The sequence below is a fragment of the Zonotrichia leucophrys genome, chromosome 2 (genome assembly GCF_028769735.1).
Source record: "Zonotrichia leucophrys gambelii isolate GWCS_2022_RI chromosome 2, RI_Zleu_2.0, whole genome shotgun sequence".
Classification (NCBI taxonomy): Eukaryota; Metazoa; Chordata; class Aves; order Passeriformes; family Passerellidae; genus Zonotrichia; species Zonotrichia leucophrys.
The window spans coordinates 57,009,409-57,297,766 of record NC_088171.1 but is presented as its reverse complement, the minus strand read 5'-3'; the positions used below and the strand labels follow the sequence as shown (position 1 = coordinate 57,297,766).

General features: G+C 38.2%; 4 protein-coding genes across 5 annotated transcripts; 1 reads left to right on the top strand and 3 right to left on the bottom strand.

Annotated features, from left to right (window-relative positions):
• The first annotated feature begins 57,965 nt into the window (after positions 1-57,965).
• On the top strand, positions 57,966-75,377 carry IGFBP3 (insulin like growth factor binding protein 3). The gene is made up of 4 exons (XM_064705071.1): positions 57,966-58,933; positions 62,932-63,158; positions 65,724-65,843; positions 72,016-75,377. The coding sequence occupies exons 1-4, from the start codon at positions 58,549-58,551 to the stop codon at positions 72,139-72,141; spliced, it is 858 nt and encodes a 285-aa protein (XP_064561141.1). The 5' UTR covers positions 57,966-58,548; the 3' UTR covers positions 72,142-75,377.
• Positions 75,378-82,747: 7,370 nt separating this feature from the next.
• On the bottom strand, positions 82,748-88,760 carry IGFBP1 (insulin like growth factor binding protein 1). The gene is made up of 4 exons (XM_064703397.1): positions 88,259-88,760; positions 86,465-86,643; positions 84,807-84,932; positions 82,748-83,656 (listed from the first exon to the last, which is right to left on the bottom strand). The coding sequence occupies exons 1-4, from the start codon at positions 88,722-88,724 to the stop codon at positions 83,525-83,527; spliced, it is 903 nt and encodes a 300-aa protein (XP_064559467.1). The 5' UTR covers positions 88,725-88,760; the 3' UTR covers positions 82,748-83,524.
• Positions 88,761-102,319: 13,559 nt separating this feature from the next.
• Positions 102,320-106,263, bottom strand: CCDC201 (coiled-coil domain containing 201). Its single transcript, XM_064703396.1, has 3 exons — positions 105,620-106,263; positions 103,366-103,934; positions 102,320-102,487 (listed from the first exon to the last, which is right to left on the bottom strand). Exons 2-3 carry the CDS (start codon positions 103,912-103,914, stop codon positions 102,401-102,403), a joined length of 636 nt encoding a protein of 211 aa, XP_064559466.1. The 5' UTR covers positions 103,915-103,934; positions 105,620-106,263; the 3' UTR covers positions 102,320-102,400.
• A 7,840-nt stretch (positions 106,264-114,103) lies between these two features.
• Positions 114,104-274,533, bottom strand: ADCY1 (adenylate cyclase 1). 2 transcript variants are annotated; one of them, XM_064705070.1, is made up of 20 exons: positions 273,865-274,533; positions 229,193-229,342; positions 207,835-207,953; positions 194,500-194,611; positions 181,022-181,149; positions 173,742-173,900; positions 172,142-172,283; positions 159,397-159,552; positions 155,790-155,984; positions 153,908-154,005; positions 150,627-150,711; positions 146,830-146,919; positions 143,743-143,999; positions 143,013-143,139; positions 133,738-133,854; positions 132,336-132,482; positions 131,853-131,951; positions 127,777-127,891; positions 125,648-125,772; positions 114,104-124,813 (listed from the first exon to the last, which is right to left on the bottom strand). In XM_064705070.1, exons 1-20 carry the CDS (start codon positions 274,531-274,533, stop codon positions 124,475-124,477), a joined length of 3,429 nt encoding a protein of 1,142 aa, XP_064561140.1. In that variant the 3' UTR covers positions 114,104-124,474. The 2 variants fall into 2 exon arrangements, 1 of the variants encoding a protein (XP_064561140.1); XR_010439149.1 differs by lacking the exons at positions 114,104-124,813; positions 125,648-125,772 and having other exon boundaries at positions 127,786-127,891; positions 131,853-131,970; positions 273,865-274,107.
• Positions 274,534-288,358: the final 13,825 nt, after the last annotated feature.

The window sequence follows — 288,358 nt, the reverse complement described above, 5'->3', positions numbered from 1 at the left end:
TGCACCTGGCAGTATGAAGCAGGTGATGTTTTTTTCCTTTTTACACAATAGAAATAGTACATAGTACAATTGGTTCAAAAGTTGGGTCCCCAGTAATCCAGTCCTGTCTTTACTAATACTGCATAAATGCTTCTGATTTTGTTCATTTGTTCAGGTTTAGGAGCTTCCAATTTAAAAAAAAACAAAACAAAAAAACAAAACAAAAAAAAAACCAACCCAAAAACTGATAGCGACAATACATGTCAAAGAGATCAGGAATACTGAGAGTTACAGGTATGTTCTTTTGTACCAATAATAGATTCAAGTCTAGAAGGGGAGGTTAAGAACAAGCTGGTGTTCATTTCATACTCTTTTAAACCATCAATTACGCAGCTCAGAAACGGTGGTAAAATATGTACTTTATATATTGCCATTGGGCATCTGCCAGTTAGCATGGACTGTCTGAGTAATAGTTCTAAGAATCGCATGAAAGAAATCAGTAGAGGCCAAAATGCTGAAACTTTGATAATACCTTGGGATCAGAATTGCCTTTGGCCTAACACCATGTACTGTACTTCTTGAGAAGTCATTGCATTTTGAGTTTAATGATCAAATGCATATTAATTTTTCTTGGTGTACTTGAAAAGCATGGGGACATTCCTCTCCCAAGTGCATGCAGTTTGTTCATCTTCCAGCAGTATCCTATTATAGTCACAGGGTTAGATTTTGAGGAGTTATTACAGTCAGGTTCCTAAGCTACTTGAGTGAAGTACAGCAGTTGGTGTTAAGCCTGTTTGTCATTCAACTGTTTGCAGCAGTTGAATTAGACATCTTAAAATGGGAGCCAAAAATTCCTAGGAGTCTGCCAGGAGGAATTAGAACTTTAAACCACTGATACTAAGCCAGTAAGAAATACTGAAGACAGGTAGAGAGGCAACTCAGGATCCTCAGACTGGAGTGGGAAAATTTCCAGTTATGTGGTTTCCAGTACTCACCTGGGAAGAGGAAATATAAGATTTCAGTCCCAGCTCCAGGTAATGCCCATGTATTTTATTCAATGTCTGTTTTATTCAAAGTACATAAAGAGTTATAGATTGCTTCATCACCAGACATCTCACTGACCCAAGCTACCTTAACTTATTTTGCAAAGCAGAGAAGCTTCCAAAGAAAATGGAAAAGTGCTATATCTATTTTACCTCCCTTCTCTTCTCAGGATCACACCAAGCATACACATGGTTAGGACACTCCAAAGTGTCATACAGGAGCAATTACTCAGTCAACAATGTTGTGACCTTATATCCTACTAGTTACAGTCTTCTTCTAGTGTCCTGTTTGAGATCTCCAGGCAGGCTCAGTGCTGCAAAATATCTCAGACACTTTTCAAAGTGATTGTCCCTGTTTCAAGCCTCCTTGCTGACACTGCATGGAGAGGTATGATTTTTGGAAAGAAGTGGTAAGGGAGAAGCTAGCAAAAAAATAATTTAAAAAGTCTTTGCATTTTCCCACAGTTTCTTCTGGCCACTTGGTGAACATATCTGCCTTTTAAACTCCTTCATTTATTCATGTCATAGCATGTGGTTTCCCCCCTTCATTCAGCTTGTCTCAGAGTATCATTTCTGTATATTCTTGCTCTCCATCCTTCAGGAAGTCTTTGTACCCATTCTTCTGTCCTCTTTACAAATTATGTCACATTTGCAGGGTGATCTGTACTGAAGTTCCTTTTTAAATACACTTGCCAGGGGTGTGTTCTCACAAGAGGACACCCTTACTGGTAAACCATTTGCTGGCCTATAGATCAGAAACTAGCTATAAGGATCATAGAGTTGCAGTGCTTCAGGTCTGCATGCATCATCATCTGAAGGTTTATGACCAGGAAGTGATTATAAAGAAAAGCCAAAAAAGTTTATTTGAAATTATTTTGCCCTTCTCAAAACTGAGCCAAAATGGAGTTTAACTCATGTGCAGCTAATACTAAGAAAAATAAATACAAAATATCCTTGGTAGCTTACAGCCAATATACATCCTACACGCTCTACCTCTCATGTTAAGCAATTAAATTTGAATCTGTGCAGATATATACCTGAAGCATTACCTGCCTTTGCCACATCAACCACCTGCTTAGTCTTTTGAACAGAGCTATCCATAAAGCAGCAGTTCTGGCATCTCAAGCAGCCACTGGATGCTATTTGCGCAAGCTGCCGCATAGTTTAGATTTGCTAGCAGTAATAAATCATACAGGCCTTCTATCACTGCCATAGGAAAAGAAAAAGTTCACTTGTTCAACATCTACAGCTTTTCTTCCCTACTCTTGCATTCTACCCAATTTTAATACTAGGCAAGACTGATCAGGGAATTTTAGCAACAGTTGAGGCCAAATCACATAATGTCCACTAATCACAATGAACTTTTAACAATCTCTGCTTTTATTTTTAGTGAAGTTCATTTACTGATTCCTGAGTTGAAATGTTTGGAATGCAAAAGCTGAAAGAGAATGCTCAAATTCAAAGAAAACCTGTTTTTCTTGGATTAATAGCCATTATACAATATTAAAGTTTTTACTGAAGCAGTGACAAGATGCCATTAAATGTAAGCCCTGAGATACCTGACAACTGCCTTTGAAGTAAAATATTTTCTGTACAGACAAAACAACTATGGCATGAAAAATCTTCTCTGAATTTCCATCACTGTGCATTCCTTTCTGGTTTTTATAAATTATCCCATGTATCTTGTTACAGAAAATTTGAACCCGCATTATAGTTATCAAAAAAAATCTGACTTCGGAGTCTTTGGTGCATTTTTTCCAGCATGCCATGTCTTCGGCATATCTGTGATTAAACAAGAATATTTCACTAAAATCTAGCAGAAACTTAAGATGATTAATAGCTGCAAATAAAAATTTAACAGCCCTTTAAAATCTGGTAGATAAACAACAGGCTCCTCCTGAATTAAGAAGCTGCTGGATGATAGACGCTGAAGTGACCCTTCTCCAGAAATCAGTTTTGCCACTAGATACTTTCAAACTCTTGTAGGCAGACTATATAATTAGGGAAAATTGGCAGTCAACACTGAGGATAAGGCAATACTGGAATAGCAAAGCTGTTGTGAAGGAAGTGTACTGACAGAAGGTGTATGAAGGGCAGGCTTTGTTATAACCGACTTTAACTAATACACCATCTTTTGCTATGAACTTGAAGGTGCTAAAGTTCAAAGGGAGGTCAGGTATTGGAACAAGTTGCTCAGGGGAGTGGTGGAATCAGTTAAAGAAGTATTAAAGCAAGGTATGGCTATGGCACTGAGGTACATGGTTTAGTAGTGAACTTGGCAGTGCTCTATTAACAGTTGGGCCTGAAGCTCTAAAAAGTATTTTTCAACCTTAATGATTTCCTTTTTTTTTTTTAATCACTTTATTTACACACACAAAAAGCTCCTGTGCACAAGGCTGTACAAGAGGTATTTTTAATCTAATATCCCTCAAGAAAATTCCATGAGGAAATATTCTTGCATGAACTTACTAGACTTCTAAGACTTTCCCAAAAGCAAACAGTGTGGATTCTTCATTAAAGTACTTTTAATAAATTACAAAATGTTTTTTCCTTGCCTAGCTAAATATTGAGGTTCTCTGGTACTTTTTATCTGGTCCTAATACAGAGACATTCTAATTTATCCAGGGTATAGGCAAAACTTCTATTTCTCCTACACTTAACTAAGCATAATTAGTTAATAATTAAGCACCTGAATATGGCTAGTCTTCTTTTTGAGGAAGAAAAGCTATTTTGTGTTTCTAGAGTTCCTGTCTATGGCAGATACTTGCTGAGGGTCACTACTGCTGAGGGTCAAAGGTTCCATGAGCCTTTCTGGTTGGCTTCAGCATAGGGAGAGTACGAAAGAGATGTCTCTGATATTGCCCAAGGAGTACTGACTAACTCCCAAAGATTGACAGCAGACAGTACATGACCATATGCCAGCAAATGAAGCCCTGTTACCCAGCTTTAAGCTCTCTTGGATTTTTGGGCCACAGTCAAAGGAGTTGGTGATCAACATACCTTCAGTGCTTCCTTTGTAGTGACCCTCATATATCTATATACACATATATACATGCTCACATAAATGTATATGCAGAAGTGTATCAATGTGTATCTATACATGTATGAGTGTGCATGTGTATATATACATATACATATGTATATATATATATATATATATATATACATGCATATACTTTTTTCTTTCAAAAAAACAACCAGAAAAGACAATGCATTTTAGGATTATAATTGCTGTAACAAGCATATTTGAAAGGATCTCATGAGTCAAATCTCACCCTCTGCTTCATACTAAATCACACGCTTTTTCCATTTGACTTTGTACTCCCTGCTGCAGATGTGGTTTGGAGTTTTTTGAGCAAGCAGAAACAGTGCAAACTATGTAGAACAACTGAGAGAAATCTGGAGTGAGATCTTTATATTTCCATTGAACTCTAGCAATTTTGAGTTTTCATTCCCATTGTTGGTAAATTGATTTATTTCTTGGTCTTCACAGATCTTTAAAGCAGACCTGATTGGGGACTTTTTTCAGGAGGATACCTTTATAAATAATCAGCTATTGTAGCTAAACTATTTTAATAATTCAAGTCATATAGAAGGCAAAAATGCTGAAGTCCCTTCATCTTGCTGAAGTGCTTTGTCTGGCTGAAACCACACCCATGCCATGATGTAGGTGGTAAGAAATAAAACAGTGATTGAAACCCCACCAGTGATAGAAACCCCACCACTTGTCTCCATAACTATGACAGCCATAAAGTTAGAAGATTAATAGACCTATGCCATTTCTGCAATTTTAACTAACTGAATCTACTATTTGATTTTGAGAAAGCATTATGGGGTGAGGGAGGAAGGGGAGGAAAAGAAAGAAAGAAAGAAAAAGGCTGTTTTCCTTTTGTTTTTAAAGAAGCCTCACTATTAAAAACTGTAATATCCAAATTCCCAGATGACTATCCCTCTGAACTCAATCATGCTCCCAGGAGCACAGTGTGGTTGGAAGGTCAGGGTACCAGAACCACAGCTGTAGTGCAATGCCTGCCTTGTACAGGAGCATCAGACCAGGCAGAACAGACCACTTGCAGGAGTGGTTCAAACCCTGATACCTTCAAAAGCAGCTCTCAGGCTTAGATTTTGGCTACAATTCAAAAGCAACTTTTCTACAACCATTTCCATAGAAAGATGAAACAATTTTTTTTCCCTGTGCTGGTTTTGGCTGGGTGAAATTACTTTTCTTCACAATGTCTAGTATGGACCTATGTTGTGGATTTGTGCTGAATACAATGTTCATAATATAGAACTGTTTTTGGTTTTCCTGAGTTGCTTGCAAAGAGCCAAGGCATTTTCTGCTTTTTGTACTGCCATGCTGGTGAGGAAGCTGGAGGTGAGTGAGGGGCTGGGAGGAAACAGAGGTGGGACAGGTGACCTTAAATGACCAAACAGATATACCAGTCTGTGTGACATCATGCTTAGTATATAAAGTAGCAGAATAAAGGAGGAAGAGAAGGATGTTTGGACTGGGGGCAGTATTACATGTAATGGAGTGGAGCCCTGCTTTTCTGGAGATGGCTGGAGACTGGCCTGACCATGGGAAGTAATAAATTAATTTCTTGATCTGCTCTGCTTGCATGTGTGTCTTTTGCTTTACCTATTAAACTGTCTTTATGTCAATACACCAGTTTTCTAGATTTTAGTCTTTCAATTCTCTCCTCCATCCTGTTGGTGGGGTAGTGAGTGGGCAGCTGCATGGGACTTGGTTGCTGTCTGGAGTTAAACTATGACACCCTGGCCAAAAAACTTCTGTTGACTCATAAGTTGCAATTCAGACTCTTTCCCAAATTGTCTGAACTTCTGCTGAAAGGGGATGATAGGGGATGCTCTTGGCACTGCTGGCTTTGTAGGGTTATGAGAATTTAAAATAAGTACTAAATTAAAATTTTAAATTGAAAATGTAACATATATTGTCACTGACATAACTACAATAATGTCCCCAAAAACTGCCTTCCTATTTGCATTGCAGTAAACCCTTTCCCTCTGTTAAAAAGAGTATCTCTAGTTTTTAAAAAAAAACCAAACCAAAAAAACCTACATGTGCTTACAAAACAACCATGCACAAAACCATGAGTTTGACTGTAAGGACAAAAATCTATTTGACAATACGCAATTGTCAGTCAGCAAACCACAGTGTTAGTCTCATTAAATTTGTCCTCCTTTTTAAAAGACACAAATCTTTCCATTTTACACTTGGTCTGGAAAACTAGAATGGTGAAAAGGCACAAAGGGTCAAAGGCAAAATGTAGAAACGTGGCATCCTTCCCCACAGACCTGTCCTGAGTTTCTTCTGCTGGTTTGTGTACAGCCAGAACTACTCATTACAAAAGCAGATATTCTAAGACAATGTAATTGTCCCTAGCTTTCTCGGACCATCAAAGTGACTACCAAGACTGAAGTAAGTTTTTCATTTGCAACAACTTTAAGATAATTCCACTTAATTTGATGCTTTCGTAATGATTTGAAAAGCAAAATCAGGCTTCCTGAATAGTGTCAAATTTAACTTTTGGTAAAGATTTAGCATTTAGAAGAAACTGAATTTTGGCTGATGTGCACAGACAATCTGACTATATAGCTGTGCATAAAAGCCTAATAGTTTGATTGTGACATTCATGTTTCCCATTTGTTGTTAAATGTCCATGTCTCACTGTTGTTCTGAATTTCAGGCAAAATTCACTACTTGAGCTTTGCTGAGGTCTTGATCAACCTCAGGTTATTTTATAATCGAAGACTACATTCTTTCACTGCCTTTGGCTAAAGTTTATCTTGTAATTGCCAGCAATGTCCAAGAATTTGGGAACCATGAGACTTTTCTGATACAAGAAATCAAGTTAATTTAATGCTTGTCACAAAGGAAATCCAGATGTTCTGTGGAATCTGTTTCCTAACTTACCTGTATGTCCACAGGCTTATACTAGAAACATTACTATTTCCCACTCTGCATGTTATTGAAAATTTTACCTGTGCTCATTCCATTTTTTTTTTCATTTAATGAACTCATTTGCTTTCATAGCCTTGCACTATTTTGTGTATGTATGACAAAGTAAGAACTACAATTAGGTTGATTTCCCTCACCAAAACAATCAGAGAAGCCTCATCCCATCCTTTTTTCTATAACTAGGTTACAGTTCTCACTCCTTGAGTCACCCTCAGAGCCACCTAACTTTTGTTTCCATCAACTCCCTTTTGCTTCTCAGTCCATACATGTAATTGAGCTGATGACCCACTTCGCACTCCTCAGGGACTTATTTTATGGTGTTTTTTTTTCTCTTCTGTTTCTTCTCAAAGTAGAATTTAATTGTAGTATACTGTAATTGGTGTCTCTCTTTTGTTCTTCTTACACTTCTTTGACAACCTTGGAGTCACACTTTCTTATTCCTTTACCAATTTTTACACAACTTGTCTGTGGTTTATTTGCTGTGTCTTTCTCAAGGTTTGTTAAATTTGGTCTAGGCTTCCCGACAGAACAGCAAATACATGCTCTGCCCATTGAATTTTTCCTCAATTTTTTCAGAAATGACAGCCACTGGCAGATTTCAATTTCTGATAATCCTGGAGCTTACAGAGAGTTCTTAATTACTGAGATCTTAAAGATTTTTTTCCCCAGAAGTGAAAATACTTAATTTTTGTTTATGTCTTAAAAAATGAAACCCTTCCAAAAACATACATCTTAGCCAACTTCTCTCTCAGAAACTCATTCACACTAGTTCAAATCATAACATGGGCAAGCAAAATGTAACTAAAATGCTTTTTTTTATTCCTTGGTGACCTACCTTTTTGAATGAATGCCCAGTGTAGCCTACCAACATTAAGAACTAATGGCTCTTAAACAGAAGCTTCCAGAAAGTTCTGCACTGACAGGATATCTCCCTCTTAGAGGCAAATATAAATTTGTGGCTGCTTTCAAGGTTTCTCAATGTTTCTACTCTGTGCTGGAACAGAAAGAAAAAAATTGAAAAGTTTGGCAAGAATTATATTGACAAGCTGGCCATTTTTAAAATGAAAACTGTAATTTTTTTACACTTTCAAAATTTGTCAATCTGAATTTGTAAATCAGAAACCTTGAGCAGTCCTTAGGAAGATAAAAAGAGGATAGATCCTTTTGTATAACAGATCATTTTAATTAGAGCTAATGTAACATTCAGGCAAAAAATATAACTAAATTTAATATTGCTATGTGGATTAAATGCATGTGTAAATCTTCCTCCAAAGATTGATATTATTATGAAACAATGTTGCCTGTATTTGGAAAATAGAATGACAAAGCCTTAATGATTTCTGATCATTAAGGCTGGAAAGTACTTGGACTAATAGTTTTACAGCTCTAGTCCTTAGACCCTGACAATTATGGACCAATTTTCAGGTCATTCTAAATATTGATTAAGCAATTCTGGTTCATATGTGACATTTTAAAATTCCTGCTTTTATTATTCTATGCAAATTTAAATCTAAGAAAGTTTTAGGTAAGAAAAGTATATTAACTTGCTAAATTCTGAATTCTATGGCTGGAACTGATGGTAAAAAATGAATTACAAATATTGGCAACTCTTGGTTCAGATTTTTTTAACTGTGGATCTTCAGAGGTTCAGGTATTGCTCGAGCCACACATTGAAGGAAAAGAGATAGCTATGACTTTCTTAAAGTGGTTCTGTTTATAATAAAAGGTAGTGTTTCAAATTACAAGTTTTTATAAATACATGACATCAAATGTAAGTGATTAATTGATCTAACTAGATGTCATCTATCTTTTTTATATTCCTTAAAAGACAGTACTAAGTAGTCTTCCGCAATAGTATGTAATAGAAATGGTTTTGTTCCTGATTATTATTTAGCAGAAATGGAAATACAAAAATATTTTGCACAAATCTAGGCTACAGACTGTGCATTTTTCAGTTAGAAATTAAGTTACTAGGAAAATATCAGAGCAGTCTCTAGAAGTCTAGAATCTTTCTCTTTGCCATGTTTTTGAAGATCAAAAGAAATTTACCTCCGGCCTCTGATTCAAGCCTACAACTACAAGTGCAGTGCACAGAAAACTAGGAAATGTATTTCTCTTTCATATTATTCAGTACGAGTGACATGTAGCAATTATGAGTTATTTTCTTTTAAAGTCTTAGGGAATCTACTTCTCCATGAAAATGATTTGTGATTTTTATTGTAGCTTAAGATATAATCATTAGGTTATTCACAAATGTAGGATTAAAGACAGTGAATTCAGATTTAAATGTACATGAAGAATGTACATTTACATGTACAAAGAATTGGAAACTATATTCTGCCTTGAAGCAACATAATAAAACAAATGCATGATTACAACAGCTTTTTGTTTATAGGTCTAAAAAACCCCATTACTTCACAATTTTTACTGTAGAATATAAAATACTTGTTTTTTCTTCTTTTTACTCAGATTTTCAAATATGGAAGCTTATTTCCTTAACTATTCCCCATAAAACAATGTTTCATTTGTCTTTAGCCCATTTATTAATGTACAGTAGGTCTGTTGAATTTTGCAAGTAATTACTTAGCTTAGACTTTTGGGGGTTTTTTATGACTGTCATTTGTTCTACTGAAATAAAATTAAATGAAATTTTTTTCAAAATTACACGAGTGGCACTTGAGTTACCTAAATAGATTGGAATAAGCTGTATTTAGAGTAAATGATGGCTTTTAAACTGTAGTAGGTAGTGTTATTGCAAAATAGGTGTGGAATCCACTGGTGAGTTTTGAAGAGGGTATATCATTGTCACATTTTCTGAAGGTTATTTTCAGCTTTTCCTGAAAGATAAAATTTCAATTAAAAACATGAGAATGAAAGGAATTATTATTTTTTTAAACTTTAACTACAGTTACATAGAAAATACTGAATAATCATTGGCTGTTTGAAGAACCCATCATTAAAGTCACCAAAAAAGCAGACTTCATGCCAGACAGCAAATTGCTTAAAGGTAATATTTTAAAAGCTTGTAGTTTTGTTGGTATATTTTTCAAAAGGATTATGTTGCTAAAAACTACAGATAGTAATTTTGGTGAAATATTCTCCTTTTGTGATATTACACAATGTGAAAAATTTTGTCCTCCTTCTAGCTGTCAAGCCCACCCATGCTTGCTTAGTTAATAATCAGCACAGTTTTCTAACATGGAATTTGTGAGTGAGCAGATACTTGCATATACAGGTGCTCATTATATAGATCATTCCATATACATAATGAGCTTCCTATAAGCAAAGGGGCACAGAGTCTATCTGGGTACGACTGTAAGACAGGGCCAACATGAAAAACAAGAGCAAGGCATTATTGCACTAAGAACTTGAACTGATTTTCACTTATCCAAGGCATCAAAGATGGGCTACATGCTTGTTTCAGTTCCAAGGCTTTGCACAACTGTGACTTTTGTTTACATTTCTTCTCTCATATTCCCTAGGGCACCAACATCTTTTCTACCTGAGGTATCTGCTCCTTTTTCACCCTTTCACTCCCAAGTTTGCATCTTTCTCTGAGTTGTCCAGTTGCCTTAGAGGAGGGCAAAAAAAGAAAAAAATAAAACCTAACATAAAACCAAATCAAAATAAAACCACCACCACCAACAACAAAAAAAAGGCAAATAAAACCTTTCCCAAAAATCATCTGTTAGCCCCTTCCTCTCCTTGCTTTTAAGGTCCATGAAGCCCACCTGCTCCATGCAGCATTCCACCTTTCAGTGTCCGTACCTGAGCGCTGTGTTTGCCTGGCTCGTCTCTGCACCATGGACATTGTGCTGACTTGCAGGCTGCACACCTCATATTGGGGATATAGTTATCTCTTTGACTGAGATCCCTTTTCTTATGATGTCAAACCAACAGATTACTGATATTAGGATGATCAGATGGAGAATAAATTCTCTGACATAATATTATGTTTTCCAGGAGAGAAAAAGAATGCCACATTTTCTCAATGCTCCTTGGCTAAAGACAAAGAATGTAGCAGTTTTGGGGAGTGCCTATTAGGGCACATTACTACCTCCCCAACTTGCCATGGCATGCATGAAATTGCATGGTGGAAGTTGTATAATTTTTTGCAAGGCAAGATTTTATTTTGGTGCACAGGCCTAAATCTGGACATGCTGCTTTTTAGATTTTTGTGGTACAGTTACATGGGAGAGAACACATGGCAACAGATTGCCTATCTTGAGCCTAGCTGTTCATAGTAATCCAACCCTTTAATAGTCTTCCAATGTGCTCTGTAAAGACCACAGAAACTGTATTAAAATTCTTTCAAAGGATTGTTTTGAACTGCTTTGAATTGCATAGAAAACATCAGGAACAAGGACACACAGACTCACTTTTCTGTGTCTCAGCTTCTGATAAAAATTTTTTCATAATTAGCGAATTTTTGCCCCTCAATGCTTTTTACCTGTCCAGGTACAGAATTCCTAAAATTCAAGGGAACCTACCATGAAGATAGATCTGTTCTCAAAGAGCCATTCTCTTACTGAAAACAGATTTAGTCTGGCCCAGAAAGCTGTTATTTTTACCCATACAATTTAAAAGTACTTAAGTTTATGAGTTCCTAAACTGTGTTGAGAGGACCCATAGAAATCTCAAGAGGATACTGTCAGCACACCTCTCTCATGGTGTGCTTAGGGATCTTACAGAGCCTCCTTTAACTGCGTCTGTGCCACATCTAGGCTGTTACCTCTTGCTCAAGCTCTTTGATGCTGTTTGCTCTACTTAAGTTCAAAGAGAGTGTGAAAGGCAAGATGGTATAGGAAGGAGTGGGAGTGACTGTTGTGGAAGGAAGAGAATTGCCATTAAGCAAGAATTTTAAAGTCTGGATATTTTATTTGGTCTGGTACCAAACAGTCCTTGAAGATTTGTCCATAGCTACTTGTGTATTACTAATTTACTTAGGTTCCCAACTATTAATGTTCTCTTCCACATTACTTTCCTTTTCATCTATTGGAGAGTATCAAAATTATGCCCTTTTGGAAAGAGTGAATTTGAAATGGCAAATTAAAAGCTACCCATTCAGCTTTTGCGTAGTTTTGAATAATTTATTCCTACAGAAAAATGTAACACTTTCCTATCATACATCTAATTAGCTTGCTAAAATACTCTGTTTCGGTATACTGCCCTAGCACATGATACATTTAACAATTTGGTTAATTTAATTACATATTGGGAACTCTGAAGAACAGCAGGGCCACCGACTTAGAAGTTTTATGTGCCTATTTGTCAGGAAGAGATGAACACTTTTTACATTTTGTTTATCTTGGAGAGTGTCTTATTTATACACCAGATGAGTTCTATTGGCCCAGGTTCAGGTGCCAGATATGCTCTAAATGCTGCAGAACCCTCAGGACAGCATCCTAATGATATCTCTGTTAGTAATGATGAGCATGTAAAGACATGTTTATATGTGCAGGTTTGTCTGCATATGTTGTATATGTGAACTCACAGTCATTCTTTTAAAAAAAATCAGACTCTTAAAACATTTTATTTTGTTTGCAACATGAAAATATCTATGTTCTGTTTAGTTTCCTTCTCCAGGATTTCTGTATTTCCAAATAAGATCTGTCAATGAGACTGTGGCTCCATGGTCTTTAGTATTGGATGTAAGTACTTCTAAAATCAGTAGCAGTGCAAGTTTGACCTCAACTTCATGGGAACCCCCAGTCATACCTTTTCCAAATTAGCATTCGAAGACAATTTGTGTACAAACCAGCATTCATCAGGTACTAACGTCTTGTATCCTAGAGCATATTTTGTCTACTTTAGTTAACTAATTTTCTTGGCTGCTTATGTTTATGCATAGGAATGTATGTCTATTGCCCTGTAGTGATAATTTCCAAGGTAGATGGATATTTGGTTTTAAAAGGTTACTGGGATCTGCCACTGTGCCTGCCAAATAAGAATTTACAATGTGGAGAAGGCAGGTGACTGGAGATGACAAGATGCGTAGACATGGTCCTTGAGAGGGTGAGTTGAACAAGTAAAGATGATTATTGTTTGCAGATCAATATTGTGCTGTGTAGTGAGAAACCAACCCACCCCATTTGCAGTCCAAGAAATGTCCCCTTCAAGCCTAGGGACCCCTAAGTAAGCACAGTTCAATGCTTTTATTGCACATGATATTTGTGGATAGAGTGGAATCATGGACTTGTGCGGTTGCAACATAAATGGAGTGCTATTTTCCTTGCCCATGCTTAGTTCTTTAATCCTTAATGCAACAGTTGAGTTTAGAAGCATGATTCATGCTTACCTGTTTTCTGGAAGTTGCCAGGGAAATGGACAAAAGTCATTGAAATTTTCATTAAAATCTTTTCGGAGTAGCAAATGTCAGATTCATCATCAGTGCCACCACTGGCATTCTGAAAATTGCTACCATCTAGTCCAAGTACAAGTTTGGAAGATGCACCACATTTCAGGGAATAGGGGTTATGTGGAGACAGGCCTACTGCCATGATGAGTTGGGCCATGTGTGTCAGCCCTTCAGGGTTACGTGCTCTACCAAATGGAGCACTTTCCAGCAATTTAAGAATGGTGTGTTCACATAAAATTGCTTGTCACACATCTACTTTCTGACATTGACCACTCAGATGCAGTGGTCTGAGCACTGTACTCATGTTTCCCACATTTTAGGAGGAGTGTATTGTCATTACACAAAACACAATCACAGGTACTTCCCAGAATTCTATCTGCAATCTGTAATCTCCCAGCTCAGGCTGCAGTTAGGCTCCTTGGGAGGCAGGGGGCACTGCCCACTACACTCTAGACAGGCCTCAGATTCTTACTCTTTTCTTTGTGCTTGGTAATGAGTTTATAATAGATGGAATTGCTGCTTTTCACTGAGGCACCATGCATGGATGCTTTCTGCAGAATCTGAGCAGGCCCAGTGCCTTTGTGCAGGCCAGTGGAGATCATGGCAAAATTTCTGACTGATCAGTGATGTTGTGTTAACTTAAATGCAATCATTTTTCAGATTTTTTTAAAGATCTGCATATAGAGAAAGAAGGATTCAATATGAGTGATCAGACCAAACAAAAAGTATATTATGCCAAGACTGTACATCAGTGGCATCTAAGGACAATGGTCTAAGTAGCAATAACATTTAAAAGACTAGACCATCTTGAAGATTATGAGATAAATGCTGATTCACACAGCAATGAAGAAATGTCATGCCTACTTGGAAATCAATTCTGATGGACTCTGAGTAGCAGATTCAGAATTTTAAAATAACCATGATGGCTCTGTATTGAATTTTCAGTTTGCAGTTCATGTAACAGAGTCCAACATAAGGATCTCTACTAATTACTTCATCAGTAACTTACGGTAGTATAAAAAGTTGATCTTACTTACTTACCAGTATCAAAGTGGGTGAAACTGTTACAAACTGCTAAAGTCATTGCATTTTCCTCAGAGCCACTACAGGAAATGTTTTGCAGCTAGTACACCCCTGAAGGGCTTCAAGTAAGATTTTTTACACCATTGTTTAGAAATCAGTGACTAGAAGTGTGATTTCTTGTCTCAGAGACTCATCCTCTACCACTGAAATGTAGGTTTTCACATAAAGTCTTCAATATGTAAAATGTATGAGTGTGGGGAACTTCAAGATAAACAAGGCCACTATGTTGTAGCTACATTTGATGATAACAGCTTGTCATTGTACGTTCCGATGTATGTAGTCTATGCTTAGTCTTCCAAATTAAGAACATGTTAACTGTGCCCTAAAGCAAGTACAATCCTATTGCTTTCTAATTTAAAATCACTACTATGAATGTTGGGGTCACTCTGTTTTAGTTGAGAACTAAAACAGTGCAGCATAAATTGAAGAGCAGTTGAAGTCTTAGCAAGGGAAGATATAAAGACATGTACAGTACCACCTTGTCTGCCAGGTCCCAGAAGGTACACTATGACATAAGGAATCAGGGGAAGCATCCCAAGTTCTGTTTAATGATAGTTTCTCTACCAAATCTATTTTGCCCTCTACCCAACAAATGAAAAACGTTTGTTAAGTAGTTAGAAAGGTGGCTTTGAGCTACCTACATCCATCCCTCTAATCCTGAGCCAGCAGGGGACTGTTTAGTCATCTCTATAATTCAAAGAAGCCTAAGGCTGTGCTTTCTGCCCTGCGCTGACATGTCTTCTTCAGAGAAGGTGAAGAGAGCAGGTGGTAGGGAGTAGGCATAGCTGTGTTTGAATTCTTCTGTGTCTGGAAGAGCAGAGCTGCAGGGCAGCTCTCTGCCTGCTTTTCTGCTGTTCAGGCAAATATTACACTAAGTGTTGAGTCTGCTCTGCATGGAGCAATCAGTTAACTTCATAGATCTATTTATTTATTTAGCATAAAACATTCTTGAGGGCTTCTGATCTAGATGGGTCATGAGTCAACAAATGCTTTACTTGTTCTAGTATCATACTGTGTTGCTGCCCTGGGCTTGTTTCTGATCTTAGGCACTTTAAGTTGAGTTTCGATAACTGGGCAGCATTCAAAATTTGCAGCTCAGACAAAAGAACAAAACTAATGAAGTTGCAGCACACTCATTAAAGCATAATTGTCTGACATCTGTAGCTGTTAATTGTTGGAGAGGTAAATCTCTGTTTTATGACTACACAGAGATCAGCAGAATTACAAGGCAGGGTCTGTTTCACATAATGGCATGGAACAGGTTCAAATTGATTTTCATTTGCACTGTAAATAATCTTTCACTTCTTTCCATAGCTCTTGTAACACAAGAAGTTTGGCTCAGACCAAGATACTTTCAGCTTTTCTTTCTCCAACTACATAGGTTCAAAGTGGAAATAATTAATAACCTTTCAAAAGAACTCTGCTTTAGTCTCTGACCAGACACTCAACTCTGACCAACCATAGTAACAAAGTTTATTTACAAAATAAACTTTGTAGAAAAAGTTCAATGATCTTAGTAAGTCAAGCAGGAAAGAGCAAAAAATGTGTTAATAGGCCTTTGTAGGAAGAGAAGTGTTGAGACAGTTGCTTTTCTCTCTGCAATTTTAAAAACATTGGTGGCACACAGGACAAAATTGTGTGCTTTTTACTTTGGCTAGACTTCCCTTAGTATTGTGAAGTCAGCAGTGCTACAGGGCTGAAATGGTGGAGTCTTATCTGTTGAAATCAATGGGATTCATGTATGCAAGTAGACTTGAGTTTGAAGAAGAACCAGGCACCATGTCTTGGCTATTATTCTCCCTCTCTAAATATGGAACTTCCTGCTGTTTAGAACCTATGTAATGGGCTCACACAAGCTGGAAAACATTCCATCTGATGCCAGCTGATCCTTCCATTTCCCTGTGTATACTCTCCTGGAAGTAGGGGGCAGCTTTTGCTATCATATTCAGGATCTCTTCTCATGGCTTTGCTTTCCCTTCCTGAAACAAGAGTATTCTAAGGGATGTTGGACTGCACTGGAAACCACTGGAACTGCTGAGAACAAAGGCAGTCTGTTAGCTTCCCCAGCCCAGATGTCCAGGGTATGTTCATTATAAACTCCCTATCCCCCTCATAGAAATTCCTGTCTGGCAGAGAAGTTGGAAAGGGGCCCAAGCAATTCCTCCAAAGGCTATTCACAGATTGGTGGTCCCAAGTGTTCACTACTTATAAATTAAGCATATGAAACCATGCAGTTACTAAAAATAACCTGTCTGGGCATCTATTTGTTCTTCATTTGGGGAGCCATGGCAGGTATGTGTCAAATAACATTTTTTTTGGATAAGCAATCTTTTCTTCAAAAGAAAATAATATGAGTTCCTCACCTAATAACTTGACTCCAGAAGCTGAGATGCTAAAAAGCAACACTATTCCAGCTAGGTTTCTCACAGGGCTGTAAAAATTGATTACTACAGTCATGGCTAGTGCTTCAGTACAGTCTTCCTTTGTCAGGTAATATATTAGTAGTGATTTTGCTAATCAGAAGAACAGTAATAGGAAATTATTTACTGCCCTTTTTTTAACTAAGGTCTTGCATGTAGGAGAGTAGTAGACATACTTAAGTCACCACTAAATAGTTCAGTTTATGGAGCAGCTACTCTTCAACCCATTGAAAAGCCTACAACATAAGATTCAAAAAGTTAGCCAGAGAAGTATCATGTGCCTGACATGGGGCACAATCTCATGTATACAGTATGTATATCTGTTCTTACAAAAAAATGAATCTATCTCACACTTCTTTTAAAAATTTGGATTTGCCTTTTTTTTCTTTTTCTGCAATGTTCTTATAACACGTATTTTAAAACAAGGCAACAAAACATTCTTAAGCTAGAAGCTTTCATGTCTAACACAGTGTAAATAGACCATAAGATGAAATCCTTGATCCTGCAATTATCCTCAATTTTCTGTATCCCAGATACCCTGTATGAATAATAGGTGGACTTCTATGCCCTGGAACAGGATCTTATCTTGTGCCTTTTGTCAACAGTCAAGGAGAAAGAGAAGTCAGAGAATTATTTATCTTGTGCTACTTTAGGTATGAGAGTAGGAGGAATTTTCCTTTCATGAACTTCATTTCAGTAAGATCTATCACATTGTTTCACTTGAGAAAATTCAACGAACAAACACAGGCTTTAGCACCTAGTGCTTTGAATGCAATGCTGTGATCTCAGCTCCAGAAGGATGTGGTGGCTGTGGTAAGTCCCTGTGGGCAAACAGAAGAGGTACCAAAAAATGCAGAAAAGTGAAAATGGAATAGGAAAACTGTGGAGAAGATGCCCATGCATTGTGGAGAAAGTTGTGTAATTTATACTGAAATAAGCAAAACATGGATGGAACTGGAGGTGGCATGTTTTCAGATGTGAAGATTCGCAAAATCAAGCAATTCTTACTAATATGTGGTGAGAGATGAGCATATTTTGAGGATCGATATATTAAAAATAAGTCTTAAAAGTTCTTCCCATTGCAACATTGCTAAGAGAGAAAAAATCAGGGCTACATGTACCCTAGGAGGAGAGAAGAAAAAAACTCCAAACAACAAAATGGTAGAAATGAATGTATGGGTTTGCCACTTGGCTCTTCATCCAGGAGAAGAAGCCATCAATATTGAAAATATCCTTAGGGATAATGACGTTTGGTCAGCAATCAGGACACTGGCAGAGTGCCACAGAACAAACGATTGAGAAAGAACTCTCCAACTGGTGGACTCTATTTTTCTGCATCATCAATATAACATATACAATATGTTATGTGATTTTCATGTGTATACACCATCAGTACTGACAGCTCAATATCAAGTGATATGGGGAATGCTCTACTTTTACATATACTTTGATAGTCCTATCTGCTCCCCCTAAAACCATCTTCTGTTCCATGAGCTCTACTCCTTCACCACATAGCATTGTTGCCATCCTCTTGCACTTTCACAGGTACAATAAAGGGTAAAAATATTTTTCATGCAGAGCACAAGTTCAGGTTTCAGAGTTTTTCATTCTCACTTTCGTTTCTGCCAGCACTTTTCTTCTTTATTTTCCCTATTCATTTCCTGCCATGCCTTTTTTTTTCACACAGCCTGTGCATTAATCATTGTACCCAGGAGGTCTGAGAGAGTCCAAGTGGATCACTCAAGGTGAGCAAGGCCATTTTTACCTGAACCCTTTGTCTACAAGTGTCTTGACATCCTTGTAGATTAAAAGCAGCTTTCACCCTCTAACAGGCTGAACAGTTATGGTTGAAAATAATCACTAAGCAGGAGGCATGCATGCAATCAACCAATTAATCAATTCTTCAGCTTGCTGACAAAAATGCTAAGTATTGTAATTTACTGTTTAAATATTGTGAAATGAGGAGGGAGTTTCAGCAACTCCTAGTCAGCAGGTCTTGTATCACACACATGAACAAAATGTCACAATTCCTTCTAATTGGCAACCTTGTTGAAAATCTTAGGAACTGCTCCAGGTAACATGGGCAGAGGAACTTGATTGTTATTACAAGAATGTGATATCGTGATAGAGACATGTGGAAAGCTGTAAGTTCTGTCATCCATGCTAGTCTTCACTTGTACTTAAAAATCTTCAATCTCCAAAACAAATAGTGGCACAGTGAGAGGAACTTGCGAAAAGAGAAGAGAAAAAAAATTGAATGGGCTATTTTGTGTAAAATTAATTCATATACTTGAGCATTGTTTTTTTTAGCAGAGCATAGTGTGCAGTGTGAGTGATATTTTAAAGCTTGAGTGCCGAGTTGGGACACCATGCATATTTATTAATTTATTAATGTTTATATTTGTATTTGCATTCACTAAGACTTTAGGGGTAACAATTACTGAGCACTTCTAGAAATTAAACTATTTACTTGACCACATCTTAAAATATCACTCTGCAATGACAGCATACCAGTTTTGGCAGTTAACCACATCACTAGACTCAGGTGGGAATCCAAAATCTGCTTCAAAGCCCTTGAATTTTGGATCAGGCCTCAGTTAATCCCAGGGAATCTTACCTGATATAGCACCTTCTTCTGCCACACTCGGCATTTAAATTAAACTAGCTTAAACTTGCTTGGGATGGGTAAGAATCCCCAAGCTTTGCATCCACTCACTGATAGAGATCTTGCATCCACTTGTATGTTGCCTCTCAATTTGGCCATTGAGTCAAAAGTAGATGCTATCTGTTTTACTCTTCTGCCTTCTGGGATACTGAAGATACCCTAACAGAAAAGCAACATAAGGGAGCATGTAAGTTAACCTAATGCAATGCGTAACTCTCAGACAACCAAACCAGACAAACCTGTCTTTCTGGAAAGTGCAGATTTTTTTTTTTTTTTTCCAAGCCTAGCCTAATGTCTCAGATTGAAAGTGGAGAAAACAGGTGACAATTTTTGAATAACTTAGGAAATGTCTGGTGATGCTATCAATACACTTTCATGGCTGATATACAGCAGGACTGAAATAATCACATAATAATCACGTAAATTCTACACATTTTGTATAATATGTTGAAATTGTTTTTGTTTCCTGCCAGCGTGAGCAAAGGAGGGAAGGTGGGGGGAAAGGAGAGGAGGGAATGCTGACTCAAGGCTGTTTTCTCAAGCAGTAGAACATGACTCTCTGAGGATTTACTTTGATATGTTCCTGTGGAAGACAAGGTTGTTTATTGTTTCATTTGCATATGGATTACCCTAGAAGCAAAGTATTAATAAATGACAACACAAAATCATAGCTAGGAAACTCTATTGGAGTTATAATTTCTTTTCAGAATGCATGGCTGCATGATGAATTATTTATTCAGCCAGATTATCTGTGATTTTGTTGCACGTTATGTTCTTTGAAGTGAGGAGATAAATAGTGACATAAAGAGCATTGATGACATAAAGAGTCATCATAATTCAACATCTGACCTGGCTGTGAAACAAGTGTGATATCTTGACCTTAGTAAATTCTCACTGAAAATTACATTAAGCCATCTGGCCTCATCTTTTTTTGAAATCAGTTTTGCAGAAACTGGAAAAAAGAAATTAAATTATTAGCTTTGCAGAATCTTAACCACTTTTAAGAAAAATACCACTGTTTTCATTTATTTTAGCATTTAAGCTTACTTCTAAAATTAGAGAAATTTGATTTGAAACAAATGGCTGTCATCTATGATGGATTATACCTTCTTTTCATTGTTCTTGTAAATTAAATGAGGCTGGCATGAAGTTCAAAGAAAAAGTTCATGTGGCAAGCTACAATTACATTATGGAGTGCATTAGAATATCTCTTTCTTCTCATATATACAGTACTGATTTTCACATAATATATTTATTGGAGAGGTCTACTTCAAAATCAGTGGCAGGACAGGACTTGCCATCTCTGTGGCAGTAGGAAACAACACCAGTCTATATTTAAACTCAGATTCTGGTTCTCACTAGTAGACAAGAGGTTGTCAAAGCAGGTAAATATAATACTACACATTAAGAATGTAGAGCTCATTGATTCAAATCAATCTTTATTTTTTCACTACTTCCACAGCATGAATGGCACTGCTAGTGGATATTATTGAATTATTATGGTCAAAGTTAATATTATAAAGAAAGGAAATTTTCACTATGAAATGAAAAATTCTTGGTGTACATTTAGAAAAGGATATCTGTAGCTATGATTCAAAATGCATACTGGTAACCAAACGGTTATTGAATTACAGCACAATTGTAAGACTCCTTATACTGAATAATAATGAATCTCAAGTCAGTCTTGTTGAAATGAATGGGGTGAGTTGGAGTAAGAGAAATATGATTAAGCTCTCAAGTGTCATTAAGACTCCATGCAATGAAGGACAAGAACACAGAACTCCCATCAGATGTCTTCAGGTTGATTTTTTTTTCTCACAAGCTCATGCCAGCTTTCCACCATTTGCCTTTCCACCATCTTCATTTGTTGTTCTAAACTCCATGTCTATTCTTTAGGAACATTAGGAATTTATTCTACAGGAACAGCTAGGAATATGCACCGCTGCTATTGGGGTTTAGTGCTGCTGAGGGTATTTGAAACGTGAATAAGTCTGTGTGCATGCATGAGCACACGTGATGGAGACAAAAGGATGCCATATAGATCTGGAAAATTTGCACATAATTATCACTGAGATCTATAAAATTCCTAAGAATTTCAACTTTACAAATAATGATAGAATTTATTGATAATTTAAAGGTGAAAAAAGTCCCTGGCTAGGGGTTGTCCCCTTCCCCTGGCAACTAGTGACAGGTGAAGAGGAAATGGCCTCAAAATGCACCAGGGGACCTTCAGATTAGATATTGCAAAGAACTTCTTTAGTGAAAGGTTGCCAAGCACTGAAACAGGCTGATGAGGGTGGTGGTGGAATCATCATCCCTGGGAGATCTCAAGAAACGATCGGACATGGCACTTAGTGCTATGGTTTAATTGGCATTGACATTTAGTGTTTTGCTAAAGGTTGGAATAGATGATCTTGAATGTCTTTTCCAACATGAATGATTCATTAATATAAATACAACAAAGGTATCTCTTTGACATTACAGAAATGGTTCATGTAGAAAAACGATAGTGAATTTTCTTGGTCCTACACAATTCAGGAGCATGTGAAGGTCCCTGAACATCAGAGAAATAGAAAAAGTTACCAATAATTCTGATCATCCAGATGGCACAGATAACCTTGGCATTCAAGGTATGACTAATGTCCTTGAAAATAGGAGGACAACATTATATATCATAAAGGGAAATAAAGATAAAAACACATAACACAGAGGAAACTTTTATGAAGCAGCATATACAATGCTGAGTTAGAGGGATACAAAGCAAAAGAAAAGATTTTTCAATTATGGTGCAATTTAGCTGCAAGAAGACACATTTCTTAACATAGTTGTCACAGCAAAGTTTGTTATTATAGATAGGTTTTCTCCTTATCCTTTTTACTACCAAAATAATACTGACAATCTGTTGGTTTAGTGCTTAAATGTTTATCTGAGGGAACTAGCTCTTAGCATAATGTTGCAAAGCACATCTGCCTTGGCTCACAAGTGAAAGGCATGTCACCATGATCACATTTATATCCAATCCTACACTACTTCTTTTGTTGAAGAATCAAAAGAAGCTGCTGTCCAACAGAATAGTCTTGTACAGATTGCAGTAAAAGAAAATAAAATGTGAAATGATGTGGGGCTAAGCTGACCCCTGTGCAAATATGACTATATATTGACTATATGATAATATGCCTAAAATTCAAGGACCCACATCATGAGATGGGTTAGAAAACTGATACATTAAAAACTCTCCAGATATTTTTTAACATTTGCCTTAGGATTTGGGACATTTAGGATTTTACTTCTTTCTATTCTTCTTCATTATCCATACAGAATGCATAACTTAAAAAAACAGAGGTCATGAGTATATATCTATAAAACCAGATAAATCTGGGATATGGAAATTCTAGAAAGTCATGAACATGCTATGATTGCAAATTTTGAATGTGATGGGTGATTGATTTCTCTGTTACTGAATTAATATAATGGTTCTAGCTCGGAGAGAGTTAATCTTCTTCATAAGAGCCCATGTGGTGTGGTCTTGGCCTTGTGCCTAAACCAACATAACACACCAGTGTTTTGTCTATTGCTGAGCAGCCCTTGCACAGTGTCAAGGGGTTTTTTTCATGCTCTGAATGCACAAGTGAGCAGAGCAAGAGATAGTCAAGGAGCTGGGACAGGATACAGCCAACACACCTGACAAAAATGGCTAAAAGCATATTCCACACCATTCAAAATGGTGAGGGCGTGGATGCTTAGCTGCCCAAGTCAGCGAGCTAACATGATTTCATACTTAACTTTATTTTGGAAAGCAATGTGTACCTTATAAAATACCTTTTCCTAAAAGATAACACTGGACTCAAGCAACTGAATCAAATCACTCTGAGTTGTACATGACTATTACTTTGGGTTATATATGACAAACTGAATTTACAGTAGGGAGAAGTTTTGAGAATGATTAAAGGTGGAAAACGTGACCTCCTACATACTAAATTGATACTTTAGTTCTCAGTAGAAATTAAGATCATGAGGGTAATAACAGGGTATCTAATCAGGAATGAAAGGAGGAATGGTATTTTCATTATCAGATTGAAAGTAACAGCAGAGTTTGGGCTGCGGACTGTGTGAAAGAAACGAAGGAGGAGTTGGAGGGAAAAAGGGACCAGCTAAAACACTAGAAGAATTAAACATGAAAACGCATGTTCAGTAGCAGACATTTTTAATGATTTTATCAGTTTGGAAATATGTGGTGGAAAGATAGAGAACCTGGCCTTGGACTAGAGATAGCATACGTAATTACAGAAAGTTTTTGGGGACGAATTAGTGAAGTGATCTAGGTGGCTGCACTCCCATCAGTTTGGTCTTCTAAAGGAGCCCTTAGCATGTATTTTCAAAGTCAAAGAACAAAAAGCTGTGAAGACCAATGGAAAGAGAGCTAAACTGTAATGGGGTTTTCTTTAACAGAGGTGCATACTAGGTTAGACTGACATAATTTACATTCATCAAGATAACTTTCTTGTAAGATAAGAGTAAATGTAATGTTTCCAAGAGTAGACATTATGGTAAATAATTCTGTACTTTACCACACAGGAATTTACTGTTTAAGGAACTCAGGAGGGGTGTCAGCATATGAACTGGAAGTTCAGTAAATCAGAAACTAAGCAGAAAGCTAAAATGTGCACATACTGAAAAGGAAGTCCCCAAGATGCAATTATCATCAGTGATGTTTCTTACCCATCAGTCTTAGGGACAGATACTGCACAGTGTTGTCATTAGTGAGACAACAAAGTGTGTGAGATTCTAGCTGACTGTTAAATTAAGGTACTGCTTAAGACTAACTACACAGAAAGCCTGACCGCTGACACCTCTAAGACAGAGCCACAACAATGGATTTGCATAGTACAAGCATTGTACTATTAACAGAAAGTATTGTACTGTTGACAAAAGCATTTCCTAAAAAGTAGATTTTTGTCAGCTAGAGGTGAAAGAGAAGCTATACGAAACAGAATAAAATAGCCAACCAAAGGATGACAGGAAGCTTGCCAGTGTGACACAGCAGTAGAAAGAGGAAAAAACAAGTCCTGCCTTCTACATTACGCAAGGCACCAGCATGAGCCAGGGTACAATATTTCACATAGTTCTAGTAATTTGTACTCACAGAAATGTATCTCAAACTGAAATGGAAACAAAAAAGAGCTATCAGAATAATATGGATAATGAAGAATCCATGTTAAGAGAAGAATAGAAATCTGGAAAAGAGTTATTAAAAATTAAAAAATGAACACATACACATGTAAATATGAGAGTAAAAGCTAGAATACTTGTAATTTTCTAATCACAAATGTTTTCAAAAAAAAACCAGGAATGAAGAAAGAACTGCACTGGATCCAGTAGGGCCTATAGAAACATGAAAGCTCTGTGTGACAGTAAAGGGTGAATTTAGACATAGAAATGAGTCAGCCAAGTCAGTAAGTTCCTGACACAATGGTACCATTACTTTCTTAAAAGCTCTAGTGCTCAGGGCACTGGGGCACCATGCCAAGATAATGGTTAAACTACATCTGGACCCATGCTGGCTCACTTTCAGACAGTGCTTGCTAGTGTATTTTCCTATTTCCAGAAGCGAGGCTAGAATAGGAAGTGAGAGCTTAGGTGCATCTATAGGTGAGAGGGACATGCAAGAAATATAAAAGGGATCAACTTGGGTTGCAATGTCAATGCACATTTGTGTTCAACAACTGTATAGACACAGAAAGAAAGTGCTTTAATCTGAGGTGCTTCAATTCACCACTAGATTTGAAAACACTGTAAGCATATCAATTTCATATATTTTTCTATTTATCTGTGCTTTCATGAGCATCTTTGCATCCTGGTTATAACAATTCTTTCTCAGGCCTCCAGGAACATTTGGAACACAAAAGATGCACAGATTTTTTCTAGTCTGTATCAACTGTGTTCTCTCTGCCCACTTTTTGACCAGACAGTTCAAGAGATCACAGATTTTCCAGTTCCATCTTTCAGTGGAGGAAGAAATAAGCATGTTTTATCCTATTCTTTATCCTGCCTTTGGGTTTCATAAATGTTAAAGGGATTCCTTCTGTGGCTGCTGCAGTGAAAAGTCACAGAAGACTTTTGATCTCATAGTATCTGGCTAAGTATTACAACTTGACTGTCTTTTGATTTACCTCTTTGAGATCCATTCTACATGTTCTGTAGAAGCGTTTCTCCAAATTGCTTATTTTAAATGTTTAAGACTTGTAAGTCAAGCTCTTCAGACATATGTTGGGATTAAAACAAGTGAAAAAGCAAAAAAGGAACCTGGAAGTATTTGCCTTTAGTTTCAGAGCCTCTGGAATTCTTCCAGGACACAACACCAAGACAAGAAAGCTATAGGTTTATTGTTGCTTTTCCCATTTTTAAAATAAAAATAGAGTCTTGGTTAATCACTTCTCTAGAGGAATGAACAGTTTCAAATACAACATTAGTACTGGGATATTTCCAGATCAAACTGCAAAAGGTGGTGCTGCCAATCTAAATATTCTGATGTTTTCAAACAGAAGGGCAAAGGCAGAAAGCAGAAGCATTTAAATCACCCTTGTGACTCTAGAGGATAACAGGCAAAAGAGTAGAAGCAACTTGCCTAAGATGACAGGCTCTAGGAAGGCAGAGCAAAGCCATCTCCATTCCCTTTCCATCTTGGCAGACAGCTGAAGGCCACGTAAGGGGAGTAGGGGGTGTGGAGATCCTAATTTTAAGCTTGCACACTGTAAAGTTTTCCTCATCTGTGATTTCAATCACTGCTTTTGTGGGTTGGCATTGATATGCACAAGTTGTGCACATTTCCCTCTGACAGGAACTTTTTGTAAAGGTCAGGTAAAGAGGGGAAATGGACATTTATCTTCCTCTCTGAGTAAGCAAAGCTTTTTTTTTTTTTTCTGATAGAAACTCCTCCCCTTTTCAAAGTATTGATGCTGTTTTAAGTATATTGGGGATATTATTACAGCATAAATGACATGCCTCACAATAACTTTTACACCAGTCTCGGAAGTTGGCTTCCCATCAGACTAATGTAATATTATTCAAACCTAATCTCTAAAAGTCTTGACATTTGCCATCACTTGTATCTATCTTTCTACAGAGAACTGAAGCAGCTTCTCTTTCAAAACTGTAAAATCAATAAACTGAGTATTCAATTTATTATGAAAAATGGAAGGGAAAATGAAAAATCTCCTATCAGCTGAATATGGAGTTACAAATATGAAGTTACATTTCTTCTGTTAAAACACTTACCTTTTATACTCAAATATTTCTATTACTTACTGAATTTTTTTGAGACGATATATAAAATATGCCAACAACAAATTAGTATAAAACTATATTAATATGAATGAATGATTTTTGCTTACACAACTATGTAATCTAACACTATTTTTTGTACACTGCCACTGAGGATCTAGTACACCATGATCAGGTCTTCAGTTTTTCTACTACAAATAATCTAAATTTTATCCCAATATTTTTCTGCAGAATGATTTTAAGTGATCATATTATCCAAGTAGTTTCAGTTGTCTTGAGAACCAATAGGCTGTAAGATTGATCTTTGTTAGATCACTAAATAGATCTTTAACTCTATAACTGAATTACCTTGGTATTGTGTTCAGTTGACTTTCTGGACTTACATATATTTCAGTTTCATCCAGCAAAGGAATAGAAATACAGTTTCACACTTTTTAGATACCCTTATGCAAGTGTCCATCCTTATCTCAGTGCCATTCTCTTAATGATTTTAGGATTATTAAAATGATTCTTTTAATGATTAATTCTTCAGAGTTAGGAGCAAGGGTTAATTGAAAGAAATATGTAATGCCAGAAGTGGAATGAGTGAAGGCAAAAGTATTAATAAATTTCAGAAATGTAGATTTTATTTGGGTAATTTCAGCAAATAAACTATTAGGAATTTAAAAATAAGGTTTCACAAAGTTATAATGCTAATCCGTGCTATATATCTAGTGAACTGTTTTATTTCCCTTGGAAAACAAAGATAGTGTTGTAAGCACTTATGAATAATAGGTTTCATTTACATACATCTCTAAATTTTATGTTACTGAATTGCAAAGGTTTTGGGGACTTGTAAGGACAGAAAATAGACTGTACAACCTGCTGCTTCACAGATTAAGATGGGAGGGATATAACGCTTGCCTTTCAATGTCTCTGGATAGGGAAAGTATGACTGTTACTGATCAACCACTGATTGGCAGGTTTAGCATTGCATGGACAGGTATTCACTGGATTCTCACCAGCATACAGGAAGCTAGGCAACAAAGGCAAAATTCATGTTTGCAGAAAATTAATTTACCAAGCTTAGGATGTCTGAAAGAGTTTGATAAAAATTAACTAGGGACAGCTCCACATTGTCTCTTGTTGCTTTACTCACCAATTTACTCACCAAAAAGGCTATATATGGTCTACTGTCCATTTTAAACACAATAAACATTTGGAGAAGATAAAAAAAATACCTGTTCTTGTCCCCCTAGTTTGACTCTAAATGTTTCCTAAGTTCATGTCCAAGTAACATATTTTTAAAAACCTTCTTATGTTAATGTGTGGTTTACATTATCATTTGCAAAAAATATCTCAACAGGCCATTTGGTTTCTTTTGAAATTTCAAGAGTTTTCTGTGGTTTCTCCACACCCTGTAAACTTCACATATAAATAACGGGAAAAAAGGCCAATCTTCTGTTTTCCTGTTCAGTGTTCCAAAGAAAACTGTTAGGAAAAAACTTACCAATCACTAAGGTAAATTTCTATGCTAGCTCATTCCAATCACGTCAGCTGGTAGACCTATATCTAAAAATGGCAAATACATGCTGATTGAAAATACAGTTTAACTTAAACGTTCTTATTTGTGTAGATTAAGTTTAGATGTGAAGGGGAAGCACATAAACCTGAAGAGAAACATATAAACTTACTCAGATTCCATTAAAGTGCCTGTTCCTGGGTTTTCCTATTAGCTAGATGGCTGTAGCTCTCAACTTAGACTCAGCATTCATCACTGTAAGTTTTCAAGAAGAGTGAGCATGTGTATTTTCTGCCTTTGTTTCTCATTCTTGAGGAAGCAAAGGCAATGTGCCTCTTCATTTGATCTGTTAATACAGCGCACCTAAAATCAGATACCTGTAATTTGAAGAGGGAACAGGAAATCCAGAGGAAAATGTGGAGTGATCTTGCACTTCATGGGAGTGCATGTTATTACATTGCTATTTAAGAATATGTAATCCACCTAGGGTGCAGGATCATCTTGCTCCTGAGGAAACTTACTCCATCAAGTGATTAAGTGGAGGACTTAATTGCATGTCTGGCATGTGATTATGACCCAAAAATCAGGTTTTTTTACAAACCTTTAGATTTGGACAATCCATAAGAAAAATTTACAAACTGCATATTTGAACCTTTACTTGCCAGAATATGTTCAAAATTCTGAATCTGAACATGAGATTCAGTTACTTACATGACTTAAACACCCAACTTTCATATTTGTCAAGGAATAGGATGTAAGCACTTTTAAAAATGTGGCTTCTCTCTCAGGAGCTTAAATTTAAGTTTAAATATCCAAGTTTGCAAATCTTGCCATCTGATCTGTAGACATGCACATATAGTCACACACACTTATCAGGGAGAATGCTTTTGTTTAGGGTGTACTTGTTGTACAGTGTTATATTACATGAAAGTTGTCTTACTGGCTTATCTAAACAAAGTTAGTGATAATTATACAAATCTTTTTCTGCTTTGAATAATCATGCTACACTGAAGGCAGTATTGAAATTGCAGCTCAATAAAAATGAAAAGAGATTACAGTGTACAATTGTAACATAATACTTCAGTTTTACTGGTATAACTAAAATCCTTTAGGATCATTCCAGTTCCTTTAGCATTTCAATTTCTGTTCTCTCTTCATTAGTGCAACATTATGGAGAGACATCACCCATTTTGGCTGGGTGATGTCTCTTAGGAGAATGATTTGTCAACTCCACTATGAAGCTGAGCATGGTAAGCAGTTATTGTTGAAGAATAATCAGGGGACTGAATGGGGCAGCAGATGGCCAGCTCGCTTCTGCTTCTTTGAAAAGTCTCACTTAAGGCTGTAGGCATCTGCACAGGACACTATGGTGGTAGTGGTAGATGAGACTACTTCCAATAATTTCTCTCCATCTGCTTTTATAAGTGATGTAGTCAAGTAGTTCACTGATTCCTCAGTTCCTGGGGAGGAACACATAAGTGTTCCTTAACTCACTTTTGCCAAAATAAACCTGGTTAGTTCAAATAACCTGAATTATATACATCTTTGCTCTGGCTTGTGTTAACTAAGGTGAATTGCTCTTAGTAAGTGCGGGTTCCCTACCAGATGTAAGAGTTAGTGTTTTCAGTAAAATGCAACTTACTACTGCATGTAGGAGCTATGTCCAGAAGGATATCTATCGAGAGCCAAAATGTCAAAAAATGCCATTAGTTTAGAATTTAAAGAGAAAAGGCAAACACATATCTCATTTACTGTTATAAATTAAATACTCTTGACAGAATTTAGTATATCTTTTTTCTCCAAGAAAAACACCTTTGAATCTAGCCTTTCTAAATATGACAGGGGAGTTAGTGGAGTCATTGCCATATAAAAGTGGTGCAAAATGAAAACATTGGTATGTAATCCCCCTTCTTACTACAGGAATGTTTCAGCTAGTGCTTAAAGACCTATTGGACATCTAAAGCATTGCAACTTATTTAAAAACTGCATATAACAAGTGCCTTAGTATTATCTGCCAATTGGATTGGAACTGTAACTAATGGAGCTGAGCAAAGAGAATTATTATTTTTCTGTTTTGATTGTAATCATTAAGTCAACATTTGTCTGCCAGCTGTAGCGTGGATAAAAATTAGATACTCTTGCCTCCCCTGTTCCATCCCTCAAAGAGATGGAAATGTTCCTCCTCTTTCACCAAATTTAAATTCAACTCAAGTTTCAATTCAGCTTCAAAGCCTTCACATAAAGAAGGCAGAATGTAAAAATTTGTATATAGAAATATATGCACTTATGCATCCTTCAATCAGATTATCTTGGCACATTCTCCTTTATTTTTTTTGTTGTCTCCTTGAATACCCCTCTGCTCTGAATATCTCCTGGGCTGTAAGAGCTAGGATATATCAGTTATACTTTACCTGTTTTCACTTTTCCCTCTGACTTACTGTTATGAAAGTAAGTTAGCTGCTGAGATATTTGTAGGTATTGAGTTTTATTTAATACCTTGAAACCCATAAATCTCAGATGTGACTCAAAGATGAATTCAACATCTTGCCTTCAAAATTATTAAAAGTGGTTTTATTTACTGTTTTCTGGAGTGATTGAATAGTATTCTGGCTCACAAAGGTGTTGTCATTATATTACAAAAGTTCTATTGTCATTTTATTGCAAGGATTCCCTATTGCTAGAATTTCATACCTCCTTGATGTTTCTTGTAGGCAGCCCCTCTAGGCACTGGCTCTTCATTGTCCTCTCAGTAGCCAACTGACTCCAGCTCCCTTCAACCAACGAATCCACTCTTTTATAACTATTGGTCTTCTTACTATTGGTGACAGCTGCAGCTGTTAACATCAGGCCTGCTCCTAGTCCTTAATAATTAGCTCAGCTGCAACTCCTTAAGGCGTAAGATTATTTTCTATACAATCTTATATTATCTCCCCCTACATAAAGGTACAATCCATTGTTTCATTAACTGTGGCAAATGAAAAGAGTTGCAGTAGACAGTCCTTAGTTTTGATGAAAGTGTAATGCAAGGGTTAAAGTTATGCTGGAATCAATTTACTCAGATTTAACAAAAGAAATAGGCAGGATATGAGTAAAGCATACACCTTTAATGCATAGGCAGAAGAGTTCTGTGTAGGATCAGAAAGGAATTCTGTGAATGCTCTGGTTCAGATGGCACTAGGGTTAAGGAGGTGTGAAGGGAAAAAAATTTGACTGTTATAGGATAAAAGTTCATAAGAAGCAAAAAGAAATGCTGCTGACCATTACTAGACATGAAAAATAAAATAGCATTTTGTTTTCATAGACTATAAAGGCTAAGAGCTCATATGGAAAACATCTCTTGTTTTCAGAAGAAATCTGTCTTTAGTGTTTGCTAGGAAGTTCACAGGGCTCAAACAGAATCACAGAATGGTTGAAGTTGGAATGGACTTCTGGAGGTCATCTAGTCCAAGCCTCCTGCTCAAGCAGGACCACCTAGAGATGGTTGTCCAGGACCAAGTCCATGTGGCTTTTAAATATCTCCAGGAACAAAGACTCCACATTCTCCCTGAGCAGCCTGGGGCCATGTTCACAGTCAAAAAGTGCTTCCTGATGTTCAAAGGGAACTACTTGTGATCCACTTTGTGCTCATTGCCTATGGTCCTGTCAGTGGGCACAACTGAGCCTGGTTCCTGTAAGCCTGGCTCTGACATCTTTGCAATCTCCCTTCAGGTATATATATAAAAAAATAATATTTTAAAATTCTATAAAGACAGAATTATAAAATTCTCTCTGAGCCTTCTTTTTTCCAGGCTGAACAGTCTCAGCTCTTTCATCCTTTTCTTCATAGGAGAGATTCTTCAACCCCTTAATCATATCTCTGGCCCTTTACTGGAATGTCTGGAGTCCAGAACTGATCACAGTAATCAAGATTTGGTCTTACCAGTGCTCAGTAAATGGGAAGGAGAACCTCCCTCAACCTGCTAGCATTTCTTGGCCTAAGGCAGATGAGGATACCATTAGCCTTCTTTGCCACAAGGGTACACCATCGGCTCATGTCCAATATGGTGTTCATCAGGACTCCTTTCCATCTGGGTAAAAGTAGGTGGACAGATGAGGCAGACAGAATGATGCATCTGACTCTACTGATATCAGAAGGCTAATTAATTACTTTATTATACTATATTATTCTATATTATATTACACTACATCTAAATTGAATCTGAACAAGCACCCAACTCAACTCAACTGCCCAGAATCTCGTGACTGTCAGCCAGCAGTCCTGACACACACACTTAGCCCTGACAGGCCAAGGAAACAAAACACCATCACTTTGGGTAAACAATCTCCAGATTGCATTCTACTTGTGAACAACACAGGCACAGCAAATGAGATAAGAAATGTTTTGATCATTCTTTTCTCTGCTTTTCTCATGGCTTCTCTCAGGTTCAGAGAATGTGAATCCCACATTCCCACCAGCATGTACTGCCATGAGGGGCTGTTTTCTGCCATATACAGGACTTTGCACTTCCTATAGTTGAATTTCATGAGGTCAGTCCATCTCTCCAGCCTGTCATCTCTCCTCCTGCACATGGCAGCAAAATCCTCTGGTCTGTCAGCTATTTCTCCCACTTTTGTGTCACCAGCAAACTTGTTGAGACTATGCTCTGCCACATCATATAGGTCATTAATAAAGATGTTAAACAGGATTGGATCCAGTATAGATGTCTGAGGTACACTGCTAGTTACTGGCCTCCAGCTCAGGCTCATGACACTAATTACCATGCTCAGGGCACGGATATTCAGCTGGTTTCTTATCTACCTCACCATCTCCCTATCAAACCCCTATTCAACATCTTCTGTATAAGGATCTTATGGGAGATATTCAGCCAGAAGTCTTGCTGAAACCAGGTAAGAAATATCTACTGCTTTCTCCTCACCTAAAAGACCACTCATTTTAATATAGAAGGCTGTCAGGTTGACGAAGTATGACTTTTCTTTGGTGAAGCCATACTGACTACTCCTGACAACTGTCTTGTCCTTCATGGGCCTGGAAATCGTTTCCAGGATTAGCTGCTCAACAACCATTCCAAGGCTCAAAGTAAGAGTGGCCTGCAGTTCCTTGGGTCTTTTTGTTTGCTCTTCTTGAAGATAGGAGTGATATTTGCTGTTTTCCTCAGTGCTCAGAGTTACCACAATCAATCAAAGATTATCAAGAGTGGCCTCACAATGGCCAGCTCCCTCAGTGCTTGTAGGTGCATCCCACCACGATCCATGGGATTTTGTATGTCTCATTCTATTCTCTGATATGGTACTCTTTCACTAAAAGTACATTTTTCTTGCTTCACTTTTCTTTGTTCTCTGGGGCCTAGGGTCTCTGAAGATCGATCTTCCAAATAAAGATGGAGACAAAGAATGCATGGAGTACCTGTGTCATCAGGACCTCTGTCCCATTCATCAATGTGCCCACATTTTCCCAAACCTTCATTTTGTCATCTATGTGCTTATAAAATCCCTTCTTGCTGCCTTTGACATCTGTCATGGGTGACCGAAGAGTGAGAATTCTGGAAGCTGGTCAAACCAATGAAGTTTGGGTTTCATACTGACACCTGTGTAGCAGTGGGTTTGGACACACCTCCGAGAATACACAGGGTTAAAAGCAGGCACTGCCCTGGCATTTCCTCTTTTTGGACATCTGGCCGAGGAGTTCAGACTCTCTCCTCGCCCGGCCCCTGCTGCTGGCGTGGTAGGGGCAGCCATGCGTGAGGCCTGGGGCGGACAGGATGGCTTGAGGGGCTTCGGGGCTTCGAGGATGGAAGGTGCGGAGCCCAAGAGACATCGAGATAATCGGCAGCCAGCCCTTTCCCCCCCTCCCCCCGGAGAGAGAGAGAGCCCGCGCCAGCAGCAGCACGTGTGGGAGTAATCTCCTACAGACAGACAGAGCGAAAACTTTTAACCCTTTCCTGCATGATTGGGCCTTGCGAAATGCTAATCCTCCTCGAAGCTGAATAAGGAGGGAGATGAGAGATGATATGAGATAAGGACCTTGGCCCGGAGTTTGTGGAGATGATTGGATGGGGAGAGATGATTTGGAGTGGCCTTTGGGCTGGACGTTTTCTTGTAGCCATGGACTCAGTTGTTCCTGTGACACAGACTGCATTTAGGGGGAGGCAGTGCCTCAAAACCAGGAGGGTTCATTTGTGAGGACCCCCCGGCCCCAGGGGGTTGGAAATATATGGGGGGGACAGTTGTCCCAAAAGCAGAAACTGTGCCTTTTTGGAGTGAGACAAGGCATCCTTGAAAGACCACCCTAAAAGCAGCTCTGATCCATGTCTCGGTGGTGAGAGCACTGAGCATGGAAGGAACGTGTCACAAGCGGCAAATGGACTTTCCGGGCGGTGCCGGAGTGACAGGGAAGCACACGAGGGTCTCCGTGTGTCTCCACGAGAAGCCTATGGAACAAGAAGGACTCCTTTCCCTCTTCATGAACTGATGTTTGAGTATACTAAAGTGTCGTGCCGGACTGGGCAGTTGGTATTTTTGAGAGAATGTATTGGATTGGGAAAGTCAGGGAGTGGGGGGGAGGAAAAGTGGTTTTTGTAAGGTTTTCAATTTTTTTTTCTTTTCCTTATAGTCTTTCCTATTTTTTTTTCCTGTAGTTTTAGGTAATAAAGTGTTATTTATGTTTAAGTTGGAGCCTGTTTTGCTTATTCCTGGTCACATCTCACAGCAGACACCAGGGTGAGGCATTTTCATGGGGCACTGGCTCTGTGCCAGGCTCAAACCATGACATTTTTTGGTTCCCTGGACCGGGAAATCGAATCACGGGAGAATGATGAAGTAAAGCTGTGAGATGAGACCAAGAAGAATAAGGAAAGCATGTACTAAGTTAAGGTAGATGAATAGTCATAGTGAATCTAAGGTATTGTTGTGTAGAAGTGTTTTGTAGTCCTGTTGATAATTTTAGAAAGTGTATTCTCGGAGGTGAAGGGTGGAGTGTCATGGGTTGACCCGGAAGGAGTGAGAATTCTGGGAAGCTGTGGTCAAACCAATGAAGGTTTTGGGTTTCATACTGACACCTGGTGTAGCCAGTGGGGTTTGGACACACCTCCGAGAATACACAGGGGTTAAAAGCAGGGCACTGCCCTGGCATTTCCTCTTTTTGGACATCGCGGCCGAGGAGTTCAGACCTCTCTCCCTCGCCCGGCCCGCTGCTGCTGGGCGGGGGAGGGGCCAGCCATGCGGTGAGGCCTGGGGCCGGGACAGAGATGGGCTTGAGGGGGCTTCGGGGGGGCTTCGAGGATGGAAGGGTGGCGGAGCCCCAAGAGACATCGAGATATCGGGCAGCCAGCCCCTTTCCCCCCCCCCCCCCGGAGAGAGAGAGAGCCCGGCCGGCCGCAGCAGCAGCACGTGTGGGAGTATCATCTCCTACCAGGACAGACAGAGACTGAAAACTTTTAACCCTTTCCTGCATGATTGGGGCCTTGCGAAAATGCTAATCCTCCTCGAAGCTGAATAAGGAGGGAGATGAGAGATGATATGAGATAAGGACCTTGGCCCGGAGTTTGTGGAGATGATTGGATGGGGAGAGATGATTTGGAGTGGCCTTTGGGCTGGACGTTTTCTTGTAGCCATGGACTCAGTTGTTCCTGTGACACAGACTGCATTTAGGGGGAGGCAGTGCCTCAAAACCAGGAGGGTTCATTTGTGAGGACCCCCGGCCCCAGGGGGTTGGAAATATATGGGGGGGACAGTTGTCCCAAAAGCAGAAACTGTGCCTTTTTGGAGTGAGACAAGGCATCCTTGAAAGACCACCCTAAAAGCAGCTCTGATCCATGTCTCGGTGGTGAGAGCACTGAGCATGGAAGGAACGTGTCACAAGCGGCAAATGGACTTTCCGGGCGGTGCCGGAGTGACAGGGAAGCACACGAGGGTCTCCGTGTGTCTCCACGAGAAGCCTATGGAACAAGAAGGACTCCTTTCCCTCTTCATGAACTGATGTTTGAGTATACTAAAGTGTCGTGCCGGACTGGGCAGTTGGTATTTTTTGAGAGAATGTATTGGATTGGGAAAGTCAGGGAGTGGGGAGGAGGAAAAGTGGTTTTTGTAAGGTTTTCAATTTTTTTTCTTTTCCTTATAGTCTTTCCTATTTTTTCCTGTAGTTTTAGGTAATAAAGTGTTATTTATGTTTAAGTTGGAGCCTGTTTTGCTTATTCCTGGTCACATCTCACAGCAGACACCAGGGTGAGGCATTTTCATGGGGCACTGGCTCTGTGCCAGGCTCAAACCATGACATTTTTTGGTTCCCTGACCGGGAAATCGAATCACGGGAGAATGATGAAGTAAAGCTGTGAGATGAGACCAAGAAGAATAAGGAAAGCATGTACTAAGTTAAGGTAGATGAATAGTCATAGTGAATCTAAGGTATTGTTGTGTAGAAGTGTTTTGTAGTCCTGTTGATAATTTTAGAAAGTGTATTCTCGGAGGTGAAGGGTGGAGTGTCATGGGTTGACCCGGAAGGAGTGAGAATTCTGGGAAGCTGTGGTCAAACCAATGAAGGTTTTGGGTTTCATACTGACACCTGGTGTAGCCAGTGGGGTTTGGACACACCTCCGAGAATACACAGGGGTTAAAAGCAGGGCACTGCCCTGGCATTTCCTCTTTTTGGACATCGCGGCCGAGGAGTTCAGACCTCTCTCCCTCGCCCGGCCCGCTGCTGCTGGGCGGGGGAGGGGCCAGCCATGCGGTGAGGCCTGGGGCCGGGACAGAGATGGGCTTGAGGGGGCTTCGGGGGGCTTCGAGGATGGAAGGGTGGCGGAGCCCCAAGAGACAACGAGATATCGGGCAGCCAGCCCCTTTCCCCCCCCCCCCCCCGGAGAGAGAGAGAGCCCGGCCGGCCGCAGCAGCAGCACGTGTGGGAGTATCATCTCCTACCAGGACAGACAGAGACTGAAAACTTTTAACCCTTTCCTGCATGATTGGGGCCTTGCGAAAATGCTAATCCTCCTCGAAGCTGAATAAGGAGGGAGATGAGAGATGATATGAGATAAGGACCTTGGCCCGGAGTTTGTGGAGATGATTGGATGGGGAGAGATGATTTGGAGTGGCCTTTGGGCTGGACGTTTTCTTGTAGCCATGGACTCAGTTGTTCCTGTGACACAGACTGCATTTAGGGGAGGCAGTGCCTCAAAACCAGGAGGGTTCATTTGTGAGGACCCCCCGGCCCCAGGGGGTTGGAAATATATGGGGGGGACAGTTGTCCCAAAAGCAGAAACTGTGCCTTTTTGGAGTGAGACAAGGCATCCTTGAAAGACCACCCTAAAAGCAGCTCTGATCCATGTCTCGGTGGTGAGAGCACTGAGCATGGAAGGAACGTGTCACAAGCGGCAAATGGACTTTCCGGGCGGTGCCGGAGTGACAGGGAAGCACACGAGGGTCTCCGTGTGTCTCCACGAGAAGCCTATGGAACAAGAAGGACTCCTTTCCCTCTTCATGAACTGATGTTTGAGTATACTAAAGTGTCGTGCCGGACTGGGCAGTTGGTATTTTTGAGAGAATGTATTGGATTGGGAAAGTCAGGGAGTGGGGAGGAGGAAAAGTGGTTTTTGTAAGGTTTTCAATTTTTTTTCTTTTCCTTATAGTCTTTCCTATTTTTTTTTTTTTTTCCTGTAGTTTTAGGTAATAAAGTGTTATTTATGTTTAAGTTGGAGCCTGTTTTGCTTATTCCTGGTCACATCTCACAGCAGACACCAGGGTGAGGCATTTTCATGGGGGCACTGGCTCTGTGCCAGGCTCAAACCATGACAACATCCCTGGCCAGATCCAATCTCAATTTGGCTTTGACTTTCCTAGCCACATTTTTGTATGCTTAGAAAACATCTCTGTAGTAACTTACCCCAGCTTTCACCTTTTGAGGTTTTCCATAATTTTTTTTTCTGTTTTGTTTTGTCAGAAGCACATTGTTCATCACTAGGATGGATTGCTACTGAACTTGGACAAGGAGACTCTTGACTATAAAGCAGCCTTCTTGGTCCCCTTCTCTCCCCAAGCCCCTATCCTGCAGGACTGTACCAAGTAGATCCCTAAAGAGGCCAAAGTCTGCTCTCTTGAAATCCAGCACTGGGATCTTGATTTTTTCCCAGTTTCCTTTTCTCGGGGTCTGATATTCAGCATGGTCACCGCATTCAACAGTCCTGTCAACCTTCACAGCCACAAGGAATCTCTCCTTTCCCATTGGTATGTCTGCCCAGAGCAGATATCCACTGCAATGCCATTAATGCCAGTCTGTTTTTAAATCCTTACTCAGAAGCATCCATCTCCAGGGAAAGCTCTATGCTCTCCAGATACTCTTTCACATAAAGGGAAACCTCCCCTTCATCATCTCCCTGGCCTCCAGGAAGTTTGTATTCCTCCACTGCTAAACTTCAGTCATGGGAGCCATCCTACCACATCTCCATGATCCCAAGAATATTAAGGTCCTGCAGTTGCACCGAGATCTAGAATTAATTTTTTTTTATTACCCATAATATGTATATGAGTGCACAGGTGTTTTAGAGAGGCACTCAGGCATGAGCAACATAAATTGATTTCCCAGAAAGAATTTTAGGAACTTCCTCAAAATCGTGCCTTTTAGACACTTCCTAGCTTCTATGCAAGTGCTAGAGGCAGCCTTCCTTCAGCCCTGTTTTCCTGATTCTGTGATCTCTTTCTGTCACATCACTCCAGTCCTTCCCATCACTTCCACTAGGGCTTTTGGTAATTTTCTCCCTCCGTATCATTGCTAATTTAAAGCCCTCCTTATCAGGTCAGCAAGCTGGGTGGCAAGGATGCCCAGAAAACAGCTTGAGAGCTGGCTGCTGGGCTGTAGCTGCAGTTCTCATCACTGAGAGCAGCAAGCACAACCTTCCCAAAGATTTTTCCTGGGGAAGGCAGTGAGAAAGCTCAGAGAAGGAAGATGAAAACAATTCTTATCTCTATTTGCTGCTCCTGTTGTTTGGCACATGTTGAAGGTGGAGATTATGGAGATTGTTTATCGAGAGTGATTTGTTAATTGGACACTGGTGATGGTTGTTTGGATTGATTGACCACTTGGGTAAAAGCTCTGTCGTGACTGTCGGAAAGGGTCACAGGGTTTTCTTGAGTATCTCTTTAGTATAATATCTCTTTAATATAGTATAGTATTAGTGTAATATAGTATAGCTTAATAAGGCAATTGTTCAGCCTTCTGAAATCATTGGAGTAAGAGCACATTATTCCCTGGCTGGAGGTCATCTTTCTATGATACTGGGCAGTTCTTTGTAGCTTTGAAATTGTTCTATCACTTGAGAAAGAATATTGTTCATATGAAAGGGATGTACATGGACTTTAAACAAAAGAAAACAATTTCTGCAAATACTGCAAAAGCTGTTATTTAAGCATGCACATGTTAAAATATGAGACAGAATGTGAACCTTTGTCAACTACAATCTATTAAAATAAAACAATGATAGATCTAACTTCTGAAAGATAAATATTAATATCTTTGTGTCTTGCAAGTCTTTAATGTGTTTCAGCTTTTTTAATGAACATATTGCTATTATGAAAGTTATTTGTTATTTTCTTGATCTTGTTCAATTTCTTTCTCCACACCATAACAGACAAATGTATATGGTTATTATTTTGTTGTTGCTACCTTGTTGTCAGCAGAAGCATTGCAAAAAGTTTGAGAAGATGAAGGCCATCTGCATTCTGGACCTGCCAGTAAGAAGGATAGTCAAGTCAGGGAGGCAGCAACATAAAAAATTTATACATGGTTGGGGACATTGTGCTAATCAAATAATGAAGTGAACTGCCCATCTACATAAAGCAGAAGTCAGGCTCCATCTCAGTATCTCAGAGGAAGTTTAGGAACTCCCATTTCATTTAATAGTTGATGTAACTATTTCATTGAAATAATTTTTACTTTATCTTTCACAAAGTGCTTTTGTAGCTAATGGCAAATAGAGCTCTGTGAGGACATTTCTCACTCATGTGTGTTAGTTGTATTAAGCTCTAGCATCATTAAGAAATCTCTAGACCTTACCTTCAGAGTAATTTTTCAAAGGCAGAAATTAAATAATTAAAAATTACATTAATTCAAATATAATAATTAAAATAATTAAATAATAAGTAAACAGTACCAAAATTTTTCTAGATTCTGCATTAATTTTGTTCTCAGAAACCTGATCAACAGTCCCAGACAAGTTTCCAGAACCCACTGTACACAGTTTAATTTATCTCCTACAAGGATTTTCTTACTAGTTTTATTACTCCTATCCTTAAGAAAGACTGCCTTCATAGGATAAATTTCAGAAATACATTGACTCTCTGGACACAGAGGTTCCAGTCTGTGAGACTGACTCAGACCTTCCGCTTTCTGTGGCCAGTACATGTGCCCATCATGCAATTCATTCCATGTACAGGTAAGTACTAACATATAGGACAGGTATTAATACTTTTAGGATTGCCAATCATTGTGTAGCAGTGCCTTGAAGAACAAAACCCTCTTCAAACCTGCCCACAAAACTCAGACTTGTTTTTTAATCACCATTCACATAATTTAGTGGCCATTATAAAAGAAATAAAAGGTGCACATTGTTTAGTAGCCATAGAGAAATAAAAGGCACATGTTTGATCCAGCCTGCATGCAGGTGAACTCATGCTGCATCTGCACAGCACACTGGCTACAGAACCTCATGCAGAAAGGCAGTATGTGGCCTTGCTCCTCTTTATCCGAGGGCACATTATAAATCACAGTAGCTCCATTCAGAGCAAAAGGTCTCCAGTGGTGTAAAAGGAAGAATAACCAGGGCCTTTTGGTCTAAAAAACACATCCATAAAAATCACGTGGCTTGGCATGAAGATTGCACCACAGCTCAAATCTGGAAAGATGCAGCATGTTTCCTGAAGAAAGTTCCTCTTTCTGTGTCAGAATTCCAAATCAGAGCAACATAAGCTGCTCATGTGGGAAGCCATGCACTGGTTGCTCTTCACTGGGTCCACTTAATTATTGGTCACTTCAGCGGAGGGGACTCCAGGTTTATGGGCAAACTGGAACAGAGGGAGCGGGCAGGGTAGGACAAAGGAGCACACCACCAGCGAGCACAGTGGGTGTTGGCCGCGGGCTGCTGGAGCCCCCAGCACCGCCGCCCTCTGTGCCCTCCGCCCGGGCCGGACCGTGACCGCACACTGCCCCGCTTCCCCGGCAACCTCCGGCATCCGGCCGGGAGAAGGAGAAGGAGAAGGAGAAGGAGAAGGAGAAGGAGAAGGAGAAGGAGAAGGAGAAGGAGAAGGAGAAGGAGAAGGAGAAGGAGAAGGAGAAGGAGAAGGAGAAGGAGAAGGAGAAGGAGAAGGAGAAGGAGAAGGGCACGCTTGCCGTTGCTTCCCGCTGCCCGCCCGCAGCCGAGCAGGAGCACAGTGCCGGCGCTGTGCCCGTCTCGGCGCGGCACAGCTCGGCACGACTGGTCCGGACACGCACCCTCCCCGCCCGCGGTGCTGTTTCGCTCATTTGCAGCCCTGCAGGGGCTTCCCCAAATGGGCCCTCTCCCCCGCACTGTCACTCCTGGGAGAGCACCTGGCAATGTGGCTGCTGTTCTTCTCCCTGAGAGTGATTTTCCCTCTTCAGGGAGAAAGGATCTCTGAAAACTCCTACGTGGTACCAAAAGTGGGAAAGGTGCATGAATCCTGTGTTATTAGATGTTTTATTTTTCTTTGGGAGATGAGTGGAAGAATAGCCTTTTGACAAATTAAATAAAACTCCTAAACCATGAAATTTTTCAAGTGCATCCTCATTCTTCCACTGTCTCCACTTTCATATCATATTTCTCAGTGTTACCAAAACATGTAATTCCCTATCTTAATCTCAATTTGAATGTATTTTATCAGGCACCCTGCAAACTAAAGCTTGTATTGCAAAGAAGTGAAACATCCTGAGGTACATTCTATCTAATTAATATGTAGGAAACTCAGGCTCAAATTTTGGACACCAGGCTGCAGCTGAGTACGATATGTCTGCTCTGGTATCTTCCTCTGAGACCACCTGCAACTGAGGCTGCAGTGACAGCATAGCACTCCTGACATTTCAAGGTATCATTAATGCAGTGGAGAAGATCTTCAAAAAAAACCCGAGGTGCATTTGCAAATGCATTTGTATGTTTCTACATGTATGTGTAAAGATAAAGTCTCAGAAAGCTGAGCTCAGTGCAGGTCTCAGTGAGTCCTCAGAGCTTGAGAATATCTTTACTGGTGAGGACCAGAGGTCTGTCTTGTGGTTTCTAAGACTAGAAATTGAGTTGATTCCCAGGAAAGAGTGAGAACAGAACAACTATATGTGACACATCTTCTGACTGTTCTAATCTCTGGCTGTTTTTAGCTCAGGGGATTTTCTCTAGCTCATGTGGTTTGGCTATTCAGCAACCCTCAGTAGACCTAACTTCCAAGTGCTTGTCCGATCTGTCCTTGAACTCATGTAACCCTTCTGCATGCAGAAAAGTCTAAGTCTGTGTTTATACTATTAAACTAAACAGAGACAGTTCACAAGTCCAAGCCTTGTCCTGTGGTTCTTGATACTGTCAAATTGTTAGTAAGGGCTGTGGTACAAGCTGATCATTTCTCTACCCAAAGACTAGGTAGTCCAAACATCAGCACACTGATCTCCCTCCTGTCTGGGGCAGCAAGGCAAGTGGGACCACTGGGACCACTGCTGAAACTGTAATTTCAATGAGGCTCTGTGGTTATGTGGTGATCTGAAGGAGATATATTCGGCAGTTTGGATGTGGCTACTCTACTTGAGATTATAGGAAAGCTTAGCACTGCAGACGTAAATCTTGTCATACTAGTTAATCCCAGAGACAGAAAATGGTTTCACTTTCTAGCACTGGTATAGCTAGAGAGTGGCATCATCTTTTGGGCCACAAAGGTGCTTAGAAACTCTCTTGCCCTAGAGCAAGGAGCAGGATATATTGTCTTAGAAGAACACATGTGTTACAAGCATGCCAGTTTTCACAAAATCCCAGAGACTGGTTCTCTTGATTCTTTAAGGTAAATAAGAATAATTTCTTAATCTTAGTAACAAGCCCTTCCTGTTAAGAAATGAAATGAAATTGTCAGTGGCTCTAGTGCAAGGAAGGAGTGAGGTATCCTGCTCAGCTTTGTTGGTGTTTCTCCTTTCAATAACACTTAGCTTCTCAGCCTCCAATCCCCTTAACTTTCCTTTTGCAGTCCTCTGGGTGGGTCCCCAAATAGGGGGTGTTAGAGAAGCAATCACTCGGCTTTCTTGTTGCATCTTTTAATTGTTTTATTAACAAAACAAAACAAATTGTTTTATTAATAAATTACATAGGCCTACTTCACACCTTGGAGAGATTGAGAATATTGGTGGAGACTCTTGCATTTACAAAAGAAAGGAATCATCACAGCACTTATGCCTGGGTGGTACGGGAAGTATCCTGTAGAAACCTGGGATCCCGGTGGCACAGGGCAAGTACCACATATGGTGGCATCTCTGTTTTTTTCTTTAACATGAGATCACAGCAAGAATGAGAAAAAAACCTCACTGTATGCATGCAATGTTTGTTCAGTTTTACGATATGCCAACAAAGATGCCTGTCAGTTTTTTGCTACATAGATGTTTCTTAACTAAAATCTGAACCTAGTTGAGCAGCAGCTCATACCCCACCTGGCTTCATGCTGCCATCAAATACTGTAGCTTTATGCCTGACAGTGAAAGATTGTGCAAACAGAAGTCAGACTATGACACTGTGCTAATGTAAGACGGTATTTTTGTTTAATAAAAAAATTTCACACATTGTGGCCAATACAGCTTTGCTAAAGAGAACCCCTGCACTCATCACAGCCATGCTGACAGAAGGCAGTTTTGTCAAATCAGGTTAAGTCTTTGAGAGAGCTTGTGTAATTACACTAGCAAAAAAAATTCTGTTTTGGGTGGGGGCGTTTTAAAAAATACATATATAAAATATATATAATATATGTATAAAAAATACATATATAAAAAATACATATATATATATATACCTACCTGCCTATATTTATATATGTATAAACTCAAGATGGATTTTAACATTGCAGTCCCCCTGCGAACAAAACCTCTTTATGAAGCTCCTACTCCAGCACCCACAGCACAGTTTGCTTCCCCTCACAGCTGTACTGTTGAAAATGATGGCAGCCCACCATGTAAATGGTACAGCTGCTTTGACTGAAGCTGAGTGCCTAGATAGTCTAATGCCTCCAATCTAGTCGAGCAAGATAATTTCACTAAACCATTTTGTAGTGTGAAGGAACAATTGCATCTGTGCTTCTGACCTACTGACAAACCACTCTGCTCATATAGAAACAATGCCGTGCTAAGAAATAGGTCAATTTTCATATAAGGAAGAAAAACTTTGCACAACTGTGCAAAAAATTTACCCTCTGATTAAGAGTTTGGAGGACTCTTAAAATAGTGTACCACAGGCAACCTCTTTAACTTTTCTTCCTTTTGCTTGCAGAAGGAAGTAGAAAGCCCGTGGCAAAGACTGTCTCTTTTCTTGTGTTCATACGTGCACCCATCAAAACCAGGCTGCCTGCTTCCATTACAGAACTGTTATTGTTATGGGAATAATTATGATGCCATTATTACAATATCATGTACCTGGCATGATAAGATTAGGTTGAGCAAATTGCCTTCCTTTTAAATCTCTCTCTTGTTTATATGGAAGTCATAACAGACTCTTGTTAAATTAATCTTATATTTAAGATTATGTAATTTGTAAATAAAAGATCCAAGGGTTCAAATTTTGGTACAAGTATGAAAATAATGTGGTGCATAAATTCTGTCTGAGGAGTCAATTGTCTTTTTCTAATGATATTTGTAGAGCTTGTGGCAGCAGCAACAATGAAGCATGAAGAAGGTAGCTCAGCAAATGCCATTGTATTTATCCTATTTTAAAGAATCCATGGACAAGGAACACTGACAGTTTCATCTTAATTACATTGATCACAAATAAGCTGGTCTAAACAGCAAATGCTGACTTTTCACAGTTTTTTTTTTTTTATGGTGTAGTAGTTTCAAAAAATGTAGGCAATGGAGGTTACTAACCAATTTCATCTGCACATTGGGTTAGAAGTTCATGTGTTTTTTTCTTAACAAAATATTGTTATTCTCTCTGGAAATGTCATATGAAGTCATGTCCAAATTCAAAGAGCCATCAGCAAATCCAAAATACATGAAGCAAGTGGCCTTAACATTAAGGAATTTCTCAAGAATTCTATATTTTGCCAGCTATTTATAGGCTTAAGCAGCAGAGAGATTGTTTAAAATTGGACCTTAGTGGGCCAACTCAGGGTGAGATTTGTTTAAATTTATGTAATGTCGCCATAAAATTGTACACTCATCTCTATTTACGCCATATGCTTCTATTGATACCCAGCCTAAAATAAATGACTTGCATGAATTACAGACCTGTGTCAATTTGATCAGAAGTCTTTCCAAATATCTTTCTGTATTTAGAAACATTACCATGGACTCAGAACTATCCACTTTCTTTGACTAAGAGAAAAGGGAAAGGCACAGCCTAACACTTAACCTAGCAAAGCCTGATCCCCCATCAAACAAATGTTTAAGTACTGATGCATTGTGGCAGGGAGGGGCTGATTTTGTAAAAGGAGTTAATGGGCTCTAGGAAAAATAGCATACAATTTTCAAGACATTAAATTAGTCACTTTTGAGTAGCTGATTATTTGGTAGAAGGTTAATTAGATTTGTCGGTTAGTTTTTTATTTGGCTGGCTGATGATTTTTATTTATGAGGCCCATGGAACTAAATCTTTTATTCTTTTGGAGTTTTTGCATATGCTCCTGAAAAGAAGCAGAAAATACAATTTTGAAATAATCTGTCCTTCCACTCACTGTACCCAGTTTCCATACAGCATCATTTTCTGCCATTTAGGCTGCTTGTTTTGCTTCTGAGCACATGCCCAACTCATTTGTTTGTGTTAAGCTCCTGGAGAAATCCCTCCACCCACACAGCTAAGCATCTGACCAGCCATGCATGTGGTCCGTGTTTTGGGTGGTGCTCCCTATTACTCCAACAGTTTTGTGGAATAAGGGCATTTAACTGCTCCTGGTGTGCACCCTGACAGAGGGTAACTGCTGCACTCAGCAGCTTTAGCTACATTTCATTCAGTGGTAACAGTATTTTCCATTGCAAGTAATGCAAGGATTATTTGATTTCTAATGCTTCAGCTTGTTGTTGGTCTTTTATAACAATGGAATTAAATGATACTAAAAGTTTAATCCAGCTTCCATTTGTTTGGAATGATGTAAGACTCTTTATTCTGTACTGAACTATTGCAGAGTATAAACAGTATTTATAGTATCTAATCTTTGCTATTTAAAGTAGTAGATTATTAAGAGGGCTGTAATACAATAAATTAAGGAAGGCACAATTACTGCAGCAATCAGTATTATAGTATATCATAATTGAGTGAAAGGTATTGCACCATATGGAGATAGTAATGCCTCCAGAAGAAAAAATACTGCCTTCATCTTACTACTACTAGCATATTTTTGATGCATGGTTGAAAATCATGGTGCTGTTGCTTTTGAAAGTGCAAAATTCACAGTTTAACAAATTATTTCCAAATGTAGATTTTTTCTAAGAATGTTGTGTTACTGTATTGTCTGTTATTGCTACATCTTGTAGATCCTACAACGTGGGACAATAGATGACTTAGTTCAAATGATTCTTTATTGTTTTTAATATTTTTAACATCCAAGGAGGGAGATGAGTGGTATTTAAATGTTTAATAATTTCCAGATTTCTAAGCTGCTAGTCTGTTCAGCTGTCTGGAAAAAATCTAATGGCTATTATTCATCTTTTTCAGTCAAAGAGGATTTTGGACCTCTGGTTAGATTATTAAAGCAAAACTGCTCCATTTTGTAGAGGCATATTTCACTTTTTGCTTACCTCTAACAGAGAATAATGGAAAAAATGTTTTTTAATAGTATTCCATTGAGTTCTTTCTTTTGGTCAGACATGTGGATATGGAACTTGCTGTGTGACTTACATTTTCTCGTGGAAAGTTTAATATATGTGTCTAACTTGCATACATTTGTCAATATGGATTTTTCTATTATATATAATCATTATTGTATTATATATAATAATGTGCTATTCCAACAATAATAAATATTTTGTGTGTCAAGTCCTTAGATTTATAGAGAGGTAACCTAGCTTAGAAAACCTTAGAACCTAGTCTCTCTACAAAGTAGCTTTTAATTAACTTCTATCTAAGCAATTCTCAGTGTAGATTATTATAAGGCATTTCAGTCCTTAAGCAGATTTAATTTTTAAAAAGTCAGTTGTAAAGAAGAAAAATTAAAGTCATGCACCTCATTCAGATGGATTTATTTTGTGCAATGCTAAGAATTAGGAGGAGCAATGAAGATTTACAGGAGAGTATATGCAGAATGAAACTGGTAGTGTTAGTGGAAGTCTTAAGCTATTTTGGAATATGTTATTAACAGCAAGACTGCAGTAGGCTTTTTCTTGAACTTAGTATTCTCATAATTTGAGAGACCTTGTCTGTCAATAAACATTTAACATTTGTTTTAATTATAAAATGCTGCAGTTGTATATGGGGTCCATAGAAGACAATTTTCAGGCTATACGTTCCTTTGAGAGTAATTTATGAACTAGAAGCAATTTAAGGAAATTAATTAAGTTGGTTAAAATAAAGAGTAACATTTTAAATATGAACATAAATGAGACAGCCTTTATCTTTAGCTTCTTCTTCTTTAATTCAAAATAATAAGAATTCTTCCTAGGAAATTTGATTGTAGATGAAGCCAGAAATCTCAGGAAGCATCTGCTTTAAATCACTTTTCTAGCAGGTTGAAACAGTTGTACACTGTAAAAAATGCACTTAGGAGAGACACAGCTGCAGAAATAGGACTATTAGCTTTGTCAGTACAAGCCTTTCCATGTTGTCCTACTGTGATAATAAAACCATATATGAGTATTTAAAAGTATATATATATATATATATATATATATATATGTATACATGTGTATATATCAGTAAAAACTGCTGCAATCATCATACTTCTGACCAATCTGGCTGAATTCAATGAAGATTTTTAGTGCAGAAATAGTCTTAAGTGTAGACTAAAATATAGAAGCCAATAAGGACAGGGATAGACTCATCTTTCTGCAAGTCTGAGAATTTTTTTTTGGGGTGAGGAACTGCTGTGCAATGAAAGAAGTTACATCAGATTCTGTCAGTTTTCAACCATAATTTAGAGGTTTTCTAAGTCAGACTTCAGAATTGAATTCTGGTTTCAAACCCAGCATCCCATACCTAACAAGTTCTTGAACAGGTTACATTTTGAATACCAACATATAATAATAATGCCTAATGTCCTTTACCTTTTCTAGATAGTAGGGGGAGAGATGTATTCTTTCCTTTAATCTCCTAGTGAAGAGTTATGTGTCAAGAGTTACTGCCAAGTAAGGTATGATATGGAGGACTTCATTCTCTTTCCCCTCCTGCCAACTTTCCAAAATCCTAGCTCCATTAATTCTTATCAATGCTATGAAAGGGCAATCAAACCAGTGGGAGTACAAGGTGAAATGGATTCCACAATGGGGCTGTCCTAGACTACCTTCCTAAAAGTAACTCCCCGTGAGAGATTATTTAACTGAAAGCCAGTAGTGTTTCTTGTAGATGTTCTCCACAATTACTTCTGTTCAGATATCATAGAATGATAGAATCATTTAGGTTGGAAAAGACCCTTAAGATCATTGACTCCAACCATAAACCTAATACTGCAAAGTCCACTACTAAACCATGTCTCCTAAATGCTATATCTACACATTTTTAAAATGCTTCCATGGTGACTCAACCACTTCCTTTGTCAGCCTGTTCCAGTACTTAAGAACCCTTGTGGTGAAGAAATTTTTCCTAATATTGAATTTAAATCTCCCTTAGCACAACTTGTGGCCTTGTACTCTCATCCTAAATTTTGAAGTGAACCCCAAAGGCCCATATTTTCAAATTACTTTAAATATGATGTTCAATAGTAAATAGATCACAGTCCTTTTCCTCTAGTAAACAGCATAACATCTACAGGGCTGGTGTTGTTACTCTAGGTGCCTATAAAAATCTACATGATCAAGTAGTTTGTTGAAGGGATATCAGATCAGTACGTTGAAGAAGTGAGCACAGAAGCTCCTGTTTCTGCACTGAGTGCACTTCAAAACTCTGTTTTGTACTAGTCTGCTAAACCTAATTTTAAAGGGCCACTCATTTGTTCAGACTCATCCACTTCCAGGTCATCAGGAATATTGTCAATGAATTCAGCAGCAAGAAAGGGATTTGATTTAGTCCCCTTGTTTTCTGGTCACACCCATATGTATAAAAAGGAGATGAACATACCTTTCCAGCATAATTTGTGACATTTATCCTTCTGAGAAACTACTTTACACAGAATAAGCAGAATGTTTGTTTACATGCTGTGATTTGACTTTCAAGATTTTCCTAAAAACTGACTGAGTTTGTGACTCAGAGCCAAAACCAAGATAAACAACACTCTTGTGAATTGCAGAGATAGGCTTTGTGCAATGATAAATGTGTCGAAATTTGTAACCAGACTTACCTAAGATCTGTTTTAAAAGTCACACTAAACTTCCAACTAACCCTCAGGGAGATGGAATTGTGAAAAACAGAAAAACAAGAAGAAGCATTAGACAGGAGGTGATATTAAGCATGCGTTAGCAAATATGTAATATGTGTTTCTGTTCTCTTTCTAGGTATGAGTTTTTTTAAACAAAGTATTTTTCTGTCATTTTACTGTGAAATTCTTCCTTTCAGTCTATAGCAAATCTTAGGATATTTTTCTGCAGTTTCCACATCCAGAGGAGAAATTCATGCCCAAAACTATGCTCCAGCTAGAGACCGTAACTAATGTCTTCTAAAAGGACAGAGATTCCCATTATACTTGATGGATTTAGGATCAGATTGCTCGCAATGGTATTACTGCATTGTGCCAATCTTCTGTCATCAAGAGATATTGTACTGTTATGAAATAATTTGAATTTTCTGGCAAGTATTGTTACCTATGGTTTGATTTTTTTATTCATGTTCTGCTTTGGGACTAGGTAGAAATGCCCACTGAAGAGGTATTTACAAAACAGCAAGCCATCTATCAAACAAAACCTTCTTGTGAGACTAGCAATTAAGAAACACTTACCTGCAAGAATTTCTCTTATATTTTCAAGTGTCTACACTAATCCTAATAAATGCAGGAAAATTAAACTTCTACAGGAAGCTACAGTTTTTATACTCTGATTTTGCTCCTTTATAATTCTGTGCATAGTCCTGCACAACTCTTTTTGGATGCCATTGTAAAGAAAATAGACTGAAAACCTAATGTTGTATTGCAGCAAATAGTTTATGTAGTTGTTGTTTTGCACTGGGTGTTGGGAAATTTGTACTGAGTATGGTATGTCTTGTAGATTGTTATTTCCCCTCTCCCATGTCATGGTTTTTCCCTCATGCATCCGTCTGCTGTACACCCTGGTGGTCTGTTCCCTGGTTACCCTCCCCTCGCCCCTCCTCAATGGTATCCCATTGACCGCGGTCCTCTTCCCCTGCCCCCATCCCCTCGGGTATAAAAGTCCACTGCAAGACTGTCACGCCCTTTTTCCCACCTGGGTGGTCACTGGAACTGGAAGTGTTCATTCCCAAGCCAATAAACCGGACACTCATTCCCACGTGGAGAGGAGCGCTTCTTGTCTTTTATTTTGTCCATGTGGGCCAGAGTCCAAACTAGCTGGATTGGTCTCATACAACAGCCCGAGATACACGGATTCTTGCAACCTAACAGGCTGGTTGGGCACATATTGTGCAATATACATGGTGAACTGCATAAAGCTTCTGAATATACAAATTAGTGTATTTTGTTGAAATTATGCCCTGCACATCCAAGAGAACAATACTATTTCTGAAGTCTTCTTAAAAATATGAGCCTACATTGTAGAAGAAAAAGAAAAACTTGGAGTTAATATTTGAGCCATTTTAAAAGGGGCTTGCTAATCAGAAATTATGTATTACTTGTTCTCTGTCAGTGTATCCATGATGGACATCAACATTATTTAATTAATTAGTAGAGGTGCTCAAAATTATGAATGGGTTATAAAATGGAAAGTATGACTACTACTGTCTTCCTAGAGATTAAAATCCTAGTTGAAGAAATGCAATAAGGAAGTAAATTGAAGCAAAGTGCGGACTGATGGCAAATAATGTGAGTGAGTTTCCTGGTATTAGTGGCGTATGTCAGTTACTTATAAAAATTATGTGTAATAATTGGTTATTTAAAGATTGTATAACTTTCTTAGGCATTAGCAGCCACAGGGTTGAGATGCATAACAGCAGGCATTCAGATGGACTTGCCCTTTGTAATCAACAGAAAGCTGGACCTTAACACCCGTGAGAGCAAAAAGGCTTTGGGTATTCAGTGCTGCCCAGTGCTGGACTAAGATGCATAGTCTGACATCCAAGATAAAACAAAACAAAAAACTAGAGTTGAAAAGACAGAAGGTATGACAAATACTGACAATTTGCAATCAATAATTCATCAACTGGGGCAATATATAGGCTGTTAGAGATACCATTCTCACCTGGAAATGGTTGAAATATGTGATTTGGACATGTGTAATTAATAAAATGGACTTCATACTATCTATCATTTTTTGCACACAGATTGTCCCAGAACATTTCATTCTTTTTGTTGGAGGAAACTTCTCAACACAACTCACAGCATATGCTTTTAGCTCTAACAGTGGTCTATGATAGATGATTTTACAACTTCGTTGTGGGAACTCAGCACATCACTCCAGAGTGATGTGACAGATGTCCAGAGTTACCGAGACAACCCTTGGGAGGGGCTCGGAAATCCTGGAATGTTTCCAGAAGCGCCTGGTGGTTGGATTTTGACCCTGCAAGGGATGTGCCACCTGTTTGAGGACAAGAGAGTCACTTGGGGATGAATGGTGTAAGAATTAAGTATTTACAGGATGAAATATAGATTTTAGGGGTTTGGTACAGGGGGGTTATGGAGACAAGATGGAGGGATCAGGGCGTGTCTTGCCCTTCTTTCTTCTTCTTGTCATCCATTTTCTGTGGTGATGTTGGCACTTTGGGATTGGTCCTTGGTGAAGGTGCACTTGCTAATATGGGTGAAAGGTATTGGGAAATAAAGGTAAATATGATGTATGTAGTTTTTAGTATAAAAAGAGATGACCGCCCAGTCGGAGGTCAGAGTGCCCTTGGCTGACTTGCTGGTCAGACCTCTGTCAGGCAGAAAGAAAATTCTATAGATAAGAAATAATAAACAATCTGAAGACTGAAAATCTGAAAAGTCCAGACTCGTCCTTTGAAGCACGGGCTGTCCCAGAGCCATCCTACACGTGACCGGGAAGAGACGAACAGCCGGAGCAGTCACTTGGTATTTTTCTTGCTTGACTTATATCCTGAGAAGTTTTTAGGAGTGTTTTTGTTCTATTCTGAAGGCCACCTGGTAACAAAGCATCTAGATTTACAGGTATTAAAATTACTGCCTTTTTTTCTATAATATATAGGTGACATTTTATATATATAATGAGGTATTCTTCTACTGAAACTTCATGTCCTCAAGCTGTGAGACTGAATAGAGAAAAGAATGAACTTGTGCTAAATCAATTTATCACATATTTTTTACACTTTTTGTCTTCTGACCTTGATTGTATGTAAATGTATCTTAACATGAGGTATGTTCATGTCCTTCTAATTTTTAGAATGACCTAAAACATAACCTATTTATTCAAAATCAAATATGCGTAAAGGTCAGTTCTCCATTCACTCCATTCACAGTTTTAGCTGTATTCTTCTTCCAGTAATCTAAAGTCTTTTCACTTCAACACATCACTGAGATTTTAAGGTAGGATATGATTTTTTATTAGGGTCGCTTTGGAGGGTTTTTTTTTGTTGTTTTGTGGTTTTTTTTTTTTTTTTTTATTTGTTTTTGGTTTTTAACTTGTGGACAGAAGTTCAACAGTGTCAGTAAGTCTATCTCCAGCAGACAGAAGCAGCAGCATGTCTCCTTTAATCTCTTATGACATCTGCATTTTGGAACGTGCACGATACCCAGATTGCTGACTGCAGTGTAAGTGTGGAGAACATCTGGTCAATCTCTTTTTATGAAGAAGTCCTGCAAGCTAGATATTTTCCTTAATTTCCTCCTCCTCTAATCCCCCTGTTATCTTTAAATTCTATAAGATTTTTATTGCCAGATCACTATATAATGTCTAACTAGTACATAAAAGATATGAGCACATCTCTGGGTAAGAGCTTCGTAAAAGGAAACCTATCAGCTATAACCCTTCCTCCAAGATGCCTTAGAAAAGGGAAGTGTTTGGTAACTGTTTCTGTAATACCATCAATATTCTTTCATTATGTGTGTCTCTAATAGCAAAGAAATGACTCAATTCAGTTGACTTCCCATCAAAGCATTCATTATTTCTCCTTTGGTTTCCTAATTTTATCTGCTTTCAAATCCAGTTTGTCCCATCACACTCAGTTCAGATTGCCATACTCAGACAAGGAGCACAGTACCTGGTAGCTGGCTACCCTGGTAGCATTAGTTAGGAATCCATTAGAATTTGTTCTTGGTAAGCCTGCACACCTGGCATAAGAGTCTAAAGAGCTGGAAAACACCTGAAGTCTTCATGTCTAGCCCCAAATCAGAAGAAAGTCTGCAGGAAATTTTCATTAAGCTATGCTTTTACAGACAGTTGACAAATAATGCTGAGATTTTACTCCTTGCCTTTGAGAAAGCATTAATTTGTGAAGTGGGTTTTCAATTAAGTATTATATCAGCTGCATCATTTTAAATCTCAGTACTCTTCCTCTGAAGAGCAGGAACATATTTAGGATATCTGCTTTCTCTTTACTTCAAAAATTTATTGTACATAAAATTTCAGGGTTGGCAAAGAGAAGAGCAGAGATACCAAAATTAAGAGATGCTTTTTAAATGAGGACTTAGCCCTCAACCCAATATGAGCCATGTATCTCTAGAGTTCTCTGAAGGTTTTTCATTTGATTGCTTTTGGTTTGTTTTTGTTTTTCTTTGGGTTTTTTTTGTTTAGTTTTTGTTGATGTTGTGGGTTTTTGTTTGTTGGTTTGGTTTGGTTTTCTGTTTTGCTTTTAAAAGGAAAAGGGTTGTGAAGTAACAAAAGTTTTAAAATGGTATTATAAGGGAAGTTCACATTCTTGACAGTTACATTTTGGGTACTATAACCACATGTACTACAAGGAATTACACTAAAAAGTTAGGATTGCTCCATAAAGTGACCATGAAGCTCAAAGTAGGGCTACTTCAACCACAATTCTATTTTCCATTATTTGTCCCTGTAACAAGCACAGATACCACAAAAACATACCAAAAGGTATGAATTCAGCTAAGGCACTAGAGAAGAGAGCTGAATATGAAGAAGGTGTGAGGATGAAGTAGAGGGGGAAGTAGTGCTTCCATAATATGGGAGGACATGGAATTTATTGAAGCAGTGCCTCTCAACTGTTTGTCTTCTGCTTTCTATTGTTTAGAATTGACTGTAGAGATTCAGTACATGACTTTTGTCTCTCCCTCTCCTCCCAGTAAAACTGAATAAACAGGAAAAAATGCAAAGCCTCTAGAATAAACAGTAGATGTAAATATGAATATTCAGATTCTGTACAGCTTTATAAACACCGCTACTTTGCATATTTAGAGCTTGGTCTTTTTCAAGTAAAACAGTTCCATCAATAATAGTGAAGTTTGGGATGTAAGTGTAATTCAACTGTTAGCTATAGGTGCTGGGGTTTTAGCTATAGGTGCTCATTGAGGTTTTTAGTTTTGTCTTTTTTCTTCATAAATTTCTAATGTGGCTTTCCAGACACATTGGTATCCATCTTGTTATTTCCAAGTACAGCTCTGAGCCAAATTCTGTCATTCGTATCGCTGTAGTGTCCATTGGTTAAGACAGTGCAAACTTCTATGTTTTTAGCAGAAGCTGTTAGACCCACCCGACCTCTGACACATCACTGGTTTTCTCCTTGCAAAGGTGATCCAGCTACATATTTGTTGTGGTTGATTTTTAATTTACAGTTCTTTTGGTCAAAGTGCCATGATGCTGCATTAATCTTCATTAATGCTATTCAAAAATATATACTAAGTTCAACAATTGTGTATTTTAAAAAGGTATTTTCTTCTATTTTGTGACAATGAAGATATTTGGATTAACAGGACTTCAAAATGGTGTACCACAGCTTGTATAACATCATTAAACAAAGAAGAGAAAGGAATAAAAAGTCTTTCTGATTGTGAGAATAAAAATTCAGCTTGATGAAAATGCTCTTGCCAGAGTCTGAAATACAAGTTACACTGATATTAGTGTGTGAGAGGTGTACAACTCTGGTAAAAGAAAAGCTTGTTCTCTTTCATTCCTCCCATTCCCTTTACCCCATTTTACTTACATTCCCACAGCATTTCCTATGCATTTTTGTTTCAGTTTTGAAAGCAGCATGCTATACAAGCTCACCCCAACTGAAAAAATACCTGTACACAAGGCCTCCTCTTCCTGCTAGACCTAATCTGATACATGCTGTCAAACAGCCCCAAGGAGTTTTGGACTTCATCACCTACAAACGGTTATTAAAACCAAAATTTACAAAAAAGTAACAGCAAGTTTTCCTGCAGTAGTCTGGGGAAAACCCAAATCAAACCAAAGCCAACCAAACCAATCCAAAAAACCAATCTGAAACAAAACCTAAAAATATCCAACCAACCAACTAACCAACCAACCAACCAGAAAAAAACCAACCAAACAAAACAAACAAACAAACAAACAAAAAAACCCACCCCAAAACCCCAGAAAACCCACCGTGAAACCAAACATGCAGGATATAGGGTTTGATCAATTCCCCCTTTGTAGATGGGCCCGTGCAGACAGGGAATCTGTAATTCAATCCTGGACAACCTGCGACCTCTTTTGGTCAATTAACAAAATGAGCACAAGGACAAAAGAATACTGAAAAGCCTTGGTAGTCACCCATCGGGGAGTTGAGCAAGGCTGATCTCTCTTCTAAAGCATCTTTAGTTTCCCAAGGAAAAGTGTCTACTCTTACACCAGTAGTAGTCATACTTTCCGTATTATTCACATACAAAACCAGATATTTTTTATCCTGCTGAGTACTATGCTACTTTCAAGACGTTATTTGCAAGGTATAAGTAGTGAATTAATAGAGAAAACTGAAAAGATGATTCTAATTATGTAAAAAACATGTCTTGTAAAAAGTACAGCTTTCAAGATTACCAGTATTATGGACAGTACCTTGAGCAATAACATGTATACTTCTCTCTTCCGCTTGAATTTTGACACATCTGAACAGCTGATGTATTGCTGAAAGATGAGCTCCAGTGTTACTGATGGAGTTGAAAGTAGAACGGTAGTCTGGCTCATAATTCCCACAGCAGAATATATTTGTATAAGTCAGTAACTGTGAGCATTGTTGTTTTTATTTTTCATGAGGAAAGCTTCTGACTGAAACACCATATATTTGTCTATGTATACACCTCACCCACCATCCTCTTCCTCATGAGAGTGCAGTAGAGCTTCAGAAAGAATGGTCACAAAATTTGGTACTGCCAATTCAGATTTTTTCAATCAAAGTTAAGCCAAGTTAACAGGTGGAGCAAAATATGCCCAGCAAAATGGAAAGAGAAATTGCAGTGGCCTGAAGACACATACATTGTGCAAAAATCCATGCAGAATTCTGATCATGGGAGTTTGGGGAGATGGATTCCTTGTCTTTTTTATCCTAGATTTGTGAGGACATTCCAATGGAAACTGTTCTCTTACGTATGGAAGGAAAAGTTTCAGGAGTACAAAGAACTCTTAAAAAAAAACGTTAAGGGAGGCACATCCTAAGGGAGGCACATCCAGGAAGATATGGGGCAAGATATGGACCGAGTGCCGGCCAGAGAGAAACATCTGAAACGCGGCTGGGGTGCCTGAATGTGTGGGTGTGGTCTGCACATACATTTCCCCCCAGTTTTCCTTGGCAACGCAACTGTCATGTGAGCTGTAAGCCGCTTTCAAGGTATGCCCCGAACCTGCGGGCGGGCGGGTGCGAGCACATGCGCACCTCGCCAGGGCCGCGGCTCTCAGCCCCAAAGTAGACAGGATTGTAGCTAGGAGTCCAAAAAAGGGCACTCTCCGCGAGCTTCTCTCGCCTCTCTCGGTGCCAAGGAAACACACACGGTCACGGGGAAGCGCACACGCACAGAGAAACCACTTTTGAAACTAGAGACACACGACGTGGTCCTCTCGCCAGAGTCCTACCCCTCACGGCTGATTTCTAAGAAGTGCCCGTAAACCCCCGGCAGCGCGGCGTCCCCCGTCTACTCCCCCCGCACTGCACCGCCCTCACAAGCCCTGCGTGACCGAACCCCGGATCCGCCGAGGGCCGGCTCTTCCTGCCGCGCCGCGCGTTATTCATGGCGCGGGGCGGGCCGGCGGCCGCGGCGCTATATAGGGCGTACGGGCGGCACGGGGGACAGCTGGGTGCGGAGTGGCGGGGAGTGGAGCAAAGCAGCGCGGCTGGCAGGCAGCACGGGGAATAAATCGAAGGGAACCTCGGTTTTTCTTTCCCCCAGCTCTATTTTTCCCTTCTCGGTACTATCTCCTTTTCCGAAATGTTTTTGGACTAAATTCTAAATTTTCTTCTGACCGTCTGGGCTCAGCTTTTTTTTTTTTTTTTTTTTTTAATTTAACTTTTGCAAAGGTTTTTTTTTCCTTTTTTTTCCTGAGTGTTGTGTGTGGCAAAAAAAGAGAAAAGTTACTGTCGAGCCGAGTAATTCAGGCGCTCTGCAGGGAGGAGGGGGGAGAAAAGAAGGAAAAAGTTGCTTTTGTTGCTAGAGAGCTTTTGCTGCCTTGATGTGACTACGGGCAAGCGACTGCAGAGAGGGCCGGCGTGCGAGTGCCGGCAGCGCGGCTCCCTGCCTCCTCACGCCGGCAGGCTCGCGAGCGCTTGGCGCCTCCGCTTGCCTCGGAGGCGGTTCGGGCTCTCCGCTCCCTCGGCCCGCAGCGGCGTGTGATCGCCCGCGCGGGATTCTGCCCGTCCTGGGCCCGCGCGGGGGCGGCTCCCGGCGGCCCCCTCCGCCGGTTGCTATGGTGCCGCGGCCCGGCGTGCTGTGGGCAGTGGCGGCGGCGGCACTGGCGCTGCTGGTCCGGCGGGCGGCGGCGGCGCTGGCGGGGCCGGTGGTCCGCTGCGAGCCTTGCGACGCGCGGGCGCTGCAGCAGTGCAAGCCCCTGCAGCCCGACTGCGCCGAACGGGTGCGGGAGCCGGGCTGCGGCTGCTGCCTCACCTGCGCCCTGCGCTCGGGGCAAACCTGCGGCATCTACACGGAGCGCTGCGGCGCGGGCCTCAGCTGCCAGCCGCGGCGGGAAGAGGCGCGGCCGCTGCAGGCGCTGCTTGAGGGCCGCGGGCTCTGCACCAACGCTACGGCGGGCAGCAAGCTGCGGGCCTTCCTGCTGCCGGGACCGCACGCTGCAGGTAAGGGGCTGCGGCCGGGGTGGGGAAGCGAAGGGGTGGCTTTCCTGCGCGCCGCTCTCCCTCTTACCTGCTTTCTTGCTGGGATGGGGTTTTTTTTGTTTGTGCGTTTTTGTTTGGTTTTGTTTCGTTTTTGTTTTGTGTGTGCGTGTGTGTCGCTTTCTTTTGTTTTAAGTTACAAAGAGAGCAGCAGGAGCGGGGGCGTGGGCGAGCTCGCGGCAGAGCTCTGTCTCCGGAAACGGCCCTCGCTCGCTGCCGGCCCGGGGGCGGGGGGCTCTGCCGGCAGCCACGTCGCCGAGCTTGGATCGTTTGGAAGGTGCCGTGCTTTGGCCGAAGAAAAGGACAATTTGCCTCTTATAACTTATTTTTATATGTACTGGTTTTCTTCAACGCCGATGCTGAGAACTAGCTCCTCACAAAAGAGACGGAGCTGCTTTTTTTTTTTTTTTTTTTTTAATAAAAAAAGGAGAGAGTGGGGGAGGGATTGTATGTGGCTTCTGCGGTGCATGGGTCTGGCAGGCTACAGAGCCTGGATGGAGAGAGAGGGTGGAATCTTTGCCGTTTGTCCCCGGTGTACCTGGAAAGAGTGAGCAAAAAAACTATAGAGTGTCGTCTAACTGCTGCACTGCAGCGTGGGTAAGTCAAGGAAGTCTAAGCACAGAGAGGAGAAGACAAAAATCCAGAAGACAAATTTAAATATCCCTTTGGCCTGGAAAAGTGGTTATTCAGAGCAAAGCGTTTGTGCACAGTGAACAGGTTTGTTTTTTTTTTTTTTTTTTTTTTTGTCTGTACTGCAAATAAATCCTTGGTCAAACGAAGATTTCTTGTACCTCTTCTATGTCTTGTAAGCGAGATGTTCACAGAATGGGTTTTGTTTGAAAAGGAAGGGATGGTTGAAAAAATTTCTGTTAGCATGCATATTTTAAAACTTAAGGAAATTTGGGATTCAAATCGAGAGAGCACAGTCCCTCTATGCAAGCATTTAATTAAATTCTTTGCTAACCAACAGCGAGTAGGTTAACATTTGTTTAATAGAAAAGTGTGTCTAAAGGCTTTCCACTGTTGGCATTTTTAAAAAGCTGGAAGATTTTCTGCCAGATTGTAGGGACTCTTTGACTAGCCAATCCTTAGCTGAGAAAGTGGCACCAATACTCCAGTTAACTGCCTGTTAGAACAATAGAATAGAATAATGCCTTATTATAATTATTTATGTGCGGCTTCCAAGCTGTGACAATTTGAATGAGAGTCTGGAGGTATTAACTGAGATTTTTAATCTCCTTGGAACAATTAGTAGTTTCCTTCATCGTGTGAGCTTGGCTCCCTCTTCATCCTTGGAGTAACACTGGAAACAATCATCTTCTCGGTACTTGGGACTTGATGGCATTTAATCTAGGGGTAGTGCTTTCAGCATTGACTGTTAGAGAAAGGGAAAGACAGAGTTGTACTTAGCTGAAAATCTTTCTATTTTCAGCTGAATTCTTATTTCTGTGTTCTTGGCTGAGGAAGAACTCTGATTTTGAAATTAGTAGGAGCTTTTGATTCTTTAAAAAGTGCATAGTAGGAGCCTTACAGTTCACATTCAGGGAGTGAAGCTTGCAGACCTGGTGTGCAAGAAAGAATCTATATGACACGTAGTGCCCACTTCCTCATGAGGACCGCTCCACTCCCAGCTCTCAAGCCAACACTCTCTGGTATACACCCTTCTGAGAAGAATCACGTAATTTCCTTTACATGCAGCTAGGTCCTGCCTCACATGCTAATCTGCTAGTCCTTCCTAGTTCACGGAAATTGCTAGAAGTTTGTATAGGGTAGAGTGTATTACAGTAGCATTATAACAGAAACTGTAGTAGGCCATTGACTTTCCAGTTGTTGTTTTGGACACAAGTGTTGAATAGTAGTGTGCATTTGCAACTCTTTTAATCTCTTAAAAGAGAATGGGTAACTCTTATGACAGTTCTGTTTCTCTGATCAGGCTGTAAAGCTAGCATGGCACCAAGTTTTGTGAAATTGAGTTAATAAAATATGCTTTACAGTTTAGAATGTGGCAATATGACTGTTTTAATCTGAAGTGTAAGAAGTGCTATTGAGCTATAGTGGCCTTTCTGAACTGAAATGACCAGACATGGTCATGGATACTCAGTGCATGTTAAGAATATTTTCTACTTATTTTTTGGTAGAAGAGAAAAACTAATGAACTGGACTGATTGCAGAAAACCTAGATTCAGGTTTATAACATTTTAGTAGCTCATTTGTTGAAAATTTCATTTAGAATGTGGGGGAAAAATACTGCTGTTTCAGAACAAGACACTAAACCACCAAAAATATGTTCAAATACCACTGAGAGTCTGAGTTAAACCCACAAAAACCAGGAAATTTGGACTTACTACTTAAACTTCCTTAATCCATTTGCACTATGATTTGGATTTTCCTGGCCAATTATGTCCATTGCCAGCAGTGGCTTATGCTAAAACCACCAGTACCAAAATGTTAACTCAGAACCCTCTTCCTCTTATGTTCCTTCTCCCTTTCCTGTGTTTTGGCAGTGCCACTGCACTCCCTATGTAGAAATATTTATCATTAACAATCTATGTGAACATGGACTTTTAGTACTGAATTTCTCAGTTTTTGTGAATTTTTTTTTAGTGAGTCATCAAGTATAATTTTAGTATAATTTATAATTTTACTGGATGTTATCATTGTGCATTCCCAATAGGATTTCCTTAAAAAAAAAAAGGTGGTCAGCAGCTAAGACAGCAACTATAATGCAGCATAAACAGATACCTTAGAAGGTACAGGAATGCTGAACTTAGGGAGTATGTTAGAAAAATGTGCTTCTTCTGACTTGTTGTGGATGGTAGTTTGAAGAGAAGATACTTTGAAGCTCAAGATGAAAACAGGGTTTGTCCTTGGAACCCCTACAGAATTAATGGGTTTTGTCCATTACCTTTAAAATGTGTTTTTGCACACCAAGATTTTTTTTTTAATAGTAGAGAAAAGAAAGTGTGCTGTTCTTTTTCTTCCCCGTTCTGTGTATTGAATAAAGTAAGGAAAAACAGTCTAATTAGAACCAGGAAACTCAGCGATCTAGTGTTGATAGTATTAACTTCTTAAGGAAAAAAAAAAAAAAAAAGAAAGAAAATTACGGCCCTGGGAGAGGCAGAGCCACGCTGCAGCCGTGACTGCCCGAAGCCGGCCGCGTTTATCTGGAGTTGATGAAGTCAGCAGTGGCGGAGGGGAGGGATCCGCGCCGCGGGGCTTGCGGCGGGCTTCCCTCGTGCGGTGCAGGCCTGCCCCCTGCCGCCGGCGAGCGGCACTGCAGCGGCAGTCAGGGGCCCGCGCCGCCGTGGCTGCCGGGCCCGCGGCCGTGGCTGGGAGAGTTTCTTGAGGTCTTAGGTGCAGCCTACACAGGTGGTGCAGCTGGGCACTTTGCGAGGCCGCGCTGAGCATGGGAATGCCTCACTTACAAAACTTAGCGCGTGGCAACAAAGGTGCTGACACATGGGGAATGCTACATAGTTCATTTTTTTTGTATATTGCTATTTTGTAAAAAGGAAAATTAAACACATAGCCTAATCTAGTGGCTTGCTTGAGGAGAGACCTCATTGTGCTCTACAGCTTCCTTACACGAGGAGGCAGAAATGCAAGCAGTAATATCTTCTTGCTTGTGACCAGTGATAGAACTGAGGGAATGGCATGAAGCTGTGTTAGAGGAGGTTAAGGTTAGATATTAAGAAAAGGTTCTTCACTCAGAGGATGGATGGGCTCTGCAGGGAAGTGGTCTCACCAGCAAGACTGACAGCATTCAAGAAACATTTGGACAATACTGTCAGGCACATGTTTTGATTCTTGGTGCTGTCCTTTGCAGGGCCAGGAGTTGGACTGGAGGAGCCTTGTGGGTCTCTTCCAACTCACGATATTCTGTGATTCTATGTTTCTATGCCCTTGCAGGCACAGCTGGCAGCCAAGTAACATTGTTTCTTCTGCATTTGTTCTTTTTGAAGGAAATTTCAGTGATTCAGAAGAAGACAAAAGTACCAGCAGCGTAGAAAATCAGGCCATTCCAAACTCTCACAGGGTGCCAGATTCCAAGTCACATCCACCACACATCAAAATAGATATCATCAGGAAAGTGCAAGCCAAAGATACACAACGCTATAAAGTCGAATATGATTCACAGAGTACGGATACGTTGAATTTCTCTTCTGAATCCAAACAAGAGACTGAATATGTAAGTATTTTTTGTAAATAGGAGGGCATTTGCTAGCCTGTGAATATGTGTGTGTGTGTACATATGCATGTTGTGAATATAAAAAGATAAATAATTACACTAAATAGCTAAAAGGTGATAATTGTTGCAGCCTTTTAGGACATTCTGGCATTTTAACTGGTAAATCTATTGACTCTGCAAATACATACACAATCGTCAGACCAAGAAAATTGTGCTTAGGAAACACATAGGACTAATGTAATGCTGTTTACATCAATATGAGCATGACTTCCACTAAAGTTTCTTAGAGGCCGAAAGTTCCTGTTCTTCCCTTTAATTGTCACACATTTCTTTGAGTGGACTTGAAGTGCCATCATTAATCTTGGTTGCAAACTGTGTAATTGAATTGCAATAATGGAGAAAAGATGTTTCACATTGAGTGTAGTGGCACTGTGTTCATACATTGCCTGGTGCAAATCAAGGAAGATAAACTTAGGCTGAGCTGAGGATTAAGGTCTTGACTAGTCAGTCACTATATGATATGCTGAGCATCACCTCCACTTGCAGTTGCTGTAGGTGCTACTGCCTAAATCCAAAGTCTTGTGGTCACATGAGCTCCATTGCATACTACTGACTGTGTCCAGTGAATTTGCAGGGCAGTCAGAGTGTGTTTCATCTGAGGGCAAGAATAATTCTCTTCCTGGACATCCAGCTGATAATCTATCCCTTAGGTCAGATGGCCTGAAAAACGCATCTGGATATGCTTCTGCATTTTATCAAAACATGCATGGTAAAAACAAATATGGCTGCTCATCTTCAAAAGAAGGTTTGAAACTTGTATGAGGTGAAAACCTCTGCCTGAACAGAGTGTGGCTTCTAAGAGTAGCTTCATTTTTAGTTTGTCACTCATGTCCAGCCATCTAGTTATATTGCTTCAGTAGCTGCCTTCCAGTGTGTCTTCCTCCCGAAAATGTGAAGTAAAAGTGCCATCACTAAAAGAATGAAAGTTGGTTGCTTGAGGAAATAGATTCTTAACTAAGATGAGTAGTGATAGTTGGGTCCGTGAGCAAAGGTATACCAGTTTACCAAGGCTGCTGGTGTCTTCAAGAACTTGAAATAAGTCCATCAGGGACGGGTCCCTTTGTCAGCAAATGCTCTTCTACTTGTGTCTACATGTTGGCTTTTGATACTGGTCTGGCTGACTTTGCAAGCTTGCTTCAAAATAAATTTTTTTTAAAATCTGTTGATCTTTTTATAGGCCTAATTTGGGATCAAATCTTTGAATATCTGTCACTTGCAGTCAGTATGTTTGACCAGTAAGAGAAGCCATTTAAAGCCCATGCTTAGAACTTATGAGACTGGTTCAGAAAGAAAAAGTGAAGGCAACAAAGAAGGTCTTTACTGGCCTAAAACCTCCATTTTAATCTCCAGTAGTACTATGGAGATTGTATGCTTTCAGACACTCACATTAAAAGGTACTTTACATGAACAAACTATTAATACTACCACTTGAAAGTATCAATGTCATTACTTCACTAATTAAAAACAGCACCAAATGAGTCTTTGTGTCAATGTAGCAACTTTTAAATATTTTTAAACCATGAAACCAAAGAAATTTTTTCATGTCTCTGCTGGAGAAGTGGGCTGGTGGTGCAAGTCAGTGTGATGCCCATATAGGAGTGTAGCTAAGCGCAGAGTTTGTAGGCTGACTCTTGAATCCTGATCCCACTGCTGACACTGACTGCCTTCTTAGCCTCTGGCAAAATGTGAAGCTCTCTGCTTTTGATTTTCTGACTTCAAAGTGGGGCTCCTCGTGCATTATTCTCCCTACCCTGAAGGGCTGCCATGAGATAAAATTAGTTGGTGTTTGAGACATTCTCTTAGAAGTGCTTCTAGAAGCTCTTTTTGGCTCATTGTCCTAAGAGCTAATCCTCACTACCTTGTTGTCAGCCTTTTTCAGATGAAGAAAAAGAGGAAAAAAAAGTGATATACTTATCTAATGAGACTGCTATGTGCAACTGATCCTCTGTATGATTGCATCTATTTGATTCAGTTGAAATTGGGAATTGTTGTCCAAGTTGAGGTATTTTATATATATATTATGCCAAACCACTTATTTTCAATTGAATCAATTTAATTTAAGCTTTCAAATCCAGCAGAATCACAAAAAAATTAAATGTCATTGGCGAAGGCCTATCCTGTAATGTATTTCCAGTGGCTTACTTTCTTCTTTTCCCACGTGGTACAAGGCCAGCTTTTCCAAACTTATGTTCTGTGTGACTGATTTACGTACCGGTTAAGCCTTCCTAAAGGTATTTGTGACTGCGATTTTAACTGCCACTATGTGCCTCAGCATAGCATAAGGCCTTTAATCTTTAGAAATCAGTTTATCTTGAATAGAGCAGAAAGTCAATTTTTTTTTATGAATTATCTGCTTTAATTCGTATTCAGCCCTCTCTTTGTTTTAATGGATTTGTTTGGATTTGGGCTTTCTTTTGCCCTTTAAAGATTTATTAACTCTTGAGTGAAAGATGGAATTTGGGAGTGAAGTTTCATTTGTGTTTTCTAAAACATGCTTGTTAACAGGGTCCATGTCGTAGAGAAATGGAAGACACTTTAAACCACCTAAAGATCCTGAATGTCTTGAGTCCCAGGGGCTTTCATATTCCAAATTGTGACAAGAAGGGATTCTACAAGAAAAAGCAAGTAAGTACAGAGTTTTTAACATTTTAATAATTGCCGTTCACCTTTTCTGCATCTTTGTTGAAGGATCTTGCCAGCAAGGTGCATTATATATAATTTTGCAGAGGAACTAGCTAATTTCCAGTTTTAGGACCTGTTCTGATAGTGCTGAACCTTGTCAGGTGGGGATAATATTTTTATTTTTTGTTGATCATGACAACAGATTCATTTGAGAAACTGCATACCTAATCACATATGGGTTGACTGGTGTCCTAGATACTAATGCCCTTTGGTTTAAAAAAAGTACTGCCTCTACTATAACCCACAGAGCTAATGTTGCAGTCACCATATGACTGCAATAGATCAATGCTTTGAATTGTAAATAGCTGCTTGAGGGTTCCTAGAAGACACACACTGGATCATATTACATAAAGCAACTTGAGAAATGTATGTAACTGTCCTTTATGTGCTACACAGATCACTTCCAAAATCCAAGTCAGGCTATCGTGAAAATGATACTTCTAGTAGTTACTCTGCAGCAAGGATGGCTTCTCAGCCTTTTCTGGTTCTGGGGTTGTGACCTTTCTTGACAAATGCCAACCAAAACTGTGGGTATTTATGCTTTAGTTGTGTTGGATTGAACTACGGCAGCATTCTCCATTCAGTGCTGCCATTGAAACTCGTTCAGAACATGCAAGATGTGTCGGGTTCTTTGTTTAGTGTGCACATCCTATTTAATTTCAGTGTTTAGTTAGTGGCCTGCCTCCAAATATTTATTTCTTTGTATAGTTCCAAAATTTCCTGAGTTCAAAGAGATCTTTAAGACTTTTCTCAAGGACAGATTTTGTTTGTGGACCATCATGTCTTTCCCTTCAGTTTTACACAAATCAGCCTCTCTATTTTTGGTAACCAAAGGAGTGGTTGACACTCTGTTGCTAGCTAATGCAGTTCATTGGTTGGAAGTGAGAGATCAACCTCTGACTAGGCAACCTTATTTTGGGAATTGTATCTCTCAATTTTTTTTGCTTTCAGCTTTCTTTGAAACAGTCTTTCCCTATCTAGTATTCTGTGGAGCTCTGCGATAAGCTGTCAGTGTCAGGTGGGGCATTTATAACAGGAATGAGATTTCCAGCCTTCCTTTTTGCCATCAGTCTAGCATTGACATTGCTTTTTTGACCTTTGGTACATGCTGCTGAGCTTTTCTATGCTTCCCAGTTTTCCTGAGCAGGTGGTGGCAACTTCCAAGCAGGGGAAGTTTCTTTTTGTTGCCTGGAGCTTTGAGAAGCCTGCGTCAGCCATGCTGCGCTGTGTGTAAACTAACAGAGAGCAATGCTCACATCTCAAGCTGCTTATTTTCAGAAAATGCATTGGGCTTCTATGCAGAGTGAGACTAGGACTGTGCTTTGTGCTTGTGTCATAAAAGTATTTTCTTAGCTGCTTTAGAACAGCAAATAATTTGACTATGTTCAAGGCACTCAAGTGTGCCATAGCCCTTTTCCTTCTCTATGTATTATAGAAGACTGGTATTTACTTTGTTCAGTAGATCTTCCTTTTGTCTTTCTTCAGACTCTTAAGATTTTTGCTTTCTGTGCAAAAATGTGGTGGTTTGCAAGTAATCTCTGGCATTGCGTGTAGTAAATTGGATCCGCAATGAGCATGTATTAAAGTAGCTTACTTGAAAGGAGGACTGTCCTTTAAAGTACAGTCATAGTTCTATCACCAAAGCAAAAAGAAGGAAATACAAAGAGAAAAAAACGGGTAGACAGATAAAAGTCTTACCTAGTATCAGTTTCTAGAAGTTGATTTATGAGAGTAATCTGTTGCTACAAAGCAAATACACACTTTTGTCCTCTGTGTATTGTCTGTGCTGCCTGGTAAAATTTCTTTAGGAAAGGTTCCTGCATTATGGGCAGTATCCCAACTGGTCAGCATGCAGAGAGAATGAAGGGACACCTTCCTGCCTAGCCAGCCTTGTCAAGCACTGTGCCAATTTACATAGGTCCAGTAGTTTCAGTGGTAGTTTGAGATCACTCAGGGTCTTGCAGGAGATGCTCACAAAGGGAGCTCACATGAGTAAACGTTCTACATGATATTCACGTGGGTTACTGAGTCTGTAAAAGAACCTTGATCAATCCTGGGAACAAGCCCTCAGAGATGGGACTTACAGAGGCAGCCTGCTTCTCTCACCAACAGAATACAAACCAAAAATATTAGTTGGCCCTCAAAGAATTAACTCCTAGGGAAAAAACCATGAGTTTGAGAAGTGTGTGAGTCCTGTCCAGATCAAATTAACTGATCTGCAAGGAATTTTGACAGTTGTGTTTGGGGTTTTTCTTGAAGCATCAAAATCTAAGTCTGATATTTTAGATACTGTGAGCAGATGTCTAATCTCATTAACAGAATTCTATGCTGTTTTAGTAATTCCCTTCATGCCATTATTAGCCATGTTCAATCTGTAATTGAATTATATTCTATTGTCACAAAATTCAGAATAGTAGGTTAGAAAGTAGACAGTAAATCCATTAAAAATGACTGCAAGCTAGGCATTTTGAATTCTACAAACAGTTGCCAGAACCACTGTCTAGGATGAGAATGTAGTAGATTTGGGATTGTAGGAACCTGGTAAATAATGATCATGCTAGTACCATTAAAACTCATTCAGGAGGCACTCTCATATTCTGCCTTCCTGGTCATCTGGTCTTCCAGCCAAGTTGAAAGCACTTATTTTTCATGACATTTGTGTATATCTAGAAATTTACTTTTCAAGAACACCCATGAAGAATAAATTGCATCTGTGAAACACTTCTAAGAACATAAATTTATGCATCAGGGTATAATATGAAAAATATTTCATACCTTTTGTTTATATATAAATTTTAAAATCAGACCTGTTAAAGTTTATAATTCTTTGTCTTAATAACACATGTAAGGTTGTACTATTCAATTGTGCTGCATAGGTATATTTATGCATAATTAGTTGATACAGGCACGTTCCTACCCCAAGCATGGGAAAAAGGTTTTGATGAAATTAGAATTATTATATGGGGCAATTACTAGAATTGCCCCATGTTTGTATACTGGAGCCAGATACTCACCTAAATGAGAGCTGGCATCGTTCCACTGAAAACAGAGCTGGACTTGCCAGGAGCTAAAATGGCCTGAGGTACACGTCAGTGTTGTCTGCAGTCTGTTCCTGAAGACAATGGCTGTAGCTCCATGGAGCCCTCTGGACTGACCAGGAATTCAGTGGGATACCATATGCTTTGCTGTGCCCCATAAATGCATCTGCAGTATTTCTTTGTGGAAGGGAGAGGAGCAGGTGGCATGGAATTGGCAGCTGCTGTTTCTATCAGAAGTAATTAGTCTCCACTGCTTGGGCAGCTTTCCAACTTTTTACATGTATAAAGTCATACAGAATAGCTGGGCAGAGCCTAGAAATGTATGTGGAATACAAAATTCATAAGAGAAAATATTTAGATATATGTTTTTCCATATGACCCGTTTACCACTTCTGTAGAGAGTGTTGGCTATTTCAGGATAAAAGCATCACTTTTTAATCACAAGTGCTTTACTATTGACAGCATGGCTGAGTAGGTAGAGAAAAACACTTGGAAAAGATAAGTTGTTTTCTCATAGAGTGTTGTTTCAGCTGTAGAATGTTCTAAGGGTTTTGCTTTTCAAATGAATTATTTAGAGGAAGTAAAAAAAATAGTAGCCGGGAAGGTGTTTCTGCAAATTAACTTAATGTAGTAATTACTTCTGAAAATTGATTGTGCAACTGTTAAAAGCAATCAAAGCCTCCAACAGCAACATGAGACCTTTAATCGATCATTTGTTTTGAGAGTGATGCAAGCCTAGGAATCAGTGAGAGTTGTGTAATATGCTTCATATACTTCTAAAAGGGGAGGCTATGTTACTATTATTAGCAGAAATGTAGTTTCATTGCCAGAGCACGAGCCTGGCAGCCAGAAGCCCTATGCTCTTTGGGCTTCATCTGTTGGGAAAACAACTCTAGGAGTGCTGGCTCAGTTTCCTTTTTGTGCAAATTACATTGTGCAAGTGATGTTATTAATTTCTCTGTGTTAAGCATGAAGAATTTAAGTCATTAAATGTTAATAATACTTAAGCTGGAGTCCAGTCACCACCAAAATTGAAGAAAAATTTCCCTTGACATCAGTGGACGTTGAACAGCCATCCATGGAAATCCTGGAGAATACATGTAAATTCTAGTCAGGTTTTTGAGACAATAAATACAAGTTTTAGGACTTATGTTTAAAGATTTAGTAACAGATATAAACTGAACTGCAGGTAACCATTTCGTTCAGTGAATTATTAATGTAGCTGTTCTTTCAGTAGGTTTGAACTTCTTTACCCTCTTCTAAAACTAAGCTGATATGTATGTTATGCTGGACCTTGTCATCCTGCTGCTGTCCATTTTCATAGGGCTAATGCAGAAGGATTGCGGATTTGTAGAAAAGAAGACATTGCATTATTTCTGCATTGGGCTTCTTACTCAATAATATATCAGAAGGGTGGTTTAATTTGCAGTTATGCTGAAAAACATTACTTAATTTACAGTAAAATAAAATAAACAAGATAGTGACTTGTCTGAAAAAAATTATACCTAATGTGTGACCTGCTTCGATCTCTTTTGCAAGGTCTTAGTGAACGCTGTCTACCCTATTCCATGCTGCCACAAATTAATTGTCTTATAGGCCAGTGTGCTGGTACACGCTGTTCCGGAGTGTTCTGTATTCCAGAACTCTCCAGTTCTGTCCAAGATAGCACTGTCACCTGAGATATTAAACTAGACATGGAAAGGATCAGTCACTACAAGCAGCATGTGAAGCCCAACACTTGCTTCATGCTTTCTTGTGTACCTGCACATAGAAAAGGCACTTACGGGAGCCACTGCCATAGCCTCCTGAGATATTGGGCCATGCCTATGAGCCTCTGGAGAACAAGAAGTAGAGGGATAATGGTGACATTTACCAGATTATACCAGCCTGAACTTCTGAAAACTTCAATTACTCTGAATGTGATCTCAGAGGCAACAATTGCTCTGCCTGAATAATAGACTTGACAGTGTTGAGGAACATAAGTAGCACCAGTCCAGCCAATCTTCCTTCATACTGACAACAGACAAAAACACAGAAAATTGGATGTGCTTGTGTCACTGCCACTTCTGTGAGTACGTCCTGAGTAAACAGCCACCTTTATTTGCATTTGAAACACCAGATCACCAATTCTGAATCACCAGATCTCAAAACACAGCTAACAGGAAGGCTGTGTCTTAACAGTGAGGCTGACCATTGCAGACCTAGTGAGATTCTTGATATATCTTATGAATGAGTAAAACCCTTGCAAGGTCTTAGTGGTTCATGGTAATGTAACAGTGTCCAGGGTTGCATACTGAATGCAGCCTGCAGCATGTTGTCTCCTTTAGTCTTCTTTTTTTGCCATTCTTGGTTCCTTGGGAGGAGCATTACTTGCTATGTAGTAGACTTTATAATGCATATTTACTGCATTGCTGCTTCTAAAGAGGTTCAGTGTTATTGCCTGTGGTAGTTTCAGGTTGGTCAGCATTGCTGGTGAATTCTAGCAGGTAACTTAAAGCTAACATGCTATAGACTACTAGATACACAACTTTTTTAATAGGAAAATACACATGTAAAGTTCTAGTCCACCTAGCAGGTTTTGCAATAACTACACTGTAGAAGGATTATGTATCTGTTAATAAATGTCAGCTACACTTTTGAATTTCTTTCAGTAAACAAGTGCATACCAAGTGTGTTTCTTGCTGCAATGGTTGTCTTTGACAGACCTGTGCTTTAGTGTATAACATATATGCTAATTTTTTTTTCTAAAGATGGGTCCCAGTCACTAGCCCTTACTATTGTATTGTATTCAAAGGGGCCAGCTCTGCTGCCAAATATGATAGGGAGCAATTCATAAGTCTATTTTCTAGTAGTTTTCAGTGTTCTCAGTTCTATTATATTAGATGCAGAGGGATTGATGGAGTGAGAAGGCAAGGTTTTATTGAAATGCTTTGTAGTGGTAACAAATACTCTGTTTGATTCTGTCAGATATGGTCAGGATATTGAAGTGCGGGTATCAAAGGAACAGGAATCCCTGCTGTCTAATACAAGTGGCGAAAACAAAATTCATGCTAACTGGGTCTTTTATTATGTTTCAGTGTCGCCCATCCAAAGGCCGAAAAAGAGGTTATTGCTGGTGTGTGGATAAATATGGACAGCCACTTCCTGGGTATGATGGGAAGGGAAAAGGAGATGTCCACTGCTATAACCTGGAAAGCAAATGAGGACTGGGTGCCAGCTCTTCTAGCATCTGTGCATGGCCACTGGACCTCACAGAGACCTTGGAGGGGCTGGGCAAACACTGTGGGACTGCACTGTCTGTGGAGTAACAAGCTCTGCTTCCTGCAGCAGATGGGGAGTTGCAGCCTCTGTGGATGCTGCTGCAGCTGCACCCTGTCACCGACACACATCGAGCTTCCTATGGGATGTATAGGGAGCTTGGAATTCCCATGTAAACCTGCACTATTGATACCCAGAGAGAGAGGAAAAAAAAAGGCACTTCAGAATGGAATCAGGGAGTCTCCACTGACTTTTTAAAGAATGGCCTGTGACCAATTTGATCCCAAAAGATACTGGGTTTTTTTATTTTAAAGAATTTATAGATGTTAAGCTTGTAAAAGTATTAAAAAGAAAAGCTAAACGAAAAAGCCCACAAGGATTTAAAGGTAAAGCTTTCTTTACAGGTCTGATGGGAAACTTGTCTTCACGGGTAAAATGTTTTATAAGAATCTCAAAGAACTTTTTAAAGAAATGTATTTCTAAGATAAAGACATGGCTATTTTTTCCGTAAAATATATTATGAATATTCTGTTAGTCTGTATTAATATAATTGTTTTTTAATAAACTTTATTTAAATGTAACATGTGAATACCAAATATTACACAGTAATTCTAGTGTATACATCTGTATGCACAGAGAGAGTAAGGTTATGGAATGATTTATAAATACGTTTAAGTCTCTATGCATACACACTGATCTGTTCTAGGTAAGAGAAATGAATTTTTGGAGCAAAGGAAGTGTTTCCAGAAGGGATTGAATTTTATTATTTGATATAACTACAAATGCCAAGATAATATTTGTTTAAAATTATTTTATTGATAATTCTAATGTACCCATCACTGACTTATGCCACTGGAAAGGATAACAGTCGCACTGAAGCTCTTGGTAAAGCTTTCTTTTGTCTGTACGTTGCTTCAGTTTGTGCAACAGGGCTTACATTTCCTTCATTTACTGCTCACAGAATATTCATGGACAAAAAATTGCCATTAGAGTACTACTCTTTGTATTTGCTTATTTATTTTGAAAAGGTGTATCTATTCTCTGTTGTCTTGGTACATTCTACCAAAGCACTTACTCTGTATGAGGAACTCCTGTTGAAAACAATGTCAACAAGATGGGGGGATTGTGGACCCTGGGTGTTGAGACCCACGCATTTCATTTATGCGCCACACGTTTGCTTTGACTATGGTAGAAATCATTTGCCTGCATCTAAGCATAGAAAAAGAACCATTTGGTTTAAATAGTTAAATTCACTATCTGTCATGGTGTTATATGTCTTTTTAATTGGAAGAGAAGTGATTTGGTTTTGTTGTGGTATGTGATGCTTTCACATAAGGAAGGCTTTGGCAACTTTTTTTTTTTTTGTTGAGGCTGATTTATGTACTTTGTGAAAAATTCTGTATGACAATGAAATCTGGAGAAGGAAAGGTGGCCTGTGAAATGTATAATCTCTCTGGAAAATAATGCCATATTTTGTATATGTATTTATTTATATATTTTATATAAATATTTTATATATTTATATAAATATATATTCTTATATGTCTCACTATAAATGTTTAATGTCACTGTAGAAAAAAGAAGCCATCAACGCTGTAATTCCTTGTTGGGTTGGGAACTCCATGAAGACTATGGACATTGGGTTTTCACCTGCTGGGGCTAGGCATTGTGTTGATGGAGGAGAGGCTGTGGTGCTGAGGAGCCCATTCCTCTCCCACTGCCTGAAGTACAGCCATGCATGTTCCTGCCAACAAAGGCAAATGTCTAGCAACTCTGACATGAAAGGATTTGGACATGCAGCTTGCCAGGATTGCATCCCATCACTATAATTCAGATGTCTAAAGCCTTACCCTGAAATGTATTAGCTGAACAGCACTATGAGTGTTCTCCACATCTTTCCAATTCCTGTCTGATGAAATTAGTTCATATGATCATTAAAACTGAGATTTTATAATCTCATGGTAAGAAAGAAATTGTATGTGAAGTGATGCTTACTCCAGGCTAATACAGGTTTCCTGACATAAAGTTACAGAAAGCTTTGTGAGGTGAAGATTTATTGCAGTATTTTTTTTACTAAAGCACATCTAATGCCTGCAAAGATTTACAATTAAGGCAAAATAATAAATGCTGGGCTTTTTTTTTTCAGAGTTGTAAACCAGTTCTTATCAAATAATTTCACAGAGAGAAGAAAGTTGTATTTACACCAATATTTGGGTATATAATAATTTTCTTATCATAGATAAGAAAATAAGGGCTTGATTCATTGAAGTGACTTATTTTGCCTCTATTTTTTTTTTTAATAGCTATCTGGTGTGCCTTCTGAAAACAAAAATCAGTTTCTTGTCAAAAGAGATAGACATGTTTTGCAAGGCATCTGTCTACACTTAGATCACATACTTACATTTTGCAAGTATGTAAGGTGTTTTAACAGCCTGTGATGGGCTTTATGATTTGGGTATTTTGTCAAGTATTTCAATTTTTTATGTTTTATCCTACAATTAAAAAGAAATAAATATAGAAGACAAATAAATATAGAAGAAACTGGCTAATAAAGGTCATTAAGTCATATGTTATGAAAAAAACCCAAACAAACTACATCTCAAGGAGCTAAATCTGATTTAACCGTGCAGTTTGTCACATGAATATTTAAGTGTGGCGTTCAGCTCCTTTATTAGTACTAACAGTCTTTAGTTATGTAACAGAGAAAACATACAGCCATAAGGGGAAAGAAAAAAGATGTGTATAAATCAGTTTTATTTTGCTCCCAACAAATATCTTTAAAAGAGAAACTGTGTTTTAAAATAGCCCCAAAAATAAAGTCTCACCTGTCATTTAAGGCTGCAGCTTTTTCAGAAGTTGCCTTTTAAATATCTTTTACAAGAACAGTTGCTTGCATTAGTATTGGATACTTGCCATTGTCAATCTGATGTGCCTGTTTAAAAGAGATAACTTTTTTAAAATTAAAGAATCAGTGGTGCCTTTTTCCTTTTTTATTTTTTGGCATTCCTATTTCTGTGAAGACAAAGGTCCAATTCAATAGACAAGAGTACTTGTCATTCAAAGATTTTTCTCTGACTAAGGGCTGCAATTCAAGCAAGTATATGTATTTGTGGTCCACACCCAAGCAGCAGAATGTGGGCAGCACAAAGAAAATGTATGGGTCAGTATCTGTTCAGAGGAAGACGAGTTACCTCCAGGTATAGGTTAGAAATGATTCCTGCTAAGAGCTGCAGTAAGTGGAGAACTTTGGATTTGGTGACAGAAATTAAACCAATGCATTAGAAAAGTCCCTTATGTCTTGGTGCCTTCACTGTCTTCAGCTTCAGTATTTTATTAAGTGAAAGTCAGCTTTTTTTCTAGTTTTTATAAGCTCTTTCAAAAAACTAAGGTGGTCTGTGTTAAGAAGCCTCAGAAAAAAAATGTAACTTATTATTTGCACTTCAAATATTTGCATGGCAAGGCATTATAAAAGATCAAAATATGTATTGCAAAACTTGCTGATTTTTCCTTGAGCATGTTTTGTCTCTAGGTAGTACATGGGTACCATATGGAGTCCAGATGAATGTTATAAGTATTTATTTTAGCACGTGTGATACATAGCTGCATAAATCCCTATAATTGACCAGAATACAAGTTAAGGCTGCCTGCAGACAGCTCTATTATCTTACAAACTCTGAGAAAGTTCCCTTTTTTAATACATCTACTGTGCTATATTTTTTGGAGCCCAGAATATTCTTTTCCACCTCTTTGACATGCCTGCCTTTCAGGGCATAGTGTTAGCTATTTGTGCATGAGGGAAGGAGGCTTCATTGAATACCAAAACCATGGAATTAATTCATTTTTAGTACAGTCTGAACTTTTTTTTGACTAAATTCCATAGAAACCCTACACAGCATAATTCCTTACTGAACTGAGCCCTAAATTTAAGTAGTGGTTTTTCAAACTATTTGGGATCATCTTTGAATATCTCTAGTCACTCTAAAACTGTGTAAGCAAGGATGACTCCATAGAGATTTCACATATTAGCAATAGGAATTTTATTTAAAGTGAGAAAAGTACTGAGCAATTTTCATGGCGGCCAAAGCATATTAGTATCCAAAATGAAATGCTTATATATGTAGCTGTTTTCTCTGTGGTCCTGCTGTGCCTTTAGAAATACTTCCATTCTATTAATTTCTACTGGAAGAATATGCTTGTTTCCTCATTACAAAGGACTCCTTTTTCTTTCCCAACTCCCACTTCTTTCATTTTTTTCTGAGAGATCCAAAAATAAGATCCAAAAAGGATATCAGAGTATTCCAAGGACAAGATTTCTGTGATCAGTATCAGTAATGGCTTCATCTGCAAGCACGCAAAATAGGTTCAAGGCCTTCAGAAGAGAAGTCGTTTGGTATGTCCAGTGGACCTGGGTATCTTGGTGTCTCCATCCTTGGAGATACTCAAAAGCCATCTGGACACAGTGCCAGGCAACCATTCCCTGGTGGTCCTGCTTTAGCAGGGAGGCGTGCACCAGGTCATTTTCAGAGATCTCTTCCAACCACAAACATCCTTTGAGCCTATGGGCCTGTGAGCCTAACAGTAGAAGTTTGGTGTCCCAAGTTCCAGCATGTGAGATTTTCTACATTATGCAATGTATTGATTGGGAAGATGTTACAATATTTTTTGCCCAAAAGAAAAATTTCTGGTAAAATGGCAAGTAGTACAAATTTATTGTTCATCAGAACAAGCTTTAGTCTTAAAACTCTGCATTTTATTTACGTCTTCCAGTTCAGATTTTGCAGAAGTAGAAGCATATATACCAGCCTAGAGAAAATCCCATTGAAAAAAAACCCTTTCTTTTTGCTTTTACCCTGTAAATATGTTAAAAGATGCAAATTACTTCAAGGCAGAATATTGCTGCTGAAAAAATATGGAGACTAGGTATTAGCAAAAGCAGAGGGTTATGCTGCAAATCTCAGTTTATCTTTGCAGAATTCATGTCCTGCTGCTGTATACATTCTGGCTTTCTACTTCTGCTGACCTATCCAAATTCCTTAAGAGCCTTTCTCTGTCAAGGCTAATTTTACCCCACTGCTCTTCCTATGAGTGGGGATGGAACAAAAGGTAGTAAAATTATCTCTGCAGAACAAAGCTGAGGTTTCATGCAGAAAAATTGCCTAATCTGAAAAGTTCTAAAGAAAATGTCACTGAGAAGGACCGCTTCCCATACCCATTTGTGGTAATACCTTCCAAAAATGGAAGGACTTCCTTACAAGAGCCAGGTTGAGAGTGCATTTCCCTCACTCCTTGCAACTGGAGAGCAGAGGCTATTTTTGCCTGCTTATGCCATATCGAGAATATTCAAGGTGAAACTTGTTTCCTATGTCTGCTATGTATCATGTAAATTGCACTCAGTAAGGCCTAACTAAGCTTCTACAATTGATTATTGTTTTATCATAGGGATGCTGCACGCAACCCTCTGCCTTCAGATGCTGCCGTACATTTCTACAGCTGCTATTACCAAACTACCAGTAATTTGTTGCTGATCTCCTTTTTCTGTTCTTGCTGGGGATAAATGATAATACTTTAGCTGCCAAAGCAGAAATAAACAGAAAATGCAGGCAAAGAAAAAATATAAAAGATGATGACTGTTATATCCACCATTTGCTCTAGGCCTCCACAGACATCTCACACTAAGATACAATTCCAAAGAACCTCAGCATTTCCACATCAGCTTGGTGCGTTCACCACAAAGCACTCAGTGAGAGAGAGAAAAAGATCACCTGTCACCATTTGCATGATTACGCAATTAAAAGCTTCAGTATAGGCACAATATTGCTGCTTTTTGTTAGCTTATGTCTACGTTGGAGGAGACTGAGAGCAAGAGGATGACTGCCTATGCTGTACTCAGCTTAGCAGAACTGTAGCACAAAGGCTCTGCTAGAAGAGCTGTGTCTGTTGGTCAGGCCCTCCCCCTGATGGAAAATGTGGCTAGTAAGGAAGCAGCAAGGAGTCAAGCACAGTCCCTGCCTTCCCTTGTGTACCCTTGTCTCTGCTGGGCTGCCCATGCTGCCACTCAGATTTGATAATCCAAGAAGGTAACTGAAGAGATGAGCAGAAACTTTTTCAAAATAAAACAGCCATGATCTGGAATGGACTAAATTTTATATTTAACCTTACCGCAACATCCAAGAGCTCCCTTGCTCCCACATCTTCCTCGTGGGATGCTATCCCTCTCCCTGTGCCCTCACAGTAGCTTCCTTGCATGAACTTTGCTCTATGGGGGAAGTCATAAGTCAAGGGAGGAGAAAAGGAGGGAGAGATGTTTGTTGGCAGAGCTATCGTCGGAGCTATTTCGCAAGTGCTGGTATGTTTGGGCTCCTGCTCCACTGCTGGTTTTATGGTACTAACTGGTAATATGGAACAAAGTGGCTGTGTTCCTAACAGATCCTCTCCTTCTTTGTTCCCTCCCACCTTTAACCTAAAAAATGGCTACGTAACATAGGGTGTAAGAGAAGCCTTCCACTCCCACCAACTCTGCTACTGTTACTCAATATATACCACCTATCTGAACCTCGGAGTCAAATAAACACAATTAGATATTTGTTAAGATGTTCATACTCTACTTTTCTGTGCAGTCTGGATACCTGCCCACTTCTTAATGCAATGTACGTCAATTGGTCCATAAATGTGAAATGTCTTGGTAAACGGAAAACATGAGAACTGTCTTCAGTGCAGCCTGGGGAGATTGTTTAGGCTAGTGGTTTATCAGTGGAGTGACAGCTGAGGAAAAGTAGACCAACTTCAAAAGTGTTGTCTAAAGATACATATAGAACTTGACCACTCAGTTTGCAGCATGATGAGAGACTCTAGCTTGGAGTGAGTAGTTTGGATCTTTTTTTTTAAAGGCATTTTTTCTTTATTATTTTATTTTTAGTGTGTTGTTGTTATTATTATTATTATTATTACTATTACTATTATTAATTATTATAATGGGTTGAGCAGGGGCTAGACATCAGTGTTGTTCTGCAATAGCAAAGCAATGATGTGTGTAGAAACATAATTCTGAAAAGTCAGTGTTGCTAAACTGCTGGTAAAGAACATGCATCTTTATTTCTGACTTTGCAGAAAAAAACCTGCTCTGTTTTAGCATTTTTTTAGGATTCCCTTTTAATAACTAGTGCTATGGGAGCTGAATGCTTTCCAGAAAGGCAGTAAATCCTGTGACAAGTCTCTGCCATGTGCCATTCCTTTCTATCCCACTTTTCTTCTCCCTGAGGAAAGAAAGCTATATATGATGCATTTTTCATTTACCTTTTAATTTTTTTCTGTGTTTAAGACTAACATTAGCAAGTGCAAGATCAAAGGAATATGTTTGTTTGTAAAGTAAAACGCTAAATTTTCATGTGCTTAATATCTTAAAATGCATTTTGGACTGGGTCTGCAGTAAATTGTTCCCCAAGTCCTTTTCCAAAGCATATGTTCTTGTGGTAGAGAAGTGACAGAGATTATGATGATCTTTCAGTGTTAGGGTTGCCTACCCTTCACCACCATTTCTCTACTCCTTTCTCTCCCCTCACTTTCTGCCAACTCTAGCTGATACAAATGTGTCTCTGCTGAACACCAAAGCAATGAGCAGAACTGACTCAGTATAAGCAGAGGCCAATACCAGGTGATTTTTGGTTGTCTTTGGACAGCTTTAGGGGAAACAATGGGTATAAAATGAAGTACAGAAGGCAGTGACCTCATTTCTGTGCTATGAACATTTTGCAGCTGGCAGTAGGCCATGGGCAGGAGGAGGCATGGCTGGAAAAAACCCTGCTGCAGCAAACCTGATGGTTTTGGCAAGAAGAAACGCAAACTGGGTAGGCAGGGTTCTCAGATGACATGAACCAAACATCACAGATGCTCATCTAAGACATTCCAACAGCTAATTTCTTTTTAGGTAGAGTAGGAGAAATGCAAGTGAATATGAAATAACAAGGATCAGTACATCTCCTTTACACATCCAGCTACACACTTGAGCTGGGTGAATATCCTGTGGCACCTTCCTTGTTTGCCCATCCATTCCCACCAGCCTTGGCTTGCTAGCACAGGAGGAACCATTGCAGCAGGCACACACTGAAGCCAGCACTGTCAGCTGACACATGGAAAAGGAGGAGAGGAGAGGAGAGGAGAGGAGAGGAGAGGAGAGGAGAGGAGAGGAGAGGAGAGGAGAGGAGAGGAGAGGAGAGGAGAGGAGAGGAGAGGAGAGGAGAGGAGAGGAGAGGAGAGGAGAGGAGAGGAGAGGAGAGGAGAGGGAGGGAGGGGAGGGGAGGGGAGGGGAGGGAGGGGAGGGGAGGGAGGGAGGAGGAGAGGAGAGAAGGAGAGAGAGAGGAGAGGAAGAGGAGAGGAGAGGAGAGGAGAGGAGAGGAGAGGAGAGGAGGAGAGAAGGAGAGGAAGAGGAGAGGAGAGGAGAGGAGAGAGAGGAGAGGAGAGAAGGAGAGGAGAGAGGAGAGGAGAGGAGAGGAGAGAGAGGAGAGGAGAGGAGAGGAGAGGAGAGGAGAGGAGAGGAGAGGAGAGGAGAGGAGAGGAGAGAGAGGAGAGGAGAGGAGAGGAGAGGAGAGGAGAGGAGAGGAGGAGAGGAGAGGAGAGGAGAGGAGAGGAGGAGGAGAGGAGAGAGAACTCCAACAAAACAAAACCAAAACCAAAACCAACCAACCAAACAACCACTAAAATAACAAAACCTAAGTGCTCCACAAACAGAAAAAATAAAACAGAGAAAAACTGAAGACCTTTGACTTTTTACCCTGATGTTTGAGGCTGATCATAAAAATTAGGACAGAGCAAGGTGTATGTCATCTATGGTGTAAATGTAGTCTAAGCTCCCAGCAGAATTTTTATAGGGAAGATAAAATTTGCCTGCTTTGCCTCCTTGTATTAGTCCTAATCCCAGTATATGGAAGAGTCTGGTTCTAGTCCAACAGCTCTACTCAACAGCTGAGCACGTCTGTCTTGGTGAGTCCTGGCGAGATATCATAGGAGGCCAAATTGCAGATAAGGAGGCACTCCTCCCCTGGCACTTTCAGTGGGAAGTAAGGGGTTAAACACTTCTAAGAAATTGTCCTATCATTCCTGAATGTTGCACAAAGTAACTTCTGCTTCTGGTACTTAACAATTAGAGGAAAGAGTATCTCCTAAACCACCGTCCCTACTGAAAACTCCAATTTCTTATAGCTAGGATGGGAACTTTCCACCCTGTAAAATGCTGGAAGTAGTTGTCCACTGGATTGCTATTCTGCAAATAGACTATTACTACATAAACTATTAACATTTCCCCTATATGTATAATAATCCCAACAAAAAGAAGGTCTGTGGTAAGAGCAATCAGAGTACTCTTAAGAGTGTGCTGTAACTGTGACACTATGATTTCCCCTCTTTTCTTCACCATTGTCACTTGGCAATGCCATTACAATTGTTCCATGCTGAGCACACTCCCTGAAAAGAACTCCAAAACTTGCTGCTTCTTCATTATTTTGATACAGAGACTGCCAAGCATTTTGACATAGTGAATGTGGTGCAGTGGTGCAACACAGTTTTAGCCAGCAGCTCATCACGGGGCTGTTAGACATTAGTTAGTTACAATACCAATACCATTGACTGCTTTTTTGCAGTGCTTTCCTTGGGAAGATCTCAAAAGACTTCACAAAGGAGGTCAGTACTATATCCACAGTTTTACATCTAGAGCGGTTTAATAGACCCTCATTGGATTGGCAGACACTGTCATGCAGATACAACACAGTCAGCAAGTGCAATGTATGAAGCCAGAGAAACGTGACAGGGAGAGCAGAGATCACGCTTTCACTTTGCAGTTTCAACAAGCAGCTTCCCTCTCCCATTTAAAACTCAGTTTGTGCCAACAAATGGCAGGAGAATTTTAGGCTTTCACTTCGGCCAGATTCTTAGAAAATGTTATCCTCCCCGGCTGTTTTCACAGGAAGGGCTGGTGCATACTGTTTTCACCTGTGTGACTGCTTAGTCCCACACCCATTTCGCCATGGACAAAATCAACTTGAAGCCAGAACGGAAGTCACTTGCATTCTCTTGTTCTCCTCAATCACTAAGTCAAAGGAACATGTAGGGGAGGGAAATGAACTGTACCCCAAGCCAGGAGCACTCTCTTCTCTGCTTTCAGAAAAACGTGTGAGGCTGGTTTTTTTCCCAGCCTCCTTTTAATAACTTCTAATTTATGTGCAGGAAATGGCTCTTTCTAGTCTTGATGTTATCTTCTAAATGCACTAATACTGCTGCCTTGGGCATTTGAGTGGAGAAGGGCATTCAAATTTCCTCTCTAGAAAATCTTTTAATAACTTCCCTTGGAAGCAGCTGTTTTGCCCAAGACAGAGCCTTGCATGGCACAGCTGGGACTGGAGAGGAAAGGACTAGGGCAATGGGGCAGGGAAACCAAAAGAAGGAAACTCATTGAATGTAAAAGGAGCATGGCATGCAAGAGGCAGATTTGCAAGACTTTTGCCTGTTTTCTTGCTGAGGTCAGACTGTTGAAGGGAAACAAGCAGAAAACAAGAGACAAGGGCAGAGCAGAAGACTTTTAATAGCTCAAGCTCATTTTAAATAATATTGTCAACATTGTGAACGACTTACATCGTCAAAGGTGGTGCAGAATATCATATTGTGTTTTGCCATTTATCCAGTGCATATGTTTAAAAAATATACAAATACTGTCCCATCAGGAGCTTCGGTATTTAATATTTCTTTTTTAAGAAACAGACTGGCATTGAAACAGAGGTGCAAAAGTAACATAATATGTTCACAAAACATGTTTTAAATAAGTTTCTAAGCATGCTTTCTACTGAAATCTAGTTTTAAAAATTCAGTTTTACATCTATAAATATGTAGTACAAAAATGCAAGTTTACAAGCCATTTTTTACAATAGCTATGCCATTTGAATGCTTAAGTTGCAGCTTCCTCCAACATTTAAGCGCAATAATATTAAGTATTTAAATATAAAGTTATGAAGTGTTTGAGAATATAAATTAGTAACAACACATCAAGACAAAAACACATGCAGTGCGAAATAAATAATTTATCAGCTTTACATATGAGCGTATATATAATATTATATAAACCAAATATACAAGATTATAGGATTTGATCTTGAAGTAGCTCACATTTATCACTTAAATATGTAGGCAATCTCAGGGCAGTAAAAATGTTACTTTATGGGGTTACTCATACACTCAAAATCAGGTGCACAAGACTACCTTATTGAAATGGCTCCTGACTGGAATGGTTCCTGACTATAACAGGCCCCACAGAAAACTTGGCATGAAAAACCTCGGGGTTTAGTTTTATTCCTGTGAGCTGAGATACTGTTGGCATTCTGGGTCTCCTTTAATTGCTGGAGATCCGGGAATTCTTCTGCCGTTTTTTGGATAGACACACCAGCATTCAGCAGACTCTCCATTCAGCAAAGTTTCACACTAGAATAGTATTAGCAAAAAAAAAAAAAACAAACACAATAAGTAACTGTAAGATTACCTGTGAGGTACTGCCAGTAGAGGTGATGGACACAATCAGGATCAGAAGATGGAGACCTGCCATGCATAGTCTTGTTTTGAATGCAGCGGTCTACAGAGCCTCTAAACAACACACTCAGTTAGGGAACCAAGACCTAAGCTCAGCTATCACAAGAGAAACTTCAGATTTAAAACTGTCCAGCCCTTGGTGAACAGCAGCAGAAAAAAGCAGTGTCTCCCAGCGCCAGTGTGAGAAATGAAGGGCAGCAGAATACGCATTCTTATAGGGTGAGAGCAGTGATTGAATTTTCTGTCTCTTCACACAAGGAGACAAAAAAGGTGATATGTTTTGGGGTTTTTTTCTTGAGGAGGGGCTTAAACCGGTTTCTGTTTGTGCTTGATTAGATCCCAGGTCACAGTGTTTGTGAGTCACACTGTGATGGTATGCCCAAAACCAAGGAGTCCTGGTGACACAGAATTGTGCAGACCTACTAAATTTGTGTGCATGACCTGTGGTTACAGGGTGTGGCTTGAGGTTTGGAGCTTTCGTTAGTTTTGCAGATTACTCTCACTGTAACTTGCAAAAGGTTTTTTTGAGGGTATAATGGAAATGAGCAAATAACATAATCCATAGGCAGCACAAATCAGTATTTTTGTTAGGCTTTCAGAAGGTTAATCTTACTCTAAAGTGGTTTTTTTTTTCCACTGTCTGTGTAGGTTTTCTGCTGCCTGTAAGCTGAGAGCCCTCTTTTTACATAGTGATTATTATATATTCAATGGGTTTTGGCAGGTAGTATGGCAGATCTTATGAATTAATGTCAACTGACTGAATGCTAACAAATCAGGTACATGGGAGCAGATAGGGTTAAAATATTTTGGAAAAGGCTTTGAGTACACCTGTTTTGTGAAGGGAGAAGACTTTTGCCTCTATTGCTGACAGCCACTAGCAGGCAGCTCACCTTGAAGAGAAGGACAAACCATCTGCTCTAAGCATCCCTGTTTTCGCAACCTGCTGCAAACTTGTGAGTTTGGGAGCAGAGGGCTGTGAAAGGGTTGGCTGTATCAGGCTAGTCACAGCACTGCTGTGAGCAGAGAGCAGGGAAAAGGCACGCACCTGTTTGCTGTGGTAAAATCCATTCTTGTTGCAGTTGGGCAAGTAAAATTTGTAAATCTCCCCTCTGCTTCTCTGAGCCTCCACCAATTTATACAGGGCTCTGTAAAGCTCCTTCTGACAAGGACTCTGCAAGAATACCAGGATAGTGAATATAAAAAATCACAAGTAAATCAGCCACACAAAAGGTGATCAGAATATAGACAGTAAAAAGCTGAAAATACTTATTAGGCAAAAAGTCTACACCGGACTGTTTTGCATGTAGTTTTTCTTTTTTTCAGTAGAAGCACACCCAGAAAACTCTGGTGTTGCATTCAGACCTTTGTTTTTATTCTTGAGTTTTTTTCTGTTCTATAAACATGGAGATTTTAGTCCTTAAATTGCCACTCAAGAAAATTTAACCTGTACTAAGTAAACACATTACTGCTTAGGGGATACAATCTCTCCTCTTACAGGGAGGTGGAAGTTAGAAGACTGGTACATGAGATTGGTCATGTTTTCCAGGTTGCCATGGCTCGTGCTGTGTTGATATATGGAAGATAGGTACGAGACATACAGAGATGGTGCAAGAACAAATATCTGAACGTTTTTTATCTTTTGTACAGGACAGAACTGTTGCCAAAGCAACATGGAGCCATTCTATAGCTCTGGGACCAAACCCCAAAGTTCTTGGAACCGGGAATGAAGAACTGTTTGCAATATTCACTGTTTTCACAATTTGCTGGCTCTCTTTTTCAAAGTCACAATTTCTGTACATCAATAGTACCTAACACATTTGAATCAGTACAAGAAAGCTAAAGTAACTGAATAAATATGTCTACTTCTGAGTGAAACCATAAACTCTGCTTTTGCAAAACCTGCCATGTTAGCCCCTCATATAAGCTGTCATATTCCAGTCTGTGGGTTTATCTGTGGCTCACAGTGAGAAAAGCAGAAGCCCTAAAAATCAGAATTGCCCCTAACAGCACACGTACATATTCAAACTCAATCAATGATTAAGTCCTGTTCTGGATATGGAATGAGGCTTCTTAAGGTAGGGTGGTGATTAGTATATGTTTTCTTTTTCTTTGCCATTTTGTCAGTGACCATTACGAACCAAAGCTTCTGTGCTGCCCAACTAACCCATCTCCATAATGCAGGGGCGTGGCTGCCGCCTGGGACCTGTCTAACTGTGGTTGTCTGGTGCTCCCAAGTGGAACACAAACCTGCTTGCAAAGGCCGTGCATTGTCATTGCCCAGTAGGATTTTGCAGTGTCGAGCCCCACTTTAATTGTGGAGGTTTTTTTCTTTCTACATAAATACACTTAATAGTGTTTCCTTGTGATCAGAGTGAATCACATTTTGTTTTAAATTGATGTTTCATCAATAACTTCATAGGACTCCCTTTTATTTTGCTGTGTGTTGGACCAGTGAAAAATGCCTTTTCTTAACTAAAACTAAAAAGTAGTCCAAGAATTTAATATAGATTCTTGCAAATTAAGGGGGCACATTATAATCTGATTGTAAATATGGTGAAACATTCAGCCTCTGCATGAAGTCTGTTTAGGACATACCTGATGCACACATGTTATTATGGCTCCAGACATTTTGTCATTTTGTCTCCAGACATTTTGCAAGTCTCTACTGAAATGGTCTCTAAAAGTTTTACAAAGAAAACCCACCTGCTCTTTCCATTTCTTGAATTCAGATATTCTCTTTGCTTTCATGTTTTCATACGCAGTGATGGAATTCCAGGGAATTGATTTATCCTGGCCTATGGGAAACATCAACTGATAGTTCAGCTGCTGATCCTGTGTTATTTCAGTGCTTTCCAGAGGCATATCATCAGGTTCTATAGAATCTGGAAGTGATGATATTAAAGTAAACATCTTCAGTGAAATTTGGCACTTATTTCTCAAAGTTTAAAAAGGTGAAAAGAAAGATCAACCAAAAGAAAAGAAAAAGTAATATCTAAGACATCCATTACAGTAGATCCTGTAGGAATAAATTACATGTGCAGCATGGCAAATTATATTTTGATAATAAATTCATAGAAGGGCTCAGCAGGTATTCTCTAACAAATTGGTTATTTTATGATCCTTCAAAATTACTTGAATCCCAAAGATGAAGTTGCAGCCCATCTGTTAGAAGCGAAAAAAAAACCTTCTCAACTACAGTGGGTTGTAGAAACTTGGCTAAATGAGAAAAGATTGATGTTAAACTTGTAATGAATTTAGATTTTTGTCAGCGTGATGTACTTCAGGTTTTATTCATGAAAGGAAATGGTCAAGACCTCATCCCATGGTATCCTGTACTGTGCTCTTGCCTTATAAATAAGAAGGGGCCAGAAGTAGCTCCTGCTGACCTGCAGTAGATCAAATAGCAAAGAACTGGCAGAAAATATTTGTTTCTGCCTGATCATGGCCTTCATACCAGTGCCTAAATCAGCATGTGTGAACTCTTCCACTGAAAGCAAGAGAAGCTCTTTGCAATTGCAGGAGATTCATCATAGGATAAAATTTTTATGTACCTAAATTACTTGCTGGATCAAGGCTGTAAACAGGCAATAGATTGATAATGTTCAAGAAAAAATGAAGGTGAGAAATTGAGGAGGCAAGGAAAGGAAGAAAGAAAGTAAGGAAGGAATGAATCTAGCAAACTCTGGAAAAATCAAATCAAATATAATGCAGGTAGATTAAATACTCAATTTGGTCACTGTTCTCTGCCTTCCCCACCCCCTCAACTACGAGAGAAACTCCACTTACTCCTACTAATGGCTATTGTTATTTTGAGTCAATGATGATTATTTCTGTAATGCTACCGATTTACCTTAATAACTACTTCATAGACATAGCAGTAGCGATGATGAAAATAATAATAATAACAATCATCATCATTATAATAATAATAATAAATTGAAAAATACTAAAATAACACTGAAGAAGTTCCTGCCCATCATAGAGTCTAAGATGCTTGAGATGCCTTTTTGCCTCAAGATAATTTGGCTAGCACTCCATTGCTCAAGGTACATTTTATTCCCAGGCACAAGCCTTTTCATGACTTTTACAGATGGACATAACCAAAGCCTATAAAACATTTGTCCTACTCCAGCTACTGTCTGCTACTAAAGAAAAATTGTCTGCAGCCTCCCAGATACTTTATTGTAGTTATTCTTCATTGTGCCATCTTTATGCTTTAGGGTTTTCATGTTTTCAGATTGCAGCGTACTAGCCTGTTGCGAACATCTTAGCTACGGCACCAGGATGCATCTCAGCTGGAACAGGTCAGAGCACGTTTCCCTGGAAAGTGCATTCCAGCCTCCCTATATTTCAGAAGCCTCCCTAACTTCGCTCATTGTTCCCAGCTTCTGGCTCCCTTAGCCCACGTCGCGCCTGCCAATTCCTCCGGTCGCCCTCGGCGAGGGCCGTGCCCGCAGCTCCCGAGCGGGCCCGTGAGGGGACGCGATGGCGCGGTACCTGCCGGCTCTTCTGTACGCATCTCTCCGGCCTCGCTGGCGGGCAAGCACGTCCCGTGCCCCTGGATGAGGGCGGAGAGCGGCCGGGACTCTCCTGCAGGGATGCGGCAGCGGAGTCCCAGGCGGCAGCGGGCGGTGTAGACCCCACAGGGCTGCCCCGGCCCGAGAGCGCAGATCTGACAGCAGCCGCAGCCCGGCTGCCGAGCAGCCTCCGGACAGTCGGGCGGGACGGGCGGGCACCGAGCGAGCTTCTCCGGGGTGCAGGGGGCGCAGAGCACGGGCTGCGCGCCGCGGGCGAGGCGGGCGGCCTGCAGCAGCAGCAGCGCCCGGAGCAGCAGCGCCCGGAGCCAGCCGCGGCACAGCGCGCACTGCGGGCCACTCATGCCGCTGAGCAGGGGCCGGGCGAGGGCAGCTTGGCGGCCTGAGAGCAGGAGGCACCTCACGTACATTCGGCTTGCCCGGGCCATTTATACAGTGCTTTGCCTGAGTATTAATCTTTAACCCTGAGTTAATTATTATCTGAACAGGGGGGGCAGAGAAGCGTCGTTTCACTGGCCGTTCAAGTCCCTGGCCGATGTTCCCCTCCCCTTTCACTTTCCTCCTTTATCTATTTTCTTTCCTCCAGACATGCAGGAATGCTTTTATTCCCTCACTCCCACCGCTTTGCCCCAGCACAGTTAACGAGGAAAAATGTGGTGGGGGCTGGAGAGAGAATTGGCAGAAGGGAATGGATAAGTGGGGGCTATCCCCTCCCTTTTTGCTTGTCGCAAGTGTCTCCTGTTCTTGACTTTTCATAAAAATGTAAATGTTCAAAAAACAAGGGGGGAGGGGTGGGGGGAGGAGGGAAATCCCATTGAAACTGAAGCAACTGAATTCATATTTCCACAGCAGCAAATGCAACAAACCCTTGTTTAATTTTCGTCATGTGGCTGCAGGTTAGGAGTACACTGACATACCGAAGAGGAGGCCTCAAGGGTAATAAAGCCATCAGGATCTTGTAACTACTGCACAGACGCACGTAGGACTCCTTGCATTAACCTCCGGGGGTGGCTGTGCAGCTGAAGCAGGATCTCGTGTGCCTAGGCTCAGTTTTGCTCCTGGGATGAGAGAAGGATCAGTCCCCAAAACATGCACTTCAGGGAAACCAGCATTTTGGCAAACAGTTAAAAAATAAACTAGATACCTGCTTTTCTGTCTGTCCTTTTAACTCTCTCCATCTCCTCATGTACCACCTAGGGGAGGTGTGGGTGGGAAATCTTTCCTTTTCTGCTTTGCCTGCAACAGTTGTCACTCTAGTAAAAGTACTCATACTTCACTGTGCTGAACAGATTATTTTATCCTGGTATTCACAGTATGTACCAAGCTTGAAATAGCACATTCCACTGCAAAGTCATGTAATGCACCATGATTTTTTGTTTACTTGATTTTTTTGGTTTTTTTTTTTTTACATTTATTTATCTTGTATTGTAAACACATCAGTTATGTGAAAGAAAGTGAAGAACTGCAGAGCATGTTTAATATTGTTATTCACCCTGTTCTTCCGTATTGATGACAAAGGTTTTATTGATAATGTAGTGATCTCTTACCCCTCTATACTCATAAGTCAGTTCTCAAAAGAATTCTCATTGATTACAGACTTGAAACATTTTCACTTAATTACTTTTTTTAAAAAATTCAAATACTTTCAGGCATCTCTATCTCTATACACTAAAATTGATACTCATAAGTATTTTAAAGTACTTTAAAGAAACCTAATTTTACAGATTTTAAAATAATTCTCTGGACTTCACATGTTTGACTAGGAGTAAATTTTGGCTAAAAATGTAGAGAACAACAATTGCAATTAGACTTTTCAAACTATTTTCCCACTTTTATTTCTACTTTTTCTTGTGCATCTGTCTTGGAAAACTATGACTCTCTTACCATTCAAAATGAAGTGAAAAATATACAGGAATGTGTCTATTTCCTCTCCCAAAGAGAAAAAGAAAACAAGGCAAAACAATGCCTCTTTCATGAAGAAACATGAAAAAAAACCCCAAAAGACGAATGCAAAGTAGACCAAGCTGGAAAATGACAAAGACCCAAAGAACTCATATGCATTTGTATAGGTGTATGTGTGTATTCATCAATTTATCTATGGATTTTGCTGTTTAGACAGCTTTTTATGAACTGAATTGAGGATCATTGACTGACTGCTAAGCTACTGGCCTCTGAAATTATTGTACTACAGCCTGACACTGTCCTTACTGCAGTTTTTCTGTTTAAAAAAATGAGGTGAACTGAGAGTAAACAGCTTTAAATGATATATGTGAAATGATTTTTTAAAAGGATTTTTAACTCACCACCATCATTTTAAGTAATGAGATAAAGACACAATGCAAGAGGAGCATGCTTGTCTGATGTATAGGTCTGCTTAAAAAAAACTACCATAAGTTTCAAAAAAATCTCATTCTTCCCATGCATCATCATGTTTTCAGGTCTTTGGCACATTTTTCCACACTGTCAGGCAGCTGGCAGTATCTGAACTGCTCAGGCAATTCCTAAGAACTTGTAGCCTTTAACAAGTCAGATTTTTTTCAGTGTACCCAGTAAGAGAAATGAAAGATAAACAACACTCCTCTCCACCAAGTGAAAAGTATTTTTGAAATTGTTTTTGGTCTGTTTCCTTCATGGTTCAGGTGCACTTGAAATCACAGCCCAGCCCTTTTTTTCACTTGCTATCTTTTGTGAAATTAAATTGAGGAAACCTAAAAATCTGCCGAAGCATTTTGTGAGATGTTCTTCTGTACAAAAGGTAGACTCATAAAACTCAGTCCCTTCATATTTTATTTATGTAAGGACTATATCTTAGAACAGGTTATGATAACTTAGGACAGTATCAATCAACTAGACAATGCTTTCATAAAGGCCATGGGACATCAATGAAGAGAAAGTAGTGTATATGTTTATGTAGACTCTGATGTAATACTACAACTCATCTACCAATCTCCATCTCTGACCCTGACATTTCTTTAAAGAACACAAGCAGATAAGACCCAGGAGGTTAAAAACAGTAATGATGTAAAGTTGTGTTTACTGAAGACTTTTGATGGTAATTTTTAGGTTTTCCAACTGTTGACTCCTAACTTGAACCACTTGTCAAAAGACACCACATGAATCTCAGGCAAGGTTTACTTTTTCTGCTAGATTTTCCCATTGGTTTCTCAATAATTCTTAGTCAGTGACTTCACTTTGAATGATAAATAAAGTTTGGGATTTTTAAAATTATTTTTCTTTAAAGTCATATGGAGTGACTCACTCCATATGTAAAGTTCTATATACATTTGGGTACAAGTCATTTTTATTCACCAATTACCAAAAATTCAAGTAACTTGCCAAATTATTTCCTACTGAGACTGCTTATCTGGATATGTTTTAAAAAACCCCAACTAAACAGTGGAATATCCTCATTATCTTTTTTTAGGTAAGAAACTAATTCTAAATTTTAAGTATAATATCTGTAGTGGTTTTGGTTTGCTAATTTGAGATTTCTTGGCTAATGTGCTAATTAATGTGGGTTCAGTCCTGGGCAATTATTAATACACTCACTAGAATGTACTTACTTATTTCTTGCTGTGAGATAGGATTAGGAGAGAGGCAAAGCAGGCTCAAAACTTTAAAAGAGTATAAAGAAAAAATTATTAACAGTAACTAAAAGAAAGAGTAATAAGAATCAGAACACTACCTTCAGAACACTTCTCCCCCTATAAATATTTCTTTCCCGCTGATAATATAAAGAAACAAAACCTAAAATTTCCAGTCAGTTTACCACCTCTAGAATGGTCTTTCTTCAGTTCACATAGGGAGAGAAGTCCTTCTTGTTACTGTCATAGAGACTTCTCCACAAGAAAACAGTTCTTTTATGGCTTTAAATTTCCACGAATAACAACCACCCAGGGAAATCTGCAATTGTGAAATCCCTCCTATTTTCACAGCATCTCCCACAGCTGTGTTTTTGGGCCATGCCAACTTATGGGGTACAGTTTTAAAGATGAGTTGTTTAAAAGCAAAGGTCAATCTCTGAAACCATCTTCATCTCTAGGAACAGAGATCTTCTCTTCCTGGGGGCACAGGATCTTCATCACTCTCCTCTGTTCAAACTTCTAGTAGGACTACAGATACTTTAACATCTGTTTACTTTAGTATGGGGGTGTTTGCTTAGTACCCACAATTTGAAGACTTTCATCTCCACAAACCTTCATGCATTACAGGGAGAAAAAGAGTCCTACTCCATAGCTTTATAAGAGGATTTCAGCCTAAAACTAAAGGCTCATCCCTCCTATCTGGGACTTGACTTTTTCTTCACTGACCTCGGTGTTTTCATGTTGTTTCTTTACGTGTCTACACTTCTAACATGTTCTCTCACTTGCGGGAGGATTGAAGCACTGCAAGAGTCAATATCTTGCCTGGGGCCCGTAGAGGGCCACGCGGCCCCGGCTGTACTCGGTAGCTTGTGGCGGGAATGCGGCTTGAGGGGGGCGGCAGCCAGGGTGTCAGCGGGCAGCACGGCAGGGCCGCAGCAACCAGGGTGTCAGCGGGCAGCACGGCAGGGCCGCAGCAACCAGGGTGTCAGCGGGCAGCACGGCAGGGCTGATGGCCTCTCCTCTGCCCCTGCCCAGCAGCCAATGCGGGGTTCCTGCGGGCGTCCTGCGGCAGGGGCACGGCAGGGCCTGGCCCGGCCTGGCCGAGATAGGGGCCCGGCTGGCTTTAACTCTTTGTCAGTCGGAAGGGGAAAAAAAAGAGTTCCTGGGTTTCTTTCGTCTTTAACATGTGTTTTTCACAGAAGCCTGTATAGCTTTCCAATGGTTTAACAGATTATCAATTCTCAAAACCAGCTACTGATTGTTTTCCTATCAGACGGAAGAGACTGCTGTCTCTCCCAAAACATCACTTCTGTGATGCAAAACTAACACAATATCCAAAACCACTATGATGCACACACACACATACCACAGACAAATGGCATCAAGCATATGAAGAGAAACAGCTATGATACAAACATAAAACCCCTGGTTTCTAATCCGAATTTATTACATATAAAAGAATGCTTTATTTCAGCTGTGTGGGTTGTTATCAGGAATTCCAGTCAATTGATTTTGCTTAGATTCTTGATGAATAATTTGATTCACATATGTTTTGTTTATTGTCACTTTATTACAATGACATGTAAGCCATTTGGTCTTATTTATCTATTCTGATTGGATAAATATGACTTTTAGAACTAAATTCTGCATGCAGAGAAGGACATGTTCCAAGTTTTTGTTGCACTAACTTTTAGAAGCAGATTGACTTTTGCTATTTTGCCCCAGCAATTAATATGGCTAAAATATGGGAAATAGCTTATAAATACCTAAAACTAAAACTAGAAACTCTAGTGAGAGGCTGTCCCATGGTGAGTCTAGCTAGGGAAGGCTTCTATGGATTTTCTGCATTAAATCATGGGTCATGAAAAAAGGAGAACAATGTAGTTTCTCTCTTTGGTGGCACCCAAAGTGTCTGGGTGCTGAGTAAAACACCTTGTTTGCAATGATGTGCATACATAGACCAGCCAGAAAACTATTTTCTACAAACAGTTGCACTCATCTGTCAAGAGAGGTTAAAGTCCTTTAGTCATCCTACCACAGGCCAGCTACTTTCTCAGTTTGCCTAGCTGAAAAAATAGTACAGAAACATTTTGACTTACTGTGGTATGACAAAGCTGAAAGTGTATTACAGAGTATGAGTTCCTGTGTGGACAGTTAATATAAAAAAAAAAAACCCCTTCTGCTATAGTCAGCATTACTAAACCCAGGTAGGGGTGTTTCTGTGACCAGCCATGGAAATAAAGGCTTTTCAGTGCCTACTACAGTGAGCTATAGCTTAGAAGGGACTTTCAAAAATGTAAATTACCCCTTTAGCACTGGCTCCAGGCATCTAAACCAGGATAAGCTGTTTAAATATCTTTGTATTTTTCAGCCACTGTGTCTTTCCAGGCCTAAACCAGAAAAGAACCCCACTAACCATATGATATGCCCTTTACTGCAGTCCCTGAAGGCTGTAGGTGCTGATAGAGTGAGACTCCAGCCCTCACCACCATAAGGTTTGCTTGCTGAAGTTGTTGCTACCTTATGCCAATGAAAGAAAAGGCAAATTCCCCAGAGGTTTACTCTTAAAACAATTTAAACATAATAGCATTTTCAAATATATATTCAAGCATCTCATGTGAAGTTTGAAGAATAAGACTACCACTTACTTTAATGTCTGGGTCTGTCACACAGGTTAAATACCAGGATTCACATGAAACTCCCCTTTCTCCCTGAACTAATACATGGCTTTCCAGGCGCAAGCATTTCTACATGTAATGGGGAGAAAAGTAGACAGTACTGATAGAGAAAAGGGAGATCCAGACCCAGACCAGGGCCATCATAGTCACAGCCAGTTGCGCCACTTAGAGGGAAAGTGCCTGGAGGACAACAGCCAGCAGTAATTAATGTGTATTGTTTTCTACCTTATCAAGTGCAACGGTGGATATTCTCTTTGGATATCCAGTAGATAGACTGGATATTGAAAGAAACTTACTGCTAACCCAAAACTGGAGGAGCCCTTGATGTTTCAAATTCCTGATCTTTACTTCTGAAGTTTTATGGAGACTTTTAACCTCTGTGAATATATTTGGCTCTTAGGACTTAAATCTTAAGTGTCATTCTTTGATATTTTCATTTTTAAAAAATGCTAATAAAAATAGGAAAAGTCATAGGACCCAGACCAGAGTAAGTCAGGGGGTCCCTTTTCTCTGGTCAACTGTCCTTTGAAGTAGGAGGCCAAAACTGGTGACAAACATGCCAGAATTGTGCTTGCTAAAGGAACAGGGCCTTGCCTGTAGGCAGAGCAGAAGACAGTAGCCTGGAATTCCTAACAAGGGAGCACACAGTGTGATAAATGCTGTTAAGACAGGAGGACACATTTCTCTCTATCAATTAAAATTGTTCTTCACTTGTTGGCTATTCAATTCTGGTTCTTACAAAAATAACACAGTTTCCCAGCTGCTTTTGTCAGGAAATCTGTCCTTGCCTTTTGTCCTGGGGCATTTCAGAATTCAGCAGGATTATTATTATTATTATTATTATTATTAGTAGTAGTAGTAGTAGTAGTAGTAGTAGTAGTAGTAGTAGTCGTAGTAGTAGTAGTAGTAGTAGTAGAGTAATACCAAAAGTACTTTTTTCAGGTTTCAGAGCCTCTACTGTTTCCTCAGATGTCATGAGACAGGACTCTGGGACTTCAGTCAGTTCTAGAGAGCCTGAGGCTTGCACAGATTGCTGAAATCAGGTAAGCCACTACTGGGAATCAGGTTTGCCTAAGCATTAGTGTCTGATAGTGTTGGATTTCACACTGGCCAATTGCCAGGCACCCATTCCCCCTCCCATGCCACAGCTGGGCAGAGGAGAGCAAAAATTAAAGAAGGGCTCATGAGTTAAGGACCAGGAGAAAACACTCCAAGGGCAAAACAGGCTCAACTTAGAGGTATAAAGTGAATTTATTACTAACAAAATCAGAGGAGGATGATAAGAAGTAAAATAAGCCTTAAAACCACCTTTTCTTTCCCCCACCCCTCCCTCCTTCCCACTGAGAACACAGGAAGACAGGAGGTGGGGTTTTGGTCAGTTCGTCCCGTGAGATCTTCCTCTGCTCAGGGAGAAGGGTCTTTCTCCTGTGAGACTGTGGTGTCCCTCTTACAGGAGACAGTTCTCCAAGAACTTCTCCACCGTGGGTCCGCTCTCATGAGAAGCAGCCTATTGCACCTGCTGCAACATGAGTCCCTCCCACAGGCAAACACTCCTCCCAAAATGCTGTGGCTGAGTTCCTTCCTTTCAATGTAATTTTCTACAAATTCATGTAGAATACATTTCCCCTATGAGCTGATATTTTTGTCAGAGATAACTGTCTTGTGAAAAAAACTGTTTTACAGACTTATTAAGTGTATGCAAAAAAAGCATATAACCTGATATTTTAAAATATCAAGTTCAAGACTTATTTTCCTTTAACTCACTGATTTTGCATTCTGAGAAACTATACTAGCCAGCAGACCTTTGTGGTGTCATGAATCTGCTAAAGTGTTTTTGCTTCTCTTATTCATCTCTTCTCCAAATGTAATCATCATAGGCTTTTCATTTTGCTGGTCTTACACAAAGAATTTGCTCTGTGACTTGTTTTCTTTTATCAATTTTTATCATCTCCCAGCTGTGGCTAAAAAATGTTCTACTGAATGTACTAGTAAAGGTCAGGATGCACTGTTGATTTGCATGCTTGCATCATAACCTTTGTGGTATAATTGCCAATCCTACAGCCTTAGTGAACTTTTTCTCAGCTACCCTGAGGTATTCAGGATGCCATACAGCACTTTTTTCTCCACTATTCCAGTTCCACCCCTTCTTTCTTCTTTCTAGCACAGTTACAATTATAACACATATCAACAGTTTATTTACAGCATATGTTTTGTAAATAATTTTTTTTATTGTACTTGCAAGCCTTCCATCTTATTGCAATGTCTTCCCTCTCACAGCTTCCTACTATTGCTGAGCTATGGTTTGTGCAGGTTTTGTGGGTTTGTGTGATGTTTTTCTTCTGGAGGAGTAACACATGCTAAAGCATCCATGACCTTTGCATGAATACTTTTCACACAACACCAATTTGATTTAAGTGCATGCCATAAGATGTGATTAATTGTTTGTGCTCTCTTGGCTGCCTACTTTGAAACCCATTTCACCTGGACATCTTGTAAGTGCTTTTTTTGGATCCAGTTCCTCTCCGAGTAAATTTGTCAGCAATCCTCTACATACTTTCTTTCCCATATTTGAGTTTGCATCAGCTTTCCATACTATAGAATTGAATTATTCGATTTCTATGAAGAGAATCTTCATTTTCCTCTCTTAGACATGTGAGATATTTCTTTTCCCCTATCATTGCTGGCACCTCCTCTTTAGGAGAAGATGTAAGCTTTAGGAGGATTATGGTATCTGCTTGTGGAAGAAGATCACTACAAGGACAAACGTGCAATGACATGAAGAGCTGAAAGCAGAAGACAGTTACAGTAGGAGATGTAGAGCTAGGAAAGGCCAAAAGTATGAAGTGGAGAACAACAAAAGGGATCAATATCAAGGCAGCAACAGTAAGAAGCAGAAGAAATATGAAGGATATTTTTTCCCCTTTCTGCTATAAAAATGAAGAAAAACAGGGGGAAAAAACCACAAAGAAATCCACAAAGAAATAAAACATCACAGATGCAGGACAGTGAGTGACAGAACAGCGATGCAAGTTCAATCTTATTTTTAATAAACACTTAGGCAACGTGGAACTACTTTGACAGGTAACATTAAAAGCACTGACTTCATAGTAAGGCTAGAAACATTGCCTTACTGCTTTGTGAGCCAGGACATTTGGTCTCAAGCTCCTACCTCACATGAGAAGGGGATTTGAAATGCAATCTGTACTTCCAGAGTTTTGTACTGTGGGCTGCTATTGAAATCAGATAAATAGAACTCCTATATCACTGCTGTCTGCTACGCATCTTCACGCGCATGTACCATTTCATGATGGAGGGGTGGGGCAGCTGCATGTGCTGCAAAGACGCATGTATGAGTATACCCAGGAGACTGGCAAATGTCAAGCTCTACAGAATTCACATGCCTGTTGGGACTGGCTGCACTGCTAAGCACAATATAATTGCATAGAAGCTTTAGGTAGCTCCGTAGTGGTAGAAAGCCTGAGCAAGGTTTGGGCAGGGTGAGGGTAAGCAGCTCAGGTCCGCATCCTAAAGGAAATGCTAAGATCTCTGCCTAGTTCAAGATTTTATCAATATTTGAAAATGTTACACAATTGCTTCTACTGCTCTAACTTTTCTTGGTGCTACTAGGCTCTGTGTTTGTTCATTTGTTTCTAGTAAGTTGGAAATATTGAGGAGGGAGCTGTTTTAATAGGCATGGTGGAGCGCATCAACAGATGGAGCTAAGGGAGATCTGTGTGTTTGTATGTCTTATAGAACAAAGCACAACCAAGTACAGGTCAGTGACGCTGTTGTGTGATTTATTACTCAGGGTTTTGTCCATAACAGGAATGTAACTATGTTGTAACTTAGAGGAAAAAAACCACCAAACTCTTTTTATTTAAAAGTTTCCCACTTTTCCTAGTTATTTTAAAATTGTTCAGCTGTGATGAGCAAAGGAAGGACCTAGTTTCCATTTGTCTGTTACATAAATCTAAAATATGTCAAATACATATGCTAAACATTTTTCTCTTCAAACTGGCCTCCTACAGAAGCACTGCAGCTGGGCAGAGCACTCCCAGCTCTGTCAACAAGAGTACTACCATTGCTTCAGTGGGAACAAGGCCGAGCTCATAAATCCTGGGTGAAGACATTTCTGTCTCTTCCCTCTGTTCTTGGTAATGTTTTTGTTCTTCTCCCTCTAACATCATGCTTAGTCACCATCAGCAGGTAGGTTGTGTAATATCAGGGACAAGTGTACTGAAAACAACTCCATAGGTCAAGGTCATAGCTTCACTCCAAAAGGAAAAATACTGCCCTTAAAGAACACTCTCAATGAGAAGGCTGTTCTGAACTTGCAGTTTTGTCCATGTTGCATATGAAAGTCAGGACAACACCAAAGCTCAAGAGCATGTTGCAACTCTGATTCACATTCATTCATGCAGGAAAGGGGCTTTTTATTTTACAGAACAGGATGTCCTAGGGATTCTCTTCTCATAAGGATCTGGTGTCTGTAGCTGGTAACCTGTTTCGGCCTCAGCCAAAAATCCATACTTAGGGTCTGTAATAATTAGGAAGACTTCTTTTTTAGGGCTGTTGGATTTTACAGCTCCCTTTAAGAATTTTTTTTTTTGCACTGTGATGATATTGTAATATAAATACTCATAAAGCAACTTCATTCATGAAGAAAAGCACTAACCAAACAGTAATTTTGCCATTGTTTCCACTAGAGAATGAACATTAAAAAAGAGTGAAACTGCATACTAGTGGTGCTCCTCCTAAAATCTATTCCTTTCAAAGTATACATACATAGTATGACAGAGAACTAGCCATATCATTTAAACTTAAAAATTTAATTCCAGTTGGTTTGTGAGTCTGCTGGAGAAATGAAAGGAAGTTCAAGCTCTGTAAACAAATACAGAAAAAGAAGAGTTTGTTTGGTGGGGTTTTTTAATTTTTTTTTCCCCTATGGACATTCTTACATGTGAACTATAGTTATAGCAGTATAGTTTTGTAAGTGCAATTTGATATATTTAGTTTCACATTTTCTAGCATCCTGAATTTATAAATTAGACACAAATCTTTCTCTGAGAATACCATTCACTAAGGTCTGTACTATATAGGGCCAGTTGAAATTCCTTGAGATTGTTACATGCAATTAACCATTGATACTGTGGTTGCAGAATGTCAGACACGTGTTGGAAAATCCCTGAAGAACCAGTTGATTGTGTTGATATTCTCATTAAATTCTATAAGCGGTTTTATAACTTTTGCAAACTCATGGACCCTAAATTATTCTAAAACAAATATCACACAGTCTTTTCTATTTATTTTTTAACATTTTAGAGAGGAAATAGAAGTAGTTTGCAAAATCATGAGTCCCCTTGCTTTTTTGCGTCTGTTTGCCTGATAGAGCTTGAAAACTTGGAAACACCCAAAGTCAGTTCTGTGTTACCATTCAGTACAATTTGTTTTCCTCCCCTGGGATTTTATTGGCACCAACTAGCTCCATGAATCTGACAGGGTGGCACCATTGCTCCCTGATAAACCTTCCCATCATTTACTGTGTTCTGAATTTCAGAAGTTTTGTATTACACTTGGAATGAAGCCAAAGATACCTGAGACATTAAGTAGCCATATTCCCTGGATTAATCTTGCATTTAATGTAGCTCAAAGCAGGATTTTAGAAGGAATTTTGCAGCAACTACACCTCCTAAGGTCTGGAACTTGTCCCACACAACCTTTCCACTTGGCCTAACATCATGGAGGGCATCAACCTAAGTAGACAAAACCACTTTGGGGTGTGACAACAGAGTCTGAGTCTTGGCAGAAGACCAGTGTCAGATATCAGAGGGTATCAGGTGGGCAAGGAATCTAACAGTGAAGAGCAGGCACTAAAGACGAAATACATCGGTGTCTTATAAAGAAGGAAAGAGCTAGAGACCAGATTGGAGAAGATATTAAATGAAGAAATTTGAAGACTGAGAAACTGGATGGACAGGAGCCAAGATTGACTTTGAGAGGCAACAGTGAGAAAGAAAAGCAGAAACAGTATCAAGACTTCCTGAGACTAGGATGAGAAACCTGAAGAAGGAGCAACTGGAACTGACTGTCTGGGAAGGTACAAATAAACAAGAGACAGAACTGGGTCATTTGGATTAAGCATTGGGTCATGCAGCCAGACTAATCTGTGCTTTTCCCAGGGGTAGAGGAGGGTTTCACGCAAACCTTGCACTTGCCTGATCTTAGTTCAGCCCCTGGCACAAATCACAGATACTGATGAAATGCCTGCAGGCTCAGGGGGAATAGCAGCACATCTGCAACCATGCCTATTTTATCTCAAAAACAGCTTGGGATCTACACCAGCCAGGAGTTCTTTGGTTGCCAGAGGAACCTGTGGAGGCCAGACAAGCAGCCAGGGTAACACACACAAACAAATTCCAGAACATTAACTAAACTTGAAACCAAGTGAACGTTACTTGGCTCATGAACTGAAGGACACCATCACCCTGGCTACACAGAAAGCCAGGTCTGAGGATAAGGCTGTTCTCCTGAGAAACTCTGAAGAATTTCACTTCAAGAATCATTAGCAAAAACATCCTGATTCCTTTTAAATCCTGAGAGAGATTGTAAAACCACCACTCCACTCTTTCATTTTGGTGTGTAACACAGATGCTATCGATTGGCCTGTCTCATAATGTTGGCATGGGATATACTTGCCCTTCTCTGCCACTTTGGATGTGAGATACAACAAGTTACAGTTTGTGGAAAGGAAATGCAAAAGTATCCCTTGCATCCATTCTTAACTGGCAGCTTCTTTAAATGGGACATCTCCCCTTTGGGGTAGTTAGTGCCTGGAACAGCCGCAAAACCAGTATAAACCAGAAAAGTGCACATGCTACAGCCACACAAGTGCAGAAATAAGTCTATGTAGGTGGTAAATCTGTTCTGGATTCCTGCTGCTGACACTCCATAGACAACTTAAAAATTTCTAAATAACTTTAGAAACTCTGCCTGCATAATCTAAAGATTAAATAACAGACAGCAGTAGAAATTAACATGAATGTTGTGCTTTTTGCATCAAATCTTGATTGATGCTTCAGAAAATTTCTTTGAGTTACATTATCATTTTGACAATACAGCTATCAGGTAAGACACCCTTCTTGACCTCCATGCAGCAGCTCCAGAGGGGAAAAAAGCCAGAAACGCCATACTTAATCCTTGGCTGTGAGTTTTGAGGAAGTATCTCCAATACAACAGTGAGTTGAATTTACAATCTAAGGCTGGGACAAACTGATTTTGAACCAAAACTTCAAAATAGGCGGTCATTAATTGGTAATCTCTAAAGAAGTCCTCCATCCTTGGTGCCTCTCAGTATTTCCTCATCTCACCATGTAGCAGCAAAAACATTCCAAATTGTATCAGCTTTGAAAGAGATTCTCCTTTGGCTAACTAGGATTACACTCTATGTGGCCACTAGGACTTTGTCTAGTGACTTCTTGTTAAGAAAGACAAATAAGCCTGTAAGACTTAAATGCTACATGAAAGATTAAGGCCAGGGATCGCTGTGGCAGGCTGAAGAATGATTCTTAAACATTAAGTTCTTACCCCCTTCTTTATTCTAAGCCTTTTATCCATTACAAATTAACATTAACTCTCCTGTAGAGACAGCCTCTTCTTAACTCTCAAATTATATCTGGCTACTCCAGGATTTAAGAGGAAAGAATGACAAAACAAATAAACAACAGCAAAAGATCCTTTTGGAAGGAAAGAGGAAGCCTAACAGGCACTATAACAGTGTGATTTATTGGAACTCGCCATTTCCACATGATGGATGTGACAGCACTTATCCCACATGTAGCCCAATCAAGCTTCTTCAATTGTCAATTCATGTTTAGTTGCCTCCTCAATGTTTTCAAGTTGACGAAGCAGCCATTCTCTTTCTTTCTTTCTCTGTTACAGAAGAAAAAATATTGTTTAATCAAGCTAATCTATTCAGATACAACCTGCTTTCAAAAACAAACAACCTACACAAAGGACTTATGACCCAACTAAATTTTGGCTGGAGTTTTCCATTTGTTTTAAGCAAAGAAGCTTTAACTCTCAAAGCTGTCAAGTTTTCTTGACACACTCAAGAACAATATGATACAGAGAAAAAACCAAAGCAAAACAGAATTTAACAGCTTCATGCTGACATGACAACCTTCAAAGTCTAACTCTGCAGCCTTCCTATCCTTTCTATGGGCTTTCCACAAGCCCTTAGCAAATAATTAGAGTTTCAGAAAATGGAGTTTTCTGAAACAGACAACCAACACCTGCAGAGCATCTGTTAATCTAAGCTTTTCCCAGAAAACCCTACATTAGTTAAAAGGACTTCTCACAAGATCCCATTTGGAATGACTGTCGTTCTTTTGGATTTAACAGAAAAAGGGGTAAATTAGTTGTTCCTTAAGTTTGATCTGACTTGCTGACATTAAGAAACTTTAGAATTTCAATTACTGATTTCTTCCTATTCTTAAATATCCTCTAAAGAAAGATATATTAAAAAATATACTTTCCCACTTGGGTACACAATGAGTCATACAACCTCACAAGCTGAAGCAGAAAATGCTAGTTTGGAAGTTTGCATGGCATTCTGACTGTGATTAGGAATGGTATCACAGAGTTTAACAGGTTATGATGCAATTCATAAACAGATGTCCTCACTGCTAAAGTTATGGAAATATTCCATTAGTAAACTATTTTCACTTTACTTGAAATAGCTGTATATATTCTGTGTTGGCAGAAGTTTGTGTAACTTAGCTATTGAATAACTAAATGAAAGTCTTTACCTGAAGAGTTTTATTAATTTTCTTCTTTCTGGGTTTTGCTACTGGGGGGTCTTTTATCCCTGGTATTCCGGAAGCAAGACGTAAGGGTTCACTCTCGGGAGTTACTGCAGCATCCATAAATGCTCTGGTGGTAGCTTGAGTTTCTATGTTTGGGACAATCTTGTGAGCTGGCTCTTGATTTGATTCATCAGAGGCCAACACAGTGGAAAGCCTCCTTCTAGAAAACACAAGCCGAGAGCTTTGGCTTTTCTCTTTATTTAGTTCTTGCAAATCAAATGCTGTTGAAAGCGGTCTTGGGGACATAGGAGGGATGTATACATCAGCACGTACTAATGTTACTTGAGATAATGATCTACTTAGATTTGATTTTGGCATTGGAGAGCCATAAACTCTCTTTGTGGCATCTTGGTCCTTGATTGACTGATTTGTCAGATCTAAAGAAGATGGAATTGTTCTTGAGAACACTGAGTCCACTGGGGTGCTGTGTTTCACCGTTCTCTTTTTCAGAGATCTTTTAACATTCAGAAAAGAATCATCTTCCTCTGACATCTTGAAGTCAGGTTTATTTCCTTAAGAAAATAAAAAGATTGTGTCATTGTTCATGCTGTAAAAGATGCAATGTAAGCTGCTTTTTAGCAGCAAGCTGTTAAATCAAATCTGAAGTGTTTCTATTTTCATGTCTATATTCTGTCTTTACATTGAATTTATCCTTTATATAGATCAGTGTTCAGGCATTTAGAAGAGCCATATTGAAAACAGAACATGAGAACACATTTGGTCACACATCCAACACTTACTACTCTTCTCTCAGCCTTCTGCATGAGGAGCTCCAAGTGTGCTAGAATTTTTAAAGGTCTTTAATTAACTGCAACATCATTAAGATAGTGTTTCCTCCTTCCAGGTGGATAAATAATATACTTTTGGGGTTTCAGCTGCTAACACTGTATATGCAGATGGCAGAAGGACTGCTGTTGTGTAGCAAGAAATCAAGTGCTCTAAAGAGATGGGCAGAGAATTTCTGGATTCACCAATTATCTCTTAACCAAACTGCTATTTTTTCCCCTTAATTCCTTGAAAAGGGGCTCACAAACATCTAATTCCCTTCTATTTACTTGACAGTTTTCTTACTTCAGCTGACCCTAAGTTTGATTCTAAAAAATATACGTTCTTTGCAAGTATATTTTCAACTGAATTTACAATGGTAAGCTTGCTTTTGCAAGTAGCATTATCCCTATCCATTTGCAAACCCCCAAAGAAATAAACTCTGCTTCTTGGGCAGAAAAGCCCAAGATGAAGATATCTGATTTGAGGTATAGTTAAGATAAATACCTAAATCAGGTGAGCAGTTAAGTACTCCTAGTAATTGTTGTAATCTTTGCTTTCATTAGGTTGTTCAGATATTTCATGCAGATTGATTGCCCCATATTCTAAGCTGTATGTAGATTGCAGCCTTGGAAGGGCAAAATAGGACTACCATGAAGCAGGGCACAAGAAGACAGGGAAGTATATTTGCTGAAGTAAAAGGTATTAGTTCTCCATTCTTTGTCAATGTTTTGCACCTATGTAGTGTCTAAGTTTTCTAGTAGAGTTTCACATCCACTTTGTGTTTCTAAACACACAGGAAGCAAGACATAGGGCATTGATTCTTCAATACAGCAGAAGTCAGGCGTTTATTTGTTTTTGGTTGGTTTTTTTTCCCTCACAAAGAGGGAGGTGTACTCCATAATAATTTTTATTTGGATACTCATTTCTTCTCTCACTTCTTAGAAGTGCTAGCTTGTGTTACATAGGCAGCACTCAGCCTACAGAGACTGCCTTTTTCCTTTTCTGTTTAAACAGATTGACTTCCTTTAGTCTTTATCATAGAAGTGTAGATGGTTAAGCTTACAAAGGGAGTAAGGAGGATTTTACAGCCCAGCACTCCTCCCCAAACCTGTCCTCAGCTATGTATTTTAACACTTTCCCCTTCATCATTAAATGGTCAATTAAAAGCTATTTCTTTCTTAAAGTATTTTTTAACAATTTTTTCAAACAAAGCTTTTGTAGAAAACAACAATGATTTTTTTTATTTCACATTTCTCTATGTTTTAGAAAGATAAATATGTCTAAGCAACAGGTTTTCCTGCTCCAACACCACTATAGGTAAAAGAGAGAAATCTATTAACAACAGAGAAATATAAACTATTTGAGAATATCAAAGTGTATCACAGAGAATGCATTTTACAGGAAATTTGACAAAATATAGCAGACTTACCAGATCTATCAGGTTCTAGCTGATATCTTCCTTCCTTCCTTCCTTCCTTCCTTTTTTAAGTAATCTAGCTTCAGCTGCTACTTCCCTGCTTATAAACCTGTTCATCCTGGCCATCCTTTGCTACAAACACTCCCTAATTAACATGTTTAGCATTTTTAGGGAGTATCAACATTGCTTCCAAATGAATAAATAACTAAATAGAAATCTAGGATTAATTAATCATAGGAAAATGGGCTAGCCAGCTTATCTATATGCTATATTTATTGGTATTTAATCTCTGCTGTATGCTGCCTATTTCAATCACAAAAATACTCTAGTGGTTAATTGGCTTCACATGGCTGTATAAGGCACATTGAGGATCTGGTGCAAGATGGATGTATGTTGATGGAGTATATTGCCATCTTGATTTTATTTTCTCACTGCTTTTCTCGTTCAAAAAATAAATGGGAAATTAATGTTAAAGCTGCCATGAAAAAGCTCTTATTTTAGGAAAATAGGAAGTGAGAATAAGCTGAAAAACTGTAAATTTCAGTGTGAACGTTATGGTGTTTGCAGCTAACAGCTAATGACAGCATTTTATCTTGAAGCATATGCTTTCAAAGTGTCAGCTCTTAGATTAGAGTTCCATTGGTTTGGAACGGTATGGTTTAGGTGGAGGACTGTAATTTTTATCAACTGAAAAGCAGCTGGACTACACCAGTCCTGAATTGCAAGTCAGCTCTGTGGTAGCTGACTGTAAACAGCTGTTATCACAATGCTGTAGAGCAAGAACAGGTGTGAGGGAGCATGTGCACAAATCGTGGGGTGGCCCTTTTGACAAAGCATGACCTGTGGACCTTGAAGCTGATGAGACAGACCTAATTTCACAGTTTTATGTGGATGACCTGGGTTTGTAGAGTGCATCTAGAGCAGACAGAGGGGCAAAAGCACTGATCTCACAGGAATTTGAACTTTTGGTTCCAGGCAGTCTGGGTATTTCAAACCTAATCATAAACCACTCTCTCTTGCCACATTAATAGTTTTACTATGAATAGAGAATTGGAGCTACCAGTTCAAAATTTAGAAGTAGCAGTCTGTCAGTATATGGATAAAGTTGCTAGGCTCAAGTTATGTGCCCCCCAGGAGCTGAAAGAGAGCTTGAGAAATGGAGGCACACTACAATCACATGGATTGCATGAGTAAATATCTTGGAAATAAATAGTCTGTCCAGGATAAGCTATTTATTTTCTAAACTCCCAGGGGAAGTTCCTACAGTAACATTTTGAGAATTAAACAAAAACTATTTTGAGATACTTGTGGCTGGGAAAAAAAAGTCTCAGCCCTTTATAAACACAGACTAATCTTTACCTCATTTTGAATATTTGTAGTTAGTTTTCATACCTTGTGGCTTGGTGAACAAACCCACCAGGCCAGTCATTCTGTGCCTTGCAGGTCCAGCAAGCCAGTTCCTTATATAGTACAGAGCACAGTGATGTCTTGACATGGTGTAACAATGTTTGTGCTGTCCTGCTGTACTGTGGCACATAATATCACCTCTCCTAGCAGGGCAATGATGCAGACAACACTGAGCAGCATGAACCTGCATGAGAAGCTTTTTGGGGTGCTGAGAAAATTGCTGACATAATTTCGCTGGACTCCTTCAAAACCACATGGCCTTGCCTCCCAGCTGGTGCTTGGCACTCCTTGCTGCGCTTGTCCTCACTTTTTGTGTCCTTTTCCATGGAATCTCACAGTCTGCAAGTGCTGTCTGTAGCTGCATCATCTTTATGTCTACCTTACATGGCCGTTTCTGCAAAACTCTTTAGAAACAGCTTCCCCCTTTTCTAAAAAGCATTTTCTTTCTCTTTTTTCTAGAACCTTGCTAAATATTCTCAAGAGACAAGTTAATAGATTTGTAAATTGTTCTTTCTGCTAGTAATGGTTTATCTTACGTCTTACAGATCCATCTCTTTATCGAGTGGTGGCAGAATGTTACAAAGAATAGGAAAGACATAACTGTACAGAGATAAGACAGAAAAGAGTCCAATATTAATTTAAGAATCAGAGCTCAGTAGAAATCTGCAGTGATGAACCTTGGTCTCTGTGTATCTGTAGCCATATTTTATGTCTGAACAGGAAACACAAAAACTGAGGCTTGAGTGACACCTTGAAAGCTTCTTGCATCTTTTGAAGAATGATGCATACTGTCTCCTGAGCTCAGACCTATTCATTATAAATAATTCCTTCACTAAATTTACATTCCTTGGAATGATCATCTTTATCCTCAGCATTGTCTACTTGATATTTTGAACAATAACTTCAAAGGTTTGGATACAGCCTTTTGGCCTATATTTACACACAATTCCTCTCATTTGTTGCATAAAGCAAGATGGCACTCAATTCTAGCAATGTTAATATATATCTTCATATATATTGTATCAAACTCCCCCTCCTTTAGGCTTATGTCTTGAAAGATAATTTGTTGATCTCATTTTAGGAGATAATTTAATCTTCTTTCTAAATTTATTTAAAAAATACAAAACATACTTAGGTTATTGCATTCCCTTAAATTAAACATTTTCTGAATTTTTTTACTTCCAAAACCAGCAAAAGTGGGTAATATAAAAACAGGATAATGTTTTGTTCAAATTTCAGCCCCTTCATTCCAGTGCAAATACTTCAATTCACTTCAAAGAGATGGAATTTTGGGGAGGCTTCATCTGGAAAAGGGAAATAATAGAATTATTTTTCAGTTTACCAAGGAATAATATACACAGAGGGACAAAAATGGACACCTTTCTCCCTTTGTCTTCTGGTTTGTTTTGAGAGACTGAAATTCCTCAATTTTTGCTCTTTTAATTTCTTCATTTTCTAGTCTGAGGATGTTGCCAAACAGTTCTCCTGAAGGGAACTTGTATTCTGAACCAGTCCTTAACTCATATGCTTCCCTAACATATTTTCTTGAATTGGATGTGAAATCTAATTTGTAAAGTCACAAATCTTGCATAAGTCTCCAAGCTAGGTGCTCTCCAAGGGCTAGGTGCAGTCTTTCCCGTGCAGAACACTAAGAGGCCCTCTCCCTGCTCTTGCAACTAGTCTGATGTTTTTAGGCACAGAGGGTCATTCCAAGTACGTAAAAAGAAATAGGAGCTGGCAAGTAGAACTCAGCATTCTACTCTGTCTGATGACCTGTGGTGGAATGCCGCTTGAAGCATTATAAGGTACAAGGAAGAGCCAGAGGAAGCATGGAAATGGTGGTGAGGAGCAAAAGGAGAATGAAAGGAGGAAATTAAGAGAGGGACACAAATTTGAAAATGTTTTCCTAAATTTAGACTCATGTAGAAAGAATAAATTAGAAGGAAGATAAAAGGAGTGCACAAAACAAAAAAAAACCAAGCAACAAAAAAAAAAAAAAAAAAACAAAAAAAAAAACAGAAAAAAGCAAATCAAAAAAGCCCAAAGAAAGGGAAAGGATTTAATTGTTTCCTAAGTGATTTAGAAGACTTGGGCCCAAATTACAAGCTATTTATGGATGAAACTCCATAAAAATACAAATCTGATTCAAATCCACATAAACTATCCTTCCTGTGTCTGAGTTTTGTATATAGGCAAGTCAATCAGGAGTCCTCTAAGAGTTGCTGATCAGACCAAGCTCTGATAGGAAAATAGAAGTGAAACATTTTAATTGCTAATGTGAAGTCTAAAATGAGCAGGGAGCCTCATCATGAACTAACCTCTGCAGAATAGTGCCTCCTTTGGGACTGGAAAGCATTATGGTACAGTGGGCAAATGGAGAAGTGATTCTGTCCCAGTAAGCTCCTTGGGCAGCCACAGATGTTGAAATGGAAAGACTGCAACACATTCTGTGGACTTTATCTCTTCAAGTGTATAAAGCTGCACAGAGGGATCCAGTGAAACTGCACTAACTTTACAAAAGTGCCTCAGAGCTATTTCCACTTATTTCAGTAGGAATTACATGTCTCCACTGAGAATCCTGAGTTTTGTGATAGGGTAAATAGGGGGAACTGGCATTTTATCTATCTATCTACTCTACACTTTAGAGTAGAATAGAAAATAACAGATTAGAATAGAAAGGAATAGAATATTTCAGTTGGAAGGAATCTTTAATATTCATCTAGTCCAACTCCTGACGCTTTAGACTGACTAAAAGCTACAGGATGTAATTAAGGGTAAATGACTCGGAATGACTCTTAAACACTGACCGGCAAAGAGAATCAACCACCTCTCCAGGAAGTCTTTTCCAGTGTGTATTTTATTTACCCTCTTGGTAAATAAAAGCTTCCTAATGTCCAGTCTAAACCTCCCACAATGAACATGGCTTTGAGCCATTCCCCCATGCCTTGGCATTGGATACCAAGGAAAAGAGATTAGGACTCCTGTCTCCCCTTCCTCTCAGGAATCTGTGAGGTCACACCTCAACCTCCTTTTCTCCAACCTAGACAAAACCAGTGTCCTCAGTGTAGCATGTCTGCCAGCCCCTTCACCAGCAAAACCTTTGCTGAAACCTTCAGAAACCAAGGACAATATGAATCCTTTGTAGTCTGTTAAACAAACTTTTCAGTGCCTGAAAAGCATTATGTACAATCTTGTTCTTCAGCAATTTTAAGGTTTTTGCCTTTTGGAACACTTTCTTCATATGTTGTTTATAATGGTAATGTGAAAGTGGTACCTTTGCAGTGTTGGAGGTTTCCATTTTTCAGTGTGGCAATGACTTTTTCCTGGACAGAGGCAAGATCAGTGTCTGTCTACAGTGTCCAGAAACAGATTTACGTACAGCATAATTGTCATTCAATCTGATCATAGGAGCACCTCATAAGGAGCCTGAGAGGAAAGCTTTAGGGAATCCTGGATAAATGGGTGTAGCAATTTAATAACCTCTCAGTAAAAAAATGGCTTTTAACTAGCAATACACTGATGTGTGCTTCAGGTTATATATTTCTACAGGTTTTGGTTATGACTGTTATGACTGGACAACAAATCCAATTTTGTGCATTCAAAACCATGATCTTTAATTACTTACTGGGTTTCATGGCTGCTCATAAAGTCAAACTCTTATTTAAATGTCTAAATTATCTTCCATATGATTCATTTCAATAAGAGTTTAAGGAACAAGGAGACTTGGCACTTTGTCTCTGAACCATTTCAAGTAGTCTTAAAAGCTTTTTATATGGGTGTCAATATAAATTTTTCACTGAGTTCCACCAGTTACCGGGAATTGGAAGTGGTATTCTAACAGTCAATTTTTTTTTTTTCTGATTTAATGTAATAGTTGGACTGAAGAAACAAGTTCCTTAAGGAACATACCTTTACATGTCAGAGAAAAGTTCAGTGCCACGTCCTCCCTCAGTTTAGACCAGCTCTGCCCTCAGATAAAGTCCCTTCCTTTCTATGTGAAAGGAAGATTAGTTTGTACACATAAAAAGATGCTACAATATGAAGATCAATTATGAAAGCTTAAAGCATTGAAAATTGTTGTATCTTTGTTAAATAAGGTTATAATACAAGTAGCCAGTCTAAAACCATTGTGGGGGATGTCAAATTGAAAAAAATGTAACTTTTTTATATAGAAGTCTGGAGGATCAATATTTAACTTCAAAAAATCTAATTACCTCTGTAGTAAGAAGTCAGGTGTACTTTAATAGAAGTAGAGATCATTGACCTTGATAAAATCAATATGTTACCACTGCCTTTGTAATTGCGTCAATGATTCCTCTTCATTACACTCTTTTCTTACCAGAATGCCACTATGTGTTCTGTCTGCATGTTGTTTATTCACTAGTCAGTGTCCTATACACTTTCTACGTGTTTCTACACCCCACAAGTCAATCTGAGTTAATATTCAACTGAGACCTTTCCACAGTAACTTGCTGTGTCTTTTCTGATACAACTGCTCCTTTTTAATTATGGTGACAGAGCTGCTGAGGAGCCCATAACAGTATTGCCAAAGTTCAATAAACATACTGAGTAACTATAGAGTTTGGGGGAAAACAGTCTGTGCTGCTTTCCTGACCTTTGGCAATAATATGAGCCCAGTTTGGCCAAACAAACACCTAGCTTCAAATCTCTCAGCAACCAGAAAATGATGGATTTGTTTTACTTTATTACGTCCAATAATAAACTATAAGTGCCGTGTTTGTGCAGTGCAGTAGCATGGCCAGACTGAGTATAGTCCTGCGCAGGAAGTAAGGCCAGGAGAATATAAATGGCTCTTTCTTGCCACCTTAGAATTGTGCAGATGAATCTCCAGGTGGTCTAAGCTGAGGGGTAAGCTAATTAATCAATCAGAGTTCCTCTGACTTAGTGAAGCAGAGCACTTTTGATAGGGAAGCTCATCTGCTTGGTCTGTGATGGTGTGATAATTTATGTTACACCATCTCTATGAAAGACATCATTGGCATCTTCAGAGTGTGCCTTGTAAATGAAAAGGTTCTTGATAATAATGATTACTTCATCACTAGCTTCTTCCTTTCTAACTCTTTATGGCTAAATCTAATAGCAGTTAACAAATGTCTGATTATAAGTACAGGAACAGCGTAAGCCTGGGAGACTTATATTAATGTAATATTAAAAACTAGTTTCTATTCTGAGCTTTGAGCCTGGAAACCTATGCAAACTCTTGCTGAAGTTGACAGCAGAAATAATCTACACAAGACTGAATATTAGAATCAGACCAGGATTCCTAACCAGCCCGAATATACCTCAAGATCCCCATTCTTAAATGCTCTCTTGGCAGTTCAGAGGGTTTCATAAGAGCCAAAAATGTCACAGACAATCTCCAATACATGGCTCACTTTATAGCTATGACTCTTTTTTTCCATCATAATGGCCCAAAGAAGAATATGGTCCATGATTTGACAACTGTATAATTGTTTCCTTCCATTGAACATCATGTTCTGCCAGCAGAAACGGCATTAGGTGACCCACTGCTCTAGGGAATGGCTGCAAAACTGGAAGACTTCGACATAGATACAATGGCAATGCACCAAGGTACACAATGGACAATGTACACAATGTTCTCATTTTCTATTCTCCCATTCTGCCTATTTGAAGTCGACAATGTCCTCCGGTAATATTTTTGGACAAGAACCTCAGTTTCAGTCCTGGGTGGTTTATGCTATGGAAATGCTGTCTGGAATTCCTCATGTCCAAAAGTGTTACCAGAGGGGTAGCACTCTCATACTGATCCTGCCTCATTCTTTAACCAAAATGAATGCTCATACTGTCTCTGAATTGATTTGGTTGTGTAATGAGACATGGCAGAAAAAAGTCTCCAAGTAATGACCTGAGTCATCAACATATGTGCCTGTGAGTGTACATATTTCATACATGGGTATAAATAGCTCTGTGTGTATTCATGTACATAGAATTCCCCAAAACAACACGCAAAAGGTTACACATTTATTATTTAGAGAAAATCTTAAAATACCAATGTGGCAGAATAGGTACAGTGAAGGTGAAGGACAGATTTTTAGTTTATTTATGTCCTTTTGACTTTAGTGAAGTAATTCTGATTTACACTTAGGAAGGTCTGGTATGTATTTCAGAAGGGAAGGACAAGACAAAAAATGGCTGCATAAGGCCTCAAACGCTTCTCACTAATGTGACTGATCTTGGGCAAACCAACAACAGTTCCATCACACTCCCTCACAGCACTGTAATTCTGTACAACTCACACTGTGCTCTCTAACCTGCAAGAAAAACAGCAGGGGAGACTGTCTAGCATTTGGATTAAAACCCCTTGCATCTGAGCCCAGGCTGTTGTACATCACAGGGGACCCTGCATTTCTGAGGTATCTCAGGGCATATCTTCATGGACAGGAATGAGGCACCTGAGCACCTCTGCTTCTGCTCTGAGCTGGCCAGATGGGAGTCTGCTGTCATTGGGAAGTGGTACAGCAAATTACTTTGAACTACCCAAATTTAGCAACTCTGTTGTGAGGCATATTCCCTGACAAAACTGTATCAGTTTTAAAATCAGTTTTAAGTTAACCTATGCAATTTTGCTCTCAGGTTGGCTCTGTATCTTGCATAACATAAAATGCCTACAAAATCTACACTTGTCCTAAATTAACCAATAATTTTTGCCTTGTGAAAAGGGAGAGATACACTTCCCCTCACTGTCTTCTGGTCTGTGTGGCTGGTGTTTTGCTGGTCATTGCATATTTACTTTCCTCTGCTTGCACAGTGAATGGTACCCTTGGCCCAAGCTGGCTTACACTGTGGTCAATGTGGAAAATCAATGAAACTCGCAAGGGAGCTGAATTGCTCTCAAGAGATTCTTTAGTTCAAAGCAATTCTGAAAGCAGATTTGCAGAATTTCTAGAGGCATGTTCACAGCCTGACTGAGAAGCTGTAGCTGGACCACCTGACAGGCAGCTTGTTATATAATAATGAATACAACTTGATCTAAAAACAAACAGAAAAAATCCCAAACAACCTCCTGCCCCAAAGCCAAACTGAAACCAAAACAACAACATACAGCTGTTTATTCAAGCAATTTTTTCCTTTATTTTTAATTTGATTCCAGAAATTATAATAGTGCAAACACTCAGTATAAAAGTTGCAATAAGAAATTTACATTCACATTTAACATTTCAGTCCATTCACTTTTTAACATAAAAATAGGACAAATATTCAATTGCTCTTCTCAATTTAACAATCCTGAAAAAGACTGGAAGATACTCTACAATAATATATTTACATAAAAATAGACCCGTATTATTAATGAAAATTTATCATTAGAAGTTACCCAGTGTTAAGTTATTGTATTGTAGTATGTATATACATATACATATATATATATAGTGTATAGCTTTAAAGATCAAAAGATTATTTATAGGTTCAGTGGGCTATAGAAGTTGGAATAATGACATCTTGACTTGTTCACTCCTTAAAGTTAGGACTACCCATTTTACCTATGTAGATGTTTCTTTTGTGATAAAGTAGGCTTCCTCCTGGTCCATTTGAAGTCACTGGAAACACCCCATCTGACATGGCAGAGGAATAGACAGTAGAATAAGGCTTGATTGAAAAATTAAATAATTGTTGAAGTTCATATTTTCATTAATTTCACTGTGCTGTAAAAAAACCTAAAAATTCCAGTGAAAACTTTTATAACAATAAATACAGAGAAGAATACCTCGGTTTTCCCATATGTCTACCTGATGCAAGTAATGCTTTTATCCACTGAGTCTAAGGAAATATTCACGTTAGTCCAGAAGCAGGGCAGAATTTGCTGCAAACATCTGCAGATTAAGTAGATTAAGATTGCTCTTTCACAGTCTTCTTGCTGAATGTTCCAATTCAACCAACCTAATAGTACTCCAAGCCTGTATCTTTCCTCTAATATTTTAGTAAAGACTGGTTTCCAGACACAGACAACATGACTGCTCTTGAAATGGGTTTGCATATTCTTGGTAAACTACTAGGGAACATGAATTCTACACCACTCTTTCTTATCTGTGTCTCTTCTTCAGGCCCTTGAGCAGAGATGCTGCCCTGTTTGCCGATGGCATACTGAAGCCTTATTGCCCAGCTTGCTGCCAGCTGCTGGGGCCTGCATTCCCACCACAGAGTATGTTTATATGCCCTTTCAGGTTTGTTGTCACATGTACTGCTTCCTAACGAGATTTTGTATTATGTATGTAAATCCCCTAAACATCTATTATGTATAAAAAAATAAATTTTCTGAAAACGTATTTTCTTTTTGAAAAAGAAGTTTGACAACTATGTGACCGAGTACCTGCAGAGGGAGATGGTAAGGCTGGCCTGAGTGTACAGTAAACACCTCAACAAAAATATAATGGCATTGAACAACTGAGGGTGAGTTAAGGGTAGAATGGGTACCAGTTTCTGAAGCAGCACTATTTTTTGAGCTGTAGGATATATTTTACATGCAAAGAAGACTTATGTGGTGTTAAGAGGCAGGCAGGTATGTCTAGCTTCATCTCCTCTTATTGCTATGATATTTATTACATTTAAATATTTCTAGGATGCTTAAAATTATGAATAAGCCTATAATGGATTCTGTCATTATGTGTAGGCAGACTAATTTTGTTTATAGAACACAAGCCCTGTGTAGTCTTTTGCTTCCTGCCTTAGGCTGCTGAACATTAATTATAAAACACTTCTACATCTTTTCAATTAACAGATTGGAGAAATGCTGAGCATCTTATTTCCAAGCAGACCCTATGTACATATGCCAGCAGGGCAGAAGTTAACCTCCAGACAGCAGAGAGTACAAGGACTTACCAATAGGATACAATTCACACAGATGTTACTTGCCACACAAGTTTTAAAGACAGGCATTTTAAGAGATGGGTCAAATTTGACTGAATCTGCTTGAAACTGTGAAATGTGTGTCAGAATTTAACTTCTGTCAGAATTTCAAAGAAAATAATATCACTGTTCTAAGATTCTCTGTATTGAGTTAACTGTACTAGAAAAGGCAGCTGTTCTTGGATTCTAGTTTTTAAACAAGTAAGCATTGCTTTCATTCTTACTGTATTTTCTAGTATTTTTCAAAGCTACTTCTCTGTAACAACCAGGAGTTTGAATGCAGAAAAGAAACTCTCTGTTTGCTCTAAGTTCAGTTTTGTACAGACAATTATGCTTGCAAATGGGAGCAAGTTATGCAATAACTTATTCTTTTCTTCTTTGTTTTTTCTTATTGAGCCTTAGTAATGTTACTGTAAAGAAAGCAGAAATTCTAAGTGAAGAAGAATCTCTACTGTAGCAATTAAAAATATAATTATCATGAAGCAATTTTGATGGAACAGATAATTATTTTTCATTTACATTTAATTGAAAATTCTTGATATATTTCTTGAAATGGCATGTGAAATCTGTCTGAAAGAGACAACCTTTGCACCCATGTGCACTAAGCAGCAAAAGACATGAGAAAACACCTAAGTAACTTCAATGTGCCAGCTGAAGGTTTTCATAACTGATGCCACTACAGACAGGTCTTGGATTAAAGCAGAAGGTCAGGCACTTGAAAGTAAGACATGATAGTGTGCATAACAACAGTAATTAAAGCCCACTTTAGCCCACAGCAAGAACCTTTTGTTAGCTGTTTTACCACCAGCAGGCTAGCCTACATCTAGCAAATCTGACAGTGCAGTTACAAGGTGTTTTGTAGAGGAGAGCAGCTAGCTTTGATAGGAGTCCCCAAATATCTGAAAATATTTTCTGCAGAATTCAGCTCACTGTATGTGCTGAGCTTTCTAGGAAACCTATTCTTTTCAGCTTGGGCCTGCATATACCTGTGTATGGCCTCCCTCCACAAACAAAGGGAGCGCTCCTTGCATTCACATAGCTGTACTGGCAGTAAACCCAAGTAGGAAAGGAATTAATAAAAAATCTTCACAGTGATGCATCACTTTTTCTTTCCTTCAGTTTTATGCAGGTGTGTAATGTCGGATGCCACAGAAGGCATACAATGGGGATCCTAATATAAAGAAGTAGATCCTCCAGCATGCAGTAAGGCACAAGCTAAACCAAGTCCTTTCAGGACTTACACTATTTTTGTTAACCAATGCTAATTCGAATTCCAAGGTGCTTCCTAATGATCAAAAAATAGATATTAAAGGTGACAACCCCCAACTACTTCTAATAATTCCTTTTGAAATTCTAGAAGTGGTTCACCAGGACACCTTGAATATTTTTGTAAATGTGACACAAAACCAAAGAAACTGATTTGACCATGCAATTAAACACAAGCCTTATTTTTGTAGCACTATGAATCTGGTTAAGTACTTCCAGGTCATACTTCAGACTTGTTCCATGTCACTGAGTTTTACCATTTACTTCAGAAGAGTATTGGCTTTTCACCCTTTTCTTTCAGCAATTGCTATCTCACAGGCTACTTTTTTTGGTTTTTTGTACTCTTGCTAACTTTGCCCATTTTTTTTCCTTCTTTCCTTCTTTTTATCCTTGCACCAATCAGATTGTAAATCACATCAGGCCACCCAAGCAGTGTGATATTTTGAAGAGGAATTAAAGAGTAACAGGCAGCCACTCCCTTATATGTACATTTCCCATTATTTATCTTAATATATTTATTAATGATTTAGATTTGGCCTGAGAACTCAGTGACAGATGGGATTAAAATGAACAATGATCTAAAAATTGCCTATACAGAGTTCTGGAAAGTGGCAATCATAAACAGGGTGGGGTACAGGAGAAGTGTCCAGATTGTCATTATTCACAACAATTACACCACACTGAGATGTAAACCCCACTGAATTTGAGATGAGCTAGTTTATGACTGTTAGAAACCCTTTACTATAATGAAGACAATCATCGGTACAAGGTAGTAGTTTTTCTATGCAGGCAACAAGGATATATTGTATGAACCTGCCTATTAATTTAGGATTACAAAAGTACTTGCAGAAGCTGTGCTGCTTAGTTAACCCTACGGTCACCTGATTAAACAAAAAAATTAACAGATTTCTGAGTTCTATTATAACACTAGCTCAAATTGTAAAATGCAAATCCTTATCCAAAGCAGAAAGTATTCACAGTCTACACCCTTTTCCCTTTGCCACAAGACTCAGTGTTATGCTCCTCAAATACTCCTTACAGCAATTATATAAGTAATTTGAGAAGTAATCCTGAGTTTTTGCGACATGGATATGACAACTTTAAAAAGGAAGTGAGCAAAATACTTTCAGAATTTTAAGTTTTCCTTCAGAATTTTAAGTTTGTTCATCAGCTTTATGGGAAAAAATCAGACAGAAGATTGGAAATTGATTTCTTATTTCAATGTCACTAGCTGACATCAGCATCAAGGTGTGGGCTAGGCTGTGATGCCTAAAGGAGGCATCTCTGGAAGCATGGAATCAGCAGAGAATTCAGATGGCTCAAAACTAGATAAATGCTATGAAGTTTCTCTGAATAGTTTTGTTAAATACTTTCTGCTTATAAACTATTTGAAAAATAAGTAAAAAATCTGACAGAAATAAGGCAACAAAATTAATTTATATATATGTATATATTTATATTTATATATGCACACACACACACACATATATATATATATATGTATGTATGAATCCAGGAAAACCACCTATTTGAATTATGTACTTTTCATATACAATAACTTATTATCCCATTAGAAATACACTCTGGGTAACATGAATGGGCCAAATTCACCTTCTTTGCCTTCCATAGTGTTGCACCTGCACACAGCAGAGATGGATTTGACACCTAGACCTTCTTGATACATCAAGTGCAGTATCAGAGAATAACCACTGAATGTCAGATACCACACCATTTTGAACTAGAGTATTGGTTTGCTTTTCATATTACAGAAAGTAGTTTATTGCTTCTAATGACCAGAAGGTACCTTATGAAGACAGCTTAGAGATAACACTTTTCATATGCTGTGTTATGGATCTTGAAACACTGAGGTTGGCAGATCACAATCATGAAGTGATTTTTCTTCTTTATTTGCTGATTGTATTTTGGTTAGCTGAATGCACATGCAACTAGTGATTTAACTGTGCCAGGAGTGATATGTCAAAAACATTTAAGGAAACATACTGTTTTGTTTTACTGAAGTCAGGCATGAATGGCATGCAGTAGATTGCAAGGAAAACCAAAAAATACATCAATTTTAAAAGGATATATAATCTCCATGCATATGTAAAATGCCTCTTACAAAAATCATTCATTTTTGTTAAAAGTGTGCCTTTTTGCTTCTTTTTTTACAAGTGTACATGCAACTACCTGTTCCAGCTAAAACTATTTACAAAATTTCATAGTACAATACATCTTTTCAAGTGAATAATACATGAAAGGCCAATGTTTTCTGTTGCTTGTTTAACACTGTACAAGATTAAAAATAAGGCATTATAATACAGGTTTATCACAAATTAAAAAAATGTTGGTTTTCACTGTAATACAAAACTCTTAACTTGAAAGAATATTATGGCTAAATAGTCCTCCTGCCTGGGCAGAACACATACAGAATCTGGACTTGCTGATGTAAAGAAAATGCATTCTTTCTGCTACAAGCAGGAATCCAACGCAGGAAAATTATTCACGCTACTTATTAATGTATTCAGACTCTTCAAAGCACTGAAATGGCACAGGTAATATACTGTTTCCATTCAAATAGTGACACCCAACTACTTTATTTTGCCTGACAGATAAATTACAGGCAAAAGTGTGAAAGAGATTTCGGTGCATGACCTACTCTTGTTTACAGTGCTGTAAAATATTCAGTTCAGTATTGACATGAGACATTGCTATAACCCAAGGCAGAACTTGACCTACAGAAGCTCAACTCCTGACCTTTACAAGCAAATTAAACTGGTGATTGCTGCAGGCCTTATGGATACATAAGGGGATGCAGATTCAGCTCTAAAAACCTGAAGTTTTTGGCTCTCAGTCTCACCAAGGGAAAGCAAAGGAAAAATTGTGTTTGTTTGGTGAAGATAATGGAGTGTCACTAGCCACAGGGCAAAGCAGCTACAAAAAAAATATGCATTTCACAGACTGGGTAAAGTAGATTTCTAGTCAATGTAAATGGAATATGTTTGGAAATATCTAGCCAGTAATCCAATGGAATGCCAGTTTGCAATCTCAGCATAGAATATGAATTTAAAAACCACTTGAAGATCAAGGTAGTATAGGAATACTTAGAAATTACTTTTTTAGAAATTAGCTCTCAAGATTAAAGATCTCTGACACTTATATGTTTATATAAAGAATTAAAGACTTCTATTATTACTATTATCTGAAAGAGAAAGCATGCAAACTGACATGAAATATTGTGCTTGCTATTGACAGACATTGACATGCCAAAATGGCATCACTGCTTTTTAGCGCTTGTATCTGTTAATTATTTCAAGCTAACAGCTGCACAAAACAGTGAACAGAAGTACAGGAGGCTATTCTGCCCACAAATCAACAAGTAACTATCCTCAGATGAATACTTGGGACTTTTGGTTTCTGTGGGACAGAGACGTTGATGGGGCTGCAGCAAGGTTACCTAGGCAAAAGGTGGAGTGCTTCACCAGAAAATTAATATATGCAAGACAGGAAATACAACTGCATGAAGCACAAAAAAAAATTCCACAGAAATCCAGGGAAATCCTTCTGATGATTTTCAGGGATATTGGAGTGGGCCACATACCATCTTAGGAAAATTACAAAAAAAAATTTTGCTTACAATCGGGCAGAAAATGTGCATTTATGAGGTTTACAGAAGTATTAATTCCATGTTTATTTTCCCTCTTTCCATGTATAAAACTTATTAAACATGTCAAAGAGTACAGAAGAGCTGAGAGATTAAATATGCCATTTAAAACTGTCACACAAGAGCTGAAATTAAACAAATGTGGACAGAACAGGAAAGTGGAGAAAAACTATATGAATAGGGAGGGAAAGCATAAAGGGAAGAGCACAGTTCATTATATCATGATTTCAATGGGCACTTAGCTTTCATTGTTGAAATGGCTGCTGAACCCTGCCTATCATTTTTACCTTGTATTTGACTAATTTGTGTATTAGATGAACTTTCTTCAGAAATTTATACTGCTCAGTCCAGGACTACAAAGTAATATATCCTTTTCCCCATGGTAAAACCAGCAACAACATAATACAAATGTTGTATTAATGACAGGATAATGATGTTAATGGTAATGAACTTCATGAGAGTGATGTTAACATGGTCTATTGGAAGGCTCATGGTCCCTGCCTATGGCAACAGGGTTGGAACTAGATGATCTTTAAGGTCCATTCCGACCCAAAGCATTCTCTAAATCTATGACTTAAAGTCTGGAAACCAACTCCAAATATACCATTATTGATTCTGTAAGCTAGGAAATACATACCAGCTTGCCTGCAGTACCAAGAAGCCATCCTGATCCACTCAACTGCTCTAGGAGGCAGAGACCTCCTCCAAAAGCGCAGAATGAGAAGCTGATGTTGGACTGTGCCTGTCTGGTCCTTTCCATTCAACATGGAAAAGATTTTTACAAAAGTAACATGCCTTATTTGGAAAAGAGGATTAGGCTTAGAAAATCTTTGGGCCAATTCTAATTAATTATTACCTGCTAATAATTTAAAATGTTAACATGAATAATCTAAATTTACCTTGCTACATGATCTTCCACTGATATTACCAGACTGGGAATGGTCTGGTAAAGAGAACAGTCACAAAAATATCCGCAGAGGGGACAATTAATTTGTGCTCACTGTCCACTCAGTAAAAGATCAAAGGAACAATGGCAAGATGCCTATATCTCGAGCCTAATAAAAAGAATAACAAATAAGTAATTTCACTGAAATGGGCAAATGGGTCTGTTTGGTCGATGTTTTCACATACTACCAGGATGTAGATCCTACTTCTAGGATCATCTAGAAGATGCTTTTATTTCATTATTATCAGTGAAATTATACCAAATTCATTGAATTCAAAAATTGTGTAGAATGGGTTCTGTGACAGAGGAACTGAGTGATTAATGCTATTGCATATAATGCTTTCCAGCTTGTTAAATGTTTGACTTACCCATCTGATTATTTAGTTCTTACAAACCTGTTAGAGAACATAACTGTGCAGCGTGCTTTACATGAATACTACTTACTCAGTTTATTTTTAAATATTTCTTCTTTTAAATCTGTGTTCTCTACATGTATGTATATTTTTAAAATTATTTGAAACTCTCAAAACCAGAAATAAATTATTCTAGAAGAATATCTGTGAACTGGGTAGCTCTTAGAGAGATAAAGAAATGCAGTGACTTTCTTCAACTCAATCAGGGAGCATATTACCTGTACAGTACAATTAAGAAGCAGTTCTCAGGTTTTTACAGTCACTTGAATCATAAGACTAACTTTGGCAGCTTTGTAATGAAGCACCCAGCAGACAGTGTACATAAAAATTAATTTAAAACTCTGCTGAAGAACACTGGAGTCCCACAGTATCCTGAGTGGAGAGCAGAAATTCCTGCAACATTTCTTTAACCATTTTCATCTATTGACGACATGCTGTATATACTTTTAATGCAAAAAATTACTGCTCCAAAGCAAAAGCTGATAAGAGGGGGCTCTCTCAGAACTTTCTTTCCACTGAAATCTGCTACAAAATAGGCCCACCAAAGGGAAGTGTGAAACTTAGCGCATGAAAATTTTCTGTTGTACAATCTGTAAAACTTCGGCATTCTGGAGTGAGGTTTTTACTTTTGTGGGTTGTTTTTTGTTGGTGGTTTTTTTGGCTTTGGCTGTTGTTGTTGGTTTTTGATCTTGTTTTTTTTTGGGGGGGGTGGATTGTTTCGCTTGTTAAAAGGAAATTTTGCATGTTTTTAGGCAACGTAAAGTTTTACTTCTCTTTTGGGAAGCAGAGGTGGTTAGTTAGCCTGTGAATCCCCATCAGGACAAAATGGCACATGTCCATGGAGTACATGTCCCTCAGCAGGGTGATTTCAACTGCTCCCACCTTGACTATGGAGTTGCACTCTACATTTCACATCCAGATCATCATTTCAGTATGAAACCATAAGCCATATGATTTGGGCAGTAGTAGAGAAAAAAGCAGCCACAATATTTTCCTTTTTATGCAAATTTAGAGCAGGCCTCGCTCTCCTGGCACATTTACCAATGCTCCTCATTTGGCAAAGTTTGACTGTGCTTGTTTCTCAGAGTTATAGCTTTCTATAATTGTACAGCTTTGAAGAATGAGTCTGGATAGAATCAAGGTGTAATAAAACTGTGGCATAAATTTAAAAATCAATTAATATATAAAACTATGTTGCCAAACATACAAATGTCACAAAACTAGCAGCAGCATGTTTGCCTCCAGTACACAACTGTTCCTTGAGCTGTTTAGAATGGTAAATCCTGGACTTGAGCCACAGGACTTGTGCTATTTCTAAAAGTCTGAAATAATACCATCCTTCTGCTCCTCAGTAAAATCAGCACTGTACATACAGGACTGTTTCTATATTGCAGAAGCGTATTGCCGTGCTTGCAGGGTGGCTCCTCTGTCTTGCACAGAGTCAAATGACCTACAAAGAGTCAGCAAATTCTATGCTCTACCACGCTTGTATTTTTTTTTTTAATGGAAAGAATATATATTGTTCTTTTGCATAAACTTTAAGCTCTGTGATTTATCTACTTTATATCCTAGTGTAATGGTTTAATTGAAAGTTTTTTGTAAGTTTTTGTAAGTTTTTAGAGCATGCAAAGAGAACAAAAAAAATATATAGGGTTCTGTAATTAGCTGAATCCAGTTTTCATTAATCCTCCATTAACAGCTCAATAAACACTGTTCTCATTGTATTAATTCATACACTGGGAACACGTTTCTCAAAGTCTTACTGTAGCCCTGGAGAGTCTTTAGGTGTTCCACATTCCATGGTTAAATGCAGCTTTGCTAATCCCAGGCCCAACAATTCTGGCTATGACAGAAAGAGAAATCTCTTTGTTATGTCTCTGCAGGTAGATGTGTAAATAAATACATATTTTTATGTTCATTTCTATAAATCTCTATTAAGTCTACACAGAACTGTTTGTATGTGTGCATATATGGATTAAAACATGTATATATACACACACACATAAATAATTGCTTGCACATTTATCTGTTCTTTTTCACTTACTGTTTAAAAATGCCAAGAAAATATGCCTCATTTCCAGAAAATCTCATTTTGACTTTTCATAACAGAATTGCTAGCCCTTATATGTTCCATCCCAAGAGTTCATTACACAGTCCCCAAGTTCTCTTTGGTTGGGTTGTAGTGGTCCTTGATAATGACATGGCCTATGACCTCTGACTTCTTAGTAAAAATTCAGGCAACCATTGCTCTCCAAGTTCACTGCAAGTGACACAACCAAATCTCCTTTGTTCTATGCCTCCTTCACAGCTGGCACAGAAGGAAGATAATGCAGTGTTTGGTTTGTGTGAGTGGCAGATGCTTGTCCTGCTCCAAGACCAGGTTTTACAGGAAAGCTAGCAACTGAGGACACGGATGGACAGCTGGTGCCCAGTTTTGTCTGAATGTTTGCTCTCCCATAAGGGTACATTTTCCGCTCTAAGTTTAATGACCGTGTTTGGGAATTATTTCCATCAGCCTTTCCTTCCAGGAAATAGGTCAACATTTCACCTTTTCCCTTTACACTAACTTTACCCCTGCACACAAATTCATAACTGCATCTTTTTAATATCCGCTGAACTTCTTCTGTCACCTGAAGACAGAAAAAAAACCAACAAACCGTTACTTTTTTCTGTTCATGTAGTTGCCCACCCCTCTCCCTTTTACTTCTTAGTCATGAAATATGCATAAAAGAATGGGTTATCACCTACAGCTGCTCTCAGGCTCACTTAGAATTTTCTTTAAGAAGTAAAGATCACTGATAAAACTGGAATCTGAGCAGCAGAATTTCTGGTCTCGAGTTAAATAAATACACAGACAGATTAAGCTCCATCCAACAGAAATATGTAGCCAGATTGTAAGCTGTATCAGTTCTAGTGATGTCAATTTGTTGCAGAAGACCTTTTGGTCCCTGAAGAGAAGACAGATATTTTGGATAAGTTACTGCAGGTGTTCTCTGAGCTTTTGAGAGGAACACCATAGGTTCTAGTAGTAGAGCAACAATGTTCTCTGTCTGCATCACCTCTCCAATCCAAAGTATCCAAGCAATTTTTAGAGCTACATAAAATGTGGTAAGATGAAAATGGGCATAGATCCTTTCCTTGTAGGTCTTATTTAGGCAAAAGTTCTACAGTACAAAGACCAGCAGTGTTAACATTCCCAGGCTTACCTTCAACTGTGTGCAATGAAGCAGAAAACTCTTGTTTCTTTTGATGGGAAATTATTTATTTGAGGATTTCATTGTCTCTAAGGAGTGAAGTGCATAAGACAGAGAAGAACTATATTTCTGATGGTGAGTCGTCTGGAGAGTGTTGCCCTCTCCATAAGAACAAAGAGAGGCTGTGTTTTCTTAGTGTTCTTGAAAATGTAACCACATATAAAACAGGAAGTATGTAAAGTTTGCAAAATTGTCTTGGAAAGCACTCACCTGAATCTTTCCCTGCACTCCAGTACTATCCATCCGGCTGGCAACATTCACAGTGTTCCCCCAAATATCATACTGTGGTCTTCTGGCTCCAATGACTCCCGCCACTACCGGCCCAACATTGATACCTAAAATTAAGCAATTAATTTGGTTTTCACTGCAGCATATTATCCAAAGAAAACATGAATCCTGCAAAACAGATTTGACTTACGCGTCTTAGCTTTTTTTTTTTGGAATACAGTAATACATGTTAACATCATAAAGCTGAGTCAAGGGAAGTTTAGGTTAGGTGTTAGGAAAAGGTTTTTTACCCAAAAGGGAACTGAGCACTGGAACAAGCTCTCCAGGGAAATGATCACAGCAACAAGCTTGACAGAATTCAAGAAGCATTTGGACCATGCTCTTAGGTACATGGTGTGACTTTTGGGCTGCGCTGTGCAGGGCCAGGAGTTGGGCTTGATGATCCTGATGGCTCCCTTAAATACTCAATGATGCCTTAGTATATTCATGATTCTATGACTAAATTAATGTAAGTGGACTTCTGCATTTGTAAAAGTCTTAGAAACACAACAAAGACATTCCTTGGGATATCTTACTAGAAGTGTAATTTGTGATTACAAATGTGATTGACAACATAAAAATATGATTCTTCTGTGGATTGTTAAAAAAATCCAATATTTGCTTAAAGAAAAGAACTAACCAGTAGTAGCACAGAGTTTAGCTGAAAATGGGGCAAACTGTTCAAGATCTTTAATTGTTTCCTATAACTTCCACTGCAGTTTCATATATAAAGCCTTTTAATTGAGGTTTTAATGGAGATTCTCCAAGTGGAACAGAAATAATGGTCTGGAATACACAGAGGTTGGGGTAAGGGAAGTGTGTCAGGTTGGTTGTTAGTACTAGACAACTCAGATCCCAGAGACAGTAGAAGAGGACAAAAGTATGTCAAAATGGCTCAAGCATATTTTTTTGGAAACTGCAGAGCTCAGTTCTACATTTCTGACTGATTTCAACATCTGGTTTGGAATATAAAAGAGGATGTTTCTTCTGAGTGTTTTGAAGAGTTGCAGATACTGAACCCTGCATGAGATTCTGTGCAAGGGCTTTTCTAGACAATTTATGCAGAAGAATGAGTGTTAGATATTTGATCCTTTGTGAACCTGGAAAGACAAGTTCTAACAGAGTTCAAAGAGAATTTGGGGTTTATAATTATTAGGATGTACAGGAGGTCAAAGATATATAACTCTTCTGTTGCTGCCTTTGATGTCTTTGGTCTTTTTCAATCTTCTGCCGCTAGCAACCTCAGTTTTCCTGTAGCCCAGCTCATTCTCACAAGTCAGCCATGAAAATATGTAGAGAAAGAAGCTGGAGAAAACTATTAGTGTTAGAATATGCAATAAAATGAGAATAGCAGTAGAAGCACTGCTGGAGAGGAGCGGGATACATGAAGAAAGGGAAGCAGGGAACTTGATGTCTAAGAAGGCTGAGAGAAATGAGTGGTACGACATAACGTAAAGGATTGCATGGGAAGGGTTGTGTTGTGCAGACCAGAGGATTGGATTTGTTGGAGCAAACAGGACTAGTTAAGGTGATTTGGTGTTTGCGGAGAAAAAGTTCCCATTGCACTTTTAATGCCAACAAAGCTTTTGCAGATGCAACTTAACATAATACAGTAAGACTCAATTTTCAGCAGCTTAGCAATGTGTCCCTCAGCAGTGTTAATTTGCAACTCTAAAGCCCTTTGGCTCTGGACAAGCTTGTTTAAGTATTTTTTCAGTGCTTGGGGTAGATTCAATTGTCACTCTGCCCAGAGGCAAGCTATTGTTTCAGCCTCCAAGTGTAAGCCACAAGATTGGGTGCACTCATAATATTGTATAAAATTAATGGCGCACTTTCCTTTTAGGGGTGCATAGATTAAGTAAGCACACTGGAATTGGAGGGAATTACAATTCTTAATACTAATGCACACCATCCAGACTGCTGACCTTTTACATGGATGTGACTCTCTCAGTAATGGAGAATTCTCAGTTTTAATCATGAGTGCAGGACAGGTAATCCTTCATTGACAGCATAGGAAAAGCCAACAAAAACTGATCTTCTGCTTGTGTGATAATTGTAGAAGCGTAACTTACCAACTCGTAGGACAAAGTCATTGTAAGACTGATAGTTGATTTCATCAAGAACGTCAAACATCTCAATTGCAAAATCTGCCAGGGTACTCAGATGGGAATAAATTGATTTTTTAGCCTAAAAACAAAATAGTGTTGCACATTAGATTTGTACAGTACTGAGATGCAGGTTAAATACTTAAGTGAAAAATAATGAGAAGCTCAAACAGATGTCTTAGGAAAAGAATCTAACCAATTTTTTTGTTTGTGAAGGGAAAATTTAGGTGGTAGCTGCAGCACATGCATTTTTTTCTTCTGCTATTTTTTTGTTCTTCTCTCTCTCCTTTTGTTTTCTGGGAAGAATGGAAAGCAAAGTTCCCATGGTAAAGTGGTTCTGTTGCTAGAGAGCTGCAGATGTTTGTTTTGAGTGTGGCAGGGAATATAACCTGCTTTCTTACAAAACTACTTTGCCTGATGATTATTAATAACTACAGTTTCTGCCCTCTTCTTCCTTAGGGGATTGTGCTAGCTCCCAGCTTCCATGGGGTGTATGCTGTTCGCATTGACAAAATTCCTGTTAGGTTTAATCCTGTGAGGTGCAGAACAACCCTGTGTTTTTTCTTTCCAGGCAAGTTGAAGGGAGCTGTTATCAAATGCATCTAAATGAACTAATGTTTTTTCTCCAACAGAGATCAAATGAAATGGTGAAGTATTAACTTGTAAATAAAACCCCAAACATAAGAAAATAATTTTTACGAATTCAGTCTTATTAAACTGTGCAACTAATTTCAGAGGATATTGTAGATTCCAAAATTTAGCAAGCTTCTAACATAATTCTAAAGATCATGAAAGAAATATTTGTACAAAGTAGTAAAAATCTAAGCAGCATATTATTAGACAGTGGAAAAGAAAGGTTTGCATATTTGTTTTGTATCGCATGCTCTTCCCCCAGGATCTAACCTTGGTTAGTTAAAGACAGATTACCAGAATAAATCTTTGACTCAAGTCAGTATGACTGCTCCTATGTTCTGCTCTTATTTGAATAAGAAATATGAATTTTTAAACAAATTTGATAAGTGAAAGTGGGCTAAAGGTAGGATATGGTGAAAGAAATGCAGGGTCAGTGGCAGCTTCAGTAGGGTGTTGCACAACAGGACTGTGCAAGCTGGCATGAGATAAAAGCTTGCTGAGTTTTGCCATGATAGTGAGATTTTATAAATGCAGTGCTAAACAATGGCTGAAAAAAGTGAGAAACGGGTTGCTATTTCCTTCATTCATCTCAGTTTGAAAGGGTTGCTTTATGTGGCTAGGAAATTTACAAAAAATTATGAAAGTCATCCTTGTGCCAGTCCCAACTTTTGGGAAGGATATTTTTATTTACCTGCCTGAATGTCTGGCATTCTGCTTCTTTCACTGTGAACTAGATAGTTCTACTCTTTTCAGAATCACCAAAACATGGAAGAACAAGAATTAAGCTTAAAGAGCTAACGGATGCATTTCCAACAGAGAAGGATAAAATATTCAATGTCTGGAGTAGGGGGTGAGCAGTGCAGAGTTTTATTTGATTTCTAATCTTCTTTATTTCCTCTCTTCCATTTATTTGCTGTCTGATGAATGTTCTGTTTTCCTACAATGCCCTTCAAGGTTGCAGGAGAAAGGACTGGTGAGAAATACTGAGTGCACTGCAGGTGACAGATACCTCGCAATAGGATTAGGGCAAACTCGAACCTGCACTGAAGAACACAAAGTTAGGACCCTGGTGAAGTCAGGATCCTGGTGAAAAAGAAATAAAATGAATTTATATAGTGCAAAAGATCTACAAAGAGTTTGGTTTGTGTGCTGCCCTGTTGATAGAATAAATAATTATTTATTTAAATATCAGAGTAGTTACTGGAAAGACTGCTTAGAGCATCCCAGCAAAGTCACTGTGATAGAGGCAATGAGCATTTACTGTAGTCACCTGCTGAAGTCAAGGTGCAGAAACAGGAATCCAGTAAAATATGGGATTTAAATATTTAACTTCATCAGGGTACTGGGCTCTTAAGTACATAAATATCCTCAGTTAAGAGTGCAATTAACCCCATCCACTGCTTTCTGTTCATGTCCAAATCCTAGTGTGAAATTAGTGATTCAAAATAAGAGGCTGTGCCAGATTTTCTGTTGAACCTGGAACACTCCTGCCAGAGGGCAGACCAGAGGCACATATGACTCCATAGGATAGCCCAGGGACTGTGTAAAGCTGGCTGTGATCGTCTGTGTATGACAGGCTAGCCAAGATTATCAGATTTCTAATATACAAGTGTATGATGAAGAACTACTGGGAAACTGGCGAGAGGATGTGAGTAATTTCTATTAATTTGCATCACATGAACAGTAAGTAGACATCACAGAAGAGCTGAAACCTTAAGTTAAATAAAAATTATTGTCTGTTTCATATGACAGACAATTTTTATGCAATACAGAATTTTAAATAAATTCTACATATATAGAAAAAAATCAATATCTTCCCCAAGATTTAAAAGGAAGACAAAGTTCTGTACAAGATTTTCTGCAGTGATTTAAAATGCATTACTATAGTAAGTTCAGAACAGTATCTTCAGTACTGGACTAACTCAGTTGACCCTTCACTCAATAACTATAAAATACAAGAGACAAACATGTTTAGGTTTTGGAACGTATGCCAAAGTTACCCAATAACACACTTGTTTTGAGGATTATAGTTCAAAGAGCATTTATAGCAGACACAAAAGTATGCCACTGCCTGTTTGCCTCAGATCACACACTGAAAACATTCTAAAAATCAGTGTTTTTTAGCTGTCTCAGAACCCATGAGTGAAACATTTTAGGATAAACATATTTTTAAAAATACCTCTTTTTTTGGGTAATGTATAGATTTCTAGGAATGATACAAAGGAAGGCATCAGCCAGAAATACTTTGCAGACCAGAAGATTAGTTGTGTAATATACTCCAAATAATTCTAACCATTTATTTAAATGTGGTCTTGTTTTTTATTTACTTAACAGGGATAGTTGTTGCTAAAAAGTCCACAGGGCATCTTCTGGTTGTTGTTTTTTTGGTTTTTTTTTTTTTTTGGGTTTTTTTGTATTTTTTAATGTTATTTTTCAATGCTAAACAATATGCACTATTGTATTCAATATATGTCTACAACATATGTACATGCATATCAGAACAAGGGAGAAATGTCTGAAAACTCTAGGCAGATGAGGTGAATGGATTGCTTTAATTTTCATATTCTTCTTATATTAGTAATTTTATAAAATTTTAATGATTTAGTTTTATTAGTGTAATTACTAACATGCATAATGCTCTGTATACTATGCATATAATATGATGCTCACAGATTTTTCTGACTTTTCAGTTGCTGCTTGGAAATCTAGGAAATCTCTGTTATAAGATAGTAACTTAAGATAAGAATAATACTCTAAGAGATAATCATAAGAATACAGAAGAACTGTGACACAGGGACAGTGGGTTTGAAATGACTTTGACTTTTTTTATTGCTGAGTAATTAAAGCGGTAAATAGAATGCTAATGGTGGAGACAAAGAAGAGCTGATTTGGAGGGGCCAGGTACAGTGCAGCACTGTACCTAGCACAAAGTTCCTGTCCATGATGGGGGTTGGGAGAGGAGGTTTATTTTAGTAAGAGGTTACATTCAGATTTCAATATTAAAAATATATATAAAAACTGCATTTTAATAGTCTTCTGCTAGTTTTGCAGCAATTCACTACACCCAGAGTATGCCTTTTCCTGCATCTTACAAGAACATCTAAGATACCAGGTTTAAAGGTAGGTTTAAAAGTTAGATTTAAAACACTACCCCTGATTTAGAGCATTTTATACACCAACTTGCAGGGAATTCAAAGCTGCAGACAATGAAATCACAAGAGAAGCCACATAAGCAAGTGTGGCAGTTTTCCTTTCTGGCTCCAGCTGTTCTTTGAATTTCAGGTTCAAAATGTAAAAAAGTCATAAAATTTATCAGTAATCGCACAGAATTAGTTGTGTTTCTGATGTTCTTCTGGAAATTGAAGGAAAATGGTTCCTTCATATAAGACTGTTATGTAAAATCCTCTCACCTTAGTTCCTGAAGTAGGTACGAGTCCCACAGCTGCCATATAAGTACTTCCAATTGTCTTGATCTTTTCAATATCCTTATAATATTCTTTGTCCATAAGCTTTGTTTAAAACATAAAACTGTTAAATATTACATAACATTTTAGACAAGCAACCATAGTTATCAGACATTATGTTCAAGTTCATTAAACCATATCATATTTGCTAAGTTGAGTCTTGCCCATTTTGAGGTCAATGAAAAAAAGTCATTAACTTTCATTTTTGATACTCTTCCTATATAAGAGAAATTTTAGGTCAGAGTCATGTGCCTAAAAGTACAAATTTGGCACCTTAGAGAAGACCAGTGGACACAAACTATGATTAAATAGGAAGTTTATAGTATTGTTTTAGTAAACACTTCAAGATACACTGATTTACTTCAGATAATCACGTTGATAGTTATCTGATAGAACTGGCATGGTCAAAAGACAGTGTTTAGACCTTACCTCATCAAAATCAGCAATAATTTCATTTAACAGGCGTAAACATTCCACTCCCATATTATTGCCATCCAGTTCGATGTAGAAATCATTGAAATTTGGGATGGAAGCAAACATCACTCCCACTTGTGAATATGACTGGTAATAAAGGTCCTGTAGTTCATAAGCAGATATAATGTTTATTTAAAAAGATTAATCTAAATTTAACATCATTATTACATTACCATGCATGACAAAGGCCATCAGTTTTTCTAGAGAGAAAACCAAACTTCTTAAAATAATGTTGAAAGGTATCTTCACTTAAGACCACAATATAAAGTTAACACCTAAGGTATTAAACCAATTTAAAACAACGGAGGGTTTTTTTTCTGTTGAGACATAGAAGCAGTGAGCCAAAATTTGGACAAAGTTTTAACAATTATAGAATGTTTATTGGACAAGAAAAATAATTACGTTTTCTCAATCTTGTTTTATAAGCAAAATAAGAGATGGACCAATTTTATCCTGTGGTCCATAACTGGCCTCATTCCTTAAAGTGCTTCTATGTGTTGTGGAATATAATATAATATAATATAATATAATATAATATAATATAATATAATATAATATAATATAATATAATATAATATAATATAATATAATATAATATAATATAATATAATATAATATAATATAATATAATATAATATAATATAATATAATATAATAATATAATGTCATATCATGCTGTTCTGTATGGTAAGGTTTCTGCTTAAAAATTTGGATGACTCAAAGAAAGCAAAGTAACTCTTCTGAGGTTCAAATACTTTGACCCAAAGTCTCAATAATGGTATCATGGATATTACAGCTACTCCAATGCTGAAGGCTTTCAGATGACCAGAAGGACTCTCATAAGGCCTTCTTGAACAAACTTATTGAGTCACTGCAGCCTTGTATGTTAATCTGAGGCTTCCTTAATCATGTAGAATTCTCTGTTTTTAACTTTAAATAGATGTTTTTGGTAATGGTAGCATACTTTCCAGAACTACAGTGGTTAATACATAAATGTCTGGCAGTTCATGCACTTCACCATTCAGAACCAAACTGAGCTCATGCAATACTGTGATAAATTCCAATATCTACATGGATTGGGAAATGAAAAAAGTGATTTACATGCAGGTACTTGGTTACATTGATATTGAATGACAACTTTCCCTTAGTCTGAATTTTATTAAAATTCTTCAGAAAAGGAGGACCATACAGCAAAAGAAATAATCTAAAACTAATTCTTGAACGCAAATTTTTACAAAGCTACTGTTTTTACATGAGCAAAGTTTTTTTCCAAGCTGTTATTGAAAACATACAAGTGTAAGGTGGCCCAAGCAACACAGGCCCATACAGCATGTATTTAAATTTTATCTTGCTTTACCATATTTCTTGGATTAGACATAAGAAAATGCTGTGCAACATGGGCTGGCAACAGGTTGAAAAGAATTCTTTTATTATCCAGCTTGACTCTCTCCATATCATCTCTCTCTTCTTCTGCCTGTTGGAATAGAGGAGAAGAAAAACCTTTACAAAAACCAAAAACTTAGCTGAGCCTATTTATATTAATTCATCCTTTGGAATTAAAATGAACAAAATGTAGAGTAGCAATCTAGATTGAGAACAGCTCTCCTGTACCATGCTTCTACATTAGGCAAAATCCCTTTAAATCCTTAGTAAGGTAATGTCTCTCAGCTGTTTTCAGTGTTTGATCAGCTGAGTGTATTGGTATCTTCTGTAGTTCTCTGTTCTTTTAAATAGAACAGAGATATGTTTACAGAGTAAATCAGAATAATCCCACTTAAATCACATTGGCCTTGGAGGCCAATTACTTCCCAGATAGTTCAATACAGTGACAGCAGTATTTGATCCATCTTTCAGACAAAAGAAGCCAATGAGAATCTCCATTGTTTAAAGCAAACCTATGCACTTTGCAGTAAAATTGAAACAAATCTGTTAAGACTGTAGATTTAACAGAGAAAAAGATTTCAAAATTGACCATCCTTAAGAATGATGTACAAATTAAAAAAAAATAATATAAAAATAGTTAACATTTCTAGAGAATGTTTTAGTTATGCTGATGTTTGTCATGAAAATATATACAGTTCCTTCACAACAGAAATTCTGTTATTGATGTGAATGACAGCATTCAGAAAGAGTGCTTAGGAGTTAAGACATCTGAGGTCATCAACCCAAGATATGGGCATCTTATTACAAGTGCTTGACTTACAGTGTTAGTGTGAGCCATATAGAAGGAAATTATTTTAAAAATCAGACCCCTTATTTGAAAAATATTGAATATCTAGGAATCTCATTTGGGACTTCTAGGTTTGCAAATTCCAGCCTAGTCTTTCATAGATTCATGTGCAAAATTACTTTACTGGCTTTTGCTCCTTGTTCTTAGAGTGACTTTTGGCCTCACACTGATTTCAATTAGAAAACACTTGATCAGTATCATATTCATCTCACAGAAGTCATAGCTTATTCTTTCTTCCTCAATCACACACACAAATAATCTACTGTGATCCCAATGTGATTTTGTTTATCTAATTACAGTCAGTAGAAGACTGGAAAGTCAGATTCTCAGGCATTGTTGAGAAACCCCAGTCACATAAATCATTGATGAATCTGTTCTAATCTTTCTTGGTGTCCGATTTATATCTGAAATTTGGTATCCTGATCTATTACAAAGTCCATATAATTTCTCAGTATCCATTCCTATCTAAGTAGGAGAAAACCAGTCACCTCTTGCTTTTGTATAGTCTAACAATTTTATTTCATGTGATTTTTTTTCCAGGTAGCTAAGTTTTTTTTCCATGACGAAACTTAGGAAATAACGTTTTTATTCAGGTTACACAGTCTGTTTAGCCTGCAGTTTATTGGGTATTTTAAAATTTCTTTACAAGTAGAAAGAGTTCTGAAAGAGAACTGATTTCATAAACAAATTCTTCAGGAATTGTTGCCTTTTAAAATAAATTCTCAGCTCCTATTCTAATTTGGGTAATAAGAAACAAAACTGTTCTAGAGGTGAAATATCAGTAAACTTTAAATAGCAATTAAGTTTTGCAAGAAATATACCTGAAGCTTTTATTCTAATTATCTATTTCCTGTTTTGAGCTGTTTTCTTGACACTTATTTCGCTGTTTAAGTTTCACATGCTCTTTTCTTAAAATATCCTTACCCTATTTGGTGGCATAACTCTGACTTACTGTTTTCTATAAACATGTGAAACGGCCTCTGGCATTTAGTTTGACTGTTGGAATTTAAATGTTTTAACAGGAAAAATAAAAAGGTTCTTCAGCTGAAAATACAAACCAAGCTTGCAACTCCATTTTACATCACACTGGAACAAGAAAAATTTTATTCTGACAACAGCAAATAGATTTGGGAACTGAATTGATGATCTTAATAAGATATCCCTTCTGATCTTCCTTATCCATTCCTCTATTTTTTGAACAAGAAATTTTGGTGTTGCTCTCTTCTTAGGAATGTTAAGGTTCTCATTTAACCTACCAATACAATGTGGGCAGAATACCTTCCTAAAGAACAATACTCTTTTGAGTCAAGGTATGGAGATTTCTGCACTAATCAAAGGAATCAAGTAGGTGAGTGGAGTAATCAGTTTGGTGCATTGTATGGATAGTAATGTTGCTCAATCACTGGCAGCTGTTGTTCATTTCTGATATGGAAATATGTGATGAAATCTGCCTTGCCCAATTGTGGACCAAACTGTTCATTTTGGAAGAAATTATTGAAAAGATTCTCCGATACATCCATCATTATGTATTAACCACAACAAAAGTTTCAGAGTAAAGAGCATCCGTGACTAAGAAGTAGAGAATTGAACTCTTGAGTGAAGAGCTGATGGCTCAAATCAAGCTATCAGAGTTATGTCTGAGGTGGTGGCAACATCATCTAAGAGCACGGAAAGGCATTAATGATGCCACTGTTGCTAATGATAGGATGCTACATTTTCAACACGCCTAACAAGTGTCTCTTCCCTTTTTGGATGCAAAACGGTTAACTACAATTTTGGATCTGAGAGGGTTCAGTTGACAAAATGAGATTGTGGGAAAAAGACTTGACCTAAAATTAAAGATAACAGTATGGAAAATATAAGGGGAAGTATGGTTGCTACTGCCTGGATGGAACACAGTCAGCACACCTAGATTTCCATGCACAGTACAATCTAGGGGGAACTAAATGGAGAGTGGAGTGGAGTGGAGTGGAGTGGAGTGGAGTGGAGTGGAGTGGAGTGGAGTGGAGTGGAGTGGAGTGGAGTGGAGTGGAGTGGAGTGGAGTGGAGTGGGACACTGCAACCAGGCTCTGTTGAAACCCTCAGAGAAGAGGGTACTTGGTGGTACTTTTTAGTTAATAAGCCACGCAGCAGCTGGAAGCCTAGGGAGATAAAGGAAGATGTCCTGCTATTGAATCAGCAGCTATGGCAGAATTACCCTCCTTGGACTGACACATATCCCTATCCCAAGGTTATGTCAGATGCTACACTGCTGTTAACTGCCTCTAAGGCATGACCACCCCTCACTGAGTAATATGTATGACTAATGTCACTCAGGCTTTGCATAAATGTAAAGAAGAATTAAGAAAGGAGGAAAGACTCCAATGTAACTGCTGGGATTAGGTGGTAGGCTGAACCTCTCTTCTCCCCCATATGGACACCTAGGGGTAAGAAGTGTACTCTATGCATGCTGAATGATTATCTCTAGCGAGCTCTCACTGGGGATTAGAGCTTGTCTATACATTGCTTTGAATACATTTTTGCAGTCAGATACTATCACCAGCACCCCTAAAACCTAACGTTCTCACTACAGTTTTTAATTAATAAAGAGTGTTGACTGCAAACAATGTGGATTCTTCAAGGGTGCTAGCAGTCAATGGCAGTGGGTTAAGGTGTGGAGACCCATAAGGAGGTCTCTCTTTTGGCATGTGACCCTGAACAAATGAGTTGAACTGCACTCCGATCTAGCAGACCACTCCGTGAATGGTCCCCATGGCCGGAGGTGCTGGCAGACTGCTTAAGCAACAGGATCTCAGCTTTCCTGAGTCATGGTCAGACTAATCAAACACTTAGGGTTTGAGAAAATCTTCATTTTCACATGAAGAACTCCTAACATCATGGAAAGTCCTTGAATAATATCATGATAATTCTGTGATTCATTGTGGGTAATGATAGGAAACCCAAATTAGAGGCAAAATATGCTAACAGAAGAACAAGGAGAGTGCTCTTACTTTTTTGTTTCATGAACTATTTGAGGCCAAGAACCTCCTAGCTAAAAGAGAGAGAGAGAGAGGAATGGACTCTCTCCATATGTTCTGGGAGAAATTTGTGCAGATAATGCTCAGGTGGGGCAGTGCAGTGTCCTGAAATCTAAGCTGTGTTAGCTCTGCCTGATCTAGCTCCAGAACTAGAAGCAAAACATTCATGGAATTAGCATAGCATTCCTTCTGATTTATTTTCTCATGCTGAAAAGCAAAGGCATATTATCTTAGACCACACACTGGGTCAATACTGCTGTATTGTTCCTGGTACCCAATATGGAGTCTCTGCATGGACTGCACTTAAACCATCCACACACAATGCCTAACATCCTGTTTTATTATTGAAGTAATATGTTAGGAATATGAACTGAAGTGTGCCTTCTCTGCTACTACTGCACAGAGCTTGAGTATCTATCCTCTTGCCTTGCTCTCTTGCCTAAGACAGCTCTCATTTTTTCAATTCCTCAGGAGCTGCTTGGGGAAAGAGGAAATGTCTTCTTGCATCTCTCTCAAGGGAAGATAAAGGAGGGAAGGTGAAGTAAAAAAAGACTTTGGTCATATTCAACAGTGAATATGAAACTCTGAAACTATCCCATCAAAGAGGTAATATAGAGGGAAGTAAGCCAATTACTGGTATTTTCTGGGCCTTTTCCCAGCTTCCTGCTTTCTGCCTTTAAGGGAAGTGCAATGAAAACTGTACTTCCTCCTTGTCATTCATGAGCTTCTAATGCTTACTATTGAGCAGCTGAGATTAGAGGATGCATAGGCATTATTCTTTCTCAGGAAAAACAGACACTGGGAAAGGAGAAGGAATACTTGGGGCTGAAAGATTAAAATAGCACAGATCACAGGTATTTACATTCCTGGTGAGAATAATATCCAAACAGCTAAATGGCATTTAAACCTTCATCTATTTGACCCTATTCCCAATGGTTAATTAAGGAAAGCTGACAGGATGATATTTATGCAGTAGCTACTAGCTCAAAAAACAAGACAGATTATTGTGAAAATAAACAAGAAAGAAAGTGCATTGGCATGACCAATATAATTTTTCACATTCTGCTGTTTGCTTATACCTATTTGGTATTTGTGGCAGCTAGGTCATTTTGTGGAACCCAACTATATTTGCAGAGCTGCAGTATTTAAAAGCAGGCTTTATTTTTGCACTGGACATGGTGACAGAATTTAAAATGTTTTTATTACTATGACTTTTACAATCAATCTAACTAACATCTACTGCATTTTACATAGTTACACATGATCCTACAGTTTTTACAATGTTGTTAATTGGTTACCTATCCTCTGTCTGGGAAGTGGTCTGAACAGTTTTATCACCTGACAGTTTAATAGGCCTAAAAATGCTGTAGAATGGTCACTGACTAAATAGATACCACATGAGAATACAGTTTCAAGATTCAGTTGAAAAGAAGCTGAGCACCAATGTCCTGAGAATCTCATTTTTTGCGCCTGAAGATGGCACTACGTCCATGGGGAACAAACACATCACACTACTTTTGTAGCACCAGGTTTTTGAGTGAAAGTGCTAAGACACCTGGTGAGTCTTGCCTGTAGGCTGTAAAATTCTTATTTCTTGCAAGTGTAATGGGCTAGAAAAGACAGCAGAATGATATTCTAGTATTCCCTAAAGATTGCACCAATTGAATGCATCAAATGAAGTAATATAATTGTATTATTCTTGTTTTCCTCCCATGACAAATCCTGGGTGAGTGAGCAACTACATTTTTTTGTAGTTTTAGGATCTTCCTGAATTCCTTACTTTTTTTTTTCCCTCCCAGTTGTGTTAAATAATTTGCATAACCAAAAATGATTATCAGTCACAAATAAGTAAAATCTCCCATATTTGCTATTCATACTTATTGTCATATGAGGAACACAGAGTTACACAACAATGTTATGCAGAAAATGAAATTTTCCTCCCACTGCTTATTAAAAATATCAAGAAAACAACCAACAGATATTTTCTGAAAATACGGTGATATTCAGAAAAATTAAATCTGGCAGAGAAAAAAAAATCCATAGCAAATCAACAAGAGCCTATAACACTACTGATTGGTGAACAGAAGGTGCAAATGTAAATATTTTAACAACATATCATCCATTAAAAAGTATTTTTCCATGCAATGTACATAAATTCTACTGTATTATCACTGTTCTGATAATGCAGCCTAGATGAGTGGAAGTTGGATTAACTTGTCTTGAAGCTGTGTAATTTTCCTTAATCAGTTTTTCTTGTTTGAAACTGCTCTTCTTCAAAGTACTTTTTTTTCCCCTGATGGGGTGAAAAAAAATGTGTTGAATTATGTTTTTCTCAGACCTTAGCACAGACCACTTAATATGTATCTATGTATTCCTATGATTAGTTTTGGGATACTTTCACGGTTTAAAGTATAATTTAGTAGTACTGGACTGTTGCTCACGATGAAATAAAAGAAGTTATCTATGAAATCCTTTTTATTAAAGTTTATGCCACAAATGCTTTTATTCATCTGAGAACATTTTTTACAGGATTAGCCCAATAACGAATGTTACTAAAAGTATGCAAACAAAGTGCTTGAAGCTTCCAGAAATGGGTCTGAAATTCCCCCAGATGTAAGCCAGCAATTGAAAAGCTTCCTAAAATGACAGGAATATCTTCACACAGCAGGTACTGGCTACTAGAAGATGTAAATCAACATTTAGCATTTGGTTCATGCAATTCAGTGGTTGGACAAAGAAACAGCACATTCACTTTGCAAAACAGAAAATCTCCATAGATCCTGTGCACTGAGTCAATGGTCTTTCTAAAACTTCTGTTACCAGAAATATAACCAAGTTAAGCCAACATGGTTTAACAGTAAGTAGTACTATGGCTGTAGAGAGACATGACCAAGACTGCTTTTAGCCTTATAGAAGGCTCCTGCAGTCCAGCAGCTACAGAAAACTGGCTCTTATTTGTCACCTCTTAAAGGCAATTAATTAATTAATTAATTAAAAACAATTAGTAGCCTGGAGTTTGCTAACTACTTAAAGGCAGCTTTAACATATAGGTATTTCCAATAAACAGTGTTCCCTGAACCTAGCAAGTTCAAACACCATGTTCTGGGTGGTTTTTTTTGGTTTTTATTTTTTTTTTTTTGCTTATTCATTTGAATTGGTAAGCAAAAGAACAACTTCTGTAACATCCCTTATGGACAGTACTCCTAGTTGTTATGACAATTAGTCCTTGGACTCAGTATGATTTACAACCAATACACCGAGTGGAAAGCAGAACAGCATTTCTTTAAACATGTTATCCACTATTACTTACTATACAGGGAATAGATCTTCCACTTGGAATTGAGAAAATGAAAGGTATATGCCTAGATAATCTAAGAGGCCAAGAACATAATCATTGAAATCATTATAATTTGAAATGAGCATACTGATTTCAAAGAATGCTAGTTTTGTTAATCCCTAAATCCCTAAATTCTGAATTTTCTACCTAAACTGATTTTTTCCTTTCTCATTGTTATCACACAAACCTCAGACACAAGGTGGCACCACATACACCTCTGATTTACAATTGAAAAGATCTGAAAATGGCATTTGGTTTTCTCATATGAAAAACACTTTTTGAAATGGTACCTGGAAATGCCGGTGGACAATACTGAAATTTCATGTCTTATCTGTTCTTACTGTCCCTTGGAGAAAGTGCACAATGGTTTTAACAATAGTGACGATGACTAGGTACTTTTATATAACTTGTCTCTAAGAAAACAGAAAAAGTCTGTATGTCTTCCTTTACCACTGTCCAAGTCCAGGTCTGGTCTTTCATTAGAAAACCATGCCATACTCCTGTACTCCAATTTTTTAAATTGATTAATTCCTAATTAAAAGCTCACTTAAAAGTAAGAATCTTTAAGCAGTACTTCCATTAGGGATGCACAATTTGCCATGCAAGTTGCAGTTGCTGAAATGACAAAAAGTATTTAAGATGCTGGAACTCTCTCTTGTTCCACTGAAAGGTCACAGGATAGCAGAACTGGTACATTACTGCACTGCTACTCTATTTCAGGGCTAGGAATAACATACAGAAGGTTTTGTATTAATGGATCAGATGGCACTCACATACTTCCACTGTGTGCCAACCCATATCAAATTAGAGACCATCCAACAAGGCAGGTGCTGAACTGAATTTCAAAATCAGGCAGTCTTTTTTTCCCATCTGCAAATTGTATTTGGCACCACAACAAAGAGAAACTAGTATCACTTTATCCAAAGCAACCTTCTGAGGCTGACATTCACAGCAGTTATCAATGCTGCAGGTCGTAGGACAAAAATTAAATTGAATGATCACACTCAGTTGAACTGTATGGAGTTGAGAGAAATTATAGAACAAGATAATCTTAAAGCATAAAAGAAGGGAACACAGTCTTGGACATCAAGTCAAACAAGAAACCCCCGCGCAGCTTAAGTGCTAGATGGAAAAACTTTTCAAGCAGAAGACAATAGAACTAAGTCATAACTGATTTCTCCATTTTATGTTATACAATGGAGCCAGGGATATGTTCCAGTTAACCAGTAACCCATGTGTTCCAGTCTTTATGTTATGTGTAAAAGCAAGCACTATAATGATTTAAATGGTCCTCTTGACAAAGTAATTAACGTGTTGAAGGTGAGAATAGGTGTGTAAGTTTGGAAAACTTCCAAATTCCACCAAATAAACTTACATATTCAACTTTTTCCTTCTCTTGGCGGTGAGTGTAAAACACTTTGGAGGTGGGAATTAGACTGCTGAGAGGTGTGACAGGAGGTAGACATATCCTGATGACCATGTTATGGCTAATATAATTTTTATAGGTTATTGCTCTGTCTATGATAGTTAGGAAATACATTTTCAAAAATGGTCTCTACACTTGGTATCTAAATAAATTTCTGATCTTCCTCTGGGAAAGAGTTCCATAGTTTCTTTGTATAATACAGGTTTAAATATTTCCTTTTATCAGTTCTACGTGCTTCTTTTCAGTTTACCTAAATATTGATTTACTTTCACTCCTTTTTGTAATATAAGATAAAAATTCCCATGGATTTAATTCTTTTTCGTCTCAAATTTATATTGTTAACAGGTTATTCCGAATGCATCTTAGATATAAATATATTATTTAACTAATCATATACTGGAGCAACTGCTAAGAATCAAAAAAAAATCACTTCTCCAGGAAAAATGAATTGCATAGATCTGTGGAAAGAAAGCTGTAAAATAATAATTCACTGTGAATCCCAAAAGACATGAAACAGTTTGTGTCTGAGTCCATGTAATTTGTTCTGAAAGTATTTGAAAACCGATTTAAAAAGTCAGACAATATTTTGAGTTCATGGATACTATGAAGTCCTGTGATTTACCTGCACTGCCCAGAGGTAGTCCAGACGCAGTTTCAAGTCCACCTGTCTTGAATGCAGTGCTAAAGCACAAGAAAATAGCAAAATAGCTAGTATTGGTTCATAGCCACGCATGTAAAAGGAACCGCCCCTTAAAAAGAAGAAGAAAATAAATGTGTTATTCCAGGTCTAATACCTAACACTGCACATTTAATATCAGATCCTTAGTTTAGAACACATGGGTACCTCCTAATCACTAGGCTCATCTGGGCAGGGAGATGGGTGAGAGTACATCTGATTGCTGCATCACACCAACATGCAATTCTTGAGGATTTTTAGATGCTATGCATTATTGTTATGTGCGTGCATGTTTTTAATTAGAAAATATAAAAACATTGAAAAGCTCAAAAGCTTTATTGAAATTGCGATTGATTGAGGGCTGCTGAAATATGGCAGTTAAGTTTTTAACTGTGTTTTTCTATTCCATACCATAGCTAGACTGCAGAGTGTTCAGCTGGGGTACATTAACATTAAACTACAGAACAATGGGGCAAGAGTTGCTAGCTCCCAAAAGCTGCTCCCCTGTTGATGGATGTTACTAGATCCTACAATTGTTGGGGAAAGGATGACTGATGTGTTTCCTATGCTCTGCTCCTAGGCAGCGCTGAACACTAGAGGACAATGCAGAAATAAGTAGTCAATGTGTGACTATCTATAGAAAATTACCCATTGCCTAATTTTGCATGATACCTACCCCACTGCTTTTCTGTAACCACTGAGTTCCAGAATAAGTATGTACAAAATTGTAAGAAAAAGCAGGAGAATAATTTTTGGCAAGGAAGATACACGTAGAAATATTGCCAAGGTGAGAGTCCCCACTACACAGGAAAGGAAAGCATAGTGGGCTGTGTCACATGGAAGTTCATTCATTGTTTTATTTGTTCCACCAGGAGAAATTATAACTATTGAGCTGCTGGAATTGGTATTCCAAACCCAAGGCATGCAGCCAACCTAGAAAAGACAGGAGAGGTGAGAAAGGAAGAATGTTAAATATGAAATAAACAAAAATGTAGTTGCTATGGAGGCTGACTATAGTTCATTGCTAATTGGAAAAAATATGTCTGTGGGGTTCCCACTAAGCTCAATGCTGTATTAAAATCTCCTTTTCCTGTAATGCTCCACTGAGTTTTAGGGGAGAGACACAATTTGTTAATTAGATGCCAATAAAGGGCAACCAATTGAAGTGTGGGCTTAGTTGAATAGTTTCCCTCTCAGTGCTCAAACCTAAGAGATTCTCAAGCCAGGATATTCCTGCGTAATTAAGGAACTTCAGCTAACATTTTATTTGGTCATGCAGGTGAAAAAGGTTCTTTTACAGAGCACAGAGATAAATTATTGTTTTACTGACTATGTAAACTCCATAGTCCATAAACTCCAATTACTTAAATACAAAATAAAATATTTTATTGAGTGAAAAACTAAACATAACATCTTTTCCCATGTCACAGCTACTTCTGCTGTCACATGTTTCAAATACAAGGACTCATCTTTAATTACCCCTATTATTTCATTATCCAAGGAGTTCCATTTCCTTCTTATGCAGGGAAATAAAATTTTTTCATATATCTCTTATGGGAAATTTGGGGAAATCTAACCTGCTTTTCCTAAAGACAATGTCATGTACATATCTGAGAGCTGTTACCCAAGGAAGAGAGGAATTTCTGGAAAATAGTGTAAGTCCCTAGAGCTCCAGTTTTAACTGCAGTCCAACTTTCACCCCTTACAAAGGAAAAGGATAAGAGTTAGTATAAGTAGGGGAGAGTGGGATTGTAGTGTGAAATTGATTTAACAGGCACCATCACATAAGCCCTGCCCTGTACTTAAACATCTCTTTTGAAGTGCATTGTAAGACCTTTTTATTTCATCTCGACCACTGAGAATGAAATTTTACAGCATGTTGTAAAGTAACTGACATCCTGAAGGATGATTAAACCATGTATTTTAGAAGGGGTTGTACTAACTTAAAAAGATGAGACGTAATACATAAACAAATGTGAGTTAAACTCATAATATGAAATGAGATTGGGAAAGTGAAATGAAAAATCCCTTTTAATAGGATTTTGTTCAATATCCTTAAAAATGCTTTCATAAAATGATCCTAAAACATACACATGCATGAGGGCTTCATCAGTAATCTGGAATCCGCTCAGGAAAATATCATCTGTCATACAACCAATAGTGGATCGTCAACACCTAGCTCTTCTGACAGATGACAATTCTAGAGGCATTACTTTGTAGGAACTAATGATTCCTACTGATTAAACATTTCTACCTAGGTTAGAAGTTATTTTTGTTGAGGAATGAATTATGTTCTAAGTTGTAACTGAATGATCATTCCCTTATTGGAGGTCAGAACTTCTGAATTCTAATTTGTCTTCCACTGCTGTTCAGCACTGCCTTAGGGTTTACGGTGTCTATTTCTCACTCTCACTACCTTTAAGAGGCAGCAATGGTGCTTGTTTCATTTGGTCAAAGTAAGGTTCAGATCTGTGGAGGCTGATTCACAAAGGTTTTAGCTGTCACAACTTTCATCTCAATTCCGAAGTCAGATACACAGAATTTGCTGAGAAGCTAGCCTGGAATCACTGCAAAGCTCTATGCATTTTGTGCTTATGTCCGCCTTAGGAACCATATATGCATCTGTGTGCTATTAGGGCTGTGTGTTACTCACACAGATGATGCGCAGGAATTCCCAGAAATGTCTCAACATCAGCAATTCTTGGTTCCTCTCAGGACATTGGAATCCACAGAAAAAGGACCGTCTGCCCAGTCAGCTCATTGGGATAAGCCAGTTAGTATGTTCTCAGGGCAGGTCCAGGGACAAGTGAATACACAAAATACAAAATATGGGGCTCGGCATCTCAGCACTGAAGTTCATGTCTTCTTAATGGTCAGAACACATTGTCAAACTCCTGCAGAGAAGCATAATTTGAAATATCTGCCTCCTCAGCATTTCCAGTTGCATTTCATGTGCTATTTTTATGTGGATCCTTTCCTTTGAATAACATGTTTAATGCATTAGCATTAGCAGTCAAAATGCTAAAGATGAGCGCTAGGAATTGGTCAAGGCAACTGACTGACAAATACTTAGGAGGAAGTTTGAAGACCATTTTAATTGAAGTTGACCATGTTAAACTCTCTGCTATTCTGCAGTAAAGGAAGCTCAATTTTCAGAAGTATTGAGCACATTCACTTCAAATAACAAGCTTTTTAGATATTAGATATGAATGGATCATATCAGTAGCACAATGTAAGCACCTCTTCTCGTTACACAAAACTGTCAATTTTTTAAGATCTCTCTATCTTTTCTGATCTGCCTGGACTAAAAATATCCCCATTATTACACAGAGGTATCTTCTATAAGGTGTCACATAGAAATAGTAATCTTGTTTTGACACCATGCCTTATCTGTCCCAAAATATTAGCCGTTGAACTAGTAAGCAAGTTGAACATTTAAAAATGCTTTTCCCATAAAGTACATGACACCAGCAGTCTACATGATGCTAAAGTTTGAAATAAAAAGTTATATTGGTTTTGAATAGGTATTATCTGTGTAATTTGCTAATGTCTTTGTCATTCCTAATTCAATACACTGTCTCAGCCAATGAAAATCCCAATTGCAGCAAAGGGGTTTAATTTTGAAGAAGCATGCTCTGCAAATATGAAAAACAAAACAAACAGGAATTCATCAGATGAGAATATGGTATGTATTTAAGGGATCTCACAAGTATGTTCTTTAAACACAATGCTCATTTAAGTGAAACTTGATTTAAATACTCACCACACAGCCTTGAGCCACAGAGTATATTAAGATCACAATAAAAATACACAAAATGGTACGAATTTGTATTGTCAGGCACCCTGGAAAACACTGAAAAAGAAAAAAAAAGTATATTTAAAGTATTTTTAAAGTGGGGTTGTTAGTTTTTGTAGTCTATAAAGAGAAGTGAATAAGGGATACAGAAATTTCACCTGTACTGCAAATTATGAAATTGCAGTTATTGTTGTGGAGTAACTGTAAGTGTGTAGGTATATTTTAATGGTAATTACAGTTCTGGGGATAATAAATGTAAAATTACTATTGCTATATATTATTTCTCACTATGATTAAAACTCCTAGAAATTTTTAGTTGTATGTCTACTCATGATGCAAATAATATTCTAGGATGGCATTTGATTTTGCTCTCGTGGGGAAAGTACCCAAAGCAACTTTTGAGTTGCAAATTTTCAGCTCCTTTGCCTTGAAAATTGTGATCCAAGAGAACATACTGTGATAGCATAGAATTTTGGAATGGTATATGTGTCTTCTGCTATAATAGGCAGGTTAAATGCCAGGGTAGTTTTAATCACCGTGACTCATAAAAATATTGAATTTTTCAGAAACAGCAGTCGACAACAAAAATATCTGGTGAAATGGAGTCTTGAACACATTTTGTTTATCTCCACTTTTAGCCTGATTCCATTTGTCACACTATTAAGTGTAAGTTCTTGCTGCTATGAAGCCTGTGGCAGAATGTGAGAGAGGAAGGGTAAGTCTGTCAGGCTGTGCACTTTGGGCCTGTTCCAGTCATTCTAATAAACTCTGCTTCCAGGTAAAGCTGTTTTCCTTCCTTTCCCCTTGCACTAAGAATATTTGGGGCTTCTATTATCTACTAGATGTATCTTTCAGACCACAGGACGACTTCTAGTGACTTCAAGGGTCAAGGAAACAATCCAAGAAACAGTCAGATTTAAAGTGGGGACTATCCTATGTCATTTAAAAGGAGGAAGCTCAGATTTATCAAGGCTGAATTTCATTTAAGGTTAAATAGAGCAAGCAAACACCTGATTTTTGAATGAAAGTCAACAGTTTTGAAGAAAAGCTGTTCATTTCACCAGCCTCAAAAACATAGCTTCCAGCAGGCAGCCTAGCAGTCAGAGAAAGACTATTGTAGCCTTCAGAATACAGCAATTACAGGGAAAAAAAAAAGTAAGCATGAATCTACAAATATATTCTGGCTTCAATAAAGATTAAGTCCATGTAAACATAGGTGTGGAGCAATCAATATATTGGTAGTAGATTTGTATTACAATTCTGAGTTAATTTTCTACACCAGTGTAAGTACTAGCATCAATAAAATAGATTGGGATACCTGAGGTATATCACCTTTAATAAAACTGAGCATATAGAAGAAAAAATACCTCAGATTATAGGAATCTGAGATTGAAAAGCTGTGTTTCAAGGGAGATAGAGCAATGTCCAAAATTACACAATGAAAAAAGACTATTTCTGCATTCGTTCATCACTATCATACAGTTCTGATTGGAAGGGACCTCAGGGGGCTCAAAAGTACTGTCTGCCTTGAACCTCAGAGTCTCAGGGCAATTTTTGCAGAGTTGGTTACTCCTCCTGTGTCATTGCACAGCATTGTTTCTTCTCAGGACCTGGACTTTGCATTATACATTCTATAGTTATAAGATTCCTGTTTGCCCATTCTGTTAACCTACCTAGGACCCACTCAATAATCATCCTGCCAGCTGCTCTCACAAAGTTGTATTCATTTGAAAACATGACATGAGTATTTGCCATGTCCTCCTCCAGGCTGTTGATAAAAATGCCTGACAGGACAGGATCCAGGATAAACTCCTGTAGTATCCCACTTACACTGGTTTCATGGTTACCATAAAGTGCTATGCTCTGAATGTGATTATCCCCATAGTATTTTACCCATCAAACTGTCCACTTAACTAGACCAGAATCCTATATCCAAGTGAGGTGGAACATATGTGGTTTTATCCGTATAAATAAAATACAAAATAATTTTGCTTGAAGAAAAAAAATTTATTCCATTAATTAAGTTTGCAACCAAATAAGCTGTCTATTGCTTATTAAAGAGATAATACCCATGGTTTGAAGATAATCCTGGATGGTTAATAAGGATAAAGCAAAATATGGATTCAAAGATCACATCCTGACACATTGCACAGACAATTTTTTTGGTCTGTGTAGCTCATACATGTTTTAAATATCGACATGCTAGGCTATTGGGTTAAAAGGGAAAACAGACTTTCAAAAGATAAGGTATGAGACATGTCTAAATTAAAATTCTGACACTATTAAGATTTATACTTCTGACTTTACGTCATTCTAAATTGTACTGGCACTTTTATGATAGCATAGAATTTTGGGTCTCATTTTCTTTGTTGTATTTGTAAAATTTTTATTAACTAAATAAGTAGTGTCAAATTACCAAAATTTTAGGTAATGGGTACAGTAAAATATTATTAAAGTAGTTTTATGAGAGAGGTATTTATTGCTAAAACATGGAGAAGCTGAGTCACTTGAGCAGTGTAAACGAGCAAGTAAGTGCCATAAAACTGATAAAAATAGGGGAATGATTGTTTTACAATTGTACATCCGTTATCCATATTATATTAATTTTAATTATTATAAGACTTTTTTGCCATAAAGTTTTTAATTGTGATATTCTAAGGTTTTATATTTATTTATTTTTGTAATGCTAGATTTGATCCTGCATAGCATTGAATCTCTGGAGGAACCTGGAATAAATACAAATTTTCTTGATTGACAAAACAGATGGAGTACTTCTTATGTTTGCACTAGGTAAATTGTATAAAGAGAAGTAAATTGCTACAAACTTAATCTGCATTTCTACCGTCTATATAGAGAAGAACAGATGATAAATTACTCTGCCCTAATAAAAAAAAGAGATCATCAAAGTTACTCTCAAATAATTTTGTAAGTTCATGAATAAGGTTCTTTTTAGCATCTGATACTTGGCAAATATACTATTTATGTTCCCATGAAAACACATGCTTTTCTTTTGCCAAAGGGCACTTTTTAAAACTAAAACTAGTGTGTCTAAATCAGAAAAGCTCATTAAATGAGTAGGTGTTTTTTCCTGATATTCGTCTGAAAAGACTAAATTTATATTAATCCAGTAGAGATTTCTTTCATCAGAAAATTAGCCTGTAGATGTTGTATTCTTATCTGGCAGACCTATTTCTCCCCTAAAACAACCAAATGTCCTTCTGCATCATTACTGTTGTGAAAATATAATGCAGGAGAATTAATCATTACTTAAGGTTTTGAAAAGGCCAAGGATTGTGTGTGCAAAACATTGTGCTTTACCATCAAAACAGCTGCTGTTTTGGCAGGAAAAAATTTGAAAACAGAGGGGATGTTAGCAGGACTTTATACCCAGACCAGCTGGAATGAAAGGGAGAACTATTGTGCTGTGTAGTCAGAAAGGAGTAAAAGTCAGGTTAAAGCAGTTGATTTAAACACAGTATTTAGTCCTAGGTGCTCAGGGAAGATATAGCAAAAGACAAAGTGTAGAATTAATGGCACTGAATGCTGCACTACTGTAACTAACAATTACTCGTAAAAAGACTACTTTCAGATGATACATCTTTAGTTCTCAAGTATCTAATACATTACTTAATAAGGAACTATAAACACATAAATTTCAGACTCTGTGAATCTGTGAAGCATACACTGATGGCTTCATATTCCAAAGAACAAACATATCATGGACGCCAAAGGGAAGAATAGTCACAAAATCTTAAATCACTTACTTGTACTCGTGTGACATGTAGGTACATAATACAAGCCACTAGGAAGCATATGCAAAACACCAGGAGAACAAGAACTACGGTACTCCTAGAATCAAAACACAATAGAAGTAATGCAATGCAACTCAGTAACACATGAGGACAAACTATAGTTAAAGAGTCCTTCTAAAACAGTATTTTATAAATGGTGGAGGATGTCCTCCTTAACCTTGCTGTTATACTAACCATCATAATGCAAATTAAGCAGTGATGTCCGCTGCTCTCAAGACTATGAAATTAGTAAATGCTCGTGTAAATGGTCCCCACTCTGATGTCAGAAGGAAGATCAAAGAACCTCAAAAATTCAAATGTATGGTAGTCAAGAGAGACACTTTCTAATTGTAGGCTAGTGCAGAATATTCAGCATGATGAGTCTTCCAAGGAGAGTGTGTAACTCAATCACTTGACCTTGGCAGTGGTGTTAATAGTTACCAGATACTTTTTCTGTCTCATTCCTCTTTCTCAAAGATTCAGAAATCAATGATCATCTAATTTAGACACTTAGGAAGTCAAATAAAATCAGAGAAACCTGCCTTTTAATGAAACAGAAAAGCTCCCTCATTTTCAGTCTTCCTCAATGGTTAGACAAATCTTATGCTTCAAAAAGATAATTTAATAATTCTTAAATTTTAAATCTTCCCTTTTCTGATCTATCAAAATAGGCTTGTTCTTAATGAGAAGAGGGGTGCAAACTAAGACCTTTCTCCAGAAAACTTCTCTTGGAAAAGTACCTTATGGATATGAGCGAGCTGACAGAAATTAGTCCGCCAGTGTGGGTGCGTTTGATTTCTGCTCAGGGACAGCCTGGCCCTATGCCAGGGCTGTATGACAGCAGCATGACATGATCTTCACACCTTTTTCCTAACTTGGGAGGATAAACCAGTCAGTCCAGAAGCCATGTGAACAATGGATTCAGGCAGTTATGTATCTGTGCCCTTAACGATTACTGGAAAAAGATTGTTTTTTAACAGCAGAAGCGTGAAGTTCTCCTGTAGAGTTTCTAACTATTTGACTTTGATTTCAAATTAATGTAACAGTCTGTACTGCTACAGGAACTGGGAGAATTGTGTGGTGTACTATGTGTACCCAGAATGGGAAGGTGACTCTGGGTGTTTTTAGTGTGGACTCTGAATACAAGTATTAATCAAGGCAGGATTTCATGCCTTTAGAGATTTCCCTTGCATCCAGGATACTAGAAATGAATGCAGGGAACATGTCTGCAACAACATCTTGTAACATAGCCATAGCAGACAACTGACAGTAGTGCTGAGTGGCACCCTGACAGACATTCGGGTTGGCATCTAAAAAGGGCTACATTGCTTTTTTGAAAAGTAAACACAGAATTGGACCTTAGAAGGGTTCCTAGTCAGGGCTTTTAGTGGCTACACTGTATATGTGCCTCCATAATTGGACAGCTTAGGTTGACAGGAACGAAGTCTTATTTTGACCACCTCCATCTGGAAATAGAAAATGTGTCTTTAGTTGAGAAGCTGTTTTGCTCAAAAGATGATAAGAATTGTGACAATAGCAAGTCTATTGATTTCTGTATATCTATGCAGTAATTGGCTTTCCTACAACATTTTCTTGTCTAGATGACCATTCTCCTCCTTGAAATATATATATATATATATATATATATATATATATATATATAAAGAACTTCTCCCATTAGGGTAGCATATTACAAGCCTTGTATTAGCTTTTGCATTCTCTTGCCACATGTATAACTACTTTGGCAATCTAAATCTTGCCCCTTAAAGCTCCAAACTTGGGAAAGAGGGGAATCTTTTTCCTATACTTCCAAAATTTTAATTTAGCTCATGTGTGCTTCTGTGTCATGGCAAGGGAAGAGCCCAAGAAGATTTTGATGAAGCCACCACTCAGGCACTGGAAGAAAGAACTTAGGAGCATTCAGTGGGTGACTTTTTTAACTAACTCAGTCCATCTTCATTACCTTCTGTGGTGATATTCTTCTGGAGCTTGTGTGTCTGTCAGATCACTACTTAAACTGACGCTCTGCCCATCTGTTTTTAAGTGGCAGCAGTTTTTCGAAAGACTATTATATGATTCTTAGAAATTCAGTCTAGTTTCAACTAAACTAATACACTTTGTTTCTCCTTGTTCAAAACTGCTATGCACTGCAGCTGTGGCTTATTGAAGAAGAAGGTGAAAGACTTCTTAATTATGCTCCAATTAATCAGCAGAGTCATTAGTCTGGAAATGGTGTAAATGATGACTAAGTTACTTTGAATTCTTGAGATGAAAGGTACTATATTACAAATTAGTGTTTCTATTTTATTAATATGAATAAACTGTTTTTCAATCTTTCAACTAGAAATAATAGAATATAGAAGTATTATTCTAACTGGGGATTTGTGAATAGCAAGGACCATAATTTAAATGGAATTTTCAAAAGCATTATCCTATGGCTAGTTCTATTCCCCCTGAATATAAAAGTGAGTTAATTTTATTCTTAAAAGTAAGTTATAAAAGTGAGTAAATTTTATTCTTAATGCTTTGATATTCTAATCTGAAAAAGGTCATTATTCATCATTTTTATACCTTATAGAAAATTCTATCTACCTCTAGATTTGAAAGGGGTGTAATTATTTTTTATTTAGTAAGCACTCACATAGAGCTGACAAAATCTGAGGTAATCACTAACCACTCAACAATAGGCATAGGACACCTCCCAAACACATCACTTCGTTATGTTTACTTAAGTGCAGTCAAGGTTGGACTAAAAGTTATATATGCATAGCCCAATTATGTAGGGATAGTGTTGATACCAAAAATTTCAATGAATGCTATAAATGCAGGCCTCAATGCAGCTGGATGGATACTTTCAGTAGTTCCCATTAAACTCTGCAGGATTTTATCTCTGTTGCTATCAATACCAGTACTTAATCCAAAGTAGCACAAACACATTTAGAAAAGCTGCCATATCACCTTTGTTTGTAATGCAGAAATACTTTCAATAAGTTTAAAATAACCACTAAATTTTAAATAAACACTGAAATGTATCTTTTTCCTCTGTGTACACACTACTACAAAATAAAAAAATATAGTGAAAAGTATCTCCTGTGGACAAATGAAAGAGATAACAATTAGACTGAGGGGTATACTAACAGAGAGTCTCCCATGTGAAGTCCCCATTCCTGTTCCAAAGTCTTTAATTTTTGACCTGTGCAGGATGTCTGAGGATGTTCCACTTTGAGTTATGATGGCAAAAGACAGAAACTTACTGTGGTATTATTAGAAGGTAGACAAGGCCAAATAAGGCAGCTAGAATTAGTGAGAGAACTACAGCACTGGTGAAGTACTCATCCTGAAGCTGGTGGTACTGTTAAAAAAAGGAAGAAGTGAAGACAGTAAATATTTCATGTATACTCAGACACCCACACTTCTCAGTAAGAAAGAACTGTATCCTAAAATAAAACAAACCCTACTTAGTTAAAAACATGATGGCTTAATTTGCGCTGAAAAAACATATGAGGGAAGTCTACATAAGATTTTCCCTGACAGACTTCTCTTTCACCTTGTAACTAGTCAAAACGTGTTTAGGCTCAGATATAAGTTTATCTTTTTGATAAAAAAAATCAGCCACTTTGAACCAGAAGGGGGTGGCCCTCCCTCTGTTTACTCATCATGATAAAAGGCCATAGGCTCCTTGCTGCTGCTTTCAAGAAGTTCTTTCACCTCAGCTGCTCAGGACAGGACTCTAATGAGTGGACTTGGAGGCAGCTGCTAACGAGATACATGGGCTCAGTTTGGGGCAGCTACTGTTCCTGATTCCACTAAGCTACAATATTAATGAGAGAAAGCTTTCCAGGGGTTGAAACACAAAAGTGTTTTCTCAGAAAGACCCAAAGTTCAATGTCATTTACACCAGAAGACTTTTTATTTTGAAACAAAAAAGTTACAGCCTAATAATAAATTACTTTGGAAACTTGAACCCAAAATTTATACTTTAAAACTCAAAAAATTTGGATCCAATATGGCACACAGCCTTCTAACTTGAAGCAGTAGTGATCTGAAATCTTAGACTATATTGTGACTTACAGTGGAAAAATAAATATTACTGCAATTAATGAAAATACTTTTGTTTTTTCAAACACATAAAGTAAAGGCTGTAGATACAAATAATTTGTATTCACAAAAAATACTCCTACAAAGTAGGAACAGTTTGTTTGTAGGAACAGCATGTTTGTATAGTCTCAGTAAATCCCCTGCTTTCAGCACAGCCACACTGGTCTTTTGCAACCTTGCAACTATTGCAACCTTGTCCAGAGATTTAATGTTTGGGGTTTTTTTGTTGTTGTTGTTGTTTTTTTTTTTTTAATATTTTCTAGAATTTCTGGATCAATACTTACCAGGTTACCTATACATCTTCTTGTGAATAACACTTCTCCAAAGCAGATGAGTGAGTAGGCAGACACATTGCAATGAGACAGCATTAAACAAGTGACTCAGACAGTTTGGAGAAGGAAAAGAAGGACCAAAACACAGGATACATAACATTGTGTAGGATCCTGACAAGTAGGACAATACCTATTGTGGCAATGATGCCCTGAACAGGGAATAATGAGCACTGACTCCACGATTGCACAAGGCTGATCAATTGCTTTATTAAGCTATACTATATTATACTATACTCTTATAAACTTGTAACCCTTACAGACTGTCCAATACAGCTTATCCTAATTAGTCAATCAATCCAAACACAGTGTCCAATTAAGACATCACCCTTTGGTAAACAATCTCCATAACACATTCCACATGTGCACAACAGGTGCAGCAAATGGAGATAAGAACTGTTTCTCATTCTCTTCTCTGAACTTTCTCACAGCTTTTCACAGCTTCCCAGGAAAATCCTGGGTGAGAATTATGTCTCTCTCTGTTCAGAGGATACCTGATTACCACAAATACCAATCTTTCTTTTTATCCCCTTCAAGTGTTTCCATAGAAGGTAGAAATAATGTCACCCTCTTAACTGAGAAATAGTCCAGTGGAGTATTTGAAGATAGTGCGTAGAATTTAAACATTGCATGAAACCCAAACAAAAACCCCAGTGCTAATTGGCTTATGGTCAGTGAAATCAGTAAAAATAATTTTAAACTCCCTTACTTTATTTTCACGTTCAATTTGCTTATACTTCAGGGTAATGAAGTTCAAGTCAGCCATCTCAGACTCAGTTTGCCGGGCCTCTATCAAGCGGCTGATGTATCTGTTGACTCGAGTTCCTGGAGTGCTGTATACAATATTGTTAGAAAAAGAGGAGCGATTCCTGAGTTTTTCAGAGGCTGTCCTTAATGCTCTCCTCTGTAATATGGATGAAGAAAGAAGCACAGATTTTATTAGCACTGAGATTATGCATTGCTGTTCATATTACTTCAAGCTCACAGAGAGGATGGGGAATTCATTAAGCAAGCAACTACAAAAGACAGAGTTCTTATCTCTGTGTGCATGTCACCTTTTAAAAATTCCTTACCTGAAATCCTGATGTCATTCAAAGCAAAGAGAAAACTCCCACTTCATTCCAAGATTTTAATCTGGAAATTCTTTTCACATATGGCCCTGACACTCCTCTGCCACTGAGGGAATAATCAGTTTGTACCCAGTACAGTTATTTTACCTTGCAAAATGGTTTTATATTGGTTTGTTTTCTTGACAGAAGACATGGAGCTCTGGACATCTTGAAGACAAAATAACCAGGCTCTTCATTACATAAGAAAAGTCCTACTGTCTAGGTAACAATACATGTTTCAAAAAGATATTTACCCTAAAGTCTTGGACAATAACCACGTGTGACTACAGAGGGTCTGAAATCTTAAGTGTTATCTTTAACTCACCCAATTGGCTCTCTTGTTAAGACCTCTTGAGTATGCCTCAAGGGACTTGCAGATCCAGATGGAGCCATCCAACAAATTATCAGAACTAAACTAACTGCCTAACTGGCTCCTCCAAGGCTGAGATAGCACAACTATAAGATAATTATTCATAGTCCTTTCCAGTGGAAAAGATTCATCACAGAGCATATCTGAAGGGATTTTAAACAAGCTGTCTCACTTTTCACAGAGAGCACTGAGGAGACAGTGAGCAGTATCTCAGCCACACTGGTGGCAGCCTCCAGTTGAGGGCACTAATTTAAATCTTTATGGCTAGATCTGTTCTGTGACTGGACAGGGGTCAAGCTGACTTCCCAGAGCAGTTTTGACAACAAAGCTCAGGCAAGTTATACTATTTCTGTAAAGTTAAAGGAATATTTTTTTATCTAGCATCTGGAGAGTTCAAGACAGTTCAAAAGATTATGAAATAACAAGTCTACGCAGGATATAAGTAGAGTATGTCAGATAGATGTAAAAGAAGAAAACAAAATTTCTCTCTTCAGAATACTCAATCCTAAATACCCACTCTAGAGGCTATACAACAACATATCCTTTTAATCCAGACGGTTAAAATGATGGTGATCACTATCTAAGTAATCTTGCAGGAATAGCAGTTTCCTTTTGAATTTCACAAGAAATTCTTAGGAGTTCCTCATCAGTGAACAAATTGTGAACTCTTGCAGTTCATTACCTTACAAAGCTTATTATTATTATTATATTATATCTAAATCCTTATAAATAGTGAGAAGGGTTATCTGCTGACTGATATCTTAGTTTTCTGTTTGTGAAGAAAAATGGACCCTAGCAAAGATAAATTAACTTTTCAAGTCTTGCTTTGCTGGCTTTATATGGAGAGAGGAGGCTACACCAGCAGTAAACAATTAAAAGGTTACATTTTTCTTCAAGCTTTCAGATCCCATTACCTGGTATATTGTCTTTTGGTGTAAGAGCTAATAGTTTCAACATGAAAACAATTCTTAAGGACATACATTGATTAGAGAGCTTAAATTACCAGCCAAACAACTATTTTCAGTTTCTAAACTGAGAGAAATTTTTTTTCCTGAAGAAACATTTCTATCAGTAATTTGTAAGGAAATTGAGTGCTTTTAGGAAAATAAAAATAAGGAATTTCTGTGTCAGAAATATACAATTTTGCTCTCAATAAACTATAATTAGTTAGCATATGTATTGCATTAGTTGCAGCAGAAATACATCTTCAAGGATTTTTTACAATTCAAATTTAAGCCTATAGTATAACAACAGGGGGGAGGAAAACAGTATTTAAATAAATGTTTGTTTGCATCGAAACCTGAAATGAGGGTAGATGAATATGAGTGTTATTCTGATATATGCAATAAATTGTATTATTTATGCCATTTTGAAACAGGGTTAAAATTTCTTTTTTTAATCGAAAAAGCTGTTTCTTACATATAATTATTTCCTCTCGGTCTCCTATTTTTATCTCTATTATTATTTTGCCACAGTAGACTTCCTTCATGTCCTATATATGATCAAGATCCAGTATTTATGTTTCTCAGAAATGCACTGAATTCAAAGCCTTTAAAAACCCCACGTGGTTTACTTTATTTACTTGATTTGAGTACTGAAAACTCTAAAGAAACCCTAAATTGTAACACAGTGCATTTATATTCGTATAATATAATACAAATCCATTATGCATTACATAAAAGTTACAAAAGCCCAGAACGGCAGTTTCTGTTACTGATAGCATTGTAGAACTTCACTGCCAGTGTTCTGGCATGAAAAAAATTCCTACAGATCACTAATAAATCCACATGGATGTTTTCTGTGTATATTACAATATTTATACATACATGCACACAAGACACAATGCAAAGTATTGCATATCTTTCAAAGAATGTGTGGGTTATTTTTTAAAATACTTAAAGATACACTAAATCTCAATTGGAAGGCCTTGTACATGGCCAATTTAAAAATCAAATCTGGAGTTTCTGAAAGTCTTCACAGAAACTGTTTTTAAAAGGAACTAATTGACTTTTTCCCCCTTTTTCGGCAGAGGAAACACAAGCACGTATAAAACTCAAAATATGAAAGTTTGAATACTTTCTGAAAGTAAGATTTAGACTGAGTCTTTAAAAAGTGAAAAGAAAAGAAAAAAAAAAAAAAAAGTGAAGCAATCAGTCAAATTGAATTACTGATTCCAGTGCTCGAATGCTGCCACTCAGTGGTGGAGTGACCTGTGTAATGTTGCCACCTGCTGTCAAAGAAAATGGAATGAGCAACTCTCATTGTGTTTATCCATAAAGTTACAGGTAGATCCATATACAGAAAAGAAGCAAACCAGGCTACTAGTATGTAAAGAGTTTTGATTTTTGGAATTACCAGGTATCCAAGAAAGCAGAATTTATATTTGTATTAGGGTCTTTTATATTTAGGATTTGTATTATGGACAAAGAGGGGTTTTGGCTAATCAGTTGCCTTTCCTATTTCAGAGAACCATCTAGGGAAAAAAATTATTCTGTTGGTTTGCAAATTCAGGCTGGGATGGACAAAAGATGCAAAAGAATATATGTTTAAAAGAATGGAAACAGCCTCAGAAATTCCAGTTCCTGTGAAAAAAGCCCGTAACAGAAGCCGCAAGGACATCTATGTTGGCTTTTCCAAGAGCAGCTCCAAATTTGAGGGCTTTTATAATTAAATTTGGTTTTTATTTACTGTGGGAATTAGATTTTTATAGCTCCAGCTGGAACACCATAAGCGTTTTTATCAGTTCGTAACATCATCCCCTATGTTCTCAAAGATGGTCTGCTTGATGCAGCCCTGGAATTGATGCCCAAAGACTGCACTTGGCCCACATGGACTACCTTATCATCATCCTCACACGTCATGACGTTGGAGAAAGGAATCTCCGCTTTGAACATCTTGCGACAGTGCATGAGCTGAACAAGCAGATAGCAGACCGTCTTGAACTTCATTCTTTTGGCAGGCTTAATGTCTGAGAGAATCAGTCCAGGAAATATCTGTTGGTCAGAAAAATAATATTTATAACCAAGATATTGCATTCCCATGCAGACATACACACTTGCAGGCATTTGCGCCCCACCATGGCCAGAAAATAATACTCTAGTCAAGAAGCAATTCTTTTTGATAAACATCTCACATTTGCAAATGAAAATTACTTCATCTTTATTCAACGTGAGATGTAAAGAATCTATCAAACAGGCTTTATGTAAACTCATTCTTATCATTTTGGGAACTGATCTTTTCTTAAAAATGTGAACTATAAAAAAGTGGATTAATGACAGACTCATAAAAAAGGCAATATTTATATTTCTTTAATATTAAAATAAATTTTTGAAAATACACAGAAAATAAGGAGGCAATTAGCATTCTTATTAAATGATGTTAAAAAATATCATTTCCATCTTCTTTGTTCCTTATTTTGTTACTTCAGCCATAGGAAGTTCATTAAAATCTGAAGAGAGTAACTTTTGCTTTAAAGATATATATACATATATATGCACCTTAAAAGATGTGTTTGAGGCATTGAGATTATAACTCACATTTTATTTCTACAAAGGAAGAAGTGTTATACTGCACAGAAATACTCTCAGAGGTTTAAGTATAATCTATTCCTTTTACCACAAAGCTCTTTGTTCAGCAAGGACATACATTTCCTTGGTTAACTCTTAAGCATGTATTTAACGACTGCTGACTTTAGTAAAGCCCTAGCACATACTCAGATGCTTTCTCAGATGAGGATATTGTATCCTCAATATTTATACCGAATTTATTCATCCTTCTGGCATGTGGAAAGTGTTAATGAGAAACATGGCAGGACACCATGCCTCCTCAGTATGGGAATTCAAGCTTGCAAAATTAATTTCTTCTGGATCAACAAAATAAAGAAGCACAGAGGAAATGGTCCTTAGTTTTCCTAGGTATAAAAGACAGAAAAAATCACTTCCAAAAACTTTACTCAAATGCTAATAAAGTCCACAAATGAAAATGAGAATTTGCTGTGCAATATTCACAATACTATGATTTACTAGAGAAGTTTCTTCAATGATCAAAGAATGAAGAAAAACCTGAAAGCATTTGTTTAATGCATGTTTTCTTGGAAAACTAAATTTAGATGGGCAGGGCAAATGACATTGATTATATTCTGAATGGCATCTCGAATATTGGCTTGTTGTTATGTTTAACACATACAGCCATGCACTTGCATTTTCTGGAATCAAGGTTGTACGTTATTGAACTTTCAATACCTTGTTTAGTCAGTTACACACGGCTATGAAACACAATAATGACCAGAATGTTGCACTTGTTATTTTTCTCCTAGCAGCCATGTTCTCAACATGTGAGGGGCTTCAAATGTGCAAAGGTGCCTAGGTGCTTTATTGTATACTGGAAGACTGGCTGAAGCTAGTTAGCATTACTGCACTGTGTTCACTGCACAGTCAGCAGCCGAAATCTGAAAGGACATTTGTGTATCTAGTGTAGAGTCACTTGTGTAAGGGTAGTTTAACAATAGCCTGCGTGAAGAGATTCCCAATGTGAACCATTTCTTTCAAGGGCTTTCTGGCAGAAGACATACTGCCAAATTGCCTAGAAGATACTGTACAAGGATATTCACATACTAATCATCCTTAAGGTATTCCTAAGGACACCAAGAAGATAGTTGTTAGGCTTGAGTATGGCAGATATGATCAATTTTTGAGCTACAATTCCCAAAAGCTAAAACATACTTTTTGGAGAAGTATTCCACTTGTAATTCTTCCTAATATAGCCATAATTCCCCTAGGAATATGGGGAGTCTCTATCAAGTCTCTCTATCAGCACTTTGATACAAAAAAAATGAGCAACTTTCTTGCAACTCCCTCCAGTTTTGCATTTAATTTTATTTTCAGAAATTTACATGTAGACGATATCTCAAGAAATCATTAGCTTATTGCTCATACCTTTCACAGTGGACATTGCATTACATCAACAATTTTGATGATTTTAAATAAATTCAGAGACCCACAAAAACTTCCTGAGAGCCTTCATTGTGGAAATGCCACAGTGTAGATGCAAGAGTGGCAAAGAATAGGTAGAGAATCTTAGTAGCAAAAGATCCAAGAAGGCATGATTGTAAAAGGTGATCATATGTGCATGACTATATCCTCCTACAAGGATTTGAGTTCCTATGAATAGAGAAGAATTTAGACTTTCCTCCATGCAACTTTCTTATAATAGATGTGTTTCTGAGAACAACCTCCAACGTGAAAACTTGGAATGGACTCTGAACTGTGGCCCTGCCACCAACATAACTTTTCTCCAACCACATGTTTTTATTCAGTTTCTTGACTTTATCTTCAAATCAGTATGTAGAACAGTTTTAGCTCATACCATCAACTGGTTTCTTTTAGCTTAGAAATCTTACAAGCAGATAATACATCAACAGTATGCACCCTTTGTGTGTTGGAAATACAGTGAATTTTTCTCACTGTTTCAGAGTTGAATAGAAATTTCAGCTCAGGTCTCTGAAAAAAAAGGAGTGTGAGATCCCACATCAAAGAAAAACAAGGACAAACTGGAGTGAGTTTAGCAAAGGTTCACCAAAATAATTAGGGTTTTCAAGTGTATGACATACAAGAAGAACCTGAGGGAATTTAGCTCATTTATCTAGAAGAAGAGAAGGCTAAGGAGGGATCTACTTGCTGTCTTTAACCACTTAAGTAGTAACTGCAGAGAAGACAGAACCAGAATAATCCTGAATACTACTCAGAAAAAAGAACAAGATGCAAAGGATAGAGTCTATAGCAAGGAAAATGCTGATTTGATACAAAGAAGTTTACCTGTGAGGATGATCATGCCTCAAGAGGCTGCCAGTCAGGGAAACACACAGCACTTAATCAAAGGTGGATCTGACTGCAAAGCCAGCCCTGCTTTGAGCAAGGAGGATGACCACTTGACCTCCAAAGGCCCCATCCAAATTCAGCTGGTGTGCAATGCTATGGATATTTGTGAACACACGTACTGTGTAGCTACTGTACTTCATGGCTGGCCAAGTGCACGGCCACTCAAAGGACACTGCATACACACAAGTTGGACACACTGACAGCTCTCAGCAGATCCATATAATTTTATTTATAATTTTGGTTGATTGGTTGAGGTGTTTTTTAGTTGGTTTGTTTTTGGTTTTTTTAATCTAGTCGTTTCAGGACATGTAGATTCTGCACTGGGACTGAGGATTTTTCATCCCACTACTATATACACAATATCTAAAATTAAAAGGAATTCTCTCTCATCTTCGTCTCATATCCCTTTTTTATTCTTCCTTTTACAGCAGAACAACACTTTTGACACAGTCAACTCAGTGAAATATTTAAGTAATCTCAACTTCTTCTCTAAGTCTATGATAAAATCAGGAAATGCAAAACAGTCTGTTAAAACAGACTTAAAAAATCCCCTCCAAATGAATAAACCCAACCCCAGCGTCTTTCCCTCTGCTTTTCCTCTGATCTTGCTCCAGGCCAGCATTACCGGAAAGGCTGGACTGCAGCATTCCCATTTTGCTCATAGCTCATTTTGTCAATGCATTTTACTTTTTCATGTTTTTTTGATCCTTGGGATCATCTCTAATTCTGTTCACTGTTCATTTAGCTCATCATTTCAGAAAAGGTTGTTTGTTTGCTGCAACACAGCTGACAAATATGGTTAAGAGCTGGACTTTTCTAGCAGAGCACTCTGAAAGCGGCCAGGACTATATACAGCTTTGTGAATGCAGAAAACAAACAAGCACTGATTCAAATCCTGGTGAAAAAACCCCAGTGTTTGAATGTCATGTAATAGTCTGATAAGTACTTAACTGGTGCTCATCTGAGATTCTCAGAAATGTCAGCAGACTGTTATTTCCCTGACTATATTGAACCTCAGTGCATAAATTGGCAAGGAAAAGAAGATACTTATGTAATTCAAAACACATTTACAGAAACCATAAATGCTGTAGCACTGTGTCTGTATGTGTTTTCTATCTTCAGGCAGGCAGGACCATGTCTCTTGGTGGTTATATTTGTTCCATGACTATCTTCAAGACATTTTGTCCTAAGATAGATGAGCACATTTTTTTGGTTTTTTTTTTCAATCTTCTGATAGTGAAAATCATCAGATATTTTTTCTACTGCCCTTATGATATATTTTACTTATCACACCTCAGTTATCCAATAAGAAAGTGTATTAGGAATTTTACCAGAAAATATAGCTTCTGCAAGATTAAATTTTAAAATTCAGAATAGTGTAACCACTTTCTTGACGCAGATGTAGAAAGATTTTAGCAGTTGTAAAGGCAAAACCAATTTGTCTAGGAGATCAGAAACAGAGAAATATCTTCTACCAGTGCCCTACATCTTTCCTTGTAAAATTCCACATTTATGGAGGAAGAAAAAGAGAGACCGATACTGGAGCGCATAACTAATTCTATCAATGACAGCCCAAATTGAAGGCTTGCACACTGATGATGATGCACCAGCAGCCTCAGAGCTACAGCAGGAGCAGTCCTGAGGATGTAGAGCAAAATACTTTGCAATACAGACATTTTCTTCTGTTTGTGTTTGCTGGGTAGTAACACAAGCAATTTATTTCCAGTGTTTTGATTTGTTTATTACAACAACTTGAGCAATGCAAAGTCTCAGGCACAGAACAGCCCCTCTCCAAATACAAGCTAGAGTTTCCATTAAATGGCTATGTGCCTGTTAAATTGACTCTGCTAAGGTATATCTAGGGTGTTAAAATCTGAAACACTCAAATTATGCATTCAGATCTCTAGTTAAATTCCTTGGAAGAAGCTGTAACCCACTGAGCAGAAAGAACACCCCTGGACTCTCACAGTCATGGTGGCAGCGGCAGCTACGGGTAGCTGTCAGTTTGAAAGAAGAAATCTTTAGTTTGTGCCCAGATATGGACTCAGATGCCTGACGGGCAGCATTTCAAATTAGAAGAATTTTGTCAAATACATTTTTGCTTGCAATGTGCTAATAAAGGAAAGAGTTTTTATGAGTAGTGGGTAAAGTTTTTATATCCCCTGCATTAAATGGGAAGATCTCTTTTTCTGTCACTACTTAGAGTTTAAGAGTCAGAGCTCTAGCACTCCATAAGGGCTGGTAAGCATACAGTCACTTAAGTAAAAATATAATCAAAATCTATTTGTCCAAAAAATGAACAACTTAGAAGAACTATAAAAATTCCTTGAAAAAAAGTAAACAGAATATTTTTAGAAGAGTCAGATGCCAAAAAAATCTTAGGGATCTGTTAGGCATACAGCTGGATTTACTGGGACATAAGCGCTCTGTGGAAAAAACCAAATTTTACAAGATTGGAGAAAGAACACAATATGAGAACTGAATAGTATGTTCCCTCAGACTTAACCAGAATGATTAAATCAAATTAATTTTGCAGAGAAAGAAATTTCCCACAAATACATATGGAACTTCATTTTGAATGGAAGTAATAAATTAAAAAAAAAATTAGGTGCAGCAATTTTAGACCTATCGTATCACTCAATTACTTCCTTCTGTAGCCTTCTTTTTCTTCTTTTAATCAAGTCAGACAAAATCCAATACATTTCTATTAAAAACTCCTAGTAATACACGGATTACAGGCATAAAATTCTTTCACTGTTAAAAGCTCAATTAGAATATTATTAAGACATGATAGAAAGCATCGCAAAACCTGTGAAACATTCCAGTTGCTAACAGTAAATTAACAATAAAGTCAAAAGACAAGCACAGGCAGTTACTATGCACTTCATCTATACAAAGCAAAAATATCATCATGAATCTATGTTGTTTTCTGACTGCTATATTGCATAATATTCATTCCATGCTGGGGGGAAAAGAATTGAATCAGCCACAGGAAAGACATAAGCAGACAAAACCTGTTGGCTGGTGATGGAGAAATATAGAGCCTAGTTATTTATTATAATATAGAAGGCAAATGCTTCATGCAACAAAGCTACGTTGATTATCAGTAAAGAAGACTGTACTCCAAGAAAAAAATACTGTCTTTTCAAGAAGACTGATGAAAAATTTGTTTGTTTTCCTGTTACTCTGTGGTGTAAGGACTGCAATGCAGGATGCTTACAATCTCATGAGTTTATGCTAGATGAAACAACAAAATATTAAAGTGATATGACAGCCTTTGCCACTTTTCTTGCAGCTGTGGCATGCAAGTTAAAACAAATACAGAAGGGGTGATTGGGCATTGGAATGGGCTGCCCAGAGTAGTAGTGGAGTCACAAGCTGTCAAGGTGTTTAAGAAAGGACTGGATGTGGCACTCAGTGCTGTGGTCTAGTAGGGATAATGGTGCTTGGCCATAGCTTGGACTTGATGATCTCAAAGGTCTTTTCCAGCCTAGTTGATTCTGTGTGGTTCTGTGTGAATCTCAATTTTCTGAATTTCTCCCTGTTTTGGCGTGAGTCAGAGAAATTGTGATCAACCTTTTGAGCTTTAAATCCATCTGCAGTTGACAATAAATTATGCCACAGGTGTGTATTGTAGATAATTTCTCCAGAGAATTCTGACATTTCAAGAGTTTTTACATTTTAAATAGAATTTTCCAAAGGATGCTGTTAATCTGCATTTACTTATTTAGTCATCAATCTTTCAGCTAATTTTCCCTGAAATTCAAAAGACTGAAAATAGAAATTTCCTCTTTCTGAAACATTGCTTTAATTACTCTTTTTAAATATACTACTGTTTTGGTTTGTTTTTTTTTGTTTTGTTTTGTTTTTTTTTTTTTTTTTGCTATGATTAGTTTTTAGGCAAAAAAACCCCTGGTTTTAGCCATCTGAATTGGAATGTTTAGGGCATGATTCAACACAGCAAACCAGACAGGACACAAAGCACCATGCCTCTAACCACCATCCACTTCCCTCTGGCTGGATAACTAAATAAGGATTCAGAAAAAGAAAAGTGGTTTTCACCTGGATTGTCAGAGTGGGCATAGTATTGCTCAGAGACTTCAGATAAGAAAGCAGGGCTATCCAAGCCACAGAAAGAATTTACTGAGACTGCTTGGCCTGGCATTGTATGTACATATTAAGGCAGGAAAAAGTGTCAATCTCTTCAGAGAAAAATCTAGTTTCTGAACGGCAAACAGATATAGTACTCACTTTCATTCATTTTTCATGACTGTCCATCTTTCCATGCTATTCAAATAGTAGGTCCAGATAGCATGTGATTTACACTGCCACAAACAGAAGACAACTAATATATTTGAATACTCCACTGTGAATAACTCACTAGTGCATTAAAAGAAATTTTGCAGATGGTGCTTTGCAATCTATTCGAAGGCAATTATTGATTATGTTTGAGGTAGACTGTAAAATCCAAGAGACACTTATGAAGACAAAGGAATAATTTGTAAATTGTATCAAGAGTACTTCCCCATGATTTTTGCACTCAATGACCTCCATTCCTGGACATAGCTTTATTGCTGCTCATGGCACAATATGGGGAGGCAGCTGGGCAGTGGAGCAGAGAGTACTATGGAGATGGTGGATTGTGTGGACATCTTGGCCCTTGTAGGCCAGAAACCACGGAAACATCAAATAGAAATGTAAAGGAGGAAACTAAAAGAAATGTGGTACTTTGTTTTAGGGTAGTCATGTAAGACTGCACCTGTAAGATTGTGGTTAAGCAATATTGCTAAGTAACATTAATAATGTGATTATTGCTTGGCAGTGGAAAATTTTATTCAAAGCTATGAGAATATATAAACCGAGCTTTAGATAGAATAGATGACTTCATGATTTCACAACTTTACAATAAATGACTTCTTGCTTGCACCTAAGTGGAGCCCTGTCTCTCAACTGCTGGATTAGTCAGGTGGGTTACCAAGAAATCATTAATAGAAAAAGTTATTTAACTGGTCTAAACAGTTATAAAGTTCTTGTAAGGGGCTCTGAGATGAAGAGATATGGCCTAGATTTTTTTTTTCTTGAAATAAAATCCATGTAAAGTAATATTTACTATACTTCACAAAGTTAGAATTTTTTGAAACGAAGAGAATAATCATGTTTCACAAGTATGAATCTTGTGAATATTTAATATATTCAATTTTATATATTAAATAGAAATATATATGTTTTTCTATCTGGATCAAATCTCCTTTAAAAGCCCAAGGCATTCGTGTCTATGGTCAGATTTGCGTTTACTTACATAAATCAAAATTTTCAAATTTTCTCTCAAGGCAGTATTTTTGTCTCGTGATTGTAAGTATTAATATCAAGAAGATATAATCAAACTTTACTTAAGAGAAATGTGATGGCTTTTAAAAAGTTAGTAACTTTATCAGGGTATGTATCAGGGAACATGTAAGAAAAAAAGCACTTTTGCGTAAGTTTTTAACTATGAAAATCAGCAAAAAAATTATTTTTAATTAAAAAAATTCTGCCTGTGGAAATCAGATTCATTATATAAGTGTGTTTAGAAGCTGAATGTAATCCAGTCAATTATGCATAAATATTACCTAATAATAACAATAATAATGGAATCATAAAATGGTTTGGGTTGGAAGGAACCTTAACGATCATCTACTTCCAAACCCCTACTGTAGGCAGGGACACCTTCCACTAGACCAGTTTTTAAAAGCCCCATCCAAACTGTTGTTGAACACTCAGGGCTGGAGCATGCACAGATTCTCTGGGCAAGCTGTTTCCACCATCACAGTAAAGTATTTCTTTCTAACAAGTAACATAACTAACTCTTTTTCAGTTGGAAGCCATTACTCCTTGACCTATCATTACAGCTCCTGCCGAAGAGTCTCTCTCTGGCTTCCCTGTAGGCTCCCTTCAGATACTGGAAATTGCTGTGATGTCTCCACACAACCTTCTCTTCTCCAGGCTGAAGAGCCCCGATTTTCTCTACCTGTCTCTGTGGGGGAGGTGCTCCAGTCTGCTTGTCAACTTTATTGTCCTCCTTTGGACTTGCTCCAACAGTTCCTTGTTGGAGGAAGGAACTTATGATGGGGGTACCAAAACAGAACTGCAGGTGGGGTCTTACAGAGCCAAGTAGAGAGCCAGAATCATCTCCTTTCACTTGCTGGCTACTCTCCTTTTAAGGCAGCTCAAGGCACTCTTGGCTTTCTGGGCTGTGAGCATACACTACCAGCTCATGTTGAGTTTTCATCGCTCCCAAGTTCTTATCCTTAGTGTATTCTCAGTCATTCTCACCAACCTGTAGGTGTACCTAAGATTGCCCCAAGCCAGCTGTTGCTGCCTTTATTGAGCTTCATGAGGTTCACACAGCCCCACCTCTCAAGCCTGCCCAGGTCCCTCTAGATGGCATCCCTTCCTTCCAGTGTGTTGACTGCTCTACACAGCTTGGTGTCATCAGCAAACTTGCTGATTGACAAGGATGATGAACAGTATTGGCCTCAACACTGACCACTGTGGGACACCCTTTTTCACTGGTCTCCAGGTGGACAATAAGCTGTTGACTGCATAGACTAATAGATAATAATAGACTAATACATTCTTTACCAAAATAAAAACTGTAACAAAAAGAAATTTATTCCTGCAGTGGCTGCTTAGTGGTGCCCTCACGCTAAACCAGCAAGCCGATCAGATCACAAAAGTTAGCTAATTCAATGGAAGATTTAAAAGATGGGAATAATTTATAATTTGTTCATATTTAAAATGTAACTGGTACATGAATGAGTCATGTTACACTGTTATTATCATTCTTGGCTAGAGTGACAGGGATGAAAAATTTTCCTGTCAGACCAAACATAGAAGAATATGGGGCATGTGTCTTCTTTGTTAAACAAATAATGTTTAACAAAACTCCAAGTGATCTTAGTTTTGCTTCAAATTCAACATATTCTTGGTCGTCTGTTGCTCATAACATTGATTTTCATTCCACTTGGTATCATACCTTCCTGAGTCAGCTCATGTTAATGTCAGAGATGATATATAATAAAAACTGCTTTTCAGCTGCCGAGGTTCAAGAGGAAGGAATGCTATATTAAACTAGAGAATACCTGCATTCACCAGATAAAACTCTGTCTTGCCTGTGCTTCATGGGTAGCCTTCTATTTTTATGTCTCTAAAGAGGCAGTGAATAAATTGGGCTAGGACTGAACAGCAGGTGTTTATTTAGAAGGCAAATATGCTATTATGTAGCTTGTGGTCAGTGATCAGCATGCAAGTGTACAAAGACTGGGCATAGCTGTGATGGACTGTGACAAGCAGCAAAGTGGCATGCTGATTGACCTGCGAGCCCAGTGGAGAAACCAGTCAACACCAGTAAAATTCATGAAGGATTTTTCTTGGCTGACATGCCATTGATGCATGCTGGAGAGCTAATGTTAGCCAAGCTGTGGAGCAGCCTCTTCCATTTCCACAGACTCTTCAGTGACACCCATGGGTAAGGTGGCATCTGGGTTTGTGTAGCTGATGACAAACCAAGCAGTCCTTTCTTACCAATCACCAGCAGTTTCTCAGCGATCTTCCAAAGACAAAGAAATGTGTGCTCTCACAGCAGTAGACTCTCACTCTTGCACATTAAACATGTATTGACCTGGCTTCCTTCCATATGTGATTGTCAAGCTTCTGTTCCTCAATCACTGTTTTTTGTAGCAGAATTGACACAACACAGCTTTTCTATGTAAAAGTCACACTAATTCCCTTTTGTCTCTCCTTGTCTTTTGGCACCAATAAATGGAACAATTTCCTGAATTTCTACTGTTTATTTCCTTAATATGAAATGAAACCTGATAAATTATAACATAAAAATGAAATTATACATAATGCTGAAGGAGTGAAAACAAAAGAAAACCAAGACAATCTAGCAGCAATAATACCTTGAATAAACTCTTCCTTTCATTTTCTTCCTTATTTGGATTGATTAATTTAGGAAATACTGATTTCCTAAAAAATGCTAGTACTGATTTCAAGAAAGCCACCAAAAAGCAATCTCACTGACTGCCAAAACAGAATTTAACCCACAGTTGGTTTTCCAACTGTTTTCTTTCATATTATCTAAAACTGAATTTAATCATATATACTGCGCGGGGGCGTGAACGGCCCTGGAATCCGGCTATCTGGTGAGGGGCGAAGGCCAGGGCCCCTGCGCATCAGAAAACAGCCCCCCTCGGCGGCTTTGGCCTCAGGCTGAGCTGGCTGATAGCTCGGAGCAGCGCGGTGAGAGACGAATTAGGAGGCGACCACTTGCTGGGGGTAAACTGTCGGTTTATTACAGAAGAACCAACAAAGAGGGGAAAACACCCAGCAAATGGCCCCGAACAAGGGGCAGGAGAGGGTTTTAAGGGAAAAGGGGGGAAGAAGGCAGGGAAACCCGGCTATCCAATAGAAATACATATTTGGAGGTACGAAACATAACTGATATACTAAAGTAACCAACTGTTATAAATCATAGGAGGGGCTCCGGGGCTACAGCCAACCATACCTCCCAGAGAAAAGAAAATTCTCGAAACCTGGGAGGAGAAAAAGAGTGATTGACTGACCCCAAGGAGGAAACAACTTTCACTTTATAAGAGAAACCAAGGGAGGAGCAGTTTAATTTCCATAGCAACATAACTGGCAGGGTAGCAGCAGGAAGTAATACAGAAAATGGGGGGAGCAAACTAACGAACTTAAGAACACACCACAGCAATATACCAGAGGAACAAAATGTGAAATTGCATGATTTTCATAGTGCATGAGAAAACTCCATCTCTCTAATAAGAAGATGCTTCAGAGGAAGTACATAAAATCACTCTTGCAGCAGCCTTTCCAGAATAAAACAATGGGTTTTCAATCCCAGAATCAAATGACCCTGGTAACTGGACTCCCAACATTTTCATGAAAACTCAGACAGTCATCAAATTAAGGCCAAAAAACTGATCGGAGATATGAAATTCAAGATGACCTGTTTCTTTGCGGTTGTGTTTTTCTCAGACACTTGATGGTTAAAACCCTCAAATATGGAGTTTTGACAGCTTAAAACCTGGTGTGTATAAAGACATCACTTTAAAACCTGACCAATACTTTCAGAATTGGGTAAAATAATTTTCCCCTTTGTACCCTTGAAGGTTAAAATCTCTGAATTAAACTTATTTGCACAGAGTTTCAGAAGATAAGGGTGCAAAAATCTGTATCCCAAATTCTCTGGCTGACATAAAAGGCAATAAAATTTCTCTTGGCCTGTTATCATGTTATGATAGATTACTTCAAAGATAAGCCTTGTGATGTAGAAAAGGTTTACAAGATTGAAAATGTTTAAACAACAGTTATGGAATTTCAAGACTCCTACTGCAGTCATAAGAAACATTTTTCAGTAGAACAAAAGACTGCGCTCAGTAACCAGTTGAAGAGGAAAGGTGTGACTTGTAGTCACACCTGTGGGAAAACCACTGTCATCACCTCACCACATGCTGAAATTCAAAATGTTACCATTTTGAGTAAAGGGCAACTGCTGGGCCTTCAAGAGTTAAACTGCTGGGCCTTGAAGAACTTTCAGGAATAAAAAACAAACAACAAAACATTGTCTCTAGCACTGTCTCTGCCTTCAGAATAGCACAGAACAGTTTTTAAATTATGAAAACATATCACTGAATAAGCATACCTTCCTACGATGGGATGGCACAATAAAATATGTTTCAATATTATGCTTCTTCAAGAAACTATTCCTTTCATGACCGTATCCTGGTTCTACCTCGTAGTCCCCATTTAGGCACTCTAAGGTGGTCTTTGTAATGTGAACTTTCCTGGAGAGAAAATTAGACATTATTGTTTAAAGCAAAGATTATGAGCTTCTTGCTACCAAAATACACTCCTGTACAGAAGTTCATAAAGAGATCAACAGGTCAATTTACATGCAAGACATAGGTTTGATGAAAAAAAAAAAGAGTTATGTTTTGTTCTTTTAGCCAAATTGAGCATAGAAAAAAATTCTATTACATGCATTTTCTAAACTTAGGCAAAGTGAACAGAAAGATAACTGTTGCCTATCCAAACACCTGCAGATTTGCTGTTTTGTAGAGTGTCTGCACATGATCTTCTACATTGTGTGGCTTTCTTAAGTTTTTACCTCAATGGCAGCTTGGAAAAACATCCTGCTGTTTGAAACTTGTGACATCAGAATCCAAATCTCTCTTGTGTATAAAGCAGAAACTTCTTTTTCTGTTTCACTTCACATCCCTGACTCACATTATTCACCCACTCTGTTTCAGAGGCATCTTTCTGACTCACATTGTTTTGGCAATACACCAATCTTTAATATTATTTTTGGGTTTTCTTATCCTGAAAAAGTTTTCACATTTTCTCCTGAAAGATCCCATATATTTGAAATGTCTTCAGAAAAGGTATCTGAAAAAATTTTACTGCTTTCCTCTATAAACATGTGTTCAGATTTTTTTCCACTGGGTAACTTTAAGATAATGTATAAAATACACTGCCAAAATTATCTAAAGTAGATGTATGTAATAAATTAATATTTATCATTATCACTAAAAAAATCAATTGGTTCCTTTGTCCTTCTGTGTAGCAATCAAGATCTCACAAAAATCAAAAACAGTATGGCAGGTCCTAGTCAAAATGTGAGCTACACACAGAACACCCATGCACCTTTGCAAATGTTCACCGTGTGTATTTAAATTGTGTCCAAGGCTGTGCAATGAGTACTTCAAGTTCCAGGACATGCCCCATGGGTTGGCTGCAGGTTTATGTGCTACTGTATCATTTGCAAATGTCATCAATATCTGAGTTCATAAACTGTTATGTCTTTTCTTTACCATACAACTAGTGTTGGAAATCTGGCCATGTAAAAGGAGCAAGGCATCCCCCTCCCCTCTCAAAATATAGAGGTGTGTAAGGGTAAAAAATTCCTGGAATGGCTACAGGGTTTACTTTTGTACCATGAAATGATCAAAGTCTAGCATTCTTACATTCGTAATATTGTCTCATTCCTACTTTTTCGATTCAGCAACTTCTAAAAACAATTTTGTTTTAAAATGTTTTACTTCTAATATAACATATTACGTATACAAATATCAAGATAATTTGGAAAATTACACAGGATAAATCACATAATACATTGATTGCTCCTGCCAAATACAATCCTTTTCCTCAACAGTAATTACCTTGCAGATGCCTTAAAAAATGGAAGAAATTCTTCACCCGTAGAGTTTTCTATTTTTTTCCTACGATTTTTTTTTCAGACTTACCCAGGCAGTCCTCCAGCTTCCATTACATTAGCTAATGTCACATCATTTGACCAGACATCATATTGCCATTTTCGGAGACCCAGGACCCCACAAAGCACCCTGCCTGTATGCAATCCAACTCTCATGTTGAGATCAACCTCTGTGGCTTCTGCAACAGATCTGCAATGGACAGCATCAGAATTAATATTTAGATGATGACTGCTCTTCATTTTCTCTTCTCCCAAAATTAACACATATATTTATACATGACCAAATAGAAAGGGTCTTACAAACCTGAAACGGAATATTCAGGTACTGTTCTCTACCTTCACTAGTTTCAAAGCCTTAATTGCAATTCAAAAAAAAATTATTTGTTATATTTTAATTACTGTTGAACCAAAATATCAGTATTTTTAAATTTCTTGACCAGTTCTGTGAGAAAAAAAGCACTGATTGAGATTGTCAATGTATAAATAATTATTTCCAATCTACTAAGTTCTAATTGGTTCAATTACCCAGTTACTAGAGTACAGGACAAAGAAAATGACAAAAGTAATAAATTATTGTAAGAACAGCAGAGTGATTATAAACACTAATACCTTTCCAAAGCTCCTGTAAGAGTGGCACCCCAACAACTTGTGACTAGTCTTGCACCTGTAAATTAAATCTAACGTTCAGAGATTTTCACTGTATAGCTGGTAAAGGATGAATTAATCTGCAAAATTGTTATTAAAAAAATATTTTTTGTGCCACAATAAGGAAAGATTATTCATTTCTGTGAAAGAAGGGCATGCTACAACTTGCACTCTGCACAAAGTTGTGACACTGAAAAGGCACTTTGAAACGAACAGTCTTAAATATTACATGTTATTTAATAACACTGTAAATAGATTTTTTCAGCTCTTTCTGTTAGACAAACACCTGTCATTCTGCAGTGCAGTTACTGTCCAGAAAGTGATACTATGTCTGAATAAAGGAAACTGACTATCACTGTAAGAATTTATTTTTATTTGACTTTCCTAATTTGAATTTTCCAATGCATTTAATAGAAGAAGACCTTAAAACAGGACTCTACTTATCATTTCCCCTTGGCCTTCATTGAACAATTTTTTTTTCAAGTGTCACCAGTTACACTGGATTGTGCAGAGATGCCTTTAGAAAGACTTTTCAACTATTTCAGAAGTTGTACTTGTTTAAATAAAATTAACAGAAAGGTGAGCAGAGATCAAGATGTGGGATGTGCAGCAAAGATACTGGGCTTCAATTTAAATAAGAAACCTTTCACCTATGAATCTACATTCCATGTCAGCCATCACTAATGTCAGTAACACGGAGATCTCTTTTATTTCCACAGGGAATCTTGGCATAACATATTTTTCAGTCATTTTCTATGCAACAGCACAGAAAGGCTTATGCACAGCTTTCTGAAAGATTAAATATTTCCTTGTCCTATTCCTACTCACTGCAAGTCAGCTCTCCCTCACTCAGTATCTGTTCCCAGTCAGGCCTTGAATATGACTTCAAGGAGTCCTAAAAGGATTCTAGTGTTACAATGTTTTGTTGTGCACATGATTTGACAGATCTTTGAAGAAATTAAGGACCCTAATACCATAAGCCACGTAACAAGAAGAGACTGCACTTGGTACGTTCACCTGAGCATGTGCATTGTGTCATTAACAGATTGACCTTACACCAAGCCCACATCTTGCAAGACAAAGCCCTTCAGGATTACACCTTGTCTGCCTATGTTCTCCTGCATAATTAAGAACCTATATAATAATCTTAATTAACAAACCTGCAAATGTTTGGGTTTCTCTGTTCACAAATGAGTGTGGGTTTTTTGTTTGTTGGTTCCCTCCTCCACCATTAAAAAAAAACCAAAAACCTCGGACTAAATGTATGTGGAAAGACAGTGAAATCTAGACAAGGATAAAGTTCACTCAAGGCTTTGACATTTCTTTGTCTGACTGGGGTAAATTTAGTCTCCTTTTAGAAATGTTAATAGAATAACAAAAAGTAAATTAAAAAATGATGAGCTGAGAAATAGAACATGGCTGATCATACTCCTTGTTCAATAAGCTGAACTGTATAATGCACCAATGAACCATAAAGCAGAACCTGAAAGAACATTATGTTTTGAGCAAAACCTTTCCATAAATAGTCACTCTTCAAAAATATAAACTGAGAATACATTTCTACATCTTCCTCAGAAGGTACAATGTGTTTCAGAGATGCTTTCATCATTGTTAGATTTGAGTAGGAAAAAAAAGCTCATGAGAAGTTCATTACATTTTTTGAGTTTATCTTGTAGACCTTTGTGCTCTTTATGCAGATAATTTCCATAAATAAACCCCACTGAACTATCAGAAATGAGGAATATTAGGTAATATTTAAAGAAGAGGCTTCAAATTTAAATTCAGAGCAGTAAAATGACCATGTTTCTAAACAGATTCAACATTTCTACAATAAAATACCACAAAAATATCCAGTAAGGTATTTTAAATTATAAATACATTTCTGAGACAATATCAGCACTTCACAAACAATCCAGGAACAGGAAAAAAGGAGTTTTTCAAATAAATTATTAATTATAAATTATTCTCTCATTGGTTCCTATACTTAAGTTTTCCAAGTGTTAACATAAGAGTAGGCTCAAAAACAAATAGAAATCAAAAAAACATTTTCTTTTTAAATAAATTGTATTCAGAGTCTAAGGAACTGACTAATAAAAAAGGCATCTATCCTGACAGCTCAAGTGTCCTACAAAGCCTTTAAATTTTAGTTCCCTCCATAACTACAAGTATTTTATGTGCTGCTAGAAGGCATGAAAGTAATTTAGATTGCCTGCAGAACAGCTTCAGACCTGTGCTCCTGAGCATTTGGTTTGAAACAAAAAAACTCTGCATGCCATTTCTTATAATTACTTAGGTCTTTTCCTTAGGTCTAAAAATACCAGCAGAAATTAATGTTTCCTGCTTAAAGGTATAGATATAATTTTTGGTTCAATTACCTAGACTTCCCCAGAGTATTGCTCAGCTGCTGCAGAGCATTAGGACAGAGAGACAGGGCTATTGAAGGGCTGCTGGCTTGCTCTGGCAAAGGTGCAAGCCGATAAAGCTTTTTCCACTGGTAGACAGTTTCTTAAAAATGCAGCTGCTGGTTCTCTAAAAACTTGACATCAATTCACTCCTGCCAGTTCAAACATTTCCAGACCCTGGACTTTTGGATGACCAGGGGAAAAGCTTAAAGAGTGTTGACATTAGGGAAGTTAATGTTTCTGTCTATTTCGTCAGACAAAAATCACACAGGAAATCTTGATATTTGCATTGGACTTAGGCAAATGGGCTGCTATAGTTCCTCTCCCTTTCCTGGTGCTTTTGGTCAACCAATGGCCAAACCCATTAAAAGGGGGCAGTTCAAGCATCAACCTCTCCAGTGCAAAAATTTCCCCAGGTGCAAATTTCCCCAGCTTCCATCTGTGAGATTTTACATGATGACTGGTGGAGTCATTCACATTAGGTAGAATGATCCATTCAGGATAAAATCACCTATGTGTCACAGAAAATAGCTGATAAACCCCACTGGATTGCCCAGTTCTTAAAAGTTCATGGACCTCAGTTTCCTTCAGACCTCTTCAAAGCCCACAAGCAGCAACAACATTCAATCAGAAGGTCAGATGACACTTATTCTAAAGTAACCTTCCTCTCCTCACCACAGTATCAGTGGGTTGGACTAAAACAGTCAGCAGCAGTTGCTGTGATCCACAGATGTGCTCCTGCAGTGCCATGCTCCCTGCTACTACACACAGTCAGTGATGCAGCTAATGATGCAATTCCCACTGAGTCAGTACTAAAATGGCATCCTACTAATGTTTTAACAGAAGCAGCATCATGAAAATGTACTGTCTGTGTGACAACAGGAATGATTATGGATTCCATTAAAGTTTTGAAAAGTTTATGAATGTTTACCTGAGTATTTTGAACCAGTCCAAAATATAGTATTTACATACTGGTCACTCAGAATCTCTCTTTATTTTCAATTGGAAACATTACAGATTATCTCTTGCTCCGCCACATTACAGAATGCAGGTAAATAGGTGCGTCATTTCAACACATTTCATCTCCAAAGAGGAGCTGCTGTACTGAGCCAAAAAATTGTTTAATACAATTTGTATCTACTGATGAAGTGCTGTCTAAGGAAAGACAAAACTAGGAAGAATGTGTATAATTTCCCCCATAACACTTTCTTAAAACAGAACTCTAGACAGTTTTTGGAGAAAGGGAGGGAAAGGCTTTGTTAGCTGGGCATAACTTTGCTACATGGCAGTTAGCTAACAAATATATTTATTTAGAAGGTAAAACACTGTAGTACATGAGAATGAAATTTCAAATGTGGCAATCAATTTAAGCAAGGTGAAGAGAGACTTGGCCTAACACAATGTTCATAACCAAGGTGAAGACATCGGCCACATTAGAAAAACACATGACATATTAGAGGCACTAATGAATATAATCATTTTAATTATATTACTAGCAAAAGCCTGACAATCAAAACTCCTATGGTAGGAGCAACATTGGTAGTATTGAACACTTCACTCATTGCCGTGGCAGTTTAACTGACTCTAAAATAGAACAAACACCTGGCCTGTGCTGAGGCACTGACACAATGGCTGCAGAAGTTCTTTTGGAATAAAATCAGAATATAACACTATCTGTTTTGTCAGTTTTTAAGAATAAAAACCTTGTCCCATAATTATTTTGGTTATGTTCCCTTCAAGAAAACACTTTGAAGAAGGTGGATGAAATTGTGAAAATTATAATTATTTTATGATACTTTGAAAATTATGTTCTCAGATGAGAGAACATAATTTTCAGCACCATATTGAAGGATAACAGTTACGCAGAACATTAAGAGAATGAAATGTATCAGTTTATGTGAACACATTCAACTCAGTTCAATCACAGAACCAACAATCAGACATGGAAGTTTCTATTCCTTGATTTTCCAGAAAAAGAACCCATCTCTTGTTAGTACATATCTCTGGAATGGAAACTTTTGACAGATCCATCCCATGAATCATAGTCCAAGTGATTTTATTTATTTATTTATTCAGCCCAGACAACATGACAAACTTATCACTAGGGATGAACAATTCCAAGCATAAATTTATAATGCCAAGACCTGAATTTTATGATAAAGTGAATAGACTTTAAAAAGACTACCAGCTGGCATCCACCTCTGCATGAAAGGGGTATGTGACTTTCTGTCTCATGGAGCTGATAAACAAAGCTTAATAATCATACCAATACAATATAAAATGCTTTCCAACTTCACTGTCAGAAGCTCCTGATTTCTCTTTTTCATTTACTAAACACATTTTAAAACTAATTAGTCTGGGGAGTCTATCTTCTAACTTCAGTTTCTGGGAAGGAAAGACACTATTTGTGCTTATACACAAAGAATGCAGAATATATCCCTAGCCATCAAACAACCTTAAGTAGATCTGGCATTATCTTGAAACCTTGCCTCTTGCTCATCTTGCTCTCCACCATGCCCTGACCACTAACTATACAAAGGACCTAAAATTTGTGAATTCTTTAAAAAATTAAATCTGAAATGGCCAGTTATCTTCTACTATAACCTGTGACTAAACATGCCTAGATAACATACTACAGCTCATCCACATAAAATTGCAAAGTTACTGATGCTGCAAGGGGCTCTGGAAATCACCTAGACCAACATATTTGCTCAGAGAACAGTCAGCTACAGAAGGATGTCCAGAACTGCAGCCCAGCTGGGTTTAAATCTCTCTGAGGGCATAAATGCCACAACTTTTCAGTGGAATCTCTTGAGTATCTGATTACCTGCACAGTAAAAAAAAGCTTTTCTCTAATGAAATTAAATTTCTTACACTTGGGTTTGTGCCCATTTCCTCTCGTGCTGGTGCTGGATGTCACTGAGAAAAGTTTGGCTTTGTCTTCTTTACTCCTTCACTCTAGGTATTTGTCTACATTGATAAGAACACCTCTGAGCCTTCTCTTCTGCACACTGAACAGCCCCAGTTCATTCTTTTCTAATTCAACTCCTTTTCCAAGTTTGCATTATCATGTGAGTAGTCAATAAAATATACTCTAAAAAGGGAACATGTTCACTTCTAATAGTAAAACTGAAACATTCTAAAGAGGAAAGTTCCAACAGCTATACTAATACCTTATTTGTATACATGAAATACAGCACAACTAATGAATTAAAGAACAATGCTAGGTTTAAAAGAGAATGACAGCATCATCTATTGCTTTCCAGGAATTTAAAAAACCCCAAACAAACCAAAAGGCTTTTGAAAAATGTGTACAAGTCCTGTACATCTAATTATGTTTCCAAAGATTAGGGCTTCCTTATAAATGGAGATACCAGATAATGCTGAAAGAATACACATATTTTTTTAGGATTTTATATTATCAAAGACTATCAGAAATTATAAATTAAGAGATTAAAAAGTATTTTGTCAATTTTACAATGCTTACAAATGTGATGAACTTGCACTGAATAAGGGAGAAAATTAATTAATTTACCCAACTTTTCATGCTCTGTATGTTTGGCAAATGAAAAGGAGAAGTGGGCAATACAGTAGTGAAGAAATTTTCCATCTTTATCCTTTCCCTCCTACGTAATGAAATAGACCTCCAGCTTCTGCTAAATACTCATTCACACTTCTCTCACATCCATATTTTTTGCCTTGGCAAAATAATGATCAGTGTAGACCTCTCAAGCATAAACAAATATCTGAGCAGCAAAGTAAATTTCATGTTACATTTCTGAAAAGCAGAATAAATGAAAGGTTTAAACTTTACATTAAAATTGAATAATCAACAGGCTATGATTCTGAGACTGCAAACACATATACAACAGGCACATATCAGGACTTGTTTTGACTTTACATACCGGTGTGCTAAATGAGCAGTGTTTACCACTGCAAAGCAACACATTTGAGTCCTTTCAATGTGGCAATAGGGTATATTTTCTTATCTCTAATTATCTTTTTGCCACCTATTCAGTACACGTATGTGCCTCTACATACTCAATTTGCACACTTACTTCTTATAGTGATTAAATGGAGTGGAAAATCAATGTCTAGAGTGGCCATACCTGAAACCAGAGTCCTGTGGCCTGAGTGCAAGAGTGCGACTTGCCAGGTGAGTAGTGCTAACAGACATTGATGTCTTTCTAAGAGCACACTTCCTGAACACAACATAGTAGCTGTTGCAGCACTCCTGTCTGGGTTCACCATGCTTGATACTTACGTGATAGTGTCAATCATATCCAGTCCCATTTCAACACAGCAATGGGCATGATCTGTTTTGGGCTGGGTCAATCCTGATACACAGTAGTAACAGTCTCCTAGGATTTTTATTCTTCTGCAATGATTTTCCTTTCAGAAAAACAGAATGGGAAAAGTTTTACTATTCATATAAATATTTCAATATTAACAGGGTAAAAATCTTCTCTAATACTATGCAATAATTCAGAGAATCTTTTTATGATCAAATGAGGTAATTTAGAGTTAATGAAATCTCAGTTCCCAGTGCACAACAGCTGACATGCATTTGTTAATTTATTTATAAATAGACATATATATATACTGGACATCAGCCCTGCATTGTTCAACATACATGGGTTAACACTGCTTAAAGATACAGTTCTGAGCAAATGTTATTGCCTTGCCCTTATGCTAGGTTGATATAAATTCAAGATTTGCAATGAGACTTCATTTCTATATGAACCCAAACCAAAGGACTGGGGCCAAAACGCTGCTGGATATTGGGAAATGCTTGCATTCTGAGAAGCTTTTGTTTCAAATTCAGTTCAAATTCACCAGGAAAGATTATTTATTTATCTGTAAAGGTACACACATTTTTGCATTACCTATTCATAAACCACAGTTTGCAATACAGCATAATCAGTATGACAGACTTGCAGATGAGAAGATAGTCAGTTTGCATTACAATCAAATTTATCTTCTATTTGCATGAAGTTTAATTTCTACAGCCAAAGAACTCTGGTAAAAACTCTCCCATTAAAAAAAACCCAAAAATGATGGCATGTGATAATTGCTACATCCATCTGAGCATAAAGTTAATTTCTAAACAGAGAGTGCATAACAAAAATGCCTTTAAAAGAGCAGTATCTTTAACTAATAAACTATGAGAAGACATGGCGAGATGGTAATTATAACTTATTCTCTCATAGGTTCCTATACTTAAGTTTTCCAAATGTTAATACAAGAGTATGCCCAAAACCAAATGGAAATAAAAAAAACCTAGACTATGGCAACTTCTACCCACTTAGAGTTTGGCACAGAAAAATAAAAAACCCGATTAAATTAATCCAATTTACAGAGCTGGGATTATTCCAGTAAGCACCATGAAAAATTAACTGTTGTGAATATGATGGGAGTAGACCCACAAAAGTCTGATTCTTTTCCCAGCAGTGTGCAATATAGACTTCAGCAACACAGGAAGGGGAAAAAAAGGAGAGGGCAGTGATAATGGAATTGAAAATTTCTGGGAAAAAACCCCCTAATCATAGAATCATATTCATTCAGCTCCTCATGCAGATATGTATTTTCATCCAGTCTCATGCCTACAAGAATTAAGCCCTCCTGAGCTGACCACATCATTACCCACATTCCAGCTCAGAAGCAATGCTTAGGCCTACAGTGATCCTTTACTCTCTGACTTATTGCCATGTACACCAGCATTTGGGGCTTGTTGCTACACACACTTCCTGCTGAAGGCATTCCCATGCGTCTCCACTTGTAAATAGTACTCAGTATTGAACAAGTACTACAAATGGAAGAAGATACAGTTTGGGAAAGCTGGTTTGTCTACTTCTTTTTATAAATTAAGCTGCAAATTCAGATCTCAAATCAAAGAGGACACCTGTCTTTTTGGGAATGCTTAAGCAGTAGTCTTTTCCAGTTGTCACTAGTTGATATTTGCTCTTCTGTACATCAGGATTTTAAATATTCCACTAATTATCATTGCTAATATATATTTTAATGAATACAAACATAATTCTTTTAGAAGGACTATCACCAGGGCCCTAACAGTATTCCTGCAGCCTATAGCCAAAAATGTCTCACCAATTTTACTCAGACTTTTTTGAAATCCTTTGCTAAATGTAAAAAGTAAGCAAGTAAAAAATTATTGATGTGCACAAAGTAATATGCAGATCTCAAAATCTTCGTTGATACAGAACAGTCCTTTTAATTCAAGATTTTTGTACACGAATCACTACATTTTGTATTGGAAACCACAAAGTTTTTAACTAGATGCCATTAGATTATACTCCCAAGAAAAGACTTCCCCCATCACTCCTCAATTTTGGGCAGATCTTGAAGCACTAGAGCATACTCAGTAGTTCAAACTGAAGCCTACTTTCCAAAGTAAATTCAGTTTTGGTCCATACTTCAAAATCTTTTATAAGGCCCTTTTCATCTTTCAACTTGGTATGTATGATTTGTGACCAGGCAATGGCTTTATGACCTTTAGGAAAGCTATTCAGAAAAGCCATTTCAGTAATCTGGGGTGAACAACACATAAATGCTAATCAATCAATCTCTCCTATTAGTTTCTACTTCACAAATGGCTCATTTCTAATGACTTGATAACAGCCTGGTAGACAATTAAAGAAATAAAATTAAAAAACCAAACCAAAAAAACCAGAGTTTACTCCATTACCACTTTTCTGAGTCAATTTCTTATTTGTGCAGGAGAAAGACAAAATAAGAAGTACATAAGTGCAACAGTATTTTCTGGAGAGATACTTATCTTGATGGAAGACATATGGCTAAATCATCTGCTGGTTTTGAATCACTAGCCTGTTTGTTCCTTATCAGATATTATTCTCACTGTCCTGCTTTATTAATTAATATACAGTAATCTCTAGAAAAACTGTTCTTTCCTTTTTCTTGACATGTGAGGTACACTTCCAGGAGAGAGCCACAGTGCAGCTCTGAAAAAGCCATCTTTTTAAGGACTGATATGCAAATTGATATAAAACCCCCATCACTGTCTTTGTTATATTCCCTCAGCAACTTCAAAAAATCCTTTTCTTGTCAATATTTTTCACATTTGTGATGCTGATGAATTCATGTGTGATAGTTACTAATTCCAGTCACAACTGACACAAGCAATGTCTGTTTAGAAACAACAGTAATTTGGTTTTATGAACATGATAAAAAGCATTAGAGATTGCCAGCACTGCATTAGGCAGGCAGCTTGCCCACCTGTGGTGCCTCAGGCACGACTGTCAGTCACAGGGTCAGGCAGTGTGCAGTGGAAGCCAAATGCAGAAAGCAGAGGACTTTGAAGTTACTGAGAGCTTTCTTCACACTTTCAGGAAAGCACTTCATAAAGCAGGTTGTTCTATCTATCTGTTATGTAAGACCAGGGAGAGAGAAGGGAGCTGCTTTGTTGCAAACAACTCTGAGGTTCTGTTGTTGCTGTAGTTCTTTATTTAATACATTTTGCCTAAAGAATGAAGTCTGTCAACTCAGACTGAATAACTGAAAATTCAGAACATTGCCTTCACATTCTTCTACCATACATGACAAATCTTCGATATACCTTGGATAAGAATATTTTTTAATAAAAAAGGGAAAAGATTTTACAGTTTGTAAAAAAAGCTTATACATAAATACATATACACTTATATATGTTGTCTCAAAGAAATGATAAAGAAGGTGTTAGACTTCTCTCAGCAAAACACATAAGAATGACAGATGTTCTCTAGAACAAAGAGATTGTATTGAATAAGTGCAAAGTCTTTTAAAGGAGGATCTTTCTCACGTGTCAGATTGCAACAATCCTTATTAACACTGCTGGAACTGTGTTTTTATTAATAGACTATCTGAGTAAGTAATTCTTATGTGAGTAGATTCAAAATCAGGATCAATTTTTGTTGCTTGTAACTCTGTCTGGTAGGAGAAGAGTTTCTTTAAAGCTTTCATGTATTTTGGAGATGGCAGATGCTAATGCTGGAATGAATCCTTGGTCTTCCTTCTGTCATTGCAACAATCTTTGTATTTGTACATAGTCAAGTGTCATCATAGCATGTGGTACCTCTAAGAGTGAGCGAAAGAGGAAGGTCAGATGGACTACAGTTTTAAAACACAAGATTTTAAAAGGGTAAACATTGAACTCTGTCTTGTAACTCCATTGACTGCAGTGGAATTGTGCCAAGGCTGAGTCTGATCCTGTGTAACTTAATTGCAATATATTTAATGCTTATTATATTCATCCACTTTTTTGTCTGCAAGTCTGAAAGCAACCTGATCTGCAAGTATGCTTTTCAGACTTCTATTGTTTTAACCTCCTGGAATCACAATCTATGAGCAGACTTTAATTATCCATAAATTAGAAAGACATTTTTTTGCCATTCTTATTAAAAACTGCACCATTTAAGGTTCAAAAAGTTTCTTTACCATATCCAGCCAATGTTGATATGCTCATGCTTTGCAGAGTAAGAGAAAGGGTTAATAAGGCCTAAAAAGAGATGCATAAGTAGTGTTTCCCATTTCCCCCAACTCAGACCAGACTTGCAATTCCTCACAATGCTATGGACTTCAGAAATAGAAATATTTTGTTTTGCTTAGCCTACATAAATGGGAACAGGAGTTTGATCGCTACTTACAATGCTTAGTGATTGTAAAGTTAGTTTGTCTTAAAGAAAAAAAAAGGAAATAGGAAACCAAAGCCATGTTCATATTCACCATTTAAATGAGGAAAAAGGGAGGAGATTTATTAGGCCTGGGCTTACAGATGGCTTTATGGCTTCAGGGAAGGCTTTGACATCCTCACTATATGTCAGACTTCAGATATGCTGAGATCTCTGGATATTGATTTGGCATAGCTGCAAATTAGTACAGGAGCAGCCCCACATGCAGCAGAAAAGTGGAATGAGATGTATGCACTGGCAGCACAGGAAACAGTTCTGGAGCTCAAAACCCCAGCATGCCTCTGTGGGGGGAAAAACATTGTCCTACTCCCTGAAAAAAAATTGCTTATTTTGCACTATTTTCTTCACACATTGAAGAGAATCACGATAGGGGGAAACTATTAAATGCATATTTCTGATGGCTCAGTTTTCACTTTAGTAGAAAACTCGGGGCAAAATGGTGAGCTATGAGGGCTGAAGAAGGAACACAGATTAGTCTTTTAGCTCTGATGTCAAGAACTTCATCACTGGGGCCAGGCAGCACTATAGAGAGTCATGGTCACCTTCCCTTACAGAAAGTCAATGAGACAAAGGAATATCAGTGACCCTCAGGAAAGGAGCCTTCATGAAAGCATGTGTGGGGTTTTTTTCCCTTCATATTTGTCTTTTCTATTTCTTTCTTCTTGGATTATCAGTAACTTTCATTCAGAATGCGCTGTTCCAACAGCTTCCTTTGTTGGAGGAATCCTCTGAATTGTCTTTATCAGGTAGGCACAGGGGATCAAATATTCAATCCAAATTAATCAACATGGCATTATGTGTATCAGGGGAACTATACGCATTTATACAAGCTGTCCCTCTTATCCTCAGAGGCCCAAAACATAACTCAATAATCCAGGCTAGCTGCATGACAGTAACAGAACTTTCTTAGTTACTACTGTATAAAATGACTACTAGGGGAAAATACTCAAAGCATATCTAAAACTCCCTGAAGACAAAAAAGAATGATGAAAAATGCATTCCTTATTTATCTCTCTTGACAAACCTAGAATTTCATTCTGCTTCCAAAGAGGTCTTGAGAGAGGACAAAATAGGATTTACCACTGTTACCACTGCATCTTATTTGCAATGTTATAGCATGTGCAGCATATTTAATATTTATAGCACTTTCTGCCAAAATGCTATTAATCTTACTAGAAAATTGGATTAGAAAGCTTTGAATCACTCTAGAAATTATCATTTACTACAGATGTGTGTGCACATGCAAAACACTTGCAGAAAGGATTGTATCTTCTGCTACATCCTCTGAAGATGAAATTATGTCTGTATTCAATTCCATTGCAGTTGTTTATTAGGTTGGAACAAAAATCATAAAAGCCTATATGTTAGCTATTGTACAGTACAGATGTGTGCATCCATCAATACATACGTGAAGATGTGCATGTATGATATGCAGACGCACAGTTCTGCAAGTTTACCTATATCATCTTGCACATATACACAGCATATGGAATAAAGGAAAATTTTAATATTCATTCTCGGCAGTACTAACCAAAATGGCTCAGCCAGATACCAGTTTTGAGCTCCCCCCTTCCAAAAGATTTGAATAGAGACTGGTAGAAGATATCTGGGTGTTGATAACTATTTATGGCATTACTACTCCACTCCTTCCTTTAAGCAGAGGTATGATGCCTGTCTTACTGCTCCAAGTGCCTTTGGGACAACACGGTACAGTGTTTGGCTGTTACAGAAATTGTGAAGAACAAATTCCCCTCTTTCAATGTCTCAAAAGAAATGGCAATGAATAGGATAGTGTTAGTTGGAAGGCTGTATAATGTAACAAAGCAATGCTGTACCAAGTTATTAAGTTCAGTGCATGATGACAGGAAGAGATTCTTCATAAGTAATCACTTCACAGTTTTTGTCATTTCCACTTTCTTAATGTATTTCATTCTCTCCTAAAGTGAAACATAAAAAAAATATTTCTATTTTTTTCCCACAGCTGTAACAGTTTTGTGTATCAAAGAGCTTTAGAAAAAACAAAACCTAAAGCATTCCATGGAAATTACAACCGAGTGAATGTCTTGTAGACTGTAGCAGTATTCTCAAAAGACGCAGCTAGGTCCAGAAAAAGAGGAAAACATGGTTTTAGAGTGACATGAAAAACTCTTTAGAACTCTACCTCAATATCCCTTTGAAACGTTCAGTTTAAACCTTCTTGCCCCTTTGTCCTACAGACCCTGATATAGTCCTCTCTGACTTTGCATTAAGATCTCCTGGAAGCTTTCTTCTCCAGGCAATGCTCCCAGTCTTTCTTCACAGGACAGATGTTTCAGCCCTCTGATCATTTTTGTTACTGTCTTCCGGACCCACTCTAAGAGATCCTGGTCTCTCTTGTGCTGAGAGACCTGAGCTGGATGCAGTTTACTCATCTGCAGTTACCATCTGCAACTTTCATTAATTACAGACAATTTCAATTATCATAATTTTTTTGTCAGTAAAACAAAAGAGATCTAGCAGCATGGTTTCTCTGAGTAGCATCCAAATCTATTTTAATAATTATATTGAATGTGGTCCACAATGTGAGAGATTATTGAAGCCATCTTCTCACATAAACTTCATAGTCAAATCCTAAGTGTAATGAAGTGACAAGGACATTACCACCAGCTCTATTATGTTGCAATGTGCCAATAGTGATAATATACTTATGAAAGTTGTCTAGCCTATTAGAAAATTCCATTGAACCCCGTAAATTACTACATACATATTTTACCATTTTTCCCTCAGGTTTTGAAGTGTATGCTTAAAAAACTGAAACAACTATTTTAATAACCTTTTAATTGAATAAATCCTGCAAATAGTAGCTTTGTAACCAACATTAGTTCTTTTACATCTGCTAGTCCCAACGTGAAAAGCCTTGAGAATGAGCTAACTACAATACTCCATAGAGTTCGATTTACCAGAGTAATGGAGACACACTTATTGCAATAAGGGTTAGTATAGACTTAAAAAGAAGAGTTTCTACAGTGGCAGAAATACGAAAACACATGCAGCATAGGAAGTATGGGAAGTGCCACAGAAAATTGCTTGATAGGCTTTGACTGGGGAAAGCTGGCCATCCCCAGGTGAGCATTTGTAAGCTTTTAATTTAGTAATGTGTTTGTGAAGTCATTAAAAATTATCTTCCATCATGGGTGCCATATTATGCATGAACAAATGTAGAATTATTCAGGACAGCTATAAAAAGGATGACATTAGTTTCAAATGTTTTCCCTCAATTTTATTGGCAATTATGTATGCTAACCGAAAATGACCTAAATTTTGTTTACATTTTCATTGTTACAATAAATTCTTTCCTTACTTCACATGGAGTATAATTTTACAAAACTAGAATATTAAAATGTTTTTAGTTCTGGAGAGTGAAAACCTATGCAATAATCATGTATATTAATTTACTTGGAAATGAAAAGGGATTTTAGCAAGAATATTTTATACAATAATTACTGACACACACGCTTGTCTCCTTCCTAGGTTTCATTAAATATCCTTTCAGATTCTGTCTGTTGATGAAGATACATTCCAGGAGAAGCAAGCCTAAACCAAATATGCTGAAAAATTAAGCTCTAAATTTAGGAAATGGTTGCTTTACCAGATTCTAGAAATACTTTTCTCTATGCTAGCTGCATTACAGGTCAAAACAAAAGTGGCCCACACTTCAAGCACCTGAGGCTGATTGAAACAATCCAATACAGTCCTATACAAAGATGCAAATTTCAGATTTGCAGTATACAAACTCAGGAACAATTTGGTAATTTAATACAAGTATATAAATTATAAAAAGAATTGTGACAAAGAATTAGCATACCAAGTGCAATATCCTCTTATCTATAATAAACTCTAAAATAGGCAAAACCTACTCTCTGGGGTACTTGCCTATTTGTATGTTCCTACTGTATTTAAAGTGTTCAATGTTAATTTTTTCCCTTGAAAATTGTTCCTAGACACTTACTTCAGCTTCACTCATGCACACATCATTATTCCCTGATCCTATATAGTTACAGGCATATTGATTGAGAACACTTTCCTTTAAGAAAGTTTACTTCCTTAGGTCTGTCCAGGAGGCATCTCCAGATGGCTGTCTAGAACTAGATTTAAACTTATGTGGTGATCTGCCTCGGTGGGATCCTGTGTCTGTGCTGACTTTCAAGGGAAACTGAGAAGACAAGTCTCCTTAAAATCAGCATTTATAAATATCCTGCCGCCTGGTGCCCAGAAATTTTCACAAAGAAGGGTTACATGCTGTAAGTTTATACTTATGTTTTTCAGCACTAATTTTACCATCTTAAACAGTCCACAAAACTTAGTTTATTTTGTATTTTAAAAATACATCATAATTATCTTAATATAAGCTAAAAGCATTCTACAGATGCAATATAAACAATTTTTTAGAGTGATTATTTCTAGGAAAATCTAGTTGAATGCTCAGCAAAGAACTAACTGTTCTTGACATAGTTAAAAAACACACAAGCTGATTAAAAATATTATCTACTGTTTCTTTGCCTAAGGCTCAGAAACAATGTTTTTCAGTTCAGTATCTTTGAGCTTGAACTGGTAGCAAGAGAAACTTCAGTAATGTTGAAATATGCGAAGTAAAAATTGTTAAATGCTAAGGAGACAATCAGGGAAGGATACTAAATTAAAATGGAAAGAAATAAAAATAGATTCAGCCTGAGAAAGTCTGGAGGTATACACAACTGTAAATGGAAAGAATAAGGAAGTGGTATCAGTCTGCCTATTAGATGACATACCAAAAGTAGCATGAAGAAATAAGAACTTTCATTCAGAATATTAAAACTCTCTTCTAGTGATGTCCTTTGAAAAGCACCTAAAATTCTTTTATCCTTTGTCAGCTTGTAAATGAAAAGTCTTACAATTTCCAGGATGCAGAAAGATGGATGCTGAAAGGGAAATATCTGAATCTCTAAAGAAAAATAATTAATTCTCCATGTAGATTAGATGCAGGAAGCATGTGAAAAAAATATACCAAAGAAAAAAGTAGTTAAAGTAAATAGAAACTTCTTTAAAAATCAAACCTTTTTCGTTAAAATTCAGGATGCTGTAGAATTGCCTCCTCTTTTCTATTAAGATGACATATTACAAGTAAAATATTTGGGACATGTCTAAACTGCAGCAAAACATAATAGAACTTTGAGCATGACAGCATAATGCAAGTGATTATGTCTCATTAAAATTTGTAACTCTTATAAGTAAACTGAAGAATGACAAACTGAAAGCTAGCTGTAGTATCAAAGGCTGATTGCAAGGCATCTGGAGACCTCTTTGAAAGATCAGTTGCTTGAAGCATTTTTTAATAATATGTAATGCAGGATGACTATCAGCAGATCCAAATCTGGGACTGCACAAAGGTACTTTTGTTTAATGGGAGGAAACCAAAAAAACTTCAGAGTAACAGCCAGAACTAAGTAAACTAAGCCTGAGCAGCAGATAAAATCCAATAAAAATCAATCCTTTCAAGTTGAACTATTCATGGGCCTTATGAGAAACTTCACCAAATCTATGTTCAGGAAGATGCCTCATTACTGTTATGTCCCAAGGGAATCCATGCAGGGACAAGCTTACCCAAAATGCTTGTATCAGAATGCCTAAAGACAGTCACATTACAAAACTTCATTAACCAGAAATACAAATGAACCCTGAGGCATTCACAACAGTACCTTCCCATGTGGCTTCTCTGATGTCGGTCTCGAATGAAGTCACACTCCTGCAAGGATACTAATATAATGACACTCATTTTTGGTTATATTTTTTGAGACTCACATTCCTTCAAAGTGATTGAAGTTGGCATTAGGACTCAAAAGTTACTGAGGAGACCACAAATCCTACATGAAATATGATTACCTAAGACTGCTTCTTTAAGAAACCAAACAGTGCTAGTGTGAAAAAGAAAACAAAAAAACATGCCATCATTTTCAGGGAGCATCTGGACAATACTCTTTACCATATGGTTTAGTTTTAGGTAGTACTCCGAGGAGCAGGGCTTTTGATTTGATGATCTCTATGCATCCCTGTCAACTCAAGATATTTTATGATTTTAAGTAATGTATTCAGATAATCTCTTCCCTAGCACTCAAAGACTCAGTGATTTGCAAGGTAAAATAATGCGTGAAAAATAAGTATTTAAAAAAACTTTCTCTAGAGGTGTATAGATATGAAAGGACATGATAAAAGTACAAATGAATTCTAGGAGGAAGTAGTAAGATCAGGATATTTTCCCCTCTCTAAAAACAGAATGCTAAAGTACATTTTCAAAGGAATTGAATGACTTCATATTGAAACCTAAGGTTCACTTTCAGAACTCCCTATCATGAGTTGTAACTATATCTGAAGCTATTGTGATTAAAAAAAAAAAATAGTAGCATTTCAAAGAGAGCAAAACTATGTGCCTTACAAAAAAGCCCAAAAAACCCCCAAAAACTACACACCAAAAAACATCCAAAGAAATAGCACATGGAAAGGGAGAAATAACTAATATAAAAAGCATAAACCAGCTTCCAAATGCAAGAAAGACAAATTTTAGCAGAACTATACTGTCAAAAAGCAAAGATTATTTCTACAATGTGTCCATGTGTCAAAATGTCAAGATTCATCTTGAGGCTCCCAGCAAATATATGCTGTCTTATTACACTTTCCACAGTGGTAAGGGGGATTCTTTTAAAATTCTTTATATTTTTAAGAAAGACAAATTTTTTCAAGAAAGACAGTCATAAACTGCACCTCACCTTGCAGGTGGCATTGCTTCCCAAGGAACAGCAGCACACGAACAGCAGCACAAAACAGCCACACTCACAGATTGCAGCCACACAGCCACACTCTAGATTGCATTCTAGTAATCACAGGGACCCTACCTATCACTATCTTCTTTAAAGTCTCTGTAATTTCCTCTTTAATCATTCTGAATACACAAGCACAGCAGTTTTAAAATCAGCCCAGTGCTCTCTTTTGACCTAATAATGAATACCTAGAAGCTGCTTTAACCAAGAGAATCCTTCTGAAAACATGTATTTCTCAGCACATTTCTCTGACTGCACAAGACACAACTACAAGTCTCCCTTAATCACATCACAAGGTGATAAGGAAAGCTTGTATGTCTGTTCTTAACCACACTTCAGTGAAGAACAGTCTAAACTAGAAGTACTCCTAAGTAGCAAATCTTCCTCACATACATGAAAGAAACCGTGAGATTTTTTCCTGTAGATTTGAAAAAGAATCCTTGCAGGCTGAACAGAAAAACTAAGGTTTTTTGCTCTTCTGCAATCTCCAAACTGCTTCTTCCATGACCAACAACCGACCTTGCACCAAAGGGTGGCATCTGCCTGGCACCTGCCTTCTGGTGTCAATGACACCTTCACTGGCAGCACACGGCCATGGCTAAGGGAGCAACCATGGTAAGGCATTTCCCTGGCTTCAGGGCCATGACATATCTTAGGGTTATGCATTTCTGCGTGCACACATGTGATCTTGTGTTATATTACAGTACTTCCCTTTTGTTACATGGCTCCATATTTCATGGCTATAAAGACTCCACAAATGACAGCATGGTAAGTTTCAAATGAGCTTATTAGATGTTTGGTTGACATATAATTAAAATGCAATCAAAGTAAGAAGGATATTTGAACTTAAATCATCTAAGCTCTTGCAAATGACTATCTTAATGGAAGTTCATTTTTATTTCTAAGGCAATATCTATGAAGTACCCTGGGCTGAGGACCTGTGCTCTCTGTGACATACTGCCAGTAGTTGCAGTAATGAATTGGTTACAAAAATTCATGTCTAAACCCCCTAGAATTCCATTGCATCTCTACAAAGGATCTAAGTTAATCTTCTGCTTTTCTTCGAAAAAACAGAACACACACGTTTTTTTCTATTATGACTTGAACATCTGGTGCAAATCAGAACATTGCACTCCATCAAAGGATAATCCACTTAACTAAGCATAAGACCCTTAGCTAAGGGTCTTTCTCAACCCTAGGACCTTGTGGAGCAGAAGGTTTCTTTCTCCTTGGGGTTCTTGAGAGCTGTTTATAAAGAGGGAGATTTAGATGCAAAATGTCCACATGCTTTAGATCTCTCATGTGAAAGACTGCATCAAGGAAAAGTGAGTTTGGACTGAAAAAATGTGAATGCTATTTATGTCAAGGACATAAACAAATATTTTTTTAGGCTGCTGCATGGAGTCTGAAGACAAAACAGCTAGACAGTAGAGGAGTATAATTTATGCGGAAGAGTAAGTTCTCAGCAATGAAGGTTTTAAGGAGAGCTGGCAAATAAGATACATTTTATGAAGTTCTGATTTGTTCAGGGGAAGACATATTTTCAACATCTTGTTAAACGTAATTTGAAACAAGATGTATGACTTTTTCTGGCACAGCAATTTCTCTCATTTCCCATCCAATGGTTCTTGTCAAATCAGGTTTCTTGGAGTTATAGGCAAGGAACATTTCTCTCATTTTCTCTTCCTTGGGGAATCTAGCACAATATAAGTGCAACAACAAAAACATAGGCATCAATTTATGATAACTATCCTATTTTGCCTACAATAACATCTCTGAAAAGCTACCATCATTTCTGTTTTAAGGACTGCTCTCTGTGAAGAATGAATTTTACTCTCCAGCTTCCTATTATCACAGAAAGCTTTATGCCATACTGCTAATATTCATACTTTCCATTGTTCTGATTTTTTTGGATGAAGAATAAAATCATAAATATTGAAAAAAATTTCTCTGTTTTGTACAAACAAAACCAATGAAGAACACTGATGAAGGGGGAAGAAAAGTATATTTAAAAATAGCACTTACATTTCTTTCCTAAACCATTAAAAGAGATTGTTTTTTCTCTAGAATATTAAAAAAAGATTGAAGCTTTAGAAATTCATGACATGTGGGGCCAAATCAGTCTCTTACAGATTTCTAACATGAATAACTCATGAATCATTTTTCAGAGGGAAATGTAAATTAAATTGAAATAACAGGGTGGTACTTACTGTAGCTAATTCATCAAATTTTCCAAAAAGTTCATTCAGCAGCTTCACCAGCTCTTGGGCAGTACACTGTGATGCCAAACTAGTGAACCCCACAATGTCTGCAAATAAAATACTGTAAAGAAGTAAAGAGACATGGACAAATCAGTAGAGATCTTCACATTCTTGTTAATCTCTTTCACAGCACAAATGTAACCCACAGTACAAACTCCTGAAATATTATCAACACAGTGCTAATTGTAAAAAAAATGGAAAATATTCAGAAAAATAGGCCTTAGTCTGGTGCTGTCAACTGTTTTAGAGAACTCTCAGACACTTTCAACTGCTCCATACCTACCTGGCAGATGAGGCAAAGCACTTCATTCACAGAGTGCCCAATAAACACTCTAGGAAGATGATGAACAATTTATTCTCTTTGCAGCTAGGATCTCCTCAGCTAAATTGGTTTCAGAGACAGATTTACACACTGCTAGAGTTCCATAGCCAAACAGATAAACTTTTCATGAGGTTTACTATGTACTGAAAGACAGGGGTTAATAACTTCAGTGCAGTAGCTCTGTGATGTGGCCCTGTGGTCTGTGATGATGCAGTAACTTCCTGTGAGGAGCTAGAATCCATTCTCTTCACTGTGCTGCCTGGCTCAGGTAAGTGTCCGGCTTTATCCTGTATTAGCAAGGTTTTAATGCCCAACAGTTTAATCTGCTTTAACAATCCCTGGTAGTCAGAGTTCATCAAGTGAGATAATTAAGTGCAGGTACCATTGTGACTGAGAGAATAAATCACAAAATGTGTAAATCACAAAACTCAAGAGAGTATGGTGCTGTGATCCTTTCAAATCTTTAGATTCCTTGCATTGGTAGAAGCACAGGATCAGCTGCAGGAGTACACTGCATTTATCTCCAACATCCAGACTAGAAATGTCAAGTAATTTATGAAAGCACTAATAAACCACCTCATGATATATAGCCTAGGTATAATTGAGGTAGTGTAAAACTTAGTTTGTTAACTGTATGTTGAATTAAACATTATGTATTCCCATTCACCTCAGCAAAGCTTCAGTCTTAAGATAAAAAAAGCAATACTAGAAAAGCAGGCCTAATAAGTCTACAGTTTTCCATTCTTCATAAGCAAGTCTCAACACTCCTAGTATGTTACAAAAAATGGCAAATACAACTCCTGACTCCCACCCTACTTCTATAATTTAATTTAAACCAGTGGTTTAAATCCCTTGAAGCAGCACATCCCAGCACAAAACCAACTCATCCAAAGTGCAATGACTTTGGTCTACAAACAAAACCTTTATGTTGTCATTTTAATCCTTGGGGCAGTGTCTTCACTCAGTACTCCTTGGATAATGCCTTATGAGAACATTGCTCAAGATGGCCCTGGTTCAAGGAAAAAATAGTCGTTCCATTGCATGCTGTTTAAACATAACAAAAAGGCCTCTTACAATAAAAAAGTCAGCATTTATTTATGATTCCTGCCTCTGCTATCATAAAAGTGAACCAGTCAAATGATGGGTAAAATAAAATACATTAAGAGAGTTCAGTAACACCTGCATATTTGCCCTGAAAGATCTACTTATTCTATTAATTCTTTATTGACGTCCTTGTCGTTTGACAGCCCCAGGTCTTTCTGGAAATTCAGAGTTACATAAATTCCTTGAAGATTTTCAAAAGCACTCAAAAGTGCATCAATCTTTCATACATTTTGCTTTATGGTTGTTTTTCTTTATGGCCTAAATTCACATCAGAACTTATAAAGTTTAAAAAGGCACAGAGAAAAAAAACAAAACCTAAAATTGTTGCACTCCAGTATATCATGTAGTTTCCTGGTTTTAATTCAATACTATCAGTATGGAAGGGGAGTGTGGATGTTACTTTATAATAATAGCCTCTGATAGCCTCTCTGCCATTTTACATCTCATCTATTCTACACATTTTACATTTTGATTGATTTTACTTTTCTATTTCCATTTTAAATATGGCAGTCCACTTTTTTTCACCGTCTAACCACACATAGAGTCACAGTAATATTTCTGGCAGCACCAACAATGTCCATTTGCAAAAAAAACCCCATGGAGTTGGGAGGGGGTTAGGCCTTTAAGGTAATAACAGTGTTATGTCATTACCAAGGTCTAAAGCAATGAGGAACATCTAAATACATACAAACCAGAGATGTCCTGTGTTTGTGAAAACTATGTCTTAACAGGTAACAGAGCAACCATCACAATGCTAACATGTACACTAATATCAAAACCTCTTTATTAGTGAAACACAGAGAATAGGAAACAGGTTCCTACTTAATCATTCAGTTAAGAAGAAAGATGTTTTACATATGGGTACCTTAGTAGGTCAGTATGAGATCCTTGCTAATCCTTTAAACATTTAAAGAGTACTTAGTCCTCAGCACTTGATTCAAAACACTGGTCATTGTACAAAAATGTGAAGTCTGTAAAAGCACCCAAAATACAGAACTGAACACGCCATTGAAAATCTAGGTAAAAATAAGTAATTATTGTATGCTGAGAGACCGATGTTCAATTATGCTTGTAAACTTTTTAATACGGTAGTTAACTACATGTATACATTTTAAACCTTATGGAATAGGTTAAGTAATAAGATCATTATTACATTTTTTTTTTTTTTTTTACTAAATTCCCAACTCTTTTAATACAATATTCTTAAAATATGCAAAGTATAACTCTCATGTCTGGACATGGCACAGATGGGGAAATGCTGTGAGTAGAAGTTCTGCCTTTTATTAATGAAAAATCTCCTCGTTTTTGCCACCATGAAATCTTACAATAATAGTAACTGCTGCACTTTGTTTGAAAGTAGGCTGAAATGCCAGCAACTAGACCTGATTTTGCAGCAACAGTGGTAGGAAACAGCCAGTGGAGGAGCAGGAGACTTCTCTCCCCAAAATGCAACTGGCACTGCAAGTCTGCTGCTTCCATGGTCTGTTCTCAGGGGTGGCAGTGCTGAGGAGAGCACACACACAGAGCTCTACTATTAAAAAAAACAGCATTGAAACTCAACAGCTGATTAATTTTATTTTAGCTGGTCAACTAAGCAATATTACCTCCTCTAATTCTTCACCCATCTGTGTCCATCTATATAGCCTCTTCCCATACTACTTGTACTACAAGTATTGTGGGGCAGCACCAACACACACTCTCATTGTACTACATCTGAAAAAAATTAGAGTAGCATCTTGGGGTGACGGGGAGTCAAATTATCCAACTGATGCAATAAAATTTTTTCTCCTTATGTTCTGCTCAGTTTTTTGGGAAGTAAAGGTCAAGAAGTCCTTTACGAGGAGATGGCAAAGTCAGTCATAGGGAATGACAACATAAATGAGATTTGAATTCTTGCTATGGCCATGAAATCATAATGGTACTAAAGAGAGAAATTATAAGATATACAGTGCCAGAATTCCAGTCATAAACCTGAACTGTTTCCATGGCCAAATGTATTCAAATATTCTCAAAGTCTAAGTCTCCACATTGGCACTGAAATTCCCTTTCCTCTGTTTTGGATATATTATTCACACAAAAATACTGAAAGCTTTAAATTTAGGCCATGTCTAACATACTCAGAAAAGTTAAAACAAAGCAGCCACAGGAGTGACATCAGTGTTAAAGCACATTAATCACTCCTCCAGATATACTCATTCAAGAGCAAAGTAGTCTTGCTTCACAGTAACTAAATCTGAAATTGCTATAGAGGTTTACATCCTCAGAGAGAATTAAACTAGAGTAAAGTATTTATGCATGAAAGATTCCTCATAATTGTATGGTATACAAAGGAACACTTCATAATGATTGCCAAGTAATTTTTTTTTAAAAATGTAAATGCTGGCACATAAAGAAACAAGAAGTGAGAAGCTGCCAATTAACAATTGTTTCTCTTAATGACCAAACAGGGATGAAACTCTCCCTTCTTTCATTCCACACAATTAAACAATTTGATTCTACAGAATTAATAATACCATTGGGCACTTTGGTGAAAAATCAAAAAAACCAATCTCCTTTAAACTACAACTATTAATGAAAGAAGAAAAATGAAAATTAAAACAAATGGGAAACAAAGAACAAATGTTGCCTCTGCTCACTCAGCACCATAATTTGCACATGATTCAAGCACTGCTCTTCCTTACAAGCGATATGAAGCTGTTGATTAGGACGGCTAGGTAGCTCTTACAGTGCTGCAGCTGGTGCTGCCTCACAACCCAGGGCTCAGGAATGCTCCATGATCTTGCATGGCACAGAGATGAGACTGATTAGACTATAGGTCTCCATATTTTCTGCTTTCCCCTTTCTAAAAATCAGGGTTATATTTCTCTATTTCCAGTCATTAGGGACTCACTCACTTCACCTCACTGACATGACTTTTCAAATATGATAGATAGTGGCTTAGCAGCTATCTGCCAGTTCCCTCAGAGCTCACAGATGAATCTACTCAGGTTCCAAGCACTTGTGCACATTCAAGCTCCTTAGATGGTCTTGAACCTGATCCTCTCCTGCAGTGGGCTCAAGGTGTTCATTCTCTCAGTCCCTGTATTTGTCTTTTTTCACCAGGGAGGCATGGCTGGGGCACATGCTGTTGAAGAACAAGGTGTAGAAGCTGTTGAGAACCTCAGCCTAGCTGAGAAAAGAGAAGTTTTTCCAGGGTAGCCAGGTCTTCTATTTCCTATTGGTGAGAGTCAAAGTTATCCCTAGTCTTTCTTTTGCTTGCAATATATCTATAGAAGCCCTTTCTGTTATCCTCAATATCCATGGCCAGAATCAATTCTATCTGGGCCTTGGCTTCTCTAACCTTTTCCCTAACTTCCTGTACAATTCCTCTGTTTCCTTCCCAGGCCATCTATCCTCATTTCCTCTTCCTGAAAGATTCTTTTTTGCTGTATGTTCGCTCAGCAGCTCCTGATCCATCCATGATGGTCTCCTAGCATTTTTGCCTGATTTCCTCCTTGTTGGATGAATTCTTCCTGAGCTTGGAAGAGGTGATCCTTGAAATTCAACCAGCATTCTTGTGACCCTTTGCCATCCAGGGCTCTATCCCATGGGACTGTACTCAACAGGTCCTTGAAGAGGCCAAAGTCTGCCAGGGAAGTGAACTTGCAGTGTACCCTCCTCACTGCCTTGAGATTCTTGAAACCCCCTATGTTGTGATCACTGTAGCCAAGGCTGCCTTGGAGCACTGTATTCCCTACCAGCTCCTCCCTCTTGGTAAGCACAAGGTCCAGTACAACACCTTCTTGCTGGCTGTCTTCAACTGCTTGTGTACAGAAATTGCTGTTGACACATGTGAGGGATTATGCCCTGCTGTGCTGTCCCTCCAAAAGATATCACAGTGGTTGAAACCCCCCATGAGGACCAGGGCTTGAGACCACTTTTGTCTGCCTATGGAGGGCTTCATCCACACCATTCTCCTGATTGGGTGGCCTGTAGCAGACCCTCCTGTAACATGCCCTGTCCTTGCCCTCCCTCTACTCTTCACCAACAAGCTCTTCTAGGAGAGATCCTTATCCTTCAGCGGAGTTCCATACACTCCAGCTGGTTATTGACACGGAGGCTACATCCTCTTCTCATGTTCCTTGCCTGTCTTTGCTAAAAAGCCTAAAACCTTCCATTTAAAAGCTCCAATCATAGGAGCCATCCCACCACATCTCCATCATGCCCATGGTATCATATCCACACAGGCCTGTGCACATCTATAGTTCCTCTTGTCTTTTTGCCATACTACTTGCATTTGTATAGAGTTGTCAGAGCCAGTACCCAGATAAAGTGGACTCACTGGCTGGAGTATCTGGAATGCCTTTGCACTGTTCCAGGCATCCATTAGAGGTCTTGACACCTAAATGTCAGGACTGGAAGGGATAGGTGCCCCCGTCCCCTGACTAATCTGATTTAAATCTCCCTGCACTAGTCTGACAAGTGCCTGACCCAAGATAGTTTATCTCTTTGACAGATGAGCCCTATAATCCCTTAGTAAACCAGGCCTGGCAAACTGAGTCTCATGGTCTGAGTAAACAAAACCATGACTTACCGATCCTACCAGAATCTTATCAGTAAATTCTCAGGATTAGGAAGTTTGGCTTATCTGGTAAAAACTGAAATCACTTTGGTTTTTAGACAGACAAGTTGTCAGCAATTGTAAGTTGCAACAACACCTTAATATTCTAATATGTCCTAAGGGAAAATATAAGCAGTGTTGAGCAGAGCTTTCTCAACTTTCTGTGGTGAACTTGATTTTAAAGTCTGTGTGATGCCTTTGTGTTTTAGGAGCAGTGCTGTCTTGAGTTAGAGGCTTGCTTGCTCCTACTGCTGCCTACTTGCTTACAAAAACTGAGAGAACATATACTGAGTGTTACTGAAATGAAAGAGAAGAGCAGAACAAGACTAGTTAGAAATATTTCCTTCGGTTTGCTTTATTTGAGATGCAAGGCACACTTTTTTCACTGGTTTTCTCTTTCAAGGTAAAATGGTTAATCTTTCAGTGACTTTAAACCTCCATTGCTCCTCTAACACCTGCTCATGGATAACCTCAATAACCACTTGTTGATATGGCTACACATGGATTAGTATTGTCTTTCTTCTTTTGCACAACCATAGCAAGACTGAACATTTACTCTCCAGTCTTACTACTCTTACTCTCATCTAGTAAAAGATGTGTAAAACTACTGGAGTTTTTAGGTTTCATTTGTGTGATTGTATTTAGTAATAATTTTTTAAATCAATTTTTAATTGATACCTAGAGTGTAGCTTAAATTCTCCCCACTAAAATTGCGGCCTGTTTTTACATAGCCGCCTTCTACATTTCATAGGAAAATTAGTTTATTTTTCACAAAACAAGCAATTTTTTACATGAATAATATTTTATATACAAATAGCTTGTTCTAGTTATCAATAAAACAAAATTATCTTAAAATAATTATAACCCAAACATTTCAAAATATGCATAATCTGAAGAAGGGGATTATGGAACTGCAAAAGTCAACAGTTTCACAAATAAATTTCTTCAGAGGAGTTTAGTTTGCTGTAGAACATTTCTTGTTGCGATGTACCTGTCCCTCTGATCTTTTGATACTTCCTTCCTTCTTAATGAAATGCATCTAGATTTCTGAAACCATAAATCTTTTAAAAGAATACTGTAATGATAGTTCATTCAAGTAAAGTGTTACAAGGAATTACATCTACAGTTACCAATGAAGGGCTTCTGCTAAACACTACACACAGAAAACACATATAAACTAACTAAAACATAAACTAAATTAAAATTGACATAAATTTTGTACGACTGCATTCCCTACAGACTACTGCAACAAAGCACATATGATAGATAATGTGTAAATATAGATTTGTAATCATTGAAATGCAGTGCTTTTCTTTTGACTGTTCATTCCACTCTTTACTTGCTAATGACACAGACAGGGAGCTAGTGCACCATCTACAAATTTGGGAATGACACCTAGCTGTGTGGTGTGGTTGATAACATTGGAGAGCAGGGATGCCATCCAAAGGCACAGGATGGGCCAGAGAGGTGGGCCTGTGCCAGCCCCATGAAGTTCAGCAAGGTTATGTGCAAGGTTCTACACCTGGGCTGGGGCAATCCCAAACATGGACACAAATTGAGGCATTAGTAGATTAAGACCAGCACTGCTAAGGAGGGCCTGTTGGTACTGGTGGATGAAATATTGGACATGTGTCAGCCCTGTACGTTTGTGGCCCAAAAAGCCAAATGTATCCTGTTACACAGTAAAGGAAATGTGGTCAGCAGGTGGAGGAAGGTGATTCTGTTCTCTCATGAGACCCCAGCTGAATTTTCAGCAAAGGAAACACATGGATTGGTCAGAGTGTGGTTGCTCAGCCTGGAGGAGAGAGGGCTCCAAGGAGACATACCAGCCTTCCAGAGTCTAAAGGGGGTATACAACAGAGCTGGAGATGGACTTTGTGTCAGGATGTCTGCTGGTAAGACAAGTGGGAATGGTTTTAAACTAAAACTGGGTAGATTTAGAATAGATACAAGGAAGAAATTCTTCACTAGGAAGGTGGAACAGGTTTCATAGAGAAGCTGTGGATGCCTCATCTCTGGAAATATTCAAGCTTGGGTCAGTCAGGCTTTTGAGCAACCTTATGCAGTGAAAGATGAACCTGACTCAAGCACAGAGACTGGACTGGATGATCTTTAAAGGCTCCATCCTACACAAACCATTCCATGATTTCATGATTCCAATGTTTAATGGAAGTTTCCTGAGGACTTCTTTTTCAAAGTTACCTGGACTATTTGTTTGAAACACCAACAGCTCTTTCTAACCTGTTCTATTATATAAATTCTGAAAAAAAGCCAAGCAGCAGTACAGTGAGCAAGTTCAGGAAAGGAAACAGTATAAACAGACATTTCTCTCCTCTGTCACAGAGACAAACTGGTTCAGCACTGGCATATGAGTTACATACATCATTATCTCATACTCTTTGACAATCTGAAACACTTCTGTGTTAACAAGCCCAGAGTTATTACTCCAGGACCTTCTGTATTCCTGTTTTCTCTCAGCATGATCCCTTCAGGCAGGCATAGCCAGCACCTGAACAGTGACTGCAGTCCACAGCAGGAAACAGCTGCACCTGCTAGAACTGTGTGCAGAAAGCCTGCAGCTTGGTTTAAAAGGTTTAAGCTGCTTCCCAAGTGTGAATATTGACAAAGCAACTCTTTTGTATGTCACTCTATGGGGCATTCAGGAGAAGTCCTGCTAAGTTACACAAGAGATTTGACAGCTTGTAGGTAGTAAATGTTCAGTTTCAACAGTATTCATTCATGTGCTTTGTGCACTTGAATAGTCCTGCTGTTTTCAATGGAGCCACTTATATAAACAAGTACTCTACAAAATAAAGAGGGGTTGTATGCCCTGTTTTTTATTTTCATTTGGGCCATTTGTTTAATTAAAGTACAACTTACAGTAAAAATAGTATTTTAATGGTACATGGCACCTCAGAAGGTAACCTGTAGGACTCCTTTTGCCTCAAAGGTGAAACATAAAGGAAGTTTATTAATAATTTGATGTGTGACCCACTTCAATATTTAAGAAAAAAGTGCTCTCTAAAATTAAAGAGGGCTGTAAAAAAAAAAAAACAAAGGGAGGCTGTGTGTTTTACATAATAATAATTTACAAAAACTAGTTCACTGTGAAGTTCTACAAGCTCAGAAAGACTAAACACAGAAGTCTGTCCACAGCCATCACAATCACAGCTTTTTAAAATGTTGGAATGGTTAAGTTAAATTAAAAAGTTATTTATGGTCAGATGTTTTCTAAAAGACAGGATGGACCACAAATATTTGCTCATAAATATCTGCAGATTGTGTTCTGGCTTCAGTTTGATTCTCAAGAACCTCTAAAATGCCACAAGGAATCTTTTTATTAGTAGCTTTGAAATCAGGCAGTGTGTTTCCTAAAATTAATATCTCTTCTTACAAAGCATCCAGTTCTATTTCATGCTTGTAAAAATAAGGCTAAATGAAACTGCTGTACCTGAGGCCCAAGAAATTTTTAGCTGTTCAATGTTCACTTTCTTTTTATCTCTTCACCATTGTTTGAGTCATAGAATGAAGCAAGAAGTTGTGTGTTAATATAGGAAGCCAGCCATATGCTTATTCATCCATGAGTTGAAACAGGTTCATGAATATCGAGCATCCATTCCAAAAGGGTTTCCAAAGGTTTCGATACAGGGCATATATTTGGGCTGAAACTCAATTTGAAATTTTCATAATTTTCAGGGAATTATGGGTCCACGGAGACATTCAGTCAGGACTAGTGAGTTTTTACAGTGGACACTATACCTACATATGTGATCTGTAAATTTCTCAACCCTGTAAGAATAAGGCAAGAAGGAAATATGAATCTTAAATTTCTTAACCTAATCTTAGAAAAAGCATGTCTCCATGTTACAAAACATATTTCTGAGCACCACCAAAGAGCTGGTCTGTTGGATAGCCTTTATGTGTAACTTGACATTTGGTTCCCACATCTTTCATGGTGTCCTTGTCTGGGACTACCCCAGTAAAAAAACACTTGTACTGTAACCTGTGTACTGGAACAGCTTGTGCACTGTATACAGATTATTTCCTTCTGATAAACCACAGATATTTTAATTGTCGTAATTATTTTATTTTTCTGATTGTTGAATTTATTGTCCTCACTGGGCTAGTGCTATATCAGATGTGTATTTGCATATCTGGTTTTGCAGAGTGAATTTGCGTTAGGTTATTGGTCTCCATTTAAAACACATGCTCTTATTTCTTACTGCACAGCAAGTCTGTTCAAAAACTTAACAAGGCAGCAAATGTAGTGCAGGGCTGGAAGAGCTGATCAAAGCATGACACATTCCCCTCCAGAGCACAGTGAGTTGCAGGCAGTCATTCAACAGCTATTGGGTAGTTGATAAAATATTCACCAACTAATTTATAAACCAGGGCAGTTGCCATGGTTATCTGAAATATGCCAGTACTTTTCCCTAGTCCATCATTCACTTCTTACAGAGGTATGTGTATCCCCACTGTAACGTGCTTTTCTGGGAGGAGGTAAAGAAAGTAGCTGTATCAATGTCTTTTTTACACATGTAAGATTAAATATTCTTTGCCCTCTTTTTCATGCAGCTATTTAGAAGAATGTAAGAGATGCTTTCTGATATTTATGAAGGTTTTTTTTTTGCTGTTGGTTTTTCAACAGATAAGGAATGGAAAAATCATGTAATCCACTAATTGCATGCCTGCTTCCTTCAGACTATCTTTTCGGAAGAATAGTGCTCTGATACTACCAGGTATTTGCAAGGAGAAAAAGAAAGCATTGCAAAAGGAAAAGTGCAGCTCTTTTTCTATTTTCCACTGTGTAGCTTTGGAGTTAAAAACCCCTAGAATATAGAATTACAGAGGGACCTTTTGTTGGTTTGTTTTAATAGCAGCACTTTACAGAACACTTGATGTGAAGAGGACAATTCACAAGAATATAGGAATGATCTCTCAGGTTTACCTGTTATAGCACTGAACTGTCACTACCCAGAAGAAAAAAAAGGTTGTTTTCATCTCCTTAAGAAAGTAAAGCAAGCACTTACTATTGCACTAACCACCAGAAGCCCTGCCAAAGGGATGCTGTAATGCTGTTCTTCACACTGATGTCAGGGTGGCACCTGCTGGGAGTTCTCCTTCATCCTTCAGACCTACACAGTCACAAAACTTCTGGGGTGAAACTCTGGCCTGCTGGGATGTGCTAGACACAGATTGCTGGATATTTATTGGACACAATATCACCCCATTTTTTAATCATTATTATAATTGTAGTTTTATTATTGAAATAAAAGGCAATAGAGTTTCTTATAAGTACAGATGGTGAAGGGAGGTCTGATATTTTCAGTTCTCTTCCCTCAGGATCTTACCTGTGACATTAAAATGACCCCATCTTACTTGGTCTTCATTTGCCAAAAAAAGTACCCTCTTAATGTCAGAGAATTAATTCACCTCTCCAGACAGGGTGTTTTGATTCAAAAGCTTTCATGAACTCCACACCAAAGGACTGAATAAACCACAAAAATTTTAGCAGTTATGTGAAAAAAACATCATGTAGGAAAAAAGACTACTCCTGAGGTTGCATTTCAAAAAGATCTTGGCAAAAGAGAGGACTCAGAAGCACTATAATCTGCAAAGTAATGCTTTCTAAGATGACTCTAAACAGTGTAATGAATGCAGAGATTTGTGACACATACAAGATATAAATATACTAATCATGATATAATTATCAGTCTTACCTTGACCCTGAATATAAGGGCAACCAATAGTAGCATACATGTGTTTTATAGGACTGTGAGGACATAATTTTTAAAAACAAGTTTTATAAGTATATTAAGGATTATGATCACCAAAGGGTCAAAGTTGCAGATATCCAAGCATCAAAACCTGGCATACATGAGACTTGATTAGAAAAGCTGACTGCAAATATGCAGACTGGTTATCATTCAAAGATGGAAGACTAGCAAGAAAATGAAAAAAGTGCAAATGGTGTTGGCGAAGAGTGCAATAGAATGAAACCATGTGACATAAACAAAGGAAAGTGAAGGAGTGAGACAGCTCATTTAGATTATGAATGTGTCCTTCAGGAGATATCAAGTCAGACTTTGACAATTGAGAACTATCAGATACTGTAAACAACATCATAATTTTCAGCATCAGCTTTGCTGTAGTGCACACTTAGAACCAATTTTAAACGATTGTTAAAGACCAAGTTTTGTAAGCATACCGATGAGATTAATATTATGCAAAATTTAACCATTAACATGAAGTAAACTACTAATTTTTAATTCAGTTATATTAAATTTTACAGCGTAAAACTGACCTAATTTGGCAGTCTTCTGATCCCATCACAGACACCTCTGATTGCCTTAGTGACAGAAATGCTTTTAGTTGCAACAACCTAGTCACTAGGAAGTGTTCCTTGCATATATCAAAGCCAGCTCAATGGGAGGTAGACTAAATCTTGAGAGAAGAAACTTAGCAGTGGAGGAGGGAGATGAGAAGGTGCTGAAATTTACTCTTTTGCTCCATGAGTACACCATGCAAATCAAGGCAGTTCTGTGGCATCATTTACTAACACTGCACCTTGTTTAGTAAAAGGGTGATGCCAACAGAACTTTTCTGCTGCTTTTGATGTGGAAGCAAGGCATTTGGCAGTAGTGTGATAAAACACAGACAAGTTCTTTAAGGAATTTGTTCTGGAGGCAAAGAAGAATAAAAACTAAGAATGCACTTCAAGAAAAAGCAGTATGACAGCACTTGCACACAACTACTGAACAAGAGCAAGAAGTAGAACTGAGCCTTAGTCAATAATCTCTGGGGGGTAACCCTCATGTGATGTGGATAAATACACATTTCTTTATGTTTGCATCACACTTTCTTTCTTTGTTTCCATGCTATTACCCAGGAAAATCTATTAATTTAAAAGTAATTAATCTTACTATCAAAAAAATATAAATGTGCAAAAACTAGCATGCAGAACAAATACTCCTGCTCACCCAAAACATAATACAGTACAAAACCAGTGACTAGTCATTTGGAAAAAGCTGTCAGTCTCCCAGCACTACTATTCTAAGACATTTATTGATTCAGGCTTATCTCCTGAGAAGATTAAATCTTCCTAGTGCACCCATTCTTCTACTCTGTATAAATGATAAATCTTCACTTTATTGCTTGGGTTTTTTACCTCTGAAACCTGAGTGCAATTATACATCACTGTCCTTGTACTAAATATTCCTAGTTCTTTAGTTTATTTAATGGGCTGCATCAATCCTACCTAACATTGTCATGCCTCTGAATGTAAATCTTGTGGAAAATCCTTTCAGGTGGCTTCAGGAAGTCTTCCTTCATTTCCATTGCAACATTCCTGGGCAAAAGGCTCATCAAGAGACGTTCCTAGAAGAAAATATAAGCAACAACAGTTTTGTGGTATAGTGTGTGACCATTTTTCTAAGTTTTAAACTAGCAAAGCAGACAATCTTCTCTTAATCTGCTTTCTTAAAATGTCTGCTGCATAAATACTATCAACCATTTCTCTCTAACTCCTGCAAACTGTGTGGGTGTCTTCTTTTAAGTCTTCTACACTAAAAAAAAAAAAATATTAAAAAACCACACCAAAAAAAACCCCAAAACCAAAAAACAAACCCCCACAACAAACCAGAAAAAGCAAACAAAAAAAGCCAGCCTCAAGAGCATATAATTGTCCACATTTTTTATTAACATTACAATTCTAATAATAGCAGCTTACTTTATTCTTAGCAACATTTTTCTGTCTGAGAAAGACTTCCCAGGATCATTTGCTATATTTTTGTGTGTTCTTTTTCTTCGTGGATATAATGAAAGTGTTACATTACGAGGACTATGACAACTGGTTATTAAGCAGTGAGAGTAGATGATGGATTTATCCACTGTCAAATTCAGTGGAACAGTAAGCACAGTTTTAATGGCATCTTAGCCGGTGTGGCAATGTCTTTAATGAACTGCATCAGTACAAAACCCTGGCTAAACACATCTTGCTATACTCACTGAGAAATTTTTCGCTCGGGTCACTGACCTGCATAAAAGGAGTCTCTAATAATATGAATCTTGTCAGTACTGGCTATAAAAGGCCATGTAGTTTTTCCACATATTCTGACCCATTCACAGGTACCATCTGGAAAATCTGCAACTGCTGTTCTTAGGTGTTGTAAGGGGTCCATAGATACCTACTCAAGATACCTACCTACATGCATACATTCCTTCATTGTATTTTCACCCAGAAAATGCTCGCCATTTAAAATGCATTTCCAAGTTCGTCCGTTAGACCTGCTAGTTTCAGCCATGGCAACATTCTGAACAAATTCACATAACCACATCTGATCTGATTCAGGAATCTTGGGTTCCAGACAGCAAGGGCTGAGGTTAGGGGCAAGGAAGGTGTACCTTTGATGGAAAAGGATTAGGTCAGTGAATAATTAAGTAAACTGGATAGATGTAAGTCCATAGGCCCTGACAGGATACATTCACTGAGTGAGCTGTCAGATGCTACTATGAAGTCACTCCTAACAGTCAAACATGGTGACTGAGAGACGTGATGCAAGACTGCAGAAAGAAAATGTCACTTCTCTAGACAAGAAGGAGGATGCAGGGAACTGCAGGGCAGTCACTTTCACCTTGGGTCCTGAAAGTGATGAAGGATCTCATCCTGGAAACCAAGGTGGTCAGACCACATGACTTCCAGAGTGCTCTTCCTGCCTCAACTATTCTGTGATTCTGTTATCTGACTGTCAAGAGCCACTGTAATGGCAGCTACAAGATGTCACAGAAGTGCATATTTTGGCTGAACCTCATCCTCCTTTCCTTTAATCAATATTAAATAAATAAGGAGCAAAAATTAACACTGAGAAGAGGGTATCAGCAAGTGCTATTATGTTGCTAACATGCCCACATTCACCAAAAAAGGCCATTAAATAATACTCAAAGTTCATTCAAAGGGTTTTTTATCTTAACAGTTTCTTCTGGAAGACACACTGAAAAAAGTAAGAAGTCAAACTTTGCAGAACTTCTCTGGTGAACTTTGGACTAAAGTTCTGTCGTGTTTGTGGTGGTCACATTGTCTTGAGGCTAAGGACTGTTAGCTAACTCTATTTCCTACTCTTCTTATATATATGTAGCAGAACATTCCCTCCTGCCACAGAAGAGCTTATCTGTTACGTCCGTCAGCTGGTGCATAGCTCCGGACATTCTCTCCCTCACAAGAATTGGTGGCATAACCCAGGCTGCACAGATGTTGAGCAGTGAGTTATCTCTGGCACCAGGGAGGTGAGATCCCCAGCTGACAATAAATATCTCATCTTGAGAGTGAGATGTAGAGAGATGAGGTAGGAATTCCCAACTGTGAGACACATTACTTTGCTGACCATAAAAGCTATACAAATTTTCATGGAGGTAGAAGCGTCTGACATACACCCTGGAAATGTGCAGGATTTCCACAAGTTTGGATGCAAGTACTGCAGTTACATTCCTGGGAATTGAGAGGAAGGATCCTATGTGTGCCCCATCAGCAACTGGGTGGTAAGCTACATGGAATCCGATCTATGCTATTTCTTTGCCAGCTGTAATATTAGGTACTTCAGTTGTGCACTGTGGTTATCTGGTAGTAGTGTTTCTTTTGTTCATCCTGTGTAGTATGTCATCTGTTAAAGTTTTATGTATGTTAAATTTGTGTTAAATAAATAAATAAATGTTAATTAAATAAATACTTTTGTAATAGACGTAACCAACCATTATTAAGAACTTGTGAGTGAGAGTCGTCTGGGCTGCAGGCTACTCCCAACAGAGCTACTGCCAGAAATCTGAGTCTAAGGCAGGACTTACTTGAGCTCTCCTCTACATTCGTAACAATGTACATGAAGAATATGGCAAAGAATATTATGGATTTCAATATTTGTTGATACTTACACGGATAGCCATTTCCAATTAACCAAAGCATTTCATGTCACTAAAAGATGGTTATTCATTCTAAATTTTATGCTGATTTAATTAAGTAAATTTATATTTCTGCAGCAGAATTGTATTTGGGTAACACAAATTTTGGATTACAATCCAAAACAGGTATTTTGTCCATAGTGGATCTTATGAAGCTCTGTTGACTGCAACTTGTATCTTAAAGTTGTTTTACTGTGTTAAGAAAAATAAACTGAGGTTATAAAAGGAGATGACCGCTTCTCAGGCAATAAAGAGCACATACAAGAGAGGAATTTGGACAGATGGTTATATTCTCTGGTGCTTAAGACTGCAAAATGATGCTGGAATTTCATAAGTATTGCTCTGAATAAGAAATTTTTCAAGGTCTGATAAGGACTAAATGTTCTCTGGAGCTTCTCTTGCAGCGAACACATTAAACAAGTTCTTCACCATTTTGCTGAAATGGATTAGTAAAATCCAAAACTGTTCAGGAGAGACTGGGTTTAGACTTCTGTTTCCTAGAAAGTCAAACTTAACCAGAGAAAAAAGCAAACCAAAATTATACTGACAGACTCTTCCAGAGAGCAGTGCTAACTGAATAGTTTTCTATGGCCTGCAAACACAATTACAATACGTGAATAAAAAGCTCAGAGATAATGTCTGCAGTGCATGACAAATAACATGCAATCCAGGGAAGTAATAAGAATAATCATTACTGTGAAAGCAGCATTGGAGAGCTGTAGGATGTAGCACCTGACTGCATTGCAAAGTGCAGATGTCAGATGTATTAAGGGAGGCTACAACAATAATGACTCTTATACACGTTAGGTTGACTATAACAAGGGCTGAAGGGAACATGAAAATCCTCTATCATATTATGATGGCTTGCTTTTTTCATTAGAGATGAGAGTGAGATGGAGATGAGATTAGAGATTAGAGATTAGATTCCTCACCAAGTGAGGAAAGATGCAGTTATGGCTTTCTCAAAGGGCAGCCACTGCTGACCTTTCAGATCAAGAAGGCAAGCAGCAGAATGACTGTAAGCAGCATGACTGCATGATTTATCCCTTAAGGGGAGACTGGAAAATGTAACCTGCAATGCAGAGTATCAAAACACAAAGTAAATGAAAGACACCGTCCAGCTCTCTAGAAAGAATATAAGAAAAGTCTCTCCTATTTACAGCAAAATCTCATCTATCAGTCAAAGCAGTATTGCCCTTCAGGTCAGACTAAGGAATGCTGAAGGACTCAGAGTTTTGGAGCAGCAAGAGTGAATTCATGTACACAAAATATAGCTGTTGGTAGGTTTGGGAAGGGGCTCTGCCTAGACCTCTATTCAGCAAGTCCTACAGTTTTTGTCCAGTTTTTTCATTTGCTCCCGTATGGCTGATCTGATTATAAAAATAATCTGTAAACCAGGCTAAAAGGAAAACTAGGTGTGAAGGATAGTGCATTGAATGCAACAAGTGACAGAACCAATGGAAGACCACTCACATTTATGGTAACATTCTTGCTTGAGTGGTTGTTGGCTCCAACAGGGGTGGGTGATGGCAGGAAAAAATAGAAAGAGTAACACAGGGAGCACTAATTAATTAGCAACACTTTTTACCAAAATAAAACACCACTCATGTTGCAAACCTTCTAATTGGTCACAAATTATTTTCTGTTGAGGTAGCCTCAACTCGTGATATATTCCTAATCACAAGGTCTAGTAGAAACAAGATGTTTCTACATTTTATTCTTTCTCAATGGTTCACGATGTTTTTTTAGGATTATTACAGGTGTTTTCAGAACATTACATTTTTTCCACACAACCAACTTACACTATTTTAGGGATTTGTACTCTCTTCTCATGCAGTACATGTTTACTCAGCATTAAAATGATCTAAAGTAAAATCACATGCTGAAAAAAAAATACTTTCAGAGACTGTAATTGTCAGTCAATGATTTTGCATTCCCTGCAGAAATCTCACTAAAAAAAGAAAATGATATGAGGATATACATCTCCTTCATTCACAACACTTTATATGCCTAGTCTTGCTCTGGGATTTCAAATGCCCAATTTAGCTGCCTCTGCCAATGGTATCATCCTGATTAATAATGATTACTGCTCTACTAATAAAGATAGCTATTTTTGAGAAAGATATTCAATTTAGAAAAACATTCAAATTTCTCTCTCCAGCAATGGAGCATCACTAGAAGACAGAGGAGGAACAAATATTCATTTTGACTCCAAGGCAAGTCAAAATGTGCATACCAAATGAATTAGGAATTGCTCAGTGTTACCTTGGCCCTATTCAACAACTAGTACAATTATGCACATGACAAAGAATGAAAATATGACAAGGCAGAGAAATGGATAAGAAAAAAGTGTTTCCCATTGTTGATGGACAAAAATATGCTATGTTACTGCTTGGAACATCCTCAACCCTGTTTACAAGTACATAACCCTGGACTACAACTTTCTTTTTGGGTTGGACCCAAGAAAAAACTTTAAGAATTATTCAAGACTTGAGTAGACAAAGTCAAAGTTGACCAGACCTGGTGTCACTGGCAGTCCTGCTTTGAAGGAACGGCTGGGCTCGACGATGTCCAGAGGTCTGCTTTGACCACTGTGTATCCAGGTGTCTCCTTTGGTACACAAGGACCAGGAGAGGCAGGTGCCTGAAGCCTCCTGGGAAGCCCTGAAGCCTTCTTGCTATCTCATCACACACAAATGGATCTTCTAAAACAGAAGAGGAGCTCAAGGCTCAGCACTCTCTAGGAGTTGTGTGATTTCTCATTTCTGAGAAGGGAGATGAAAGAAGCAAGCAGACACTATTGAAGAAAAAATCCCCATCATCTGCATGCTCTACTCTGCCCCAACACTCTCTTCAGATTTCTCCAGTTTGGAGGCTTCTCACCACAATTCTCTCTTCTATCCCCATCCCTGCCCTGGACAATGCCTCTCCCACAAGCATCCCAGTTCTGCCCTCCCAGCTCTGCTTTTATGGGAGTACCCAGTACATATTCCTAATACATTTCTCGTGCCTGCCTCCAAAAGAAGATGCCTGTCCCCTCCCATTTTGAAAATCAAACTCTTTTCTCATGTTACTTCTCATTCCAAACACTTATAAGTTACTCAAAGTCCTTTAAAATTTTCACCTTGATTTAGGATTATTCCATGCAGTTGTCCAAATATTATGCAGTTATTCATATTGTACAAAATGATTTTTTTTTTTTACATTAGTATGGGAAATTACTCTGATACATTTTTGAATTCTTTCAGGAAGCTGTAAATGAATCCATACTCCCTTCATCAGAAAAGAAGGCTCAAAAGCACATGAATATCTTAAATGTTCCTAGCCAGCATTCTCACAAATTTCTATCAAAAAACTTGCTGTGCTTCCCCATGCTAAGTTGTATTCCTGTAGTTTATCATGTGAGATATAAAGAAAACAAAATGAAAATACTATTTCTAGTCAGAGCAGACTACTTTATCAAAGGAAACAGCTGTCATTTTTTTCTGAGATAAGTAACCAAGCTGAGAGAAGCAACCAAGGGAACTGTTGGACTGAGGATTGAGAAGGATTGAGAAACATGCAAAGTAACACAGTTTTCTACATAGCCCTTTCACAGCCTGCAGCATTGCCTCAGAGCTACAGGCTGTGGAAGGGCCACGTAGAAAACTGTATGACTTTGTATGTTTCTCAATCCCATGAGAGCAGGGCTGTAATGCATAGAGCTCCATCTCTTTCAGCCAGCTTCATTAAATTCCTCCTGAACTGCTCCTTCCAGCCAGCAAGCTGGCACTGCCTTCACTTGTCAGGGAGTCTGAGCCCCACACCTGGATGGCAGAGAGCTCTGTCTTGTGGAACTTGCTCTAAATGGGACTTGGAGGTTACCAGTTTCGTGCTGGGGAAAGCAATAAGTCTGCATGGCACTCCAGATCCTGGTCCTTTTTTACCCTCCCTAGCACTGAACCATATTATTCAGGATAGTCTTCATGCCCATGCCATGTTACCTTTTTTTTTGCATTTTCATAGCAACTTTAGGAATGAAGAAAGTAAAAAAAATTAACGTGACAAAACCAGGTTTGCATATTTGTTTCTTGGCTGATAAAACACGAATATTTTTGTTTTCTATAGTAACAGCCCAACAATGATGACAAATAGGAAAAGGACCTCAAAAAAGAAGGAGATTTTGATCATCTACTCTACAAAATTCCTTTACAATATGGAACATAAAATCTAACCCAACAATTTTTGCAGTCTATCACAGATCTTCTTTTGTTATTGCTATACTTCAGAGGCAAGTGCCATCATATTTTAACACAAACTTTTCTCCCTAGAGAAGACAAGCATCAGACATGCATGTAAAATATTAATGAGACTGTTTCAGAGTCAACTCATCTATATAATTTTGAGATTCAGTTTCTAGTTAGTCAGCAGGAACTCCAAAATACATCCTAAATATTACCCCTGCTATCTAATATGACCATGGTACCATGCTCAATTTTGTATAATTTTAAAAGCTACATCTTAGTGGGTTCACAATCTCTGTCACCTGTACATTACACTTCAGAGCCATTTTAATTCACTCTAAGGAAAAACAAAATAAAAAAGGAGAGTGAAAAGAAGCTTAATGCAACGCATGGAAGAATGATTTTGTGTATGACTATTAGGATTCATTTATATTTTTGTAAGTTGGAAAACAAAGTCAACAGATTTCATTAGTGAATTATTGGAAATTCAGCTAGGCTATGCCCTTTCTTCCATCTAAGTACATGAAGTAGCACTGTTAAAGTCGGTGAGCTTCCAGACGCCACAAGGTGGCAATGTTTCAGAACAGTCCCGAGATTTCTTGGAAAATCCTATTTATCAGCAAGTCATTGCTACAACTGTAATCATAAAGGACCATCCCTAAAAGACCAGATACCTAATGCACAGATTTTGAATAATAGGAGAATGGTTAACAACACAGTTATGGCAGATGACCAATACACTCTGTATGAACTGCACGATGCATTCAGTCTGAATACACCTATACCAGATCAGCTTGACATCTTTCTATGGTTAAGTGATTATTTTTGTTTAAATAAAGGAAAGCAAGGATTCATCAGAACGATAGTGTTTAATGAGGCATTGGTAGTTTCCACATGGAACATTGTTAGTCACAACGGAGATGGTAAGGCCTTGGGAAAGAAAGAAAAACATGAAGTCCTAGCTAAAATGAAAGGCAATGGGCTGCAGAAACATTGGGAAGGAGAGTGGTCACAAGGAAACCATAAAACTGCTAAAATGTACAAAGTCCACAAGACAGCATTCAAGAAGTAGCATGACAAGAATGAGGAAAACTTGGTAGCACATTGTACTTTGTAGGTACCATCCACAAAAATGCAAGCTAAATAAGTGTAAGGGATTGAAGTGGTTAATAAAAATATTGCTATGAAGGCTTTTTCCCTATTATAGAAAAAACTGTATAAAGAAGCTAGAACCACAGAAGCCCACCCCTCCTTAAAGATACCTGACTGGAACTTTGGACTGTGAGTTAAGCTGTCCAGATAAGGTAAAGGGGGCACTAATGCTCAGTCATCTCAGGCTGAGGGAGAAGAATGAATCCACAATCCACAGCAGCTTCACTGAGAATCATTTCTCTTTTTGAGTTTGGGGTGGGGGACACCACAGCCCACAGAGGTTTACAGATTCCTCCTGCCACTGAAGGTGAAGGAAGAGGTGTGTGGCATAACCTCTGCTCCAAAGGCACTGAATACCCATCCTCCCTTATACAAATCGGCCCAGCTGTGAAACCTCCAACCCCACAGGCCACGTCCACAAGACACTCACATAAGAGGCAACTGAAGGGTGTCACAATCCATCAAAGACCCCCTCAAGGTGCTCCCCAGACTTATTCCTGAGACCTTGCACCACAGTACTGTACGTGATGCAAAGTGATGCAACATATCCAGAGTCTGCTGCAAGAGACTGCATCAAGCTGCCCCCCACAGAGGGGAGGCACCTGGGCATTACCACCTGGTCTGAGTATATCTTCATTCATTGGATTCTATGCTTTTCAGAGGGACCTTCACCACCAAGAAGAACAACTAGAGAGGATCAATGGGACGATGGTGGGATCCAGAGAGTGGTTGTATTTACTTTTTTCTGTCTCTGTTATTCTTTCTGTCCCCTCCACCTCTTTTCTATTTCTTTGTCTTCCTTTCTCTCTCTCTCTCTCTCTGTGTCTCTCTTTCTCATATTTGCTATCAAATAAAATCCATACTATTTACTTTGACATTTGTTTGTACCTTAATTCAGGCAGAAGAATTTATAATAATTTTAAAACTGGACAGTAACAATGAGTTGGAAACCTCTGCATGTAAAGAAACCCCAGGTACTCGCTGATCAAAGAATATGTATATGACACTATCCTAAAAAGGCAAGCGTGATTCCTGAAAGGATGAGAAGATTCACAGTAGGCAAAGTTGAGATCAGCTCCACAAATCTTGTTCAAATAGGAAGGAAGAAGAGCTTAGAAAGGTTATGAGAATAAACAAGAAAACTGAAAACATAAAAAGCACAAGCTGTCTTCCTAGTTATCCTCATATCTATTAAATCAGAGTGCTTTAGAAATACATTAATAAAGATTAATCATCAGAAAGGATAGCTAACAGTTTATACCAGATACAAACTGGCAATGAATAAATCACGCAGTATCCAAACTACTGCTAGTCTTTTTACTTTCACCTTTTATCATTAACATTTACTCCCTCTGAAAAGTCACTGGCAATATCCAATAGGTCCACAAAACTATTATAGAAACTTTATGGGACAAAGTTTATTCTCATTTCAGTTAATAGAAATCTTCCTGCTGGAAGTGAATTTGAGAGAGAGGAACAAAATAGCACCTTTATAGTTAAGGCATAACTTGAAAGCTTCCTTATGCTTGGCAGGAAAGAAGGAAAAGTGTTTCTGCAATACATTGCCAGGGACATTTCTCAACTCCAGCACTGTTACCTTAACAAATATCTTTGTTTCAATCATGCTTCAGTAGGATTTTAATAAGTAGGTTCTTTAGGGTATATCAATGAAGATGAAACTTTCTGTGGCACAGAAGAGCCACTGAACATAATTTTCTAAATCTTCCTGTGTGGAAAGAAAACATTTTTCCCCCTGTCCTGCAGAGTCAGGAAGACTCGTTTTCATCATCCAGTGAAAAGATCGCTTCATGGTAGCACTTGACTGTATGCAAAGGTAGTTTGAGTATATATGTTAAAAACAAAAAAGGCACACTTAAAGCATAAATTCAAAAATCATTATTTATTATTCTTTATTAATTATAAATTATAATTTATTATTGAAAATATTTTCTGATTAAAATAAAGAGAGGTCTTAAAAATTATCAGAAAGAGTACCAATCATCTGCTTATGCCATGATTAGAGGGAACACAGAAGCCCTAATTGCAATTCCTAAACTGGCCTGCAGATGGGTCATCTGTGAGCTCAGATTTTGTAGAGGCTTAAGTGCCACACACTGTCCTGTGTTCCATCATGAACAGGACTGGGACAATCCTGTCATTGTATTTCTTCTTCCAAAATTTAGGCAGAGGGACTCACAAAGCAGCATCAGCTTTACCAATGCTACCCCTTCCAAGGTAAATGGAAGAGTAGACAAATTTTGACTAGCTTACTCATGGTGTACTAAGTTTCATCTACAGTTACAACAGCACATCTTTCCATTCCACAGCCATGTCTGGTTTGTTCCACCAATGTAACACTGAAAATCTTGATTAGGCAAGGATGTATTCCACAGGAAGGGAATGTCACAGAGCTTAACCTTCGGCAAGATGGACACATCCCCCTCTTCTGCCCTCGTTAAGGCTCCAACCCTCAACTAGTGGAATTTTTCTTGAAGAACACACTACATGTTACAGCTCAAGTTGGTTCTGGGACTGTGCCATTCTCTGATTTTCCTCCATCTCATGAGTGTTGCATATAGGTAACGCCTTATAAAATAAGAACCTTGGTTACCCTTGTAAAATCATGGCTCAGGCCTTCTACTTAAGCTAAGTACAGCTAATAGATAGCCTAACTTTCCCGTGAGAAAGCAATATGCACCTGTAAAAATAGTCTTCTAACTGTGGCAATGATTCTGTACCCTCGAAAAAAGAATGTAAACATCAATAAAGAGAAAAGCTTTGACAGACACATACACTAGCAACTACTAACCAATGAACTGAATTGCCATAAGTAAATAACCAATTAGAGTTAAACACAATGCCTTTAGCGAACTATATAAATATGAGCTGTGAAGAATAAAGATTGGCTGTTGTGGATGACTTGTGGGTTTCTACTGCAACACATGAGTCATGACATTCTCCTTCCCCACGCTCCTCCAAAACCAACATATCTCCACCAACTCTACATAGATATGTGGCAAATCTCTCTGGTCTCCTCTGGCACCTGGTTGAGAAATGGAGCCAACATAGGGAAGCAGCAAGAGGAAGACTACTAACACTTCAGTCTTCTGCTCTTGCTGGAGCCAACACAATCTGTAGCTGAGAGTCCAGAATTAATGGAACTTTGAGGACACAGTGCTGTGCTAGTACCAATGGTTCACACAACTGCTACTGTCTAATACAGCATCACACTTTCATTTAGAGTTGCGGCAGCGACTCGTTATCAGCACGCGCTCTTTTTTAGTACAGATCTCTGCTGGTGGCAGAAAAAGCATGAAATCTTCAGGTGAGATAAGCTTTTTGATTGCTACTGGTAGATACTGAGCCCACTAGCGGGGTGTAAGCAAACTAAGGAATGAAAAACCCCAGGAACCTGAAGTAAATAAAAGTAATTTCAGAACCTAAGAAATATCTATTTCATGGCAAGCAGTTAGCATTTCCTTTTTCAAAGACTGTAAATGCCTTTACTATAGCAATAGGAAAGAAAATCATAACATTAAACAATAAAATGGAATGGATGTCTGAATCTCCAAAGACTAAGATATAAATACGGTTTGCTTTGAAAAATCTAGACGTTTTTCTAATTTAGATTAGAAAAACCTAAAAGCTTTTGTCCTTTGCTTCATTTTGTCTTTCTACAGAGCAAGGAAGCAAGACTAACCCATAGGAGAAAATCTTATTGCCTTCCAGAGTAGAAGAACAAGGACCAATCAGTAATATGCTAAGGAAGCAAAGAATGTATTCACATACTTAAAATAGCAAGTGTGACTCAGATTTAATTCATTTTTCCTTGTCAAACTAGGAAATTCCCAATCAAATGTGAATGAAGGGGAGCTAAACTCCAAATAAAATAAGTTTGTATTGAAGAGGTAATGGGGAACAGAATCCTTGGAAAGAATTTAGATCACATGAAAGACAGAAGTTCATTTAGTATGGCAAACCTGAGAAAAATACTACCTTAGAATGCATTTCTTTTGCCAGTTAATGGAGTGTAATCTAGCTCTTTTCCTCCATAAACAATTGGCCAAAGGAAACAGGAAAAAAAAATTCATAAGAATACGTGTGCCAGCAGCATATACTTTTTCATATATTGGAATGAAAGTAAAGTGCCCAGCTTAGTATTCTATTCAAGGAGATAATCTGTGCTCAAGTGGTAACATATAATTTGGCAAACTGCACATGTGGTGGTGCCAGCTGCTGTGACATGAAACACCTAGGTAACAAAACAGTTTATGGTCTATGGTGGAACCACCCTGTGTTTGAAGACTGACACAGGAAAAGTGTCAGATTTGTGTAACATGTTAGATAACTTATTTATTACAGTCAAGACTGTTCTAGAAGTGAACAACAATAAAAATACATGCAAGAGAACTTTTCTAATGACATTTTAAAGTTATCTATGAATTCCTGCTGCTGAAGGAAGAAAATCAGTATTCACTATTGAGGTTGCCTTACTTCATACTGTGGCATCCTACTAAAATGCATAACAATATTGTATTAGTGTTCATACCACACTTCTGTCATGGATATTACTCTAAATTTAGAAATCAACTCTAAGAACTCTTTTGAATTATTTGTCTTACGGTTGAACTTCAGAATCTGATGCACTATAGCCAGTGTGCCTAATTATGATTATTTGCCTTGGCAACTGTCATCCATGATGCTATCTGCTGAAAACTGTTATCTGCTTAAGACTGCATGGTTGTGTGTCTTTAGTCATCTATTAAGGACAGGTTTGTGTGAGCCTGTTCACCCTTCCTCCTTTGTCTCTCTAATTGAAGCTACACAATGCAAGTAGGAAAAATAAACTGAAAAATTCAGAGTCAAACACTAGCATATTTGATTGACAGTTGCTTGAAAGAGAACATATTATAAATTTTTCATTATTTATTCCAAAATTCCTAACAACCAAAGTATTAACAGGTTTAGAATTATATAACTACCAATTTTTAAGTTATCAAATTATTGCAAAATCATCTAGATTGGAAAAGGTCTCTGAGATCACCAAGTCCAACCTCTGGCCAGACACTCCCTTGTCAACAAGACCATGGCACTGAGTGCCACGTACAGTTGGTTTGTTTGAACACATCCAATGATGGAGACTCCATCACCTCCCTGGGCAGCCCATAACTATGCTTGACAGTCCTTTCCATGAAGAAATTCTTTCTAAGGTCCAACCTGAACCTCCCTTGGTAGAGTTTGAGGCCATGTCCTCTTGTCACTTGTTACCTGGGAGAACAGACTGACCCCCACCTGGCTACAACCTCCTTTCATGCAGTTGTAGAGATCAATACAATCCTCTCTCAACACCTCCTCACAGGACTTACTCTCCAGACCCTTCCCCAGCTTAACTGCCCTTCTCTGGACACGCTCCAGCCCCTCAATGCCTTTCTTGTAGTGAGAAGCCCAAAACTGAACACAGGATTCAAAATGTGCCCAGTACCTGGGGACAATCACTTCCCCGGTCGTGCTGGCCACACTATTGCTGATACAGGCCAGGATGCCACTGATATCTTGTGACAAAAAATGGAATGGCTAATAACCAATTTAATTTACATATTTAATTTGCTTTCTATTTACACAGAATAATAGAGTTAATTTTCTTCACAGTGGCTAGTAGGGTGCTATGTTTTGGATTTGTGCTGAAAATAGCATTGATAACACAGGGATGTTTCAGTTATTGCTGATCAAAGTTTACTCAGAGCCAAGGGATTTTCTGCCTCTCATATCATCCTGCCAGTGAGGAGGCTTCATGTGCACAAGAATCTGGGCGGGGACAGAGCCAGGACACCTGATCCCAACTAACCAAAGGGATTTTCCATAACATATGGTGTCATGCTCAGCATATAAACTGTTGGAAAAAAAGAGGAAGGAGGATGATATTCATAGTCATGGAATTTGTCTTCTCTAGTGACCATTACATTTGACGAAACTCTGCTTTCCCAAGAATGGTTGAACACCAATCTGCCAATGGGAAGCAGTGACTTAATTTCTTGTTTTGTTTTGCTTGCATGCATAGCTTTTGCTTTAGTTATTAAAGTGTCTTTATGTCAATCCATGAACTTTCTCACCCTTGTTCTTTCTATTCGTTCTCCCATCGGACCATGGAGAGAGAGAAGGAGGAAAGAGCTATGTGCTGCTTAGCTGTGCTTGGGATTAAACCACAACATTTACTAACATCAGAAAATTTTCAAGGGATGAATAGTTATAGTAATGACCTAGCCTGTTCTTATAAGTTGTTTTTTAAAATGTTTTTATAGACTTTCCTTAAGTTTCATTTTGTAAAATAAAGGCATGGAGCTAGTGTAATAAAATTACAAGGTAACTAAAATATATGAACTTTTTATGATTTACAAATATGTGTTTTTATACTATGTTACCCATTTTGTTATTTATGTTACACTTTGGAATTGCAAGTCTAGCAGCAACGTGCATCTCTCTGTTATCCTACAGCTGTGCAGCCCTAAGTTGCAGTGTCCTCTTGTAACCACTCCCAAAGAAAAAACCTCATCTTCTGTTTTAACAAAGAGCTCAGGATAGAAAGGTTGAACTGCCCTTGGATATGCCTGTTACTATTAGGGATTACTGCCTGTAGGTTAAAGGGTTAGACTACAAGCCTCACTTTTACTTGGCCAAAGTCAGATAAGAGGAGTCATGGTGGTATGCCAAGCAGTGTAGCTTCTTGCACTAGCTGGATTCAGATAAGATGTTTATTCTGCAAACCAAGAGGCGCAACAGATCTGTAAAATTAAAACACATTTATTTTTTTGCTATACCTTTCCTTGCAGAAGGTTACAAGCAACTCCAAATGACTTCAGATTTAGGCTAAAGCCTTAATCTATTTAATCTGAGTAGCCCTCAGTTTTATTATTTGCTCTGTGAAGGATAGACATGTGCACGATTATTGCAGGACTGGAGACTAACAGGTGCTGGTCAGTAGAAAGCTTCTGGGCAATTATTGCTTTGTGAGAGACCAAAATGTGCCTCTATATCTCTTTTTACCTGAGAAAGGCAGAAGATGGACCAGGCATGCCATGTATTTCTTTTCTGTGTAAGGATCTAAGCAGCCAAATGGGGCAAACGAAGCAGACACCAAGACAATTTCTAATCTCTGATTTGGCTAAGAGACACTGATGGTCATCCTGCACAAGTGGGCCTGAAGTCCAGTAGTTCAAACTGACAGCCTGAAATTGCAACACTCCTTATTTCTTCTTTTGCCTGATCCTAGTAAAGAACAAATAGATTTTTGAAGATAGAATTTCCTGTGTAAGACTGTAATTTGATGATGGAATAGATACAATTTTAAGCTGTTCTGTAACATAGAACATAGTAGCAATATTGTACAGGCTCACCCTGCTAGCTAAAATTAGTCCACCTATATTTTTCAAAGATCATACTGGCTAGCTTTTGCAGAGGACCAAGTATCACCACATACCTTGCACTTTGTGCAAAACCAGTATCACTTCCCTGCTGCATCATTTGACAAGAATATGGTTTTGCATCCACACATGATCCATGTGAAATTTTTGCCGCAGGGTGATTTGCTGATGCATTCTGACAGTATGAATGGTTACAGAAACAAGGACTGTATTAATGATAGATTTCATATATTTTTCTGCACTGAAAAAAACAAGATGCAATATTCTGAGAACAAAAAGTACGGGAAACATGAGGAGAGCCTGATAAGCGTGATGCCAGGCACTCTAGAAATTACTTCTGCCTGGGGCTGTGCAAATAACTAATTCCTTCATTTGGTTGCTGAATTGAAAAGCTAAAAATCTCAGCAAACTGTTATCCACTACCAAAACAAAATCCAACACTATTTGCTTTATTCAAAGTTAATGTAATTTTTCCCTTTCTTCATAAGGGCTTGAAATTAAACACAACAGACAAACCCACTGGAGGGCTTCTGTAGGAGTCATCTTTTTACTCAAATATACAGGAGGTGGTACAGACATACAAAATGCAAAATGCCTAGATCAAATTGTTTTAAAGCGGAATGAGGCAGAGAATTCGAAGGCAAGACACCCTAAGCAGTAGTTCAAAGTATGATGCAGTGAGAGGCATGTTATCTTTTGTTGACACCTTTTCCGTTTCTATGAACAGTTATTAATCAAACCTTTGACTCAGGGGTGACCCAGTTACTACATGCAACATTAAGGACATTGCCCTAAATTGCAGAAGACACTTGGAATGCAGACACATATGCATGCAGATATTTGCACACAAAATTCAGCGCTGCACAAGGAAAATTTAGCTAGCTGCACATTATCTCGTGAACATGTATGAAGGAACTGCAGACCATCACCAAAGTTCTAGTCTGTCTCCCAGAACCAGTGTTATTGCAGTAGCATGGTGTTGAACAACATTTCAACAAATCTAATTAGTGTAGCTGGAGTGGCAGTGTTGTGGTCCTGAAGCTAGACACACAGCTGGCTGTCTCAGCCCCAAGCTTCCTAATTCCCAGTAATTTTTAAGTGCTTCATTCAGTTTCTTATATTAAATAGATTAAAGTTTCATGTGTTGTAGTGAAGTACACAACTATTTCTTGAAAGACAAGTGCCACCAATAAATACATTTCTCCAGTCCCAAAGGTTTGAAAAACTAGATTTGATTTCACAATTAGTTTTTAAGACAGCAATTCACCCGTTCTGGATACTTTGCTATTTTCCAGTTGATTTTCCAATGTCAATTCTAATTGTGAGGAAGTACAAAAGTTACATTTAGGTTGGAAGGAAAGATCTAAACAAATGGCTTGAAAGAAGGCTTTATTGTGCAAATATACTTGCATGTACTAATGAAATTAAATAATCGGTGAAGATATTTAAGGTAGTTTTGTGGGCTTTGAAGGTTTGCATGAAGTCAAATGTTTTCCCGGCCTTCCTTATATGAAAGCAACAGGCACTTTTCATATCAACCTGTGCTACAACAAGTGCATTTCACCAAGGAAAATTATGTGTTTTATCCCCAAATTTAGTGTATGAATATGCATCAAAATATTCTTCTTGGCAGAGCAAGAAAAGGAGGGAATGTGATTAAGATTCATTATAAGGTTGGCAAGAGTGGGCTAGGATGTAGCTTCCATGCATCAGGAGACCAAACATATGACAGGCCTTCACCTTGGAAAGAGAGATGAGCAGGGTTGTGAAAGTCTACAGTGTTGTGAGTGGCATGGAAGAGGTTATGGCAGGATGATTACCAATGTCACAAAACAAGAGCTGGAAAGCACAAAATCAATTCATCAGACAACAAGTCCATGACAAGTAAAAGGTAGTTGTCTTATACAGCGCATACTTCGAAGATTAATTAGCACCCAGTTACAGTGATGACCACAAAACTGTGGGGATGACAAAACTATAAAGATGCTGAAAGAGACACTTGGAAAATGAGAGTCTGCAGGTCTTTGAAGACAGTGGTCCAGTTGCTTCTCAAATTAAGATAGACTCAGAAGAACAATCATATCTCTTCCTTGGAACACAGCTCCATTTCAGGAGCTACTATACCTGCAATTAATACACAGTGAGTCACATCTTCCTTACATTCCCTTTTAGTCAGACGGCAATCAGTTGCATCAGCAGCAGACTCCTTTTTCTGTATTGAATACATCCCCCATTCCCCATCCCTACTTGCTCCTTTCTTTCTTTCTTGGGAAGGGGTGAAGTACTGCTGGGAGAACAGCTGGGATGTCTTAAGACAAGGAGTCCTTCAGGGAGCTGGGTGACAATGCTTTTTTTGCTATACAGGCAAAGGATGATGTGGAATTAAGGAAGTGGACACAGAGAGATGGTGCAGTGGGAGTGAGGGGAAGTGCTCAAGTGCTCTTAAGGAGCATGAACAGAAAAAACAGAATTCCAGGGAAATGGACCCACCTCACAATAATTATTCTTAGCTGTTTGCTCTGCAGAGGATGGCTTGCTGCTGAGATTTATAGATAACAAGAGAAAAGGTTTATCTCAAGTGAATGATTGTAACTATTTGTTCATTATCTAAAACCTGGTTCTTGGCCTTTGCTTCTGGTGGAACTGTAATCCAACATTCCGCAATGCAAGAAATGGATGATGCTGCCATGAAAGCCCGTTATTCATTGTGACCACAGATAATAGATAACATGGTGAGCCTTACACTGAATATTAAAATAAACAGAATCTGTCTGCTCCCTTTCTCCCCAGCAACACTTTCAAGGCTGTTTGCATGAATCCAAAAATGCGCCAACACAAGATATTTATTCTTGCTCACAAAGATAGTTTTATCAAAATTATCCTTTGGGGCTCTTACTACAAATACATCCCATGAGGAGAATTCACTGTAAGTAGGACACAGAGGAAGAAATCTCACTTACAGCTTCATCTGTGGTGTCTGTCTCACACAGTCAACACTTCAACTTCAGGAAGCTGTGTCTGTTCAAAAGTCAAGACCATGTTCTTTCCTTTCCAGTAAGAGATTTGCACAGAAATGTCAGGGAATAATTTTACCATTTTGGGTCACAATTCTCAGTGTTAAAGGGCTATGTTTTCTAGGGCAGATCATTTGGATGAGATAAGAAAGTCTGATGAAAACATTCAGACCTTTTTAACATGTAATGTTGATACTTCAGAGAACAAAATTACAGAACTGATCACAAAAATTGAACTAGGTCAGCAGCATTTCTTGTCCTCTCAAAACACTCTTGAGTGCTGCCAGCTGGAAACTCAGAGTATGTTATGCCACAACTGCAGCATAATTTTGTAGCCTGTAATAGTGTTTTAATTCTCACTCTGGTTCTAGAGCTATGCTAATATAGTGTGAGAACAGCCACAGAAAGTATTTTGGTGGTACTTGTGACAACTAATTAGCATATTTCACAACTGCACTGAGTTTTACACTGTAATACATAAAATTAATTTCACAAGTGTAAGAGAAAATTTATTCTCTTTCCTGACCTGTACACTGCCTTAGAAAAACATTTGCAGGATTATCTAGGTACACTATCAACAATAATGGCAATTATGCGTAATGTTATTGCTTTTGTTGTGTTTCTACATGCATGGATAACATATAAAATAAGACAGATTGCTAATTTTTTTTTTTCTTTGCTAAGAGAAATTGCTAAGAGAAACACAAAAAATCAATTTTGTTTTCATGCTGGATCCCAGAAGTAGGAAGTAGGTTTTCAAAGACAGAAATGACAGGCTTGTTTAAATCCCATAAGTGAATTTATGACACATTTATGCCTTTAAGAAGTCTGCAGCTTTGGATTACAAAAAACCAGAATTAAATCTAAAGGCTTCGATTCTAACACCATTTTTACACAGCCAGCAAAGACATTCAGTGTTCAAAGAGATGTCTACTTATTACAGAGTACGTTCTTCTCACAAACAACATAATCACTTAATTCATAACAGAAAGTACTTAAGGACATGTGTTACTCCACACATAGGAATAGACTTGCTAAAGAAATTGCAAATGGGGGACAGTAAAATTGAGTGAGGTACACAAGCTTTGAGGACCCTGCCATCTTGTTTGGTCTAAGTAACCACCAAACGTCACAGACACATTTTCTGAAAAATCCTTTCCTTAGGATTTTTTTCTCCTGAGAACCTGAGAGGCCTCAGGAACAAAATGTAAACAATGGTTATCTGCTGCTCTGGAATGCAACAGGTAGATCTGTGATTGGTCTCATGTGTTTTTTTTCTAATTAATGGCCAATCACAGTCAGCTGGCTCAGACTCTCTGTCCGAGACGCAAGCTTTTGTCATAATTCTTTGTTTTTCTATTCTTAGCTAGCCTTCTGATGAAATACTTTCTTTTATTTTTTTTAGTATAGTTTTAATATCATATGTATCATAAAATAATAAATCAAGCCTTTTGAAACATGGAGTCAGATCCTCGTCTCTTCCCTCATCCTAAGACCCCAGCGAACACCATCACAACCACGCCACAGAGGTATTCCAGTGTCACTCTCTATTATCACCTACACAGAAAGAAAAAGCTAGTCCAAACCTTACACACCAATAGATAATAGCAGATTTAAGCTATGATGGGTTTACGCTATAAAAGACAAAGATTGTTGTCTTTTTCCCAACCTGGAAGTGAAACTTGAGATAATTTTAGCTCAAGGAGGTAATATAAAAGGGGAACTTTATTTGAAGGACTTCAGAGGCAGTTATGGAAAGATGTCCACAAAAGTCCATCCTTCTCCAGGCATAAGTACATTTTTAAAGGTTCAGAAAATTAGCATAATTGATAAAAAATACCAGTTAGGAAGACAAGTGGTGATGCAATTCCCTCCTGAGGCCAAGTCCCTTCTCTGGAGCCCCCCATTCAGCACTTGTTGTACTTTGTCCATGAGATGTATCTCAGAGAGTTGTTCTGAGCCTTGGTTCCCAGGAGGAACCAAGATAGCATGGAGCCTTGTACCCTCCAGGGCTTGGAGCTCTGGAATATGTTTTGTCTTTCTGCTTAGGGAAAGGCCATGGAGAAATACTGGGAAAAGTAGCTACTAATACAATGGAACAGAGTTACAAATATTTGTGTGAAAAATATAGAGAACATATAAAGGAAAAAAAAAAAAGGGAAAACCCAAATGGCATGAAGATCTGTGAGTAAAACCAGCAAGGTTCACAATGTAGCATTTTCTTTGTCTATTGTTTCCAAATATGCTTGGAAGGTTGACTGATAAAATTGTATGAAAAAAACTATCAAATAACTGAGGTGATTTTTGAGAAAAGATACTGATTGCTATTACAGTTATTCTTATTATTAGTTGTACAAAAACATAATATATTCATTCTTGTTATCAATTATACTTATTCATTTACCAGTGCAGCTCCTTGTGCTCAAAATGTTGACTTTTTTAATTGATGCTATAAAGGCAAACAGGTTATAGAACACTTAGCGAGAAGAAAAGTACTTACAGCGCATCTAACACCCACCCAAAAACATTGAAAACATCCATACAGATAAATAACCACAATCTTATATTACAAAAGTGTTTTGGCTTTGATTCAGCCCTAAAATAGATCCCTCTGGCACTGGAGCTGACAGTAGCTGTGGAGTCAGCCTGTACCTTCTCTGAGCTCTGCAGATGAAGAGTGAAGAGTGTGCATCCTCTGGGGAAGAGGACCTGAAGCAGATGGGGGAAGGCAGCATTTCCTATGCAATGGAAATGCACACATGCCCTAGCATACATTTGGCAACAATGTCCTGACCTATGGTTCACATAACTACAGTCATCTCAGGAGAAACAGAAAAAAATAAGTAAGTTTTAGAAACTGACCTGTTTTTCATTTTCATCCTCCAGTCTCAGCCTGTCCTCAATGCAGTTCCTGGCCTGAAGGAATGCCTTCCTTTGAGCCCTTTCTGTCAAAATCCTCACAAAGACCCCATACAAATTTACACTGACAAAAAGGATTGCATTGGCCACAAGCTGTAAGAAAGAAACAGAAATAAATGTATATTTTAAAATACAGATTTTCATTTTACATTTCTGCTCAGCAAGGATATATTAAAAAAAACTTGTTGAAAACTGTGGCTTGCTAGCCACATCACTGATACCTCTTCCTGCACTGAAACAATTACAGCAGCTATCACAAATATGGGAAAGCAATACTGCATAATACAGAATTTTGCATCTGTTGGAGTTAATTTCTTTTAGATTGTCATCTTCATTCATCAGCCCATTGGCACATCTGTCCACCTAATAAGGAGAGTAATATCATCAGTATTTTTTCAAATATACCCTGAAAACTGAAATAGTTTTTCTATGTTTCTGTAAAGAAAATATATTATTGTCCCTTTTTTAATAGTGGAGAAGACAGGAATTGACAAATCTGTGACTGCAAAAAATGTGTGCCTAAGTACTCCAAGCTTTCATATTGTGTAGTTTGCATTTGGAAAATCTGTTTCTCTTCCCCTATTCACTGTTAGCAACCATATTGTACTATTTGAGAAATCATCCAAAATATCGTTGATTTTATCCTGCAGCAGATCTCTCAGAAAGTGCTGAGTCCTTTCAGATGATGGCCCTCAGCCCAACCCAAGGCCCACCACTATGCAATAATCAGTGACCACGAATTACATTGGAACTACTTCTATGAACAGTGTTTTTGTGAAGGACACAAAAAGACACAACTGTCTTTCTGGGTTTTTTAAATGTTTTAACAATATGAGATAAAGTTACTTAACTAACATAAATAACTGAACAGTGATTTGTACGCAACTTCCGTATCAAAGGCAATTATGTCCAAGTTTCTCACCATATCTCTCAAACATGTCTTCAGATTATAATTTCTGCAATGCAATGTCTATTTAGTTAGGAGAAAGTGGTGCCTTTTTACCCATTGTCTTTTCAGTCCCAGTATCCTTATATACCCTAGAGCCTTCAACAACATCATGATAAAGATTCATGGGGACTCACAAATTCCCAAAAATCAGAAATGAGCTGGCATTTAAACCAGTCAAGAGGGACCAAAGTAAGAGCAAAGAAAGACATTACAGCAAGTAACACAATTCATGTCAAGTTCCTATCCACCTAAAATAGTCGAAAAAGACCATATAACTGACATTTGTTTCCTTTTTCAAGGTATACATTTCAAGGTAATACACCTCTACTGCTGCATGATCTACCAGCATAAATTGGAGAGGGGACAATTTCTTTTGATTGCACATTATAAGAAGTCAAAGTGTACCAACAACATAATCAAATTTTAAGAAAAATAAAACCACTGGTATTGTTGTAGAGAATGCTTCCTTAAGAAGACTAGGGTTGAAGGGTTTATGGTAAGCCATTATGGTAAACAAAGATCCAAAATGACGTCCCTGATATCTTTGGACAGACTTTGGGAAATGTTCCACCCTGCAAAAATCAGCAGGAAATTTCTGATGTGCAGAACTAAAGGTAATAAACATCCTACCTATTCACTCAGAATAGTGGGAAGAATTGAAAGACTCATTCTGGGTCAGTTTTACAGACCTTCATGGATTCTCAAGTCCTCTTTTACCTTCAAACCTGGTTGTTATTAGTCAACAGGACATCAACAACAAATTCCCTGCAAATGTTCTCACCAGCACAAAATCCAATGATAACGTATCACAATTAAAGGAGCTGTGTCTAGTGGTACTTTCCCCCTCAGTTATCAAGAAAGAAACAATTATCTCACAAGAGCTAAAAGCAGTGAGGAATGGTGTTATAGCTTCCTCCCAAGAATGGCAAAATGTAGGTGTCACAGTTTGATGCTGGGACAATGCCAGTGCCTCCATGAACATATATGCTCCCTGGTGTCTGCTGTGAAATGTGACCAGGAATAGAGCAAAGCAGGTTCCAACTTAGGAATAAAGAAGAAAAACTTTATTAACCTACAACTATATGTAAAAAGAAACACACACAGAACTCAGCATGAAAACCTTCCAAAAACATCCCTCCTCCCTCCACCAATTTTCCAATACATCACAGTAAGACAAAACCTTGGATTCTCAATTCCATTACCATCTCTTAGATCACCAACTCTCAGTCCATCACCACCCTTTAGATAATCAATTCTCAGTTCATCAAGGAGAGAGAAGTCCCTCTTGTGCCATAGGCTTCCCCTGGAAACACAGTTGAGACCTTTTGTGTTTCCACGTCACACGTGGCACCATCTGGAGATCATTTGCCATGGTGACGTCTTCCTTCCATGTCCAGTGCTCTCACCACTGCACATGGACCAGAGCTGCTTCTAGAGTTCCCCTTTTAAAGATGCTTTGTCCAGTTCCAAAAAGAGCACAGTCTCTCACTTTCGGCACACCTGTACCCCCAAATTCACCACCTGGGGCGAGGGGTCTTGAACACAGAGGTCTTCTTCCCTGAAGACGGAGGGCACCACCACCCTCCTCACCCACTGTCTCTGTTCACGCACTCCTTCACATAACATCACTGCACTCTCTTGGCTCCAAGCCATTGCCTCCCCCTAAATGCCGTCTCTGTGTCACAGGAAAAATGGTTCTGTCCATGGCTATACAAGAAAAGTCCACTCCATCATCCCTCCTACCAAGATTGTTCTCAGCTACTCTCATGGCCCATTTCCTCTTATCTCTATCTCTTTTCTCATTCAGCTCCAGGAGGATCAGCATTTGTAAGGTTTCCATCATCCAAGAAAAGGGTTAAAAATCTCTGGCTCCGCCTGTCCAGAACTCCCATGGCTGCCCTGCTGGGCAGCTTCTCACCTGCACTCCCCCCTTCTCCTTCTCGGCTGGCTGTGCTATCAAATTTCAAGGTGGCACAGGCACAGACACCAGCTCGCTCTCTCTCTCTCTCTCTCTCTCTCTCTCTCTCTCTCTCTCTCTCTCTCCTGGTGGCTGGGAGGTGGCTGCCCGATGCCTCTTGGCGCTCCTCCACCCTTCCATCCTGCAGGGGCCTTCACCTCCCTTCTCTGTCCAAGGCCCGGCCTACCTCACCAGGCCGCATGGCTTCCCCTCTCCCGCCCAGCCTGCAGCCGGGCAGGGGAGCTCTGACCTCCCTCACGGACTGGATGGAACCCAGGAGAGCTTCCCCCTGGGAGTTCTCTGCTTTTAGCCCCCTGTGTTCTCAGAGGCGTATCCATGTCCTCAGTGGCCACACCAGGTGCTAATATTCAAATCTGAGCGCTCATTGGTTTGACCACACCATACCAAAAACTCACTTCCTTTTCAAACCAGGACAGCAGGTTCATCTGCATTCTGATGAATTTTAACCTCACAATCTCATATACCACTTACTACTTCAGATGACAATACAGATAGTAAAACTTTGATGATGAAATGCAGTACATGGGCATATTATTTCATTATACAGGGTGAGCATAGCCTGCAATTCCCATTCTGCTTCACTTTGCTTGATCACAGAGAGCTGTTTGAGGTATATCAATTTTTTATCACAAGTTAACACCTTCTAAAATGAAATAACTGTAGAAATTCCAGAGGAATCCTATTTTTGGAGACATGAATATGACCACACTCACTTTATCCTTGCATTTTATCATGCCCAAGTGTGGTGTATTTTAAAGCTAATTCTTCAAGTGCAATGGTATAAAAATAGAAAGGATTTTTAAAGGTTGTATTCAAAGACAATGAAGAGAGCCCGCAGAAAGAACAGAGCTGACAGGTACAGACAGTGCAACTACTTGACCCTGTCCATATACAAAACAGCTGGTAATAACACAGGGTGAAAAGCTATCTTTTTGTGCTGATATCAGAGTGGCTCAACACATAAATAAAGTGTCTCTACAGACAATAAAAACAGCTAGTTCAGTTTTTGGATTTCAACTGGAAGCAGTAAAAAGACCATACATTCTAACAATCTGCCAACTGTTCTGGGACTATCATTATCATTTCACTCAAGCAACAGTGATCACCTGGTCTAGGGGTAACCAGTAGGTGGGTTCCTGCTACTTTCAGGCTCAGCAGGGTAAGTAATTTTCTGACATGCTTTGAACAATTTAAGATAAAACAGAGGCTTAGCTGTCAGCTCTGGCCTGCAGGGAATCAGGAAAGTGATAAAGCAAGTAAAAGATTCATAGATTTCAAAATGTGAGAAAATAAAGTAGGGCAGATTGTCTCCTGAGGTAAGAGTTCCTTTCCTCCACAACCTGTTTCTACTTAATTACTACTTTTCCCCCAGTTGCAATGAAATACTGGTCTTTTTCTCTACGTTTCTCTAATGTGTCATTTTCCAGTCTATTCATTTTAATATGTATCATTTTAACTACACACATATATACATATATATTATATATATAAAAATATGCATATATTAAAAAAAAAAAAAAACAAAAAACAAAAAACATTATTTCCTATAATTCCAGGAAAGATGGTGAGACTTGCTGTTAAAACTAAGGAACATTGGAAAGGTACTAAGGCATTCAGAACTGCTGAAATATCAAGGATTTTCATTTTAGGTCATCCATATATTATTTACTATATTACTGCTTAGTGCTCTTCAGGTTTCGCCATCACTTTCTATTTAGAGAACTACCAAAAAACTATTTTAATCGATGAAACATAAAATGGTTCAAAGATAATTTTATGCTGCAAACTTTAAAACAATGTTATTCTTTCAATCCATAACAAGATTACAGGTCAGCCAAAAAACAAAAAGGCTATCATGGTCACGAAAGCGGGTTTCCAAAATTACTTTCAGTCATTGTCAGTGAATCTGGCATCTGCATTCTGCTTATTGCAGCATTTCAGTATGAACATTCTGAGCTATAAGATTATCAGGTCCTCAGTTGGTTACACTCCCTGCCAGCGGATGAATTCTGGCATCGTTACTTGTGTGAGGGTGTTAGCAAAGGCAGACTTCCAATATAGTTAATCTTTATGGGCTGCCTGGAGGCTGGAACCTCCACCAGCTGTTACAACCAAATGTCTGTCTCTCTCTCTTGTTTATTTCTCTATTGCATTTTTTGGGTCTCAACTTACTTTTGGAAAGAAACCTGAGCAGTGCAATACAGCAACACCCATCAAGGAGTGAGTAAATAATTCTAGCAGTAGATATATGTAACACGCTTATGCACACACAGAGCTTGAGGAGCTTAATTAAAGATCTCCTTTTTATTCCCGAGATTCATCTCCCTCTTCTTGAGTCTCCCACAGGATTAGTTGAGAGACTCTTTGAAGAGTCTTTTGAAACATTTTTCCCTGTTCCAGATAGGATTTATTCTCTCCTTTTTCTTTCAAAGCAAGAATGCTCATGTGTGCTTTCATCGGCACACTTGCTCTTTCTCAATTAAATGGTGAAAAATTCTTCTACATAATATTATTTTTATTTTGAGAGGACTCTGTTTACTCAGCAGACATTCTGTTCTCAGGTCAAGAGTTGCATAGTAGATGGTTCAAAATTAAAGCTGGTTTTGTAGTAAAACAGAATAATTTTGTAGTAAAACAGAAACAGCTTTCTGTTTTACTACAAAATTATCTCAGAAAAATGTGGCTGTTTCAAAAAAATGTAAGTGGCTTCTGGATCACAGAAAACCTTTTTACAAAGTGGTGCTCATATGGATGATTATTGAATAAGTCATATAGTCTTAGGCTAAATAATAAAAAAAGAAAACTTGAAGAAACTCCCTCGGAATTTTACTGTGCTTTCTAAAAGGTGGAGTTGTGGTGTAAGTAAGACTTCAGTAGTTACCACTCCCAGAGTTATAATTTAGTAGCTAATATCAATATTTCATTTATTCTCAGAAGCGTGAGTTCTCATGACAACTCATGAAGTAGAGTGGAATATGTAGGAGATGTAGCCAGCATTTCCATATGAAAATTGAAGTTCACTGGAAAAGGAAAGATCAATGCAATTTCTGTGTACCTTAATCCTTAGATACTTGATGGGAGGTATGGTATGTCTGAACTCTACTTCCAGTTTTCTCCAGTAATCGAATTTTACTGCAAGTGATTTCTGTGCTACTATTGTTGCTCCTGTTAGGATAATATAATATTTACCCATTCTGTCAAAATACTTTGACAATGTAACATTTACTCATTCTGTCAAAATACTTTGAGATGTGGTAATACAATGCATTACTTTAAAATTTGAATGTCTATTGTGAGGAATGTCTCTAAAGAAGGAGTTATGAACAGCTTACAAAAATGACTTAGTGCTTCTATCACTAAAACCCTTGAAAAGCAAGGCAAGACTGCTCTTTATGAAAATTGTTGGTATCCTGAACAAGGGTTTAAACGAAAATGGTCTCTCCTGTTATGGCAAATACTAGCATTAGAGCAGTGCTTTATTTACAGTGCTAGACTGTGCAGAGGAGAATGCACAAACAGCTCTTGATTCTGACATGGTGTTGTTAAGTTTAGAAATTAATTTAGTCAACTCACTTTGAAATGTTTCAAGCATGCTTAATTACTAAATCTGCTCCCTCTGATCGCTGAAGCAGTGCAAGAGAGGAAAGAGAACTTCTCCCTAGTTCCTGAGAGTTTCCAAAAAAGAACACCCTCCTACTAGAGGAGGCAGCTGGACAATTTTTCTCCAAATAAATGTATTCTCATTTTGAATAAACATCCCTCTATTATTTTGGTAAAGGTTAGGTTCCAGCTGGCTTATGTCATATGCTAAGGAAATACTGTTCTGCTGTGCTATTCAAATGGTTTCTGCATTCATTTGTAACCTCCTGAATCTACAGCATACTCTAAAAGGAGATTAGTGAACAGTTATTTCAGTGACAATGAGGGCAGGAGTCGCTGTTGAGGAGAAGACAGTATCACTGGGATGTCTATATTGTACAAATAAAGAGTCATTATTAGGATATTGAGGATGCTAAGTACACTAACTACAGCCAGTTTTTCTGAAGTGTGCACACACCATATGTAATTACAGAAATCCACTTTGTGTCTCCCCCTTTGTTTGCATACCTGCTTGACCTAAGAAAAACACATAATTTAAAACATTTTTTTAAGTAAATGCCATACACCTTTGTAAAAAAGTTCCCTCTACAAAAGCAGAGTTACTGAGAGCCATCAAATACACCAGTCTTAAAAATTTCACTTGATCTATCGTTCTTCAAAGGATATGCTCTTTTAGCTTGGAAACATGCTCTGGAAGAAGTTAGTGAACCTCCCTCCCTCGTTATAGACTGTTGGCTGTTTATCCTGCCCAAAGCATTTACCTCTGAAATCAGGTAGCCAAGACTTATGATGATGGAATAGCAGAAGTAGAGCTGATTGAATCATAAATTTTGAATCCGAAACCTTGTGCAACACAGAAACTTAAAATAATTCTGATAAATGTAACTATGATTATGCAAGATACCAAATATTTATTGTGCTGAAGTTGCAAAATGGCAGCTTTCTCCTAATCAATACCGTCATTCAGGTATATTATGTGAATCTATAACATTAATTTTGGCCTCTTTTTTTGAGATTCTTAAATTCTGTGCCTTTCTTAGGGAATTTCTGAAAGCAACTCACAATTCCCTCATTTTTACCTCTCCCAAGAGCAATAAATTAAATCTTTGTTTTGATGTATCAAGACTTTTGGGTTTGGGTTGAGGTTTTTTTTGTTGTTGTTTGTTTTTTGTTGGTTTGGGAGTTTTTTTGGTTTTTATTTGGTTAGTTTTTTTGTTTATTTTTTGGATTTTTTTGGTTTGGTTTTTTGGGGGGGATTGTTTAGTTTTGTTATTTTCTTGTTAGAAAGACAGAAAGCAGCACTTATGCACAAGAACTTTTGTTCTTTCTGCTTTTTTAATGAAGAAAGAAATTTTGATTTTTAGGGAATTTGAAAAATACTATACAAAAGACTTACAGGTAACCTATAATAGAGAACTGATATATGAAATTTTAGATAGAAGAAATAAAGGACTGGATGGAAAATACAGGCTGAAATACCTTTGAGTATAACTTCTAAATTACTTCAAACTATTCCAAATAATGAATGGTTTCATAAAAGCTGTACTTCTGGGAGAAAAAAAAAAGACCAAAGCACACAGCAATATTCTTTTACAAATGGCTGGCAAAATTGCAACAGTACTGTTTGAAACTTTCCAATGGTATGCACTGGGCTGCTGTACTTCATATATATATAAAAAAATTTTAAATGGTATTGTTTGTCTCCACCTGATCCCTGTTTTTTATATATCATGTGTACCTACTGATACATGTGTGTTACAGACATAATGTGAACAATATTAATTATTTCTCTTGGTCTCATATTTGTATGCACAAGCCCAACTGATGTTAGTATGAACAATCTTCCCATATATCAAACTAGAGTTTCAGATAGATAACAGGAGATAACTTCTAGATAACAAAAACTCTCTCCAAAGCCCACAGAAGTGGCACCATTCAAAAGAGAAAAGCTGAAGAATATTACCTGTGAGGGAAAAAAATTTTCTAGTCATCCATATTACTTTCTGGGTATACAAGAGGAACTGGCTTTCCACAGTTTTTCAGTATATGAGAGGCTATGAATGGCTCTCAGAGAAGATATGAAAGATGTGATACCTCAACTATAGCTTTCTCTTGCTCTTATTGTGTACTGCACTCCAGAGTGTAACAGGTTCACAGAACAACACATACCTTAAACACAATAATATGGTCTCAGTCACTTCCATCTATGGAAACATGACACGACAAGCTGCCCAGAAAAAGACAAAATATTCTTGCTAATGCCTTATGTGTCAAATCCCATGTATTTCCTACTTCTGAGAAGATACAGGCAAATGTTACTGATATGGTTTAGGAATGGTATTCTTCAATTTAGTGTTCTCACCAAAACACTCCAAACCATGCAAAAATACTCCAAGCCATGTGTAAACTCTCTCACTCCCTCCTTCCCCTCCCTGTCCTCCTGTAGCTGCTAGAGAGGAGAACTGGAGGGACAAAAAGCAAAGATCATTGGTGGAGATAAGAACAGTTAACCAGAAACAGCAATAAAATAAGCATGGTAACAGCAGCAATATCACTGACAGAGTGCAGAGGAGAGGCAAATGATTCAGACACAATTGCTCACCACCAGCAATACCCTGAGCGTGGAAACACTCCTGCCCCGGCAATGATGGGAGGTGGTATAGGATAACCTCCTGTGGCTATTGCCACAAGCCATGCCTCTTGTGGCTACTGCAAATGTTAACCATTTCCTAGCTGGAACCAGGGCAGTTACTTGTATTCCTTTCCTGGTTTAGCTGCTGCATTCTTTTGCAGTGTTTTTTTAAGCCATCATAGAACAAATAAGCCCTCGGTTCTTCAGTATACTGGAAGTGCACTAGTATACACTTCTGTACACTGGGAAGTCTGCTATGGGTTTGGGGTTTTTGGACATTCCAATTGCTTCCAAGCATGATGAATAGCTGCTATCTATCACAAAATATTTGGAATATGTTGCCCAAGTAATTTCAAATAATTTCTATAGAAATTGTGGTCAATATTTTTATTTATTTATGCATGCCATTAACTTCACAGAGTCCACATCACCAGCCTCTGAAGTTATTCTATATCAACCCAAATTCTCAGCTTTCTCCCCTTTTCTTATTAGTTAGTATAATGCTTAGGTTTTGCTATTAGAGCACAGTGCAGAAATCTTTTGTCCAAAATTTATTTGCATTTGTTTTATGGAATACATAGTTCCTTTCCCCCACAAGAATCAACCTATCTTTTTTTTAAGCTGCAGTAATTAAATACATCAAGATTGTGGGGATATACAATCCAAGCTAGTTTGAAACCTTTAGTGGTACCATAGTTGCTAGGTGACTGGACCTTCAGATCATAAATGAAGGTTTTTTTCATTTGAGTCCTGTGCATGGTTGAGAAAGAGCAGGTAGTGGCCTCAGTCTGGTGCCTGGCTGCTGCAGACAAGAAGCATTTCTTATCTAGAGTACAGCTCTTAGACTACAGATGCAGAATGAGGCCATGGTTTCAGTTCAGCAAGAGCAGACACATTTTCAGATTGTGCCTGTAACAACCCAAAGAGGATGACTGCCCAGTCTGAGTGGGACAGCCTCCTTCCTGGGCTCTGTGCCATGCACCCTTCACAACCCATTCTGTGGACACATCTAGAGTGAACTCACTGTCGCCTCATGCTGCTGTGGCATGATCAGGTTACACACACAAAGTATACTCCACAATGTCCCCCTTGAAGGGCCTGGCGTTCTAAAGAGTGACAGTAATGTCTTGAGCCCCTGTATGTTCTGACAGCTCGAACACACTTCCAGCTTTTCACTTAGGCCCTCTCAGTCAGCAGCTTTAGTTTAGTTTTCAAAGCATTTTCTGTGAAATCTCAAAAGTGCTATATGAAGTTTTGCCAGTAAACCTTGCTGGGGCAGAGGGCTATTCTGCCAGCCAGTAATAGAGCTGGTGACACAACATGGGTTTTCTGAGTCTGAGCTCTGTTCTCTAGTGTTCAAGCTTGGACTTGTCAAGCCTTGGAACTGTGCTGCTGGGGATGAAATACTATCCCCAGACTTACTCTATGTGCTTCACAGCCACTGAACCATCTACCTGGTACTGAAATGGTGCTCTGTGCTGTACACGGTCTATTTCCAAAGATGACTTGAGTTTTGCAACTGGACAGTTGGGTGCATAAAACCTGGGAAATGCAACATCAATCCCTAAAACCTATAAGTGCCTTTTTTGAATTTAGCTTCATGGTACTTTTTCAAGGTCTGGGAAACAGCCATGGATACAATCAGGTTCCCAAATCAGTGTGTGTCAGTTAGGTATAATCACAGATATATTGCAGATGAGAAAATAAACACAGATTCAACTCAAGAAGCTGTCCAAAGATTACACTGTAATGAAGTCATTATCGAGAAATCATGCTGAAATGCATTACTTAAGATCCTACATAATAAATTCAAATAATTTTTGGTGACCCAAGCAGTGTCAGGTACACAGTGCCGTATCAATTATGGAGCTTCACATTTATTTCATGCCACTAAAAAAAGTTTGCTCCCAAAATGTCCAGAAGTATACAGAAGTCTTCTAACAAATTACCTCGAAATTAATTTGAATGGCTAAACTATGAGGACTTGGTGGTGAAACACCTGGTCCTTTAGGGGATGAATGAAGCCAGATGGAGATAAGGAGAGGAAAAAGGGCATGTCCTGTTGCTCTGGCTGTCTGTGCACTGTTAAAATGAAAACATGACTGCACCAGTACTAAACTGATCTCAGTCAGTTTCCCCTTGCACCAAAAAGATTGCCTGCTAGACCTGACAACTGTCCTCTTGTATCACTTTATTTTGGTCTCCATGCAGACATTTGATGCAGTTGGTGAATGATGCCACTTCTGGTCAATTGTCCTGAAAAGATGAAAGGGCTTGGCTTGAGGAAATCATGTTCTATTACACAGAGCCCAGTTACTTTTCTCCCCATTGTGCTTTACAACTTGCAAGAGCTGTCTTTACAGATGATACGATTTTCACTCTGCAGGGTCATTTAACCTACAGTGTCTTCTGTCAGTGTTGGCATTTGAGAGCTTTAATATTGTCCAACTTAAAGGAGAAATTAGGAAGAGATGGAGAATTTTAGCCATTTTATTGTTCAATTTTGAAAATTATTTTTGCAATGAGAAGCCAGCTATACCATATGTCACTAAGAAACTGATTAAAAAGGGGATTGATAGCAGATTTAAGAAAACAAATTCTGGTCACATTTGCACTTGATGCACAGGCTGATTAGGACCACAAGAGAATATTCCTCTGTTTAATTATTGTAATTAACAATTTAATCAATCAGTCAATCTGTTTCAAGAGAAGCCAAATAAATTCTAAATATTTAGGATCAAAGGACCAAATCCTTCTGATTTTCAGTTACTGATCCTAAAAATCAAGTTAATTGCTGGAACCTCTGTATGGTAATGATTAAAAATAGTCTGTGTGTGCTATAAAATGGAGGCATGATTCCATAGTTGGGAGTTCAGGTAGCATTCCAAACTGATTCATACAAACCTTATTGCTGGATCAGGACCTTAGAAATAACAATCTGACAATTTTGTGAGCAACAGAATGTTTTGAAAGACATATCATAAGGGCACAAGACTAATAAATTCTTGCATTGCATGATTGTCTTGTTGTGTGTACATGTTCTGGTTCTGTTTTAACGTAACATCATTTAGATGCAAACCAAAAGATTCTGGGAAAAAGAATATTGTGAATGCCAGTCATATAAAAAGACGGAGTTAAACTGTGGAAATAAATTAAAGTATTAACTCAAAAACTTGAAGATGTAACAGGATACAAATTAAGGGGCCTTTTAGTAGAAAAGAGGATGAAATGGCAGAAAATGCAAAATAAAGAAAGGAAAAAGAAAAACAATTAAATGGAACTGAACATGCCTATTCTGAATAGAAGAGTAGAAGAGTAATAAGAGGGCTAAAATGAGAGATATGCCAAATTAGCACAGTCTTTAAGACTGTGCTTTTTTTTTTCTTTTGTTTGATGTGGGTTATTTTCCTTATTTTCCTTTTTTTTTTTTTTTATGTCATATTTTGGTCTGCCTCGTAAGAGAGGAGTTTGGGCTATCCTTTGTTGAAATGAAAGAAACAGGTAAGGATCACAGAATGCTATTCTTTGAATTCTGAATAAGATGCCTTTCTGGTTTGGTTTTCTTGGGCTTCTATAGCTATCAAAATACTCAAAAACTCACCCCAACTTTCATTTAGTTTCTTCCTGCTTAAAAACTCTCTGGTGGGTCCCTTTTCTGCTTTGAATGTCTTTTCAGTTCTGGTTAGCTTAAGGTTGTCCATCAAATTAAGATTGTATGATCTTAAGAGAAAAAAAAAATAGCTATGCTATTTTTTGTACATATTATAAAAGATTATGCTATTTTCATGTACATATTATAAAAGATTGCAAATACCATAATTTTATGCCCTGGAAAAACAAGAGTGATATTTAACTGAGTTATTGAGTATTATGAATATTTCTTTTTCTGCTCCAAAACAAATGAGAGAGATAATAGGTTAAGCCCCAAAGTAAACTCTTCACTGATAACAAGATAGTAAAAGTCAATTGTAACTACTGTAATGGGTCATATTATGTCATATTACATCTTCCTTAACTGTACAGAAATCCTCTCTTGCTGATTGTTCTCTTTATTGCACAAATAAAGAAATAATAAGTTTAGAATAGGACATGTATAGTACAGTGTTGCTGTACTTTTGCCTTCCTTTGGTACCGGGTCTGCTTGTTGTCTGACCTCAAAGCTACAGAATAAATCCAGGACTGTATTTGGCTACATTTACAACAGCAAGCAAAATGCCCAACAGGTGTGCAGCTGGAAAGAGGAGGTGCTCAGGATGCCCACAATAGGTGCATTTTGGAAGGGGTTACTTTGGACCAGCTCTAGTTTGCCCAGTTTCCATTGCAGTCTCTGCTCTTGAAGACACAAGATGCATTACCAGCATACAGACAAGAGATTTGGCTTTTTCTTCACCTCCACCCCCTTCCAATACAGCAAAAAAGTAGATATCACTTTTTTTAAAGTCTCTTGCCCCACAAGTCTCAAAGGACTTGTATCATAAAGACTGCACAGGTAGAGAAGAAGATGACACATCACAAAGCTATGTGCTGAATCATGCTAATGTAATTGTGTTTAAGAGGAGTTCATAATAAAAGCAAATATAGTACTACTGGCTATACTATGAGAATGTATGAGAAACCTACAATATACAGAAGAGCCTGAGATATGTTAATTACTCCATGACAAAGCCTTGATTCCTAAAGGAAGATTAAGATACTTCTTACCAAGTCATTTAAAAACTTGTCAACCATTTTAATATTTTCTAATATCTGCTGATAACAGTAGACTCCTGAAATAAGTAGTTCCTAAATCATTATATGATGACACCAGAAACTATTAAATCATTAAATGATGATACCAGAAACAATCTTGGAAATTACAAGTGTGCAATAGGGGATTTAGAAAATGTATGTGATACTGAAGTAAAGTTTCATTATAATTATGCAGACATCTAGAATATTTTAGACCAGAAATGTAAATAAATAATTTCACAGTAAATAAGAGACTCTCCATTTTTTCTTTTTTCTTTTCCTTTCTGTACCTAAGAATAAAAATATATGTGAATCATACATTCTTACAGCAACTGCATATTATTTACATTATTTTTTATGACACCTAAAAGAATTTTGCATATTAGATTATTCTAATGAAGACTCTGCTTTACTGTTATCATTAATAGACTGTTTTGATGTATCTTTTGAAGTGTAATTAAAAATAATTTAAGAAATGTTTTATGTCAAAACCTTCAAAAATTTTCCTATGTGATTGTCCCAATGGTTTGACAAAGTATCCACTTAAACAGTCCATGAACCCTTCTGTGAGAGATCCTAATTTACAGATTCATTAGTGATAGTTCTCCTGCCTTCAGAACTAAAAATCAGTGATCTGATTCTAATTTCCTCAACAAAATCACCTGAAGTTCTTCTTAAAAGAGCATCAAACATTGAATCATGCAGTACCTGAAAGTTGAGGAGATAGTGTAAAGTTCAGTGAAGACCCTTAAAAACTGGAGATGTTGAGTTAGTGACTTTGAAACAGGATGAGTTTTTGCAAACAGGATGAACATCAAAGAAATAAAAGATGAGTGGAAACAAAACAAAAGAACCCGGGAATTTTGCCAAGGTGGAAGACCACATAGCTCAAGAGCACACATCTTTAGCAGATGAAGTAACAGATTACTTCAAGTAAGAACAGCTGCAGGGAGAAACAACAAAGCAAATTAAACAATAAAACCAATAGCTTGAACCAGTTAAAGTTCCATCTAAACCCTGTAGAAAGCAGGTAGTCAGACCAAATGGGTGTATGCTTGTATGCCAATACAGAATGGGGAACTGGGATGAATTAAAACCAACTAAGAAAGACCATATTAGAAGGCAGAAGTGGCTGTTATTATTGGTTTTATATAGGAAGAAGTGACAGAAAACTATGAAGAACAACCAAATCTGTAGGTAAGCACAGTCAGGGGAAAGGCAACACAATGCTTAAAGGAAAGTTGTGTCTGTGAACATGAAGTCTGTCTCTGTAGTATTTTTATTTAAAAATTAATCTGAACTAACTGTAATGCAAATCACAGGGTGACTACTTCTGTTTACTTTTAGGCATTTCCAGCAACTTCTAGCTCCATCTAGAAGTTGGAGTGTCTTTTCTTAAGTCTAAATACCAGTTAAAACACTAGTCAGAGGTGAAATCCATGCTGCTCACACAAAGTTCTGTCAATTTTAGAGACATAATCATACACTTTACAATACATAAATAACAATTGCCCCAGTGCAATTCCTTTTAATAAAACCCAAATGCACAGTCTGTAATCAACTAAATATTCTATAATAAACTAAATTTTGACAGTAGTCACTTCACATGATCTGGTTCACTTTTGTATCTACATGAAAGCCAGAATGATAGCAGGCTTTCTGCTTTAATAGCCTAGGTTTCCACACTGTGTTCTACAGATTTAGTTATTATAACTATATTATTATTGCCAGGCTAACTACATGTCTCTAACATTTTGAAAGTTATTTTAAATTCTGGCTTCTATTATGCTGTATTCTCTATGTTGCCTTGCTTTGGCATGTTGAAAAAACCCCCAAACACTTTTAAATAAAAGAGGCAAATTTTTGTATTGAGCAACTAATGGGTCTATTTTGATATAATTAACTAAGCACAAGAACTAAGATTCAAGTTTTAAAGAGAACTCTAAATAACTTTATTAATGTTAATATGTCTGTAATTGTGTTCAGATTACATAAATTATGTACAATTCTACCCTTAAGACCTGTGCTATTAGGGATATTGAGTGAGATATATTTCCATGGTAAGGCATTGTGTAATGAATTCAGTGTAGAAAATACACCAAGTAATTACATTTTTGCCTGCCTAAATTTCCCCTATAGGGTCAGTGGATTGTAGGAATCTGCCAGCGGTTAAGTAGTAGCAGCTTTTCAGCAATCTACTAGGCAAAATAACTCCGCTAAATCTGTAGTCTCAATGCTATCAAATGGACCAATATATCTAACTCATCACCTGTATAATTGCACAATTAATGCAACCTAGTGGTTGCTGCCTCCAGTAGAACATTATACAGTACTAACTTACAACTGTCATCCTTTGAGGTAGGGAATACCACCAGTTCTCTGGGGGTTTTTTAGTAAGCAGTGAATGCACACAGCATTTTCAGTAATCAAAACAAGACTACTGATAGAAGTAAGATACAAGTGGAAGAATAATTTGATCTAGCAAAGCAACATTTTAGCAAAAATGAATCAGTTTGTTTAGGGACTTATGAGTTTTCACAGTCAAGAGAGCCCGTTGCCACTAGCCTTCAAAGGCGTATGTCAAAAGGTCGAACACTGCTTTATGTCTCCTGAGATTAGCACAGTGCTACAAAGACAATACCTTCTGAGCTCTGAAAAACTGTATCTACGGAATGCAATCTCTCTGCCCAAGAGACTTGAAACTCTCTCTTATGGGGGTTTATCCTTCCAGGTGCAGTGCGGTGCTCATTTTGCTTCTGGTTTCAGGGTTTGAACAGATTGTTGAAGCTGTGTGCTGCAACATCATTAGTACTGCTATGAGCACATGAAATGGGGAGGGAGTGTGGGGAGGCACAAAGGCAATGTGAGCCAGCTGAAGCAGAGACTGCCCTGATGCTACTTTCTGCTGACTCTTGTTCCTGTCCTGAGTCAGCAATCACAATTTTAACTGGCTTGGAGAACTCATCTGACTAAAAACAACCCACTATGTACAAATAATCTTATTTTTCAAAGTTGTACCCCTTGAGGGATTACATTCTTTTCAACACTTAGCAACATGAGAATCACCACTGCATGAAAATATGTTCCAGCTAAACAAAATGAATTAAGCAAGATGCCACAGATATTGCTATTAAATCATAAAATGTTGGCCATGGTTATTTTTTCCACTGGGAGGCTGGTAACAGTGATGAAGATGACGTGTTTAAAGATAGACATTAAAGATGATGTATTTAAGTTAGTTGCAGTGGTAAAAGAACCTAGAAAAGGGCTTCAAATGTCTGATTTATTTAACAGTACAGGTGCAAAATAGAAGAGTGGAAAGAATAGCCTTTGCTAAGCCTCAGCTCTATCAAGAAGGCCCTCTTCAGAAGAATAGTCCAGAGGGTCTTAAATCAATAATAAACCTACATTCTGAACCTGGCAGAGATTTCTTAGACATGTAGTTCCCTGACCACACACCTCTCATCCATGCTGACCAAGTAGAAAAGGGTATGGCAGGTAAATACCTCCAGTGTCCAAAGAGACACCAATTATGGACTAAGTACAGTAACTGTCTCCTGCTGCTATGTTGCCTATGGAATAGGAAAGTTTTGGATCAGCTGCACAGGATCTACATTCTGAAAATTTCTAAAGGTTCTCTGGCCAGAAAGATTGTAATATGCTGGAATCACAGACTCACAGAATGGAAAGTAGTTAAAGATAATGAACAATTTGTACCAGAGGTGCAGTCTGAATGCTACAGTGGAAAGCTTTGGGAAATGACACAGAACTGAGGGTACAAGGGAGAAAAACTTAGATTTCCTTACAAAAATGTAGATGCTTCTGTGAAGGAAGCTCCAAGAAGAATGTTAAGCTTTTCATTTGTGAGGAGTTTTTTGTTGGTTTGTCCAACTTTCTTTTTGTTTGTTTTTTCCTTTTATCCCTACTTGAAAGAAAAGGGAATTTTATTACTGGATTTCAACAGAGAATACAGTAGGACCCACCATATTTGAAAGCTACAGAGACTACCATCAACTCTGGAGTCATGAAGCCACAAGTAAAAAGGTAAAAGAGACGGTTACAAACAAAAAATGTTCCTGTCCATTCTCAAAGCATAGATAGACAGACAAGCAATAGACAGCCTGCCCACTCCTAAGACCTAAAGACAGGTGGACAAGAGCTCCCAACGCAGCCAAGTGGGATGCTGCCAGTTAGCTGTGTTCATTTGAAAAAAACCCCAGACCAATCAGGTAACTAAAATCAAAAACCCATAAATCAACCATCCAATGTAGATGATGGAAACAATATTAGTATGAGCCAGTAAGGAAACAGGGCAAGCCAGGCACCCCTTTCTAGGACTGACAGAACTGCTCAGAAGACCAGCTAACCGCAGTACATTTTGACAGACACCTAATCACTGCAGAGATCCCACAAAGAGTTAAGAAGTGAAACAGTCAAACCCACAATTCCCAGATGGAGTAATTCTTCACAAAATATCAAAGCTCAAAATCAATGTTTTTAGCAGTTGCTGAAGGTTATGAGTATCATGCAGTATTTTGATGACATTTTTCTATTTAAATAAGCACCCCAGGAGAAGAGTAAAATAAAACAAAAATCAAATGTCTCTGGCAAAGATATGTCACACAGTTCCAATTCAGCAATATTTAATTCAACTCCTGCAAAACGTTTATTAAAAAAAAATCCTCACTTTTTTCCACATCTCCAGCTTTCTTCATCAAAGAGCAGTTTGCTCTGAAAATTTTTACCATGCAGTGGCACACTGGCAAACTTGGTGAGTAATTCAGATGTGTTGAGAAATAGAGCGTGGCTTGGAACTATTAAGAATGCTAATGTTAGGTCCATCAACTGGCATTAAAGCTATTGCACAGGCTGTTGGCTGATCTGGGGATGCAAGAAATGGCTGATGCACACTGGTAGCTGAACACATCCAGCCTGTGTTTCACTGCACAGAGAGGTGTGGAGCACTGCCTCTGAAAAGACAAGTGTGGTTTCACAGTGTTTTGTACAGCCAACCTGATGTTTTCATATGTAAAAATATTTGATAGAATTCTAAAATGCCACTGTGAAACACTACATGGGAAATTACCAAGACCAACACCAAAAAGAGATCAGGGAGAAAGAAATTAAGCAAGCCCTGTAACCCTGTCAAAAGATTTGAAATAGCATAGTAGGAAATCCATAGGAGTCCAAATTCCTTTCATCCCTTACAGTTATCCCTAGTTACATACCTGGGTTTGGCTATTGCCTTTCAAGCTGTGAAGGCCTAGACACTTCTCTACAGAAATTAGAATTTTCCTGGGTATAATATGTAAATTAATAATTCTGAGTTATCTAAAATGGAAATTAGATTGACAGATATGTTCCACTAATGATCCTTTTAAAGTCAGAACAGCATTTCAGAAAAATTATTTCCTCAAAAATGTAGGTCACTGTATTTCACTGATCAGATAACTGAAATATCTTAACCTACTTAAAGGAGTTCAAATTTAAACTTCCAAAGTCATACATTGCTAAGTGATATGTCTCTGTGTGACTCTGTGTTCTGTATATGTTATCCATAAATGTATGTTTTATATATGTATATTGTCATGGTTTGAGGCTGGCACAATGCCAGCACCCCATGAAAATATATTCTCCCTGGTGTCTACTGTGAGACGTGACCAGAAACAGAGCAAAGCAGGATCTAGCTTAGGAATAAAAGGAAAAAAACCTGTATTAACTTACAATATATAAAAGAAACACACAGAACTCAGGATGAAAACCTTCCAAACATTCCTCCTCCTCCCACCAAATTCCCAATACATCACAGTAAGACAAAACCTTGGATTCTGAATTCAGTTACCACCACTCAGATCACCAACTCTCAGTCCATCACCACCCTTTAGATAATCAATTCTCAGTTCATCAAGGAGAGAGGAGTCCCTCTTGTGCCATAGGCTTCCCCAGGAAACACAGTTGAGACCTCTTGTGTTTCCTGTCACACGTGGCACCATCTGGAGATCATTTGCCATGGTGACGTCTTCCTTCCATGTCCAGTGCTCTCACCACTGCACATGGACCAGAGCTGCTTCTAGAGTTCCCCTTTTAAAGATGCTTTGTCCAGTTCCAAAAAGAGCACAGTCTCTCACTTTCGGCACACCTGTACCCCCAAATTCACCACCTGGGGCGAGGGGTCTTGAACACAGAGGCCTTCTTCCCTGAAGACGGAGGGCACCACCACCCTCCTCACCCACTGTCTCTGTTCACGCACTCCTTCACATAACATCACTGCACTCTCTTGGCTCCAAGCTATTGCCTGCCCCTAAATGCCGTCTCTGTGTCACAGGAAAAATGGTTCTGTCCATGGCTATACAAGAAAAGTCCAGCCAAAGGCCACTCCATCATCCCTCCCACCTAGAATTCTCCTCCACTTCTCTCAGACATCTTTCACTTGCACAAACTTGCATCACAGTTGCCCATTTCCTGCTATTCATCCCTATCTCTTTTCTCATTCAGCTCCAGGAGGATCAGCATTTGTAAGGTTTCCATCATCCAAGAAAAGGGTTAAAAATCTCAGGCTCTGCCTGTCCAGAACTCCTATGGTTGCCCTGCTGGGACCTTCTCGCCGCACCCTCCTCTTCTTCATCTGGGCTGGCCGTGCCATCAAATGTCAAGGTGGCACAAGCACAGACACCAGCTCTCAAACTCTCTCTCTCCCTCTCTTTCTCTCTCTCTCTCCTGGTAGGGGGGTGGCTGCCCGATGCCTCTCGATGCTCCTCCACCCTTCCATCCTACAGGGGCCTTCACCCCATGTCCTCAGTGGCCACACCAGGCGCCAATATTCAAATCTGAGCACCTATTGGTTAGACCACAGCATCCCAAAAATCTCACTTCCTCTCAAACCACAACAATATATATACACCTATACACTCATAACTCCTATTTAGCATGACATTCTAAATATTATCATATTTATAAACATACAAAATACAAACGATCAGTGCAATAGCCCTTGATTACTTCTACTTACTTTTTATTACAATTCAACCCAAATTTTCATGCTGCCCTGCCATATTGCCCAATGTTTTACAAATTTGCAAGTGAGCGAGAGATGCTAATGCATTCATATACAATACATCTTAACATGCTTTACTTGGTTTTCTATTTAAGTGCTTAGACAATCCATGCAGCCATAGGAACACATGTAATATGTTAATGTGGGTGTACATCATGATTCCCTACTCCTGCAAATGATTCTTGCCTTCCTGGAAATATACATGCTATGCTCCTAATGCAAATGGTATTACTCAGAAAGGATTGAAATTTTTACAACAGGGTTTTACCATTTTTGTCAACATGTTTCTTTGTTTGGTATTAATTAAAAATAGGAGAAATAAGGGCAGTGTGTGCCAAACTAGAAATACAAGAAATGCAAATCGACAATTTTTACACAATTCTGCTTTAAAAACTTACTCAAAAATATACTCATTGCCAAAGGATTTATGATGCATCCACATAATTAAACAAAGTCCAATTTTTATACAGCAACCATTCACACATTCTAAAGTACCATGACTCTTAAATTCTACCTTTGTTTCTAACATAAGAAACCAGAGGATGTCTAGTCCTCCGTAGCAGGACTAGCTGTGTTGTAGCATTGTAGAATTGTCTACACTCTCTCATCCACTTTGAGGTTGTTGCACGTGGTGTTGGTCCTTCTAAGAACTTCTGAACTAGAACAGAATACAATTCACAGTGCAAAAACCTAAGTTCACAAAATATTGAAAATTTGAGCTCGTTTGGTAGTCCTCGAAGCTGAACCACTACAGGACACAGACAGTATCTAACCCACCACCAACCTCCCATCTCAGGGGCAGTAATGACTGTGGTGAGCAATGTGGCACCATGGGTCTGATCATAGAATCGCAGAATCATGGAATCACAGAATCACAGAATGGCTTGGGTTGGGAGGGAAGTCTACTTCCAACCACTGCAGTGGGCAGGGAAGTGGGCAGGGAGACCTTTCACTAGACCAGGTAGCTCAGAACCTCATCAAAACTGGATTTGAACACCTCAGGGAATTGTTCTAATTTTGTTCAGTACAGGGTTAACTTTTTGCAGTAGCTGGGAGTGGGGCATGGCTGAGGGGGCATGGCCAGGACCCAAATGTTATTTGATACCACCTCCTGTCATTGTCAGGGGCAGGGGAAAGGGACTCTGGCTTCAGAGGAGAAACATGGTGAGTGAAAGAGTTCAGTAATGTTTTATTTTGCATTAAATTATTTCTTTGTCTTCTTTGCTACTAATACTGTTGCTGTTCATTTTCTTACCTCATTACTGTTTCCAGTAAGTTGTTCTTAGCTCAGCTTGTGATCTTTGCTTTGTGTGCCTCACATTGGAGAGAGGGGGAAGGAGAGGAACTTGTGGTCTTTTTAGTGGAAGTACTAAATTGGAGAGTACCATTCCTAAACCATGACAGGCATCTACCACTTCTCTAGCAATCTTGTTCCAGTCTTACCACCCTCACAATAAAGAGTTTCTTCCTAACATCTAATCTAAACTGGCCTTCCTTCAGTTTAAAGCCATTGCCCCTTGTCCTATCTCTACATGCCCTTGCAAAAAGTTTCTTTCCATCTTTCTTGTAGGCTCTGTTAAGGAACTAGAAGGCCGAAATTAGTTTACCCAGAAGCCTTCTCTTCTCCAATCCCAACTCTCTCAGCCTTTTCATAGGAGACATGCTCTATCCCTCCACTCATCTTGGTGGCCTCCACTGGACTTCCTCAAAGGTCAATATCCTTCCTGTGCTGGGGACTCCAGAGCTGGATGCTGTTCTGCAGGTTAAATTTCACCAGAGCAGAGAAGAGCATCTCACTCGACATACTGGACACACTGATTTTGGTGCAGACAAGGACAGTCCTGCTCTGCCCTGCTCACCCTGGCACTACCAGCACCGGTGTGGCCAGTCTGCAAGGGGAATGACAGTTCATTTTAATTACTGAACTGTATGGCCAGCACATACAGTCATACATACACACACAGCATATGGTCACTTGATGATGATTATGGGCAAGATTATCACCAAACCTGTAATTTCTTGCAATTTAATGTGCAGAACCATAACTGCATCTAGTTTTTGCTACTGTGGTAGATCAAAGTGCAAGATTTGCCACAATCTGACAAAATTCCAAGGACTTGTATGAATTTCATAGACAGATTATCCCACTATCATGTACAGAGAAGAGGAAAAGAGAAAAAAAGGGAGTGGGGAGCAATTTCCAAAACCTGCTACCAGGAATATGGATATCAGTAAAATATCCAGGAAAAAGCTCTATCGAGAACAACACTGAGCATTGTGTTTAAAAATATGTGTTTAAAAAAATTGGATGTGGCACTCAGTGCCATGGTTTAGTTGAGGTGTTAGGGCATGTGTTGGACTCAATGATCTTAAAGTTCTCTTCCAACCTAGTGATTCTTTGATTCTGGGATTCTGTGATTCACCCAATATTAGGCATAGTGAAGCAAGGACAAAATTGTAAGTGGGTAATATGCCATAAAATAAGAGTTTCTTTGATAGTTAAGTGTACCATATTCTTGACCATAATCTCCATGATGACAACTGTGATACGAAACTCTAGATATCCAAACATATATCCAAAGAATACTGACACACAAAGAAAGTACAGCTTCCTGTTCTCTAAGACAGGAGTAAAGATCTCCCTCAGCTGTTGCATGCAGTTTACATACCTGAGCTGAGGTTCACTTCATTTCAAACAGAAAACCGGCAGAGCACTGCAATCATCCCCTAAATCAGATGGTTTATTGGGTGCTTCCCTTACATCACCCAGTTTGAGATCAGCCTTCCTTCTTTCTGCTACAGTCCTTCTACACTCTATTTGGCCTCACTTTCTGCTGCATAAATCTTTTTCTTAGGCAGATGTTACCATTCCTTGAGCTGCAAAGAGAAGTTCTTTTCCTGGAACAGATCAGTGCCAGAGAGATACACATGCAGCAAACCCTTCAGCAAAACTATCAGTACTCTGCTGAAGTGCCCACTACCAAAAGCATATCTTCAGAAGAAGGTGAGGGACATGGTGTCACAGTGACTGACAAAAAACTAAAAAAGAATTATTTCCAAAAGACACAGGAAGCTTTTAATTAGATGATACAGTTCCTTCCTTCCGTGAAATCAGTTCCATTCTACATGAACATATATTTGCCTTAAGGAAACATGGATGCATTAATGATACAAATATCATGATAATTTGTTATCATGGTATTTGCCTTATTACTGTTTGCCACCAACCACAAGAATAAGACATTTATCTGTGATGGGGCAGAGATATATAGGAAGAGTCAAGGACCATTTTTCTGGTTTTCACCGACACACTTCCCAGTTACCCAAAATTCTGATGTGCATCTTTGCTGGGGAATTTTTAAAATTTCTTTTATTAGTTTTCTGAGAAACAGTGCTGAAGAGATATCAAAATAAGGAAAATAGGTTTTCGTGGGGATTGGTTTTACTATCTCATTAAAATCTGTCTGATCTTCTCTTCCCCTTTTATTTCCTTCCTGGCATTTATTTGCGTAGGGGTTACTAAATGAAGGGCAGTGCTATATACAGCTGAGCGGGACACAACTAAGGAACAGTCTTTATTTATTTTTAAATAATCTACAGTCTATGTTGTCTTTCCTCTATCATAGTTTGAGAAACCTTCTCCTTTCAGGAGCATACAGCTCCACTTCCAAGTGGAGCCAAATAAAATTTTAGAATAAATTTTTCTCTTTTTCCAAAAGGAAAACATCTTCATACCAACTTAACTCATCGAGACCTTCAGTTCCCACCATAGTGTCTGACATTTTAGCACAAAAACTTAGCATGTACTTCTCATATGCTCTGTCTTCTTCCATTGTTAATGATCTGGAAATCCCTGGCCTTGATGCTGTATTGCTTGTGCTCATCAGTGTGATTAAGAACAAAAGAATAAGCTGTGCAGTTGCAATCACATAATAGCCCTGTCACAACCCCTCTTGGTAGAAAATATAGTACTTATCTGTGTGATTCTGTTTGAAATATAAAATATTTCTTTCCTCTCTATATGACCTCAACAGAAAAAAATATATTATTCTTGCTACTTAGCATATATAAAACAAGAAAGTCTTTAAAAAAATATTTTCAGTGTACTATTTCAGTGCATTCTGGGAAAATTTGATAAATAGCTACAATCAAACATGGAGCTAAAGTCTCTGGAAGGATGCGGGTGAGTGTACTGTGGATCAGGGAATAAAGGTAAATGCTTCATTATGCAATGCATAATACCTTTCTCTGCTGTTTCAATAGGGTCTCATAATTAATGAAGCACCTATCACTATGTTTTTACTCTCGCTGCATGAGCAAACAGTTGCTCAATTATGCTGGTACCATTTCAGTATGCATGCCTGATTGTTTGGTACCAGGGTTCCCTGTCTTGACCTTTGAAACACAACATCTTACTATAGTCTAATAATTAACAAAGGCCAATCACAAACTCAGTAGTTCCACAGTGCACAGCCGGTGCTCATGTTCACATTAAGGGAATCACCAGCCTGTGGTGCTTACAGAGACACCTGTGGGGACTGCAGTGTGGCCCAAATGGCAATGCAACATACATCCAATTCCAAAAATTGATGCCTAGAGTTAAAGGCTCAATTCTATCAAGGTCATGGGGAGTTGCATGATGAGGTATCTTTTGGATTTTTTGGCCTAACTGAATTCCACAGGCAAGCCTTCTTCAGTGTGCAGCCCTAAAAGGTGCTCCTGGCACAGCTGGAGCATTATTGTCACACAGCTTCTGTGGCACAAGCGGTCCATGCATATCCACCTCAGGTGCAAGTAGGAATATAAACTTTCTTTTTTGGCATGGACTTCCTTCTACAGTGGAAAGGCAATCAAATCAATTTGTCAGAGTTTAACCACCTTTGCTCTGCTGTGCCCATTATATGCCCTCTGTAATGGGACACTGGACCATTTCTATCTTCATCCATTTGTACTACACAGATTTTATTTGTCCCTTCTGATGTGGAGTCTGAGAAATAGTAAGTGATTCCTGATCTGACATTTATCAAATGAATAAAAAACTGATTTCCTGCCTATTCTTGGCATTTGCTTCCATGTGAACCAGTGTCCATCTTTATCCAAAGTTTTCTAATTGTCTGCTAGTAAAGACCTGATTATGGGGAGGTTGTATGAACCAGCTGAAAGCAGTCAGCCATGTGCTGACTTGGGTGCAAAACCACACATGCCATTGGGCACCTAATTGTCTCAAGATCATGTAGGGGCCTTAATCTGTGCCTTGCAGTCTAAGTCTTATTGAATGTATGAATAATGCAGCATTCAATACATGATGTAGTCAGTGTCATGTCTTAAATTATTTCTATTTAGCCTTCAGAAGAGTGAGTAGAGGATACTTTTACAAATTTATGCTTAAACGTTTTTACATTTACTGACTAGTTTGGAGATAAAACCTGAGCATTGGTCTGCCTGTGAGAAAAGAACCAAAGAATTTGTTTCAAGACTCAGGATTTAAAATACTTTAATCCATGAAACACTGCAAGCAGTCAGAAGAGCAATTATTGAAATCAGTACTTTACTTCTCCTTAGGCTTTTCTAGTCAAAATCCATGACACAGAAAACATTCCTACAAAAGGTCACAAAGTGTAGCCCTGTACAATTTTCTACAGATTTTCCAATGTGCTAGTCTTGTGTTAATCACCATCTGAGCAGTGTGTATGAACTCAGAGTGAAATCAGCATTTGTACTGAGGGAAGAAAATAAATGAAGACAATAGCTAATAAGTTTTTTCTTTCTCCAATCGCCATGCGGGGTAGGGGGAGGAGAGGAGATAAATATGGAAAGGGGGAATCAAAGTAAGAAAAATTGAGGAGGAAGAAAGATTAAAAAATGAACAAACAAACAAATGAAAACCTAAAGAAGCTAAGAAATGGATGGATAGACAGATAGAAAATAATGAGAAAACGGTGAATTCTCTAAACCTGTGTGAACTAGCTTCCTTTGAGGCAGTTGTCTTAACAAATAAGCTGAAGTTCTCACCTCACTTAATATTAACAAAAAGATTAAGTGACTCTTTAAAATTTACTAATGAGTATACATAATTAAAACAACCTTCTAATCTAGGTCATTGTTTTGTATAGTACTTGGATATACATGAATACACTTGATGCAGAAATCAGGACGAGTTATGCAAATATAGCTGAGGACAAGATCTGCTTCATTTCCCAAAACTACTGTGCCTAAAAGACCTCTTTAGCTGCACAAGAAAAATAATGTTAAAGTTACCACAATGTTTACTGTGTTCTCTAAATCTTACCAAGACTAATCACACTGCAAGTACTGGAAATACATTACCCAAAGCACAATTAGAAAGTCATTCAAATAGACTATTTTATCTCTCTTTTGGTCTTGACTTTTAATCTATCATATTTTAGTCTATCATTAAAGTCCAATTGAGTCAATTAGTACACTGCTCATATGCTGCATTGATCACACCATATAAGAAGGGTAGAATTTATACACTGTCTATTGGTGCTGTAGTAATAATTAATTAGCCATGCAAAAGCCAAGCTTGTAATGCTGTTGTCACATGGAGTAGTGTGTCACAAAAAGGCAGAACAACAACAAAGGATTCAGAGCCCAAAGGCTGAAAATGCTGCTGCTCATCACAAACAATTAAATTGTTCAAAGAGGATGTTAGTCAAGCGGTGCACGACTGCACATGGAGATTGTGAAAAAAGGTCATCAACAGAATCACCCCTTTCACACAGAAAGTAGACATGTTGAATTCAGTAACAATGCCTACACTCCTTCATAGCCAAAGCCCAAATATATTTGTTAACCAAAGAAATCCCCCTTTCCACAACTGAATGGCAATCAAAAGCTGTTGTGAGATTCAGCAGTGATCTCCCAACAGACAGGAGTGGCAAAGCACATTGCACTGAGAAGGAGCTGTGTGGCGGTCCCTGGCTGGGTGATAAAGGAAGGCTACTGCTGCAGCACACAAGGAACTCTGACAGGGCTCTTATGTCACACCAGTCATATTTACAGCCCAAACCTCACCTGCAAGTGCAGTTGGACCATATATTTCCATGCCTTTCAAATAGTCCAGATCTGAACGAAGATGATAGTGGTATGTTTTCACGGAGGTAATATGATTTTGAAATTAACATGCTGAAGTGTGAAATAATCTTCCAGCAGACAGACAAATTCTTCTGCTTAAGAGAACAGTGTTTATGAAAAAGCAGGCCCTTTGGTTGTCCTGGAAACTATATTTGTAAGGGACTGTAACTTATATTGTCCTAGAGGCTTTTAACACTTTCATTAAATCTTTGGAGGACAAGAACTGTCAGAGAATATTTATTCAGAAAAAACCCAAGCTTCACTTAAAGAATGTAGAGTGAATAATTTTTTTTCCCCCAGCAATTGATGAATGATCTTTCAAGAAGCAAACCAAAAAACCTCAAGAAGTTCGATATGTTTGCAGAAAGTCACTAGCAACCAACTTAGGATATTATAGCTGCTAGCCAGGGTTACACAGAGAACTTCAAACCAAATAGAAGGCAAAAAGAATTCATAAAAGGAATACTAAGAATTTAAATATTTTCAGCATTTTATGCTTACTGCTTTTCAGTAATGACCCTCAGGTTGCATCCAGAAACCTCCTTCAGATTACGACATACTCTATAATCATAGATTTAAGATCTCCTTAGAAATAAGATGCAGAAAGCTAAAATTAAATATTTTCTTTCAAATACTTAGTGACAAAATGGTCTTTGTTTTAGGCCCAGAAGAGGCCTAAAACAGAGTGCTACCCACCCTTTTTATTTTCCAAGAACTGTGAAAAACGCCAGTCTTTCAGCTATTATCAAAGCTTCACAAACTTACCTTGTACAAAACACCTTGCAGAAAGTGCCAGAACATTTCCTATTGTTTTCTGACCTTAAATACTGTTTATAAGGCAGTCTTGCTTATATTTAAGCAAACCCACCACTAAAGCTACTGGGTGAAATGCTTATTGCAGAATGAAGCAGAACAGTCAGAGAGATACTACCTGATTTTTCTCATTTCTGAATCAATTTCTCTTTTTGAAAAATTTAAGGAATGGAAGCTGCCCCCTTATGAATCATCTTTTGAGGGTCTTGCGTAAGTAGGAGTTGAGGACAACATGTAGAGATTTATATTTATGACTTGCATAAAAACTCCGAAAATATATCAAAAAGAGAGACCCTCCTCTAGTCATAGAGATGCTTAGAGGGAAAAGTTTTGAGGGAAAATTTTTATGAAGTCTGTGCAAGACACTAACAAGGAAAAGAGACAGACAGAATGAGAAATTGAGAGTCCTCTGACTCATTTCCTTTGGGAGAGAAAAACTGAATAAGGAAAGAGAGAAAATAAAAAACAGGCAGGATACTTCTTTCAATAACTTTCAGAATAAATATGCTTTGTCTTTGTGTAGGTGATTGTGCACTACAGACCATTTGCAATATTCAAATGTATAATTCAAATAGCAAAGAGCAAGCACAGTTAAATTTTCACAAATGAAACCAGAGAAAGAGAGGAAAATTGTATTTTTTTCATAATGTTTTATAAAACAAAGTCACTTGTATTCCTCACAGCACAAACTTTTAATATCTTTTTGATAATTTTGATTTTTGTGCTAAAGTAGGCTTCAACCATGTGCTGCCAAGCATACTGACACAGGTAAAGGTCTATAATGTACATGGCCAAGTTCTTTTAACTCACAAGGTTTGTGAAGCTGCTCCTGGGAATTATATCTGTTAGCAATGGGCTACAGAGCAGTTTGCCTCTTCTTTTTTGTTTGACTAACTAGTGACTCCCTCAAGCTTCCTCTCAAGTACACCCATCTTATATCCACTCCTTATATGTTGTGGAACAAAACGAAGCCCAAATCCTCTGCAGACAAACCAGTGCACTGCCTCCAAAATGCCTGCTAATAATTCTTTAGAAATGACAAACAGAAAATAAAATAATGAGCATTTAAGGGCCATTTGAATTTTTCAGTTTTTCCGTTGCTTAATGTACATTTCTTACCATTATTATAATTAAACTACAATATGCTCTAGCATAATGGCATTCATCTTTATCACACTCTATTTTGTTCAGAATTATAATAGATACCCATTAAAATGTACAAATTATGGATGTTTTGTTCTAGAACCAAGATAAAAATTTATTCAAAAACATATTTGTAATTTCCAAGGGAGAAAAAAATGAAATTAAGCAAATTCTATTGTTTTTGGAAAATATATAGATGAATAGCTCTTCTTACTTGTGTACAATCATGTCATTGCTTTGGATAAACAAATTCAACCTTTCATTTACATGTTATGCAGTTATTAACAAAGTCACTGAAGCAAATACATTGAAAAAAAAATTAAGTGGCTCATAAACATGCTCCATTTAACTGTAACATGAAACTCCTCACTCTTTTATGAACATCCTGCCCCGAGTCATGCAGACCAGAAGAAAAGCTTCATGTCAGAGTAATTGAAAAGAAAACATGACAGTATAGCTTAGCCCAGAGGAAATGGAAATATTTTAAACTATTCCTGGAGGCATTATGATGCTTAAGATGATGTCATTACTTATTAAATTCTTGTCCCAGTCAACTACAGCTGAAGTCAGGATATTTCCAATCTAATCTGATTGACCTCTGAATTTTGGAAAATCATCTCACTTCTCTTCCTCTTAGCCTTCTTCCTGTTCTTTGCTCTGTCTAGCAGAGCAATAGGAATTGTCTGTTACTTTTGCACTTGGACAGCAAGTAGTGAGTTCAGAAGCTCATCAGAGTTGACACTTGTAGATATTACCATAACATCAATTATTAAATAATAATAAGATATAGTGAATTTCAGCCTAGAATTTGATATATCAGGTTTGTGAGCAATCCCATGTTTGCTTTGTGTTAGTGTTTCCTCAGCCACAATGAGAAAACAGTCATTGGGAAAGAAGCACCTTAAGCGAGTAGATCTTCCTGAAACACAATTTTAAAATAAGACTAGTTTCAGGATATGTGCTATTGTATTTTGTAGCACTGCATCACTAATTTTCAGCAAGCACTCTTTTGTGCTTTCAATGAATTCGCAGCAAGACATCTTTATTTGAACACATTCAGCAGTATTACTGTGCAAGACCTCTTCCTGAAACAGATTGCAAGACAAATTTAAATAGATTGTAAATCTTCAGCTCCTGATGTGACTGGATGCAACAGTGCTGAAAAGCATAGATTATTACAGGGTATCATCGTGCTATCAAAATTAAGGCCTTCTTTGAGGGTCTGCTTTGTAACTCAGGTATTGAGAAAGAAATATAGCCAAAGCAAGAGTATAAGATAGAATCTGCCTATTTTGTATGGGGAGAAGATAGTTTTTGTCCATTCTGAAAGAAACATTCACATAACATTTCCAAGCTAACATGCAAAGCCTAATGATTTCCCATATCAAAATTCCATATAGTATCTTTGGTACTCGATACCAGGTGCACTACCTGCTCCAGAACTAACTTATTCCACAACTCATTCACTGAGGCCAACACACTGGTTATAAATGATCCATTTCTTTATGGACACTGATGCAATTTTTGAAGTTTTGAGGCATTTAAAGAATACCTAGTAGGAATCCAAATTGTTTAATTAACTTTGTTTGCTTCTAACCATTTTTAAATGTAACTTCTTTTTTTTCCAGTATAATTTATCAAATTGGTTCCTCTATGTCCTGGGGTGACACTGTATATACATGGTTTCAGGGGGGATCCTTGAATTGCTTTTCAAGTGTTTTTGAAACATAAGAAAATAGGATTTTTGGTTGTTAATAATAATTTATGTTTTCAAATAGTTTAATAAGGTTTGGAACCTAAGCTTAGAGTTGTTCCAGGATCCATCAAAGAGAGTCATTGTTTCAACACCTATACTAAATCAGCCAACATTTAGCTATAACACCAGTTTTAAGTATTTTCCAAAAATCCATATCTAATTAAGGCATACATGATTAGGAATAACATGAAAAAGAATAATAATATTTACCCAATTACAGAAGATGTAATTCAGGCTAACACTATTCCTGCTGAAATTCATGCAGCAGTAAATACAATGTGGCTGTTGTTACATGAGGATCTAAACTGACAGAACAGTAAAAAAAACATTTCTGGCTTTTTTTTTTTCACTGATCCCTCATTCTTATTCCCAGTCTCTTCCCACCAGCACAGAAGTCCATGCAGGTGCGATGATAACTTTGGAAAGCATCCATCTGAAAGCCCATCCTACTGGCTGGTTCTAATTCACATTAGCAGCTTCCCACTCCACTCAGTGCAGGGATTCAACTGTTATTGCGTGGTAAAAACTGGTGAATAAGGGGGTGTATCCACATGCATGGGACTACTTTTTTTGTGGTAATGATTTAAAATATTGATTCATAGTAAAATTAGGCTGTTAAAAGCTGGTTTCTGGAAACTCATAAAGAAACAGCTGGCCTTTTAACTATTGTTTAACCCAAATCATTCATCTATGAGACTTCCTTCCTACTGCACCCTAGATATCTGATATTCCTGGAGTCTGGGCAAAGTCTAGACACTGTCTTTCGCTGTTAGAGATTTCTGATTCCTATTCAGAGGACATTACTCTCCTTTTATCTCATCTCTGTGTTAGCACTTCAATGCCACTTTGTCATCCACACAGATAAGAGGTTACAGCATAGAAGGCTGTATTGACAACATACACCTGGCTGTGTTACAGAGTTTCAAAACTCACATGACTAAGCTTGACTGACACGTTCCCAAAAGCTGGCCTTTGACCTAGAACAGGAGTGGCTCCCCAGTGCAGAAAGTGAGTGCACCCAGGTCTGTCACCATGTTTCTCCTGAATGTAAAGAATGGTGCTGCAATTTTCTTGAGCCAAAGGAGAAAATGTATTACCTGGAACTCCTGTTCTGTTTGCATACACTATAAAACTGGCACAGTTGGAGCACCCAACACTGCAACAGTGTGCTTCAGATGCTGAAAGCATCATTAACAGGCTGGTGCGAAATGCAGTTTGTTTCTTGTCTTTGGCATTATGTTTTACCGACACTGACATTTCAAAGTGTCCAAGACCTAAATTAATCCTCAGAATGGATAGTGGAAACAAGACTGCTGTTTATTAATTGTTAAATGGACACCTACTAGCCATTTACATGTCAGTAATTTGGTCTTGATAAGAATTTCCTCCATTCTTTGTATACCAGATTAGAAATTCATTCATTTAGTGAGGGCAAGAGAAGCGTAAGAAATGAAACATCCTATCCTGCTGGACAAAGACTGAGAAAGCTAACTAAATCCCACTTTTCCTATGGTACTCCTTTGTCACATGGAATTCCCCAGAGTTTAACCCAGAAACTGCTCAGACTAGTACCAATCGGCATCTACAATTGTTAATATTTCAATAGCTATGTGATACGGTGATATATTATTATGTCCAGGCCACCAGTAGACCTCTAACATCTACACCATTCCTAAGAACATTTTCAACTGGAGATGTTTTAACCAACTCTGAAAACAACTGAGATATTTTCAGATGTTACAGAGAGAAATATTTCTCTTGAGAATTAGTAATCTGATCCCTAATGGCTTTCCTTTCTTCTTCTACTCTCATACAGCCTGCCTCGTGCCAGCTTTCAAACTACTATACCTTCTTGTTTTCAGATACCTTAAGCATTCCTTGAAGAAAAAAACTCACACCCTCTAAATACTGTGCATTTATTGCCATATTACACAGAATTAGCTCTTACTCTACCCAGTGTCTTCTTACATGTTGCACTGCTGGCATTTGCTGACAAGTCAAACCCATGGGTTTCTTTGGGACTGATTTAGCATCAATGTGGCTTTGCTACTGCAAGAATAATAATATTTACCCAACATGTTAAGAATCAAATATGGCAGCAGACTCTATAATGCCCTGGAAGTAGATTGCCTCACTTTCTGTTGTTATGCATGCTAATTTATGGTGCAGGGGTCCTGTGAACTTCCATTGCAATTCCACATAAGACATACCTATTACCTCACAAGCAATCTAAGCAAAACAACATTTGTGTTTGCCCACAGACCAAGGAAACAACTTTAAGTTTGCCAGGCTTGCTGAGTTACCAACAGTGAAGGTATATAAATAACTCATATTTTCATATCAGAAACTGGACTACTGGCATCAGTCTTTCTTACACATTTTGGCACATCATCAAAATATCTTTAGATACTAAAGAAACTTGAACTTTACAAACCTAAATCTGAAATATGGCTCTAAAGAAGAGAAGACAATTCCCTCATACACCTCCACTCTTGAACCCCAGTTGCAATAAAGAAGAAAAAAAATATCTTTTCCAAGGTTTGCACCATTCAATAGAGTCGTCTCCTTATAGGATTGCTCACAGAAAGATTACTGAAACTCAGCAGTATATCAGCTTTAGAAATGCATTTTTTTTTAAATTACAACTTCAGGAAAAGGTTTTCAGTTGTACAAAGTAGCTGTAAATCTTTTATTTTTCGGTTTTTTCTATTTTTATGAGTGGAATGGCAGCAACTATCACACACAAGCGAAAAGGAGTTGAGATAGCTGATATATTCCTGTGAAGAGAATTTCTTTGAGAATGTTAGGTAATGGTTTATTTATATGTCAAATCCTTACATTTAAAGAGGACCAGAAAGTCTTAGTAAACTTCAAAGACATCTTCAGGGGCATGTAAGACATTTTGTAGGAAAGACAATTTCTCCCAACTTTAGGTAATACATCTTCATCCCAAGAGAATGAAGAACCTTTATGATCAGTAGCTAAGCTCAGTTTTTCAGTATATAATTGTGCTGAAGAAATGGGACTTCTGCAAATGATGGCAAAGAGATTTGGAAGAAAGGTGCATGACTGCAGACTCAGTAATGGACAAGAGGTCTCTCTTGGGGCTGAATATTGTGTACCTTTAGGGGAATTAGGAAAGATCGTTCTCCTTTCTGCAGAAATCTGCCTCCCAGAAGGATGTTCTCTTTTTTGCATCTGGATGATGCTGCTTTTTGGGGGAAATTCAGTAGAGACTACTGCACCAAGAACTACAGTAATCAGCAAAAACCTGACAAGGACGGCTTGCAAAACAGCATCAGCAGGAAAAGAAAAAAAGCAAGCAAGCAAAAAAAAAAATTAAATTCTCTGATGATACACTAGATCACTTAAAGACAGAGAATAATTCATAGCTTTACAAGTGGACATTGCCCATTTTAGTATTTCTGTTCATCCCAACTGTAAAATAGAAACGGTTAATTTTTTCAGAGTATTCTTCTAAGACTCAAGAGTAAGAAAATTACATTTTTCATTGCCAATAGGCAAGCTAAGAAAATCCAGAAAATTATGCCCACTTTTTCCTCTTAAACATCACTATCCTTTTCACTGATGGATACACCAGAAACTGTTATAAGGAGAATATGCAGTCTCAGGTGGAAAATCACACTGCTCTCCCACCAAAGTATTTCAGTCATTGTGTTAACACTAATCAGTATTGTGAAGGTCAGTTTAGAATAGGAAACCCTCTTCAGGCTGTGGTCTCTTCAAAGGCAAATACCAGACTATGGTTTTCAATAGTGCAAGCAAGAAGAAATGGACTATTGATAAAGCATTATTTTGACTAACAGATGAAGCAAATTAACTCAGCTGCAATCTCCTCAATCTACTGCTGCCTAAAATAGAGAGAGCTGCATGGAGAAGGCCAAATAAGCTGCTGTAATCTTTCCATCTGGGGGAACTCAAGCATCTATCATTCACCACTGTCATTTACATAATTGGTAAAGAGGAAACTCACATGCTGAACATAGAGATAGGGCTCAGTTTGTTCCTCTGTTTTGAAAAACAGCATTATTCCCTATATTTCAAAGCATATAGGAATGACAGAGCATTCATCATAGCTAATCCAACTATGAACTTAAAATAGGGTTCAACTCCCAGAGCCCCTGCAGTGACAGCTGATTTACACTAAACCAGCATGGATCAGCAGAGAGATCTGCATAACAGCTTGCAGGGTGGAGTACCAGGAATCACACAGGACGTTAATGAGGGGTAATCCTTGCTTTCCAGAGCATAGCACCACAGCCCTGGGATCCATAAAACCAGGTGAGAGTAGCACTCAAATCTTTGACAGCCATAACAGTAGTGACCAGGATTCTGAAGAGCAGACTCCAAAGAGAACCTGCAACAGTGGAAATTTGATCCTGGTAGAGCTTCTGTCTCTTGCATGCTTGTTTGGTCAGAACTTTATACACCATTACTACTTCCATGTCATTTCACAAACAAGCAGGTATTGACTTTTTATACAGTTCCCATTAAATGATGTACCTGTTTAGTTAAAACATCCTGGGAAGAAATTATTACAGGCAAGGAGAATTTTTGACACATCAGGTAATCTCCCTGAAATCCACCAAGATAGTTTTTGGCATTTAAAAGTGAAATGAGGTTCAGTCCAACATCCTCCACCTTTAAATGAGCAGTGAAATAGTGATCAATTTACCTCAAAATAAATTTTGCAGAAAGAAAGAAAGAAAGAAAGAAAGAAAGAAAGAAAGAAAGAAAGAAAGTCCTTAGAAGGCATAGGCCTCTTTTCAACTTCTTGTGAACAAATTTCATAAGTCCTGCTCAAGCAAAATATTATTTTTCAGCCTGATGATACTCAAATTAAGGATATATTTTACGTATATCTATTTTTAAAACTGTGTTTATTAGTGTTATTTCATTTTCTAATTTCGTATGGATGGATAATTGCTTTCATCTTCTAAGAGGTAATCATAAGCAGATTTATGGCAATTGACAGACATTTGTACACTGTAGTGCTTGAATGAGCAACCTTTGAAAAAAACCCACAACAGCCAAGTTAAGCACTCCTTATTTTTATGTGCTAACCACTTTAAAAAGTTAATTATGTTGAAGTTGTACCAGAGTATGCACAAATATTTGAACCCAATAATTAACATCTTGCTTCAGAACAAATATATGAAAGGTGATGTTAAAAGTGAAATATTGCTCTATAAAATTTTTCACACTAGCCACACATTTCTTCAACACACATGCCTGGATGAAAAAGGATTTCTGTAGTTCCTGAACCACATCTAAAGAAGTAACTGTCTTTCTTGAGGGTTTTTTGCACTTTATTGCTCACATTAGAGCCACACACTAGATCCACATTTTTGGGGTTTTTCACTATTTCAAATACTGATGGAGAAAACAGCTTTTCTGTATATATAAAGTCTTTGGTGATTTTATTTCAGGAATCAACTTGTGGTAAATTCATGTAGAATATAAACAGCTGGACCAAGCAGTAACTATGCTGTTTCCTCGTATTCCTGTAGGTATGTATCTTAAAAATCTGAAGCAAAGCAAATTTCGTCCATGAAAAGTTCCCCCAGAGGAAGAAAGTAAGAATGAAAATCATATATTTTGGAAATTTTGAAAACAAGAAAAAAAAATATTTCATTCTACTCATTGATAGTCTCTCATACCCATCCATCCATCTGCCAAAGACAAAGCTCAGCTCCAAAACTTGGATCAGTCTCTTCTGCTGGCACTCTTTCCTCACCTTCCCAACAGCAAGGGTCTTACAGGAGTTAATACTACCTGAGTCCTTTCTGTCATAAAACACAAACATTTCAAGTCCTAGATGAAATTTTCTTATAACATTATGAATTAATCAGAACATGAAGTCTGTGTGAAGCTGGGCCTTTTCCACATTCATAGTAGACTTTCTAACAATTATTCCATCTTGACACCACCAAGAGCTTACAAGGAACAAGAAACAATGCTTTTCTGGCTCTTCTCTGGTGTTCCATACATGTCACCTGCATTTAGTTATGTTTGTACCACCTTATGGTAACAGAAAAGAGATGTAAAGCGAGGAATATATGGCCTTTTGCATCTGAGAAAGTTAAAGACAATAACTAACCATGATAGACAGAAAACATTATTTTATGTGAGCTGATGTTTTCTGGAATGGCAAGAGAAGAAATGCACTGCATTGAAACTGACTGAATGAGATAAGACGCTAGAAAGAATATTTCTGCCCTAGTTCATAAGGCCCATGTACAGACAAGCACACATTCATGGCTGTGCTTAAAGGAGATGAAAAGAAATTGAAATCTGCACTACCTAGTTGTTATATTACACTGGTTCGGTCTAGAAAAGCATTGCACTATGCTAATAACTGGGTAAAACAAAATTGGGAAAATGCTTAGAAGCCTGAATGGCAGAACATATCAAGAGCAACTACTCCCTACAATTAACATTTTCTCATAGAAGTTTAGCTCTGAATATATCCAAAATTACATGTTCAGGAAAAAAGGAATTAAGGAAGAAAGGAGTAGAAACTCTTGATATCTTATCCCATAGAACCACCAAAAATCTTTAACCCCAATTTGGCAGTCCCTGAGCTCAAAGCTGCACAAACGCTGAACACTTTGTGAAAACTACTTTTCCACAGAGTAAGCATGTAAATTAAATACAGTTCATAATGACTAACATTACATGCAATGTTTTGCTATAAACTAGGGTCTAGGCAACAACATTTTACCATTTTGAAATGAAAACACCCTTGGGCTCACTTTCATAACAGTAAAATAATAGCAGTAGTAATACATGTGGAGACAGTCTAAACCACACAAAAGGAATGCAACAATATAGCGCTGTAGTACTGTATTGCCTTGTTCTTATTCTATTGCCACTGCTATATAAAAAGCTATAAGTTATGCACTAACTTTGCAAGGCCTCCAAACTGAGACATGTCAGGCTTTTTCTGGGCTAAAAGTTTAGACTTTTCAGGCTGAGTTTTTTTTTAAACTTCTGCACACATTGTTTTACTTGGTTTAAACATTTTTACCTTGTTGACCAGATCTGTATAGTTCATTTATGTTACTTTTGCTTATCTTTGTATGTTAGCACAACAGTTTTATGACTTAAACATAACAAAACTGTACTATACAGAAATATAGGCCATGGAAACGCAGTACAAACCTTGAGAAGGGGAGACCCAGGAGGTACAAGCATGGTATTACAAAAGGTGCAGGGTAGAAGACAACACCTACAGCTATAAAAAAAGAGTCCCCCATGGTCAGCTAAAGAAATGTGAACATGGAGATAGCCAGATCTGGTATTAGTTGAAACAAAGAGAACAAATAGCAAGTATTTGGCATATATAAAGGAAAACCATTTTAAAATTTTGGATGAAACATGGAGCTGTAGAACAACAAAGGAAGAGAAATTACTATATCAACATTAGCATGAACATGCCCTTCCTTCCTGTGAAAGACTCCAGATGCTGCCAATGTAGGCAACATTTCCAGCAGAATGAAAGACACCACCCTTAGAAGTTGGAGAAGCAGAAGGGAGAGCCTAACATCAAAGAAAGTAGGTAGTAACTGAGTATATAACAATATTAGCTGTTTTTTTAATTTTTTTGAATACTTTTTTGGATAGAAGCCCTCTTTTTCTTCAGTAATGATGGGATCTTGCCTACTAATAACAACTAAACTTCTCAGATAAACTGTTATTGACTATGTCTCCAATTCACATGATTCTCGACAAGGCTTCTTGTTTCTCAAGCATGCAGAACCATCAGCATGCTGTTAATTTTCGGAAACCCACAAAGAGTGGCAGTGTCAGCATCTGAAGACTCAGGAATTCAAGAGCATATTAATCTCTATGTGGAAAAAGATCCTGAACGCTACATTCCATAGAAAATCCTACAATTCAACCCCTAGATAAAATTACTGTGGTCAAGACCTGGCAAAGACTATGCCACAAATTAAGATACCACTTTTTTTTTTTTTACCACTTTTGATTAGAAAGGAGTAAAAACCCCAACCCCCTCCCAAAACTTTTAACAATCTTTCAATATGGACTAAATATGAAGTGAAAATTAGAGTTACACACAGATATTGAGAAACTCTTAAAACAGTATTCCCTACCTTTGGAAAGGGAGGAAAATAGTGAATTCAGACAGATTGTTAGTGGATAGGTATGCTTGAATTATAGAGAATATTACAGATAATAGAATTCTAGATCTATTCTTGATACTAGTATTTGAAAAGCATCACAAAGACTGAACTAGTAGAGTCCCTCACCAGTGTTTTATATGCATGAAGGAGAAAACCAGAATTTTGCACTGAATAATAATGACAATGGAGCTGAGCTGTCTTTGATTCACAAGTGCTTTTGTTAGGCTACTAAACTCTGCCTTCTATGTGAGAGACAAAGGTGCGGAGATTAACAGTTCTGCCAGCGATGTGTTCATTAATTTTCTTTTAAACATTAGCACAAATAAGATTAAGTTTGGCATAACAATTCCTTGTGATATTCTATAATATTATCACACTAACCTGCAAATAGTTAAGATTATAAAATAAACTTTTAAGTAATAAATTAATTATTTAAAATAAATAATACCAATTTCCCCCCATTATCCTTTACACAGTCTATCTAATTTCAGCTAAGATTTTGGTACTTTCTGAATCAATAAAAGTGCTATCATGCATGCAAATAAATATATGCATAAAATCAGTTTTAACGCAGGCCAAAAAAGAAAATCTAACAAAAAAACCACAAACCCAAAAAAACCAACTGAAACCTACATTTGTTTCACCACAATTCTGAAAAAAAATTTGTGTTAGTTTATGAGAGCACTATTCTTTCTTCTGCTCTTTGTTACTCATGCTGTAATTCTGGGTTTTCTTCTGAAAGATTTGCTCTTTCCCAAAGACTCCAGTGATGTGTTAGGGTACTTTGGTGGTGTATGATTTGGTTTTTAATTTTCTGGAAATAAAAATATATTTTTTTAAAAAGGGACCTAAAATATTTAGAGGGCCAAAAAAAGTTATTTAATGTTAAGATATGAAACGGTGCATATGCCACCACTGAGTAATTTCTATGAACAGCCTTTGCCTTCCTTACCCCATCTGGTCCTCATGTCTTTAACACCTACACACTGCATTACTATAAAAATTATATTAATATCCTTTGGGCAGAATTCTCTATTTCTGTAAGGGCTCTGTAGCACCTCACATATACCTGGAATGTGTAGAGGGGGAAAAAAAGAAGAAAGAAAAAAGGAGAGAAAAGTCCAAGTTTTTAAAACTTCATTTGTAGGTTCAGCCATCTGTGGATACATTGTCACCTTATATGACAGGAGCATTTTGTTCCATGATTCTGAAGGAAAGGAAAGAGTCCAAGTGACATGATCAATATACTACTGGTTATATACAACACTTATGTCCTTATCACAATGTCAGAAAAGACATGCAATATCAGCTGTGAAGTCAGCATGTCTTTGACATGATCCCATATGGGATCAAGGTTGCCCCCAAGTACTTTGCATATTTTTATATTGCACTTATTTATATATATATATAATCTATTACTATATTTCTATTTATAGAAATGAGCAGGACATATTAGTAGATTGGAACCTTTCATTTAACAAAACACTTACTGAGGGGAAAGGTTAAGCTCAAGTTCTGCCACATTACTCCCCTGACTCTCATTACCTCCGTGTACTTGCTTTCCTGCTCTCCTTTTGCCTTTATACATACCTATGCCTCACCTCTGGCATGGCATGGCATGGCATGGCATGGCATGGCATGGCATGGCATGGCATGGCATGGCATGGCATGGCATGGCATGGCATGATCTCCACAGACAATACTGTGCTGCCAGAAAACTATCACTTGCAAAATAAATGTGCTTTACTCTATAGAAGTCATGACAAACTTCTGCCAAAATGAGCATTGGTTTTACTATGTAGAGAATTTGTACATTTAAAAGACAGCATGTCTTAAGCATGCCATGGGGCACTCTCTGATCTGTCACTATTGAAGTTGGTGAAGCTTTTGGCATTCAGAGATTTGCAAACGGAGATTCCTCAGACTTCGTGAAATAGATGATGCATATCTAAAAGCTCACTTTGGGAAAAATCCCTTAACTTAGCTATGCCTGTTTTTTAATGGGTTGAACTTGGAACAATATGAATTATTTGGTTGTGCTGACCAATTTCCAGTTTAATGTCAATGGAAGATTACTAGATCCGCAGTCTCCTAAAGCTCAGGCTAAACAAAAATAAAATTTATTCCCAAGTTGGTTCCCTGCCCGAATCACAAAAAAATCAAAGAGGTGTTTAACAGAATATCAATCTCAGTGATTGGTGCGGGCCTTTCTGCATTTTCAGGTACTTCAGATATCTGTTTAAAAATTTAAATTCATCAACTTGCTTGGGGCTAGGGAGCAAGGCGTTGGGAGAGAGAGCAGAGCCTTTCATGGTATTGCAGCTCTGCATAGAGCAGTCCTGCTTCCCTGACATATCAACGGCATGCTGTGTCTATAGGCAAGGGAGCCATCATGGTAATATCTAGTGTCTGGGAAGCAGATCCCAGTCATGAGGAGAAGTCCACTCTAGCCCTTACAAAAAAAGGCTCAGCTACTCTCAGGCCAAGCAAATAAAATTCAGATGATGCAGCCTTTACATATCTTTAGACTTCCAATCATTGCAAAGTTGTTCTTTGGAAAAGAAAAAAACTTCTTTGTAAGGGAAAAGTCCCTTTCATACATGGAGATGGCCTTCAAGTCAGGAGACTCATTCATTGCCAATATGCCACAAATCAGTGTGCATTTTTGTGTGTCACAAGTTCACAGACCAGCTCTATTGCTTGACTCTGAGCTGGTTTCTGCCTCCTGTTATCAGTAAAGAATACTGCTTCGGGGACTGCATATAAACCACTGAAATTACTCTGGCTGGGGAAAATGGTGATGAAGAAGAAACATAGATATGTTACATCAGATCTTAGTCAGCTATTTCTATGCATTTTCAAGCCAGTCTCTTGCCTGATGAATAACTGAGTTAAACGAGCGTGAAAGGATAGAGCCAGAAGATTTTTTCTTTTCAAAACGTTTTACATTCACGACCTTGGTTAGATAATTTAGTGAGCAGACGTTATTGTCATCTTCTTTATGCTACTCATCTAGAAGAGCAGATGCCACACTGAGCTGCAGCTTGGCATCAAGGAAAGTCTGTCTGTGTGTCAGGGCAGCCAGGATAGACTGGACTCCCATAAGGACTAATTGGTGCTTCAGAAAAAAGAGCTATCTTCAGCCCTATTCAAAAAGAATATTCTAGTGTTTTTAACATCCTTCCAGATGCTTTTTAGGAATGCTTCTCTCAGTGCTCCTGCATTTTATCAGCTCTCCCTCCCATGGAAACTCTAAATCACATATTTAAAAATAGACCATCAGATTATCTGGGTAAATCATAAAGCTCAGCTTATCTCTCTCTTCCCCTTCAAAATATACAATTTATTTTGTCCACCAGCTCAGCAGCGTGAAGCCATCAATAATCCTGTTTGTCTCAGTAACCCTACTCAGTGATTGTCCCTGTGTATCTCTGTTCTGTGTGTGCATGTCACGCTGGGGTGTGTGTGTCTGTGTGAGCACTGAAGAAGGATCCAGGAATTTACAGTTCTGGGCACAAAGGTTTACAATCCTGCTGTATTTATGCCCATGTCAACTGTGTACGTCCTAGCATCACAGCACTTATGGAGAATAATACCAGCATTTTGCCGAAGTAATGTACTAAGTACTTTAATTATACATTAAATTGCAGTTTAACAACAATCTGGACGACAGAAGCAGTGTGCTTCTCCTGAGGGCAGGCATAATCAATTCACTCAAGGAAGGACACAAAAATTTTCCAATTCCTCTCTCCCAGTGGTTCACACGCACCAGATAATAGAGCCTTCAGTGGCAAACCCCGAGTGCCAGCCCCCACGTTTCCTATACGCGCATCTCCTCATCCTCCTCCCCCTGCCAGTGCGGCCCATCAGGCCACGAGAGCCGGAAAAAGCCCTGCAGGGATATAAATAGCTCCTCGGGGGAGGAGGGGAGAGTGCAGCAGCACGTTTCTAAAGATGCTTGCTGCAGAGGGAGGTTTTGTTGGATTAATTCAAAGGGGAAGGGGAATCGCTAGGAAGTTCACTGCCACAGCAGGTAATGTCTGTGGAAAGAGGGCAGCAGCTGCCCTGGGGAAGCTGAAGGGGGAATGCCCCGCTTTCTGGGAGAGCAGCGAGGCGGGGTTCCCATTCTGAGTGTCGCACCTATTTCAAATCGTTTTCTCAGAGCCCTCCCCACCCCCGCAGATGGGCTGTGTATAGGCACGAACGGCCCACGGCTGAGACAGACAGCGAGGATATGATCCAGCTCGGTGGAGGTGTTATTACCACACGCAGCTTATTGTCAGTGCCAAGTTTGTACAGAGCCAGGTGATGTTGCTGGTGCGCTCTGTGTTGCACTGACTGTGCATGCGATGCTCTGAACTTGCCCCATGATCGGGCACAGGGTAGCGCTGCCTTCCCTGCCCTGTCCCCGGTTTTCCTTGGAGAGAGAGACAAAGCCGAGAGGTTCCGTCTCCCCAGAGCCGCCCTATACCCCCCTGCCTCCAGGAAACTTTCGGGAACTACAGACACAAACCCTGAGGCACAGGTGCGCGCTCGCCCCTTCCCGGCCGGGGACCGCCGGGGCGCTCCTCGGCCGCAGGATGCGCGGGGGTCCCGGAGCCGCTCCGTGCCCCTTCGCTCTCCCTCCCCCCGGCGGGCCGGCACCGCGCGGCTCTGCGGTGCTGCAGCGCCCGACCCGGCCCGGCCCAGCCTCTCTCACCGTCCTCCAGAGCCGCTGCCGCTTGGCACTGACGGAGGTGGCGGTGACGATGAGGTGGGAGACGGACACCACCAGCCCGAAGACGATGGCCAGCAGCGTCCGGACGGGAAGCAGTGAGTAGGAGACGAAGGTTACCAGCATGAGCTGCCACATGCCCTGCTCGGGGGCGCTGGGAGGCTCCATGCCGTAGGCGCCGAGAGAGAAGGGGCAGCAGAGGAAGGAGAAGGTGAAGCTGAAGAGCAAGGTGAGCTTGACGATCTGCTGCAGCTGGGTGACCTGCAGGTACTTGACATTAGTGACGATGAAAAGGGAGAGGAAGATGATGCAGTGCACCGGGTGCGAACCTTTGGAGATGGTCAGGCTGGGGCCGGAGAGCAGCTCCACCAGGGCTAGGCTGGCGGTGAGCACGATGAGGACGGCCAGCGCCTTGAGGGTGGACGTCTGCTCCAGCTTCAGGTTGTAGCTCTGGAAGAGAGCCTCCAGCTCCTTGCAGTCAAACTCATCCTCGCAGGCGATGGCATCCAGCAGCAGCAAGGGAGGGGGGTCCCCTAACCCGGCTCCCGCTCCCGACGCCGCGGCAGCCGGCGGGGAGCAGCAGCAGTGGCAGCACTTCTTCCTCTTGGTCTTGACTTTCTGAAACGGTATTTCCTCCATGTCAGTGCCATTCATAAACCCGGGCAAGAAATGCTCCTCCAGGTGTCCCCCGTTGCCGCTTTGCCGCCTCGCTGTTCATAAAAGAGGGGGGCTGCGCGCAGGAGCCGAGGCCGCTCCGCGGGCGCGGGTCCCGGGCACTCCCGCAGCCGCCGTCCGCAGCCCGCGCCGGCAGCCGCCCCCTCCGCTGCCACCCAGGAGCCGGGGGTGGCTGGGACGGCGGGAGGAGAGTCTCACTCGCGTTAATGTGCCAACCTTCCTGCCTGCAGTCTTGCTTTCCCCTCCACCCTCCTCCTCCTCCTACTCCTCCTCCTCCCCTGGTGCTCCAGGGATGCTAATCTCCTAATGACACCAAAACACCACCCAAAGGTTTGGAATCAAACAGAGGGAGGGGTGGGGGCAAAGGGTGGGTGGAAGCTCAGAAAAGGGGAGACGGAGATAATCAACAGGCGGCTTTCCCTTCAGATAATGCTATTTTGGGGAGCGGGAGCTACAGAGGAAAGCAAACGGGCTCCCGTAAGGTGGGCAATATTAAAAAATAAAACAGCTGGTAGGAGGAAAAAAAAAATAATCCGAGCCAGGGATGTGGAGGAAAAGTGCTGCAGAGGAGCCGGAAAGAAAGCAGCAGGCAGAGAATGGGAAGGCGATTCCCCTTCTCAGGTCCGAGAGCATCTCACCGGAGCTGGGGATTGAGAGGCGCCTGCGCGCCGATCGCTTGGGAAGCCGGACACGTCCCCGCCGGGGCTCCGCGACTCGGGAGCGGCCGAGCGGCCCCTACACAGCGCCCGGCCTTTCCCCGGGGCTCGCCCGGCCCTGCGGGTGCGTCCGGCACCGGCTGATGGCTGGCAGCCCCGCGCTGCCCGCCTGCCCTGGCAGCTGCTCGTATATGTATAGATACATAGGCACATACATATAGAGAGATGTACACACATACATACATACATACATACATATATGCACACATGAATGTGTGTGTGTGTGTCTGTGTGTGTATAAAAATATACAAAATCTACATATAAAGATGTAGAAGTACATGTCAATATAAATACATTTGAAAATACATAAATATATAAATATATAGATGTTTATATAGATGTTTCCTTTCAGAAATAAAGTCATATCTGATTGAATGAATCTCATTTTCATGTTTCTTGTTTTTGCCTAGCTCTGGAGCAGAGGGAGAAAGTGGTGTAGTGAATGAGAAAATTTTCAAGATAACACACTTCTATGAACACTTCTGCCTGTCTGGTAGTACAAATCAATCAGTGGCTGTGGAGGATTACTTTTATGACAGTTGAATATCACCCCACTCAAAATTGTACTTTGTGCCTCATCAGGAATTTGAATCTGTTGTTTTGAAAGAAAAATCCTCTATTTCTGCCTATAATGCTGCTATCAGATACTATTACCAAGTTGTCACAAAAGAATACACTGAAATATGCTTTTTTGTAATCATTGCATCTAATTTTGGGATTATGAGACTGATTTCAAACTCACCATAGAGTAGGGAAAGGACACCTTTTTTTTTGGTTGGGTCAAGCATTTGTAAGATTCAAGTCTAGGAAAATGTCAAAATAGAAAACTAAGGTTGTGAACAATTGGCTTTTGAAAGGCAGGGCAGGGATGCTTACCAGAATCAAAGCAAAAATCCTACTATCATCCATAGGTTGAAGAACTAATCACTGATTTTTGTATCAGTGATGTCAGATGCTGGTCTGAGATTTGGGCTGAAGAATGTTAAGACCAACAGTAGGCAGGGATTCTTTAAGATTTGTTATGGCTGTGAATTATGTTGGCAATTCACTTCTGGATAGTAAAGTAACATTAAAAAATTCTCGGATACATAATCTGAGGCAATATTTTTTATATTAATATTTTAGTATTTGATGTTACTCCATGCCCTATAGACTCGGTATGCAGTCATTCTTTTGAATCTGGACAGACCTCATCTGGAAAAGAGAATAAATCAACATTGCTGGAGTTTGTGTATTGCAGATTCAAAATATTCCACACTTGGGAAAATGACTGTTACGTACTCTGTGTTCATGGGAAACAACTCATGGTGATTTCCTAGACTGTGACTTAGACCCTCAAACACTGCAGAACTGTAAATACAGCTGATATTTAGACTTCTGTAACATCCTTCCCGAAGAAATTAAAGGGGTTGGATTTGCTGGCCTGAGTACTGGAAACAGGAAGAGATGTTTAGCTGAAATGAAATTAAATTTATGTTTAAACCTAAATTAAAATATGTAGACAAACAAAAAGAGGCTTCCTTCATTTTGTGGGATCTCTAGTGTGTTTGAAAAGCTTAATAAATTAATCTCCTTATTAACTTTGGTGCATAAATTCACTTTGGTCACACATATATTAGATAAACACACACTGTTGTGTTTTTACCTGTCCTCAGCTTTTTTTCTGAGCTCATATATCCTGAGGGATAAACTAATATTTCACATCTCACAAAATATAAGAGGTGGCACTGAGTTGGCCAGCCCTAGGGGCTATTCACTGAAAGAGTTGTCACGCTAGCAGTTATAATTTTTTTCTTCTGGCTCTCAGTTTGCTGCTGAGGAAATGGAAGGTGAGTAATTCCCTACAGGGCACCCTGTGGTTTAGATTATTTACATGCTTCTTACAGTCTCAGGTTGGCTTAGTTGGGGCATACATAAAGCAGAGAAAGATGCTGCATATGAAACACATACATCTTCATTCTTGCTAGGTCAAGGGGAAGCAGTGAACTGTTGAAGCCTCATCTTCCTTAGACACTCTAGGAGTATGGAAATGCCACACAGTGATTAATGAAACTCTGCCATCCTTTATAGACTGTTTCACATCACAGGGCAAATACTTCACCATACCCTCCATAATGAGGAGCCTAAGTTTTAGCACCTGATGTCACAAATACAAAGAGGAAATCTCAAAGCCTTTGTTTGAGACAGGCATATTATTAAAGCAAATGGCCAGCTATAAAACTGCTGGAATGCACTTGACACAGGACCATATTTTCTGACTTATCTGTTGTAGATGACAGTATCTAAAATAATCTAAATCTTCCTGGGATTTTCGAGCTATTAACAACACTTTATGGACTGTAGTACACTTCTGGCTCATTTTTAGGAAAGATATGAGGTTGGTTTTGACAGCTATTGCCCCCCAAAATTCTGGAACCAACCCAGTTCTTGGTTTTGTATGCTTTTGCATTTGCAATCAGAAACTACTCTGGGAATGAATATAAAATATTGACAGGAATGAGTATTGACAGGAAAGGGTGATTAGAATCCATCTTTTTCATCTTTAGAACTGCAAAACCTATCTGCTTTTAATTTTTTTTTAAGAGGCAAACTGTCTTGGTTGTTTGAGTCACTGGAAGTGAAAAACATTTTTTATGGAGAGTCAGGCAGTATATGGATCTAGGTTACACTAAATACAAGTCTCGCTGCATTTTACTAGACTATAGTATTGAATTAAAGAGCTACTCAGAGTTTCAGTTCCCACTCACTTCCTTCTCTCCCAGTCTATTTTTATTTACTATGTGCTTGTAGATTCCCCACTCAATAATTATTTTTCACTATAATCTTGTTTTACTTTACTGAACTCAGTACTTGCTTTTTTTTATCTCATCTTCTATAACAGTTTCAAGCATTCACTGCTTGGTGCATTAGGTGGAGATCATCTTTAAAAGCAATACCTTTCATAAAACTGGGGATCTTCGGACTCAGGACAATTTTAGAAGTAGGCATAATGGAAGTTTTGCATTGATAGACTTTTTTTTCCTTCTGGTAATTTTTGTCCAAGTAAGGATTGCAAGGATTTTCATCTTTTATCCATATTTAGTATTTCTTACCTGTAACAGAATGGAATGCTCTATGATCGGAGACAGGGATAGAAATCTCTTTTTCCTCTCATTGTCTCTGACAGTAAGACTAAAGACTCTGCTTAAAGCTATTGAGAAATTTCTGCAGATTCATTCTATCAGGCACAGCTTGTTAATGCCACCACCGGTGATATGGGCAGGACAGAAAAAGTCCAGCACAAAATAGTAGGAATGGCCAAGTTTAAATATAAAAATTGAACAGGGTTTTCCTCCTCTCATGGATCTCTGAAATAGATTCCCAACTTCTGCTAGATTTTGGGAAAAGATTTGAAAAAGTGAAAGTATGTTTTTCCAAATCATGCACAGATTTCATTTGAAACTAACCTGGGGACTCCATTCACAGTGTTATTTCAGGAAATGTAGAATAGATTTCTGTGAGGCTGCTGAAAAATTGTCTGAACAGGTCTTACAAGCATTATAATGACTTTTCCTTAATATTCTTTGTGGTTTTAAAGTTTGACTTACGTTACATGCATTTTGATGGAGAAGAAATGAAAGTGACCATTCTGATACATTAACACTTCCACAGTTAAACAACTATCTGCATTTGGATTCACCTAACCAGAGCATTTCTTCTACAGAGCTGAAATAAACTTTGCCCACCTACAATGAGTGAAAACCTCACAACATCTACAAGTTCAGTCATTAGGAGACATTGGTTCTAGCCTCAGCAATGTTGTCCAAAATTACTTTTTGACTTTTTCTTTGTGATTCTTCATACGAGAACCAGTTTTAAGAGAACAAAGATGAGACTTTCAAGGGTAAATTTAGGGTGCAATCCTAAACCCAGTGATAAACCTGTACCTTAGTTTCTGCTCAGGTCTAACAGTAGCAGTTTTGTTCTGTTTACATTGGACTGCACAGTGTTTTTTCCACTCAGATTATTTTAATCACTATTCTATCTGTATAGAAGTCTATCTAATTGTGTAATCTATTGGAAACAAAAAAAAGTCAGATGAGAAAAAACTTATATTAAGGCCCTGACCTCAAGTCACTTGTCAGACAAGACTGATGCTGAAGCAATTAGGACATTTGACAGAAAAATAATATGACTAAAGTGGCTAATTTGCCAGCAGAGAAAGGGGATGGGTTTTCTCCAGACCTCTGCTGAGCAGGGATTAAGAGCATTTTAATCCTTTACCCCTATCTTCTATTTTAAGCCATACAGGAGAGCATGAGACTTCTGTGACCTACTGAACTTCTGTATTAATACTAATGAACATCTTCAGTGAGCAAGCAATGTGCTTTCCAGACAGAATGGACACCTAGCCGGTCAGCCAGACCCTTCCAGCTTCTGACCAGTCATTAATTTTCTTCATCCATACTGTATCAACTCTGATTTATTTATTCTTCACCTAAATTTAGTGCCATCTAATATCTATTGTAAAGGCAAATATTCAGGAAAGAAGGTTGATACATTTTTATGAGGAATTAATTCACTGTTTCTGTTATGGTCTCTAGTAAGCCAGCCACAGTTCTCAAGATCTCTCCCAAATACCACAACCCATCTGGCCATGCTTCTGTCTCATCTCTTCCTACTTTATCCTCCCTGTTACCTCAGAGAAATGTCAGAATTTTTCCTTCATGAGCCTGTGGATGGTAGGAGGGTGGAAATGACACAGGAAAGGTTTCAAATCTTCTTTAAAACAATTTGTTGTGTACTTTGCCAAGGGGTATACAACAGTGACATATACTGATTAAAAAACATCAGCAAAACAAATCACAAACCAACTGCAAAACCTACACAGCACTTGTAGCACCTGCTTTTGTTACTTCATTTTAGATGTGTACATTCGAGAATACTCTTTTTCAGCAGAGAATGCCATAGTGCATGTTGCCATAGTGCAGCCATGAATGCTCTGGTACCCCCTCATTGTGCCATGGGACACCACGCAGAGAACACCATCTCAGTTGCTGACACCCATGTTGCCAGCTCAGGTTTCATATTACATTTACATGTTTGTGCATTCACCAGATCTGGAGACAGCTTGTTCAGGGCTGCCACGGGATCTTTGCACTGCAGTCTGGAGACTAGAAATATCATGTTAGCCTTCAACAACAGACAACCTTTTCTCTGGTTTCCTTTCAGTAAGGTGGATCTTTCAATACATTGGTTATCTTCAGAATCACAAGCCCGTCCCAGGCTAAGAAATCACTCAAGAAGATGTATGGATTTCCTCTAGTAAGGCTGTTATTTTATCTTTCCCAATCAGAGGGTTAACAAACCTTTTCTGAGCCAATTTCACAGTCAATATATAAAAACACCCAAACAACAAAACCCAGCCCCCAAAATTAGCTGGAACGGTTCTTGAGCAAAATACAAATGTTGCTGAGTTCCCGCAGACTTCCTTTTGCAAATTGTTTCAGAAAAAACAAGAAAAAAAACCCCAAAACTGAACCCTTCTTCCCCAACATCTTAGTACTTGTCCCTGCAATCGAACAATGAAAATTTCCCAAACCAGTTAGCAGATTTAGTGGAAATTTCTGTTATGCAGATGATCTGATTGATCAAAGCATTCTTAAAAGTCCTTTAGCTGTCAAAGAAACTCAGTAAAATTCAGACCAAGGTCAAACAGTCCCTTCTCATGGAATGACTTTTCTGAGAATTCTGCAAATGACTAGCATCATGGTGCTAGCAGTGGGAATGAATCTGATTCTGTTCCATGAAATCAGATAAAGTTTCGATATTCACTGCAGCTATATTAGCCCTGGTATTATGACCGTGCTTATTTCCCAAGGAAGGTTTCTGTTCCTCTCTATATTAATACTGCTGTTGTCTAAGGCAGAAGTATGGCTCTGTTCAGAGCTTATATCATTCTTGTTTGCCTAATTAAATGCAGTCTAGATGTATTTCAGAATGTGTATAAGGACAGATATTTTGGTTAGTTTATTCCTTGAATTTCTTGAAAGAGAAAGACAAGATGTACGCAAAAATAAAGACAGAAATTATAGCTGTTTATAATGCACAGTTCACTAGTAGCCATATTTCTGATATATCAAATTTTTAAAAAATATAATAAATATTTTTATTATATGTTAAATATACTATATATAAAACAGAGATGTTTTCCTCCTATTTTACTTATCTCTATGTTAGTTAGCATGCATATTCTTGAATCACTTATACTATGGCATGGTATTTGTCTTGGTTTGAGAGGAAGTGAGATTTTTGGGATGGTGGGGTCAAACCAATAGGTGCTCATATTTGAATGTTGGCACTTGGTGCGGCCACTGAGGACATGCAAACGCCTCTGAGAACACAGGGGGTTAAAAGCAGAGAACTCCCAGGAAAACTTTCTCTTGGTTCTGGTCAGTGAAAGGTTCAGAGCTCCCCTGCCCGGCTGCGGGCTGGGCGGGCCAGGGGAAGCCATACGGCCCGGTGAGGTAGGCCGGGCCTTGGACAGAGAAGGGAGGTGGAGAGGCCCTTGAAGGATGGAAGGGTGCAGGAACATTGGAAAGGCATCGGGAATCCCCTCCCCCCACAGCAGGTGCCTGGGCCTGTGCCACCTTGAAATTTGATAGCACTGGCTGAGAAGGAGAAGGGGGGAGTGAGGTGAGAAGGTCCCAGCAGGGCAGCCATGGGAGTTCTGGACAGGCAGAGCCAGAGATTTTTAACCCTTTTCTTGGATGATGGAAACCTTACAAATGCTGATCCTCCTGGAGCTGAATGAGAAGAGAGATAGAGATGAAAAAAGAGGAAATGGGCCACGAGAGAAGTTGAGAAAAATCTTGGGTGGGAGGAGATGATGGAGTGGCCTCTGGCTGGACTTTTCTTGTATAGCCATGGACAGAACCATTTTTCCTGTGACACAGAGACGGCATTTAGGGGGAGGCAATGGCTTGGAGCCAAGAGAGTGCAGTGATGTTATGTGAAGGAGTGCGTGAACAGAGACAATGGGTGAGGAGGGTGGTGGTGCCCTCCGTCTTCAGGGAAGAAGAAGATCTCTGTGTTCGAGACCCCTTGACCCCAGGGTGAATTTGGGGGGGACAGGTGTCCTAAAAGTGAGAGACTGTGCTCTTTTTGGAACTGGGCAAAGCGCTCTTAAAAGGAAAACCCTAGAAGCAGCTCTGGGCCATGTTCAGTGGTGAGAGCACTGGACATGGAAGGAAGATGTCACCATGGCAAATGATCTCTGGGCGGTGTCACATGTGACATGGAAACACAAGAGGTCTTAACTGTGTTTCCAGGGGAAGCCTATGGTACAAGAAGGACTCCTCACTCCTTGATGAACTGAGAATTGATTTTCTAAAGGGTGGTGATGGACTGAGAATTGGTGATCTGAGGGACAGATGCTTTGGAAATTTGGTGGGGGAAGGAGGAATGTTTTTGGAAGGTTTTCATTCTCTCTGTGTGTTTCTTTTTACATATAGTTGTAGGTTAATACAGTTTTCTCTTCTTTACTCCTAAGTTGGAGACTGCTTTGTTCTATTCCTGGTCACATCTCACAGCAGACACCAGGGAGAATGAATTTTCATGGGGGCACTGGCAATGCGCCAGCATCAAACCGTGACAGTATTCTAATCTATGAATTGAAATTTTAGTAAACAAATATTTTTTTTCTTTCTTTTACTTTTAATGAAGCCTATCAGTTGCTCAAGATTTTTTTTTTAATCCCATGTTTATTTTCATTATGTCTAGTTTTCACTATTGGTAATATTCATCATGTGCTCTGCTATGATTTTTCATGACAGTTCACTCATTAGAAGTTCTGTAATAGCTGCCCCAGGTGCCAGACAGGAGGTTCCGTTATGCACTTCTGATTTGGCAGAACTTCACACCAGTTTCATTTGGGAGTTTTTCTTGAGTAAGTGTTCTGAAAGCCTGCATATTTTCATCATTTGCAGAGTCTCCTGTCAAAGATTGAAAAGTACATTGACAATATGAATTTTATAATAAGAGTAGAAATAAATATGTTTGTAATGACTTCCTATTGGAGAAAAGAATTGCTCCTTTATAATATTTTAACGTTTTCTGATGACAACTATAAAGCTAACAATAGTTTCAAGACATAGCATACTACAGACAACCAGAGTATTGTCTGCCAGTTAGTACTTGTATTTCATCACTTAATGACTACAAATATAGCCCTTTGCTGTTTTTTAAGAACCCAAGGAAACCATCCCCAAATCCAGTGGAATTAAAAAAAAAAAAACCTTAATGATGCTTTTCAAATAGAAAGATAAGCTTGTTACAGAAGGCTAAGTCACGAAAGATACTTATTAGAGATTCACCTCCTCTAACACTCTCTTGCAAAGAACAGAGTACCCCAAAACAGCATGTATCAGACATTAAACTGCTGCTCCAGATTATTTCCACCAAGGGCCAAGATTCTCTCTATTTTATTTCTAATCTATGTAATGGGATTCTTCATGTAAATCCTGCAACTAGCAGCAACTAATTAGGTCAAATTAACAGGACATATGTTACTGGATCTATTTTGAGTTTAACTCCTCAAGATGGAGCTACCCTCCTCTTTAAGGTAACAACTACTGGGTGTTAAAAGTGAAAAGACAATGTTGTTGTGGTGTGTTTACTATTCCTTTAGTCAGAGCCTTGCTCAACATTAAGACAGATTTCCGGTGGACTTCAAAGCTATATTTATTTTCTTATCACCTGTGCACCCCCTTCATCCTAAACAATTTGCATAAACCTGCATAATGCTTCTTAGCTTATGCCTCACTGCTACTATATATAGATGAACTGGAAATTCAGCTTAGTAAAGCAACTTAATTATTTTCTTGTTCCCTTCTTTCTTTCTGCCTACACACTGTGCATATGTTTTTGTGCATGAAGGTATGAAAGAGATATCATGTACTCCAAAGGAATTTTAAGTGTTAAGTGTTATTGTTCTTATTAATTATTGGGGGAAACAAAATTTTCTAAACTGATGCAAAAGTAGGAGCCATAAGAACAATCCCAAATATCACAGGGAATCCAGCATATGTGTGTACACCTCTGAGTGTGAGTGGGTGTGTTTGTAAATGAGAAGCAGGACTTTTTCCTTTAAAAAGAAAAAAAAATTAAGACAAAAATATTTTACATTTTCTTTGTGACACACATTGAGAGTTATAAAGCCAAGTCAGGTGCTGATTTTATAAACAGTACATCTCATGTATTTCTTACAGGCTTCTTTTCATTTTCTGTGTAATTTGCTTAACAATCTGTTCTTTTAATTTTCTGTGTTATTTGCTTAACAATCTGTTTGCTTTCAAGTTTATATTTGCAAATTAGGTTATTTCTTTAAAAACCTAGAGGTGAAATTAAAAATTTCATTGAATATGGTATATTTCTGGTTGGATAGGACTCATAAGGAAATAAAAACAATACTTAGATTTTAGTTAAAAGCAGGCAGTTTTCTCACAACTTTTGGTTGCAAAAATCATAAAAGATTACAGCAGTTTAAATATAGATCTGCTTGCCTAAAAAATTAATTTTACATTTAATAAAGCTAGTTTTGTAGCACTTTAGCACTTAATCCCTGAGAAGCTTCCTTCCTCAGCTCTGATGGCCATTTAAAGCAGAAAGAGGCATTACCTCAAGGAGAGCTTACCTTAGTGTTTTTAACTCTAGACTGAGTAGTGCAAGCCTGACTACATTCACTATAGATTGGGTCTTACCGTACTGTTTGAAATATATCTCACTTCTCTAAACAAGGTTAAATGGTATTTTTCTTCCCCTAATCCTGTTTAACAAGTTAATGGGTAGTCTGGACAGTTTAAGTATTCCAGTTAAGTGGGAGAAAGATCACTGTAAGACCACTTAAAAGGTATCATGGGATGATAGAGGGTAAATGAATTTTCCAAAGGATTTCCTAAAGGGTTTCCAAATGATTTTAGGGAAGGCAAGTTAATACTAACATAAAAATAAAAAAATCTCTGGGAATTCCCACTACCACTGCAGTGATAAAACTTGTTTTAATTTTTGGTAGTACATTTTACAGTTTCTTCCCAGCACTGACATACTCTCTTGGCCTTGCACCAAACTCACCGAAGCTGAAAGCTGATGGAAAACTTTGACTTTCTTTAGCCCCAGGTGCTGCTCCTCAGCGCCCAGAGATTAAGGGCCTCAAGGTGGCCAGCTCTGCTTATTGTACTGCCTAAGAAAAATTTCCCTGACTTCACTGGTAACTTATCCCACAAGGCTAAACCCAGAGGTTAAGGAAGCTGACTTGATATTTTGCACAAACTCTATGGAAAAAGCACTATACTTTTTATGCCTAGCTTGCAAGTTTTGGGCCTTTGCATTCAAGATATATTTGTGACTGATGGACCTCTTCAGTGACATTTGCCCCTGTAGTTAGCAAAGTACTTGTAGAGGTCTGTGCGTCCAAAGACACATTTACCCAACAAGGAAAACTTGAAGAGAAATGCTCTATTGACTAAGTAAAATTCTCACCAGCAGATTTTGGGAGTTTTTTTGCAAGAGCACCAGGGAAACTTCTGCAAGGACCTGACGGGGAGCAGTAGCAGCAATAATCCAAAAAGTGATGATAGCACTTTCTGAGGATAACTTAAGTACCATCCTGATGGTACAGAGATTTCATGTACCATCTCACAAAGAGTATATGCTGGAGACTCCCCTGTTGGAAAGGAGCTTGGCAGTAATGCATCTGGGAGTCCCACTGGACACCAAGTTTTCCATAAGCCAGTGATATGAGTTTATGGCAAAGGTGATTAACAGTATCCTGGGGTGTACTGGAAAAACTTCTGTCAGCAGTTCAAGGGAGGTAATCCTTTTCTCAGCACTGGTGAGGTCTCATTTGGACACCTGTGTCCAGTTCTGGGCTTCGCAGTACAAGAGACATGGATGTACAGAAGAGAGTCCAGTGAAGGACCACACATATGGTTAAGGGATTGTGAAGAAAGGCTGAGATCTGTGACTGCTCAGCATTGAAAAGGAAGGCTCCAGGGGTATCTTATCAATATCTATAAATACCTGAAGGGAGGTGCAAAGAAGAGGGAGCTAGGCTCTTTCCAGTGGAACGTCCACTGACAGGACTAGAGTCAATGGACAGAGAGTGAAATATATCAGGTTTCCTCTGAACATCAGGAAACACTTTATTTACTGTAAGTGTGACTGACCACTGGCACATATTGCCCAGGGAGATGGTGACACCTCTGTCCTTGGAAATATTCAAAAGCAACATGGATATAGTCCCGGGTAATTGGCTATAGGTGGCCCTGCCTGACAAGCAGGTTGGATTATATATTATCCAACCAATAATATATAATATAATATAATATAATATAATATAATATAATATAATATAATATAATATAATATAATATATAATATATATAATATATATAATATATTATATATTATATATTATATTATTATCCAGAATTCCTTTCCAATCTCAGCCTTCTGTGATGCTGCAATTCTGTCACATATGTGGGGAAGGGACTGTTAATCACTCTCGTGCAGGCCCATTCCAAGGTAGGCTAATAGTATGTGCAAGAAATGTCTCCTACATTTTCTATACCATGTTAAAAAGAAAAACTAAGTCAGTCTGTTAAAGAAAAAGCAGACTTGACAATGCACGATCTCCCCTAAAAAACATAATTATTGCAAAATTTAGATGTACAGCTGCATTTTCTAATATACCTGATTCTGCAGGGTTATCTGTATTACAAGCTTCTCATGAGAATAAGAACAATTAAAGGACCAATTACTTTAAAGGTGCTACCCATTCATATTCATAGTTTCAGTGAAGAAAAATCCTCAATTCTGTCAAAACTGGTTTTCTCAGAACTGGTAGGTCCAAGAAAACAGGGGAAAACCCATAGTCCCTAGAAAATAAGCCAGAAGAAAAGAGGTATGGAAATATTATTTTAGCACTCCAAGTTCACGCATCAGTTGAATAGAAGATTTAAAGACTGTAACTTGTGTTTAGGTTAACTTGGTTGTCAAATCGCTCATGGGATCTGACCTAGAGTGTGAAAATTTGTGTTCATGAGCAGAGAAATAATCAAACTGAGCACTATCAAACTAACCTTCACAAATTCTGAAATATCCTGCCTGGAAATTATTCTGCAGCACAGCTTTCAGAAGTTTTAATGCATATTGATCTGCTTTTGTAGCCTTTGCACTTTACAGAGAAGTATTATTTATCTTTTAAATATATTGTGAAATATGGTGATGTATGGTGATTTATGGCAGTTGTTGATTTTCAGTATTTCTTCTCCCCTCATATTTTTCCATCGCCATGATTAAACTAACAAAATAATTAGAAGAAATGAAATGTGAACAATATTAGATATATTCCCTTGCCATAACTGAATAACACTTGTTTTGGTTCAGTAGCATCCTTGTTTTTACCCAATATTACTGTGTTCCTATGATTTCATTGAAATTTTTCAGAGACTCCTTTATATTCAATGTTTCTTCCACCTTTTATAGTATTTCTGTTAAACGCAGTAGATAAAATGCCCTTCTAAAATTTCAGTACTTGAAATGTGTGGTTTTTGAACAGATTTGGAAAACTTATTTATCATCAAGGAGAACTTTTTTCAACCTAAGAAGTTTTATGCATATATTTATAGTAATAAGTACAAGCTATTATGCCAGTCATAATACAAAGCAAATCAGCTGGTATTATTTTCATAAATATTTAAAAGTTAGCACATCTACGGTATAGGCAAGGAGTATTATATTAGAGCCTCTAAAAAAGGGAAAATCTATGTGATTTTCATTTAAATAAACTTATTTAAAATATAAATGGACACCACACACTTGGTCTTTATTTTGAGTTAGCAAGTTAAACTGAGATTTAAAGATCATTAGAATAAAAACTTGCTACTTTTTCTTCCGTGCCTTTCAAACATAATTTAAATAGACCAGTTTAGTGACTTGCAGTTTGGAACAAGTTCTTCTGATACTGTGTAGACACAATTTATGTGTCTACAGAAGATTCATACATACTACATGCCCCAGGAGACTGCAGTCAAGGTGAAGTCTTGGGC

What these genes read in the sequence shown, in the direction of transcription:
- ADCY1 (XM_064705070.1), bottom strand. Translation starts at nt 274,533, where the DNA reads ATGAATGGCACTGACATGGAGGAAATACCGTTTCAGAAAGTCAAGACC. An exon ending in TGTCTAATCCAAGAAATATG is followed by an intron (nt 132,483 to 133,737) that starts GTAAAGCAAGAT and finishes TATGAACTACAG; the next exon opens with GACCTTTATTACCAGTCATA. An exon ending in TTATTGCTGATTTTGATGAG is followed by an intron (nt 131,952 to 132,335) that starts GTAAGGTCTAAA and finishes TTTTAAACAAAG; the next exon opens with CTTATGGACAAAGAATATTA.
- CCDC201 (XM_064703396.1), bottom strand. Translation starts at nt 103,914, where the DNA reads ATGTCAGAGGAAGATGATTCTTTTCTGAATGTTAAAAGATCTCTGAAA. An exon ending in AAATTAATAAAACTCTTCAG is followed by an intron (nt 102,488 to 103,365) that starts GTAAAGACTTTC and finishes CTTCTGTAACAG; the next exon opens with AGAAAGAAAGAAAGAGAATG.
- IGFBP3 (XM_064705071.1), top strand. Translation starts at nt 58,549, where the DNA reads ATGGTGCCGCGGCCCGGCGTGCTGTGGGCAGTGGCGGCGGCGGCACTG. An exon ending in CCAAACAAGAGACTGAATAT is followed by an intron (nt 63,159 to 65,723) that starts GTAAGTATTTTT and finishes GCTTGTTAACAG; the next exon opens with GGTCCATGTCGTAGAGAAAT. An exon ending in GATTCTACAAGAAAAAGCAA is followed by an intron (nt 65,844 to 72,015) that starts GTAAGTACAGAG and finishes ATTATGTTTCAG; the next exon opens with TGTCGCCCATCCAAAGGCCG.
- IGFBP1 (XM_064703397.1), bottom strand. Translation starts at nt 88,724, where the DNA reads ATGGCCCGGGCAAGCCGAATGTACGTGAGGTGCCTCCTGCTCTCAGGC. An exon ending in GCGTACAGAAGAGCCGGCAG is followed by an intron (nt 86,644 to 88,258) that starts GTACCGCGCCAT and finishes CATCACTTCCAG; the next exon opens with ATTCTATAGAACCTGATGAT. An exon ending in GATTTTACCACAGCAAACAG is followed by an intron (nt 83,657 to 84,806) that starts GTGCGTGCCTTT and finishes ATACTATTCTAG; the next exon opens with TGTGAAACTTTGCTGAATGG.